Here is a 286,448-nt window from a genome sequence, read left to right on the forward strand (position 1 = left end):
TCCCTAGCTTTGCCGTGAACCCAAATCAAAGATCACGACTGTTGGCCAACCCAGATGATACTTGCATGGCCCACTTACCTTTGAAAACAAATCACAAGCCTCTCTCGAGGACATGCCATATCATATCTTGGCTTAGAAACTAAACAAAACCATGAAAATGAAAACAAATGAAAAACATCTTCTTTGACCGGTTACTTTGATTTTCAAGGGTTTACATGCAGAAGCAATTTACAAGTCTTTAATGTCATTTTCTTGGAAAATTTTCTGTCTGCTTTGTCTGGGACTTCTTTGCTTGTTTTGTATAGAGTATGCGATATGCTTGTCTCAACAGAAACTATTGTTGATAAAAAAAAAATAGATGACTTAGATATCACTTTTCCTTGAAGGTACGTTTGGGTGCGCAGAAACAAATAATTCTTCTGCAGAAATAGTAGATGTGCACAGTTGAAGAAGACCAATAAGCAGATGTGCTCCTTCTCAGATCAGATAGTCAAGGTCCCATCTAGAAGGTTTTTTTGTGTGGACAACCTCTCATCTAGAAGTTGTTGGCAAGTATTCTGCTATTGTCTTATGTATAAATGGTTATTTATTAATTATGTCACTATATCATAAGTAGCCAAAGATTCTGATTTTAACCATATCATTGTTGGCTTCATTTGCAGTCTTTATTTATTTGTACAGCTTGTATTAGATCAAAATGAGAAGTTATTACCAAAGAATTATTCACATAATTATTTTCAGGGTGTACTTATTTTTTCATGCAGATTATCAAATAATTATTTCATGTTTGCCTCTCCTTTTTTAAATTCAAATCTGTGTTAGGTGAGCAAATGGGCTTAACGAAATCGACTAGAGCGGATGTGCTCCCCACTTTATATCCGAGTTCGAATCTCCTTATCATCTGTATAAAATAAAATAAAAAATCTTTGTTAGGTGAGCCACCAGCTTTAGCATACGCAAATTGTACCATATGCTTGCTAATGAAATTGTACCCTGCATTCCAAGATTTGTCTTCCTAAGATTTGACAACAATTTGGTTACAAGAATCATCATGCAAACTATTACTATTATTAATTGGATTTTAACAAGAAGGAAACGGGTCTAACTCAACTTCTATGTGGAGAAAATTTTACAGCAAGGGTAATTATGATTTTCCCAAGGGTTTTGCATCAAATTCCAAAACCATGGGTGTCCTTTGACTATGAAAATTATTATTCCTTTTGTCTAACTTTGTTTGGGTTGGTAAAGCAAACACAACCAACAAAATAACCTTATTTTCTCAATTATATTATTATTTATAGCATATGATTTCTCCAAATACTGCAAATAAAAATAAAATAAAGAAAATGTCAATTCTAGAATCCAAAACAAACAAACGTGAAAGCATATAAGACATGGACACGGGACTCTTCTTTTCTGTGTATTTTCTTTCTCTCTCTCTCTCTCTCTCTCTCCTGGGTCCTGAGTCAAATGCCAAGCCGGTTTAGGTGAACCGGTCAACATGGGCGGCTCAACGGCCCCTTACCTCATTCCCAGCAAGCAATTCTTGTATTAGTAATAGTAGAGCTTTCACTAATCAACACAATTAACCAACATCGTTAACATTTTCAACCAATAATCAATTCTCTAATATTAAATTAAATCACTTAAATATAATTAAAAAAGAAGAAGAAAAATTTGTTGTTCCAAGGCCTGGTTTCGTGTAAATATGCAGGCTCTGTCTTCAAAGACATTCCAACATGTTCAACTTCCACACGCACATTCATAACCTGTAAATTATAATTCTTTAATTTTTTTTCTTCTTGTTTTTATGAGAAAATTGTTCATGCGACTCTAGCAATTGATGAACACCAAAGCTTTTGCAAACAACAATCCGAGAGGCCAGAAGATCATGCACTGCTCAACCAAGGAGACTAATTCATGGGTCATATTGTCTTCCATATTCTTAGCCCTCCTTGTCTTGATCACAGCAGGTACATGTTGAGATTTTTTAGATTTTTTTTTATATGGGCAGTTTTATTTTCTGTTTTTAATTTAAACCCATGTGATCGTTTCCCGATGATGATTCTTTACAGCTGCAAATATGTGCAGGCAATCATAGGTTAGTTTTTCGAGGATTCTGTTCTGTTTATAATAACAAGTACAAATTTGTTGTTTTTGTCTTTGACAGAAGCTTCTGTTGTTGCCGGAGATTCTCTAGACACAGACAGAGAAGTTCTGCTCCGCCTTAAAGCATTTCTGCAACAACGTAACCCAGTAAATCAAGGCCAATACTCACAATGGAACCAGCACAGCAACAACCCCTGCGAGTGGCATGGAGTTACATGCAACAATGACACGAGAGTCAGTGTCGTTGAGCTCTCCGACAACGAAATCACCGGTGAGATTTTCCCAAACTTCTCGGCACTCACAGCACTTTCACACCTCGACCTCTCCAAAAACACCCTAAGCGGAGCTCTCCCAGAAGACCTCAGTAAATGCCACAGCCTCAAATACCTCAATTTATCACATAACATTATTGACAGTGAGCTCAACTTAAATGGATTGAATCAGTTGGAGGTTCTTGATTTGTCTGTCAATAGGTTTAATGGGGATTTGCAGATGAGCTTTCCTGGAATTTGCAATAATCTGGTGGTTGCTAATATTTCAGAAAATAACTTTACTGGTAGGATTGATCACAGCTTTGATGACTGCTTGAAATTGCAGTACTTGGATTTGAGCGCAAACTATTTTACTGGAGAGATATGGAATGGATTCACCAAGCTTAGGGAATTTTCAGTAGCTGAAAACTATCTTAGTGGGACTATTTTGCCGTCCATTTTCACAAATAACTGTAGCTTGGTAGTTTTGGACCTGTCAGAAAATGGTATTTCTGGTGGAGTTCCAGCAGAGATTTCAAAATGCCAGAGGTTGGTCATATTGAATCTCTGGGGAAATAATTTTACAGGATCAATTCCGTCTGAGATTGGAAGGATTTCGAGTCTGCAAGCTTTGTTCTTGGGCAACAACAGTTTCAATAGAGTGATCCCAGAAACCCTTTTGGATTTGAACAACTTGACCTTCTTGGACTTGAGTAGGAACAATTTTGGGGGGGATATACAAGATATTTTTGGGAGATTCAGACAGGTGAAGTTTCTTGTATTGCACTCGAATTCATACACCGGCGGTATATATTCGTCTGGAATTCTCAAGCTTCTTAATGTTTCAAGGTTAGACCTCAGCCACAACAACTTTACAGGTCCTTTACCAGTTGAAATTGCTCAAATGCGAAAATTGAAGTTCTTGATCCTTGCCTACAATCAATTCAATGGAACTATACCACCAGAGTATGGAAGCATTCCGTCCCTCCAAGCACTGGACCTTTCCTTCAACAGCCTAACTGGTGCAATTCCCAGCACCCTAGGAAACTTGAGCTCTCTGTTGTGGTTGATGCTTGCAAACAATTTGCTAACTAGTCCAATTCCACAGGAGTTAGGAAATTGTACTAGCTTGTTGTGGCTTAATCTTGCCAACAACCTGCTCTCTGGTCCAATCCCATCTGAATTGACAAAGATTGGGAAAAATGTTAAGCCAACATTTGAAACAAATAATCTGGACAGTGATCAGATCATAGCTGGATCAGGGGAATGCTTAGCAATGAAGAGATGGATTCCTGCAGATTACCCTCCATTCAGTTTTGTGTATACAATCCTCACTAGGAAGAGTTGTCGAAGCATATGGGATCGGCTACTTAAAGGAAATGGCCTCTTTCCCATATGTGCTGCTGGTTCTGCAGTAAGAACACTTCAAATCTCTGGTTATCTTCAACTTAGTGGGAATCAGCTTTCAGGTCAGCTACCTCCTGATATTGGTAAGATGCAAAATTTTAGTATGATAAACTTGGGTTTCAATAAATTCAATGGAGAACTGCCTGCAAAGATTGGTCAGTTGCCACTTGTAGTGTTCAACATCAGTATGAACAATTTTTCAGGCCAAATCCCAATGCAAATTGGGAATATTAAGTGCATGCAGAATCTTGATATGTCCTACAACAATTTTTCTGGCACCTTCCCTGTGAGCTTAAACAGCTTGACTGAACTAAGCAAGTTCAACATTTCATATAATCCATTCATATCTGGTGTAATTCCTTCAAGTGGGCAATTGGCAACATTTGAGAAAGACTCTTACCTTGGTGACCCCCTGCTGCAACTTCCACCCTTCATTGACAACTCCACAGATGGACGAGCAAAGAAATCAAATGTGAACCTAAAAAAGCCTGCAAATTTTGCTGCATATATGGTGGTCTTGGCTCTACTACTTGCTGTCTTGATATGTGGATTTGTGTCACTTGTAGTCTGCTTATTTGGGAAGAGCCCTGCAGAGCAACCAGGATATCTGTTGCAGGAAGTCAAATACCGGCATGACTTGGCCTCAAGTTCCACCGGTTCATCACCATGGCTATCAGATACCGTCAAGGTCATTCGTTTGGACAAAACAGCATTTACACATGCTGACATTTTGAAAGCTACGTGCAATTTTTCTGAAGAGAGGATATTAGGGAAAGGAGGGTTTGGGACGGTGTACCAAGGAGTATTGCCTGATGGGAGAGTAGTAGCCGTGAAGAAGCTTCAAAGAGAAGGGCTTGAAGGTGAAAGAGAATTCAGAGCTGAAATGGAGGTTCTTAGTGGAAATGGCTTTGGCTGGCCTCACCCAAACCTTGTAACTCTTCATGGCTGGTGCCTTTATGGATCAGAAAAAATACTAGTCTATGAGTACATGGAAGGTGGGAGCTTGGAGGATCTTGTGTCCGATAGAGTAAGACTAACATGGCGCAGACGCGTTGATGTGGCGGTTGATGTGGCTCGAGCCTTGGTGTTTCTACACCACGAGTGCTTCCCTGCAATCGTGCACCGGGACGTGAAGGCTAGCAATGTGCTGCTGGATAAGGATGGAAAGGCTAGAGTTACAGATTTTGGGTTGGCAAGAATAGTGGATGCAGGGGATAGTCATGTGAGCACAATGGTGGCAGGGACAGTTGGTTATGTTGCACCGGAATATGGGCAGACATGGCAAGCCACAACGAAAGGGGATGTGTACAGTTATGGAGTGCTGGCAATGGAGTTGGCAACTGGGAGGAGGGCAGTGGATGGAGGAGAGGAGTGCCTTGTAGAATGGGCAAGAAGGGTAATGGGAAATGGACGGCTCGGATTCAATAGATCTGTGATACCAGTTATGCTTATGGGGTCTGGGCTTCTTGATGGGGCAGAGGAGATGTGTGAGCTGCTTAAGGTTGGCATAAAGTGCACAGCCGAGGCACCACAGTCAAGACCAAACATGAAGGAGGTGTTAGCTATGCTAATCAAGATATCCAGCACCCAAGGGGATTTCAATTATGGTTCCCCTCCTCCATTTTGATTTTAAATTCTAGTTTCTGTCAAAAAAGTGTTACATAGTTTGCAAAGTAATTTTATTTCATACTCAAATTTTATTTCTGTAATTCTTCTTGTAAACAAACATGATTCATTATGCTAAAGAATCCCCTCAATTTTGCCCATATATAAACTCGTGTGAAGTGCTACAAATTCTGTTGAATTTTACCATCAAATTGTGAAACATGTTTTTCCATTGATAATAGCATTCTATTAATCTGATGGACAAAAATATAACATCAGTTTATTTACCCTCTTTTTTTTCAATATCCTAAAATACTCTAATATACTGAGATTGCAATTCAAACTCGAACGTAAGAGAGTGGGCACGCTACCATTGCCAATTGTCAATTGATCCAACACACGTATGATTGCTGCTATATGAGTAATGCGCAGAATTGGTCTGTCTCCAATCCAACTGATTATAAGTTTGTCACAACAGCTCTTCTTTTCCCCAGGAAATTTGATCAGGAGCAATCAAAAGGTTTGTGATCGTCAAGTAAATTTATAATTAACTAGTACTTACGGGCAATTATAATTTATGACTACTTATGATATGTATATGTTATGGTTATTTTTAAAATATATTTGTGTGTGGTTTGAATTGTACCTATTCTACAAAATATACATATAGAATATAGGGGAACTGGGAACTGGGGAGAAGTCCTTGTGTGTTGTGTTGATCAGTAAAGGTATGATTGTGAGGGGAATTGGGGACCAGGAAAGCATGAGAGAGATAGAGAACCTCCCAGCAAGAATTGTATGGGGCATATCCATTAGCTTCTACCATGGCATATTCAGAAGCAGGTGCGAATCTTGTACCTATGAAAGGGCAGCATGAACTGATCCATCCAACATCATCAACATACGTGGATCAGGAGGAGAGCAGATAGTTTGCATTGGGCGCGTGGTTGTTAAATAACAGTGCAGTCCTCCTAGGCAAGGAGAAACATTGCATTGCATGCACATAAAATATATCACACATGCTTTCTGCTTTGCCAAAGGAGAATTGCCCTGCCATTCATTCCATGAAGGCTTAATCGATCATGTCATGTTCATCAGATCCCCAACGAAGTAACAACTTTTTCTCAGTACTTCTAGATCTTTGTTTTCCAAGTTCATAATTTTGCATACATGATATACCAAAATACTCTTGAGAAATGTAGTAGAGTACCTAACATATTACTAGACAAAACATGTCTACCAAGATACCAAGTGTCTAAAGCTCTCAACACGTACGATATATGAGTAGCAAATATGCTAGGTGAAACATATCAAAATACTACTATCCTAATGAAGTTATATGCCAGGTGAAACATATCAAAATACTACTATCCTAATGAAGTATGGTTATGATCCTCATCATCAACATGCTCCGTCTCTGGTGTAATCAGCTGTAGGTGGTACAAACCTGGGAACTATGCTTGATATTTGTTGCACAATTTTTTGTAGATAATTTTGAGTTGCCTCCCGAGCTGTCCTCTCCGCTACCAATTGATCCTCCAATTGTTGCAACCTAGTCGATGATGCTAAGGACATCATCAACTAGGTAGACATCATCGACTAGGTTGCAACAATTGGAGGATCAATTGGTAGCGGAGAGGAAAGCTCGGGAGGCAACTCAAAATTATCTACAGAAAATTGTGCAACAAATATCAAGCATAGTTCCCAGGTTTTTACCACCTTCTAGCAACACCAGAGACGGAGCATGTTGATGATGAGGATCATGACCATACTTCATTAGGATAGTTTTCTGCAGATAACTCAACATAATTGACAACTCCCCTCGAACCTCTGTAACTGCTGCGTATTGAACTTCGCCTTTATTGTTGTAATGGCGGTCCTTGCGTGTGAAAGGGCTAATGCCTTTCCTTCGTACTTCTCACCTCACGAATCATAAGCTTTGCTTTACAAGCCATTCTTGATTTCCCTGCACAACAACATCATACATATGGATCATTGGTTACCCATATTTCATATGTACATTACTCAAACTAATACTTTCAAGCCATTTTAATATATGTATATTCATATGACAAAACCATAATTGTTTTTAAGCCTCTTTTATACTCTCCACACTCTGCTGTTATCTACATTCCCTTCTACCAAATGTACATTCCATTCTATCCAAAAACCAAATATCACCCAAGTGTGAAAACAATTTCATGAACCACGGATCCACTTGATATAGGGTTTGGGTGAAATGGCTACAAGAATTACTCCAAATGCATCAATGCCTACTAAAATCTACTCATTACCATACTCATATACATGTCCTAGTCATATGCAATACAGTAGCACACATGGAACATCAGTATTGACAGTTATGGACTTTGTGTACAAATTAGACACGTCAAAATGTTACTGCAACTGCTAAACCTAGATGGATGAACTTGAAATTTCTAAACAGATAATGAAGCCCAATAAAATACCATTTTCAGACATATATGAAAAGCTGCAAGTAAGGAAATAACAACAAAATTTAGCAGGTTTTATAGCACAGGGAAGAGAAAAATCCCACGCCAACTAACATTAGTATTTCAAAATCACATAATTAACCATTAAGATAGGAACGGTGCAAAATATCCTACTAGGTGTTGAAACAACAATGATAACAACAAATTTACTTATGCATTATTACTCAACAGCTAATTTAGGGCCTAGGGAGGTAAAGCTGTGTTATAATGGAATAGCCATTGCCACCACCTAAATATGCATCATAAAATGGAACTGAAAACAGGCATCACAAACGAACCAATCCTAGATGACAAATAGCAAATTGAGGCACTTTGTCGTCCATAGAGCAAAATCAATCAGACCAATAGAAGTTTCATCCAAGCATGAAGTAATTCACAGTTAAAATACAGAAATTTCCAATCTCTCTAATTACTAAACTTCACAAAATCAGTCACATGTTAGTGAAATTATCCTTCTCAAATGAAAATCATACAAAAAGACAAACTAGGTCAATAACAAATACAAAACCCACCTTAGAATCACTCCTTTTGTGCACAGAACCGAATTGGAAATCCCAGAAACACCTAAAGAAAATCACGAATTTTTTCTGTGACAGATTGAGAATGAGGAGAAAGTATGTGAAAAAAGTCAGATTCGAAACCAAGAATTATGGTTTTTTGAGGCCCTGAAGGAGCAGAGGAGAAGAGAAAGACGTCGATTCAAGACATGAAAAGAGAGGGAACTGAGACATCGTTCAAGGGAGAGAGCATTTAACGAAGAAACCCTCTCTTTCACCGTCAAGAACCCCCTCAACAAACCCTAACATTGACTGCAGAGAGAGAACGAGAGAGTGCTGCTTAGGTTTTCGCGACAGAAGGAGAAAGAGAGTGGTGGTGGTCGATGGAGAGAGAAAGCGCCGAGAGAGGAAGAGAGAACCGTGAGAGAGAGATGAGACAGAGAGAGAAGTCAGAAGTGTTAGGTCGGCAATCAATGGCCCAAAATATCAGACCAGTTTAAGAAATAACTTAGTTTGTCTCCCATCCCACGTGTATTTTGTGTGATATTTTATAAAATATATAATATTACTACTTAAAAATATTTCCTCCACCTATTACTAATTAATTTTGAATTGAATGATTTGACATTCTTTTTTATTGTAAATGAAGCTTCATTCAGAAAATTGACCCAAGACTCTTTAATTTTAGCTTTAAATTGTGTGCTGTCAATAGGATTAAGATTTAAATCAAGTCTTTGGTGGTTACGCTTAAGCTTCTAATTAGTGTCTGCAAGAAAATCATATATAAAGTGAATGGTTTTTCCAAGCTAGCATAGGCGGAGCTAGAATTGTAGTGATCGATGGTAGGCAACATTTCTTGACAGACAATAAATAAGGCACCAACGTTTTATATATTTGGTTTTTTTCTTCGAATTTTGCTCTTATGGCTAAGCTGCATTGAACTTGTTGCTGGACAGCACCTGATAGAATGCAAGCTTTTACTTCCATGACATAGAAGTCTCGCATTCTTCTTTCGGCATGCGTTTCAAAATAGTTTCCACCTACTCAGTGCCACTCATTGAAATGTCAAAAAGGAACTTGTAAGAGATGTAAAACGAAACAAACAGACGAATTACCCTTTTAAGCAACAAGTGTAGTTATTTCGTCAACATGAGTATTCTTATCTCGTAAATCATGTAGCTGTTTGCATTACCAATTCTTCTTTATGACATGCAGATAGAAACCTGTATTCTAGACATTTGTGGTTATCTATAGTCGATCCTCCTCGTCCTTGTTCTCAAGACATGGTTCTTAAGCATTGATGAAATTTCCTTCTAGATATAGGATTTGCCTCCTGTATTTCTAGATGGATATATCTGTACTCTGGTGTAATATGAATATTCTAGTTTCTCTTGACAAGTGTTGAACTTGATGGGTACATATTAGTTGGAGCTTTGCGTGATAGCTGAAATTAAATTTTGTGTAGGCACATCATAGATATGAAAATGCGAGTACTTATTTCTTTTCCACACATCTTCTCTTCCCTTCCTCCCTCCTTTTCTTCTTTTGCAGGAGGAAGAGGAACTTCAAACATTCAATAAACAGGTTGAAGAAGATGGGAGAATTGTTATATCGAGGAGCAATTCATATGAATTACATGAGGTATTTTTTAGTTCTGCTTAAATTTTATATATTTGAATACATATTTATTATATTTAAGAAGTATACTCGTCTAAAATATATTAGACAGTATAGCCGCGCGGCTATACGCTTTTAAACAGTACAATGCGCACAAGGATTGCAAGCGTGTATCCATGATGTGATGCACCAATGGGCTGTCCGTTGGAATGAGGTAACAGATCAACCTGATGAAACTTCTTTCTGCAGCTATTGTGAAGAGCCATGTAGTGGGTCTTTTCTTGGTGGGTCTCCAGTATGGTGCTGCTTGTGGTGTCAAAGACTGGTACATGTGGATTGCCACAGTAGCCAGGGGCGGCCCTGGGGTGGTGCAAGTGGCACCACCGCACAGGCCCTGAAAAAAAAATTCTGTATATTATATATATTAATATTATAGGAATTGTATATATAGTATAGTGTGCTAGACATTTGCAGAAGGGTGTGTCTGGTGGAGTTGGCTCCAGCGTTTGTCCAATTAATGAAGCGCCAGAGTTTGATTCTTGTTGAAGGCGGTCTATTTGCTGTTTAGGCTCCTTACGTATTGTTCTTTTTGAAAAAAAATAAAAATTTCTCTTCTAAGAAAAGTACTTTCTTCATTCAAAACAAAACAAAAAAAACTCCATGGCTTCTTCTTTATCTTAAACTATGATTTTCTGGTAAATAATCATCATCATTCATCAATCTCTCTTTGGTTCTTTTTTCAATCCTTTGACAATTTTTGTAATTTTTTTAATTTCAGGAATTTCAACACCAAAAAGAGAAAATCCTAATTCCTAAATTCATAAAGACCACCCAAAATCAAATAGTCATATTCAAATTTCAGGAATTTGTGTGCAACTACTCTTTAATTTGTGATTGCCAATTTTTTTTTCCCTATTAAACACAGATTGCTTATTGGAGGCAGCAAAGGATCTTGTAGGGGCACAAGGAGCTTATTTTTGTACCAAACATTTAATTTTATCAAATAGAAACATTTAAGTTTTTATGCATTTGATTTCTGATTGTCATTACATATTTATTCATGGTGACTTTTAGTTATAAAAAAATTGTTCATGACATTAAGTTGTGGCAAATTTTTATTTATATTATTTTCGTATTAAATTATGTGAGCCTCAATTTAAGTTTTGCACAGGGCCCTCAAAATCTCAGGAACGGTCCTGACAGTAGTATGTCCAATGAAACAGGTGATATTTGTGATTTAGGTCCATTCAGAAGGTTGATTATATTCTATCCCCTCTTCATGTAAAGGAATTGAGCCAGACTTCCGTTGGTGGATTTTTGAGCTCCATTACTCAGGGGGCCGATGAGATAGCATCTTCTGTACGTGCAACAATTAGGAGTCAGAGCAAAAAGTCAATCATAAAGTCCAATCATGGAAATGAAACCTCTGTTGACACGGGAAATAGTAGTAGTACTGGGGTTATGTCAGCAGAAAGCACAGCTAATACTTATCACGCTGTTAATGGTTTGGTAATGTAAATGTGGATTTGCAGCACCAAGATGGTGATGTAGATAGGAAATTGGACCACAAGTTTAGATTTGGGGTCTTTTTGACTTGAACATGCCTAGTATAGAAGAACCTCATCCGGGGCTGACTATGTTGAGTGGCTTCTCCGACAATTTGAGCAAGTTATTCTTGGACAAGGGTGGAGAAATTGGCTCGCACCAACTCATTGAAGTAGCCATTGCTGACAAAGAGTATCAAGCTCTCCGTGTGGTGGACTGAAACTTCATACTTTGAGGTATTGATGATCTAATCTGATGATATGATTTCATCAATTAGGAAGAATATTAATTAATTAGTTTACTAACTTTTATGTAGCACTGATATATAGCCTACCCTGACTCAAAATAATTAGGGTTTAAAACTGATATGTTTATTCTTCTCTCAAGGAGGAATATATATACTACATACAGAGTGGTTACAAATAGGAAATATGTACAAAATCTCCTAATTCTACTCAAATTAGATAATTACAATAAAATAGAAATTCTATTCCTAATAGGAACAAATTATATTCCTAATAGGAACGTTGACTCACGCCAACACTCCCCTCAAGTTGGTGCATAGATGTCTGTAATGCCCAACTTGTCAAGTGAGTCTTCAAATCGGCGCTTTGACACAGTATGGGTCAACATATCTGCAAGCTACTCTGAATAAGGCACAAAAGGTATATAAATTAACTTATGCTCCAACTTCTCCTTAATGAAATGCCGATCAACTTCTACATGCTTAGTTCGATCATGTTGCACCGGATTGTTAGCAATTTCAAATGCAGACTGATTATCACAGTGGAGCTTTGTAGCAGCATTCGGTCTAAACCCAATTTCAGCAAGTAACCACCTCAACCACAGTATTTCACAAACCCCTTGGGCAATCCCTCTATACTCAGACTCTGCAGAGGACCGAGACACAACGTTTTACTTCTTGCTACGCCACGTAACTAGGTTACCACTAACAATGGTGAAGTAACTGGATGTAGAACGTCTATATGTAATATTCCCGGCATAATCTGCGTCAGTGTAACCTTCCAGATCCAAGTGACCATTTTTCTTAAATAATAAACCTCTCCCAGGAGCAGACTTTAAATAATTCAGAATACGCATTACAACAGCCATATGATCCTCACTAGGTGAATGCATAAATTGACTAGCAACGCTTACAACATAGGAAATATCAGGGCGTGTCAATGATAACTAAATCAATCTCCCAACTAACCTTTGATATCTTTCTCTGTTAGTTGGGACCTGATCCACATAAACACCAAGTTTATGATTCTCAACAATAGGTGTATCAGCTGGTTTATAGTCAAGCATCCCAGTATCTGCTAGCAGGTCCATGACATACTTCCTTTGTGAAAGAAATAAGCCATGTTTAGATCGAGTGACTTTCACTCCTAGAAAATATTTCAGGCTGCCCAAATCTTTCATCTCAAATTCAGATGCTAAACGTTTCTGCAGTTCCTCGATTTCTAAAGTATCATCACCAGTCACAATCATATCATCAACATACATAATCAACAAAGTCACCTTACCAACCCTGTGTTTAATGAATAGAGTATGATCAGTATTGGCCTGTCGGTAACCAAACTTCTTCATAGCTGTGGTAAATCTGCCAAACCATGCCCAAGGAGACCTTTAACCCATATAGCCCCTTTTTCAATTTGCACACGTTCCCCATTTCACCGGTAACTCTATACCCTGGTGGAAGACTCATGTACACTTCTTTTTCTAGTTCACCATGTAAGAATGCATTTTTTACGTCAAATTGCCTCAGGGTCCAATCCAAGTTTACTGCTAAGGACAACAAAACTCTGACAGTATTCATCTTAGCCATAGGTGCAAAAGTATCATGATAATCAACTTCATATGTCTGAGTGAACCCTTTAGCTACTAATCTTGCCTTGTACCTCTTCACAGTACCATCTGCATTATATTTAACTGTAAATACCCATCTGCATCATACAGGCTTCATTCCCTTTGGTATATCAACAATGTCTCATGTATTGTTTTTTTGCAACTCCTCCATTTCAATATTCATGGCTTCAGCCCACTTTGGATCATTAAATGTCTCCTCAACACGGGTTGAAATTTTAATATTATCCATTCTGGTCACAAACGCTTTGCACTCAGGAAATAACATATGATCAAACACATAATGGGCAATAGCATATCTCGCTTTGCCTTTTGGTGAGTAACGATCAGGGAGAACCCCACGGTTTCGTCTAGGCAGTAAAACATAAGAATTATCAGAAGTATGAATAGAAGCACTTACCTTAGGAATATCCAGGGAAGCTTGATCGGGTACTATTAGAGAAGCTTCATGGGGGGCAATCGATTCAGTGACAATAGTAACATCAATTAAAATAGCAGGTTCAGCTAGTGTAGTAGGTTCTGCCGGTGTAGCAGGTTCAGCAGGTTCGGTCGGTTCTTCCCTTTGTATCAAACTATCCAATACTACTCCTCCTTGTAAATCTAGCCAGCTATGTCCTTCACTACTAGTCTCCCCCTGAAGGACATGCTCGGGTGTATCAGAGAAGAACATTTCATCCTCAACAAAAGTAACATCCATAGAGACATATAGACATCGGGCTGCAGGATGATAGCATCGGTAACCTTTCTGATGATAAGAGAAATCCAGAAAGACACAACGAAGAGCACACGGGTCCAGCTTACTCCTCTGATTCTGATGGAGGTGAACATAGACGATACAACCAAACACCTTTGGAGACAGAGTCAACATAGAAGAGGCAGAGACATGATGGGTTAGTACCTGCATAGGAGTTTGGAAATCCAAAACTCGTGAAGGTAGACGATTCAAGAGATAGATGACATAGGTAACATCATCCATCCAGAACCGCTTTGGAACTAACGCACCAAGCAGCAGAGCATGGGTAGCAGCAAGGATTTGCCCATTTTTACGTTCAGCAACCCCATTCTGTTGTGGTGTTTGAGGGCAAGTAGTCTCATGGAGTACACCTTTAGTATGAAAAAAATTGGATAACGCCGAATTAACAAATTCTCCATCATTATCAGATCGAAAAACCTTGATATGGAGCATAAATTGAGTCTGAATCATCTGATAGAAACGCTGAAAAATTTCGACCACATCACTTTTATTTTTCATCCCATATAACCACATCATACGAGTGCAATCATCCACAAATAACACAAACCAACGAACTCCCAAGGCTGTAGAAACCGGGGAAGGTCCCCAAACATCAAAATGAACTAAATCAAATGACATAAGCCATTTATTACAATTTGGAGGGTAGGATACCCAATGAATCTTAGCTAAAATACAAGTCTAACATTAGAAATCAAACTCGTTGACACCATTAAATAATTCAGGAAACAAATGCCGCAAATATCCAAATGAGGCATGACCAAATCGGTAATGTAGCAACCAAATTCGGCGATGCTGAGAAGTTTCGGCGCTACCAGCACGAAGAACCCGACTAGTTGCCACATCATCCACATAATAAAGCCCCCCTTTTTAGTACCACGACCAAAGATCTCCCGAGTCTGGATATCCTGTAGTAAGACAAAAGACTGATACATCAAGACAACGTAGTTTAACCGCCAAGAACTTGCGATACATATATGTTTGTGCCTAAATAAATCACGGTCGCAGAAGGGACCTTTTCGCCATGGCACTGCTCATGGACTGAAATGGCCACGTTTCGTCAAACATTTAGCATTTTCTAAAACAGAAGGAAAATATGAAGGCAGGGTCTTCTCGGCCTCACAACCACGGCATTATGGGCCGAGGCCGAGGTCCATGAGAGACACGGCCAAAGCTACTATGGTCAAATCGCCACGTGGCCTCAGGGTCCCACGACCCATTTAATGAAGTAGTGCCTCTGACCGCCACAGCAAAACCACTGGGTGCAAGAAGCATTTAATGCATGAGGGCAGAAGGGAAGTGATTGTAGTCGGGATTTGGTAACAGGAATCAGAGTGGTTAGGCGCAAACATTCTCACAATGCATTCTCACAGCTTGAGGTCAGATCACCAACCACTGGACCAGAGCATTAAATGAGTTCCCACGGCCAAGAGTGCAGAGCCCACGATCAGGGTGGTGGCCGAGATTTGCCGAGATTTATGGGGGTCATACCACCATGCTTCACGATCCCAAATGCCGATTTGACTACTCACTTGCCCCGATCAGACTCCACCATGCAGATATTTTCAAGCCATCAAGCAGATCTTTTTTCAGCCTCGATTGGCCCTCCAGGACTCCTCCTATAAATATTAAGCTCAAGACCACGTTCAAAGGGTCCAGCACCAAACAAAAGCCTCCCACGGAGCAACTTATTTTTCCTGTAATGCACTTTCAATACCTTTACATGCTTTCCTAGGAGTAGTGGTAGATTGTAAGGAAAATCCATTCATCAATATATCATACGACCCTTGATTTTCAAGGCGCCGGAGCACCATCCCTGTTATCGCCTCATTCACCCCATATATCATACGACCGTCGCTCTCCGAGCAACGCGCCGGAGCACCGCCTAAAACCCACCACCAACACCACCACTAAACGGCCTTGTACCTCAGGCCGTGAACCTGACGGCCGAGACTAGTTCCTCTCTCGCCACATCGTTTGATTAGAAGTCGAACCCAAACAGCGCATCATTTGAACATCTTCTACCCAAAAGGAGGGTGTCACGTGTTGACGCACATCCCCTCAGCCCGGAGCACTAGGCCGTGAGATTTACGACGGACCAACAATATAATAAATTATTAAACAAAGATGGAACCAATAACACTTTGTCCAATGGTAAAGCCGGTGTCAAGAGGATAGAACCAACCCCCGTGACAGGAGCAACAACATTATTAGCAGTTAGAACATGATCACAATGAGGCGGAAGAGTAGTAGAGAATAAAGCAGAATTATACGTCATATGGTCAGTAGCTCCTGAATCAATAATCCAACCTGTGTCTCGGATATCATGGGCATGGAAAGCCTTGCCAAAGTTACCTGGAGGTGGAGGTGTTAAAGTGCTTGAGACGACAGTCAAAGTCGGAGGAGTAGTAGTAAGGTGGTCGTGCCTAGTGGTGATGTCACCACAGAAATGGGGGTAACAGCCACATGAGCTTTGTTGTCTAGTTGTTCCTTTTTGAAACGCATCCGCTCCTTCTCCCAATCTGGTACCCCATGTAATGCCCAGCAGGTGTCGATAGTATATCTCTTTTCACCACAGTGATCACACTTCAGTTTGTCTTTTCTGCAAGTCAGCGACGAGGTGGAACAATGAAGAACCAGACCAGATGCTGAGAAACCAAAGCGTGTTTTTGGAAGCAAACACAACAAAGAGTTCCCAATCTTGGTGCCGAATCCAAGCATAGTAATCAGCGTTAAGCCTCTCGACGAACCATAAAAATACATTTTCGATACTTGGAACTTTATCACTTCGTAGAATATCACTTTGGACCTTGTCATAAGTATCGTCAAGGCCAGATGAAAAATCATACACACGATCTACCATAACAGAGCCTAAAAAGTCTTCATATCATCAAGACACTTCATCCGAAAAAGACGTCTCTTGTCCAATTCAAGCCGATTGTCTTAAATTCGGCAAAATAGTTAGAGACAGGACGACCTTCTTGCTTGAGACGGGTAGCCCGACATCGCAGTTCATAGAGTGGATATATCGAGCCATCATAAAACATCGATTAACAAAGATCCCAAATTTCCTTAGCAGAGTTAGAGTATGAAACATATTCAAGAAACTGGGTTCCATAGTTCGCAGCATCCAACTTTTCACAACAACATCAGCAATTTTCCACTTCCCAAATTTCGGGTCTTTGGAATCAGGGGCATCAGTGTCGCCAATCAGGTAACCCAATTTGCCTTGTGTAGTAGCATGGAGTTCGATCATCGAAGCCCATATCTCATAGTTAGATCCATTCAATTTGAATCCCATAAGGTAGGTTGGTGGACGATTCGGTATGAACCGTCACAATAGGAGTAGAAGAAGAAGATTCAGTGACATCTGACATGGTGATAGATAGCGGCGGCATCAAAAGATTAGGTGACGACGATGACAGTAAGAGATATAAGACAACACAAGCTTAGGTGTATAGGCTAGGTGCAGCAGAAATAGGTATTTTTAGGATTAGGGTTTTGATGTTGTAAAGACGAATCAGAACCCGCTCTGATACCAACTCAAAATAATTATGGTTTAAAACTGATATGTTTACTCTTCTCTCAAGGAGGAATATATATACTACATACAGATTGGTTACAAATAGGAAATATGTACAAAATCTCCTAATTCTACTCAAATTAGATAATTACAATAAAATAGAAATTCTATTCCTAATAGGAACGTTGACTCACGCCAACACCCTGTGCTTAGAGATTTTTGAGCAACATTTCAAATCATCATCCTGCATGCATCATCCGTTTTAGTTTAATTGACTTGAATGTTAGAGTTGAGTTATTTTCTAGGTAGCAATGTTTTCTGTTCTGAAGGTGAAAACTATTGGTATATGTAATGATTGGGAATGGATTAGATTTTGTATTAGATTATATTAGATTCGTAACTTGAAGATTCATATGGTTTTTGGGCACTGGAAGGAAGATTAGAAACAATTAGAAGAAAAAAAAAACCGATTATCACCCGTGCGGTTATACAATTTCTTTTTAAAAAAAATAAGACAAAAACCAAGTATATCCGTGCGGCTATACGATTTATTTAAACAAAAACAAAAACAAAATAACAAACAAAAAACCCACCTAGAGCAAAATGGCCCATATGTATTCAATAATATGTGAGAATTATGTGTATAATACATGAATTTTTTTATATATTATTAAAAAATATGTGTATTAGACATGAAAAATATGTATGTACATGTTCAATAAGAGTATTTTATGTTTGATCTTTATAAAGCACATGAATTTTGCCGAGTACAGCCGAGCGGCGATACTATTCCGTTTTTTTTTTTTTAAAGAAGGAAAAATCGAGCTTTATTTATATAAAAAATTAGGAAAAAATCGAGTATAGCCGTGCGGCAATACTATTTATTTAAACGAAAAAGGGATATGTCCGCAGAAAGCAGCACAGGTTTTAGGGATGAAACAAAAATACGAGTTGATTGATTTGTCACCAGATGCAAGACCCTTGTTAGTTTTTACCAACAAGAAGAGTGGGGCTCAGCGTGGGAATTCACTGAGGCAACGATTGAATATTCTTCTCAAGAAGAGTGGGGTTCAGGTTTGATTTCTCTACCATCTTGTTTACTTGGAAAAATATATTTGCCTTCATTTGTTTAGCCAAGTGAGGTCTTTTAAGTAAGGCTTAAGGTTTAAATGTCTTTGGTGGAAAAAATATTTCCCTTCTTTTATTTTCAAATGAGCCAAGTAAGGTTATTACTGAGGCTTAAGGTTTAAATCTCCGTGGGGTTCAAAAATTAAGATTTGCTAGTTTAGCCCCTTAGTGAAACAGGAAGTCCTAACAGTACATTCTAATTGATTTCTATGGAGTTTGGTGAACCCATTCTCTATTTGTATTTGTGATATATCATATATTGTTGCATCTTTTTGTGTTTTTGCCCGGACTCAAAACTTAATGGTCTGTGTTGGAGTTTCTTCTGCGGTTATTCGAAACAGTCTATCTGCAAGGAAGACTGCAGATTCAGGAATTATATAAAGCTTATGAAAATGTCAAAAATTTGTCTGGGGTCCACTATGGAGCTTTCTATAGCCGACCTAGGAGGTAAACAGCAAAAATATGAGTGGTATTTGAAGCACAAGGACACCCAGCCATTCAGGCAAAGACCAAGATGATTGTCTTTTAAGCAATGCACTTCTTACAACATAATCCATTTCAAATCCAGCAGTGAACTCCAAGCTTAACGAATTACTTCCATTTCTTGCAACCTCAACATCATTACTTATATATACACATTAAAATCAAATACTGATTACCACACAAAACTAAAGCACCCAAGATGAGTTCATCTTTTTCCTGCTGCATTGTCCTTCTCTCTGTCATCTGTTTTTGCACTAAAATCTGCTCTGCAGATTCTGATAATCTCCAGGACACTTGCCCTACATCCCCATCAGCAAAACAAACCATTTGTAAGCAAACGCAAAGTGCTAATTATATTCCCTTTCTTCTTGCACGGAGGCGTCTGTCATTTAATGATCAAGAGAGTAAAAGGATAGCCGTGCGGCTATACTATGTATATCTTAAAAAAGGATGCTCCCAGCCCCTAGGTGCCACTTGTCAAAAGAGTAAAGCCTATTTTCTAAAGATAATAAGGAAAAAAGAGTACCGCCGCACGGCTGTGCTTTTTTTTAAAATTAAAACAAAAGTATAGCCGGGCGGCTATACAATTATATATAGATAAAAATAAAAATAAATAAATAAAAAGACCAGGGCATGGCATAAGCGTGTATAATACATGAATTTTGTGTGTCATACTGAAATTTTTGTAAAAAATATGTGTATTAAACATGAGAAATACGTGCGTACGTGTATAATACATTATTAAACGTGGAAGTGCTAAAATCTTAATACGGGTAATAATTTTGGAAAAGTAAATAATCAAAAAGGGACGATAGATACTAGAGTAATGGCACAATAGTAATGGATAGGGCTCTTGGACGATGGAGAAATTGAATTAAGACACCCAAAAGATTGCACAAAAGACTTGATAAATAGAAATTAATTACTTTGTGTTCTTTTTCTTCAATCTTTTGATGTGAAATAAGAATTAAAATATCATTACTAAGCAAAGTGATTGAAAAAGGCTAAGATATTACTAGATTACGTATATTAAATTAAAGAAGTAGGCCAAAAAACAAAAGTAAAAGAACAAATTATATATTTTTTAAAGATTAAAAATAAAAAAGCGTATAGCCGGGTGGCTATACTACGTATATCTTAAAAAAAGGATGCTCCCAGCCCCTAGGTGCCACTTGTCGAAAGAGTAAAGCCAATGTTTTTTCAAAGATAAGAAAAACGAGTACAGCCGGGCGGCTGTACCGTTTTTTAAAATTAAAAAAAAAAGTATAGCAGTTCGGCGATACTATAATAAAGAAAAAGACCCGGCCATGGCATAAGCCCACGTGTCAAAGAGGAAAAGCCGCTCGGATATAATATTTTTTTGCTAAAAGAATATAGGCGCACGGCTATACTAACAATTGGGTGGACTGAGTACAGCCGTTCGGCTATACCCTTTGTTTTAAAGTACGTATTATTTTTATTCAGTAAAACGTGTATACTACATGAATTTTGTGTATCTTACTGAAATTTTTGTAAAACATATGTGTATTAAATATGAGAAATACGTGCGTATATGTATAATACAATATTAAACGTGAAAGTGCTAAAATCTTAATACGGGTAATAATTTTGGAAAAGTAAATAATCAAAAAGGGACGATAGATACTAGAGCAATGGCACAATAGTAATGGATAGGGCTCTTGGACGATGGAGAAATTGAATTAAGACACCCAAAAGATTGCACAAAAGACTTGATAAATAGAAATTAATTACTTTGTCTTCTTTTTCTTCAATCTTTTGATGTGAAATAAGAATTAAAATATAATTACTAAGCAAAGTGATTAAAAAAGGCTAAGATATTACTTAATTACGTATATTAAATTAAAGAAGTGGGCCAAAAAACAAAAGTAAAAGAACAAATTATATATTTTTTAAAGATTAAAAATAAAAAAGCGTATAGCCGGGTGGCTATACTATGTATATCTTAAAAAAAGGATGCTCCCAGCCCCTAGGTGCCACTTGTCGAAAGCGTAAAGCCTATGTTTTTTCAAAGCTAAGAAAAAAAGAGTACAGCCGAACGGCTGTACAGTTTTTTAGAAGTAAAAAAATAGTATAGCCGTTCGGCTATACTATAATAAAGAAAAAGACCCGGCCATGGCATAAGCCCGCGTGTCAAAGAGGTAAAGCCGCTCGGATATACTATTTTTTTGCAAAAAAGAATATAGCCGCACGGCTATACTAACGATTGGTGGAAAACTGAGTACAGCCGTTCGGCTATACCCTTTGTTTTAAAGTACATATTATTTTTATTCAGTAAAACGAGTATACTACGTGAATTTTGTGTGTCTTACTGAAATTTTTGTAAAACATATGTGTATTAAATATTAGAAATAAGTGCGTACGTGTATAATATATTATTAAACGTGGAAGTGCTAAAATCTTTATACGGGTAATAACTTTGGAAAAGTAAATAATCAAAAAGGGACGATAGATACTAGAGTAATGGCAAAATAGTAATGGATAGGGCTCTTGGACGATGGAAAATTGAATTAAGACACCCAAAAGATTGCACAAAAGACTTGATAAATAGAAATTAATTACTTTGTGTTCTTTTTCTTCAATCTTTTCATGTGAAATAAGAATTAAAATATAATTACTAAGCAAAGTGATTAAAAAAGGCTAAGATATTACTTAATTACGTATATTAAATTAAAGAAGTAGGGCCAAAAAACAAAAGTAAAAGAACAAATTATACATTTTTTAAAGATTAAAAATTAAAAAAGTATAGCCGGGTGGCTATACTATGTATATCTTAAAAAAAGGATGCTCCCAGCCCCTAGGTGCCACTTGTCGAAAGAGTAAAGCCTATGTTTTTTCAAGGATAAGAAAAAGCGAAGTTGCCTTAACCTAATTATTGCTATACTAAACTAAGCAAAGCTACCCCAGCCGTATATGGCTATACCTTAAAAAAAGGATGCCGCGTGTCAAAGAGTAAAGCCGCTACGGATATACTATTTTTGGCAAAACATACCCACCGATTGCTTGATACTAATCCTAAGCCTAAGATATTACTTGATTACGTATATTACTATTACGTATAGCCGGGTGGCTATACTATGTATATCTTAAACCCAGCCCCTAGGTGCCACTTGTCGAAACCTATGTGTATACCGTTGTAGTGTAAAACGTGTATAATACGTGAATTTTGTGTGTCTTATTGTGTGTCTTACTGTAAATTTTTGTAAAACATATGTGTATTAAATATGAGAAATACGTGCGTACGTGTATAATACATTATTAAACGTGGAAGTGCTAAAATCTTTATACGGGTAATAACTTTGGAAAAGTAAATAATCAAAAAGGGACGATAGATACTAGAGTAATGGCATAATAGTAATGGATAGGGCTCTTGGACGATGGAAAAATTGAATTAAGACACCCAAAAGATTGCACAAAAGACTTGATAAATAGAAATTAATTACTTTGTGTTCTTTTTCTTCAATCTTTTGATGTGAAATAAGAATTAAAATATAATTACTAAGCAAAGTGATTAAAAAAGGCTAAGATATTACTTATTACGTATATTAAATTAAAGAAGTAGGCCAAAAAACAAAAGTAAAAGAACAAATTATACATTTTTTAAAGATTAAAAATAAAAAAGCGTATAGCCGGGTGGCTATACTATGTATATCTTAAAAAAAGGATGCTCCCAGCCCCTAGGTGCCACTTGTCGAAAGAGTAAAGCCTATGTTTTCAAGATAAGAAAAAACGAGTACAGCCGAACGGCTTTTAAAAAAAATAGTATAGCCGTTCGGCTATACTATAATATGGCATAAGCCCGCGTGTCAAAGAGGTAAAGCCGCTCGGATATACGCGCATATTATTTTTATTCAGTAAAACGTGTAACTTACTGTAATTTTTGTAAAACATATGTGTATTAAATATGAGAAATACGTGCGTACGTGTATAATACATTATTAAACGAAAAGTAAATAGATACAAATAGTAATGGATAGGGCTCTTGGACGATGGAGAAATTGAATTAAGACACCCAAAAGACTTGATAAATAGAAATTAATTACTTTGTGTTCTTTTTCTTCAATCTTTTCATGTGAAATAAGAATTGAAATATAATTACTAAGCAAAGTGATTAAAAAAGGCTAAGATATTACTTGATTACGTATATTAAATTAAAGAAGTAGGCCAAAAAACAAAAGTAAAAGAACAAATTATATATTTTTTAAAGATTAAAAATAAAAAAGCGTATAGCCGGGTGGCTATACTATGTATATCTTAAAAAAAGGATGCTCCCAGCCCCTAGGTGCCACTTGTCGAAAGAGTAAAGCCTATGTTTTTTCAAGGATAAGAAAAAACGAGTACAGCCGAACGGCTGTACAGTTTTTTAGAATTAAAAAAAATAGTATAGCCGTTCGGCTATACTATAAATAAAGAAAGAGACCCGGCCATGGCATAAGCCCGCGTGTCAAAGAGGTAAAGCCGCTCGGATATACTATTTTTTTGCAAAAAAGAATATAGCCGCACGGCTATACTAACGATTGGTGGAAAACTGAGTACAGCCGGTCGGCTATACCCTTTGTTTTAAAGTACATATTATTTTTATTCAGTAAAACGTGTAAAACGTGTATACTACGTGAATTTTGTGTGTCTTACTGAAATTTTTGTAAAACATATGTGTATTAAATATGAGAAATACGTGCGTACGTGTATAATACATTATTAAACGTGGAAGTGCTAAAATCTTTATACGGGTAATAACTTTGGAAAAGTAAATAATCAAAAAGGGACGATAGATACTAGAGTAATGGCAAAATAGTAATGGATAGGGCTCTTGGACGATGGAGAAAATTGAATTAAGACACCCAAAAGATTGCACAAAAGACTTGATAAATAGAAATTAATTACTTTGTGTTCTTTTTCTTCAATCTTTTCATGTGAAATAAGAATTAAAATATAATTACTAAGCAAAGTGATTAAAAAAGGCTAAGATATTACTTAATTACGTATATTAAATTAAAGAAGTAGGCCAAAAAACAAAAGTAAAAGAACAAATTATACATTTTTTAAAGATTAAAAATTAAAAAAGTATAGCCGGGTGGCTATACTATGTATATCTTAAAAAAAGGATGCTCCCAGCCCCTAGGTGCCACTTGTCGAAAGAGTAAAGCCTATGTTTTTTCAAGGATAAGAAAAAACGAGTACAGCCGAACGGCTGTACAGTTTTTTAGAATTAAAAAATAGTATAGACGTTCGGCTATACTACAAATAAAGAAAGAGACCCGGCCATGGCATAAGCCCGCGTGTCAAAGAGGTAAAGCCGTTCGGATATACTATTTTTTTGCAAAAAAGAATATAGCCGCACGGCTATACTAACGATTGGTGGAAAACTGAGTACAGCCGTACGGCTATACCCTTTGTTTTAAAGTACATATTATTTTTATTCAGTAAAACGTGTATACTACGTGAATTTTGTGTGTCTTACTGAATTTTTGTAAAACATATGTGTATTAAATATGAGAAATACGTGCGTACGTGTATAATACATTATTAAACGTGGAAGTGCTAAAATCTTTATACGGGTAATAACTTTGGAAAAGTAAATAATCAAAAAGGGACGATAGATACTAGAGTAATGGCAATAATAGTAATGGATAGGGCTCTTGGACGATGGAAAAATTGAATTAAGACACCCAAAAGATTGCACAAAAGACTTGATAAATAGAAATTAATTACTTTGTGTTCTTTTTCTTCAATCTTTCGATGTGAAATAAGAATTAAAATATAATTACTAAGCAAAGTGATTAAAAAAGGCTAAGATATTACTTAATTACGTATATTAAATTAAAGAAGTGGGCCAAAAAACAAAAGTAAAAGAACAAATTATACATTTTTTAAAGATTAAAAATTAAAAAAGTATAGCCGGGTGGCTATACTATGTATATCTTAAAAAAAGGATGCTCCCAGCCCCTAGGTGCCACTTGTCGAAAGAGTAAAGCCTATGTTTTTTCAAGGATGAAGAAAAAAGAGTACAGCCGGACGGCTGTACAGTTTTTTAGAATTAAAAAAAATAGTATAGCCGTTCGGCTATACTATAAATAAAGAAAGAGACCCGGCCATGGCATAAGCCCGCGTGTCAAAGAGGTAAAGCCGATCGGATATACTATTTTTATGCAAAAAATATATAGCCGCGCGGCTATACTAACGAATTGGTGGATACCCTTTGTTTTAAAGGTACATATTATTTTTATTCAGTAAAACGTGTATACTACGTGAATTTTGTGTGTCTTACTGAAATTTTTGTAAAACATATGTGTATTAAATATGAGAAATACGTGCGTACGTGTATAATACATTATTAAACGTGGAAGTGCTAAAATCTTTATACGGGTAATAACTTTGGAAAAGTAAATAATCAAAAAGGGACGATAGATACTAGAGTAATGGCAAAATAGTAATGGATAGGGCTCTTGGACGATGGAAAAATTGAATTAAGACACCCAAAAGATTGCACAAAAGACTTGATAAATAGAAATTAATTACTTTGTGTTCTTTTTCTTCAATCTTTTGATGTGAAATAAGAATTAAAATATAATTACTAAGCAAAGTGATTAAAAAAGGCTAAGATATTACTTAATTACGTATATTAAATTAAAGAAGTGGGCCAAAAAACAAAAGTAAAAGAACAAATTATACATTTTTTAAAGATTAAAAATAAAAAAGCGTATAGCCGGGTGGCTATACTATGTATATCTTAAAAAAAGGATGCTCCCAGCCCCTAGGTGCCACTTGTCGAAAGAGTAAAGCCTATGTTTTTTCAAAGGATAAGAAAAAACGAGTACAGCCGAACGGCTGTACAGTTTTTTAGAATTAAAAAAAATAGTATAGCCGTTCGGCTATACTATAAATAAAGAAAGAGACCCGGCCATGGCATAAGCCCGCGTGTCAAAGAGGTAAAGCCGCTCGGATATACTATTTTTTTGCAAAAAAGAATATAGCCGCACGGCTATACTAACGATTGGTGGAAAACTGAGTACAGCCGGTCGGCTATACCCTTTGTTTTAAAGTACATATTATTTTTATTCAGTAAAACGTGTGTAAAACGTGTATACTACATGAATTTTGTGTGTCTTACTGAAATTTTTGTAAAACATATGTGTATTAAATATGAGAAATACGTGCGTACGTGTATAATACATTATTAAACGTGGAAGTGCTAAAATCTTTATACGGGTAATAACTTTGGAAAAGTAAATAATCAAAAAGGGACGATAGATACTAGAGTAATGGCAAAATAGTAATGGATAGGGCTCTTGGACGATGTAAAAATTGAATTAAGACACCCAAAAGATTTCACAAAAGACTTGATAAATAGAAATTAATTACTTTGTGTTCTTTTTCTTCAATCTTTCGATGTGAAATAAGAATTAAAATATAATTACTAAGCAAAGTGATTAAAAAAGGCTAAGATATTACTTAATTACGTATATTAAATTAAAGAAGTGGGCCAAAAAACAAAAGTAAAAGAACAAATTATACATTTTTTAAAGATTAAAAATTAAAAAGTATAGCCGGGTGGCTATACTATGTATATCTTAAAAAAAGGATGCTCCCAGCCCCTAGGTGCCACTTGTCGAAAGAGTAAAGCCTATGTTTTTTCAAGGATAAGAAAAAACGAGTACAGCCGAACGGCTGTACGGTTTTTTAGAATTAAAAAATATGGTATAGACGTTCGGCTATACTACAAATAAAGAAAGAGACCCGGCCATGGCATAAGCCCGCGTGTCAAAGAGGTAAAGCCGCTCGGATATACTATTTTTTTGCAAAAAAGAATATAGCCGCACGGCTATACTAACGAATGGTGGAAAACTGAGTACAGCCGTACGGCTATACCCTTTGTTTTAAAGTACATATTATTTTTATTCAGTAAAACGTGTATACTACGTGAATTTTGTGTGTCTTACTGAATTTTTGTAAAACATATGTGTATTAAATATGAGAAATACGTGCGTACGTGTATAATACATTATTAAACGTGGAAGTGCTAAAATCTTTATACGGGTAATAACTTTGGAAAAGTAAATAATCAAAAAGGGACGATAGATACTAGAGTAATGGCAATATAGTAATGGATAGGGCTCTTGGACGATGGAAAAATTGAATTAAGACACCCAAAAGATTGCACAAAAGACTTGATAAATAGAAATTAATTACTTTGTGTTCTTTTTCTTCAATCTTTTGATGTGAAATAAGAATTAAAATATAATTACTAAGCAAAGTGATTAAAAAAGGCTAAGATATTACTTAATTACGTATATTAAATTAAAGAAGTAGGCCAAAAAACAAAAGTAAAAGAACAAATTATATATTTTTTAAAGATTAAAAATAAAAAAGCGTATAGCCGGGTGGCTATACTATGTATATCTTAAAAAAAGGATGTTCCCAGCCCCTAGGTGCCACTTGTCGAAAGAGTAAAGCCTATGTTTTTTCAAAGATAAGAAAAAACGAGTACAGCCGAACGGCTGTACAGTTTTTTAAAATTAAAAAAATAGTATAGCCGTTCGGCTATACTATAATAAAGAAAGAGACCCGGCCATGGCATAAGCCCGCGTGTCAAAGAGGTAAAGCCGCGGAGACATAATAGTAATGGATAGGGCTCTTGGAGAAATTGAATGAAGACACCCAAAATATTTCACAAAAGACTTAATAAATAGAAATTAATTACTTTGTGTTCTTTTTCTTCAATCTTTTCAAATGAAATAAGAATTAAAATATAATTACTAAGCAAAGTGATTAAAAAAAGCTAAGATAATATAATCACTTTGTGTTACAAGTCCGTTCAAATGATAACACGTATTTGTATTGTGTATAAAATTCATTATTAATTTAGAATTTAGAAATTAGATTGTATTTTCCACATTCTTGTACCTTTTTTTTTTGTTGGACCACATTCAGGGAGGTTAACTTTTCTGCTGATTCTCTGGCCAAGATGGGGCATGAGATGGAAATGGGTATTGTTTTGCCTCCTAGTGGTATTACTGGTGTCCTCCAAGAAGACAGGGATGGCCTTTTAAGGTCTAGATTGATTTATATTTAGTTGTTGTCTGGGCTTAGCCCTCTTTGTTACCAAAAAAAAGAATGTATGCAAATCCTGTTAAGTGAGGTAACTTAATAAATATGCAATCCTGCTCCTCTGAGTCTGGTTGAATTTGTAGTTTACTTCACACTTTGTCATCATCAACTTTAATTTTCTTTGTGCTGATTTGTGCGCATCTTCTCATTTGTTTCTGAATCAAGGTCATCATTAACTGTCACTTTTCTTCAATTTTTTCATAAATTGTTTGAGAACAATCAGTATAAAACCAAAATTACAGAATAATAAAAACCAACGAATATATTTTATATAGATATAATTGAATTAATACAACAATAATATACACAAATATATATATAATCCAAGCTCAAACCATGTTGAGGCTCAAGTTTGCCTCCACTAGGCCCATACTCTATTTGGTAATTCTATTGTGTTGGTGCTTATAAACTATGGAAGAAAACTACTCTCTTCCAATGTGGGACTACATGCAAGTGTATTTTCCTATACAAACTCTAACATAAATTGCATTCCCATGGCTTTCATCTTACTCAAACATTCTCCGAACCCCACCAAGCACGTCTTTTCTGCACTTTGAAGCTTCCTTTTCACTAGCTATGGTAAACTTTGGGAAACTTACGACATATTCAAGCAGTATAGCCGCGTGTCTCTACTATTTTAATATTCAAAAATTGTTTAGCTGTATAGCCGAGCGGCTTTGCTATTATTTCAATATACGAATATTTTAAAGAAGTATCGCCGAGCCACTATACTATTTAAATATTCGAATATATTTAAGACGTATCGCCGTGCGGCTATAATATATAAATATACGATTTTTTTAGACGTATAGCCGCTCGGCTATACCATTTTAATATTCGAATATTTTTAAACTGTATAGCCGGGCGGCTATACGATTTAAATATACGGAAATATTTGAGCAGTATAGCCGACCGGCGTTACTATTTTATTATTCGAAAATAATGAAGAGGTATAGCCGCACGGCGATACTATTTTAAGTTCATTAAGAAGTATAGCCGTTCGGCTATACTATTTTAATATTCGAATATTTTTAAGAAGTATAGCCGCTCTGCTATGCTATTTAAATATACGAATATATTTGAGAAGTATAAAAATGTGCCTTCAACCTTAACTCTAGCGGTTTTTGTGCGGGAAAAGGGTACGGGAAGCCTTCTACAGGGCGGCGTTTTGGCTCCACCAGAATCACCCCATGACGCTTGTTTGTGTGTGGACGAAATCACCCCAATACGCTAGCGTGCAATCTCCCCTCTTTTTCCGGTTCGTTGGGGAATTTATGGGAAGTTGTAGATATTCTCTACCGCCTTCTAGGAGATCAAGGCCAAGACATCGCGGCGGAGCGGCTCCACAGTGACCCGGACTATAAGCTGTTACGCGACTTGGTTATGGATCTATTGATGGAGCGCTTGGAGTCTGATGTTGACAAAATAATGCATCACAAGCTGCAACTTAAGCCATCCGATTACTTAACGGACGAGGAGGATGAGTTCAAGGAAAAAGAAGACGATGAAGGTACTACTTTTGATCCTCATCGTTTCGACACCGAGGCTGCAGCGTGTTTCGTTACCAAACACCCCACGGCCTCTCATGCCGCCCGCTCCATTTTGCTGTGTGAAAGCATTGTGAAGAGGTTTTTCACACCCGAATCAGTTCAATCTATGAATTGGAAGAGTGGGAGAAGTTTAGGAAATTGGTTTTGGCGCCCTTGCGCAATTATTGGTATCGTCTAGGAATGTTTGACCATCGCTGGAGCTGGGTGTTTGAGAAGCAGAAGTTGTGGCATCTTCAAACCGCAGTTAACAGTGACAGGCAGAGGAGGTATGAGGTTGAGAAGTATTTGGAGGAGGTGAAAGTAGCAGCAGCAAGAGGAGGAGGCGGCATTGGCATAATAAAGCCGGATGCTTTGGTTCTAGGGGAGATCATAGAATATGCATGCTATGCGGATTTCAGGGAAGCGGTTGAGCTTCAGTGGAAGGCAATGGTGGAGGACATAAAACAGCAGCAAAAGCAGGGTTTGGGGAACTTTAAAAACTGCTTGGCAGTGTGTTGTTTCACCGATATCCTGGGCAATGGCAGAGCATGGACTATGACTTTGGGACTTGTGGTGTCTGAGTGAAGAGCCGGTATGGAAAGGAAAGGTGATCACTTTCGGTGATTCCCAATATGAGCTGCTGCTGCATTCGATACAAGGCGATGATCTCAAATCCAAGGCCAAGTTTATGATGAGGACAAACAATGATTTCAGCATAGCTAAGTGGCTGTGAATGAGAACTTAAAGCCAGAGCAGATGGTCAAAAAGGTGTTTGTGTTCACCGACTTTTCATGCCATGTTATTGACTGGAAGCCTAGTTATGAGGCAGTACGGAGTAAGTTTAAGGAGCAAGGCTATGGGGATGATGAGATCCCAAAAGTTTTGATTTGGGGTCTTTTTGACTTTAACATGCCTAGTATAGTAGAACCTCATCCAGGGCTGAAGATTTTGAGTGGCTACTCAGACAATTTGGGCAAGTTATTCTTGGACAATGGTGGAGAAATTGGCCCGCACCAACTCATGGAAGCAGCCATTGCTGACAAAGAGTTCAAGCTCTCTCTGTGGTCGACTGAATTTAAGTGAGATCAAGATCAATGAATTAGATATTTTGAGGTATGATGATCTAATCTGATGATATGATTTCATCAATTAGGTAGAATATTAATTAATTGGTTTATTAACCTTTATGTAGCACTGTTATATAGACTAGCCTGTGCTTAGAGATTCTTGAGCAACATTTCAAATCATCATCCTGCATCATCTCTGTTTTAGTTTAATTGAATGTTAGAGTTGAGTTATTTTCTAGGTTTAGCTAGCTAGCTAGCAATATTTTTTGCTCTGGAAGTGAAAACTAATGGTATGTACTGATTGGGGATGATTACATTTTATAGTATATTATATTATATTCGAGACTTAAACGATTCATATGGTTTTTGGGCACTGGAAGATTAGAAATAAGATTACATACTCTGTTTCTTATTTTAAGTACAGGGGAGCATGCAAATTCTCCATGGACATATGCCATAAGTGACCACAAAGAAAAACAGAAGGCAGCTCATGAACTTATTCTTTTATGAGATATAAAACTGATCAGGCAGAAACTTTCATTTTAATCTTCTGCTTATATTGTGTTCACATCATGAAAAACTGGAAATGCTAATGCTACAAAAGCACTTGTGGAAAGATGAATCAGAATATGATAGGGGCCCAGAGTTAAGAACAGAGTTACAGACATCTGTCCCAAAAATGGCAACACCTTTGGAGTATAAATGTGATACCAACAATCCCTCCTTAATCTAATTGGAGTTTCATGATTATGCATATTCATTGCTTTGCAGCAACCATGTTCTAGTAAATTAATGAATTTTTTTATTTTTTTTTTTTTGGCGGATGCTCAAGGCCTCATAATTTCATAAGAACTGAAGTTTAGCATAGCATTGCTTTAAGTTTAGGTTCTCTACCCAAGTTGTGATAGTGTAGGTAATGTTTGACTTTCCTTTTCCTTTGCACCCTTTGAGTTCCAGACAAACCTTTGAGTTCCAGACAAAGGTAAAAGTAAATTCAGGACAAGTTTTCACCTATATGGCTGAGATTTTGTGTGTGTGTGTGTGTGCGTGCGTGTGAATTGCATAAATTTACATTACATGCAGACATAATGAGTATGAAGGCAACAAATCTCAAGGCACATAGGTGGGCGCCAACACTTAAAGCATATGCAAGCAAAAAGCTTGTTCCCTTTTACACCTTTTTTTCCTTCTGCAGAATAGATAATATAGGTAGCTTGGTAGATTTTGTAATTTTTCAACTTAGACTCGATTTCCCTTGCTATAAAGCAGAGTATAATCGACACACAACAACCATGTGGGATATGAAATGGAAAGCTTTGTTTATATGTCGTGCAAGTTCCTGATTCTGATGTCGAAAATTATCCACACTCAAATCGCAATTTCCGGATTCATAAAAGAGACAAGGAGCCAATGATGTTTTTGTATTGTTGGTTCCATAAAAGACTGAGAAACAAAAATCTTTTGTGATTGTTGTGAAATCTGAAAATATACTAGCTAGTGAAATTCACCATTATACTTGGGGGAGGATAAATCCAAAATGCCAAGGAACAAAGCTATAGGATAAATCCAACGGGTTGGCTCATGCATAGGCACGGGTGAGAGAGCTATGTGCCAAATTGAAGTTTTTGGACCAATTGCTTCCCATATTATTCCTAGTTAAAAAATTGAAGTAGATAGGTATGAGTGATTTCAAGTCATGGATGATAAGATTGGGAACATCTTTTGCCATACCTGAAATGATTACTGTTTTCAGGGAACACTCAAGTGCCCCTCCACTATACCAGATGGTGCATTTTTAGTTTTACAAAAACAAAACAAAAAAGCCACCAAAAAAAAAAAAGCAAGCCATAAGTCTCTCTCATCTCTGCATTTGCTTTAAATTTGGTCGTGCATGAGCCAAAGTGGAGGAGAGCTAGGATCAGAAGAGATGGGAAGTTCTTATGAGGTTGCAAGAAATGCTAAGGATGTTTCACTTCAAGAACTCAGAGATAGGCTTGCTGAGTTTGCTCAAGTAAGAGGATGGGATCAATATCACAGTCCAAGGAACCTCCTTCTAGCCCTGGTAATAAACTCAAATCACTTGTCACCCCATTTCACCAAGCTTCAATTCCCCAATTTTATTTATCTTCTTTCTTCTTTTTTTTGAACTTTTTCCATTGCATAATATGTTTGTGCAGGTGGGAGAGGTTGGAGAATTGTCTGAAATTTTCCAATGGAAGGGAGAAGTTGCAAGAGGACTGCCTAATTGGACTTGTGATGAGAAAGAGCATTTGGAAGAGGAGCTCTCTGATGTCTTGCTTTATCTGATTCAACTTGCTGATGTTTGTGGACTTGATCTTGGACAAGCTGCACTCTCCAAAATTGTCAAGAATGCTAGGAAATACCCCGTTACCAATCAAACACCAAATTCCACCAACTAGCTGTCGGCAAACAGCCTTAAATTTTCCTTCTGTTTTTATGTGTCTCGTTGTAAGTCTTGCTACAGCTTTATCCTAGTGCTGCTGATCATGTCAACTATGAGCAAAGTTTTGTTCAGAGAAACGTCTATTTTCCAATGCTTCTAAATAATATCATCTTTCGCTGTTGTTGATAATCTGACGTCTCTTTTAATCTTCCAAGGCAGAAACTATGCGATTACTTTGAGCTAGGTTCTTGTTCTGTAGCCAAATGGGATGTGAGTGCAACTTGACAAAATTGTCCTTGTCGGCATAACTGCCTCAGCCATCCAAAGTGGAGCAAATAAATATATAGATAGAGAGAGGGTAGGCTGGCTAGTTTTACATTTATTTGGCCATGGCTTTCTAGTAGTGGTACTGAATCTCTACAAGATCACAAGGCATGTTGTGATCACTGAAAGCCAGAGAGAGGTTTTGTGAATGATTATCGAAGAAGATGATCTTATTCTTTATCCAGGAAAGGTAGTGTGTGGTGGGGTTAAACTCTTTGCTTGGTGGAGCACTTGAGAGACAATACACAAAAAGAAATATGCCTCAAGCATAATCTAGCTGATGTACCTTGGAGGACAAAAGAATCTTACAATGCAACTTAAAGAAATGACACATTATTTACTGATTTTTTATTATTGTCATCCTCATCATCTTCAAGTTTGATTGCATATAATAATTAGTGACTAACTCTACTTAGTGAAAGAAAGTTTCTAGCATCCGCAATAGTTGCTTAATAGTTCAATTTATTGAACTTTTTTTTTATAGCTATTGGACTGAACTGCAGTTATATTTACAGTGGTGCATTTTAATAGCTTACAAATTAAAAACTATTTTTTTAAAATATCTTTTTAAATGATTGAATAAAATAAAATGAATAAAGTTAATTACAATAAGACTTATACAATTAAAATGGTTTTAAAGAGATTGACCAATTTTGAATTAAGAAAACATTAATAACAAAATTTTCTTTGGTTGGTGACAATATTATATTAACACCGTTGCATATGCTCTAAGAAATTCAGTAGAAACTGAAAAGTAGAAAACAGAAAGGAAAAAATACACATTTTCCCTTAACAATAAAAAGTGAAACATCTAGCCTACAAGATCTAACCTAATGAGAATGACCCCACAACATCATAATTGCGTGTGTCTGAGAAATCTCTCATATGATTCTATCACTTCTATTCAAAACAATTGAAACATCTATGAAAATGAAGCCCAACATATGCAAACAAGTCTAAGTGTTTGGGCCCTTCTCCGAAAAAGAAAAATTGCATGTGCCCAATTTTTTCTGCGCCCAATGCAAATGTACCACGTTATGGAACATGTCCGCGTCACTATCCCACATCGACATCGCACAATTTTTGTGATGATAGTACCCTTGTGGCCCCATTTTTGCACCAATCTCAATCCTTGATTGATATTTTTGCACCAATCTCAATCCTTGATTGATATGGAGTATAACGCGAGGAAACTCATTTCTTGTAAGACGATTTTGAAGTGATGCATCTTATGCTAAAGCTAAGCTACTCATTAGATCATTGTTTGACAATAAAAACATCATATAATATACGAAAGGGAAAAAATTTGCCCTATCACCGATTGTATTATATGCGAATTTATAAGAGATAGACTCATAGACGCATAACATCCAATAAAGTTTTAAAAACAAACATAGGTTCAATCATGCTACAGTGACTAAATAGAAAGCCCGGAATGATGAAAAATGAGGTAGCTTTGGGTTTCACTTTAATCTTTATGGGAGATCAGATTCATGAAATGAAATGAAAGTGATACCCGAGAAGGTGACAAAGGGGGGACACTGTCATTGCGCAATATCAAGGGCAATTTTGTAGTTTCATTATGGAAAAGAAAAATCAAGGAAATAGAATTGGAAGCTCAGCACCACATGCAGGTCACACCGGGGATTGGATTGGACTGATAAAAAGAGGAGGATGAGAGAGGGGGTCCTACCAGAGAATTTTCGCCGCAATGCGTAGAATGCTCAAACAATTTTGTATTGTACGGACGCATTTTTCTTGGGGTTTGTTGCATTTAACTTATTATTTTTTACAAGTTTATTAATTCAACTGAGCAACTATACAACTAATTTGCCGACGTGATTTAGCACGGTAGAAAATGACCTTGATTAACAAACAAGACGTCTCATTTTGAATCTCTATAAAATCTTAGTTGTTTAAATTTACAATTTGGAAAATCCTTATCTCTTGCCAAAATCAAATATTATACTTTCTCACATTTTGTCTTGAGGATATCATGATTTCTTAGCGTACAAGTCCATCTATATCATATGATCTATTCTAGAATTTTGACTTCAAATAAATTTTTTAAAAAAAAAAAAAAAACCTCCACTGAGCTCTAAGAAAGTCTTTATTGCTTTTATTTTTCTCATTGTTTCCACACTCATCTTTTGGGACCATTTTCTTGTCATCTGAAACACTTGCAAAATAGAAACCAATTGTATGTTTTCTTTCCCATTTTTAATTGCATATTTTAATAAGTTTTCTTTTTGTCTAATATTCTTTCTTTGATTTGAAGTACTTTCACAGATGTAACCTTGTAACTAACTCATTAAGCTAGCAATTATATCTCTTGTTGTCGTGTTAGTTGTCCTGGAGGCTTGAGTCATTAGCACTAATTATGTACTAAACAAGCATAACCATGATTTAGATGGTCCCATGAGGTTGTTATCTTGACACCTGGATAAGCAATGAGACTAAATGGGTTATGTCTTTAGCATCATATTTCTGATTTGAATAGCTCAAAAAGGAAAAAGAAAGATACACACACAAAATCATTTTCACTGGTAAGTTTGATGAGAGCTTAAGAATTACAAACATGAAAAGGCCTGTGTAATAATAGTCTCTAATGACTCTAAATCTCAATTTCATGGTAATTTAGAACACGATGAGACTTATGAACTCCCCCCCATAAAATCCGTAATTATATTTTTGTTAACAAATAATAACTAATTAATTTTTTCAAAAAGATATGTGTCAAATAATAACATATGCAAACAAAACAAAGATATGTGTGATTTACTTGTGATTTCATTATCTTAGTTCTAAAGTCTTATATTCCGCACGAAAATGAGTCATAAATTTTAGTCGTTATCAAAACAAAGTCTGTGGACCTACTGCTTACTAATTATTATTTGTTTCTAGTGGGAAAAATAATAACTTTCATTAAATTCTTGCAATATAGATATTGATTAAATTAGAAAAATTGAGATAGTCTATAAGAGCTTGGCTGTGTCTGTTGGTTGCAGTAAAATCCGGTTTGTAATAGTGCTGGTGGAGTGTTGGTTGATATTGATAATATTTTTTGAAGTTTAATATTAAATGTTTTTTTCTTTTCTTCCGAAAACAGAAAATGGTTGAGAGAATCTAGAGCCTCATAAGACAATGCCCACTTGCTCAAAACCCCAAAAACAAACACAAAAAATGAGAAAGAGAGAGACTTTGTTGGGTGTGGACAACTTTCATGTCTCTTCTCATGTAAGTTTCGTTTGTTTCTGTGGATTTTTCTTATCTGCTATTTCTCTCTCTCTCTCTCTCTCTCTCTCTCTCTCTCTCTAAATCTTCTTAGAGAAAATGGCCCAGAGGATCCAAAGTTTTCAACGTTATATAATTTCCATGGTCTTTCCAAAATGCCTCCTTTGATGTTTGAGCTCTCTTGGGATACTCTGTTATTCTGATTCCTGATTCGTGGGTTTGTTTCGGCTGTTCTTGTTTTGCTTTGTTTTGTGGTTCAGAGGAAGACATCAGTCATGGAATGAGTGAATCCTTGCTGGGTTTTTGAGGAGAAGCTAGAATAGGACTATGCATCAAATTTCAGGTAAGCCTTAGATTTATATCAATGTTTTAATGATAAAGGTGATCCCTTTGATGGATTTTTTTTATTATCCTTTTTCCTTTTTGTTTGTCTTTTGCTCTGTTTTCTTTTTCGTATGTTTGTTCTGTAAAATAAACATCCATGAAGTGGAATGAACTTCTGTGCTTCATGTTTTTGATTGATGGGTCTATCCAGTTTTTGTTGCTCATCGGTAACATAATACCAAAAAGAACTCATTTTTATAGCTAAGATGGAATTTATAACCACATTTTGTAAAGGAGATTTTTTTAATGAGTAATTAGTGTTCTTGTGTTCAATTTTCTCAATTCTTTTATTGGACAATCTGGTTTGAAAAATATTCTGATCTTTATTTTTGACTTTTTACTCCTAGTTCCCCTGGAATCTGTGATATATTTTATTATGACTTTGACATTTAGCTTTCCACTATATGAGGATACATAAGCCCAATGCTGATAAGGGGCTGTGATCAATGCTGAAAATATAGACCATGTTACCAAATCTTTGCTTTGTTCGATCTTGAAAATGGTATTTTTTTTGTTCTTCTCCAGTGGAATGAATACATTACGGCTTGGTCTTAATTCTGATTTTGTTTCCATTTTTACTAGTCTGGCGGCTTTTACTGTGATGGATCATGGATATCTTGAGTAAGCGCAGTTGTCCCATTAAAGTTTGTTGACTTCAATCTTTGTAGAGTGATGACATTTTCCTTCTTCCCCCTTTTCTCCAAATACAGACACATATTTCAACTTGCAATGCATTTCCTCTCAAATCAACTCTTGAGTTACATGATTTCAAATTGGTTTCCCTAGTAGGGACCATTGTAGCCTGGCAGTTTCAAAATGTTGGCTTGTCTCTTTGATCATCTTGGCCTAGGCATGTAGGAACTACCAGCATTATGTTAGTAGGTTTTCTTAAGCCCATTTCTACCTAGAAGCTTCTTTTGATATTTCTCTTCAATGTGCTCGAACTTTGGGCTCTGTATTGTCCTTTTAATTAAGAATAAGCTATTAAAAAGTGTCTTTCTTAAGACCTTTCTTTTATGTCACCTTTCTCTTTGGTATCAGGGTATTATACTCTTGAGCATTCTAGATGCTCTATACTGAAACAGTTTCAATTTGTTCTCCTTAGATGTCTCTATACGGTACAAACTAACCTATTCTGATTTCTGTACACTGTTGCATGTTTTCTTTCTGATGGAACTGAGGGTGCTCGGTTATACTTTATTGGGTTATCCAGTAAACTTTGTGCTTTATTATGTGTAGAATTTCTGGAGATGGGGGCACATATCCAGTGCAGCAGCTATTTCCCAGGATATTACTTGACAAGGAATCATAACTTAATAGCTAATAGCAGTAAAAGGAAGCATAACTCATCTCCTGACCAGTTTTTAGGGTACTACAAGGGGGTATTAAAGCAGACAATGCTCGAGCAAGAAATGATATTGAGGGATCAGGTATAGTATTTTGACCATTCATGCCAACAATAATATACAGAACGTTGAATTTCATTGAGCTTAGTGCACTCAAATTTCTTAGTTCTTTCTACTTTTTTCTATGGATATCATAACTATTTATACAACAATTGTCTTTTATCACTTGTTAATACTGTAGTATGGTCCATAAACATCAAATGGTGTTACTGCAAATCATTGAGTCATAATCCTTCATTTTTCAAGGGATTTTGATTGTTTTGATTTTTGTATCGTTGGGTTATTTCATTATGGCCACATTATCTTTGATATTCCCAACTTTTTATGAAAGTTCTTAAACACTTAAATATGCCTGACATGTCTTCTGTCCATCCAGATTCAGGACCTTCATCGCCTTTATGGAAGACAAAGAGAACTAATGAATGAAATAAGGAGGAATGAATTGGTTAAATATCAGCTGAAGATGGAGGCTTCACAGTTGACTACTTCTTTGTCTCAAAGCTCATCTGTTTGCGTTCAGAAGACATTTCACATGCCATCCTTGCCTTTGGTAAACCCTGTATGCAATCAAATATTTGTTTCAGGTGCTGAAAGTATCCAATCACCTTCATGTTTTGTTCGAGGGAGGAACATAAAGGCATGCACTTATTCAACTCAAACTGAAGGTCGTTCAGGAGACTGTGAATTGTTGGAATCCAAATGCAAGAAATTTCAGAAGAACTTCGTGGATCTTGAACTTCCGGCTGATGCATACACTGATAATGAAGAAGAAGAATTTCTGGGAAATGGAAAGGTTTCTGAAGCACCCGAGGCATCAAGTTCTCAAGCACTCCCATGTTTTAACACCCCTTTACCAGTCAGTAATAGTTATAAATTGTCAACGGTAAATCCTGCTCTTTATGGTAACAGGTTACAGTTAAAAAAGGATTTGAGATCTAGCACAAAACATGGTAGTGCCTTCTTCCTTGATAGTAGCTTTAGCAATGGCTCCCAGATGGAATCCAAGCATTTAGAGGCTCACCCACCACCACCCATCAGTTTTGATAATCTGATCAGGGTGAATGACAATTTAGTGAGTGAACACCATGGCATTACAAAATACAGGCAGGATTCTGGAAATGTTAAGTCCCCAAAGGATATAAACTTGAATTTCATGCCTCTTAGCTGTCCTCTGGATGTGGCAGTTTCCCAGAGTTTCCAAGCAACAACTGGATCAGAGAAGCTTGAATATTATAATGAGCAGTTGCAATGGCACAGGCCAAAGCTTGTTTATAGTAGCAAAACCGATAAAGGACGTGAAGATTCAAACCCGGCGAAGGCAAGTGACCACTCAAGTGAAAGGATTTTTGGTTCTGCTGCTAGTTGTGGGAAGCTTAACATTTCTTGTGATGGCTGTTCGCATGGCTCCCCCTCTAATGCCAATCTGAACCCACCTGAAGAGAAAAGGAAAAGAGAAAAATATGTGGTACTTGATTTAAACTTGGCTTGTGATTCAGTGCTTGACACAGAAATAGAACTAACAGAACATGTAGTAGAGAATGAATTTGATAAGAAAGATGTAGGTTTTGGATTACAAGTTGACCTGAACTCATCCATAAATGGTGATGGGTTTTCACCAATTTCCTCTCTTTCAACCGAAATTGTTTTGGAGGCACCTGCTAGTCCAGAAAACAAGGAGTGTTCTCCACCAAGAGGAGAATCTGATCAAAATCAAGTTGAGACACCTTTTCTGTTGTTAGAACAGGAAGATCTGGAAAACAAGGAGTGTTTTGTGCCAACAAGAGAATCTGATGAAAATCAAATCGAGAGACCTTTTCCATCGTCAGGAGACTCAGGACAGAAAGTGGATCTGGAAGAGGAACTAATCAGGACTGCAGCAGAATCTTTGGCGTCCATTTCATCATCTGGGCTTCATACTTGTATTGCACGAACCACAAACAAGCTGCTTAAAACTTCATGTGACTCCCTACATTGGTTTGCTGGGATAGCTTCTGCAGTTGTAGGTGGTCCAGAGAACAAGGCTGGAGTAGTTATGAGTGAAGATCTTCTACCTGATGGAATGGACTACTTTGAGGTCATGACATTGAATTTGACTGAGACAAAGGTGGAAGAGTGCCGCTGTAGAAGTAATAGCCACAAGGATGAAGAGACAGGTACCACTTCATCACCAAATCAGCCAAGGAAGGGCCGGAAAAGGAGGGGAAGGCAGCGGAAGGACTTCCAGAGTGAAATTCTCCCAAGTCTTGCCTCTTTGTCAAGGTATGAGGTGACTGAGGATCTTCAGACACTAGGAGGGCTAGTTGAGTCTTCCGGTGATCGTTTGGAAACAGGTTCGGCTAGATATGCAGCTAAACTTGGATTGGCAAGGGGGAGGAGAAGGTCCAGCATTTCTACTTCCACTGTAACTGAGAATACTTTGGAATCATTGTTGAAGCAAATTGGCAGCAAAAGTCAATTTGGAAAAGAGGAGAGAAGACTAATAGCTTGGGGAGAGGTAACTAGGCGGCGAAGAGGGCAGAGATTTCCAGTTAGCAAGCCTCGTCTTATTTTAAGCCAAGTATAGGAAGAGCCATGATGAAGAATCTGTTTGAAAACTCTTTTGTTGAGGTTTTTGTGAATCAATAGATTGTAAATGTTCTCCAGACCTTCATAATTCATACATGTGGTGGGTATATATATATCTCTATATTTGGGTGGTTAAGAAAGAAGCCATGAATGATGTACACATGCACTGAGTCTCCCTCATTTGCAGAATTGAAAATTTATTTTTGAAAGCTCTGATGGCACTTCTTACAGTACTGTTGTAAGCACTGTGAAGAACACAAATAAACCTCATACAAGTTTTCAGAGACTAGTGAAAAACATTAAGTACTAGGTAATATTACTGAGTGAAACAACATAACTGAACAAAATGTGGTCATGCTAAGAGCTTATTCAGTACAAACTGTAGCCGTTTCCAAAACTCATTTCAGTTAACAAAAGCATATTACAAGGCGACCTGTCGTTTATAGGTCAACAACTTGTTTTTGCCGGCCAGACCTTGTAAATTGTTGACCTTGCCTGACTTTGTACAAAAACAAATGTTTTAGAGTCTATTGTCTTCTACCATTTCTGTAAATCTAATAATGGTGAATACCCCTTCATTCCGCCAAAAGTACCACAGAAAAACAAAATGAAGATAAAAATAAAAGAACTTTCTCTCTCAACAATAACAAATACTTTTATAATAGGTATACTTAAAGTTCGTGGTCCAAGCAAATAATAATAATATAATTCAGGTTTACAGAGGAAAATCTTGAGCCCCATGTTGAGTGAAATGTGGACTTTGAAGAGCCTCTTGAAGCAGCTCATGATCATCCCACGAATCCCTATATGTTTCTAAGTCGGTGTCAGCATTTCTCAGGGCCGAAAGGCAAAGCTCTTTCCTCCACTCTTCTAAATGTGGGAACCCAATATGATCTCCATATCTATCACAATACTGCAACAAGAAGCAAAACAAAAGGGAGAGAGAGCTTAGAATGCAAGCTACAATATGTGTGGCCACACCACACATCAATGGCTTGACAGCCTCACCAGCTCATTCAAGTATATACATAAATTTAACGCATCTCACTACCTTTACGAGTACGTGGTTGGTAAATGTGGTACTAATTTTTTGTTTTTACCTCGAATTCTGCGATATCATGGGTATTATGCTTTGGAATGCCAGCAACATCCCTTGAGTGATAGAGTTCCTTAATGGACTGCATCATGTCATCCCTTGATGGCAATGTTCTTTTCCCAGAGAGTAGTTGAGCTATCCATTTTGCTTGTGACTCAAAGAAAGGGAACCCTATGATCTGTATCAGATTATGGACTAATTAGCCAAAAATATCATGTACTAATCTCACATAAAGAATGATGAAAATGAAGGCTAGATATGTAGAACAAAGATTTATTAAATTACCTTTCTAGGAATGCCTATAAAAGATAAAGAGGGAGCAAGTGATGGAGGGAAGGTGTGCTCATACAAAGGGCCCACTCTGTCATCATCCACAGCTACTATTCCTTTGGTGTCAAGAAAGGGGAATGTGTATGAATACCTGCGCACAGCCCGCTTGGACCAATTAATTAATTATATTGCAACAAGCTGTGGGGTCCATAATTTGAATGTAGGGACCCATAGAAAATCTCCCAGTCAAAGTCCATAGTAACACCAATCACTTTTCAAAAGCAAGTAGATCCACCAGCATATTATAAGGTCAAATTGGGTTTCAAAATTTACCCAGTGCAGTACATGATGGTGTCTGCAATGACCCAAGAACCATCCACAAATAATACCTTCCCATCTTCTTGAAGGCAGTCTATCTGCAGCAGAATGTTGCATTTAAATGTTTGTTAACAACATTTGCTTGCACATGAAAGAAAAAATGATGGGATTGCTTAAAACGAAACAGAGTTTTGTTGCTTATAAACAGAATGCAGAAAAAAGAGCATGCTTAAATGAAACTAATGGGATTGCAATGGGCCCTGCTTTGAAAGGTGAGGCAAGAGGCAATTTCATATTTGTTTGAACCTGCGGACGAAGGTGCAAGTTCTCATGCTTGGAAATGACTTTGGACAAGCCCTCAGATATGTCAAGAGATTTTCCACTGAGGTAGACTGCCCTTGCCACTTCCACTAGTTCCATTGATATATCTTGTCCACTTAGTGAAGTTCCAACCACCACCACAACCTGCAAGCAGAGGAAAATATATCACTTCATCTTTTAAAAGCTTGAAAATTTTGTTGATCCATTGCAGCAGAGAACTAATTAGATCTAATCTATTGCCTTACCTCATCGGCAAACGGCTCAGGAACCCGGTAGATGTGACTATGCATTTGCTTCCTCTTCCATGCATCCATTCCTAAATATGACCAAATGAAAACCACAATTGCAAAAGGAAAAAAGAAAATGGAAACAGAGAGATTAAAACCATATATAATATGATTAAGAATGTTAAAGTTATTCACATGAGCTAGCATGAAACTAAAGAAATTGATGAAAGTACCTTTAATGGAAGGCAACCTTGGCTGAGAGTAATGGCCAGTGGCCACAATCACAGCATCAAACACCTCTTCCATGACAATCTGAGTCTTCTTCTCTACACTCCTAACAACCCATTTCAAATCTTCGCAGCCAACTACATCATCAGTACTAGTACCATAATAATCCAACATCCCCACATATGCCACCCTAGTATTGAACCTTATCAAATCCCTTAATCCAAACCAGTCACAGAAATCCTTAAGATACAAAAGAAGTTCCCTATGGCCAGGAAACCTTCTCATGTCCCTACCCTTCTTCACTGAGAATGGAAAGTCAGTGAAGCCCATGATCTCTCTGGGAGATATGAGCCTTAAAGAGGTGTAAAGACTGCTATGCACTTTTAGAGAAGGTGTCCTTCCTAAGGGGTCCTCTCCCTCCACATTAGGGTCATACAGCCATTGCCCTCCTACATCATGGTTTTGTTCCAGAACCACCGCTCTGTGACCTTCTTTCCTCAACTCCCTTGCAGCTACAAGCCCTGAGGGTCCAGCTCCAATTACACAAACTTTTTTGGATTGGTAAGTCTCAGAAACCATGGTTATGGTTTTGGCTTTAAATTTTGAGTAAAGGGTTGGTCAGATCACAGGGTGGTGGTGTGGGAAATTTGTTGTTGCTGATTGGCTTTTTATAGCTGAATTTTGTTCACGCAAACAGATGGGAAATTCATAATAATGTTGGGAGATAGAGATGGTTTGCTAGCTGGGAGACCACACGTGACAGATTAAAATCAATGCCAAGGATTTGTCTACTTTTAACTAAAAAAAAGTTAACTTGCATGAAAATTTTCAATGTCATCTTTTGTTATTTGTGATCCATCTTCAACAGTTCCACCTAATTACATATTCTCATCATGATCTTGTCCCAACTAAACATTCTCGAGCCAATTAAAGTCTTTGGGATGCAGGCTCATGCAGGTAAGTTCAATTCAGTCCTTAACCTTCCATGAAAAGAATAACTTAAACTATGTGCCTAATTATATCAAAATATCTTTGCTTTCAATGGTGTTTGAATGCCAATATACCCACACTCTCTTACATGAAAATGGCAGAACAGAAGGACCTTGATGGCCATTAAGTTTGGTGATAAACTTATCATGTAGTTTGGATTTTCTGCTGATATTTTCTCTGGTTCTGGCATCAAACATATCACCATTATTTTTCTTTTGTTGGTTTATGGAAACTATTCCTTTCTTCTTCTTTTTTTAATCATTCGCTAGGGAGGGGGAGGGGGAAGTATTAAATTGGGTTGCCTTAAGATTATCTCCTACGTGAATCGAATCCGGGTGTACTTATGGAAACTATTCGTTTGATATCAATCTTTTTTCTTTTTAGAAAAAGGGTATAATTAGAGAAAAGTAGCTAGCCTAGTCTGAGTCTGAGTCCCCACAATAGAAGAATGCCCCTTCTTGAAGCCAAGGGAACATGAACAATCATGAAACAGTGAACATGTTTATTCAACACAATTTCCTTTTTTTTTTCATTTGACTTGCAACTGTGGTCGTGAAGTGAAAGTGATCATAGCCCTCCCTTTAATTCCTTTCTTCTCCAAAAAAAATACTTTTGCTTCTATTAGAAAAAAGGATCTGACACATGCACTGATAAAGATTAACATTTATCACTTTGGGAGAGATGGATTCATAATTTTGTCAAAAAAAATCTTTTGTTAGTGTGTAATCTAAGCATGCAAGTACAAGTAAATTAATTATATTTATATATCCTAGCTAATCTAGTAAGTAAATGATTGGCCTGTCTTGTCACTTTGTTATCATGCCATATGGAAGGTTTGTTGTATGGAGATGGAAAACTTGCAAGGTAAATTACATTGATGGCATAGCTAAAATCCCTATAAGTGGTATTAAATTACTTTAGGTGAGTCTTTTTAATTTGGTTTTTTTGATAATTAGGAGGGGCTTAAGCTAAGCACTAATTATAGCAATGCCTTGGTTATGAAACTAATAAGAAAATCAGAGTTAAACACAGTCAATGATAGAAAGCATGTATTGAGTTCTTTTGACTATTTGGTGGGCCATTCAAATAAGATTGCTTTTAGCTGGGTTCTGTAATCTAACCAAACCTTTAACATGAAGACAGGACAAGCCCTTGAATCATATGCATTTAGGGGGTATAAGATTGCTTTCAAATTCATGCATGTTTACCAGTAATTTACTGACTGCCAAAGTATTCTACACCTACAATTTTGGACAGTCTGTAATTGTAATAATATATATATATATATGTATGTATTGGTATTGGCTGAGATATTTACCTACACTTGAATGATGGAGCAAAAACTTAGAAGGAAGCAAACTTGGAGCTTGAAAGTAAGGTAAAGTAGGTTATTCATTTTTTTAACTTTCTTTCATGACCTTGCTAAAATCATTTTCACTTATAGTTTTTGTCATCATATAATATATGTAACTTTATGTTGAAATTGCTTTTACTAGACTCTGTTAAAAAAATCTGGTGATCTCAATTGCTAGGAGTCTTCTTCTCAATGTTTATATTATAACTACAACAACATTTATCTAGAGCTGCTACAAGCTACAATGAGGGGATATGGGTGAGGGAATTAAGTGAGGGATCCAATCTAACTATGTATAAGTTAAAAATGTTAAAGTTTAATGGTTGGATTGAACCTCTCACCCCATACGGTACCCCCGATTGACATTGTAGCCTTTACGACATTTACCTTGTAAAGTTTACTCATCCACCAAGGCAGGCTTTTTCTTCTTTTGGTCCAAAACCAAGGCAGGCTTGGGCTTGGAATTGCCTCCAAGGTATTTGTGTATTTGATTTGGACCAAATTATGTTAGTAAACCCAAAAAAAGGATTCAATTGAGCCTAGATTTTTACAAAAGGCCTAAACTATGTACATTTTAAAACTCTAATGCTACATTTTTGGGCCTCTTTATACCCAAATATTTGCTCAAGCCTCAAGCCTCAAGCCTCAAGTATTTTTATTTTTACAAAATTGTATTTATTTATTATTTAAAAAAGCTAACCATCTTAGTACTACCAGTACTTGTAAGAGACGATCAAATCCAATAGGCATTTTAAAAGTTGATTCATGCTTCTTTAAAGGACCCTAATTATGACTAGTTGGAGGGTCATTCTCCATGGTTTTATGCAGATCAAATTTCATAGTCGACCTTAATTATTATTTGTTCCTGATGTTAGCACTTGATTGACAGACAGACAGAGGATTATTGCACCAAAGTTTTAAGTTATATTGTTCTTCATAATTAGTTTACCAAACCCACCAATAAATATAATTGGTTGGTGGATGAAAACTATTTTTTAGAAAAATAATCGAAATAAAATTATATTTAATTTTATCGGTAAGAAAAGAAAAACAGTTAATGAAGAAGAAGAAAAAAACTAAAAATAGGAGAGAATTATGGTCGCTCGCGCGTGTTTGTCGTCAAACGCAGACTCACAGTCAGGTCACCTAATCATCACCCCTGGCGGATAAAGTGTTTCTGGAAAAAGAACGTTCCTTATTAGGGATGGGAGCCGCCCTCACTTTCCATGATTTTCTCTTTCTAGAAGTTTCTCTCTCCTCCACTTCCGATCTTCCCACCAAAAGAAAGGCCACCCGCCAACAAAAGGCAAAAGGCAAAAGATGTTTTTTATTTTATTTTATTTATTTACTTTTTTATTTTTCAAAATTTATTTTTTTCAACTTTGTTTCGTTCATTTTGGGAAGAGTTTATTTTGGTTGCAACAAAAACAAACGCGCATTCTCATCCTCAAAGAGCCAGTCAATTGCAATTACGAAAAAATCACCACTCTTTCTAAGGCAACCAATTTCACACAGCCCCTTCTGGGGTCTTCTCTTCTCAAGTTCTCATGCTACCTTGATGGGAAGGGTAGGAAGAGACACAAGAAAAAGGTATGATCTTGATGCTCTTTTCAGTGTTTTGGATTTTGTTTCTGCTCAGAATGAGCTTTTTCTTGATGAATTGCAAATGGGGTTTGTCTATTTTATGGTTATAATTCCAAGGTTAATGTGAAAGAAGGATCTTTCTATTTGTTTTTGTGTAAAATGAATATTTTGTGTGAAAACTGCAAATGGGCTAGTCTCCGTTTTGCCAAAATGAGCATTTCCTTGGCAGCTTGCTAATGGGTTGATCCTTAAGACGCATGATAGATGATGAGAAATTTGTTCTCTTTTCCTTTTTTTTTTTTTTTTTTTTCCATCCTTGACAATCAAATTTCAAATTGGTTGCTCTTTACCATTCTGATGGGTAAACAAAGATTTTAGAGGATTCTCTTAGGCTATTTGGACGTGTAAGCGGATAATTTTTTCTCAATTGTTGATTGAGGGAATTGCAAGTTTACGATTTTGATAGTTTGCTGATTTTGGCGATACATTGTCTTGTTTTGTTATTGGTGTTTGTAAGTGCAGAACGTAGGTGTTTTTGCATCTATAATGATTATACCTTTTGTATGATCTGTCAGGTTTTGAACAAAGAACTCAATAACTGAGACTAATTCTTGGAGGAGACCTATCATGGTATGTCGACCTTTCTCCTGTTTTAGCTGTCAGATGGTGCGTTTGTTTTGTTTTCCAATCGATAGGTTGATTTAAGATTTTTCAAAATGTTCGCATAAAGTTGTGTAAAGTTTTTTGAGCCTTGAAAGTGGAATTAATCTTCTTATACATGCATGAGAGTTTGTGTGCACTTGTGCATGCCTGCTGCTTTGACCCTAGCAAGTAGCAGCTAGTGTTTTACATACATAGAGTTTGTGTGCACTTGTGGCATTGCAAATGCTACAAGTTGATGCATGGTATCTGAAGGGAATACCATCTGAATTACGAGGTTGAATGCTTAATTGACTTATGTTTGACAAATTCTTAGGTGAAGTTGCAGTGACAAGTTCTTATGTGTGCTAAAAAGGATAAAGCCCTAATCCAAGATGGGGGAAAGAAAGAAAGGAATAGGTCCAGTAAATGTTAAAAGGCCCATCATTTACTTTTAGATGTATAGGGTTAAATGTACATTTCCAAAACTGGTGATCATTTCGTTCAATAACAATGCGATCTTCAGTTTTAGCTAGCTTTCATTTTTCTGTTCATGATGTAATATAAAATCGTCATTATTTTTTTCTGGAACTATTGTGAGTGAATGTTTTCATTCATGTTGAATGCAGCATAACAGCCTTGTGAAGTTTTGAGGCCTCAAGATTTTCACTACATTACAGTTGCATCAGATTCTTGGTGAGCACTTTGCTTCATTTTGTTCTTTTACTTGAAACATATAAAAATAAGGGATAAAAATTTCATTTAGGAAGTGAGTGTTGCTTTTGCGTAATCTCTCACTCTCTCTTTGTGGGGAAATCTTAATTTTCTACAGGGTTGTGCGTTTGCTCTGTCATCTTCATAATGGAAGTAGAGAACGTTGGTATCCCAGTGATCTTACAAGACCTAGACCTCAAAGGTGACAAGGCAAGAAGGAACTCTATCCCAGTAATCCCACAGGAACTGGAGCCCAATGATGGTGATGTCAGAAGGAACTCTATCTCAGTGATCCCTCAGGAAACAAATTCCAATGTCGGTGATATCAGAAGGAGTTCTATCCCAGAGATCCCACAGGAAATGGAGCCCAAGGATGGTAATGTCAGAGGGGACTCTAACCTAGTGATTCCACAGGAAATAGAAGCCAATGGTGGTGGTGATATTAGAAGGAGCTCCATCGGGAAAGTAGATCCTCCTCCTGATATAAAAAGGAACTCTATCCCAGTGACCCCACAGGAAATGGAATCCAATGGTGATGATAGGAACTCTATTGCAGGGATCCCACAGGAAATAAAACCCAGTGGCAGTGATATCAAACTGAACTATATCCCAGCGATCCCACAGGAAATGGAGACCAAGGGTGGTGATGTCAGAATGAACTCTATCGAGAGTGTAGATCCTCCTGATGTTATCATCAGGAATTCTATCTCCATGATCCCACAGGGAATGGAATTTAATTGTAGTGATGCTAGCAGGAGCTCTGTTGTAGTGATCCCACAGGAAATTGAACCCAATGGCAGTGGTATCAGAAGGAACTCTTTCCCAGTGATCTCGCAGGAAATGGAGCCCGAAGGTGGTGATATCAGAAGGAACTACCTCTTAGTGATCCCACTGGAAACAGAGCCCAATGGTGATAATATTAGAAAAAATCGTCTGAACATTGGTGTAAAGATTCAATCCCGTTATCTCAGAGCTCGAACGGGTTCCTGCCATGATTATTGCAAATATGGAGTGAGAAATCCTTCTCAAGAAAATGCACCCAGTGCAATGCCAAAATTGGATACAGCAACTGGAAGTGCAGGCCAGAATCTCAAAGCAACTAATTCAGTAGACACAGAGAGGAAAAAGATGCCCACAACCAGTCCAAAGCCTTCTCTAGATTCCGACACTCAGAAACTTGACTATTCAGTTGTCACAGAGAAAAAGGTGATATCCACAACTGCTCGTAAGTCTTATCCAGATTCTGGAACCCGGAAACTTAATAATTCTGTTGTCACAGAGAAAAAAGTTTTATCATTGACAAAGAAAGAAATTATTTCTTCAAAGAAAGTTTCGTCTCCCAAGGAAATAGATGTTTGTACAGAAAATTTGGTTGATTCGAAGGTGAAGGCCGATCAATTAGAGCCATCTTCTCTCCAAGGATCTGTCCTAAGCCTGAACAATTTGGAGGGGATAGCGACAATCAATCCTAAGTCATCTCCAGATTCGGAGATCCAGACATCTGTTGTCGCAGAGAAAAGAGTTTCATCTTCCTTTAATGATATAGAAGTTTCTTCAGAAGATTCCATAGATTCGAAGTTGAAGGCTGAGCAATTAGAACCATCTTCTCTCCCAGGATCAGTACTAAACCTGAGTAATTCGAAGGGCATATCCACAATCAGTCGTAAGCCTTCTCCAGATGCAGAAACCCTGAAACTTGATCATTCTGTTGTCACGGAAAAAAGAGTTTTACCATTGAAAAAGAAAGAAAAAGTTTCTTCGAAAAAAGTTTCAACCAACATTAAGGAAATTGATGCTTGTATGGAAGGTTCCCTTTCAAGGGTGAAGCCTGAGCAACTAGAGCCATCTTCTCTCCCAGGAAAAGGTTCACATAATGAAGGAAAGAGTGGAAGCAGAAAAGTCAAGGAAATACTAGAAGGTTCAAGCAGCAGAGGAAATAGAAAAATCAGCAGCAGAACCCTGAGGACTTCTGTATTGGTTGAGAAAAAGATGTTGGGGCCTGAAACTGTTTCTTTGACTTCCATGCACCCGGTCAAGAGAGTCTCCAATGTGAATACTGGAAGCTGTGAGAAAGTCAAAGGGTCGTCTCATCTGAAAGATCAAAACAATCCCAGAGAAGTTGAGCCTGAGGGATCATGCAATAAGGACATGCCAGAAAAGATTCAGTACGTTATTGAATCAAATACTGAGAATAGTACTGTGGAACTAACACCAAATGGCATTAATGCTCCTAAGTTATTATCACCCACACCCTTGAAAGTCAAAAGCTTGAAGCAAGCAAGGAAGGGAATTGGTAGCATTCAATCACCTCCATCCTCTGAGAAGACAAAACTGAAACGTACTGCAAATGGAGGTTATGGCCGTTCACCTGCTCCTCTATGCCCCGATAACAAAGGGTTGAGACGTAGTACTCTAGCATCTTTATCTTCTTCGTCACCCGCATCATCATCCATGCCCATCTCCCCATCTCAGTCCACTCATAAAAAAGAAAGTGGTGCCACCTCTCAACACAATACAATGAATACTGATAATCAAATAGTAAATTTAAAGGCGGAGCGCAAGACTAGGCCTCGAAGGTCTGGAGTACTTAGCTCTGACAGTAAAAACAGCCTAGCCCGAAAGCTAAAATTCAGGAGAGGAAGGGTGGTTGACCTCCAGCCTGAGAACAATACTCCAAGGAGACTCAAATTCAGGAGAGTCAGATTGGCGAGGGACACCCAAAACAGAAGAAGTGGTATCAAAGGGGAAATCAATGGGAGGAAGGAAGCTGATGACAATCAGTCAAATGGCACTGCTATCAGAAGGGGAACCATTGGTAGGGAGGAAGTTGATGATAGTCAGTCCAATGGTGCTGGTATCAAAAGGGGAAGCATTGGGCGGAAGGACGTTGATGACAGTGAGTCAAATGATGCTGGTACTGAAAAGGGAAGCACTGGGAGGAAGGAGGTTGATGACAGTCAGTCAAATGGTGCTAAAATCAAACGTGAGAAAGTTGTTATGAAAAACCACGAACGAGATTTGGAAGGTTCCCGAAGGAAGAGCTTCAGGAGAAAATATGGTCGTGCTGGCATGTTGAATGGTACTGACACTAGTCCTGAGAAAGTTGTGTTGAGACACCAAGATGTGAAAGGAAGGAAGGATGTCCAGAAATTGTTCAATAATGTGATTAAAGAGACTGCCAGTAGGCTTGTCGAATCCAGGAAGAGTAAAGTCAAGGCCTTGGTTGGTGCTTTTGAGACTGTGATCTCTCTTCAGGATGCCAGACCCTCGACAGTGGAAGATGCATGCTGATTTACAAAATACATATAGCTATTCTGTACATATTTGAAAATATTTATAGAAAAAGAGTGAAAAGAAAAACAAGAACACTAGTTTTGGAGGTCACATGGGATTGAAGTCACAGGAATTTGTGATGAAGAGAAACTGAATCAAGGTGAGAAGGCTCTCTGAGAATATGAAACATTTTTCTTGTGTTTATTGCTACCTACAGGTTTGCTGAAAGAGCTGTGTATTATCGTTTTATAATTTTCTATTGTCATATTGAGATTAATTTTGCTATTACCATGGCAATTTGAATTGATGAGGCACCATTATATAAGTACATTGATAACTTGAGATCAAATTAATTGCTATGGTTCAAAACTCACATCAGAAATGGCACGTACATTTTATTAGATTGATGTCTTGAGGGCATAGCTTAGTAATTAATATAGATAATGATAAAAGTCACATTTCACCATCAACTAGGCCAGGCAGGCAATATTTGAAGTTTTTCTTTTTGAACTTCTTGTGCTCCCAATATTCGTCTTCTAAGTTGGGCTAATTAGTTCCCTTGCACATGGTTTGACTGTGATGGGCTGCTAGTTGCCGCTGTTGTGTGATTGACTTGTTGGTGATATAGTGCTGCCATCCTATTGAACAGGTCCATATTCATTGATTGCTGCAAATCAATTGATATTAAGTTAGCTCAAAGAAACTCACCCAAAAAAAAATAAAAAGAACTTCCTGCCATCTTTTAACGAGACAAATTAACTTTGGTGAAAGGGGTCATTTCAATTTTTTGAAAATTAACTTTGGTGAAAGGGGTCATTTCAATTTTTTGAAAATTAACTTTGGTAGCATTGCTTCTTCTCAGAGGGATTCTCTAATGATATCCATATATAATTTGCTCACATATTTAGGCTATTATTTAGCAGTCATTTTTCATAGTAGGTGTTGCCCAAGCCCATATATTTTTGTGCAAAACATACTTGTGCTAGAAGGGCACCATATGGATCAGGCAAAGAGTCTGAAGCATTGGTGCAAGCAGAGGCAGGCTTTGCTTGAGAAGGAGGGTGTCGTGGCATCAATGGGGGTACCATAAAGGGTGGAATGAAAGTAGGAGCTGCCGCCACAACCGGAGTAGGATGAGGAATCGGCAGGCGAATAGATTGATGATGAGCATGAGCAGCCATGCGTGCCATATTGTTGCTCATGTCAATAATTCCAATTCCCATTCCCATTCCTAGCCCAAGAGGACCAACATTACCACCCATGCCCATATGTGCTAAGAATGACATTTGATGAAGATGCTGCTGCTGCTGCTGCTGCATTCCTAGAGGCATCATCATATTCATATTCATATTCATGTGAGGCATATTTCTCACACTGCTCATCATTTGGACTTGAGCTTGAAGTTGTTCCAAGTATTTGATCACCTCATCAAGCATTGAAGCCTTATCAGTCTGTAATTAATATACCAAGTGGAAAAAAATTAATGTTTGCCAAGAATGACACAGAATAGTTCCCAAACAAATTATGATCCTAAGCACTTGTCAACATTTCTCACCTTACTTGCATTTGGCACCAACCTTTGCAGGGCTTTCATCTTCTGATTTATCCGGTCTCTTCGTTTCTACAACATCATCACACCGTAGAAAATTATTTTGGATTAATTATCTGACAAAATGCGTTCTTTTCCTTTTTGGGGTGACCAAAATTAAATTGTTACCCGCTCTGACTGATTATGAACAGCAGCAGCACGCTTTGGTCTTGTGGAGCGTGAACGACCTGATTCACCATCTTTGGTGGTCTCTTGGCCATCATCTTGGTTTTCCTGTTAAATGAAAAAGTACAATTTGTCACATATGTGACATGTAAATACGATGCATGTAACATTATTTAAAATAAAAGTTGATTAATATATATATATATATATATATATATGTATATATACATGTATATATTACCAATCCCCCGTGAGAGTCTGAATCCTCGTCGGGGCTTTTGGTACTCTTCAAGCTGGGAAGAGACTCAAACGAAGCCCATGTAGTCATAGTTTTTTCATTGTCCCTGCACAATTTAGCACTAGCACTAGGACTAGGACTAGCACAAGTGCTGGGATCTGCATGCTCTTCATGAATGTTGGTAGTACTACCACTGAAATTGTTTCCATGGTAATCGGAGTCAGATAGAGTACGTTTCCTCATCCACTCCTCTGCCAACGGTACCTGGCCTCCTTCGTCAGTCCATGTTCGCCCGGAGGATGCAACCATTGAGCTTATGTTGGCCGGTGTCTGGCCATTGTGGATCAAGTTTGGTTCACGTTTGTGGTGAGTAGCTTGATGAACCACGGATTCTAGTGTGTCACCAGCCCTGCCCCATGTGTGCTTCGCTTGGGATGTGGGAAGAAGCCCACCAAGGCCATGCATGGCCAATTGGCCGTTTTCCAATTTTAGCTCTCTAACGTCATAGGTGGACCTGTACTTTTCAAGCATTTTTGTAAATTATGTGCAAGTAAAAGGAAGATTGATATAGAGCACAGAAGAATGGAAGTGGGTTTTGTAGAACATTGAAGAAGCATGTGAGTGTTGTGACTTGTAACGATGTAAATGGCATTGAACAAGAAAGAAAAACAAAGACAAACAAAACTAGCATGGTGGAGAAAATCAAAGAGAACGAAAACACACACAGTTGGGTTAATTATATTCTATCTACCATGCACGTTGATCAAAACTCCATATAAAAAGCAGAAATTAAGAAAGAGAAAACCTCATATAGTTAAATATGAAGAAGGATGGTGCTTACAAGGGGACATGGACGACTGGTGTTGGGGTGGTTCTGCTGCATGTGCACGTGAGAGGATCTGTTTCTCTATCTCTTCTCCTTCGACTTGTTCTTGTCTAGAGGGTGCCTTTGAATATTCTTCCAATTTGGTAACTCTACAGTCTACACTCACTCATTGATAATTCTAGATCTCTCTTAAAAAAAGGAAGAAAATGGATGAGTTTGAGATTGAGTTTGGACAATAGCAACTAGTCTCTCTTATTTCATCGTCTTCTGGTCCCTTTTTTTGGTGTCACACTCACATTTGTTGTGATGGAGATTTTACACAAAACATGTGGTAGCCAAAAGAAGCCTGAGAGGAATCGGATATGCTTTGGCTCCACCGTTTCCCTTTCCCTGGACCAATATATATTTCAAAGGATCTTCATGTCATCTTTGAGAGATTAACAAATGTTAAATGCATTTTCCGAAAACTAATGTTCAAAATTTTCTAACCCGATCATGATTTTCGAACTAATGTTCGAGTTTTGTGAAGCAATGATAAAAAGTTGGTCACATTGGGAAATTGGTTTTGTGAAAATAGTTTGCCCTAATGATCTTGGCCCTGGTAAGTGGGCAATCTGCACATCATGGTGTCAAGACAACCACACGTCTAGTTGATTCAAATCATGTCATGCAATGCAAGTTATGAAAACATTAAATTTGACAGATAGAGTTTGGTTTGAAATTGAAAATCTCTCTCTCTCCCTCCCTCTCTATCTATCTCTATCTTTTGCTGCAACTTGAGACCAAGTATGACTTTTGGACGATTTTATACACATGTGACACACACACATATATATATATATATATATATATATTATGTATATGTATGTAATACTCAGATAGTCTAAACACACAAGTGTTATGTCCTTTCTAGTTTAGTGTTAGCTAGCCTATCTAGATGATTGATTAGCTTGAAAATAGAGGCCATTCTTTGTTTTTTGTCCAACACCTTGACAGCTGGGGCCACTGTGCTCCATCTTCAGGAACAATTTCTCCTATTTTTCTTGTATTTTCTGAAGCTATAGGCTCTACTGGCAGACATTAGTGATGCTAGAGTTTAGACCTTGCCTTGTGATGATGATTTTGGTGGGAACCAACCACACCTTCAGGTCCACTTAAAGTCATGCTTAACCATACTTTCGTGGTCTAAATTGATTGCCTTCCCTCTCATGCTACTTTGGTTACCTTTATTTCTCCTTTTCCATTATCTTCCAGCAAACAATTTGGCTGTATATGCATCCATGTTTCAAAATAATAGCTTAATATATCCTGTTTTACATTGACTTATCTTCCATGTCAATCTAGAGGAAATGCCTTCATAAATCTGATGCATAGATATACTAGTTGAAGCCAATGTTGAAATGCTTTCCAGACAAGATTACCGTGTTAGGTTTTCCAAGTACATAACTAATTTAGGTTAATAACTACCAGATTAGCAAGGTTAATAATTTATTTTGTCCAAAGTATGAGGACAAGATGTGTACATCTGATAGGGGGTGGGGTGCTAGAGGAAGAGGTAGCAGTTGGAAACAATGTCATTTTTGGTGGATGCAGCTATCTTGTTATGAAGGTAATTTCATCCAGCATAATGGCCCAGCTGTTGAGTCCTTCCCCTCCGAAATGAGGAAAGTATAAAATGTCCCATCTAAATATCCAAATCAACGTCTGCTTAGAGGGACATCAAATGAAAAGTTGTTCATATCCATTTCAATACTTTATGATATTATAGTGGCAAAGTTGTAACAAATAAGAATTTTGAACGTATGCGAGGCAGTATCAGCTTAAGGGTTGATATTAGGTTAAGAATATCTGCTTAGAGAGACATCAAGTGCAAAGAAGTATCTCAGCATGCAATTCTCTGTGCCTGCAGAATCTTTTGTATCAAGTCCTCATGAAATCAAAGGGCCAAATTGTAGTAATATTTTTCTTGACTGGCTATAGTTTTATTGGATAAACATATACAACACAATTTTCGAACTTTCATGATCCGAAATCTTTATACATCATTTACAAATTAAAGTAAGTTAGGATATACTGTTAGGAAGCCATAATATAGTTAATGTACAGATTTAATGAGCAGAAGATCCATTGGCAGCTTCATTGCTCCAAGACAAAGTTTCTCAAGTCCAAGTGATTCCCTTCCTAGTAGCAAGTGAAGCAGAAACATTTAACAGGAACTTTGCCTTTTGATCTAATCCTTTTAACCTTTTCTCTCACCTTGGACTCTTCATTTCTTCTTTTCTCTTCCATTTGTGCCCTTGCTCCTCCTGCTATCTGGTCAATTCTTGTCTGCTTGATTTGATAATGTTGCATGTTGCTTGCTCTTCTCTGCTCCAATTCACTCTGTAATTTCAACAACTCATTGAGGGGTGATCTTCGTCATTGGTGTTCACAAACTTAAATTAAAAAACAATGATTGTTATACTGTACCTTTCTCTTCTCCATCTTAATTTTTGCTTGCATCTTCTTCTCATTTTCCCAAGCAAGAATTGCAGATTTCACTTTCTCATACCTGAAAATGATAATTTACCGTTTCAAAAGGAAGAAACTGAAGTGTTCCTTAGAAATTTAAGCAGCATTTAAGCAAGCTTTCAACAATGACTATTTTTTAATATAAAGATTATAATAACAGAACCACCCAAAAATTGGTTTTTACCGCCTCTGGATCTTCTTAATCTGAGCTTTCTCCCAAGCATCTGCTTCAGTTTCCAGAGTATTATGTCCTGTTGAACTTCCCCTTCGGTTTTGGTATCCATCTGCAGGAGTTGAAGGCCTTGTAGAGGATGCGCGATTTGGATACCTAGATGGAAAAGCACTCTCCAATGTTCTTTGATCCTGCCCCACTGGCTTTCTCATTGAAGCTTCACCTATTAAGTATATAACCTGTTAGTACTCAAAAACATTTTAATTTTGTTATGAAAAAAATAGTATATGCAGTCAGGTACCAGCATTCTTTGCTTCTTTGTTTGATAATCGCCTATTCACTTCACCAGAACTTGGCCGCCCCGCCATGGCATCCTGCAAAGTCTTCGTCCTTGAGATCTGAAGGCTTTCCCTCATCCCTTTTTGATACTGTAATCTAGCTTCTTCATTGGAGTGAATAGCAAATGCAGCTGCTGCAACTGCAGTTGAAAACTCGACATCTTGTGCATCAGAATAATGACTCATTTTCCCCGCACTGCCTTGGGAACCAGTGTTGCCCCTTGTTATCTACAAAAAGTAGTCAGTGGAAGTTTCTTGAGCATTCTTATGCTTTTAGTTCTCTTTGTTCCATAGATCAACCACATAACAAAACAGAACAGAACAGAGCATTCTGTTTTCAACTAAGCCATAAATAAAAGAATAGCTTTCACAATATTGCAAGTCTAGCTGCATATACCTACCTAAAGATTCTGCTTGTTGAGGTGGTGGCTTTCTTTCTTTAGTGTGATCTTGATCCTTCTTGCTTGTTTGGTTATGGACCCGAAAATCTCACTTTAGCAAAGTGGTCATCAATCTGTTCGAGTTTCCGTCAATATTGATAATATGCAGAAGCAGCAGAAACCAACGTTTTGTGAAAGAAACCAAGCATATATATACTAAACGTATCCTGGAAATTAGAGGTTTTATTGTGCCTGAGTTGAATAAAATTTTGACAAAGGAGAGGGCAAGAAACTATAAGTCATCAGTAATAGGGTTCGAAGGTACCTCTTTTGCTTGATAAAAGTATCATTGCTGTCTAAAACCACTGTTGCGGATTCTTCGTCCGAATTTCCTGGCTTCACATATTTAAGTGTTTGGTTGCAATGAAAATAGCAGCACAGGCTGTGATATCGGTTATCTCACATTTTTGCTCATGCAGAGAGACATGTGAGCAAGCAAAGGGGAAATATGCTTTGCGGTTTGCATGAATCTATGAAGAAGGAAGCAAGGGATCTTCCTTCATCCTCTCTCTTTTCTCCAAAATACAACAAGTTGTTTCCATTTTTTAATTTCTCTGGTCTTCTTTCTGTTTGTTCAAGACATCTCTGGCACAAAACCATCTTTCATATTATATCCAAGTGCAGTATTGTTCTTGAAGTTTGGTAATGGAGATGGAAATCCAGCAATGGATTCGCAGCTGTTCTTTTATTCCTTATTCCGTTGGAAGGGAATGGTATAACAGCAACAACGGATTCTGCTGGCCCACCAGAGTAAGCAATAACTTACAATATGAATCTATGAGCCAAGGTTTGGAAGTTGGTGGAGAACTAGCAGATGTGTGTAATTGGGTTTGCGTAGTTTTGGACAAGGATAAGGTCATTGGGTTAGGGTTACTTCTTTTTTTGATGGGTTTGGGTTACTTGATTGTCAAACATTGAGAGAATCTGGGTTTGCTTGGTTTTGGGGTTTTCATGCACATACAGGAAGCTGTTCCTAGGTGTTGAGTTGTGATGATCAAGTGAGAGATAAATTTGATCAACTCAATTATGAGCTATAATGAGAAACAAAACAAAAAAAAATCAGAAGCAGCAAAGTATACTCAAGACCTCTGAGTTAAGTGTTAATCTATATTAAAGGATAACTAATTAAAAGTATAAAATGATGTAATTCTAGATGTAAACACTAACAACAACAAAATCATAAGCAAGTCTACTTTGGCCCTAATCCACATCTTTTTTATGATTACTGATAATAAAAAATCGACGATAAAAGATATTCGACGATAAAAGATATTACATTCTTCGTCTTAAATTCTAAAGTTCGATTTCCTTTATAAAATACTATGTTTTCTCTCTTTCTTTTATTTTATACAATTCCGCTTTATGTTAAAAAAAAAATTTAACTGACTTTGATTCATAAAACACTTTTTGGTATTCAAAGTTCAAACACTTGAATTTGTAATAAAAATTTCGAGATTCTTCTAATAAAAGGGCTAAAAAACAATTCCGAACGGTCCCTAATATAAAAAACGAAATATTGATAGTCAATAAGGCCCTTATTGTTTGTGATATTTGCGAATTGGGGGTAATATCTGAAAATAATTGTTAATTGGTCCTTTTACAGTTGAGGACAATATGCTTGGCACGTGCTGACTTTTGTTCCGATTATTTTCTTCTTCTTCTTCGGCTTCCATCGTTCCATTTCCCGCCCTTTTGCCCTTTACGAAACCCTCACTGTATCTCAAATCCCTAAACCCAAAATGGAAATCACGGAAGAGCAAAGAAAACGAGCCGAAGCAAATCGCTTAGCAGCATTGGAAAAACGCAAAGCATTGAGCGAATCCTCCAATCTTCAGCTACAACATAACCCATGGTCGCTCTTCAAGTGCCGAAAGCTCTCTCCCGACCTCACCTCAAACGTCACTCACTGTATCTCCGATCCAAGGCCAGAACTTTCCCATGTCAACCTGATTATAAATACCCAATTGCCTACGAGGTTCCGGGTCAGGCTCGAAATTTGCTCCCCGGATTCTTTCTCAGCTACCCCAGTTGCCGTACAAGGCTTTGCATTTCCGGGGCAGGAGGAGTGCTTAAGGAGACTAAGTGATATCTTGGCTTATGTAAGTGTGTCTCTATTGTTTCCTTTTCGGGTGGTGACAAAAACTTGGTGGAACAAATTGGAAAGAAAGGAAATTGAATTCTGGTTCTGTGAAGTTTGGTATTCAGTATTTATATATGTGTCTAAATTTTTTTTTTTTTTTGGAATTGTCTTAGGTCATGCCATCCCACTACACGCAAAATCATGGTGGTGGAAAGGCCTGTGTTTACAAGCTGAGTGATTACAATGCAGTCTTGAAATGTTTAAGGAGCAACAAGGGCATTGAAACTGAAGAGATACCTTGGGGCACTCTTAATGTTGTAGAGAGACTTTCACATTCTTTTATTTCTGGTAAATGGATACCATGCAGACCAGAACACTTGTCAGATGATAAGGTTGATGAGTTGATTGGGAAGCTACCGAAGAATCTATTGGATGCACTCTTGCCTTTCCAACTTGACGGTGTTAGATTTGGTTTGCAAAGGGGTGGACGTTGTCTTATTGCCGACGAAATGGGCCTGGGAAAGACACTCCAGGTAGTTTTATATTGAGTAAACTCATATTCCTTCTGATTCTTATTCATGGTGCTAGGTTTGACATTCTAACCGTTCAATGCATGAGTCAGCACTTAGACATTGTAATGTACTTTTAGTGAGTGAGAATGCTACAATGCTGCTTTGGATAACATCTACTACAATATTCTTTAGCTTTCTCATAACCACACACACAGAGATTGAACTTTATTACTTATACACAAACAGGTGGATCTTCTGCATTTGAATTTTTTCCTCTTATTTTCCCCTAAGTTTCCATGAAGATATAAGATTTAATATGCTAAAACTTTTCCTCCCAGGCTATTGCTATTGCATGCTGTTTCATGAGTGAAGGTTCTATACTTGTTGTTTGCCCAGCTATTTTGCGTTATACTTGGGCAGAAGAATTAGAGCGCTGGCTTCCTTTTTGCTTGCCTGCTGACTTCCATCTAGGTAATATTTTTTTAATGTTTCCAATTTATTTTATTTAAGTTGGGGAATAGTGGTTGGGGGGGGGGGGGGAGCTGTGTTTTCTATATTGTTTCCAATTTATTCTTATTTAAGTTGGAGAATAATGGGGAAGGTAGGTACTTTAAGAAAAGACAACTATTCTCAGGGAAAACACTTTGCTACAAAAGGTTTAATCTTGTGTATTCAGTGAAGAATAATAGTTTCTTGATTCCATGCTGTATGATTTGTCGTTTTTGCCTTTTGTTAATATTATAGCAATACATAAGATTAAAAGTAATTTAAGAGTGCCTAGTCAGAGTAAATGGATTTTTGTTATTAACCGTTTGGTTCCAATAATGTTAAGAAAACAAAAATGCCCATGGTTTTGGAGAGTTCTATTTTTAGGCCTCTTCTATGCACAAATTTACCCCAGGTATCATTCTTTGAGCTTATTTCCTTAGTTGAATATGTTCCTTAGTCCCTTCTATAAGAGTAGTGAGCGCATATGCAATATATGTAGATACATGATTACAAAGTGTGATTAATTGTTAGTAAAAAGGGGTGAGATGTGGTGTTAGTTAAAGTTAATTTTGTGAAGCATATATCGTTTCAGAATTTGTTTTTCTGTTCTCTTTTTAGAACTGATGCTTTATAACTTTTAACAAGCCAGCCAAAAACCTACTATTCTTTGACATAATTTTTTTTAATCTGCCGGTGCTCTTTATGCTTGCATTTCTGGTGAATGAATTGTGAACTCATTATAACCTAGAAAATTCATTTGATACATTGTTTTATATATCCATATTCTAGATTTACTAGCAAAACATGAATGGATTCTTACTCATTCTTATGACTCCAGTATTTGGTCACGAAAACAATCCAGCCAATTTAAAGAGGTGGCCTAGAGTTGTGGTTATTTCGTATACAATGCTTCACCGTTTGCATAAGAGCATGCTTGACCGAGAATGGGCTCTCTTAATTGTTGATGAATCCCACCATGTACGGTGCACAAAGAAAGCATCAGAACCTAGAGAGGTAAAGCATATTCCTTTTCATATCAAATATCAAATGATTCTGATGACTCTTATAAAATTTGGTTTAATGAGACCCTGGTGGTATAAATTGCTCCAAAATTTAGACTGACTGTTTATTATTGTCTTTACTAGAAAATGAAATTCTTATCTGGCTAGATAGATAAGTGAAGCCAACCTCCATAAGTTGGGAAATGAAATGCATAATTTTTGCAGCCTGGAATTTTTTTCCGGTCTTTGAATTAGGATGGTGGTTTATGGGCAATATATACTAATTTAAGGGAACAAAAATTTCTTCCTAAATTGTCATCTGTATACATATTGTTGTCTTCAGCTCTGATGACTGGTGGTTCAAAGATACTATTTGTATTCAAATTTTGTCTCCTAGATTGCTCGTTTGCAACTTTCCTAGTAATTAATGAAGTGTACTAAACTTGCAGAGAGACTTTACTATATGCTAATCTAATCATGTTTGTTTACAGATAAAAGCTGTTCTTGACATTGCAGCAAAGGTGAAGCGCATAGTTTTACTATCCGGGACACCTTCTTTGTCAAGGTTGTAGCACGGGCCTTTGAAGAAAATTGGCAGCATTGTCTGCAGTTCTCTATTATTTCTGGAATGTTGTTCTTTACTTATCTCAAGTTCCTCTAACTTCTTAGCTTTCTTATTTTTTGTTTTTCTCTGTAGCTAACCACTGTTTGGTGCATTCTAATATTTCATTTTGCACATCTTCCTAGGTGATCATAGGCCGTATGACATTTTTCATCAGATAGATATGCTATGGCAAGTTCTCTTCACACTGTTTACATCTCACCTGATTTGCTTGCTTTTCTCCAGGTTAATTGGTTTACATCGCACTTGTCTTTTTGCAGGCCTGGTTTGCTGGGAAAGGACAAGTATGACTTTGCCAAAACTTACTGTGATGTCAAATATATCCAGGGTTCTCAAGGGAAAACTTTTCAGGTAATACTTGGAATAGCCTTGAAGATCATTATTGTTCTATTGATTTCTTGAAAAGTGTCCTCTTTGTGCTGCCAGGCAGTAAAGACTTTAAGATGATGATGTTTTTGCAATCCCTTGAAAAATAAAATAAAAATAAAAATTGGCATCCCACTGATGTATGCATGTTCAAGACATTATAAGATATTCTTGCTTCTTGGCCGATACAGTTGGCCATGGCTTAAAAGGTTGTTGTTTTGTCCTGACTAGCCTTGCAGACCTGTATCTATATCTATAGCTATAGCTATACAGTGTGCAATTGGTGCTAACACCTTTTATCAACATCAGCTTTTTTTAATGACTTATTGTTATGAAGGAAAGTTTATAGATACTCTATGGGATTGTGCTGCAGGATTTCTCGAAGGGCACTCGTTTGGAGGAGTTGAACATGTTACTGAAGCAAACAGTCATGGTGTGTTCTTGTTCTTTATGTTCATGTCATACTGATTTTTCCTTAGAAATTATGTGATAGTTGTTTTCTTCAATGTATCTTAAAAATTCAAACTTTCAAGGTCAAATTTAAGTGGCAATCTAAAAAGCATATAGCAATGGACACATTTGAGCAGTAATCATAGCTATATTATTATTGCAGGATTCTAATGACTTAAAAGTTGATACCACTAGTTTAATATTTTTATCAAAACAAATGCGTAGGTTTTATGTGTAATTATCAGAGAATTGTTAAAGATATGAGCCATTCTAACCTTTAGGAGTGTACGTTTGGTGATTAGTAATGCACATATTATCTTTAAGACGTATCGTCTGATGATGTGCTCTCCGTGAACTTCATGTGAAGGTCAGAGTAATCTATTCTTTAGTTTTAAGGTTAAAGCTCACTTACATGTAATACTTGTAACCCTTGGTGATTGGTGTTCATATCTCACTCTTTATTGGATGCTTAATCATAGATAAGACGTTTGAAGGAACATGTCCTGGTTCAGCTACCACCCAAACGCAGACAGATTATACGAGTAGTATTGAAGAAATCTGATATGATTTCAGCAAAGACTGCTGTCAAGGTGGGAAAAGGTGTCACTAAAGGTGTATCTTCAGAACATTCGGATGAACCGAATGGTAATTTAATGTTCTTTGTAATCTGTTTATGTGAATGCAATTCATATGTTACAGGATCATGTGTTTTCTTGCATCTCTTGTGTTTCTGTATTAACTACTGAGCATCAATGCAATGGGTAAATAGCGTATTGAAAGGTTCTGTAGTAATAGAATAACAGTCTTTCCTCTACATTGGTCTGCTTTAAGGTGTTTATTTGTTCAGCCCTTTACCTGAATTAGTGGGGTACATCTTCTTTATTTAGTTTACATGCTCCTTGATGGGTTTAGGTGAAGAAGCGTGATTTGATGTACCCGTATGATTTTATGTTCTTTTATTTGTTTTCCTTTTGCTTTCAGATAATGGGGGTTGCTGCAGATCCGGGCAGCTTTCCTTCCAAGAATTAGGTATCGCAAAGCTAGTAGGGTTTCGTGACTGGCTCTCCATTCATCCACTCACTACAGAGTCAGATGGTGTTTCAAACTTGGACTCAGATTCCAGTTCTCACAAAATGTTAATATTTGCACATCACCATAAAGTACTTGATGGAGTACAGGTGAAATTTCTTCCGAATTGTTGCATCCCTTGAGAATGGTTTATGTTAGTGTTGTGGTTAAGGGTTTTACTTTTAATAGTGTATTATGATTTTAATGTTTACCAGCATTTCATTAGCATTGTTTAATTACACATGGTCCCTATGTCTTGTTTCTATGGGTATTGGATTGTTGAAGTTCATATTAATTGTTGGTGGGCATTGCTATTAATGTTGATCTTGTCCAATCATTTCCTGAATATTAATATGTTTCTGAACTATCAGGAGTTCATATGTGAGAAAGGGATTGGTTTTGTTCGAATTGATGGAAACACACTTGCCACAGATAGGCAGTCAGCTGTACGATCATTCCAATTATCAACTGAGGTTCGTATAAGCTGTACTATCATAAGTAAATTATTTGCACCAGCATTTTTTCTTGATGTGCCTATAAACTTAACTACATGCAAATAATTTTTCAAAATTATGAATCACGACTCAAAAACATGGTATTGTCTTCATCTGATGATCTGGGAGTTTCCGTTTACATGCTATACAGATTTTGCTGATGTCGCTGCCAAGACTCTTGTCTTTACCCCATATATGTGCGTGGTTATGCTAATGCATTGAGTGCCTATGTCTTTCAGGTTAAGATTGCAATAATTGGTATTACTGCTGGAGGTGTTGGCCTTGATTTCTCATCAGCAAAGCATGTTGTCTTCTTGGAGCTTCCTCAGTCACCATCATTGATGCTTCAGGTTTAAATATAATAAACTACTTTCAAGTTTCCCAGATGTTAACTCTTATCCACACAAATCATTCAAGATTGATCCCTACTTGTATTTTCACTAGTTTTTTTTTCTTGATTGAGTATCTTTTGTTGCTTCTAGAGGGCGAGTGCTATTTGGTTGAAAGTTGGTTTACTGGGTTGTTCTTATTTTGAGTTCATGATGCTTCGTAATTTGATATCTACCTGCCCATAATGTGATAAGAGTGGAAGTACTTAGAGTTGATAAAAGTAGAAACATATGCATGTGATTAAGAATGGTCGTCATCAATCAGGGTAAAAGATAATAAGTTAGAGTTATGGCTCAGTCTGTATATGGTATGCAGTGCAGTTACAATTCATATCTATTTGGGGAGGTTTGCAACGTCAAAGAGCCAAGAAGGTCTTAAATCTGCCATCTGTTTGACTCGTCCCGGATACATTTTGGAACTTTTTTTGCAAAACTACCTGATAGGTGTTGAATATGCAACAGAGGTCTCACAATTATACATGCCAATGACGTTTTAACAAATGAAATGTGGGTAAATATGTAGTTCTCATATAAAAGTATTATAATCTGGGTGACTCATAAAAATAGAAGAGCTTAAGTAATTTTCCGCCCATGTTTCTTCTTAATCTTGATGGTGGGTAAAATATTCCATGTGCAAGTGTTGCCTGTGTCATACCTTGAAGTTTACTGATTAATGCCTTCCATCCTTGAACAACATTGTCCATACTCCATAATTTAATTTGTTCATATTAAAGGAAAAGGATATTAGTAGTACAGATGTGCATATGGGTTTGTGTGGTGTCAGGGTTTTCCCCTATTTTATATGTGATTGACTCTTTAATGCTCATGCTTCTTCTGAAATTAACTGAAGGCTGAGGATAGAGCTCATAGGCGAGGGCAAACAAATGCAGTCAACATATACATCTTTTGTGGAAAGGTGCTTTTTTCTTGTGTATATAGAAGTTCTGTGAATGTATTCTATGTTTACCTTTTAACTGTAGTCTGACATGTTGTAGGATACCGTGGATGAGTCACATTGGCAAAGCTTGAATAAGAGTTTGCACCGCGTATCATCTACAACAAACGGAAAATATGATGCAATACAAGAGATAGCGGTACTTTTCATCTCTGAATGCTCCTTTCAATGCTAATTGGTTTTTAAACCTCTTTGCTGTGTTGTTCATATCATTATCATCCGAAAAGCAATACAGAATAAGTCTTCATTACTACGGTCATTTCAAAACAGTTATACCAATCCAAAATCCAAATCATTGGCAGTGTGGTTTGGTTTCCCATTTGTTATATAGGATTTAACATCATATTTTGTGTTTGGCAGGTTGAAGATGTTTCTTTCTTTGAGACATCAGGTGGACCTGATACTTGTCAAGATCATATATTGCAAAGGACAGAGGGTGATGAGGTCTCTGCAGAGCCAATAAGATTACCTGACTTTGGCTGCTTAGCTAAGGATATGAAGCCTTATGAGGCATATGAATTATTAGTCACAAACATTCTACACAGATCTGCACAACATAGTGATCCTGATGGAAGTTCATCCCAAACTGACAGTTGTCTTGTCAAGGTAAAACCTAATTGTATAAACTTCACCTTCTTGTAGGTACAATCTTCCATTTTGGGGATGATCTATACCAATTTTGGTGAAACAGGCTGATGTGGTTTCTGATTTGGAAAAGAGCACTGAAGACATAGATGGACTTGAAAAGGTACATCTGAACTGAATTGATCTTGACTCCAAAGAAAGAGATGAGTTTTTCCCCTTTCCAGTTTAAAGTTAAAATGGAAGAAGTTTTATAAATTACAAAAAACACAGGAACACCAAATCAACTGTCAACCAACCAAACTAAATGACGGTGAACCTGTTCAGCCACTTGAAGCTGAAGAAAGCAGTACTCTAGATGCCCTGCGATTTGAGGTAAAATTTGTAACCTGGTTCTCGGGTTCCCTGTTTGCACCACTGGTCAAAAGCTGAAGATCGCAACATGTGCAAACGTCATGCGGTAGATCTCAGTAATGACTAATTGTCTTGCAACGAAATCTATATGGTTTCAAACAATCATCTAATGGACATTCTCTCTAGACTATTGTCGGTTTATTTCAAATAAATTATTTGTATTGATTGCCTCAATTGTGTGTGGTTTACTTTAGTTAGTTTAGCAGTACATAGGATTCGCTCAGACAAGTAGTAATCTATCCTAACTTGCTTTTGTGGATATTAGGTGAGCCAATACACTGGCCGGATCCACTTGTATTCATGCATCTCAGGAGAGGATTCAAGACCAAGGCCAATGTTTGAGAATTTTAGACCAGAGGAACTTGAGGCACTAAATTCTCCTGCTGCTAACAGTATTAAAGAAACAGCTTTTAATTCTTTGAAGGACAATCCAGCCTATTTACAAGCTATTCTTGCATTCATTGAAGAATGGAAGAAGCTGAGGCCCATCGAACAAAAAAGATTACTTGGAAAGCCTTTGCAACTTCCGTTGACTGTTGAGTTGTGCTATCTGTGCGAAGGCATCAACCATGACATCAGGGTACAATTATACAAATCTGAACTTTGCTGGATATTCCTTTGTTGGAGTAAACTTGCTCATCTTTGCTCTGTTCATCTATTTTTAGTTCATATCAGTGTCTTCTATGGATGGGTTGCAGGAGTTTACACATAACAATCATTTTCTTTTCTGACAGGGACTGCTGAAGGGTGGAAGCAAGCGCCGCTCTACACCTTTTTATGAGATCAGCCAACCTTTACCATCAAACGCTGTGTGGAAAAAAGTCCATCTACGTAGTGGCTATGGAAAAAAGGAAAAGGAATATGCTCAGGCTTATACTCTGACTGATGAACCTCTCTGTAAACTCTGTCAAACACCATGCAAGTAAGTCCTCTATAAATGGTTTACGATACAGTTATTTGTGTTGGATACTTACTGTACGTGATTTCAGGGGCCACAATGCGAAGACACCCGAGTATTTTGAAGATCTGTTCTGCAATCTTGGTTGCTATGAAGAATACCGCATCCGAACCAGTAACAGATCTCTTCGTCAAGTAAGTATATGAAATATGTTATTTGAGATAATCTAGTTTTTTTTTTGCCATGAATTTGAGATAATCTAGTTCATCATATACTTTCCTTGGTTGTACTTTAATTTTACGCATGTGATAATGAAATTCTTGTTGCTTTCTGGATATTTCCTCTCGTTATTTACTTGATTCATTGTTTTAAGATTTACATGCTCATGATTTTCAGGAACTTTTTCAACTAGAACATGGTGTCTGTGCAAATTGCCAATTAGATTGTCATAAACTTGTGGAGCACCTAAGACCATTATCATTGGCAAAGCGAAGGCAGTATATCGAAAAAGTTGCACCACGGGTGGCGAGGCTGAAGAAACCGTAAGTCAAGGAAAATTGTTTTGACCTTTTGGATTGTTTTAGTTGCTGTTGACGGGCAGAAGATTATAAATCTTGTACATTGTTTATACGTCCATGTGATAATTATAAACTGTAAAATATGTCTGATTATGACAGTAAGATTTTGTAACTTGGAGAGTGATGCACACCATAAGCAGGCACATTAAACAGACATTTCATAAAACTATTTTGGGAACAGAAATTGTCATGCAACTAGTTAGAATTTTTTTTTTCATCCCTTTTTTTTTTCTAATGCATCTGCTAAATACCTAAAATTTGTACTTTTCAAATACCAACAATATCCCTGAGATCAAAACACATTACCATTTGACATAATACAGGCTTGATAGGCTTGTTAAGGATCCAACAGAGGGCAATGCGTGGCATGCAGACCACCTTGTTCCTGTCTATCGAGGTGGAGGTATGTACTATCTTTGTTTCTAAGAGGGTTTTTTTTTGTATTCTGGAATTTTAGTGGAGTTATGACTGGTACAATTCAATTTCTATGTCTTATTTTGTTCAAAATTTTCTGTAGGTGAATGCAAGCTAGAGAACATGAGAACACTTTGTGTGGCTTGTCATTCTGATGTTACTAAACAACAGTGTGCTGAACGACATTCAACGAGGATCAAGGCTAAGAAAAAGCTAAAGGCAATCATGACTAATCTAAAACATAAAGGCACAGAGACTATTCTACAGGTATGTTCTAAAAGCAGTGGTCTTTTTTCCATATTGCTGAGATGGCTGCCTTAGCATTTCCCTTTTGGTAAAATTTGTTGCAATTTGATTAACTGATTTCAAGGGCAGGAGGGGAATATGGAGATCCAAGAGAGTGTATATGAGGACGAGCTTTTAGTCAAGGTTCCTGGGAGCGCCTACTCTTTAGCGAATCACTTGGATGCTACAATTACAAGTGGACACTTGGACGAGCCCTCCTCGAATGGCAACAAGATTTCCACTCCCACAGTACAGAACCATCCGCCAGGAGGAGCATAATTCATATCTTTCCATTGAGATTTTTTTTTGGGGGCACATGCCAGCCATTTGTTGTGTTGAGCTAAAAATGAGTATAATCATATGTAATTGAATTACATCACGAATCGCTCCCTCAAGGTTAATTAAAATTTGTGAACAGTCAGTCCACTACAACAAAGAGTTTGACAGGTGGCTCAAATTCCGTTTCTCGAGTCTTTTGCCTTGCTTTTTAAAAGTTGATCATCATGTCTTCCAGAATTGCCTTCCAATGAAGCTCAGCCGCTTGCCCAACATGACCATATTCATCTTCCACAAGCTCAGCCGTATGATGTGATGTGGAAGCAGAGCTCTGGATGCAATCTTGGACTCGCCACTGGCTTCCACGTCCTGCAGATGCTGCTTAGCCAAACAGGGCACTTGCTCCAACTCCAGATGACAACCCCACTTGTTGGAGGACTTGTCGGAACATACAATTGCATTGCTAGAGGCCAGGGTGGTTTGAGCAGCTCTGGACTAATTGTCATGCAATCCTCTGGTTTAAAAAATGAAATAGTGTAATATAACAAGTTTAAACTGATTTTAAGAACGGGACGTATGAAGGTGCAACAGAGTGAATGAAACGTAATTCTGTTTAATATACAAGTATTCTTTTATTGTTAAAACTGTCAATTCTGTACACATGTATATAAGCTAGGCAGGCAACAACAATTTTGCCTTCATTCGTGTTACATTACATGCGTGTTTTGCCTTGCCCATTCAAGTCTGATATGTCCCGACGTCCCTAATAACCCCTTAAAAACTCACGTTTTCAATTAGAATTTGGTAACATGTTTTTTGGCAAATTATATATATGACCTACTAGCTCACTCTATCTAGCCAAAAGAGCTATAACCCTTTGTCACTGATGCCTACATTCCTCATGCCAACAGTCATAAGCCTGTTGCAGTTTCATTTTCAGAGGAAACTTCTGAAAATTTCAGATTGAACGTTTCAACTCAGAAATGAAAGCCAGAATGCCGAAAAGGAAACAAAATTTAGCATGCGCACACACCTAAGATGTTCTCTGTCATAAGGATACTCTATCCATGCGCCGTGTGAGCTCATGCTTCACCAATTCAGGGGGTCCCACTGGAAAAGAAGTCTTCTGCTCTATCAATGAAACTGATAGGAAATCTACAATGCAACATCATAGAGGAAGTTTCTGAGACTGGAAGATTATGCTTCAGAGCCGTCTCTTCATAACTCTTTGTTACTTTGCTTTCTCTGTGGCTTCTCATCTTGCCAATTCTCATGCTGTTTCCTGAACCACCACCCTTTCCCAAAAAAACCTTAGTGCTTTTGGTATTGTTACGTCCAGATCTTAGGGGAACGTCATCCGCTGGGAAAGTGTCTAAGTTTGAATTGGATCTAACTGCTGGCAAGATATTTCTGCAAGATCGTAACAAGGAGAGTAACATATCTGTACTGATTTCCTGCTGAACCACCCCCTTGTTCTGCTCACACCCATAGCAGGCAGCAACCAGGGTGCCAGCCAAGACTGGCATCAACTCAGGGTCACTGAAGAATACAAATGGTAAATCGCATACCTGGCCACAACCAGCTAAACAATTAGATTTTATCAATAAAAGTTGAAGATATAAGAAATTTTTAGTTAGAGACTTCACTGACCTTGTGAATGATGGTAGGACTCTTTCCCCAGCGAAGGACAGCCTGATTCCCAAGGTGGAACAAGGCAAAGTGGCCAAGGAGCAAAAGAGATTCAAGCAGAAGAAAACCCACCTGAGACACAACACATTATAGAAAGGTGCAGACATTGTTTAATTCAACTTCAGCAATAAAACTATGAATATTCAAGTAAAACCAAAAAAGATGTATGGAATTAAACTGAAAAGTGACACAGATTTATTACCTGATCATTAGCTACTTTCCACTTGCTGGTGCAATGGGACAGAAGGAAACTCATCAAGTGGAAAAATTCCATTTTCAGGTCTGGCCTAGCCTGCAAGACAAAACAGAATAGTACAAAAAGGGTAAGCTCACTGCACGTTTCACAATGAAGCAAAGTTTGATAGCCATTATCATCCACAAAAGATTGAAAGAGTCAAATGGACTTACTAGCGTTCTCTGCATAAATTTAAGATCCAAAAGAGCCAAATTGTTCAACACCTTCAGTACTCTAGTTGCCACGTCTTCAAAATTAGAGGGAAGGACATCTGAAGTCTGATATAAAATAGGAATTATCTTTAGATCTGGCAAAAATGATGTCATGATCAAGATACCATGAGTAGAAAGCATTACAAACAGATAAGCATACACGCCAAAGGAACGCTTTGGTGTATGTGTATATTCTTGATCAGTGCAGTAAAATAAATTGATGACATTTATAAGGTAATGAGGACCATATACTCAACATTCGTGTTTGTAAACTGACAAAAATTTCCTTGATCCATCAACCTACCACAACTCTTTTTCGGGGACAGATGATTTGAAATTCAAACAAGCTAAGAAAACACCAGCTCATAACAAAATATGACCAACAAAAATTAAAATTGATAAGAGCGCCAAATTATTTACTTCTTTTTCTTGAAGGACGAAGCCAAAAATGTTAATGGCATTGGAAACACTAAATCAATGTTGCAGATTATTTGCAGCTGGCAGTAAAGTTACCTGTTCAGAAGACAATCTATTGTTTGCCTGCAGTAACACAGATGTCAACAGAGAAGGGAGGCTGACAAGCCCAGTCTCTGACACAGCAGTAAGAAGAAACGCTACTGGTTGTTCCAAGCTCACGATGATTTCATTCTTTTGTACTGCACCATTATCAACCAAGTGCTTCCCATCCTTCTGTGATGCAAAAGGCTCCAGAGTATCCTCACTTGGAAATTTCTGGGTTTCATCTGGAACATCTGTCTTGATTGTGTTATCATTTCTTGCTTCAACCAAACTATTAGGCTGCTCTTTTTCACTATCCTTACCAGTGGATACTGCCTCAGTAGACTTATTTATCATACATGATTCATCTAACGGACCATCCTCTGGTACATCTGGTAGATGTACAACTGTACCACCATTTTGCACAGATAATGGAGGTCTAGAATCTCCCAAGGACTGAGTTAGAGGAAGATCTTCAGTACTATCACCCCCTGGAAATTTAGCCTCTTCACTTCCATTCCCTACCACTGTTTCAATAGGTACATATTTCCAATCGATAGAGCAATTCATTTCAGATCTGGATGTTAAAACAACCAATAAATTTATACTTAAGAGAATTGAAGATGGAAATGGTGACCCTTCCACCTGGGGCCGATCATAAAGTGCAAAGAGATCTCGAAGCCGATGAATAACTTGGTAGGCAATCAACAGCTCAAGCAAGCCATCCCGCATTTGGAGCTGTTGTTCATCAGAACTTATATGACTGACAATTGTTGTCACAGTCCATAAATAACCATCCAGCACCTCAGATATTGATTCAAAATTTTCAGCTGAGGTTTTGCTTGACAGAGAATTACCATTACCAGAAAGGTTCAAGGATACTGCTATCTTAATATAGCTCTCAAGGGCTGCTGACAGCATCGGAATGATAGGAGGCAAGAGATTCTGTGTGAGAAAATAACTCCTGTTTGCAGGCACAGATAACACCACCCTTAAAAGCTTTAAAAGGTGTATTGTCACTTGGCAGGCTTCAGGTTTCGACGTATGAGAAGCAGGTAGGGCAGAAGCTATGAAATCAAGCAAACCAGCTTGGCGAGAAGCCTGCAGTTCTGGCTCCTTTCCCTCCAAATACTATATCCAAGAAAGAGTGAAAAAAGAGAGTCAGAATCAATGTTTACAAGTCAACATAACCATCTCAAAGGGTAAATTTTAAAGTTGGTATTTTCTCACATAACCACATTGGAGCATCAATAAGACAATTCCAAGCACACAAGATTTATAATACCGTACAACTTAAGCGAGCAACTTTTTCAGTAAAAAAGGAAAAAAAAAAAACTGACTAATTAAGATACCAATTGGAATTTTGGGGAAAGGGGAGCTATGAGATATTTTCCACAAAAAATCAGACCTCTACAGTGTGGCATACCAAGTTACATCCATGCTAAATGCAAAGTACCCAAATTCAGGACATCAGCATCCCATATCTGGCTACACAGTATTAAAAACTTGTAATCCTTGAACTAAATTACCTTGATCATTTCAGCAATTATTAACCCAATACTTGCAGCCCCTTCTTTTCTTGCCTGCCGGAGTCTTTGAAGTTCTTGAAGCCATCTTCCAATCTTTGCCCTTGCAGTTCCCAGTGCCGTTCTGTATCCAATGCTAGCATTTTCAGCACCAACAGGAGGCTCAGGAAATTCATATTTTAGAGCCATAAGTCTTTGCCGAATTCTTTTGATCCTCCGCTTCATTGAATGTTGTGCTGTAACATTGCTTGCCACTAAAGTAGACCCTCCAAAGCCTGAAAAGCTGCTACCTTGATAATCATCACCACTGTTGATTGATGATCTTCCCTGACCCTCCTTGTTCAGATTTCGACGCAATAAAGGAGAAGATTGATCCCTGAAATCCATAGACGCTCTCTCTCGTATCTGCTCCAAGTAAAACTTGCGCCGTTGCTCACTTTCACTAAGTCTCTCAGCCAATTTCTGGGCCAGAAGTTCAGCCTCCTCCTGCTGGGCTTTGGCTCTTTCCTCCTTCCTACGAAGTTGTTCCATGGCCCTTGCTTCACGTGCTGCACTTGATGCTTTGCGCTCCTCTTCCCTTCTAACTTGAGCCTCTTCCTTTCTCCGCTGTGTCTCGGCAAGACGCTGCAACTTTTCAGCTTCAATGAGTTTCCTCCGTTCTAAAACAGCTTCTTCTCTTGCCATATCCTCTTTCTGTTTAGTTCTTATAACTTGAAGTTTTTCTGCTCTCCTCAATTCTGAATCATGAAGCTTCTGGCGCAAACTAAGTTTTTTATTTTCTTCATTTAAGGAAGTTATGAAACGAACCTCGTTAACTTTACTGCTTTCATCACCAGCTCTCTTTACTACTTGAGCTAGAAAAGCTTCATGGCGAGACTCACTGCGTTGATGACGAGCATATATTCCTTCTCGTAACTTCATGTTGCGGACAGCATGAAATTCACTAGCTCGATACACCTTTTCAGAATTACGATGAAGTTTCTGAGCTCTCTCATTATCTAGCTCACTTTTGATTCTCAAAGCACGGGCATGCTTTTCTTCTGCTTCTCTCTTCAGATCCAAAGCAGTTTTCTTTTTCTTTTCAGGAGACATTAGTTTATCATGCAACATACGTGCACGGTCAGCACTTTTCCTCCTCATGCCAGGTGAACGTGAAACACGAGAAGAGACACGGAAAGGAGATGAGAGTACATCCTCCCAGTTCCTCTTCTCTTTCCAAGCATCCATGGATTTCCATGGAGCTGAATTCCTCTTTCCTTTATCTTTCTCGACTAGAGGAATTTGCTTTTTGGACTGATCCGTCAACCTGGGGAATTTTTCAACAACACCGTCTATAATCAATTTTTCTTTCTTAGGGAGCAGCCTCTCTGCTTCGGATCCAGACTGCTTACTCTTAGTCTTTCCAGCAGCAGAATTGTCCCTAGGAGGTAGCCTAGATGCATTAACAACAGAAGTAGATGAATTCTTAGGGGCACGTTCAGTTTGTACTAAGTTTGTTTTGCTCGATGACTCAGTACTCCATTTTCCTCCATTCAGGTCAGCTTCACCGAGATCTGAACCTCCACTCTGTTTTCTCGACTTCTTTATCAAGTCTTTAGCATTGCCTTTCTCATCATTTATTGCAGATGACTTATTCAGCTTATCACCAGATCGGAGATTTAGGTACTGAGGGCTCAGAAGTTTAGCATCATTAGCCGCACACAAGCTAGCTCTTTCTTGTTGAATTTTCTTAAAAGCCTCGAGAGATGACGATAGTATCTCTGCTTTGTGTGCTGAAGTTGTCATTCTTCTAACCTGCACTCAACATTAACTAAACTTTTATGTGACAAATAATTTATTCTTTTTGAAAGTTGAAAGAGAAAAGATTTAAAAACCAAATTTTCTAGTCATCTTTGAAGCATAGTTGCCACCACATAGAACAACAGCTCAGACAAGTAAATGGATCCAAAAGCCATGGTGCGAAAATCGTACAAGTGAGTAAAATAAGGATCAGAGCATTTTATTTGTTTCAAGTCTAATAAAACAAGAACTACATTGTCCTATGACCTTTTGCAAGTCTAGATGCCATGCTTCACTAAATTGAATGGCCAATAGGAAGTAGAACCTCTGGAACATAAAATAAATATCCATTAAGCAGCAAACCCAGAAACGTAGATGGAAGTTGTCAAACTACGTCACTCAGTGAATTTTTATGCAAACATAATTTCCTCAGGCATTGAAAAAAGTAAACTACCAAATAATCACATTTATAGACTATCAGCACCAAAATTTAATGAACAGTACAAGATGCTAAAATGAAACCTCTTTCGGTATAGGAACGCTAAGAAAATATCCCCTCTCTCTACACTATAGTAACTTAACATAAAATATTTCATACAGCTTACCTCCCATGAGAGAGCATGTGGCCTACGATGATCACTCTTCAACGTAACTGGCACCCCATCAATCAACTGAGAAGATGACCTTTTTATTTTCTCAAAGTCTTCCACTCTGGTGCTTAGATCTCTAAAATCAGAGGCAGCCTCTTCAAGAACAAGAATGGCCTCTTTCATCTGCTCTAAATCGCATTCTAGTTCACAAAGAAGATAAAGTTCGTCCACATCCCTATTAAGATTCTCAAAAAGAAAGCACCAAAGCCGCTGCCTAAACCTTTCTTTGCTTTCCCATGTGTCGTCTCCAAGGGCACTCACATTTTGTGAGTTTGACATATCATGTAATATACCACATTGTTGATCCCCATGATCCTCAACAGAGGCTGTGAAGGTAGACACTCCCAAAATTTCAGGATCACTCTCTGGTGGAACTAATCCTTTATCTTTGGCAATATGAACTTCACTTGAACCCCCAATTTTCCCTGATACTTCAGCAATTTCAGGGTCACCTACCTCAGATAGAATAACAGGTGCCTGAAGTTTCCCCACTACCCCAGCCTCTTCACCAGCTAAAGTACGGAAGCTTAAATGATCATCAACTACTTCTTCGATGTGTTCATTATGTATATCCTTGCAATGCGAAACATTGTTATCCAGATCAACCTTTTTCCCATTCAATATTGGCTCTTCAGCATTTTGAGAAGATATTATATTCACCTCCTTACAGTTATCTTGACGTAATTGGTCCTTAGCAGTCACTGAAAACATCTGATGAGAAACAATACGTGCATCCACAGATTCTGCCACCAATTTGTTTTCTTGTGAATTTGCACAAGAAGCAAAATTATGACCAATTCCATGCTCACTAGAGGCCACCAGATTATCATCTCCAATAGCACCAAACTTGATTCTGGTGCCGACAAGGTTAGCATGAGGAAGTGCCAAACCCTCATCCTCGAGATCACCCCACTTGATTTTATGAACCACTTCAGAATTATCTTTTGCAGGGATTTTCTCAACATCTCTAGTTCCACCATCAGAATTTTTAATAAAAGGAGGTGACTTAGGACATCTAGTATCTTGTCTAATAACACCAGTATTAATATAGGGCGCACCCATTTTGTTTTCATTTGGGACAGGAATAGAATCAATTCCCCGGCTATGTACCACATAATTTTCTCGTACCTTTGGAAGCTGGGATCTGCGCTTGCCACAAGAATTTCCACTGTTTTCACTTGATGAGGTCTGACTACTCGAATGGTTAGAAGCATTTTTTCCAGAAAATCCCCCAACCCAACTCTGTAGAGAGAACTTTGAGCTACTTCTATTTTTCTGGACAGGAGGCAAACAAATAAAAAGCAAAGTTCTAGAACATGTCAGTGACACAAGAATGAATCGATTACGTTCTGGTAAAACATGTAAATCTACAATATTATATCTATGTATTAGTAGCATGAAAATGTTACATCTAAAAATATAATAATGAGAAACCTGCGCATTCATTACTTGAATTGATTGATACGATGAATACAACCAAACCTGCGGTCTCTACACTTTAAGCTCCACTTATACATTTCAATGAAGATAATGCCAAGTTAATTGTTTTTGTCAGTAAGACTCTATGAGCTTCAATTACTATATAATATCAAAATCTCTAACATGTATATTGCAACTCCAAATAAGTTTGGTGAAACCATTTCATTGTTAAGAAAAAGAAATTCCATTAAAATAAACTAAGCAGATCCCTATTAATTTAGACCTAATTATCTCCAGTGAAATCTGCAACATTGCATTGCATAATGGATGCTAAGGTTGGTAATGGAAGACCAATGCGACAATAGTAAACCAAGCGCGAGAGAGAGAGAGAGAGAGACCAAAAAAAACACCTTTTTCACTTCGAACCATCCAGAGCCCTCATCATCTACTGCTTCTCCACTGTTCTCCATTCAAAATTGAGCAAACCCCAATTATATTCAGCCCAAAAAAAAAAGAAGACGAAAACAGATTGAATTTACAAACAAATTTGGGAAAGTTTGAAACTTTGGTTGATTTTATTTTATTAAACAATTTTGGGAGGGTGTTTTGAATAATATAAAGGGAAATGACAGCTCAGACAAAAAGAAGCTCTGAGGAAACGGAATTTACAGGGATTTGGGAATGTGGGAATTGACTTTTGTGTTTGAGAGAAGCGAAATTGAAGAAAAGGGAGTTTCTTTTTTGGGTGTAAGGTGGTGGGAGGGAAGAAGAGAGTGTGAGACGACAGTCGGTGAAAGAGGAAGGAGTTGCGCAATCAAAGTTATTTTATTGATTTGCCCATGTTGTCAAAAGATACGACATTTTCAGTTTGTCGTTACATTTCATTGCCACCCTCCAATTTAGCATTTCTGGGACCTTGACCAGTGGGGCCTGAAACCCAATCACTCAGTTATTGGGCTTCTTGCTTGATATAAAAGTCCATTGGCCCAATTTGGAGCTGCTGCAATTAGATGGACATTGATGGGTTTTTGTAGTAGCATTAGACAAAATCATATGGAAGACAATGTTTTGATTAAAAAAAATATGGAAAATACTTCTCTTCAGGACAGTATGACATGTCTGCAAAAGTTCTTCTTTTTTGTATTTTTGATAAATTATTTTACACGAGTCAAACTGTGATTTGAATGAAGGAGTATCTTTTTCACAGAAGAAGACAGGCAATATCCTAAAAATATTGAAGATAGACAAGTGGTTACCTTTGAATTGTAAAGCGAGAGGAGCCTTTAGTTCTAACTTAAAAGATGGGGTTTCGAAAAAAAAAAGAAAAAAAGAAAAGAAAAAGATGGGGCAACCAATTGAACCAGAAAGATTGAGTTCCAAGACATTGTTGATCATTAGTTGTGTTGTGTTTATCTTTCAATATTAGTATCAACACATATTGTCTTGACTTTCTTTAGCACCGCTTGGAAACATGAATCATACATAGCAGTTGAAACGTCAACAGCACTTGTTAGTTTAGGACTTGTAGTTGAGAATGATTTCAGTTTAGTTTATAATGGAAAAGAGATTGCTTGTGGTGTGGCTGTAGGTGGGCCCTCCAAATCCAATTTTAACCTCGCCAGCCATGCAATCTCTGTGAATTCATGTACGAGTAGTGAACAGAGCAGAGGAGTTTCATGATTGTCACGCAGTCACGCAATGGGTTCCTTTGAATTTTGAGGCGAGACGAGCCTTTGGTTCTGAGGAAGACATAAGAGCACTTACTTGCCATGAGAGCCTAAGCATTATTCACATGAATAGTGCTGCCTCCCAAAGAAAGTGTGTTTAAGTTTATCTTTGTGCAAATACTATTCATTTTTTGTTTTTTTTCACAACTTTGTTTACTTAAACATTTGATTTGGATAATATTTTGGATAAGATTTTTGGGTTCCTACGTGTCAATACTATTCATATCGGATAAGATTTTTGGTTTCAAATTTCATATAAATTTCAAAATTCAAATTTCGAGATAAATCAATACAACTAATAAAATAAAATACATGAATGACCACTAATTATTAAAACAAAACAAAAAAACACAATGAAATGAAAGGCAAGCAAACTAAGAAATGAAGGCAAGATTTTATTTTATTGGATAATATTTTTGGATAAGATTTTATTTTATTAGTTGTATTGGTTGGTATTTATAGAAAAAAAAAAGTATGAGGATTTGGTGTTAAAAGTGAAGAGTATTGGTTGGTATTTATAGACACTGTGGACCCGAATTTTTTTAGCGGATGTGCAATATTGACTAAGTATGAAAAATGGTTTTTCGAATAATCATTTTCTCAAGATAATTTTTGCGGCTTTTATTCCTTACACATTAAATAAGAAAACTTGATTTTATGGGATTTTAATATGAAGTATATATTGACTTAATGAGCCATCATTTTTAGCCTAAATCATATTTTGCACTAAAACCGATTTTTCATATTTTGATTTGGTGAATTTGATTTTCTAGTATTTTTATTTGAATCCAAATGGGGGGTACTTCCTTATTTACATTGTAAACCTAAGTAAATGGAGTAATATAAAAATAAATAAAAGTAAAAGGACAAAGACATTTACTTAAATGTTGAAAATGGAAATAAGGTATAGAGAGAAGAAAAAAAAGTAATTTTTTGGTATTTTTTTCAATTTTTCGGATTTTTTAAATTTTTATTACAAAAATATTGGCTGCCGTTGATTGGAGCAAAATTATGATCGGAGAGCCCAGGACACGACACATGACACATAATTGTTGGCGGACATCAGCGCTGACGTCAAGGGCCACTGGAGCTCGCCACCGCCTCGGGCCAGCCCGTTTGCTGGGTCCCACCATCTTGCCCGGGCTTGCCTCCACTGCTGGAAATGGGTTTTTACCCCAAACCCCCCCCAGCCCTCCCCCAAACCCCACTGCTGGAAATGCTCTAAGGGCAAGGCAAAAACTTCAATGTAAATCAATAAGACTGAAGACATAGCCATAAGGCGTGGCAGTAGTTTTCACTTTAATAGCAGATAGCAGAGGATGTTGTTGGCTAGCCTAGACATTCGAAGTAAAGGAATCTAAATTAAAAGGCTATTCCAATCCAAATTCAACAGATTTAGTTGATATTCTTAATTGCCACCACATTCACACCGGTTGAAGTTGAGTGTCATTCAGTCGACTACCTCAAGAGTTTGAAACTCCTCTTTGTGAGTGATGGCTGCTTCCATGAGATGGTGTGGGCCAATTTCCCCACCATTTTTCAAGAAGGACTTGAACATGTAGATATTGTCGGAGAAGCCACTCATGATCATGAAGCCTGGATGTTGTGTACAAATGCAGGGATGCTCGTCCTCGTTCAAATACAGAATGTGATATTTTCTGGAAATTCTATGCTATTTAAGGTTAATTAGCCTAAATGGTGTAGCAGCCCTCTCAAGCTATCATTTTCTTGCTTTTTAAAGTATTATTTCAGTTTATCCTTAAAAAAATTATGGAAGTTGGAACCATAACTAGTAATTTTACTTCTTAAATCCGACTAATGCAAAAAAACTCATTTGATTTATAAATGGTATATCATCCGTTCTTATATTTTTTAAAAAGAAATTAATCATGAAATATTAGACCAACACATCTCAATCATTTGATACAAGAGTTTTAGGAAAAATCTTTGAAAGGAATTAAAACTATATTTCTAGAAAACGGTCATATTATATTTTCGGAACTTCTCAAATTTAAGGAACAAAGTTTTTTCATTGATACATATTTAACTTAAGAATATATATTCCACCGTTTTTCTATTTTCATAACTTATTATTAAGAGCAACTTTTCGTCATGACAACAAACAAAGCAAGAACAGAAAAGTGAGCTTTGAATTTAATTGATCAAACCAGAGTCAAAAATTATAAAATACTACAAACTTGAAAGACATTCTCTAAAGCTAAAGCAAAAACCTCTCCTCTAGGAGAAGGAGAAGAACATTTGGTATTCGCATAACGTATGGGTAAAGACAAAGCTGTTTAAAATAATAATAAATAAATAAATGCGCCACCCTTCCAGATCGTATATTAGTATATTAAATTAAAGAATATGTGCTAACCAAAAGCTCTCACTTTTTACATTAAAATAACAATATCATTCTACTCTGTCTGAAATCTGAACCTTTCCCCTCTAAAATTATACTTAACCGTTTCTCACATCTTACCTCTGTTTTTTTCTTGTCTTTTTTTCCGAGAGTACACCGCAACAGTGTGGCATGGAACCATATGAACAGTTCGTATGCTTAAATAAACTAAAACGCGAGTTCAACGATCCTCAATTGGTCGCTAAATGAATGTCACTTTTCCAAGCTGGACCCATTTCACCCATCACTGTTTCGTGTCTCTGAAAGGTCCAGCAATGCCAACAACTCCAATTGGGGGACAGAGAAAGCTCGTTTTTTAGCTGCAAAGCATCACATAATTGATGTGCTCTATCTGAAGGAGTTTGCTTTGAGTTTGAGCTTCCACAATGGCGTTGTCAAAGGTAAAATTTTAGTTTTTGAGCTTAATTTTCCTTTGGGTTAGCCTAATTTTGATCAGTAGGTGTCTGGGTTGCTTTGGTTTTAGTTCTTCAGATGCTGATTCTTGAAATCTAGATATATGTCTCTAAGGAAAAGCTTATTTCTTTTGGCTTTATTTGTGGTAACTCTCAACTGGGTTGTCCATGTTTGTCTTGAATTTTGTTATTTTGGTGGGCAGCCATGGATAAACACCCACCGTCTTCAGTTATGACAAGCTCTGGTAATCGGTGAAAAACTCTTCTTCTCCTTCACATCTATATATAGTCTTTTGATGTTATATCTTGAATTTGAGATCTTAAATTTGTACTTTTGATTCGGATTCGCTTTATCTAATGCAACCGGTAAATGTTGGTGCGTTGCTTTTACCAACAATTAATGCGAATGAAGGTTCATTCATGGCAAATTGGCAATGCAATGCCACCATTCATATAGACATCCCCTAGTTCGAATTGGCTCAGTATTCATCCCTTGTCTTCCTTGGTAGTGTTTGTTATTCCAACTCACTTGCGATTTCCTTGGGATTTCCAGTGAGCTTCCATTACTGGATCTTCCTCGGAATCCTAAATCTGGTTTACGAGAAAACAGGAGCTTCTGGTACTAATTATCTTTACTTTTACGTCCCAAAGACAATGCATTTCTTTCTCTGTTGCGTTTTTCAAATGTTACTTTTTGCTTACACTGATTTTCTATGCAAAATTTAGCTTTATGTATTTATAAGCTCTGTAGAAACTGAAAATATGAAGAATAGTACATGTGTCTTTTCAGTTAAATGACCATTACAGATTCTTTGTTTTCTTTTCCATTTGCACTTATGAATCTCCTCCTCTCCATCCATTATTAGTGATAGCATTACCACCTCAGCTAGTATAGCTGTCGCCTCATCAGCTGCCATGTCAACAGCCAGAGAAGTATCTGCAACTGAAGAATCTTCCAGAAGTCTTCCTAGTTAGTTACACAGTCAAAGTTGTTAGAATTGGTTGACAGCAGTCATAACTAATCATTAGGATAATTTGTTAAGCTCATCATAGATTAGTTAAGCTTATTAGGATAATTTGTTAGCCTTTACTTATAAATTTAAATGTCTCTGATGTAATTGTGATTCAATGAGTTTATCTTTTCTTGCAGTTAATTTGGATTAGTTGAGGTGGTAGCGATACTGGCACAATTGAATTTCCTATGGAATTCCGTCTCTCCTTAGTTCTCATTCTGGTTTCTCTCCCTGCAATTTTAGCTCAAGGTGTTGGGAATACTAAAAAAGTTGGAAATGTTAAGGTTGTGGTTAATGGGATTTTAGCTATTGCACAAGTTGATAATAATTTCATCTGTGCCACTATTGATTGGTGGAATCATGAAAAGTGCGACTACAACCAGTGTCCATGGGGATCTGCATCTGCGTTAAATTTGGTAAGCACCCAGAGATACCTCTGTATGCATTTGCTTTTTTCTTTTTATGTCAAATAGTAAGAAGGGGAGTATGAAGTTAAATTTATACTGTGGTTTTCTTTTCTCCAGAACTTGTCTCATCCTTTGCTTGCCAAGTCAATCCAAGGTTTGTCTATCTGTGTTAATAAAGTTCACATCTTTTGGACAATACTATTTATTTAAGTTAGAATCAAGTGTCAATTAGAACAGATGAATTAAAGTCTTCTACTTATGTTTGTTTGAATAACTTTATCTACAAACTAAATTTACTCTTCAACATTGGTGGCTTGATAGCTTTCAATCAGTTAAGGATCAGAATTGGAGGTTCCTTGGAAGACCAACTCTTGTACGATGTAGGAAATTTGAAATATCCTTGCCATCCTTTCAGAAAGCAGAGTCATAGCTTGTTTGGATTTTCTAGAGGATGTTTACCTATGAGTAGATGGGATGAACTGAACCAATTTTTCAGTAAGACAAGGTAAGATTCAGGTTATCAACTTTCCTACCCCAACCAAATTTTATTTTACTTTTATAAAAAAGTTGGGTCTTCTCCATCTTCGTTCCTCAAAATAGGTGGTTGATGCTTGATTTATCATTTGTCTTAGATAGTGTGTCTGAGGAACATCTTTTACTATGTTGTTGTCTATCCTAACAAATCTAAAATAAAAGTCTTCATTGTGTCAAATGCATATTGGGAGAATCTCTAATTGTTTAGAAGTGTAAAACTTTCATCAGAGGTCCAACGACTTTCACTGGTTGTATTATTCAAAAATTCATTGCAGATAGCCTCTTTTACTATTATTTATATCTTACATTTTCAGGCCCATCATCACATTTAGCTTGAATGCACTGTCAGGGAGGCACCACAAAAGCGGGGGTGTTTGGGTTGGAGATTGGGACTCTAGCAACGCTTATGATTTTATTAATTATACCGTTTCAAAGGGATACCAGATAGATTCATGGGAATTCGGTATGGAACAATAGACAAATCTCCTTTTCTTCCCACGTTCTACTTTTGCGTCACTTATGTTCTTGTCCATGTTGCTTTAGGTAATGAGCTCAGTGGTCGTGGTGTTGGAGCTAGTGTTGGAGCTGAACAATATGGAAAAGACTTGATCAAGCTTAAACATATTATCAACCAGTTGTACAATAAGTCCCGCACTAAACCTGCACTTGTGGCACCTGGAGGATTCTATGACCAAGCATGGTTTGCCAAGCTTCTTCAGGTTTCTGGTTCAGGGATAGTCAATGTTATCACTCAGCATATGTACAATTTGGGTGCAGGTAATTCTGTTAAGACTTTTAATAAATGCACAGTTTATAATTTTCTAATATATGGTTAAATAGTACTCTTTTGAGGTATAGTAAGTATTCACACACAGGAAGCCCCATATGCATAAATTATTTTCCTATTTCCCCTCTGCTTTGACAATTCAGCTGTGATTGTCAGGTGTTGATCCCAAGTTGGTGAGCAGAATTTTGAATCCCGGTTACTTGGACCGTGCATCTGGAACATTCCGTGATCTTGAGCAAACGGTGAAAAAGAACGGCCCTTGGGCTTCTATATGGGTCGGAGAGTCTGGAGGGGCTTATAACAGTGGTGGTCGTAATGTGTCTGACACATTTGTGAACAGCTTTTGGTAATCTTGATTGTCACACTACTTGCAACATTATGTATTTTTCATTGCAAGCTTTTGATTGTAGAAACAGAGAAATTTACCATTGTTCACTGTATTTTTGTGTAATCAACAAGCCACAGTTACTATTTATATATGAATTTCAGGTACTTGGATCAGCTTGGAATGTCAGCCAAGTACAATACCAGAGTATATTGCAGGCAGTCTTTAGTTGGTGGAAACTATGGTCTCCTCAACAGAACGTCATTTGTTCCTAACCCTGATTACTACAGGTAAAGCATGGGTGGGGTATAAGAAGGATTTTCTTTTACTTGATATACCACTTATCGAAAACTGATTTTTGTTTTTGTTTTTTTTATCTTCTGAATAGTGCGCTTCTATGGCATCGACTTATGGGACAAGGTGTTCTTGCTGTTAACAGCAATGCTTCTGCAGATTTACGCACTTACGCCCATTGTGCAAGAGGAAGAGTAAGTCTGCTTTGTAGGAAGATTTTGTGCCAAGCATATAAAAGGAAATAAAATTGGTTCAAATTCATAGGAAACCAGGAATACTTTAAGTCTAAGTCTAGCAACACTACTAAGCCTATATAAAACATGAAAATATTGTAGTGAACGCCCCTTGTAACTGCCTGATAGTGCAATAACTTAACTGAATTCTAATTTTTACACTGATCTTACTCTTACTGTTCGCAGGCAGGTATAACTGTAGTCCTTATCAATTTTAGCAATGACACCGATTTCATTGTCAATGTTGAAAATATTTTGGACTTCAATTTGGGTGCTCACGAGAGAAACATTAGCAAAGAAAGTTATTTCAAGCGCAGCCTTAAGAAAACGGTGTCATGGGTAGGACGCAAAGCATTAGACAAACCAGTTTACAGAGAAGAATACCATTTGACACCAAAAAAGGGGAACCTTAGAAGCAAAACCATGGTTCTCAATGGAGCTCCATTGGAGATTACTAAGGACGGAAACATCCCAGAATTGGAACCTGCTCATGTCCTTGCAAATTCTCCGCTAACGATCAGCCCTTTGTCCATCAAGTTTGTAGTGTTGCCTTACTTTGATGCTCACTACGCTTGTGCATGATTTCTCTGTACTTTGTAATAGCTGACCAGCCTCGTCAGCAATAGTTTGGGGTTAATTATTATTTTATTATTAGTTAGCTGTTATGGAGTTGCTATAAATAGCACCTTCCTCTTGTAATCACTTGAATTAAGAACAGAATCTTATTCTACTTCATTTCTCTTTTATCTTTCTTCTCTGGTTTCTCTCACTCACAAATTCTAGCTTCTTCCTCTCTCATGGATTCTAACATGGTATCAGAGCCGTGCGGTTGACCTGTTCATCTTCTTTTAGCTCTCGTTCGCTTCCTCCTCCGCTGCTTCGTCAATTGCGCCGACTCAAGATTCTTCGCTTCGTCATCTCTCTTCGCTTCCGAAGCTAAGTTCCTTTCTTCGAGACTCTTCTTTTCTGCAATCGGTTCATTACTTTCTGCGACAGCTTAATTCTTGGTGTTTCTGGCGCACATTTTGAAACCCTAATTTTTGCATTAATTTGGGATTTTGCTCTCTCTGTATCGACATTGTGTCAAGATTGGTGTGTTTTTTGGTGAAACCTTACCTATGGCTCCAGAAATTAATGTGATGGAATTGCTTCGTAGAGTCTGTGATTTCATGTCCCTCAAATTGGATGAAACCAATTATGTCATTTGGAGCTCGAAAATCCAGCATTTGTTGAAAGGATATCATTTACTAGGGTATATTGATGGTTCTGTGCCTTGCCCTGCTCGAACAGCAGATTCATATCAGACTTGGGTTGACAATGATATGGCCATTTTGAATATGCTCATTGCTACAATTTCAGAGGATGCATATACTGAGATAATGACTTGTACTAATTCTAAGGATGCTTGGGACATCTTACAAGACCGCTATGCTTCTATCTCAGAGGCCAATGTCATGCAACTAAAGACAAACCTTCAAACAATTCAAAAGGGTGTGGATGATATTGAGACCTATCTTTCTAAGATCAAAACTGCAAGACAGAGACTCAGCATTGCTAAAATACAAGTTTCTGACAAGGATATATTACTAATTACCTTGACTGGTTTACCTGTTGAGTATAATCATTTTAAGTCCCACATTCGAGCTAGACCTATTTCCATTACCCTTGCTGAGTTGAGGTCTCTATTGTTGGCTGAAGAACAAGACATTGCAGCAGCTGCCTCACACTCTAATCCTCCTGTACTTACTGCTATGATGGCTAAATCCACTGCAGTTCCTGTGCATCAGTCGAACCAACAGTCTCTCAACTCTTCTCCTGCTGGAGGACACTGGCATAACAATCAGAGCGGCTATAATGGCTCTTCCAACTGGAATCATGGCTCTTCCCACTGGAATAATAGGGGGCATCACAGTGGTGGCAATAGAAACTATAGAGGTGGTCAGAACAGAAACTACAATGGTGGAAGGTATAATAATAGATTCAATGGAGGACGGTTTAATAATCGAGGCAACTTTAATGATGGTTACATTCCCTTTCAAGACCACAATTCCAACTACAATGGTGCTGGATTTTATCATCAAGGAGGATATAACAGTGGTGGTTTTCCAGTTGGATACAATGCTCAAGGAGGATATCACAGTGGTGGCTTTCAAGGAGGATACAATGGTTCTAGTTTTCAAAGTCCTTGTCCCTCAAATGGTGGTGGAGGATATCAACCAGGCAGCTATACTGGAGGCTACAACAGTTCTGCTCAGCCTTTTAATCCACATGGATTCCCTCCTTCAGCACCACCACCTCCACAATACATTGTTCCCCCAAATCCTAGTCAAGGCATTCTTGGCTCTCCAACCGCATCTGTCACCTCCCCTCTACAGGCTTGTCAATTGTGCAATGATCCTACACACACAGCAGCCTCTTGTCCTCAATTCCAACATGTGAAGAATCAAGCTCAAGCCTACACTGCATCATCCTCTTTTCAATTTGCTGATCCTAATGTTTGGTTGGCAGACAGTGGAGCTACACACCACGTTACCAATGACCTTGCAAATTTGAACTCAGCCAAGCCTTGCACTTCCAAAGAAGGTATTACTGTGGGTAATGGAGCTAGCTTATCTGTTGTTAATGCTGGTACTGCCTTCCTTAATTGTTGTGGCACTTCCTATAAGTTAGCCAATGTTCTGCATGTTCCCAAAATAGCACAGAATTTACTTTCTGTCTATCAATTTTGCCTTGAAAACAAGTGTCAAATGCTTTTTGATGCATTTTACTTCCTAATTCAGGACAAATTAGGGAGGATCCTATACAAGGGTCTCAGCAGTGATGGACTCTATCCAGTGCCACTAAAGTCAAAGCTGTTTACTTCACAAGGAAGGGCAGTTGCTTATCTTGGAAAAAAAGTGAGCTCTTCATTATGGCATAAGAGGCTTGGTCATCCAGCCAATGAGGTGCTTGTTCATATGTTAAATAAAAGTCATGAATCTTGTCACGTAGATCATGAGCCTTCTGTTTGTCAGTCCTGTTTAGAAGGAAAGATGAGTAGGTTGCCATTTTCTTTGTCAGAAACTAGGAGTTCAGAAGCTTTTCATCGAATACATTTAGATGTATGGGGTCCAAGTCCATGTCCTTCTATCTCTGGATATAGATATTATGTCATCTTTGTTGATGATTGTACAAGATATACATGGGTTTATCCTTTAATCAATAAATCTGATGTGTTTGGTATCTTTGTCAAGTTTCATGCTTATATTTCCACCTTCTTTAATAAGCATATCAAAATCTTTCAAAGTGATGGTGGTGGCGAGTTTGTGAACACAGCTATGAGAGATTTTTTGGCCAAACATGGGATTCTTCATTACAAATCTTGTCCTCACACCCCTCAACAGAATGGATTAGCTGAGCGGAAGCATAGGCATCTTGTAGACACTGCCTTGACTCTATTGTCCACAGCCTCTATGCCACTGAAATTCTGGTTTCATGCTGTCTCTACAGCTAATTTTCTTATAAATAGGATGTGTACCAAAGTGTTGAACTGGGATTCTCCGTACAGCAAGTTATTTGGTGTTTCTCCTCAGTTGCAAGCTTTAAAAGTATTTGGTTGTGCCTGCTATCCCTATCTCAGACCTTATCAACCTCATAAGCTACACTTCAGATCATCTCAATGTGTCTTTGTTGGTTACACCTTGGATTACAAGGGTTATTTGTGTTTTCACATTTCCACCTCCAGGTTGTACATTTCCAGGCATGTAATCTTTGATGAGAATGTCATCCCTTTTGCTACAATCAAGGCTAACACTATCAATCCTCTCACTATGCCCTTTCCTTCTTCCGTCACTCCTTTATATACTTCTCCAATAAGAGCTCCCTTGCCTCCAACAATTACTGCTTCTCTTCATGATCATGGTGAAAATATTAGTGACAGTGGTGGTACAAGTGGCAATGCAGAAATTGGGATTCATGGAAATGGTGGTGTGAATGCTAGTGCAGGTAATGGTATTCATGGGGCAAGTGACCATCCAGATAATGGAACTGATGACCATGGTGTTGGTATTGGTAGCAGTGGTGTTGATGAAGGGAATACACACAAAGGAAGTCATGACAATTGTCACAATTTTGTTGACAATGGTATTTCCATACCTGTGGAACTTCCATTGATCATTCCACATGCTGATACAAGTAGTAATTCTTTTCATGCAACCACTTCTAATGTGCATCCTATGATTACAAGGTCTAAGGTTGGGGTGTCCAAGAAGAAGAAAGCTTTTGCTGCCTCCAAGAAAGTGTTCTCTGTGATCTCAAGATCCAAGGATGATACAATCCCAGAGCCTAAGACTTACAAACAGGCTCTGCAAAGCCCTGAGTGGTTTGCTGCAATGAAAGAGGAGTTTGATGCCCTGCACAAACAAAAGACATGGTCTTTAGTTCCTTTGCCTTCTCACAGAACAGTGGTAGGATGCAAGTGGGTTTTTAAAGTAAAAAAGAATGCAGATGGATCAGTTGCAAGGTTTAAGGCTCGTTTAGTTGCAAAAGGATCCCACCAAGAAGAAGGAATAGATTACACAGAGACCTTTAGTCCTGTTGTCAAGCACACCACAGTTAGATTAATTCTGGCATTGGCTACTCAATTCAAGTGGAAACTGAAACAATTAGATGTCAAAAATGCATTTTTGCATGGTGTCCTCATAGAGGAGGTGTATATGGATCAACCACCTGGATTTGTTGACCAAGGCTCTCCTCGAATGGTTTGCAGGTTACATAAGTCATTATACGGTCTCAAACAGGCTCCTAGGGCATGGAATGAGAGATTTTCTACTCATTTGATTCATCTTGGTTTCACTCAGTCTTTTTCAGATCCAGCTCTCTTCATTTACAATAAAGGTTCTGTCTTGATGCTTTTATTGCTCTATGTAGATGATATTATTCTCACAGGAAACAATCAAGCTGCTATTGACAAGTTGATTCTTACTCTCAGTGCTGAATTTGACATGAAGGATCTAGGAAAGTTGTCTTATTTTCTGGGACTACAAATTCAACATACTTCCTCAGGCTTGTTTGTCAATCAGTCTAAATATGCTTCAGAGTTACTTGCCAAGATGAACATGCAAACTTGTGCCACTGTCCCTACTCCAATGCTACCAGGAACAAAACTTTACAAGAATGATGGTGAGTTGTTGGACACTCCGTCTCTTTATAGAAGTATTGTCGGAGCTCTTCAATATCTTACTTTCAGCAGACCAGACATTGCATATGCAGTTAATTATGCTTGTCAATTCTTGCAACAACCTACGACCACACATCTCATTGCAGTCAAAAGAATTTTGAGATATATACAAGGCACTCTTGACTATGGGATTCAGTTTACTTCAGGATTCCTAGAGTTACAGGCCTACACAGATGCTGATTGGGCAGGTGACCCTAATGATCGCAGATCAACATCAGGTTATGTAGTCTTCTTAGGGAGAAATCCCATTTCTTGGGGAGCAAAGAAACAAACAACAGTATCCAGGTCTTCCACAGAGGCAGAGTATCGATCTCTTGCAAATTCAGCGTGTGAGTTGGTTTGGCTCAAACAGTTATTGCAGGAAATCCACATCACTCTTCGTAAACCACCAGTTATCTGGTGCGACAATATTTCTGCTATTGCTCTTGCTCATAATCCAGTCTTTCATAGTAAGACTCGACATATGGAAATTGATGTTCATTTCGTTCGAGAGAGAGTTCAAAGGAAGGAAATGCAAGTCTGTCATCTATCTAGTACTGAGCAACTTGGAGATATTCTGACCAAAAGCTTAGCTGCTCCTCGTTTCAATATCACAAGAATAACCTCATGCTTGGTAAACCTCGCATGAGTTTGCAGGGGGGTAATAGCTGACCAGCCTCGTCAGCAATAGTTTGGGGTTAATTATTATTTTATTATTAGTTAGCTGTTATGGAGTTGCTATAAATAGCACCTTCCTCTTGTAATCACTTGAATTAAGAACAGAATCTTATTCTACTTCATTTCTCTTTTATCTTTCTTCTCTGGTTTCTCTCACTCACAAATTCTAGCTTCTTCCTCTCTCATGGATTCTAACACTTTGACCCTTGGTCAACTAGCATACACCTAAGTTGCAGAATTTGTGAGCCAATGGCAATTGTAAAATCTGTACAATAAACAAGAAATATTCTCAGCACATATTTCATGCGGAGAACAAGCTGAAAAAAAAAGGGAGAAGTTTATGATAAGTAACTTATGTTTCATATTGTCTTTAATATTCTAAATTATCTGATGAACTCCTCCAGAGAATTTGTAACAAGTTATTTATGTTTAAATTTAATAATATATATTCTTTAAAAATTTTAAAAAGAAAGAAAAAAAAAAATTTCTTCATAAAACGACATGTTGTTTATGACCAAAAAAATAAAACGACATGTTGTTCGCTTTAGTAGAAAAAACACTACCTAAACACGCATCTTTCTCTCAGACCAAAAAAAAAGAAACACGCATCTTTCTCGCCTTGATCTCTCTATCTATGGCGTCGACCACCCCAACAAAAGCGGAGGTGCTGTGGCTGTTTCGATCGCTGCTGCGTACGGCGAGGCAGTTCTGCGACTACAACGTGAGAGAGTACACCAAGCGTCGCACCATCGACGCCTTCCGCCACAACAAATCTCTCTCCGAGCCCTCCCATCTCTCTTCCGTCTTTTCCGACGGCAAGGCCCAGCTGGACCTCGCTAAAAGGCAAGCACTCGTGTACAAGCTCTATGCCCCAAAGATGACTAGCATCATGGACCTCAAGCCCACCATCTGAAAACCAACTCCTCCAACAACAACAATAAACGAGCTTTGCTACTTGATTTTTTGTATGTTTTGTTTAGTGGGTTTTTCTTTGCATTTTGCTTAGTTTCGTTATGCCTTGTGTAATGGGGATTTACAGTGTACCATGAGTATGGAAATGATGATTTGATAATATATATGGGTTTTCGATTTTATTGAGAATTTTTTTTCCTTGCAGGTTCATTACTTCGTTGAGAATTTTGAATAGGCTAAGACAGGTATAAAACAAACAAAGCTCTAGATGACAACACATTCATCTTAAAGAAAAAGTCTCCTTTACTAATCATCCTTTCAACTTATGTCTCACGAACAAAGTGTTATACAAAATCCAGATACTTCAACGTGTCTACATCCAGATCCATAAATCGGGCTAAAAAAAGAGTGAAACAAAGAATATGTGGGGGCACTGGACCGCAAACATTATCAGGTCTCTCCAGGAAAGCATCTACAACCCTGTATTCTACTTTCCAAGCAAACGACGACCGCGTTGATTTGCACCTCTAACACGAACATTTAGCTCATCAACATCATCATAGAGATGGCCCAGAGCTTTGTTATGCCTGCAAAAATCATTGGGGAGATACTAGTTACATTTAGTTTAATGTTGCCTTAAAAGGTTCAGGCTGGATGAGCAAATAGAGGATGGCGATCAAGATAATCAACTTAACATAGAATGAACGGAAAGATGCAGGCACCAATGTATCTGAACTGAATCATCATAACTAACCTCTCAATTTCAGACCCCATGTCAACGGCCATATCCTTCAGCTCTCCCAACAGATCACTTAAATCCGACAATCCATCATCTTGCTTCGCCTTCTCTAACTGTTAAAGCCAAAACGTCAGTCAACTGGAAAATTTGAAAAGAACAAAAGCCAAGCAAACAAATACAAACCTCAACTTTCTGAAGGGCATTGACAGGTCCAGGAGGTAGTGTTTGTGGAGTTGACCTTCCCTTGGGTGCAGAAGTCAGTCCCAACTTCTCCCTCTCCTCCAACTGGCCACCCCTTCTGACTGCATTATCTGCATTTTCCAATTTTGAAAATGATAATATTATTATTTTTCCAGAGAAAGGAGATAATATACATAATTTCCAGGGGCAACAAAGAGCATATAAGTAATGGACAGAAAAGAAAGCAAATTAACCTCCTGTGATGACAGGGCCACTTATTGGGCGAGTCTTCTTTGGCTTCCAAGTCTTAGAGAAGATGCCCCCAAGACTTCCTAGAAGTTTTTCACCCTGAAATAAGAAAGTAATGAAATTGTTCATTCTACCAAAGAAGATCACCATTAATACCAAAAACAACAATAACAAAACCATAGGAGTTGTTGAAAGAGGACTCAAGAACTAAAACGTGTTTCTTACTGAAGAGAATAGAATAGTGAAGGAGGCTATTGGAGAAAGTATGATATGTCAATTTTCACAATTAATAGTACTGGAGGATACACTATATTTATCATCACTGCCATTAGTGGCTTGTTTGTACTATACATTCCATCATCATTTCATTGTAACTTATAAAAAGTTAAATTGATAAACTCTTATATGGACAAGGCTTGCCATCCCCAAATCAGATAAAGATCTACATCAGGATTACAGAAAAAGAAAACAAAAAACCTATATAGGAATCAAATGAAACTCTCTCCAGAAGGAAGAGCAAGGGGTTTGGGATGGGGAATTATCAACACAAATCAAGACCAAAAGTAGAAACAAATAGGCATATCACAAACAGATAATGCATGTAAGAACAAGATCACCTGCTATACAAAAACCATCAACTCCGTTGGTATGCAATGCAAAAATTAAATTGTTAATCATGATAAATGGTAGTAGATAGTCTAATCAATAATCAACTGCATCAATACTGGGAACATAATACTTTCAAGTCTTATCTTTCATATGCACTTAAATTCTTGATGTATATAACTTTAATTTGATCAAGGAAACCATACCCGACTAAGATCCTGATCAATGTCTGCAGCGACCATGTGGGACCTAGTGATTTGTTCCCCCTGCTGATGCAACGTGACCAAAGTTTTGGTAGCATCCTCTCTTATTTCTTCAGCAATCTTCAGGCAGCCATTGACTGATTTTGTAGTCTCCTCAGCCTTGTACACTGCATAGTTCTCCAACTCTTCCACTGATTGATTCTCTACTCCTCCTGTATCACGGAAATCATTCTTGTACTTGTTTCTCTCTGTCAACGTAGTCTTGTTTGAATATGAAGAATATTTCTCTTCTCCTTGACCATCATCAAATGGATTAGTGCTAGTGTTCTGTCCAACTGGAGCATTTTCAAAAGGGTTTGAGCCAGAAGAAGCAGGATATACAGGATTAACTGTGATATGTTTAGCAGCCTTCAAAGGAGACTTCTTTAAGCCAAACATTTTCAATGGGAAAATATGCACAATTTAGTCGAGCGACCAATGGGGTAGAAGATCTGAGGATCTTAAATGAAATTGAAAAATGGTACTTTAGAAATCTGTACAAAGATCAACAGCAGTCCTGGAAGAGCAAACAAGAACAATATTTGAGATGTTGGCAATACACCAAAAGCATCAGCACTCAAACAAAGAAGAGCCAACTTAGCAAAAGTTCAAAACCTTCATAATAAAATGAAAATTGGGCAGTACAGCTCAAGAACAAATTTCAAGGAAGTAACCGAGAACACCAAATCAAGAAACACAAACTTGTAAAGAAAACATACACAAATTGAAAAGTTTGCCCCAATTCCTTAAAAGCCCACGACCACTTGGGTCGTGCAATCTCCCGGTACAATGAGAACTTTTGAAAAATTAGAACTTTAAAACGAGATCAAAAGACGAAACAACTATAATATTTAATCACAAACAAACACACAACAAACCCATTTGCTTAATTTGGTTGCTCAGCTGAAACAAGGAAAAGAATCAAATTCCAGAAAAAAATTCATCATATGGTATCCCAGAAAACTAAACAATTTGACTTGGTTGACTTGACCTTCTTACTGAACAACCCCAACTACACAAAGAAAAGAATCAAAAATTCCGTTTTCCTTTTTGTTCCTCCCTTTTCTCAGCAACCAAACAGAGGAGATGAATAAAGAAAATCAGAGATAGCCAGAAATGGGCTCTTGAAATTAAATAGAGAAGTTGACCGTTAGATAACAACAAAAAAGGAACAAAGCAAGAGAAGCTACAGAAAACCCAAGTGGAAAAGGAGAAAATAATCAAAAAGGAGAACCAGTATCAAAGAAAATCAATTAAAAGAAAAAGATATGCATACCTGAGAAATTGCATCAAATGTCTTGCAAGGAGGAAAAGCCAGATCTTTTTACGGAGAGAGAGGGGGAGAGAGAGAGTTTTAAAGGGTGGGAAAGAGGGAAGGGGGTATTCAAAGGTAGACTTGGCAATTGGAAAAACGCGGTGTCACAAAACGTAGCCTTTAGGATGGAAACTGGAAACTGCTACTGGTCATTCGGGTGATTGGGTCTTGTAAATTTCAACAAAGGAACGCAGTGTTTTTATGCTTTTGTTTGTTTCCTTTCTCACTTGTTTTCTTTTTAAATAAATAAAATTATTTTTTTATAATTACTTTCCTTAATTAAGTACACGTGTTTAGGTATCCTTTTTAGTTAATTTCGCTTCCATCTCAATTATAGATGGTTGAAGTTGAACAAATCAAATGATTCTTAATTGAACCCACTTCTTCCATTCTCGTCTTTTTTTTTCTAAGAGGATCAGTTTGGACTAGTTCTTTCTAATTGTTTCTTATATCCCTTGGCAAGTTGGGGATCATAAATATTATATAGCGACACTATCCTTTGCATTTACTACCAAAGTCAAGTCTTCTAGCCACCAAACCATAACACATTTTCCAATTACTCATAAACCTATGGAAAAAAAAAAAAAAAAGAATTATGGCATTATGTCCTAGGCTAGATTTATGGCATGAAAGTTTAAAACAAGAAACACCGTTTCATGGAATCCGACCAACGATCGGTGGTTGGTATTGTGAGGCTCCAATAACATCTTGCAAAGGCAGCCGGCCATCAGTTGGAGTTGATTTTTGCGACCCTATGCCGGCCGGAAGAATCCATTTTATTTGGTGGCGTTGTGTGAGGAGTTGCAACTAATAGAGACAATACATTGATGTTAATTTGTCACCAAGTTACGTTCAAATGAGCATTTACATTATTGTAATTGCCATTGAATTAGGACGTATTATTACCAAAGTAAACTAAAGAAGATATACCAAAATGATGTACGCGAGGGATTACTAAATAATCTTTTCCAACCACCTTGCGAAATTTCTCATAAGTTTTTTCAAATAGTTGGGTTTCCTTTACACTACAAATCGGCTCATAACATGATGACAAATGGGATCCTAATGTGTGCTCAAATCGAATGGGATAATTATGTTTCACAAGCAACATTTTTTTTTGGTAAGATGGAAAATCTGTACTCGGACTTGAACAAATAAGAGAGATTAGAGTAGCAGCCACTCCAGCCTTAAGATATATATTAACATTGGTTAGGATAATTAAAAATAAATAATAGTTGTTGTCACTTCTTAACAATGATGGACTACATGTTGCCTCATTGCTAGGTATAAACGTTTTATATATGGGGTCTCTCTCCCCATAACTAAACCCTACTATGCATTATTAACTTATCATAATTTTTATGGGTTATTAGAAAAGTCACCATCATCCTTGCCTTATGTGAAGAAGTCTAAAATAAATATTAATGATCTCTTTTGACAAAGAAATCTGGAGAAACAGACAAAAGGACAAAAGCCATCTGCTCAGTTTGGTTGGTAATAAAATGATCATATTCTAGAATAATTTTCCGTCATTTTGGGATGATTCATTCTAGAACAAATTTTCATCGTTTTGGTACCCCAGATGTTTATACATTTTACTCGGTTTTGGCGAACACAACATATCCTTGTCAGTTTTGCTATGCGCGTACTGGTGCATGTTGAAGTCTTGCGTACAATCAATTCACAAAGGCTTTTTACGCTAGCTTTCAGTCAAAACAAGACATATGCAAGCCTGCAATACATCATCAATAATGTCAACATGGCGAAAGACGAAATGTCAAATATATCTACAAATTTCTTATCCATTAAGACTTTCGTTCTAAACCACAAACAAGGAAGGCCATTTTGGCCACTTCTAAGAATGTAGCTTCACTAGGGTTCCAATACTAGGAGGAGACTTCTCACTGGATTCTTGACAGACAAACAAAATTGGTTTTACCATCAATTGCATTGCAGGAGTCTTGTTTGTAAGTTTCTTTTTCCCCCTCATTTTGCTCTTCATTTATGGCCAAAAGAAAAACCTTTAGCATGAATGTCACCCAACTTTTGCGGCTAGACATACTTTGAACTTCCACCAAATATATTTCAAATATGGAGTTTATTAATATTTATATATGGATAATTAAAGGTAACATAGTTCATGTGTGACTTCCATACATGGAAAAGAATTGAAAAGTTAGAGCTCAGAAGATAAGAAGTAAGATCCAAAGATCAAACACCTTAAACTGATGAAAATGATCTCTTTTGTGGACATGTAACTGTTTAATATTATAATCATGATTAAGGGTGACTTTGCTGCTGTACCGTAAGAAAAAAAAAAGAAGGAAAGAGTTTTATCAGGGAAGATCTGAAGTTCTAGTTTTTATGGCGGTATTTTATCTTTTAACGACACTTTTTGACTTTTAGATACGGTTTCTCTACTTTTCGTAACGATTTACATGTTCGAAATCTGCAAAATTGCTTTACCTGCGGAAAAAACCGTAGCTATACGTTGCTATAGGACCTTATATCGATGGTCTTCAAAACCGCCGCTAAAAGTCGGAACAAATGCAAATTACCTCCAGAGACTGAAACCAAGCAAATAATTTGACAAGAGAGAACCAAACCCCCCATTTTTATTATCTTTTTATGTTTATACACATATTACATTAAAATTTAATTTAAAGTATTGTTCAAATCATTACACTTGCATACATGAAAATGTATGGTGAAAAATTCACTGCAAGTTCCTCACGTTGTCCCTTGTAAAGATGATTCCTTTCTTTACGGACATGGTTGCATATTATCATTGCCAAACCTTCATTGGAATGGTCTCTGGGAAATTGAACAGCACAAAGGTAAGAGCTGAAGCTGGAATATACCCATGTGGATGCTACCTCTGAACCTTCACCGCATCACTTTGCTTCATTGAGATGCCGGAGAGCAGCAAAGGATTTCACCGATTGTGTCCGTTCTTTTGTAACCTTACCAAATAACAAGATTATACATTTCAGATATTTCCTCTCACTGCTAATAGAAACATTGCAAATCTGAACCTCATTACCTGTGCTTCTAACTCAGCAATTCTTTGTAAAGATGCTTGTTCGATACAAGCACGGCGCTTACACTCTTCTTCAAGCAAACCTGTCATTCGGTATCTGAGCTCAGCCATTTCTTGAGCTAGATCCTCTGCTTCTTCCTTTGCCTTCAACTTTTCCTCTTTCAGTTCTTCCTAACAACCAAAAGTAATGTAACATTTTGAAGATATAATCAACTTAATAAAACATTAAAACTCTGAAAGGGCAATGACCAACTGACTGAACTCTCACTTGAAAGCTTGACACATATTTTTTGTAAACACCACATTCAGAAAAATTGTTTCTGAGAGTATACATATATTTTTTTTATTAAAAGCTGTCAAAAGCAATTATCAAGTATTCCTCCCCGGTATTCATACCTTTAATTGCTTCACAAGAAGTTCATAATCTTGTATACGATGTGACATCTTCTCCATCTTCATTATTGAATCTGCATCTGGTGCCACTACTATTGCCAGTTTGGAAAAGAGTGGGCCCAGGACTTCTCCGTAACTGCTTCAGAAATATCAAGATATTACTAGAAAAATGTTAAGACAAAATTCATGATGAACTTCAAAAGATGAAATGCGTCTAGTACAGATATTAATTGGTATTATATTTGATGGAACAAAGTGAATAAGTTAATCAATAAAGAGTGAACTAACAGTAAATAGTTGCATACCTCATTTCTTTTGAGTATATGTAATTTCCCTCTAGTTGACCCAACGAAGACTCTGAGTCGAGTTGAATTCTGTCCTTTTCCAGCCATTTTTCAACCCTCTGGCAGAATATCCTAGTATTTGTCTCAGATGCATTAAGCTTCTTCCTGAGTTCCTTATTTTCCATATATAAACTTTCAACAGTTTTGTGTGCATTCTGACATTGAACCTCAAGCTCTTGAATTAACTCACTCATCCTAGTCTTTTCTTGAACAGTTTCTTCCTGGATTTTTTTAACTTCAAGGAAACTGTGCTCTAAGGCCAATATATCAAGCTTCATACTCTCTATTTCACACTGAGACTCTAATGACATGGATGAAATTGACTCCTCTAGTTTATCTATGCACAAAGCTGAATTCTGTAACTCTATCTCTTTGCTTTCTAGTTCCTCCATTAAGAACATGCGCTCTGAATAGGACTTCTTAAGTTCATCCCTTAACCTGTCAACCATCTCTTGTAAATTTTCCATGTCTGCTAATTTGAACTCAAGGCTATGTGTATGCTCTTCAAGGAGGTTCACTTCAGTGTTCCTTGCATTTAGTTGATCCTGCAGGTAATCTGTCATAAATATTTTTGATGGGTTAAGTTCAAAATAATATGGTACTTTGATATATCTAGCTAGCACCAAAGAGTCCATTGAAGATGAACTGAAAACTACAAATTTTGTGTTATCTATAGATCCTACAAGTTTTTTTTTTTTTGGGGTAAATCAATACAAAGCATCTTTCACAAGATCATCCAGAAGAAATTGTTGGTCTAAGGAAAAGAATGTCAAAACAGATGATTACCAATTTCTTGAGAGCAGTTCTTGAGTTCTTTCTCTAACATTTGAATTTGTTTCTTGTCCTCTGTGCAGGCTTCAGATAATGAATTCACATGTACTTCTAATCTCTGAATTAACCAAATCTGAAATCAGATACTCTCCCAGAGGAAATAATTTCTTCAAGCTTCAACGACATCTTTTGCATCACTTTTTCTTTATTTAACATCGGTAGATGTGGATAAAAAGATCCAAACTTCCAGCTCTCATTTGTTTTAGGGAGATGTTATTGGTACTCCCCCAAAGGTCATCCTACACTCCTCCCTTACAAAAATATAAGACAGAAATTGTACTTCAAGGAGTACAGGATGACTTTGTGGAAGTGCATTTAACAGCTCCGTATTTTTTAATATTCTTCTGTTATTTCTTATTTCATTATTTTATTAATTGATGTGCAACAATTATATAAACCCAAGGCACCAATAAGCACTCTTGCTCTTGCACAAAGCACAGACTCATACATGACACTTCACATCCCACAGACCTCTAGCCTAACTACACCCACATGCCTCACTTTCGCTTAACACACTGGCTACAAACTTCATGACTGGGAGACAATTCAAACTTATCCGTAATCAAATAAGTAATAATTGGCAGAGAACCCCTACAGGTGAATGAGTGAGAGAGGGAGGGAGAACGACTAGGTGAGGTATTGGCCCCTGTTAACACCCTCAGTGGACAAATACGGTATGCAAAGAAAATATAAACATTACCCTGATTAGCCCGAAGCTTTGGGAGTGTGATTCTTTCAACATGTCTTTTTCTTTCTTTAGCTGCATACAAATATATAATTTTTTTTTAAAAAAAGAGTAAATGAACATATAATTAAGGTACTAATTGGCAACGAAATTTAACAGCTTCCACAAGGTAACAAGATACCAGCAGCAAGTACAGATATTATTAAATCAAAATTCCATGACAAATAAAAGTATGCTCTGGTTTAAAAACAAGAAACCTAATGTATTCTTCTCTGAAGCAGTAATACTGAACAAATAAAGACTCCAACTAATACAACGGAAAGGGAACGTCTTGGCAAAACTATCTCAAGCTGCTTGTTACGATATAATTTTTATAAATTCTTACCTACATAGCTAATATATCCATAACCAATATATATTTTGTGTTAGACATTATCCAAGTAAATCTTCTCTCTTCTGTTCCAAATACGCCATCTTCAAAAACAGACCCAAAAAAAGTAGACAAAAATCACACCTCTCTACATCTTGTCCCAATCTGTAGGAGTTCCTCAACATCAAAAGAGCTGACAGCATTGCCCTTGGTGCTGCTTGACATTTGTGCAAGAGTAAGCTATACAAATCCCCCCCAATGGCCTAAAATCTTGCATTCATAAGACAAACATCAATATCCATCATAAAAATTGCCTACACCAGAAAACTTGCTCTGTCTAATCCAATCTGATAGGCTGCGTAATCATGGGAATAACCAAAAAATGAAAAAGCATGTTGGTTCAAGATATTCATTTCTATTAATAGAAATAGCTCAAGGTGAAATACCTACAAATTGCATTTCAATTCAAGTATCGTTCCCTGTGAATACAACACAAATGACAAAACTTTCCAGTAAGGTGAATGAAAAGCACTGCTTTATATTTGTTGGGTACTCAAAATCTGTTATTACAAAACAAAAGATTACCACGCGGAATTAAGAACAACATAATTATACTTCGTATGAGAACAATCGGAATTACATTTTTCTGAATGAAGAACAAAAAAAGTTCATTAAAATTTTCAAAAAGATAAATTTAAGCTTAGACCCATTTGATTGAAATGATACAGTAATCGCCAAATCATAAATTTGAGAACTTTCAAGGATATAATTTTCAAAACCCATCAAAATATCCGAAGCGAAATAGACAGCCCATCAAAATATCCGAAGCTAAACACCCAGACAGACAGAGAGAATAAAGTTGGAAGCTTCAATTCAATACCTGTGGTCTGTGGCTTTGGGTGAAACGAATCAGAATTTCAGACTGGACCTTGGGAAGTTTGAGTGGAAATTCTCCAAATTTTCAGACCGTTTTGTTTAAATGATGAATTTGGGGTTTACTTGAGAATTGCTGCCAACTCATTTTTGGTTCGAGTAGGCCCGACGGGGTAGTTTTGAGTCCCAGCTGACAAATGTTCGGGTCGGGTCAAGAAGAAGTGAACTATATCTATAAAGCTAAAGGCAAAGAATAGTGGATCATTCAAAATACCAGAAAATACTCTTGGTTAATAAAAATTAAAAATAAAAATAAAATCAGATAATATATCATACTTTTATAGAATATAACTACCCATGTTATTTTTTCTTAATTCTAAAAATAAAATAAAAAGGAAAAAAGAAAACTAATTGGCACATGCGCATGAGCATGTGCCAAGGAGGTAGTAGAGTATAATTTACCAAAAAAAAGAATAGTGAAGTTTATATGAATAGCCTATCTCTCTCTACAAAAGATCTTAGTATTATACAAATGTTTATGCTAAAATGAAGTACTATTTTTTTTTGAGATTTTCTATTTAAACCCCACATTTTTCTTAGTTCACCTCATGTTCTAAGTTCACCTCAACTTTTAATTTAAATTTTCACAATTTCTAAGAAAACCTCAATATTTTCCCAAACTACCCTTAAATACACCCCAAGTTGAAAAAATAAGAAATAAAAGAAGTTTTTTATTTAAACCCCACAAGCTACTCTTAGAGGAGGAAGTACGTTCTACAAGCTCTAATGCTAATTGCTAGACATTTTATCATTTTCTCTCGAGTATTTAATAATGACAATGAGGTATTTACAATGAGAATGATAATGAAGTTGGTAAGAACGTTCCGTGCGAGATGAGATAAAACTGGTGCTTGAGGTTGCTACACTTTGCACTAGGAGTAGGACATCTGATTGGCAATCAATGGAGAATACATTGAAGCTTTTATCATAATGGAAAAGCAACAAGAAAAATAACCCAACTATTGAAGCAGCAGCAGCAAGATTATGATTTTAGATGCATACTGGAATTCCAAAAGTGACAATAATATTACTGTTCCCAGTATAAATAAAACACAAACAAATGAAACCCCAAATATGAACTTTAATACTTTCTAGAGAAAGAGAACAGCTTTACCAAAACATCAGGTATAAAAAATAAAAAAAAATTTATATAAAAACAAAAACAATCAACAACCAAGCAATCAACAAAGGGAAGATAATAAGATCATTACAGCCAAACAATCAACAAGTCTTTTCATCAGCTCCCACCCAGATTTTAAAGAGGCATGCTCGTCAATGTTCTACGTCTCTGGCAATACGATGTAGAGGAATTTGTATTTTTCTAAAACTTAATATGAAGAGTGGTGGGGTGTGTGGGTGTGTGTATATGTACTAGGGTTAATTATTAAGTTTGATGACTTTTTTTGTCTTTTTACACAATAAAAAAACTTACAGCTTAATGATTTAAGTATTGGGGTGAACTAAGAAAAATGTGAGGTTTAAATAGAAAATCTCTTTTTTTTTTTTTAAATACAATTGATAGTCTAAACTACATGGAGGAGGGGGACTTATCACAAACACACACTACCAAATTCGAACATGAGAGTTTTGAAAATCAGAACCTAAGCACATTTTTTATATAAAACAAGATGTTTCAAATATAAGCTACCACTCAATTCATTTTAGTAGATTAATAAAAATAAAAAATGATTATGTGTATATAAACAAATATATATGTGGCAATCTCAACATGGGCTTATGATTTTCTTTATTCATCTTCACTTCAAATATTCATATAAGAGGTACATGATGAAACTCAAACAAAAATAATTTTGTACCATTATACCGGGTGTAGCCATTTTTGAAAGAGTTCAAAAGATAGGAGGCATAAAAACATTTTATGTGGGGTCTCTCTCCTCTCAATAAAGCCTACTATGCATAATTATTATTTATTTTGGCCTTATGTATAATTAATTGATTTTCTCTCTTTAAAAAAAAACAATCTATGTAAAGAGTTTAGGAAAAAAATGCAAAAGAAGTCTATCATTTTACCCCTCATCTTTTTATCTAAAGAGAATGACATGATGGAGTACACTTTATGCTTCTTATTCTCCTTCATAATCTTTTCCAAACAATAATTTCTCAATGCTTAATCTTCTCCTTTGGACAAGAAATAAATAAATAAATATTATGAGAGAATCAAAATTATGATAAAATATTGAGTTGATGTTGCTTTCATTAACCTTTTTTGTGTGTGGGTAAATTTCATTAAACAAGTTGGTATTTGATTAACATAAGAAAAAACTACTACTTCCAAGATTTCAGAATATGTGATTTTGGAAATACCAACAACTTGTACATTTTGTTTTTGTCCGAAGAGAACTTCTAAATAATTATGAGAAAAGTCACCTTCATCATCCTTGCCCCTTGTACCATATGTGAAGACACGTACTTGTAGATTTTGTGATGCATATTAGTGCATGTTGAACCCATTAAACCTACACCACAAGGATGTCACAAGAAGTCGTATTAATGTAATACGAAGGGACAAAAGTTCCTCCAAGTGTGAAGATAAAAGTTGCTGATGAAAATGAGGCAACGATGTTGCTCGTGAAAAATATGTTGCGACATTGCTGCTGATTTAGAAACATGTTACTCAACCAATTTAATGAAGAACTAATATATTACATTTTCACACTGCATCGCACTGTGTGCGAACGATAACGAATAGGCAACTTTGATGTCGACATACATGCCGAGTGGAATAAGATATTTACAAGTTTTGTATTTTTTATTATATTGCTTTTAGGTCAACTTTGATGTCGACGTACATACCAAGTGGAATAAGTATTATGTCGAGGATTTATTTCAAAAGATCTATCGAGAATTCAAGTATGAATTGCATGACTACTTCCAGTCTTTTGAATCAGCTGAACATGCTAAAGAGAACACTCTCAAGCAGATGATAGGGAGAGACAGATCACAATGACTATATTTATATGCACAATTTCAATCTCCCGACTTTATGATATTAAATATCCAACAGCTTCGACAAAAGCTCCTCCGAGTGTGAAGATAAAAATTGTTTTTGAAAATGAGGCAGCGATGTTGTTTGTTAAAAATAGGTTGCAATGTTCGTGCTGATTTGGAAACATGTTAATCAACCAATTTCACGAAGAACTAATATATTACATTTGCACATTGCATCACAACGTATGCCAACGATAACGAATAAACAACTTTGATGTCAACATATATGCCGAGTGGAATAAGGTATCTATAAGTTATGTATTTTGATTATATTGCTTTTAGGTCAACTTTATTGTCGACGTACATGCCGAGTGGAATAAGGATTATGTCAAGGATTTATTTCATAAGATATATCAGGAATCCAAGTATGGATTGCATGACTACTAAGTCTTTTCAATCAGCTAAGCACACTAAGGAGAACCATCCCAAGAAGATGATGGGTAGAGCCATATCACAATGGTTATGTTTATGTGCACATTTTCAGTTTCGAGTTTATGGTATTAAATATGTAGTTTACAATTCCCTAACATATTTCGTATAAAAGTTCAAATGTTTTGACTATACATATATATTGTATTAATATTCAGTTTACTTATTGTAAAGCGATCAAAAGCCAATAAGGAGAATTAATCAAAGGATATGTATGATAATCATGGCTGGAGCAAAACCATTTTCATTGCGCTATCAAAAATACATACAAATAAGTTTGATAGCGAGAAGAATAGTACTTATTTAACAATTTTAATGAGTGATAGTATAAGTATATTTGATTAACGATTTTAATGACGACAATCATACTTATTTGAGTCTCAAAACCGCTTAGCCAAGATTTTGTTGACATAATGATGACAATCATACTTATTTAAGTCTATGTTATAGCTGACCTACAATTAACAATAATGAAACATTGAATATTTAACATAATACTTGGCACACTCACAGTTATCTCATCCATAAGGTCATTTTCTCTTGTCTTTAGGAATGTCACCCTAATAAGCATGATCTATCGAACATTTTTTCCAAATAATTGCCCAAAGATGTGAATGGGCCAATAAGGAGAATCAATTAAAGGAAAAGTATGACAATTATGATTGAAATCTATCGCACACACAAAAATCGTGCATCGACTACAAATAATTGTTAAATATTGAATATCGATATTTTACTGCAATGAGGTTGAGACACGAATTTTTGGCCTTCATAATGAGGATGTTACAAGAAGCTCCTCCGAGTGTGAAGATAAAAGTTGCTGATGAAAATGAGGCAACAATGTTGCTTGTGAAAAATAAGTTGTGATGTTACTATTGATTTGGAATCATGTTAATCAACCAATTTCAGGAAAAACTAATTTATTACATTTACGCATTGCATCGCAATATGTATGATGCTTCATCTGCTTTTTGGTTCAATTTACTTTATTTGCACTAGATGCTTTATGCATAGTTACAAAGTAAACATACATTCATATGAAGAGGTAATTAACATTAGCTTAATAAGTAATACAATGATATCAATACCAAAAATTCCAGTGAAAGAAAATGAGTACACAAAAATGCCCATTCATGTGCGACATCTCGATCAAGTATCTCCAATGGTGAGTTGGCTAAAGCCTCTCATGTTGATGGGAAAAACTCGAAAGTATTTACAAGTTATGTATTTTTGATTATATTGCTTTTAGGTCATGTTTGTTGTCGACGTACAGGGCGAGTGGAATAAGGATTATGTCAATGTGCACATTTTTATATATTTGTTTCAAAAGTTCAAATATTTTTACTATACATATATGTTGTATTAATATTCGGTTTACCTATTGTAGAGCGATCAAAAGCCAATAAAGAGAATTAATCAAAGGATAAGTATGACGATCTTGCTGGAGGAAAACCATTTTCATTGCGCTATCAAAAATACATAGAAATATATTTGATAGCGAGAAGAATTGTACTTATTTAAAAAATTTAATGCTTGATAGTATAAGTATGTTTGATTAACGATTTTAATGATGATAATCGTATTTATTTAAGTCTCGAAACCACTTAGCCATGATTTTGTTGACATAATAATGACAATCATACTTATTTAAGTTTATGTCATAGTTGACCAACAATTAACAATAATGAACCATGAGATATTTAACATAATATTTGACATACTCATAGTGATCTCATCCATAAGGTCATTTTCTTTTGTCTTCAGGAACGTCATTCCAATAAGCATGATTCATCGAACATTTTTTTCCGAATAATTACTACAAGTTGTGAAAGAGCCAATAAGAAGAATCAATCGAAGGAAAGGTATGACCATCATGATGGAGCAAAACCATTTTCATTGCTCTATCAAAAACACGTAGAAGTATGTTTGATAGTGAGAAAAAAATTTATCACACACACAAAAATCGTGCATCAACTACAAATAATTGTCAAATATTGAATATCGATATTTTAATGCAATAAGGTTAAGGCACGAATCTTTGGCCCTTCATAACAAGGATATTACAAGAAGTCATATTAATGCAATACGAATGGACAAAAGCTCATTCGAGTGTGAAGATAAAAGTTGTTGATGAAAATGAGGCAACAATGTTGCTTTTGAAAAATAAGTTGTGATGTCACTATTGATTTGGAAACATGTTCATCAACCAATTTCAGGAAGAACTAATATATTACATTTGCGCATTGCATCGCAATGTGTGCGAATGATAACGAACATGCATGATGCTCCATCTATTTTTTGGTTTAGTTTACTTTATTGGAATTAGATATTTTCTACATAGTTACAAAGTAAAAATAAATTCATATGAAGAGGTAATTAAAATTAGTTTAATAAGTAATACAATGATATCAATACCAAAAATTCCGGTGAAAGAAAATGAGTACACAAAAATGCTCATTTATGTGCGACATCTCTATCAAGTATCTCCAATGTTGAGTTGGCTAAAGTCTCCCATGTTGATGGAAAAAACTTGAAAGTATTTACATGTTATGTCGAGGACGTGTGGAATAAGGACTATGTCGAGGATTTATTTCAGAAGATATATCGGGAATTCAAGTATGAATTTCATGATTACTTTAAGTTGAGAGGCTCTAATTGCTACTCCAACTTCTGCCTATTTCTTCACCATAGCAGCATGCTTCTGACTAGCAAGATGAGAATTGAAAATTGTCTGACTATTGCACATCACATTGCATACAATACACGTTTTGACCGCACCAGCTGCTGCTCCTCCTGATATGATCTTTCGCTTCTTTGTCTCCAAATCCTCCCAGAACCCTTGGCTCCTGGGTTTTCCATTGGTCAAATTATTGCATTTGTTGCAGCTGATGGAACATTTGAGGTTGAGGCACTGCCTTTATTCTTTAACTTTTCAAATTGCTCCAAGTTCTTCTGATGTTTCTTTCCAACTAGGTGTTTGATGTAGGTGTCATTTATGTTACAATTGACTTTACAAACTTCACACCATGCAGACTGAACAAGTTTGATTTTATTTGGATCTTTACTCCAAATGCCAGTAACTTTGGATTGAACTGCACCAAAATGTGGGCCAATATTTGGAGCCACTAAGCTAGCCTACATAATGGAAATAGTAAAAGTAAGTAATATATTAATAATAATAAGAAAGTTAAAAAGTTAAAAGAAGATAAATAAGGCCCACTTGAAAGACGCATATAAGAAAACATTGAGAATCCAAATAATAACATAAAGAATGCAAGATCCTCTAGATGACTCACATGATACAAGCAAGTGTATCCAAAATCACTCATAAAGAATTGAGGGCACCTAAATACCATATCACAGGTGAAAGAAAAAAAACCAAATACTGAAATGCAGACACTATGGAAAGATATATGGTAAAAGTGACAGAATAATCTTAAAAGGAAAGTTGGTTAAATTGTTATTTACATGAGCCTTGTGCCTTTTACCAGCCAGGTGCTTAATGTAAACTTCTAGGCTATTGCAAACAACGTTGCATATTGTGCAAATTGTACTTATTTAACGATTGTAATGCTTGATAGTATAAGTATGTTTGATTAATGATTTTAATGACGACAATCATACTTATTTAAGTCTCGAAACCGCTTACCCATGATTTTGTTGACATAATAATGACAAACATACTTATTTAAGTCTATGTCATAGTTTACTTACAATTAACAATAATGAACCATGAGATATTTAACATAATACTTGGCACACTCACAGTGATCTCATCCATAAGGTCATTTTCTCTTGTCTTCAGGAACATCATTCCAATAAGCATGATTCATCGAACATTTTTTCCGAATAATTACCCCAAGATGTGAAAGAGCCAATAAGAAGAATCGATTGAAGGAAAAGTATGACCATCATGATGGAGCAAAACCATTTTCATTACTCTATCAAAAACACATAGAAGTATGTTTGATAGTGAGAAAAAAATTTACTACACACACAAAAATCATGCATCAACTACAAATAATTGTCAAATATTGAATATCGATATTTTAATGCAATGAGGTTGAGGCACGAATCTTTGGCCCCTCATAACAAGGATATTACAAGAAGTCATATTAATGCACTACAGAGGGACAAAAGCTCATTCGAGTGTGAAGAAAAAAGTTGTTGATGAAATGATGTTGCTTTTAAAAAATAAGTTGTGATGTTACTATTGATTTGGAAACATGTTAATCAACCAATTTTAGGAAGAACTAATATATTACATTTGCGCATTGCATCGCAATGTGTGTGAATGATAATGAACATGCATGATGCTCCATATATTTTTTGGTTTAGTTTACTTTATTGGCACTAGATTCTTTCTGCATAGTTACAAAGTAAAAATAAATTCATATGAAGAGGTAATTAAAATTAGTTTAATAAGTAATACAATGATATCAATACCAAAAATTCTGATGAAAGAAAATGAGTACACAAAAATGCTCATTCATGTGCCACATCTCTATCAAGTATCTCCAATGGTGAGTTGGCTAAAGCCTCCCATGTTGATGGGAAAAACTTGAAAATATTTACATGTTATGTATTTTTGATTATATTGCTTTTAGGTCACGTTTGATGTCGACGTACATGGCATGTGGAATAAGGACTACGTCGATGATTTATTTTAGAAGATATATCGGGAATTCAAGTATGAATTGCATGATTACTTTAAGTCTTTCGAATCAGCTAAACATGCTATAGAGAACCCTCCCAAGAAGATGATGGGAAGAGACATATCACAATGGCTATGTTGATGTGCACATTTTCAGTCTCCCGAGTTTATGGTATTAAATATGCAGTTTACAATTCCCTAACATATTTGTTTTAAAAGTTCAAATGTTTTGACTATACATATACATTGTATTAATATTCAGTTTACTTATTGTAGAGTGATCAAAAACTAATAAGGATAATTAATCAAAGGATATGTATGATCATCATGCTGGAGCAAAACCATTTTCATTGCGCTATCCAAAATACGTAGAAATATGTTTCATAGCAAGAAGAATTGTACTTATTTAACGATTTTAATGTTTGATAGTATAAGTATATTTGATTAACGATTTTAATGACGACTATCATATTTATTTAAGTCTCGAAACCGCTTAACCATGATTTTGTTGACATAATGATGACAATCATACTTATTTAAGTCTATGTTATCGCTGGCCTATAATTAACAATAATGAAACATTGAATATTTAACATCATACTTGGCACACTCACAGTGATCTCATCCATAAGGTCATTTTCTCTTGTCTTCAGGAACGTCACTTCAATAAGCATGATCCATCGAACATTTTTTCCGAATAATTGCCCTAAGATGTGAAAGGGTCCATAAAGAGAATCAATCGAAGGAAAAGTATGACCATCATGGTGCAAAACCATTTTCATTGCTCTATCTAAAACACGTAGAAGTATGTTTGATAGCTAGAAAAAAATCTATTGCACACACAAAAATCGTGCATCAACTAAAAATAATTGTCAAATATTGAATATTGATATGTTAATGCAATGAGGTTGAGGCATGAATCTTTGGCCTTCATAACGAGGATGTTACAAAAAGTCGTATTAATGCAATATGAAGGGACAAAAGCTCATCCGAGTGTGAAGATAAAAGTTGTTGATGAAAATGAGGCAATGATTGCTTGTGAAAAATAAGTTGTTGATGTTACTATTGACTTGAAAGCATGTTAATCAACCAATTTCAGGAAGAACTGCAATATGGGTGAACGATAATGAACATGCAACTTTGATGTCGACATACGTGTCGAATGGAATAAGGTGTTTTCAACTTATGTACTTTTGATTATATTGCTTTTATGTTAACTTTGATATCAACGTACGTGTCGAGTGGAATAAGGATTATGTTGAGGATTTCTTTCATAATGTTTATTGGGAATTCAAGTATGAATTGTATGGTTACTTCAAGTCTTTGGAATTAGTTGAACATGCTAAGGAGAGGCTTTCTAAGGAGATGAAGAGAAGAGACAAATCAAAATGACTATATTTATGTGCATCCCGACTTCATGATATTAAATATGCAACCGCTTCCACAAAAGCTCATCCGAGTGTGAAGATAAAAGTTGCTGCTAAAAATGAGGCAGCAATGTTGCTTGTGAAAAATAAGTTGCAATCTTGGTGTTGATTTGGAAACATGTTAATCAACCAATTTTAAGAAGAACTAATATATTATATTTGCACATTACATCGCACTGTGTGCAAATGATAAAGAACATGAAACTTTGATATCAACGTACATGCCAAGTGAATAAGGATTATGTTGAGGATTTATTTCAAAAGATCTATCGGGAATTCAAGTATGAATTGCATGACTACTTCAAGTCTTTTGAACCAGCTAAACACGCTAAGGAAAACCCTCCCAAGAAGATGATGGGGAGTGGAAAATCACAATGGCTATATTTATGTGCACATTTTCAATCTCCCGAGTGTATGGTACTAAAAAACCAGTTTACAATTCTCTAACATATTTGTTTTAAAAGTTTAAATGTTTTGACTACACATATATATTGTATTAAATATTCAGTTTCCCTATTATAGAGCGATCAAAGCCCAATAAGAAGAATTGATCGAAGGATAAGTATGAGCATCATATTGGAGGCAAATCATTTCATTGCGCTATCAAAAATACATAGAAGAATGTTTGATAGTGAGAAGGTTAAATATGACCATTATGCTCAAGACTAGTTGGGGAAGGGAGGTTAGTCAAGGTTGTATGAATAACAGTTCATCATCAAGGGTGCTTGATTTCAAAGGTATAGAAGTGGTGGTATTAGAGGATAAGGTTCACAAAAGTGAAGTCAAGACAAGGGATGATGGAGAGAATGTTGTTGGGTCGGAGGGAACCAAAAAGATGCTTCTTACCAAGGTGGTCATCGATGGGACTCCAATGTGGGTGGAGCTTGACATAAAGGTTAAAGAAGACGGGTATCAACAACAAACTCATAAAGGGTTCTACTTGAGGTGGAGCCTTCATCACAAGCAAGGTCTGAGCCTAAGGTATCTATTAAATCATCCCCAAGTTTTGGATGGATGGACAAAGGAGATTCAACTACGTTTCGGAGTGCTTTGGGGAGTATGAAGAGGGAAAGTTGGATGGGTGTTTGATGAAAAGAAAGACGTTAGTTCATAAATCCAAGAGCAAAGTTGGTGGCTACGTGGGGATTTATAGAACAAGGGTTGGTATGCAATTTGCATACCAAGGCGTGTCAAGAATTCAAGGTTCTAAGAAGATGAGAAGTAAGGAGCTCGACATAGAGGATCTCTTTTCTACACAGGAGGTTTAGGTGGCCCAAGTATAGCATTGGGTGGAGCACCTCCTCACCTGAGGTACGTTGATGCAAAAGGTTTCTTGCCATTGTGCAGCTCTTGGGAATTACTAGAACGGTTTCCAAGAGGTTGAAGAGGTTATAGGGATCAACTATTGTTCATAGGTGATTGATGGTTTGCCAAGGTGAAGATTGCTGAAGTTTTGGCTCATCATGATGTGGGAGGAGGAAGAGGAACCAATGGTCACAAGGATGAAGCAGCAAGGAAGGAGAAGAAGTAGCAAAGAGGCAACAACACAGCAGGAGACTGGTTGCTTTTGGCCGATGCTCAAAATTGGCGCCTCTATCTTCAGCTATTGTGAGAGCTAAGGGGGTTCAAGATTTTAACCAAAGTTGTTCTTACATACTAGTGAATTTCTCGGTTGGATTGCCAAGAGGACATAAGCACAAGGACGAACCTTTTTAAATCTTTGTGTTCTTGTGTGTTTGTTTTCTCTCTTCAACGTGCATGTGTTTTATTCTCAAATGGGTTTATATGTGTGTTGTCATATAGTCCATCAACGACAATATCTTGTAGTGTTTTCGCACAACAAACAGAATACTCGTTACTATGATCTTTGTATTGTCTCCTTGATCTAGGAATGAAGTATTTGAAAGCAGAAGATTGAAGAGTCAGAAATTCATAAAGAAAAAAATCTTTACTTTTTATCGTCCAATGAACAATTAATGCTAGTTTATGACACAATTCTAAAGAAATATTTTTCTAATCATGTCAAAAGTTTTCTGGCTCTATCTTTTTTCTAATCATGTAACTGTTGGAAGATTTCTTTCTTTCTTTTTTTTTTGTTGGTGGCTTTTTTTTTTCTTTCAAACTTTGTTTTAAATAGCAAGATGATTCTATACCTAGTTCTGATGAAGCCATTCTTATGTAAATATCTTGCCCATTTATATTGGAATATCTTATATCAATCATATCGCTGAACCACAACAAGCACCCCCTTCCTCCATCTCAGATATCCAAAACCAAATTTGCAAAAGCGATGCAAGAGCAGTTGTTCATGCACATCATCTCGCATTCTTTGAGGTTCATACTTGTGTTATATTAGGATTGTTCTATACTTGGCAATTTTACCCCAAAGTACTTCTTAAAGATGTCTCCAGTGCAATTCAGTTGAGTCTTTCTCACACAGCTATATGACCAATCCACCAAGTCCCAGTTTTGTTGAAAGTCGGGTATAAATCCTTTCAAGCAGCTACATACTGGGGACTTGGTTTCCATCACTCCCAATGTAGCTCAGCCCAAATCCATCTTGAGTTAACGCCAGCCTGATAAGGGTTGAGCTGTTGAGAAGCTTATAACCATAATATACTTCATCATCATTATCCAACACAAATGATATGTGTACGAATGGTTTGGATTTAAATTATGCATCCCACTAAATTGGATTCCATTCCATGGTGCAGTCCGATATTTTATAACAAAACCCTCCCTCAGAATTAATTCATGGTATCCATCAGGACCAAGTTGATATGTATAATTTCCTTGAGAAGGATCCTAGGGCTTTTCCAGGGTGTAAGATGCCATTTAAAACTTGTGATTTTGTTCCTAAGAGCATCCACAATGATGGTTTCTATTTCTTAGCTAAAATTTAGCTAAAAATATAAGAAAGATATTTTATGAGCTCTCTAAAAAAATTCAACTCCAACCATACTCCCTAATTTGGAGAGTCATAAATGTTATTACTCTTTTTTGATTGGTCCATCTCTATTAAAAAATAAAACAAAAAATAGTTAGCATTAAATAAAAGTTTGAAATACTCATTAAATAAAGCAGCATTAAATTATAGGGAGCCACTAAGAATCATTTCTCTCTCCTCAAATTTAGGATCACCTAGAGAACTCCCTATTTTAGGAGGTTGATAGGGAGTATGGTTGGAGTTGCATTTTTACAATTCATCTTTAAAATTTGTCTAAGGAGGTGGTTTAGGGAGCCCATTGTAAATGCTCTAACAAGCTTCATACCTGGTATTAATGCATCACCTGGGTAATCAAACTCTTCTATAAAATATTATCACAGTAATTATGACCATTGTCATCTATCACAACAAGATTCCAGAATCCAAAAGCTGTGCCATTGGATTATGTGCAGAACTTGATGTGTTGGAAGACCAAACTGTAGTGTTCTTATGGTCAACAAGGCCAAGAATTCCAGGGCTGCGCACCTTGAGTACACCTAATGAACCAGTGAGGGGTGTGTTTCTGTTGGCAATCCATACATTGGTGGTAACCGATATCTTCTTGTACAATATGGCCACATACCAGTTTTTTGAAGCACCAAGACTGAAAAATTCAAGCTCAAAAGTTCTGCCAATTGAGACTAGGAAAGATGGAAGGTCAAATACATCTACAATTTTTTTATTTTATTTTTCCCTATTAAGACTTTCATGATTAAGGAGGGCCTCCATATGTTGGCCACTTCTAGATCTAACAATGTAGTTTACTTGAGTTAATTGCCTAGCGTTGAGTCCTTACTGCAATTATCAAGTTTGAATTTTGATTGGTAATATGAATATGATTGTGCAAAGGGGAACATAGTTCATGCGAGACTTTCATAAGGCACATGAAAAGGAATTAAGAGCTAGAAAATTTTACACAAAAGACCCCTCCTTTTTAATCTCTTTTAATGTTTATACATATGGTATATGAAAATTTTATGTTAGTCTCGTCCAAATAATCAAACAGGGATACAGGAAAATGCATGGGAAACAATTTAGTGCAAGTTCCTCACGTTGCCCCATGTAAATGCGATTCCTTTTCTCTACTGACATGCTTGCATATTTTATCATTGCTCAATCTTTCATTGGAATGGTCTCTCGGAAATTCCACAGCCACAAACGTTAGAGCTGAAGCCGGAATACCATGTAATCATCGGGATGCTACCTCTGAACCTTGCTTCATTGAGATGCCGGAGAGCAGCAAAGGATTTTCATTGATTTTGCCCGCTTCAGATGTGTCCTCTCACTGGTAACAGACACACTGAGAATCTAAACCTCAATACATGTGCTTTCTAACTCAGCAATTCTATGTAAAGATGCTTGTTCAATGCAAGCACGGCGCTTACACTCTTCTTCAAGCAAACCTGTCATTCGGTATCTGAGCTCAGCCATTTCTTGAGCTAGATCCTTTGCTTCTTCCTTTGCCTTCAACTTTTCCTCTTTCAGTTCTTCCTAACAACCATAAGTAATGTAACATTTAGAAGATATAATCAACTTAACAAAACCTCAAAACTCTGAAAGACAATAACCTTAATTACAAAATAAACTTAACCACTCGCAATACAACAATAAGCACTCTTGCTCTTGCAAGAGGCCAGAACTCATACATAACACTTCACATCCCACAGACCACTAGCCTAACTACACCCACATGCCCCACATTCTCTTAACACAGAGACAGTAGATGTAAGCTCTACAGACTTCATGACTGGGAGACAATTCAAACTTATCCATAATCAAATAAGTAATAAATTGGTTGAGAACCCCTACAGGTGAGTGAGTGAGCGAGGGAGGGCTAGCACGCTAAGTGAGATACTGGTGGTGCCCCTGCTAACACCCACATTGGCAAATACGATATGCAAAGAAAATATAAACATTATCCTGATCAACCCCAAGCTTTGGGATTGTGATTCTTTCAACATGTCTTTTTATTTCTTTAGCAGCATACAAATCAAGTATTTTTTTAAGTAAATAAACATATAAATAAGGCAGTAATTGGGAATGAAATTTAACAACTTCCACAAGGTAACAAGATGGCAACAGCAAGTCAAATAAATATTATTAAACCAAAATTCCGTGAGAAGTATGCTCTAGTTTAAAAACAAGCAGTAAAACCGAACAAATCAAGACTCCAACCAATACAACGGAAGGGGAATGTATTGGCACAACTATCTCAAGATGCTTGTTATGACATAATTCACTGTCAATTCTTACGTATATAGCTAATCCATTACCAATATATATTTTGTGTCACACAATATCCTGTTTGGCTAAAGGTTAGTCAGCTTGGAAGGTTGTTGGCTGACATGTCATTATGGTTAGACTGTTAGTGTAATCCATGTGATTTCTGCGGCAGTATAAAGTCTGTAATCCCATGTGTATTGGTTTCATTCAATTCATTCAATGAGAAATACAGAAATCAAAAGGAAATATTTCTTCTAAATTCCTCCCTATGAATATTCTAGAACTCTCTGTCTTCTTCCTTCAACTCTGTTAGCATATCCAAGCAAATCTTCTCTCTTCTGTTCCAAACAAGCCATCTTCAAAAATAGACCGAAAAAATACAAGGATACAAAAATCACACCTCTCTACATTTGTCCCAATTTGTAGGAGTCCTCAACATCAAATGAGCTGTGCTATTGCTGTTGGTGCTGCTTGAAAATTGTGCAAAAGTAAGCTATACAACTCCACCAATAAAGATCTTTGAGCCATAATGAAGATCTTTGAGCCAAATTCAGGTTTCAAGAAGCGGTTATTTGTTGACAGGCTCTGATTGCTACTCCAACTTCTGCCCGTTTCTTCACCATAGCAGCATGCTTCTGACCAGCAAGATGAGAACTGAAAACTGTCTGACTATTGCACACCACATTACATACAGTACATGTTCTAACCGCACCAGCTGCTGCTCCTCCTGATATGATCTTTCGCTTCTTTGTCTCCAAATCCTCCTCCGGCTGGGAACCCTTGGCTACTGGGTTTTCCATTGGTCCAATTATTGCATTTGTTGCAGCTGATGGAACATTTGAGGTTGAGGCACTGCCATCATTCTTTAACTTTTCAAGTTGCTCCAAGTTCTTCTGATGTTTCTTTCCAACTAGGTGTTTGATGTAGGTGTCATTGCTGTTACAATTGACTTTACAAACTTCACACCATGCAGACTGAACAAGTTTGATTTTATTTGGATCTTTACTCCAAATGCCAGTAACTTCAGATTGAACTGCACCAAAATATGGGCCAACATTTGGAGCCACTAAACTAGCCTACATAATGGAAATAGTAAAAGTAAGTAATATATTAATAATCAAAAAAGGTAAAAAAATCACAAAATAAGATAAATAAGGCCCCCTTGAAGGACACATATAAGAAAACATTGAGAATCCAAATAATAACATAAAGAATGCAAGATCCTCTAGATGACTCACACGATACAAGCAAGTGTATCCATAATCACTCATAAAGACTTGAGGCAAAAGTGACAGAAGAATCTTAAAAGGAAAGCTAGTTAAATTGTTATTTACCTGAGCCTTGTGCCTTTTACCAGCCAGGTGCTTAATGTAAACTTCTTGGCTATTGCAAACAACGTTGCATATTGTGCAAACCACCATGGAATCAACCACTGCACCACCATTCACAATCTTACGTCTCTTTGTTTCCAATTCTGCACCAGCAGCCACACCTGAACCCCCAAATATCACTTGCCCACCTACACTGCTTGTTTGGCTTGGCAGACTGATATTGTTCAGAACATTAGAGGCTGTGGCAGTGGGATTATATTGCATTCTGATTTTTTTCTGGTGTTTCTTTCCCAATATGTGTGCCTCGTAATTTTCTTTGCTACTACAACTGATATTACAAACATCACACCGATTTGTCCCATTGCTATTCCACAAAGAATTTGAAGTGGTGGGCACTAACAAACTCTCATTCAGAGACTTGATAGACTGCCAACAATAAAAAATGGTTTTCAATGTGACTTTATATATTGTAATCGTACATATACTAAACAATGCAAGCATATGGGAAAACTTATGAATGTCTGAATTAGACATGAAACATACTATGAACATGCATCATAAGAGTATTAGAATACACAGTCCACGAGTGGATGCACACATAATACACTTAAATGACCTAAACTAAACTGAGTAATGCGAAAATGGAGCAATGATTTTGAAAAGAAGACATCCAATCTAATTTTCCACTACTACAGCACCACTCGATACACCACATAAACACATCAAAACCCATAGAATAGGATCACAAAACAAATACATCACAACCCATTTAGGGAAAAGAGCCCAAGAGTTATATTATGCACCAAAAAACCGAACTTGAATTGAAGAAAGGCACTTACAGCTTCGTGTCCAATGGGTTCAGCTTGTTGGATAGCCCCATTCTGAGAACCAGCATTTGGGTCTTCACCAAATGGCGTTTGAGCATGGAATACAACGTGGGTCCAAGAGTATGAGCCTGAATTGGCATTTGGTTCAGTTCCAGGCGGGCGAAGGGCTGGATCGAAGGCTACTGCAGAGGGAACCACTGGTGGAGGAAACAACCAACGTTGGTTACTGTTAGGGTTTATGGTGTTGGATTGATAAGGAATGTGATAGGTGAAATTGGTGGAATCTTGTGAAGGATTGAACATTTGGGAGTGTGACTTTGTAGTGAAGTTGGAATTAGGATTAGTGTATGATGGGATTGTAGCGTGGTTCGTTGAAGAAGGTGTTGGGTTTGCACGCATGGTATCTGGTGCTCTGGAAATGTAGGGAGTGAAGTTGGAATTAGGGTTAGTGTATGACGGGATTGTAGTGTGGTTCGTTGGAGAAAGTGTTGGGTTTGCAGTAATAGTATCTGGTGCTTTGGAAATGTAGGGAATGGGGGTTTGGGTTGGAAAAACCCTTTCAACAATAGTTTGGGCTACTACTTCAAAGTTCAATCATTTGGGCTATAATTTGGAAAACCTTTTCAATAATAATTTGGGCTACGAGTTCAAACTTCAATAATTTAGATGTAAATTTTGATGTAAATTTTGAGGGACCAAGATTTTCCAATCAAAAGCCAAGTTTCTTAGATGTAAATTTCATATTTGTTCTAGTCTTTGTGGTTGATAATTTGTGTATAACTTATTAATATAATTATTTTTTTCTCTATTAAAAAAAAGGTTATAAATTTCACTATCTTTCAAATACTTTAAAACATGGTTCCACTCAGTATTATGGCACATTATTATTCTTGTTTGAGTTCCATGTTCCTTCCTCCTACATATATGAATATTTACAAACATTGTAAGTTTCCTTAGTGTTCATATTTCAGAGAAAAATTTCCCCTTGGCATGAGTATCATATCAATTTATCAAATGAGCTCATCAGCCCTGGCCCACATCTAATCCAAAATCCTAAGACCCAGTTGACTTTGTATTAAAGTTGACTCCATTGCTGACCAAAACAAAAGCTTTTTTCTTGCTTGGATCTGAGAAAGGCCACTAATCTGATGAGTGATGACTTATTTCTTAATCTAATAGGACTGTTGGGACAAAGAGGTGTTGACAGGTGGAGAGACGATGGCAATAACACATTCTTCCAACTTCAATTTAAAAACTTCATTAACACAAATATGAAATAAGACTCAATACCCTTTTGTCACTTAAGAGCCTAAACAATATGCAAAGCTTTCTATCATTCTATTCTATGTACAAGCACTCACCACCCACTGCCATCTACCACAGCAAGTGAAAGCCAAAGTGAAACAACCACTCCTGACTTCTCCATGCTCTTGTCAAACAAAAGCACTTAAATCAAAAGCTGCCCAAATATATAAATGTATAGCTCTATCAGAGGTAACCAAAAAATCTCATGCGTAGTGTGTGTGTTTAGTATGTTATCATCCATTTCAATTAAAAAAGACATTCTCCAAAAAAAAAAATATCATGTTTAAAAGACCAAATTGATTATTGGGGAAAAAAATATTCCTTGCTTTAGCAGCCTTTCCCACCTAAAATAAAACCTATTTGCAGTTAATTTGAGGGCAGCAGAGTTCGCGTGCTGAAGTGACTTTATACTTGCATATAGACACTTGTAAGTTGGAGTGGTCCAAATTTAAAAAAAGATGAATTATATTCTAGTGAGCATAGTAGTTAGAGTAGAGAAATATAAGCATCACTTAACATACTAAGTTTGAGAAAGAAGTGAGATTGGTTGTCATGTTTAATGGTAGGTGACTAAACAACCACCTTCACCTTCAGCTAGCTCACATGCCATCTTTGTGCACATTATAAATTTTTATTTTTTTTAATTTTTTTATCTCTTCATGACTTCATATAGCATCCCAATTTTTCAACACCTCACTCATTTCTCTTTGATGCCATTAAAAAATAATAATTACTTTCCTATATATAAAAAAAGGTACAATTCTTATAAGAGAATATGAAATTCAATTACAGTATTGAAGTTTCAAAAGGAAATGAGATTTATATGGTATACTGTAACAAAAGATGGAAATGGTAATTGAGAATTTGTTGGAAACTGGCAATGAGCAGCAATGCCTCAGCAAACTCTAAAATCTGTAAAGAATTAATGAATTAATGTCCAGAAATATGTATCTGTACACTCTTGAATCTTTATTGGATTGGAAACCAGCATGGGAAGGACTTATAGAGGAAACTCAGTTGGAGATGAGGCCTACAAGGGCCTCATGCTTATGGCTGCTTCCAACCCACCATGGCTTAAAGGCAGCAGCATGGCTGCTGCTGCTCTCTTCTTCAACAGGAGCAGGGAGATTGAGATCAAGAAAGTCCCTGACTTCAGGTGCTGCAGGTTTCTGAATTACAATGGTTTGGCTGTTTTTATTCTCAGCTGAACCACCAATCAAATGGGATCTCTTGTGACCACCCAAGGCTTGGCCTGAGGGGAAAACTTTTAGACAAATTGGACAAGCATGACCTTTATTCTCTGTACTAATCTCAGCTTTAACATCATGCTTAATGGGGTTTTCATTCTTGCAAGACTTGCTGAGCTTACTGTCTGATGTTGGCTCAGGAGAGAGGTCTGTTTCAATGGTGTTTTCACTGCTTTCAACTTTTGAGGCAAAGCATCCTTTGATCTTTTTATGACTTGCTCTATGGCCTCCTAGAGCTTGGTATGACCTAAAAACCTTGTTGCAAGTAGTGCACTCAAATTTGCTTCTCTTTTGTGAACTCTTGCAGACTGCTTCAGAATCTAAAACATCACCTCTAGTTGTGCTCAATGTTTTCAGAGATTGCTCTGACCTTGACTCAAAATCATAACTCTCCTGGAATTTTCTCTTGCTTGAATTGCACTTGTTGTTTGAACCCAATTGAGGTTGAGCTAACTCCATTTTTTCGTCCAATTTATCATTTTTGGAAAACCCAACAGCAGAAAGAAGTTCTTCTTTTTTCATCCTAGACCCATGTTTTGAAAAATCAGAATCCAAATTTCCAAGCTCCAATGTCTTTTTATTAAGTTTCTTCTTCAGTTTCAAAATCTCAATACCACTGCAGACAGAAACCTTACCCTTAATATCAGCATTAACCTGATTTGTTTGACCTGATGAAGGAGCTTCAGAGAACACAGAATTGTTATCAGAGGAGTCATGTGCTATAAATTTCAAGCCACCCCAGTGACCCGCATCCCTTTTAAGCATCATTAAACACAGAGCAACCTCTTCTTGTTCTTGCTCAATCTCAGAAACAGAGGAAGTGGCAGCATTAGCAATAGAGAAATTGGAAGAGGAGGTTGTTGTGCCCATGTACCTTGTTCTTCTTCGTCTCGATCTTCTTCTCCTGTTGGGAGTAGTAGTTTCGTTGTCAGATTGGTTGTCCATGACTAGCTTCTGGTTGGCACAAGTCCAAGAATCTTCTTCTTCTTCCTCATCAAAGCTATTGATGGAATTAACAACTCTTTCTTTCTCTGAGTGGCACTTCATGTGACCAAACAGAGCTTTCCAAGAGTGAAACCCTTACCACATTCTCTGCAAAACTTGTCAGGGAGAAGTGAAGTATCCTCACTTGAATCTGCAAGCCTCCAAGTCTTCTTGGGGTTCTCTCTGAGGCCATAACCTGGCTGATGATGAGGTCCGGTTTCAAAATCAGAATTAACATCGTTGGCTGATGGGAGTTTAACTTTGCCGATTATGAGTTTTTCCTCTGTTTCCTGCCGAATTATTGGTCAAGTGAGACCTCATGTGACCTCCCAAGGATCTACCACAGGGAAAGCTCTTGCAGCAGAACTTGCATAGATGCTTGAATTGTTGATCTTCCAATTCCATTGGTTGGAATCAAAATTCTTCCTATAAAGGAAACAGTAAAGATCGGCCAAGCTAAGGAGGCTTCAAATCTGATCAAAGAAGTTTACCAAATTCTGAGATGCTTGATCTCATTACACTAAAAAAGAACAAATGCTAATGAACAGAGTACCTCGAAAGAGAAATGACAGAACCCAGATCAGAAAATCAAGGCGAAAGCTCAAACTAGGAGTGAAATTTGCATCAGATCAAGGTCGATGCTGTTGCTCTTTGAGCTAACCAACAAAGAAGAAGAAATCCCAGATTTCAGAGTTATGTTAGCATGAAAAAAGATCTGACAGTGAAATATGTAGTAGCTTTTACTCTTCCAGAGAATTAGTAGCTCTGCTCTGCTCTTCTCTGTTTCTGTTATGTTCTGTTCTGTTCTTGGGTAGTTGAAAATTGAAAAAAATATACAGAATTTGAAGAGGGTGAGGTGTGAGGTGGTGTTGGCTTGGCTTTGTTGGTAATGATGGCGATGAACAGGCCAAAGAAGAAATTAAAAGTGAGAGTGAGTGAGCGAGCGTTTGTTTCTCTCTCTCTCTCACACTATTTTCTCTCCCTGTGAACTTGACTATATTTGGAGGAGAAATCCATGCATGGAAGCAAAGATAAAAAAGTGAGAGAGAGGTAAAGGAGAGGAAAGATAGCAGCACGTGTACTCAACTGAGGATCCTACGCCAACCAATCCAACGGCCAAGATTTGTCCAGCTGAGCATCCCTATGCCTCAGGAACCTACTTAAACTAACTCCCTCTCCTCCTTAACTATTCCTTCCTTTGTCTTGCTATTAAGAAATTGGGCCCCACACACATACACACACACTCTCTCTAAACTCTCTCTCTCTAAACTCTCGCCCAAGTGAATGGTTCCACTCTCTGGCCGTTATTCTTTTGGACTATCTCTTCTTTTTCTTTTTTCCTTCTTCTCATCAATTGATTATTATGAAAGTGCTTTTATTAATTTTCAAGATTTTTCATGGTGTGTCCCACAGATTAATCCCTCTATCCAGTTCCTTGAGTTTCAACCAAAGCATTTAGCACAGTATTCAACACTCTACCACTGTTGTTTTATGTTATTTGTGTGTGATCAGTACAGTATATAGTTATAAACCCTTCATTTTATATTCATAATTATCCTTCAAAACCAACTTTGATGTGCTTTATTGGTAAGTGATCACACTCTCTACATGAACATGAGAATGAGATGCTACAGTAGCCCAGAAAGCTGCAATATTATAGTAGAGCTAAAGCTTGGAATATTTGTATGCATCACTGAAACTACTGATTATCTCCACAATTTACTTTAATCCTTAAACAATTAAAATCCAACTTTACCCCAAGAGCCAAAATGATCAAATCATTAACCTTAACCTCCATGGCTGGAACAAAGTAAGTTTTTTTTTTCCTTTTTTTTTATAGGTAACCTTTGAAATATGTATGAAAAAAGCAGCAGATTTTGGTAACCATGATCTCTCTGATAAGGTAATTAATTTTGATTATATTTTCACCATGCCTTGTACAAACCAGCACACTTTCTATATATGCAAACCATATCAGATTTCTTTCTTTTGGAAGCTATCTCTTAAAACAAATGAAAAACCAAATAACAGTCCCGCTCACCTACGGACCATTATGAAATGCAAGGAAGCCTTCAAGTATTAATTCAATCCCTTTGTGCCCAGGAAGGGTTTTAAGGCAGCAATAGTTGAAGTTATTCTGATTATATAATTATATTGATCTGGAAATAATATATACAGGGAAGATAATATAATTTCTATCCAGATCTTAAATACATGCATGTATTCAATTTTCAACAATATCTAACAAAAAGGCAAAACTAACTTTAAAGAATGGGGTAGCTAGAATCTTACTGTATATATCAGTACAAATATAGTTCATCCCTTCTCTGAATCTTGATTTAAGTGGATTTGCATGTCCTACTCACAACCCACTTCAACAAAATATATAACATTATATAACATTATATATATAGAGGTCAAATAACCTATACAGTTCTGTACATGAGAAGAACAATTCAACATCTATATCAGAAAATTTAAAATGATCACTAACTTATAGTATAAAGGGTCTAATGAAATTAACAGAAGTAGTTGGGGCCAAAGTTTTGGTGGTTAATTTATAAAAGGTGTTGATTTGTTTAGGATTAATTCCTAACCCAATGATACAAGCAAGTTAATTCTATAAAGAATTAGTACATGCTGCATGTCTAGAGTTGTGGGTGCAGCAGCCATACAAAGAAAGTCAGAAAATTGGGCAGAAGCATGGCCCAAACGAGTGAGGGTGCTGCTGGCCGGCCTTTATAGATGATGATGGAGGAGCCGGCTTTCATTGCTCTAATCGTAGTGTTAATGTCTTATTAGCAGCCACTAATCACACTTATTTGGCTGCATAATTCCCTTCCTTTGTCCCCTTTTTGCCGGCTTCTTTAATTAGTACAATGTTTAGCTGTAACACCTCTGTACTTGCATTTCTTTTTTTCTCTTCTTTTGTTGTCTATTTTTTAATGGATCCACGAGATGTGCACATACTATTATGTCTACTGGTCCATCAGCAGATTCAATTATAGTGTTTCTTTTATGTTTGTACGCGTGTACGTATAATGTACACGCATTCCATTCGAGAACATACATACGTATAAATACGTACGTGAGAGATATGAATGGTAGCCCACAGAAGACTTCGCTTGAGAGTCAAGAGAGATGGCCCTCCAAAAGTGATGCTCAAAATTGACTAGTAGACTCCTTCAAATGAAAGAATGGCCACAGGCCACTCCTTGTTTTCTGCCATGCCTTGTAACATGTACAAGACTTGAGATAAGATGCCCACTTTGGCTTTATGCTTTCTCAAGCTTCCATCCCCATTCCTCACCATCCAACACCAAACCATCATGGCAGAGAAGAGAACACATATTTTCTGTTACTTTCATTTTTGGACACCCTTCCCACTTGTTCTATTCTATATATGTGCAGATTCTACTTGTTAATGAATATATTAGTCAATTTTTTGTGTGTAATTACCTTAATTTGAACTAATTATGAAGTTTAATTTGGTCCCAAACCAGCAACTAGCTAGGTGGGTTTATAAATACTTTATAAATACTTCCGGTCTACCTTACCTGCTAAATTAAACATGACATCTTGTTCTTGTGGCTATGTGCTTGGAAGATTCAGTAATGACTTTTTGATGTGTTAGGATAGAGAGCTGAAAAAAGTGAAGGTGGACTTGTATATTGATCAGAAAGCAATTGTTTTTTTTTGTAAATTTCTGGCAGCCACACCAGTTGACACCAGTTGTTGAACTGCCCACTTTGCTAACATATCTCCACTCCACCACAGAGATAATTTGAGAAATATTTGTACTTGGATCTAAAGCAGCTGTTTTTAGTATTTTGGGGCTCAGTTGAACTCAAACTTGCTGCAAATTTTTCAAAATAAAACAAACTGATCACAAGCACAACGATTGGTGAATAATCACATCAACCAAATATTGAATCACACACTCGTTGACCAGAGCACACATCAGTAAAATGTTGGTAATTGGTTAAGAGAGATGCCAACCATTGACCATTAAACCTGCACCTAATTTTTAAGCAGACATCATTTGTTTTGTTTTGTGCTTGATCATTCTTGTTTCATTACAAGCGCAACATTAATTAGTTTGTATATCCACGCATTTTATTCGAAATTAATCTCTTGACTCCCACTCACGTCACGTTTATGTCAACAAGAACATGACCTTTTTTTTTTTAGGGAAACATTTTCTTAAATGGCTACAATGACCTTTTTTTCTCTATCTAGTGGTGAGGAGGAAATAAAATAAGTTGGTTGAAAGGTGTAATGGAGATCATAGCCATGTTGCTTCGATCTTTCACGGCATGAAGCAAACATGTGACAACACAACATTTACATTGATTTGTCAGTTGGGCTTGGCCGACACCAATTTGACATCAATGATCAAATAATATAAAATCATGAAAAAGTTGCACGGATTATAAGCATATTAAGCTTTAATTGAATCATAAGCTAATATGTATGTATAGTCTTGGCAGTTGGGGCATTTTTACTCGAATGCTATTACTATTAGCTTCACAGTGAGAAAAATGAACTCAAATTGAGTGGACCCAAGAAAGAAAAAAATGAAAAAGTATCTTCAATCTCAATCACACTACTTTTACCTTTGAAAAAAGTAAATTATTTGCTAATATTTGTTTGATGCCAAAATTTCCTTTCCTTTTTATTTATTTTATGTAAAAATGGTCCAATCATAAAGATACATGTGTTTCTTCAGGAGTAATAATGGTGCATGTGTTAGAGAGCAAGCACTCACCAGCAAACAAGGCTTAGGGGATACTCAAAAGAGTCAATGAACTTCAAAAAATAAAACAATATTGTATAGAAAATAAAATATCATCATGTGGGGCCCTCCTTACCTAGACAGCCTTTTGGTTGGAAGAGGATGGTTTGGCTTAGGGTTAGCATTCCCCTAGGCTACCACTAGCTCTATTATATGATATGAGTCTCTTAAACTTGTTTATTTGTTGCCTTTCAGCTCAGTGAGAAAGTGCAGTGCATATTTCTTTATCCCAAGCCAAGTGGATGGTGGAATCAAAGATTAGCTCATATAATAAGACATAAAAGCTTTGCTTCTCTTACCTTTCAACATAATTGCCAAACCATTGAGCACCCAAAGTCCCCTACCAAAATTAATCAGGATTCAAGGCATAATTATTCATTCTGTTTCACTTATCTAGGGGATGATGGATATGAATTAGGCAGATATCAAAGTGAAGAATGAGGGATAAAATCCTCAGTAAAAAAATTTCATTTGAAAAATCATTCAAAATTACATTGCGGTATCTTCGTACGAAGATGACCGTTGTGCTTACAATATATGTATATTTTCAGCAGAACCCTACAAAGATGACAACTCTGGATCTCTTTAGGAAGAAGGTATGAAGGGAATTTTCCATTTCCACACTAGCTAATGAAAAAGAGACCTAGCAGCAAATCACCTTCTAATACACTATTTTACAGGGACGGCGAGCTTCCATCTCCCAACAAATCAGATGTACACAAGGAAAACTCAACTCCTCTAAAAAAAAATTCGGAGGAAAAACCTCTGGGCGGACCACCGGATATGAACACCTCAATGCTGCTTTTCCAAAACCACCTTGATAAAGGACAAGCAACTCTACCCCAAGTTTTTACCATCCCTTGCTTTGTAATTCCAAGACTCTTTCCCGAAAACCTCTTCAATCATGTTGCAAGTTGGCAAGAAGTCAACCTTATTCTCAGGGAAAGTCATATATCCAGCATCCCAGATTTTCGTATCACAAGGCTCCAAGACATATTCATGGTCACCTCGATTGCTAGATCCATTGAAACCACCCGACCAATGATTCCCCTCCTCAGACTTCAGCTGATTCTCTTGTGAAGCAGCCGCTGCATCAAAGGACGTGCATGAATCATCTTGGACTTCTTGATCCCCCTTTTCATCCCAAGAAATCTTATCCTGAAGCTGAGCTATAGGACAGGTACTGCAGTTGTCAACCAGCCCATAGCATCTATCTAAAATTTGCTTGGTTCCCCCACCAAACATATCCACATTGACATTATCATCACAAGTATCATCCACAACTTCCTCATCGTACTCTTGCAAATTATCCTTCCAACTTTGATAATAATGAGGAACATTTCGACATATGGGAGACTCAACCACTGAGTCCTCATCCTCTGTAACTGCTAGTTGATTGTCACCATAATCATTACTGCCCTGCCATTCATCATTGTCACTATCGACATTTATTGGGTCATACCTGTTCTGCCCAGCCCTTTTCACAAGCATAAAGACATTGAAATAGTAACTGACAATCTCCTTTTTTGTCCGGGAGGGAAAGACGGTTGAAAGATTGTCCCAGAAATTCTTGCCCAACGATGCTGGATTTGAGAAGACAACCTGGTGGAATAATTGTTCCTCCTCTTCACTCCATCTTTGTGCGACTTGCTCTCCCATGTCACTAAATCCTAGCTCCTCAAATCTCTTTGGCCCGATTGTCTTTATAAGTTTTTCTCTTGCTTCCAAAATGTGCTGCCTGACACATCTAACAGAATCCTCATCTTCACAGCTGCAATCAGTTCTACCAATTCCAACTATGCAACTAGTGTCGGCAGATGAATCAGAATCAGGCATTGGAATAACACAGGTCCCCATCAGTCGTTTCTCATCCTCAAGGTCAGAGTTTGAAACTGCTTCAGATGTATCTAAATTATTTGAATTATTATTGGTTCCCTGTGCACCCCACGGTGGAACATCAGCTTGATGCTCTGGTCCAATGGAGACAGACTTCCGAGGAGGGTGATCCAAAAGAAAAGAATAAATATCCTCAGATTGAGCCAATGTCCTTATTGGACGTTCAGGATTGAAGCAGTCCGCGAAGGATCCATGAAATGGTGCTTCCAACAGAGAATCTTCTTCACTGGTACTGCTTGTGGTCCATGAGGAGATGGTGAAGCTTCCAGGTGCACTGGTTTCAACATCCTCACCACCTTTACGAAGATCAGAAAATATGTCATCAGAAAGCTTCTCTTCACCTTTATCATTGTCTTTTGCCCATCCATTCTCTACCAATTAAAAATCAGAACTTTTCTCAAGAGTTCAAATCAAAATGAAAAACGAAAACCAGCTGATTAGGCTGTCTTTATGTGACCAAAAATAGTTATAAAGAAAAATGAGAAACAAGTGAAAAACGCTATGATTTGAGTTTGTTTGACATTCAATTATCAAACGTCTTAGAAAAACTCACAAAAATTGATTAGGACAGACAAACAAAATTTTCCCTCTGAGGTTCGACATATATTTACAGAGACTACGGTCCCTCACCTAAAGTCTGCACATCTTCAGGAAAAACAGATTCTGAAAAAGAAACTAGCTCTTTACTGTGCCCCACTTGTCTTGGGTGCTTGAAAGAAACAAATATTTGCTCATCATCAAGAGGCCGTTTTTGTACCATATTAAACTGCAGGGCAGAGATAAAATAAGTTTAGATAAAATGCAAAAGAAACTCCTAAAACTTCTTAATACCATCATAAACCGTGAAGCCAGCACCTATGTTTCTATATATCTAAAAGAAAGCACAAGTGAAGTATCTCTAGTACATATTTTCAGCAAAAATTACTCAAGCTAAATGATTGTCTAACTCTACCATGATTCTATCCCTCAGATAGCAAAGACAGTACATGCGCGTTTCATTTGAATGAAACTAAGCAGGACCTCATCCAAAACATACCATTACAATTACAAATCAATGCTATCTTAACTTGCAAACTGACATAAACCCATCTTTAACAGTTTAGAGTCTGCATAAACTAAACGCTTTCAATAAACAAAGCAAACTCAAACAGATCCAGCAAACCCAAATAGGCTTACCAAAAGATTTTAATTCAGTAAACACAACTATCTGCTAAAAGATGTTAATTCAGCACGTCATGTATCACCATAGACATTGATACTATGTCTTTGACATATACACGCAAGAATCAGTATATATGTCAGTTAATGACACCACTACAAGTCCCTGACATAATTTTATGATAATTATAATCTAGTTAAGAATTATGAATCAATGTATGATTATAATATTCTTAAAGGGTTTGTGGGGCCAATTATTTGGGCACCCTGAGGCATAGAGGAGACATCACTAATGAAGGGCAATTTGGTAAATATGCTTGCTATTCTATTTCTAGAAAAGGGCGCCCCATTTAGCTAAAAATATGGGTGCCATATCAAAGCCCAAAAATTGAGCAAGTAATTAAAATTGATTATAATTTTTAAGCACTAATAATTTCATAAATTAACAAAATGAATTGGTTTGTACCTCAAAAAATAGTCTTCAAGAAATGAAGCAGATCGCTGAATTGGAAGATCAAAGCTCAATTCGAAACGCCAACCAAAGGGCAAAACTGTTTTACTTGAATGAATCTGAACTTTTCCCAACCTAATTTAAGAAAATAAAGAAAAGCCCTAAAATCTTGAAAACCCTAACCCTAGATGTTCAATTTTCGTCGAAATCTCAAAAATTGCATCTGATCCACGGACAAATACAGCAGCTGTGTGATAGAAAAACCTCAAAGGCTAATAGATCTATGGATTAATTCAGCCTAAATGGATCAAAACCCAGAAATCAGAAAACCTAAACATCCAAAAGAATTCAAAAGAATTTACGGAATCCGAAAAAATTGAGAACGGAAATCGCTAATCCAAAAAATGGTTTCTTAGATCTACGATCGCAGAAGAAGATCGAACAATTTCTGAAACCCTAACCCTAGAATCGGATTGGGAACACGGCTATAGTTGAAATTGGGATCGAACGATAGGGGAGATAACGAATTAATCGAATCTAATCTCAATTTCGGAATTGAGACGAAAGATCAAGATGGAATCGGGGGAAAAAATTATTGAGATCGAAAAAGAGGCGGCGATTGAAGAAAAGGGGCAAAGTAGGGTTAGCCTTTTTTGTAAGTGGCTGTCCGAGGACAGAAATAACGAAAAGAGACACGTGTCTATTCCAAAATTACGGAAAATACCCCTCCGAATACGGGAAGAGATTGGACGTAGAGACAGACAAGCTCTACAAATGAGGTCTAATGAAGGGTGGTGTGGTGATTTGGAATTTTATATTAGCCTCGGGTGAGTGTGACACGTGGCATTTGGTTAGCGGAAAGTGGCCAGGACAACTAAGCTTTCAAATTTGTCTCTTGCCTTTTTCGGTGCTTATGTGATTTTATTTGTGGATAAAATACAACACATAAAGTGACCTAGATCTTTACCTTATCATGAAAGTAGTCTCTTTGCAAGCACTTTTGCGTTTGCAAGAGGTTATTTATTTATTTATTTATTTATAAATTTAAAATTTATTTAAGAATTAAAAAATATAATAGATAATTGTATTTTATAAAAATATGATTTATTATCTTCTTTTTTTAATTTTAATTTTTTTAAATATAAAAAAGTGTGAATTTATCATATTATCATCATTTAATTAATAATTTCAATTTTTAATGTTTGTATTAACCAATGGCATTTTCTTATATTTTAAATGTTTTACCATTCTCTATCTTTTGCTTTATATATATAGATTAAGACAATTATGGTACTCGGACAAAAAAAGAAAAAAGGAAAAAAGAGAGACAATGATGGTATAAAAGTTGTCTTTTACCTTTAGAACACGGTCTTTGCCATTCAATGAGAAAATTGGATTTTGGTTTTTTATTGATTAATTGTGTATTTTTGCTCTAATGCTTACAATCGACAAATCTTTCGATTTTGAATTTTGTTTTAAAATAAAATATTTTCGTTATTAGAGCTCCAAAATAAAGTTTATGATGGGCTATTTTGATTAATTAGTCCCTAGTCAGGGGCGGATCTTAAGCCAGGGCAGGGTAGGCTACCGCCTACCCAAAAATATTTCACTAAAAAAAAACCTATATATAAGCTATGTAATTGATATCCATTCCATGTGTTGGTATACACTCTTGCCTACCCAATCCATATAAAACCCACAGCACAAGCCCACTCAAACTTTAAAAAATTGAAAAAAATTATAACCAAATGTTATGAATGGCCCACAAACTTTAATAAAAGAAAGAATATAACTTAAGCAGCCAAATAGTGGATGTGCAGTGCAATTCCGCATGAGTCGGGAGAGCTTCTTCTCAACGCAAGTCTTGTGTTGTGCAATCGTGACACCGACAACCTCTTCTCTTCTCTTCTTATATACAAGGAAACAAGTATTCTTCTTAATCTCTTCTCTTTAATTATCTTCTTCTATTGGGTTATTCCTAAAATAAATGTATGCATCTTAGTTTTAATTTTAATTTGAAATTGAGTTTTCTAGGGTTTAATTAGGAATGAAATATAATTTGGGGATTTTGTTGAAATTAATTAGGTCTTTGATTTTAAGAATTTTGTTGAGATGTTTGATTTGATGTTGGCATTGTTGAGATGTTTGATTTGATTCAGTTGGTGTTGACTCTTCTTGTTTCTACAGCAACAACGGAACAAGCTTTTTCATGTATGAGAATTATTAAGAATAGACTTCGAAGCACCATAGCTGATGAATTCCTTGCTGATTGCATGATTCTCCACATTGAAAGAGAGTTTGCTAATAGTATTGAATAATGAAGAGATAATTAAAGAATTTAAGATTTCTAAGCCTCGTATGGTACAATTTTAGATTAAAATAGTTTAGTTTTTGTGTTGCATTGCATTTACTTCTTGTGTTTTTTTTTTTTTTTGTTAAGCTTTTATTTATGTATAGATATGCATATTTGAGGGTAAGACTCATTACATCCCCCCTGACTAGGTGTATCTTTTTATTTTTATCAATAAAATTCACTCGTACCGTTGAGTTTTTAAGGTAAGTTTCACCTCCCTGACTTTTGAATCCTGGATCCGCCACTGTCCCTAGTGTTTAGCTTTTGTAGCTATAAATGATATAAATTTAGTTTTTCTTTTCTTTTTAACAAAAGCAATATTGGGGAGAGGGAATAGATTTTTTAGTTTGCTGAAAATTATAGCCTTGTAAATTGCTGGTAGTTTTTATTATTTAAATTGAAAGAACAAAAAAATTGGTTAGAGGTTTAGCTTGCCCAGCCAAAAATGGCAACTACTTAGGCTATTTCCAGCCATGGGTTATATCCCAAATATAGCTCTAAAATAATGCAAAACCCATCTTCAGCTATGGGCTAAACAAAATTTTAAATTTGAGGGCTACATTAGCTCTTTAGCCTCAAACTGCCAATGTAATTTTGCCTAGGCCAAATTTGTAATGGGGCTCATCCATGTGCTTTTCAACAGCCAATATTAATATATATAGATTTTTAAAAGCCTTTTGAATGTTTCAAATTGTAGTGTTTAAGAAAAAAGTAAAAAAAAATTGTTGGCAATGATGTTGGAGGTCAGACCTACCCACTCCTTTATTTTAATTTTTTTAATAATAAAAAAAAATGTGGTCAGCTTTTCAAATCTTTTCAAGTACTGTTTAAAAACAATTATAAAAAAGTCTTTTTCATGACCTTGGAGCTCAAACAATGAAACCATCCTTTTTTGTCTTTTTGTCTTCACATTTTTAAATGTTTGGTATTGTTTAAAAAAATTATAAAAAATTATGGGTCATGGCCATTGAAGGTCAGACCCTTGAAACCCTTCCAATTTATTTCTCTTTTTAATTGCCTTTGTTGGCTTTATTTTTATTAAAAAAATAGTAGTTTAATTAAATTAAACAATATATGGTTATGGAATGTATGAGTGTTGTATCATAGTTTTTTCAAAATAATAAAATATGAAGGACCCTAAAATATAGCCATGCATGGCTGGAGATGGAAAAATTTAGCCCTGCACTATTCTTTAAAAAAGTAGTATTTTAGGAGGCTAAATTTTAGTCCTGAACTACATTTAACCCTACGACTGGAGATGGCCTTATCATCTGCCACTTTGGTCGAATGAAAACCTGTCCAGAAATTGCGTTCAAGTGTTCTCATTATGTTCACTTTTCCATTTTGTATCAGTACATGTAACATTTTATTTTACAGTTCAAATGCGTAACCAAAATGAGTTCCCACCCTTTCATATACAAAGCTTGCCAATGACCGGCAAGTAATGAAGAAAACACTATCAAGTGTACAATGCAACAGAATTGAGTTCGGATACTTTTTATTTGCACATGACGAGTGATCATAAATAACAATGTTGTCGTCCATTCCCAAGCTACAGCAGAGCTCATCTCAATTTACAGCGGCGAAGAAACCACCCCTCTTTCACATTTGAACGGCGATGACTTGTTAACCTCTGTTGTCGAATCAGTTTATAAAAAGGAAACGTTAAATGCAAGCCACGGTAGAAAGCAAGAAGAAATATGCAAATCTTGTGTGTCAACCCATCACTATCATTTGTTTTAAGATAGGTACGGGAGGACGATGAGCAACTTAGCTGAGTATGCTTATGATGTTTGAACATGTCAATTTTACTTCAAAAATCAGCACAGTAGGCAAAACCAGAACAGCAGTGACCATTAATAGATACTTACAGAATTGATAGTCAAATCAAAAAAACTGAGAGGACAAATACAAAGTGCAATTATGGTAATATCAAAGATTTTACCAGAGCCACAACCAATAAACCCGCCCAACCAAAGACTCCTCTCTTTTCGCTAGTACAATACAAACACTAGAACTTCATTGAGACTTTGGTTCAGAACTTACTGTTTCAGGAATGTCAATGTCAGACTCTCAATGATCGACACCCTCATCAAGGCCTTTGGAACTGATCATCACATTTGAGTCAATTTGTTTGTCGAACTTCTTCTTCCTCCTTGCTTCATACTCTTGGAATCCTTCCATCTAAATTTTTATCTCAGGGTAAATGTTCAAATCTACATAGAAAGTATTGCTGGGAAAAAAAAAGGACAGAATTAAAACAAACATCAGGAAAATGTGGCATACCTGCTGAAACTGATCCATTGATATAGGGTTTCCATGCAGGGAAATATTCTGCAGAGCTTTACAGTCTTTCAACAGATTAGTAGGTATCTGTCAAACAAGAGAGTTATAAATTAACACAGGCATGGCCAGCCACAGAAAAATTCTAGAAAAAATTAACATCCAAAAGTAAATGGTGAGTGAGTGGTGAAGGGGCTGGCAGTCATATCTGCTAACCACTAACAACATCCAAACTTAAATCTATAAATTAGTAGAACCAGTAAAAGATTTCCTTCCAGGGAGCCATGTCTCGATCTAGCCATCACATTACATTACAAAACTGTACTAAGCACCCATTTTAAGACGGGTAGGGTTAGGGGGAGTTAGGGAGCACATGGAAACCAAAAGCCCAAGAAATACTCCAACTAGTCATCTTTCATGTAGTTAAGAAAGCCAAATGAAACTCGTGTGATCTGTACAAGCTATACCTGCTTCACATTATTATTGTTTAAGCAAAGTGCCTTTAAGTGGACAAGGTTGCAGACTGATTCAGGAAGATCTTCAATTGAATTATCTGAAAAGCAATCCAGAATCATGAAGCTTTGAGTGGTAAATAAAAAATAAAAAAAAATTACAACCTTAGAACCACATTAGAGAAAGAAAAAAAATCAACCCATAATCTAAAAATTGAACACAGAAAAAACCACATAAAACGGACATCAACTAGTAGAACAAAAGTCTAAACATACCATCTGCTTGTAATTCTTCCAGAGAGAAGCAACTACCGATGGATTCTGGAAGAGACTTTAATTTGTTGTTCGATACATTTAAAAGCTTTAACTGCATTAAACAATCCATTGTTAGATCCTGGATTTCACAAGAAATACTAAATGTTTGATATTCAAAAATGTTAGAAATCGAATTAAGATTCCATTAATGTATTTTCCAATGATTTCTTTTTCATCATCATCATCATCCTTGCTTTTGTCCAATCATATGTGGTTGAGCTACATGAACTCTCATCTTTCATTCTTTTTATTATATTCAGTATCTCCAATTAAATCTAACTGTTCAGATATCTTCATATTACTTCTTCTATCTTCTACGTTAACTACCGTTCTTTGGTTATAGGTGTATCTAACGGTTGACGTTGCATATGTTTATGCCACCTAAGCCAACTTTCTCTTATCACTAATACGTGCCACTCTCACCATTTCTCTAAAATAGGTTTTTAATTTTCTTTCCTAGCCACTCAGAGAATATGAACTTTTACCTTCTATGCTAGTAATGTTCTGGAAAAATTTAGATCAAGGCGCACCACTAGGTTCATGGATGCAGTAATTACTGACATAATGCAAGTTTGTTATAGGGGAACATGAGATTGATATTTAATTCAGATATAAAATTCCTAACCACATGAACAGAAAAACAGACAAACAGGTTGTAAAGCCCAAATCACTTACATTGCGCAAGCTTCCAATAGTCTCAGGCAAATATTGTAAGGAATTTCCAGAGATGGATAACTGCTCAAGTCTCACCAGCTGTCCCACTAGAAAAAGGAAACATACATCTTGTTAATTAGGCGTCCAGTGATGACGTCCTTGAAAGAAAATCCCATGAAGTTGAAGAAACCAAATTAAATATGACATTATCTTACTTAGAGAAGAGAATTACATTCATCAGGTAAGGAAGTCACTCGATTTGCATCAAGTGTCATAACTTTTAGAGACTCTAGTTTTGCCAAATTTATCGGTAGTCTGTCAATGAGGTTATGAGCTAAGACCTGAAAGATAGAGCAACTCATATTCAACTGTCTAAATTGATCATCCCAATGTACGATAGAACAATTTTGCATTAATACTCAACAAATCATTCATCATGTAGACATTATTCAATTTGTGTCAACTATTTAAGTTGTTCGTTAAAAAAAAAAAACAAAAAACCTTTTGATTTCTCGTAAAAAAACAACTTTGTATTTTCATATATGTTGAATTGAATAATCAAAGCAATTAATTAACATATTTAAAAATCACTAAATCCCATCCAACAGTCCACTCATGATTGTAACTTTTAAAATAAGGACCATCATTTTCATCAAAAAAAAATTGTGTCACTCTATACTCATCCTTCTATGTTCAACAGAGAAAACTCGTGGGATTTTCTCTCTTGAACATAGAAGGACCATCATTTTCATCAAAAAAATTTGTGTCACTATATACTCTATTCTAATGATGAATGTAAACCAAATGAAAGTTGAAGTCTTAAAAATGTTATATACGACAAATTGGTTGTAGAGCATGAATTTAGGAATGAGAGCCACAGTATATGTACAAAAGTCAAAAACATAATTCTTACCAGTCGCTGCAGGTTTACTAATTTGCTAATTTCCATAGGAATGTCAACTGCATGCAGAAAAAGAGAAGTAAACTAGATGTTTAAGTATGCTTCATTCTGTAAGATTTAAAAATACTGAAACCTTGAAAACCAAGCCACGAGAAAACCTCTATAGTTAAGATTAGTTCAGTGAAAATCAGATGCCTTACAGTGACAACTACACAGCTAAATTGGTGAATTGGATGCCTCGCTGAGAAAAGTACGTTACCTATTTTGTTGTGTGTTAAGTCAAGAGTACGTACTGATCTGTCCAGGTCAAGAATTTCATCTGGAAATGACTGTTGCAGAGAAAGTAACCAATAAGTAAACAACCTAGAACACACAAGAGCACACAATGAGGCAAAGCATCTCTTCTGAAACACGTGAATGAAACCACCAACCTGTGATGCTCATTGCCTAAAATGTGCAGCGTAGATCAACCATACATATGCTCTTTTATGCATACATTTCTATAAATACAGTACAAACGGGAATGTCAAATGACTGCTTTACTCGCTCAACCAAAAAGCTAACTTTTTCATCCGTCAACTCAAAGAGAAACCATTTTGGATTAACATGAGCTCTCTTTCAACTTCAATTTACATCTGAGCCAGACTATTGAGACATCTCAATTATGAAAAAAATTTACCTTTACATAATTCTTGCTTCTAATTTGTTATCACAAGCCATCACGGAAATGTAGCAATATGCATAGCCCACCAATATGAACCAACTTTATTAAAATTTGATCAATTTATCCCACCCACCCTCCTACTCTCACCTCCCCAACAGTTAATAACCTCCATTAATTCAAATTCAAAACAATTATCCAACTGAAAATCAAGCCTATCAATAGGGGAGAGAGAGAGAGAGAGAGAGAGAGAGAGAGAGAGAGAAATTGCCTTCAATTTGGAGTCCCGCAAACCAACAATGCCGGTAGATCGCCATCGGGCGGCTCTGTTCGTTTTTGAGTCTACGCTTTTGCTGGAATTGCAACCCATTTTGTCACCAACAAATTAATCTTATAAATTTTGAGAAGAGAAGGCAACGGAATTGAAGAGGGCGCTGTATCTATATATGTATATATTCTTCAATTTTGTCTCTCTGCACAAATAAAATTTCGTCTCTTGGATTCAAAGTTTGAGACAATGAAATTTGATTAGCGTTGTGCAGAGAGGTTTAGGTGGGGGTCAAGGTCTCCAGAGCCTCCAAAGCTACGGAGGAGGTGAAGAAGAAGCAGTCGTCGTCATTTTCAACGACTTCATTTTCCATTCAGGGACCCAAAAAACCGCGTCATTTCCTCCACGTGTTCGCCTGTGACTCGCATCTCTAATGCTTGGTGTGGCTCTTACCTCACACGATCGACGCGCAACCCCAACTCTTTCAATAAAAGAAAACAAATAAATTTAATTTAATTTATTGGAATTTTTGGCGCTTTTTAGGTGGACTTCGCGCCGAGTTTTTAAATGGGCATCGGATCGGACCTTTTGGCCCGACTAAAATTTTGGGCCTTGGTATTTTGGACATCGGATCGGGCTTAAGATAACCGGGTTTGGTCGGTTTGCTCAGGTTGCAATTTCAGATGCCCAGCCTCAAGTTTAAGTCACTATTTCCTTTATATTGGATTGTGAGATTGAACCCCTCACTCAAAACCCCTTAAAATAGCATTTCCATCCTTTTACATCCTAAATATTTTAGGATTTAACATCTTCCTTAGACCGACTAAAATTTTGGCCCCAACATGTAAAAATTTATGGCCCAAAGCCCGTCCTTTATGTTTCTGTCTCTTCGACCACACTTTCCTTTTCTCTTTCTGTGTCGTTACCTTGATAAGACCCTATTTTGAAGGCACGCCGAACTGTCAACTCTAGCAGTTTATAATGGTCTCGAAAGTAACCGTAATGTCCACAAGTTCCTCGCATTATCACACGTGCGAAGCTCTCATAGAGGCTTTCTCTCAGAAGACATCACTTTTCTCATTCAAACAAACAAACGCAATACAAAGCCTTGAGGTGAGTTCTCTTAGTTAATTCCATTATCTAAACAGAAGATAGTACTTAAGGTTTCAATGTGATCCTTCTTGTTTTGTTTACGGTAATTACGTTGAAAATGTTATTTGCTTTTGTTGAGGTTCAAAAAATCTAGGGTTTGATCCAAATAAATTCCCGGCCCAATGCGATACTTTACCGAGAAGAAACCCGATTTTGGCATTTGAAAGTTCGTCATACACGCTTGCACGAGCCATGACCACGTGTCATGCCAAATAAATATGCAATCCGTCACGCTAAGAATTGAAATGAGCCTATAAAAGGCACTGACTTTACAAGCCCATGCTAATTATCTCATCAAGCATTATATCCCTTTTCAAATGCGACAAAATTCAAGCATGCCAAGCGACATGTAATACCGAGTGAAAAATCATTATTATTACACTTAGCCACGCTACAAACTTAAGTGAGCCCAAGCCACGCAAATGCCCGGCTTGCTTGAGTGGATTGTGATATGGATGGTAACGAGCATTCATGAGGCCTATTAATGAGCAAGAAATGGAAGTTTTGGGCTGCTTGAGAGCCCTAAAACTCGAGCCCATTTCTTAAGCCCAAATATGTGGGTAAGTATAAAATAGAAGAAATTGGCACATCACCTTAATTAAATAAGCCCATCACTTTAGGAAGTTGGCTTATTCCCTTAGTAAAATAGCCTATCACTTTAGGGAGTTAGCTCATTCCCTTAGTGGGCTAACCCATCACTTTAGGAAGGCCCAAGCAACCAAGAAAAATATTTTGCAGGTCTGCAGCAAATGGCTGGAGACAAAGACCACGACAAAAGCCAAAGTTGCCTATGTATGTGAGGTGCTGGGAGACTCTAGCATGTGGGCAAAGCAAACCTCAAGGCAGAAAGCTAAAAAACCCAGAGGATATTAGTGCATGCAGGAGAAAAGGCATCCTTCAGACCGATGTTGTTACCTATCTCCTTCATTTACCAGATCTTGCCATGAAATAGGGAAAGAAAGAAAGAGATATGATTACCAGAGATAGGAGACTATCACTTGAGCAACTATGGGAAGACTTCTGAACCCCCAAAAATATGGTCTCTGTGTATTGGGCAAATGGGGATTTCACAAAATAGGTATGGATCAAAAAGGAGAGAAGAGAAATGAAATAGGAGACTTGATAAAATTGGAGATAATCCATTAGGATTTCTTGGGAATGAGGAGCTTACAGTGGCTATAAAAGGAGGTACCTCCACGTATTAAACACAACGCAGATCTAGAGAGCAAGCTTCATCTCTCATCCACCTCTGCAATTTCGAACCTCATTCCTTCATCTCCTCCCATTTTCTCTTCTGGTAAACCATTCCAGAACTTGGTGAGCTTTCGTCAAGTTGCCGGAAACTACTCAACACATCTATTGTTATTCCCCTATCTATCTATCTATCTATCTATCTATCTCTCTCTCTCTCTCTCTCTCTCTCTCTCTCTCTCTCTCTCAACTAACCCTCTTAGAATCCCTTCCTCTTGCCTTAAAATCCTTGTTTCTCATAGGAACTCACAGCTCTCTCTCTCTCTCTCTCTCTCTCTCTCTCTCTCTCTAATGCTAAACTCATGATTGCTTTGCTTCCATGCCACAAGCGTTTCATGTCAAGCTAATAATCTATCTGTAAGCCATTGTTGGTTTCGTTGGTGAAGATAACTAGGGTACTTTCTAAGGCTTCACTGCTCTTTCGAAGCATTCTTGGAGTATGATTCTTGAACTCAGACACAGGGGAGTAATTTCACCTATTTGCTCCTTACTGACCCATTTGTAGCTGCTGGAACGAAAAAGCCCCCACAACTTTTTAGCTTAAGCAACATGGATAAATTCGCTTTGTACTTGATATTCTTCCTTATAGTTTCTAAATTTGAAATTGCCTTCACTTAGATTGTTTATTTTAAATTAGCTGGAATTGCTTAACTTCTTCTTCAACCTTGTTCTTTTGTTTTATTTTGAAATAAAGTTTTACCATTATTTTCTCTCCATATATGTTGAGAATAATTTCTTTTAATGAAAGGGTTGGGGTTGGGTTGCACAACCCCAATCCTTTCATTAAAATAAAAAAAATTAAATTAAATTAAATATTTTAAAATTCTTGGTGCTTTTAAGGCGAATTCGCATTAAGTTTTTAAATGAGCAATGTATCATATCATTAGGCTTGATTAAAATTTTGGGCCTTGGTATTTGGACATCGGATCGGGCTTAAGCTCCAATATGTTAAATAAAAGCCCAACACTTGTGTTATATATTTTTCTCTCTCTACGAGTCAAAATCGGACTTTTAACATCTCCAGGGGATATGTAAGTATGAAACATTAAATTTTAATTTAAAGACTTATGTGACAATTTGACATTTTACAGAGTTTTAAACTTCACCTAAACAAAATAATGAAATGACTTCACAAAGTCAAAAAGCCAAAAACAACATCACAATGGAAAAACACTATTTCAAGTAGGATTTAACATTTCAATTGCGCATCCAATGAGGTCTACCCCAGTAGAAAAAGAGCATTGACTTGCATACAAGAGATCTTAAGTTCGAATCCTCATGGTCAATGGCGGAGCCAAAAAATCTATCAACAGGAGTCAACATCAAATGAAACAAAATAAAAAAATTCATCTAATAAAAAAAATCCTTTGTATTAATTTATGTATCATTCAAAAATATTTACAAAGGTTGTTGATCTTCAATTTGAATTGTCTGAGTTTTTTTTGGGGTAAGATTATGTTGGCTTTTAGTTTTAGGTAATTCGGTTAATAATTATTAACTTATTACAAATGAAAAAATAATTACAAAGGTAAGTAGCACAAGTTAGTGATGTGAGACAAAAGTTTTCATCTTTTGTAACTCAGTAGTATACTTTTTCAATCCTGATCTCTTGGACTATAGGCGGATCTAGTAAGGTGCAAGGAGGTGCACTGCACCTCCTCGCCGGAAAAATCATTGTAGGTGCTTCAAATTGCCCCTTTGCTCAAGTGGTGTATAGATTACCTTATTTCCATTTTCAACATTTAAGTAAATGTCTTTGTCCTTTACTTTTATTTATTTTTATATTACTCCATTTACTTAAGTTTACAATGTAAATAAGGAAGTACCCCCCATTTGGATTCAAATAAAAATACTAGAAAATCAAATTTCCACCAAATCAAAATATGAAAATTCGGTTTTAGTGCAAAATACGATTTAGGCTAAAAATGATGGCTCATTAAGTCAATATATACTTCATACTAAAATCCCATAAAATCAAGTTTTCTTATTTGATGTGTAAGGAATAAAAGCCGCCAAAAATTATCTTGAGAAAATGATTATTCGAAAAACCATTTTTCATACTTAGTCAATATTGCATCCGCTAAAAATTTCTAGGTCCGCACATAGGGTCAGAGATTTGTGGTCACTCACCGTTGGATGTAAATTTAACTGCTCACTCATTCTTGCACTCATTTTAAGAAACTTTTTGAACCATTGAATTAATATTCGACGTGGGTGACAATATCTTGATTCTGTGGTCAAGAGATCGGAATCACATAGTGTTTTCAAAAGATAAGATAGTGAAAATGGTCAAATTTTAAAAATATTATATATAAAAAATAAAATACAAACATGTAAAAAGATAAAATATGAAACATGAGAAGGGTCACTTGACCATTATGAGCCTTTATTGGCTCCGCCCTTGTCATGGCTTCTTAGTTGTGTGTGTGAGTGTGAAATCCTCCTCTCCTTTAGTTTAGACTATTGATTGTACTAAATTTTTTTGTTTCAATTGGGACAATCGGATATAGTTCGGTTGGTTGCGCTCTTTTATCTCCATCCACATGAGCAAATGTTAAAAATCCTTAGGCACCCAATGACTATTGTGTAAACCCCCTCCTCTCAATCACTTGTATTAAAAAATATATTTACAGTTGGAGTGGATATTAACTATTTTTTTACATTATTTATGTGGACCCAAAAAGGGAAGTCCATATATATATAATAAATACTACGAGGTATCCCAACCCGATGAAATTCAGCTTTTCTTTGGATGCTGATATTGAGCCACTAAAATTTTGGCTCCAACATCTGAAAAATTACGGCCCAAAGCCCTTCCTTTATATTTCTCTCTCCTCTCCGACCCAATATCGCAAAGCCCGCACTTTCCTTCTCTGTTTCTGTGTCGTCGCCGTGACGCGACGCCGTTTTGAACGCACGGCGAACTGTCAAATCCGGCCGTTCACAGTGGTCTCGGAAGTAGCCGTACTGTCCACACGTTCCTCGCATTGCCGCACGTGCAAAGCTCACACAGGGCCTTTCTCTCGGAAGACCAATCCTTTTCTCAGCCAAACAAACAAACGCTAGAAATATTTGTAGCCCTAAGGTGAGTTTCCTTAGTTAAATCCATTATCTAAACGGAAAACAGTACTTAGGTTTCAATGTGATCCTTCTTGTTTTGTTTACGGTAATTACGTTGAAAAAGTTATTTGCTTTTTAGCTTAATCAACATGGATAAATTCTCTTTGTACTTGATATTCTTCCTTCTCGTTTCTGAATTTGAATTTGCCTCCACTTGATTGTGAGTTTAAATTAGCAGGAATTGCTTAACTTCTTCTTCACCTTTGTTCTTTTGTTTTATTTTGAAATAAAGTTTTACCATTATTTTCTCTCAGTATATGTTGAGAGTGATTTAATTTTGTATGCAGAAAAAATGGGGAGCGAGAGCAATCTGAAGACATGGGTATCCGATAAGTTGATGACGTTTCTCGGATATTCTCAGCCCACTGTTGTTCAGTACATTATTGGATTAAGTTAGTTGTCCTTACCTCTTAGTTTTTACCTGTTAATTTTCTCTTGCTTTTGTGTACTTAATTTAAAAGTTTACATTGTGCACACTGTTTCTAATCGAAACTTCACATTTCTTGCAGCCAAACAAGCAAAATCATCGGCTGATGTTGTGGGCAAGCTTGTAGAATTTGGGTTGTCCTCTTCGGCAGAAACAAGTGCATTTGCTGAAGACATCTTCGCAAGAGTGCCCCATAAAGTATCTGGTTTGAATGTGAGTTATTATTCCAAATTAAATGAATGTGTAGACTTAGGATTTTAGCCTCCAGTTTTATCTGTCTATGACATCATGTCTTTCCTGCTTGTTACTTGTGTATATCAGCTATATCAGAAACAAGAGAGGGAAGCTGCGATGTTGGTGAAGAAGCAGAAGACATATTCTCTCTTGGATGCAGATGACCAAGATGACGATGATGGCGATAGATCTTCTGCCCAGGTTGTTTCTGAGTCCAGGAAAGCTGACTCCCATAAGAAACGATTCAGGAAGAAGGTCTTGAGTCAAGAAGATGAAGATGATGAGGTTAATTCTTTTAACTTCTTGAAAGGTAATATTCTATTTTGTTTCTCATGGTAACTGTTGTTTTAACTCAGTGCAATGCTGCAGGTGATTGCACAAGAGGAAGAAGAGAGACGAGTTAAAAGACGAATTTCCCCAGATGACGATGATGGTTCAGAGGTTTTCTTCTTTTATTTTTATATATATTTTAAAATTTATCGATAGGTAGTGCTTCAATACTTGGCTAGGCTTTCACTTTGTGGTCGGATTGGTTAATTATCTTGTTATCTGATGATAGAATCTGTATGGTTCACTAATCATGCCATTATGTTCATTATAATTATATATACATTTTTTGCTATGTCTCATATATGCATTGAGGAACATGTTTGCATTCATTTTCTTTATACATTTTTCCTAATATTTCTGTACCAGTTTTGAACATGTCCTCTATTTAAAATGGTATGCAGTCAGAAGAAGAAAGATTGCGTGATCAAAGAGAGAGGGAGCAATTGGAGCAGAATATAAGGGAACGGGATACAGCAGCTACACGAAAGGTACAAATTTAGTTCAGAACTGATTTTCATTTCTTACGCTTAGTTTTTGGTATAAAATCTGCTTGGATTGTCTTCCTGCTTCAAGTTCAAGCTAGTTCTAGTCGTTTAAAAGTTGCATCCGTAAATGATTTATTGATATCATGCAAAGATGTATGCTTTAAAACTCCAGCTGTTTTGTCTATTCCGGCTAGAATATTATTATCCGGGTTTAGTCCTTGATATGGAGATTATCCTGTTTTACCTACAAACTACTGTTACGGTGTTCCTAGCTACAACTGTTACATTGAGCTATGACTTCTCATATTCGCTTCTGATTTGGAACAACTACCTACATGTGCATAATCATCACATTACTTTTGTTGTTTTCTTGTCACTAACTTCCTTTTTTTTCCCCTCCCTACCAACAGTTAACAGATAGAAAATTAACACGAAAGGAAGAAGGTACTACAACTTGAGAGTAATTACATCCATACACATATATTTCGAGAATTACTTACTTAAGACTTGCTGCATTTGCTCTATTCATGTTTATAATTTTTGTTGGCTCATCATGATACATTGTACTGTACAACAGAGGAGGCTATTCGGAGAAGCAATGCATTGGAGCGGAATGACCTTGAAGATTTAAGGTTTGTCATTATCTAGATATCATGAATTAATTTATTCTGAAGTTCTGTGTTTTTTTGGTATCGTTCTTATAGGTGAAATTCTATTTTTTTGGCAGGCAGTAGAGAACTTCAAATAGTTAAAAGATTAGTGCTTTAAAACAAATAGTATTTGAAGTTTCTAAATAGTATTTGATTCATTCTGAAGTCCTCTGTTTTTTTTTTGGTTTATAGGTGAAATTCTATTCTTTTGGCAGGCAATGGTTGTTTTTGAAATAGTTAAAAGATTAATGGTTTTAAAAAATAAAATCCACCCTTAGTAGTTAGCACTTTCTAAATTTTTGAGCAAGAGTACCTGCTTGCCTTTCTTTCTTCTTACACATAAAAAGCTGTTTGTTTCTAAATGGTATAGTACCCAAACATTCTGGTGATTTGTCAGAGTGGAAAAGACCGTCTTTCCATTTTAGTTATTCTCTTGAAGCTACTTATTTTCATCCTAGAAAGCAAAATAAAGTACTCAAAAAATTATGTTCTATATGACACTAAGCAGGGTTATAATATTTCTCCTTCAATTGTCTCTGCTTCAGAAAAGTTTCAAGACAAGAATATCTCAAGAAGAGGGAGCAAAAGAAATTGGAGGAAATCAGGTATGGAAAGAATTATCTTTTGCTTTTACCTAAAGTTAGCTCCCCTGACCCCCCACACCCAAAAGAAAGAAAAAGAAAAAGAAAAAACTGTTGTAGTTCTGTAATTTAAAACGTATAACTGCACAATCAGTGGTGCTGATTTGTTTTGACATGTATCTCAGAGACGATATAGAGGATGAGCAATACTTATTTGATGGCGTGAAGCTCACTGAAGCAGAATATCGCGAACTAAGGTAATGAAAATGCAGTTACCTAATTGCTTTGCTGTGATCAGTCGGTGGTTATTGCTTAGTGTTTTATTACTCCAATAAACCAAAGTTTAAAAAAAAAAACTAATTTTAGTTATTTTGCCAGCCTATAAATCTATTACAGAATCTAATAATTTTCCCTATTTGTGAATTTTGTGCTACAGTTACAAGAAACAAATATACGAGCTGGTGAAGAAGAGGTCAGATGAGGTTGAGGATACCACTGAGGTAATTTGGAGTTATTGATAATTAACTATGGTTATCTTTTTTGCCTATGTGAACTGTTTTCAAGAAGAGTTCTGTATTGAGAATTTTCCTCCTGCTTACTTTGGAGTGGATGAGTAATTGAGATGCATTGGTATTTTCAATCTTTTTGAAATGCAGTACAGGATGCCAGATGCGTACGATGAGGAGGGTGGTGTTAATCAGGAAAAGAGATTTTCTGTCGCTGTGCAACGCTACAGGTCACTATTTCGGAAATGTTCACTATTACTACAATCATCATTCCTCCCTCCCAAAAAATATTCTTAACTCAATAAACAAATCCGCAATCCTGAAACAGATCTTGTTCTGTCTTTAACTCTTTTTTTTTTTTTTACCTGTTGCGTTGTATAGAGACCTCGGTGCTGGGGATAAAATGAACCCATTTGCAGAACAGGAAGCTTGGGAGGATCACCAAATTGGTGAGTTTTTTGTGAGGTTTTAGTGCCTTTCCCTTGCATTTTTTAAAAAAGTTCAGAATTTTCATCCTGAGGATCATCTTGCAGGAAAAGCAACGCTGAAATTTGGTTCAAAAAACAAGAAACAAATATCTGATGAGTATCAGTAAGTTTACGAATTTTCATCCTCTTGCTTCTGTTGTACCTGCTTATTTTCACTATCTGAAGTTGCATCTGTTAATAAGTGAAGCAAATTAGTTGCAGAAGCTTATTCTAATAGCTTCTTTTGTTTGTGCGTGAGCATTCTAAGTCTTTTTCACTCATATCTTTTGATGCTTAGATTTGTATTTGAGGATCAGATTGATTTTATCAAGGCATCAGTGATGGATGGTGATGAGGTATGTCCACTAGCTTCATCATTTTTGACTTGACACATTTGTCTGTTACCACAGTCAAAAGTCTCATCTGTTTGTTTTCCGGATGCAGTTTGATGATGACGGGCAACCCTCTGAGTTACTTGAGTCGAAGGCAAAAACGGCCTTAGAGAAGCTCCAGGTTACTAATCATTTTCTTTTTCTTAATTTGGTTGTTCATATTTCCTTTGGCTTTTTTGCTTAGATGTTTAACTGTGTTTGGTATATGACTAATTCTTACTGTTGTTTCTGAGAAAACTAGTTCCAGCCTGTGGCATGCTTTAGAAACAAATGAATAAATTGCTGAAGTTAAAAATGTCTGCTACATGTAAACAACCTGAAGAGAATGAATAAATATAGAATGTTAAAAACATTGTGGAAGTTTTAAATATTGTTGCGGTGTCCATTTACTTTGTGGTTGTCATTAATTATTTAACTATATGATTAACCTTTGAATGGTATCAAATCATAGGAGATTATAATATATGTTTTAATAATCATTTACGTTTTTGCTCATTCAGGATGACAGAAAAACATTACCCATCTACACCTACCGTGATCAATTGCTTGAAGCTGTTGAAAATCATCAGGTTTTTTAGCTTTTTGTTTGAAATTTTGACTAGGAATGCACCTATTCAAACGTAATGCAGCTGATGGTTTAGTTTGCACCAGATTGTTATGTTTTACTTTCACAATAATTTTGAGCCATAGGCATTTCTAACAAATATCCTCATTAACAAAAGTACATCTAAGAATTTTCTTTTTGTATGACATGCCTTCGACTTATGCTTTGTAGGTTCTTGTTATTGTTGGTGAAACTGGTTCTGGAAAAACTACACAGATACCCCAATATCTTCACGAGGCTGGATACACGAAGCGTGGAAAGGTGTAAGCTTTGTTTCTTGCAATTTTCTTGCTATGTCCTGGAAATCATTCCCTTTTTTTTTTTTTTTTTTTTTCCCCTTTTCCTTTTTGGTTTTGCAACATTGTATTTTTAGTATATTCAACATGCTCCTGGAGACTGAACAATTTATCTCAAACAACCTGAAAGGTTTAAAAAATAGGTGGACTCCTGATTGTATTAAAACTATCTAAATGGGTAGCATGGGTTAGATTTTTTTATATATTTTTCTTACAGATTGGGTGCACACAGCCACGACGAGTTGCTGCTATGAGTGTTGCTGCAAGGGTTTCTCAAGAAATGGGGGTTAAACTTGGGCACGAGGTATTCCACTAATGATTTTTGTGCATTAAGCTAATAAGTTAATAACCTGTGATCAGATAAAAAGAAAAAGGTAATGACCTGTGATTCCCTTTATTTAAGAGAAAAAAGATATTCTGATGGTATGCATATTCTTTGTTTACTTATTTCAAATGGTTCTCTAGGTTCTTGATTCAGTTTGTCCTTGCTTAGATGAATTCTATATCTATTTGACAGTCATGGGGGCTTTTTATGCCATATGCAGGTTGGTTATTCTATTCGTTTTGAGGATTGCACATCCGAAAAGACTGTTTTGAAATATATGACAGATGGAATGCTGTTGCGAGAATTCCTTGGTGAACCAGATCTGGCGAGTTACAGGTAAGCTAACTTGGTGTATATACAGTTCGATACTTGGATTATTTGCATTGGTTCACTTTCTGTCTGCAAATATTTCAGTGTGGTGATGGTGGACGAGGCCCATGAACGAACACTCTCGACTGATATTCTATTTGGACTAGTAAAGGTAAGCAGTAACTCTTCATGTTTCTCAGTCATTTCTTTAAGTCTAGCTTATTGAAGTGCATTATGCATTGATTGTAGGACCAATTTATTTTTCTTGGCTGTGATGATGTTGTCTCTAAGTTATACCTCTGACAATTTTTGTGGAAATTTCATCTATGGTTTTCTCTTGGAGATTGTTTCTTAATGATCACCCTATCTACTTTTCTTCTGGAAGCACTTATAATAACTGATAAATACCTTTTGTTTCTTCAATATCTGATGGTTAGTGGTTTTTGTAATAGGACATTGCTCGATTTAGACCGGATCTCAAACTGCTTATCTCAAGTGCAACGCTTGATGCTGAGAAGTTCAGTGATTATTTTGATTCTGCTCCAATTTTCAAAATTCCAGGGAGGCGGTATCCTGTTGAAATACATTACACGAAAGCACCAGAGGCTGATTACTTAGATGCAGCAATTGTCACTGCACTTCAAATCCATGTGACGCAACCACCTGGAGATATATTGGTATTCCTCACTGGTCAGGAAGAGATTGAAACAGCGGAAGAAATATTGAAGCACAGAACAAGGGGCCTAGGGACAAAAATTGCTGAGCTGATTATTTGTCCCATATATGCAAACCTACCTACTGAGCTGCAAGCAAAAATTTTTGAAGCCACACCTGATGGGGCAAGGAAGGTTGTCCTTGCCACAAATATAGCTGAAACTTCGTTGACTATTGATGGGATCAAATATGTTATTGACCCAGGGTTTTGCAAGATGAAGTCGTATAACCCAAGGACTGGAATGGAGTCATTGCTAGTTACTCCCATCTCAAAGGCATCAGCAATGCAGAGGGCAGGTCGATCTGGTCGAACGGGTCCTGGAAAGTGCTTCCGGTTATATACTGCCTACAATTATTACAATGATTTAGATGATAACACAGTACCAGAAGTACAAAGAACTAATCTTGCAAATGTTGTGCTTACGCTGAAGAGCCTTGGTATTCATGACTTATTACACTTTGATTTTATGGACCCTCCGCCATCTGAAGCATTACTAAAAGCCCTGGAACTGTTATTTGCACTAAGTGCATTAAATAAAGTGGGTGAGTTGACTAAAGTAGGTAGAAGGATGGCGGAGTTTCCACTTGATCCCATGCTATCTAAGATGATAGTTGCTTCTGATAAGTACAAGTGTTCAGATGAAGTCATTTCCATTGCTGCCATGCTTTCCATTGGTAATTCCATCTTTTACCGTCCCAAGGACAAACAAGTCCATGCTGACAATGCACGTTTGAATTTTCACACCGGGAACGTGGGAGACCACATTGCATTGCTCAAGGTGTAGTTTCTTTCTTTTTCCATAGAGTTTATTTCTATTTTCCCTTTAGTGAACATATCTGCTGTTTAGGGCCCATGACTTTGGGACCTGGAGGATGGGAAAATGGTAAATTTTATATGTTAAGTATTTATAATGACTTGAATAAGGTTGGTATAGATCCTCATTATTAACTGTGGTCAAGTAAGTTGTCAAATGTTTTTGAATGGTTATTTGACCTCCTTTTTTTTTTTTTTTTTTTTTTTTCTTTTTCCTCTTAGGTCTATAACTCATGGAAAGAGACCAACTTCTCAACCCAGTGGTGTTATGAAAATTATATACAGGTACGGTTTAATATTTCACTGTTGCTCATGCTGATGCCACCGTGTATGGTGACAACAGAATGATACCAATGCCAATTAAAATCTTGATCTAATTTTTTTTTAAAAAAAAACATTGATACTAGTTTAGGTTAATTATTTCCTTTTTTTATAAATACTGATTAACATATAAAGTTGACCATGTCAAATTAAAATATATTGATTCTTTATCAATATTCCTCACACGGTTGTTTGTAATCCCAAAAATTTACAGGTGAGGAGCATGAAGCGTGCTAGAGATATTAGAGACCAGCTTGAGGGACTCTTGGAGAGGGTTGAGATTGAGCTGGTCTCAAATCTCAGTGATTACGAGACCATAAAGAAGGCCATTACATCTGGTAATTTTACCACTATTGTTAGCCATAATGATCTAAAAGTGATTCCTTCTGTTTTTTTTCTCCTCTGTTCCTTGTCAAATTAAACTGTGTTGTTATTTCTATCAGGCTTCTTCCCTCATTCCGCAAAGCTTCAAAAGAATGGATCTTATAGAACAGTCAAACATCCACAGACTGTCCATATACATCCCAGCTCAGGGCTGTCACAGGTAAAGATGAATTGCATTGTCCTGGTGGCTACTTTGCATATGAGTTAGTCTTTTGGATCACAATATAAATTGATCCACAAATGCTATGTATTGAATATAGTATGTGTTAGTGACACATATTTTTGCAAAGGGAGTGAACGTGGAATATGGGTTTGGGTCATTACTTTCATTGCATTAAGAGCTGAGGAGATTTATTATGCCTTATACAAAAAAGAGGAGATTTATTATGCATTATTCAAAAAATGAGGACAAACTTTACTGCTTTTCCAACACATCATTTCGCTTGTGAACACATGTACACAATACCAATTACCAAAAACTCACAGGCTTTTGTATATTTGGATATGCATTAGAGGAAATAATTTATTTGTATGTCAATGTCGGTTTTTGCCTTTCATAGTAATTGGACAAATATTATCTGATACATTGTTTGATTTTCTGTTGAATTTTTATCTTCAGGTGCTTCCGAGATGGGTTATATACCATGAATTGGTACTTACAACAAAGGAATATATGAGACAGGTATATGTACCCTTGTACCTTTCATTTTCCCTGTTGGTTGGTTATCTCGTATATGCTATTTGCATTATATCTAAAGCCTTCCAATTAAATTGCAGGTAACAGAATTAAAGCCGGAGTGGTTAGTGGAAATAGCTCCGCATTATTACCAGCTGAAGGATGTTGAAGATTGTAAGATCTCTCTCTCTCTCTCTCTCTTCATTTCTCTATATATGTGTATTGTTATTTCACTACCTTAATCATATAACTGCTTGATATCTGTTATATGACTGCTTGATATCTCTATTTAAACGAGTTTCTTATATGACTGCTTGATATCTGTTATATGACTGCTTCATATAATTGCCTGTATGTTAGTCAATCATATAACTGCTTGTTATCTCTATTTAAACGAGTTTCTTGTATCATTTGATTCTACGAATTGCTGAAATATTTTTATCAATAACAGCGATGTCAAAGAAAATGCCCCGTGGAGAAGGGCGCGCACAACAGGATTGAGAACTTGAAGATAATCGTAGATATCGCTGTGACTGGTGGTTTGTTGGTTGGGGATGGTAGAGCAAAAGGAGCCTGTAAATACAATACTGTGTATTAAAACAAAACTGCATTTTCAACTAGTTGATACAGTAACAACTTAGGGATTATAGACTGAATCTTGTTGCAGTCATTACAAGAGAACCTGAGGGTATTCTTTTCTTACTGTTAGGTTACAGGTTTAGTCGACACACTAACGACTTGAAGTTAGGCAACTAAGGTGTATTCTGTATCTGACAAATCTGTACAAGAATAGACGTTCTTATATTTAAATTGTATATTATTTGAGTTTTCAATCGAGATGGTGTCTTCTTTCTTTTGAACTTTGTCAGTTACTTTAGGAGCTCTTTTTTGGAGGAGGAGGTGACCTCTGGTTTTTGAATCTGCCTAAATGTAATTGACCTAGCTTTGACTTTTATTTAACAAAAAAAGGAGAAAATTGAACCTAAATATGGATGCTGGAGGCTACAGGTCCTCTCTGTGTTCAGGTTCCAGAGGTGCTTATGTACCAACTTGTAGCCAGTTTGCCTAATTCTAACAAATAATGGTTGTTTGCTAGAAACTTATTACCAACCTGTTTGCTCCATTCAAATCAAAGTTAGAGAAGACATAATCAACTCTTGAAAATGTCTTTGCAAGCCAGTCGTCAGTAATAATATTATTGAGATGGAAATATTTTTATCATAGTAATAATATTATTGTGATGGAAATATTCACAACCGTAGATGGAAAGATACTGCATGCATGATATAAGGCATAGTTTAGCATGCTAATTAAGCCAGAAGATAAAAAAAATGATATATTAACTTATGCAAAACATAAAACTCCAAAGACTTAAAACGAAATTATACTAAAATACTTATGTTGAATCAACTATGCCTGGTATTAAATAAATCAAAGGTATATCTAGCTTTGAAGGAGTTTTGTTGTTGAAGTGACATCTTTGAATTTATTAGGCATTAGAGCATCTCCAACTGATGTGTCAAACGTGCCATATAGACATTTAACAGCTAAAGATAACACCTCACATCACTCCAACCGATATGTCAAAGTGATGTGAAATGAAGGCTGGAGGTTGAGATGTTATTTTTGACATCCCAAAAGCAAGATGTCAAATGAATATTTTATTATTTTTTCTTTTCTTTTCTTATTAATTAAAATGAATCAACACTAAAATGTAATAAAATAATAATTTAATTTGACATATTGGGTGGAGTGTAAAGCTGTGTAAGATGTCAAATTGTCACATCAACCATCAAATTTAAATTTGATGTTTGGTATTTGACATCTCCCTTGGAGATGCTCTTACATCTGCCTGGTCTTAGAAGTTAAATGCTACTCTCTAGATTGCCGGAAAAGGAAATGGTGACTTTGCTTAATTCATTACTCAGATCAGATCAATGAACTTTTCTTTTTATTTTATAATTCCCAAAATATAAAAATATAAGAAAAAGTAAGAATTTCCCTCTGAGAAGTGTCTGTGAGATGACAGCAACTAGTAATACATGTGAAAAGTAAAGTAAAAACATGAGGTGAAAATTAAAATTTCAAAGAATTACTTCTGCAGCTGAGACAGAAAAAAAATTCCATCTTATGCCATAGCAGGCATGTTCTTGAGCCAAGCATCCAACGGCTTCCTAATTGAGTAAACAATGAATCCAATCTCTCTCAGCTTCTCAACATCAACAACATTCCTTCCATCAAATAAAAATGCAGGTTTCTGCATATTGTCAAAAATCTTCTTGTAATCAAGCATCTTGAATTCATCCCACTCAGTAAGAATGCAGATCCCATGAGCATCCTCGGTTGCCTCATAAGCATCCCAAACAACACTGACTTCCTTGACCGCAGCCGGGCTCATTGGCTGGAGATGAATTGGATGGTCCGAATCAAACTTCTTCATTGAGAGATCACTCGTGATCTGGTCCTCTGTGACCTGCACATCATATATACTCAACTGTGCCTTATCCCCCAACAGCCCCTTGCGAATATCAATGGCAGCAGTTTCCCTCGTGCCGCCGGTATCTTTTTCTTGAAGGCAAACCCAAGAATGGCAATCTTTTTACCAGAAACTGTATTGAACATTGAAGAAACTACCCTGTTCACAAATCGGTTCTTTTGGTAGTCATCCACCTAAATGACTTGTTTCCAGTAGTTTGCAACTTCAGTTAGGCCATTGCACTCACAGATATAGACCAAGTTGAGTATGTCCTTTTGAAAACAAGACCCTCAAATCAACAAGAATTTGCTTCATGACTGGTTCTAGTGCTGGAAAAGAAAAGGACTGATTGAAAGAAGACTTGTCAAAAATAAGGAAATTGATGAGAAATAAATGTATGCATATGTTGGATTAGCGTCTTTAGTTTCTATGGAGTTTTATGCATAAATTATCTGGTTTTGGAGAGCATATTTATCTGGAATTGCTTTTTTTTTTTTTTTTTTTTTGGGGGGAGGGTGTGTTATTGGATGCGGGGAAGAAAATCAGTCAGTCTCTGGACTCTTCCACTCCCAGGGTTATGGAGGCAATGGCATTTGGAACAATAATTGGCAGTATGCGATTGAAGGATAAACAAGTGGCTGCTAGACTTGCTCTCAAGTATGTAATGTCATGGGTTTATAAGTTACCCTGATGAATGCTATTTGATTATGAAATATACTAGGATATTTTCCTATGGCATCCATCATCTTTCATCGGATTTGTTACATTTGTGGAGCAGAGCTTGGTTGTAGTAAAAAAAAAGTTCCTATTTGATATTTCAGATTTATATACATGGACTTTTATTAATTTTTAAATGATGCAGGAAGTGTATCAATCTACTGCGAGTCTTTAATGAAAATGTCTTGTCCCTGTTAGTTGGAAAGAGTTAATTTCCCCTCTCATTCTCTCTGGGTTTCTAATTTATTTTGTTCGGCTTGGTTTCTGGCATTACATGTTGCAAATCCGCTAAACCTTCTCCCATTGGTATATAGGAACAATTAGATGCTTCTTTTCATAGAATTTCTAGAGTGTTACAAGTTTTATTCCAGGTGAATGCATATATATATATAGGAATTGGATATGCTTTAATTAGTAATTATGTTTTAATTATTATTTATTTAATGAATAATTAGTATATAAATATTTTCTAATATCATAAATTACTTAATAAATAGTAATTAAATTTTTTAAATTATTTTGCAGACTTTGTTTTTTAATTTTTTATTTATACAAAATTAGTTTGTTAAGTTTAATATTTGCAATTAAGTAATATCTTAACCTTATCTATTTAAGCTATTTGATTTTGTACTCTTCTGCCCCTCCATTTTCTAAGATAGGCAAGTTCAGCTCTATAGATGTTGTAAAGAAAGTGCTGAAGCCCACATAAAGGAAAATAAGGAAATAGTAGTCAAAAGCTTAATGATGATGTTGGAAGCTTAGTAAAAAACTTATGATATTGTGTAATGAAGCCATCCAATTTTCCCATAAATAGGCTTACTACTACGACGACATGCAAACTTTTTTTTTTTGTTGGTATTCTCTCAATTTTTATGTTGCTTCATCCATGTTTGTTTAATTTATTTTTTCGTACTGTAATTTGGAATTGGGCAGTTTTATACCCCATCCTGTTATTTTATGGTGGTGTCACATCACAGGATCGGCTCGCCAGTACGATATTGTCCGCTTTGGGCCCCCTATCTGCCCTCACGGTTTTGTTTCTGGAACTAATGAGCAACTTCCCAGTGGGTCACCCATCTTGGGATTGCTCTAACCCCCAATTCGATTAACTTCAAAATTCCCATGACTCCGAAGCCAGTGAGCTCCCAAAAGGCCTCGTGCTAGATGGAAGTGGGCATGCACATATAAGGTACATCACTCCCTCTCCGTTAGTCGATGTGAGATGTTACAATCCACCCTCCTTAGGGGCCTGACGTCCTCGTTGGCACACTCGCACCACACAACAGAGTGGCTTTGATACCAAATTGTCACATCCCGGGATCGGCTCCCCCGTAGCACAATATTGTCCTCTTTGGGCCCCCTCTCTTCCCTCACGGTTTTGTTTCTAGGAACTCACGAGCAACTTTCCAGTGGGTCACCCATCCTGGGATTGCTCTAGCCCCCCCAACTCACTTAACTTCGGAGTTCCCATGACTCCAAAATCAGTGAGCTCCCAAAAGGCCTCGTGCTAGATGGAGGCGGGCATGCACATATAAGGCACATCACCCCCTCTCCGTTGGTCGATGTGGGATGTTATAGGTGGTGTAATTTCATTACTCATCACATTGTAACACATATTATCGTAATAAAAATGATGGTGTGATCTTAAAACCCATTTTATTATATCTTGAATAGTGGCACAGTTATATTGTCCATAATATATAATATGTTCATATCTATTAGGTGGTGGTTTTATCCCCGCATTTACTTTATTTACTATATGGTGTAAGTTTATTATCCATACGGTAGTATTTATTTAAAAGTGTGGTATGGTTTTATCGTCCACACAACTGCCTTTAGCATTTACTTTATTTACTGTATGGTGTAGGCTTGTTACCCATACGACAGTATTTATTTAAAAGTGTGGCGCAGGTTTATCGTCTACACAACTGTTTTTACTTTTTATTTAAAAGTATGGAGTAGATTTAGTGCCTACACCAGCACTTTTACTTTATCACACATTTACTTTATTATTTAAAGTATGGTGCGGGATTAACGTCCATACATGAAGAAATTTAATTTATGAATTTATTTTACCCCATATTTACATTTATTTAAAGTATGGTGCGGGATTATCTTCCATACCAATAAGCAATTTACCTTATGAATTTACTTTATCGCACATTTACTTTTATTTAAAGTATGGTGTAGAATTAACATCCACACAACAAGCAATTTATTTTATGAATTAATTGTACAGTATGATGAGTTTTACAGTATACAGATATTAGGAGTAGAAGTTCCTTGATCCTCATCATACAACTACATCAGGACCTGAAGATCTTTGATGATGACAATGATATGAGAGCTGGCAGTCTCTCTTGTACTATATTTGTAAACAAGTGATCGGACCTTAAGATCCTTGATCCTTGACATGTAAATAAGGACCCGGAGTTCCTTGATAATGTAACAGTACCGTATTGGTTAATAGTGCCATACACATGAATAGTAACTATATTGGCAAATGTACTCATGGATGAGCAATTAAATGAGAAGTCAGAAGCTCCTCAAAACATGGACAATTATGTAAGGGCCTGAAGTCTCGAAATATGTATAGGAAATTAAGAAAATGTCCATATCGTGAGAATACGTATTTTAGCATGAAGTTCAAAATCTAAGAGTATTGAATGTCCATACCATTAAAATATGTGATTTTGGCATGAAGTTCAAAATCTAACAATATTGAGAACCTGAAGTTCCAACAGTTAAATGGACAACCCTTGAGGTATTATTAATTGTGGTACACCACATATTTCTTTGACATAAGAAAATGATGAATTTAATAAAGTTCAATTATGTTATAATCGACACCTCAAGGAAGCAATATATTTTGTGAATTCCAGTTGTTAAGAATACACCGTGAAATGGATAATATTAGGATAAACCTCGAAAGGATGAATTGAGGCTCCCCACGTATTTTGTTATATTATGTGATTTGGGCCGGAAGCCGATGGATCCAAATATATGAGAGATCCCGAACCTGAAGTTGTAGGTATATAGTAGTTAATGCTCTTCACTACTATATTGCAATATTATCATGACTTTTACTCAATTTATATTTCATGCCCATTTGAAAATGGCAAATAAATTCTGAGGTCGTGTTTAGCCCGAGCAAGAAGTTCCGGACTCACATCCATTGAAATATGTAATTTGAGAGATTTGATGTGGTTTTTTGAACTTATAAGGCACAAGGTTCCAAACCGTCATTTTGAAAAGACGTAAAAACCACATCTGCAAATTTAAGAATTTACCCAATCATTATAACAGGAAAGGAGCATATAACGGGTAGATTCTTTTCACTTGCAAGGAAGGAGCAGGCTCTGTAAAATCTATAAAATTCCATTATGTTCTGGAAGCCTTCGAAGGAAGAGGACGACACCTCTTAAGCTTAGTCATGAGCCTATCGTGGTCTCCAAGAATCTTTTCATTGGAAATCTATAGCATGTCAAGTCTTGTCTGCATATCAATGGACTATGAACTCACCAGTTTCAACAAGGCCTTATTTTCCTCTTTAAGTTTTTCAACATCTTCCCAAGACTCATGAATTATTCTACGAAGAGACGAATTTCAGTGTTCAGCTCCTGAATCTCATTTGCTCTGGCATGCAAACAATAAGCCATGTTAGAAATAGAAGCAGCACTCTGAATGCTAGGAGCCATTGAGTCATCAATAGCCTCTTCGTCAGACCTTCCTATTAACTGTATTTCATTCATAGGAGTAAGGAAATTCCTAGCTACTATGTAAGGAAATTCCTAGCTACTATGACAACAGTCGTATCATTCATCATCACAGAATCATTAACCGTGAGATGACGATTTTCGGATACAAAGGATGGACGCCAAACTTTGGCGACATGGGTTGTTTTGGGAGCAACATTTAAATTGAGATGATTTGGGGGAGAAGAAGAGGAAGCCATTATAAAAAGGTTTCGAGGAAAGTCTTAGAAAAGCTGAATTTTCAGAAAATGGAAGGGAGTTGAGTTGAAACACAGTTACTCCAATCAGGCCTTGCAGAGGCAATACCTATAGACGGAAATGTGGCAATAGCTATTTGATTTGGTACTTCTGCCCCTTCATTTTCTAAGATAGGCAGGTTCAGTTCTATAGGTGTTGTAAAGAAAGTGGTGAAGCCCACATAAAGGAAAAGAAGGAAATAGTAGTCAAAAGCTTAATGATGATGTTGTGTAATAAAGCCATCCAATTTGCCTATAAATAGGCTTGCTCATTCAATTGTAGAACACACCAAAAGGAGAAGAGAGGAAAGAAAGGAAGAGAAGAAAGGAAGAGCGAGAGGAAACAAAAGAGAGTGAGTTCTATCTGTGGAGGAAATTCTGTCAGTGTAAACATCGCAAGAACAAATACAATTTTACTCCAAATATTCAGTGGTACTTTTCATACTATGTTATTTTATTTCTATAACAACAGGGAATTTTTGCTGCTGACTCTTTGTTTTCAAAGCTAAGGTTCCATGCCACATTATTTACTTTACTACGTACTTCACAGGAAAACTGAGGCCCAGCCAAAAGGAAGATATGGAATTACCATTATTTGACTTGGCCGCTGTTGTTTGTGTTGGGTTGGTCCGGCCATTTAGGAAAATCATTAATCCTGGCCTGAGTCTATATGGGCTCAAGCCGTGCTTGTGTTGGGCCACTAAACGGGCCAACATGGGTCCACGCCAAATTTGACTCATGTATTTCTTTTTTTGTTGTAATTTTTTTACAACTTTATTTAAATCTTTTTTGCAATTATGTGTATACTAATAAGATTCATTATTTGTTAAAAAAAGAGGACAATAACTTAATTTAAAGTACATTTAAATAGAAAATGGCCAGATTATTGTGTGGGTTTTAAAAATTGAAACTTGAAAATCAAAATGATTATTTTATATATAAAGAAAATATTAAATTTTAATATATATAATTAGAGAAAAGAAATAGACTTGAATTTAAGATATAAATGTAATACTATTATGTTTTTTTTCTTCCTAAAACAAGTATAATTTAATAAATGGGCTTTAAACAGGCCGGCTCGTTGAATTTCGGGTTGACTCAGCCCATGACGGGCCACAAGCTAGCTCGACCCATGATGGGCCACGCGTAGTCTCAGTCTATGACGGGCTATGGGCCGGCTCAACCCATTGGATTTAATTACCTTGTCCCGACACGATCCAAAAATACGGGCCGTGCTGTGCCTTACTTAAGCATGCCATGTCGGGCCGACCTGGTCTATTTGACACCTCTAGTGGTACTTTGCAAGTGATAGATCTTCGAAGGAGGAGTGAAAAATAGAGAACTTTCAAAATATGGAGGTTAAGGTTTAGGTCGGGGTCGTGGATGGTAGCAGCGTCGAACTAAGAGAAAGAGATAGAGGGAGAGAGAGCTTGAAGCGAATGGGAGGGGCTGAGAGAGAGAGAGAGAGAGAGGTTTTCAAGCGGGAAGGACTTCAAAAAAGGAGAAGGTGGGCTACCGAGAAGATTTCAGATGAGAAGGTATTAAAAAAAGGAGAAGGTGAGATATTTTTTAGGGTTGGAAAGATGAAGGATCATGGTTTTTTGGTTAAAGGGCGTGGGGCTTTTAAGTGAATAAAAATAAATTTTTTTAATTCGTGTAAATTACTGGGCACGATTTAAGTAACAAAAAAATATATATTCAGCACCATTTATGTAAAAAAAAACATATATATTGGGCACAAATATTGGTTGTGTCTCATGTTGTCACATCTTTCAAATTAAGACACAATTGTTTATGTCTATGAAAGTAAAATCATTCACTTTTTTTTTATAAAAAACTTGTTAGATAGCACACAAATCAATTTACACAACTAATTGAGCACAATTAACTGTGTTCAATGTAAGATTGTGCTTTTATATCAACATATTTGCTACAATTATTTGTGTTTTATATGAAAAGAACATAAATATAACTTATTTGTGCTTGATCTTAGAAAAGACAACACAATTTTGTATTTATTCTCTTATGATCGTGTCGTTTCATCGGTTTTGTAGTAGTGAATAAAAAGGTGGGGAGGATTAGAAAGTGGGGCATATATAAACTAAATTGACCAGATTTCATCTCGTTTCAGTCGCTTCACGGCTCAAAATCAGGTATGGAAATTTAGTGGGTTGTGTAGAGGAAGTGGAGAGGAGCGTTTGACAAGTTATGGCATCAAGTTTGGAGGCTGGATGGTGCCGGAATCACAGTCGAAAGTGGCGGTGTTGTCGCCAGAGAGAGAGAGAGAGAGAGAGAGAGAGAGAGAGAGAGAAAGAGAATTCAACAAATTTACGGTTGTGCCACTCCACTTCCGTTGACCATAGATTCAAAATAGCCTTTAAAGTCGAAATAGCTATCTAGGACTACACATAGTAAATATCACACAATGGTCAAAAACGACAAAAAACACATGCTCTCTAAAGAATCTGAAAATTTATACTGGTTTCCCCTATCACTAACTCGCTAAGTGCATATGATTGAAGTGATTGTAATTGCATACCTTATAACACGTGCACATTGTAGTGGCATTTTAGGAGATCCTTCCTCACGCAATTTGGAACTTCATGAATCTTTGTCCCAAATCTAAAGCACTTGCGTTCATTTGTTGAAAATGCTTTAGAAGTTCTAGTTCATTGAGATCCCTTTCACTATAAGAACAAGGTTTTTGAGGTTGAGGCAATCATCCTTCACCACTTAGCATTAGAACTGTAATTGGCATGCTCGGCCTATCTCCCGGGTGACGTCGCACACATAAAAGACCTACATGCATGAAATAATCTCACAACTTCATGTGGATCACCTGAGTCCCCTATTGATGTATCAAGCACTTCAATGAACCGGCCTTCTGTGTATAGCATCCATGCCTAAAAGAATTTATCAAAAGTTCAAAATCATTGTGCATCCTTAAAAGAAGAAACAAAAAAAAGCAATGAGTAAATCCTTTGTTTCTCTTCCCACTCACTATCTCTAGCACCAACCCACCAAACTACTATAGACATCGGATTTTATCGAGTAGAACCCATAATTGCATATTCTGAGGACATGTAACCACTGCAAACCAGTCAATCAAGAACTATGTTCATAAGCAAATCAAGTATACTATATGTATGTATTGGTTCTTTTGTGATATATACTAACTAAGTTGCAACCACTTTCTTGGTTTTTATGAGCACAAAATAATTCATAAAAATTAATTACAATTTGAGAAGTAAGTTATGAAACAAATAATAAGTAAAAACTAATTAGTAATTATATTGATTAAATAAGACTAAGATATATATTATTCAATTAAAAATATTAAAACATAATAATTACTATTTGTTAAGTAATAATTACAAATAAAAGTAATTAAAATAAAGCAAAGATATTGTTTAATTACAAAAAAGAAAATAAAAAAACATAAAGAAACTAATTTTATATTCCACAGAGCCGCCAAGGCCGCCTAGCCCGGTTTGTTGAAAATTTCCTTGTGATTCTTTATGTTGTCGGCTTGATCTTTCTTCTTCTTTGCCTCCGTCATTCTGGTCAAGCATGGAATTGAAAATTATGGTTGATGTTGTCTGCTAAAGAACAAATACCATGCGAAGATCACCTGTTTGACCCTTTTGTTGAGAATTTCGTACTGGAAATCAAAGTCCACTTCGGGTAAGTCCTCAAAATCCTCAAAATAATCTTGTTCTGGTATATTTCTTTATTGTTTTTACAAGGAAAACTGTATCGTATTCCAAACAGAGAAAGAAAACCTACGTGAAAGAAGGGCTAGAAAGAAAACAGAGAAAGGAAAATTATTTCTTTCTTCTTTTCGTCTTCAAAGATATCTTGTAGAAAACCATCAAAATCAGACCAACAATCATGACATGACATATGAAATCAGATTACATTCAGCCCAAAACTCTGTCCAATCAGCATGAGTTACCCCAAAGTAGTCTTTGAAATGCTTTAACATACACGCCCCAAGAGAAGCTAATATAATATTTCTGTTAGTTTTGATACGTGAATATTGTGTTGTAACTCGCAAGTTTGTGGGAGTCTTTTTTGTTGTGTGTGCATTATGCATCGAAGATTATGCATCTTGTGAATGGGAAGTGCGGCAAAAGTCCACTGATAACATGCTATGGCTGCTTTTCTTTTCTAAGTTGGTAATATGCCCTTCCAGCAGTTATTAGTGCTTGATTGTTGCAGATTATGTGTACTTGGTTTCCCCTGCATATTACGCAAGAACGAAATTTTCCTGCATCAACCATGGCTGCATATATGAAGTATTTCTTGATTCTATGAGCTGGGGTTTACAAATAACCATGTACTTATTATGCTGCCATCCTTTTTTGCTACTTTATTTGTTTACTCATATTTTGGATATCTAAAATTAGTCGTTTTCCTATTTATTTATTTCTTGTTGTGTGTGGGGGCGATAACTCATAAGTAGAGATATTGGTATATGAAGTTGGGGCTGGGGATGTGGGAGATCATGATGGCGAATGTCAAAAGTTCGCTTTTACATACGGATGATCTTTGTCTCAATTTGGCTCGTCGTGCCTTAGCATGGAGCTAATCTGAATTACATTACACATGTGCTTCAGAGAAAACTGATCTAACACGAGAAGAGGGAAACAAAATGGTTGTATCTTTCATGGGGAAACGACTTGATATATTACATCACTGTCTTCCTTCAACTATAACTGAATTAGATCATGCTCTAAGTGATGGCGTAAGTAGGGGTGGAAAACAAGCATTGGAGTGGAGAGCGTCAATTGCTAAACATTTCATTGAAGAGTGGGAATGGCAGTTGTCAATTTTGCAGCGTCTTCTTTCGTTATCTGAATGCCAGTGGCAGTGGAAGGAGTCATTAACTGTATTACGTCCCGCACCATCTAAGCTACTTAACCTGTGAGTTACAAGCCTTTTCTTCTTTGGGAATTTATATGATGATCAATTGGTTCTTGTGCATGAATTGCTTTTTGGATATTGGTTATAGATCACTGGTTTGCAAATGGTAGTTTATCCTGTAAGAAAATGGTAGTTTATAACGATTATAAACTATAATGATCACCCAGGCCAAACAAAATGTGACCTCATTATTCCAAATGATAGAAATAGATGCTGATATTTGAAGATAATAGTACATAATCAGTTAATATGAAATTGCTGACATCTTACTTTCTGAAGGTAAATATTATAATTGTTCTTATATGTCTCAGTTGCATGCAAAGAGCAAAGTATGACATTGGGGAAGGAGTGCATCGATTTTCGTTGTCTGCAGAAGATAAAGCTGAGGCCCAGCCAAAAGGAAGATCTGGAATTACCATTATTTGACTTGGCCGCTGTTGTTTGTTCAAACAAGAATAAACTTGGAGAAAGGGTGATTTCGGATCAGCCTTTTAAGGTAAAATCAAATATAGTCCTCCCTACAGTTAGCTTGACAGTTTCCACATGTCATTTGGGTCAGGACTATGGATACAAGTCGTATATTGTACGTTCGCAAACTACAGAGTATGGATTTTGGTCATCATATGTGGCTAATGGATTTCAGGGTACACTGAAAGATGGACAAGACATGGCTGTGAAAAGGCTCTCAAAACATCCTAGACAAGGACTCAATGAGTTGAAGAATGAGGTTACACATATTGTCAAACTTCAGCACAGGAATATAGTGAAGCTTCTGGGATGCTGCAATCAAGAAGATGAAATGAGCTGATCTACGAGTTCATGCCTAACAAAAGCTTAGACTTCTTTATTTATTGTTTGACCACTCAAAAACCTTCTTCATTAGTTCACTTCTTTTTTTATCACTTATGGTACTTTTGTAGTAGTTTATTATTCATCTACTAGTCAGTCCTTAGTTAATCTCACTAATAGCCGATGGCATGGTAATGGATACAAACTGGTCGTGTTACCTTATCAAGCTCAATATTGATTTATTGTAATTTTTAGATTCCCAAAATACCCCTATATATTTGAAATTGTTGTTTTCTCCATTGATTATACTGAATATACTTTGAACATATTTGCTGCAATTCAATGTCATTAATATTCAAATGTTGATCTACGAGTTCATGCCTAACAGAAGCTTATACTTCTTTATTTTTGGTTTGACCACTCAAAAACCAAAACCTAAGAATGAGAGAATGAGAGGAGAGATGTGGTGGAGGTGGTGGGTGGTACCTAGAGGTGTCAAACGGGTTGTGTTGGGCCGGTCTATTTATTGTCAGCCCATTTAATAAACGGGTCGTGTTGGGCCCGCCCATTTAGGAAAATCATCAATCCCGGCCCGAGTCTATATGGGCTCAAGCTGTGATCGTGTCGGGCCACTAAACGGGCCGATATGGGTCCACGCCAAATTTGACTTATGTATTGCTTTTTTTGTTGCAATTTTTTTACAACTTTATTTAAATCTTTTTTGCAATTATGTATATACTAATAAGATTTATTATTTGTTAAAAAAAGAGGACAATAACTTAATTTAAAGTACATTTAAATAGAAAATGGCTAGATTATTGTGTGGGTTTTAAAAATTGAAACTTGAAAAACAAAATCATTATTTTATATATAAAGAAAATATTAATTTTAATATATATATATATATATATTATTAGAGAAAAGAAATAGACTTGAATTTAAGATATAAATGTAGTAATATTATGTTTTATTTTTTCCTAAAACAAGTATAATTTAATATATGGGCTTTAAACGGGCCGGCCTGTTGAATTTCGGGTCGACTTAGACCACGACGGGCCACAAGCTGGCTCGGCCCATGATGGGCCAAAGGTAGTCTCGGTCCATGACGGGCTATGGGCCAGCTCAATCCATTGGACTTAATTACCTCGTCCCGACACGACCCAAAAATACGGGCCATGCCGTGCCTTACTTAAGCGGGCCATGTTGGGGCGACCCGGTGTGTTTGACAGCTCTAGTGGTAAGGTGCAAGTGATAGATTTTCGGAGGAGTGAAGAATAGAAAACTTTTCAAAATATGGAGGTTTAGGTTTAGGTGGGGGTCGTGGACGCGGCAGCGTCGAACTAAGAGAAAGAATTAGAGGGAGAGAGAGCTTCAAGCGAATGGGAGGGGGAGAGAGAGAGAGAGAGAGGTTTTCAAGTGGGAAAGACTTCAAAAAAGGAGAAGGGTGGGCTACTGAGAAGATTTCAGATGATAAGGTGAGATATTTTTTTAGAGTTGGAAAGATGAGGTATCGTGGTTTTTTGGTTAAAGGGCGTGGGGTTTTTAAGTGAATAAAAATAAATTGTTTTAATACAAATTTATAAATAAACCCAATCCTAGACATGTATTTATAAAAAAACCCAAGCACTATTTAAACATAGAAACACACCCAAAATCAACCCCAAAGTCAACTTTTTGGGTGTGTTTATAAATGGGTTTTGAGTGTGTGTAATGATGGGTTTTGGGTGTGTTTATATGTTTAAATAGTGCTTGGGTTTTTTTATAATTTCAACCCCCATTTTGGGTGTTTTAGTGAAACTCCCTTGTTTTAATTGGTATAAATTATTGGGCATGATTTAAGTAACGAAAATATATATACCGCCATGTATGTCAAAAACATATATATTAGGCACAAATATTGGTTTTGGGAATCATGTTGTCACATCTGTCAAATTAAGACACAATTGTTTGTGTCTATGAAAGTAAAATCATTCACTTTTTTAAAAAACTTGTTAGATAGCACACAAATCAATTTACACAACAGATTGAGCACGATTAACTGTGTTCAATACAAAATTGTATTTATATCAACATATTTGACATAATTATTTGTGTTTTATATGAAAAGAACATAAATATAACTTATTTGTGCTTAATGTTAGAAAAGACAACACAATTTTGTATTTATTCTCTTATGATCATGCCGTTTCATCAGTTTTGTAGTAGTGAATAAAAGGGTGGGGAGGATTAGAAAGTGGCATAACCCAAATTGACCCGATTTCCTCTCGTTTCAGTCGCTTCACGGCTCACAATTGAGTCTGGAAATTTAGTGGGTCGTGTAGAGGAGGTGGAGAGGAGCGTTTTACAAGTTACAGCCTCGAGTTTGGTGGCCGGACGGGGCCGGAATCGCATTCGAGCAGCAGTGTCGTCGCCGAGAGAGAGAGAGAGAGAGAGAGAGAGAGAGAGAGAGAGAGAGAGAGAGAGAGAGATAGAGATTTCAACAAATTTACGGTTGTGCCACTGCACTTCTGTTGATCATAACTTCTTCGTTAAAACTCCGATGTGAGCCCACTACATGTCTATGAACTCGTTTCGACGCGCTCTATACAACAGTGCTACTCAAATCCACAAAATACACACAAATTGACAAATGACTACTGTGACCTTACCCGAGGGCAAAATTGTAACTTCTCAAATAAATAAATTAAATTAATTGTTAAAATTGGGTCTGGGTGTCACATACTGCCAGACGTAGTTTATGTTTTTTTTAATAGAAGAAAAAATTATATGTTTTATGATACATTATATTTTTATTTGAGGAGGATTATGAATCATATTATAAACGTATGGTTTGAAATTTTCTCCAATTCTCCGTATTGTCTCGACATCTTGTTCTATTAATACTTTAAACCTAAACACAAATTGAAATTTATACAATCTCCTGGCATGTTCCTTATGCCAGACTCATTGTGATAAATATTTCTCTGAATTTTTTTATTAAAACAAAATGTGAACAGTTGAAACTCTAAAGAAATTATCATGCACTCATACTTCGGAGACATTCCGCCTAAGGCTCAAGCCCAGCTTGTCCATTGATATCACCATCCTCACCTAGAAGTTTTATAAATTCAACCTAAGAATTTGATACTAAGTGAAACTCAGATTATAACCCAACTACTTCAAACAAGATGATTTGATACGTTTGTACATTAGACATTTATGAAACCAAGACATGATAAATTGTTTGGGAATGCCCTATCGCATTCTTGTCACCAGGACTAAACATTGTCAGTAGATTTTCCAGCTACATGAGGACACACCAAATTTTACAACAATGGGAGGGAAAAGGACACTTAATATTAGAAGGGAGATTGGACTTACTGAAGCTTCAATGAAGTTTTAGTTAGTTTTACCTTTTTTGTGTACATATCTACTAATGAAGGGAGATCAGATTTAGGTTTCCATCCTCCAAATAGAGATCCCTTCAATGTTCTTCCAGTAAGAAATACTCCATATTGAGCTGTTACCTCCGGCTTCACTTTTGGCACACCAAGTGTAACTGTCAACCCCCATCCCTTCAAAGAAACGCCAGATACAAATTAGTGTGAACACCAATTATTTGAGATGCTCCCCTAAGCTTAGCACCCTGTGCAACCTATCATACAAGAAATCATTACTGTTTAAGTCATGCCGCTGTCATATTTGAAAAGTGAAAACTGTTAACAAGTCTCTGCACTTACAGAAGCCTAAAAATATGTCAACATATGTCAGCAACGTTTTTCCTTGATCAAGAATTGCAATTACATATGTATGTGACTACGTGCAGGGGCATGTGAGGGCTATCAGATTCCTTTTCTTCTGCTCCTCCCTATCCCCCATCACCTCCAAAACAAAGGAAGCCTTTATATATTATTCTTTGCATTTTAATTGTGAAGAAACTTATCATGAATGGAAAATTCATTCCTCTATTACAACACGAACACAGACAAACACCGACATGCATACGCGAACCAAATTATTCTCCTGCTTCATGTGATGATGCGAGGGAGAAGGTAGAAGATGCTCTTTAAGGAGAATCCATGTTCAGTAACCATCAAGGGGTATCCATAAATAATCATATTTTTGGTATCAACATACATAGACAACTTTTTTCAGTTAGATGAATAGTCAGTTGATACTTAGCTCCTGATAGGTCTGAATTTCGAAAAATTTAAACAGGATATTAATTCATGGATAAGTTCATTACTTTAAACCAAGGTTTACTTCTTCTCAGTTACTTTAATGACTAATCTTGAACAATTGTTTTGCAAGAAAATTAATCCATCCGGAAAGAAGAAAGCATATCTGGCAGTGGCACAAACAAAGTTTTAATTTTTCTTGGTCAGACAGAAACCATACGTAATAGTTAAACGTATTTTCCTAGCCAGATAATGATTATTTTCCTAGATGTTCAGTAAGTAGGAAACAAGAAAAAAAGAATTGAAGGAAAAGTAATATTGTTTTATCTCTATTTGTGTTGAAAAGAAGAAGAAAAGAAAGGGAGAAAAGAGGAGGACAAAATAAGAAGACGAGAGTACCTGAGACTCCCAGGCAGTGATGTCACTGCGACAGAGAGAGGTGCAGGCGACTTTGATCCTTATATCCATTGCCTGAGGCGGATTCACATTCACTTCCTCTATCACCAAAGGCTTTCCAGCTCCCCATGCCACCGCAGCTTTTACAATTTAAAAAAACAAAACAAAATAATACTTGATTAATAACTATAATTAATCAAGCACCGAATTAAATAAAGGTTGCTGGGTTTTCGTCACTAAAATTAACTGAATAAATAAGAGAAATAAAATAAAAAAGAAGGTGGGGGGATTCTAGAGAGATAGAGAGAGAGAGAGAGAAAGGAAGAGCCCAAAAATCAGGTATTTAAAGGGGTGCAGAAGGGCACTTGCTGTATCTCTGCAATGATGATCTACTCACCACCTAAATGAGAAAAGGAGACGAACGAACAAGCGCACACCCTTAAAACGCCTCTCTCTCTCTCTCTCTCTCCAAGATGGTCACAGGAACCATATTCCTTTGAATTCTGCTAACCAAGTGGAGCCTTTGGTTCTGACGAAGACATAAGAGCAACCAATTGCACTACTAAGAGTATATCAAAATGCAAAAACTTTCACTATCTAGCATGTACTCAATCATCCATATATACAAGGGGAGAATGGAGATGATGTGGCTCATAGAATCAAAGCACGATAGGTTAAACGGAGGGTTTTGTTAAGCATATATTTAGTGTGATCATCATATTTTGCTAGAATTGAAAGCTAAGTTTATAGAACATCTGTTAGACCAGCCATGCTATATGGGACTGAATGCTGGACGGTTAGAAAACAGACATATTCATTGTTCCAGTAGGTACATATTAGCCAACTGTTACAACCAGCACAGTGATATGCACACCTCTATCTCTGTTTCTCTAACGGCATAGTAGCCATTATGATCAAGTGTAACAGAAATACAATATCCAAACAATGAAAAGCAGTCCAACCAAGAAGAACCATCAATGGATGAATATTGAATGCATAAAGATTTATCAAGTTTCAAGCAAGAAGAACCAAAGCAATCAATCTATTGCTTGACCAAAACAGAAATAAATAGTCAGAATTTGAGACCGAACCTTGTTATTGGCAAGACCATAGAAACTCCATGGTAGGATAGATTCATCATTTCCTACCACTGAAGACAGACACCAAGTCAGCAAATTTTGGATTTTTTTCTTCCGCGTCATGCCGTCAATGCGAAGAGAGAAGATAATAAGGTGGAGTTGGCAAAGGGAGGAATTGTCGTCGTTGTCGTTGGTGTGGTGAGGTGAGCATGTCGTTTGGGAGGAGAGAAGAGAATAAGGCGGGAAACAGGGAGAGGAATGGAATTAGATGAATTAAGAGTCTCATGATCTCTTCTTCTATGGACCTGAATTGTGCTTGCTTCGGCTTCCCAATCTCAATCTCAAGCTCAAATTGGCAGCTAAACTTCTTCAATTCGGGTTTCAGACTTTCACCAATCGCAGTGTTCGGAAAATCGGCCTAGGCGGGCGGCTAAGCGGCTAGGCTTAGGCGGCGCTAGGCGGCTGGACAGCCTCCTAGCGGGTTGGGTCTTTTTCGTGTTGAACCCGAGGACGGCAATGAAATTGAAAATCAAGCCCGAGTTGATAGAGAAGTGAAATGGTCTGATCGCTCTGCAACCTCCGTCCTCCGCGAGTGCAAGCTTCGTGTTCGTTTGGATTATATTTAAAGCGTATAGCCGATCGGCTATACTCTTAAAATATTCGAATATATTAATATTTAAAGCGTATAGCCGGACGGCTATGCTTTTAAAATATCCGAACGTATTAATATTTTAAAATATCCGAATGTATTTAGAAAGTACAGCCCTGTGGCTATAATCTTTTAAATATACAATTTTGTCATATCATTTTAGGGTTTAGGGTGGGCTAGGGTTATTTCTTCAATTATTTTATTTATACAAGCAATATTGGGGAATGAGAATTTAAATTCTTTCTGATACCTCCCATTTTAATGATTTTCAGCTATTAGCCCATTGGGCAAGAATAAAAAATGAATTTTATTTATAACAAATAATACAGGTTAAACTAGGGGTGGGCACGGTATGGTATGGTACGGTATTGAGCCGGTACCACTATCGATACCGGAAATTTAAATCGGTATGGTACAGTATGGGATTATAGTTTGCCAAAATTGGTAATGGACTGCACTGTACAAATCGTATCAAGATTTAGATTCTTCGGTACCAAAATGACACAACTAAAAAATAAACCAATTCAATATTCAACATATTCATTCACCAAAATAATTGATGCCTAAGTTACAAATTCAAAGATTGAACATATTCAATATCCGAATCCTAATCAACATATTCAATATCCAAATCAACCAAATCAATATTTATCCATCAACATATTCATCAAATCCAAATGGTTAAAACTCATGCCTTATGGCTTACAAACCAAAATAGTTAAAATCCAAATGGTGAAGGAGAATTTTTGAGTCCTATGCAGCTCCATACCCAATAACAAAGCTCAGTCAATTTTATGATGCATACATGGAAATTTCTGGTAATACAGTCAATGAAAGAAACCATATACATGAAATAGCTTTTAATTATAAAATGAATCAAAAATTATATTTTAGTACTATTCGGTATGGTACGGTATTAACCGGTACCAAAATCTTGATACCGCTACCATACCATACTCTATTGGTACGGTACGGTACGGTACCGAATATCTCCCCATACCAAATGAAACGGTATGAAATCGGTATGATACGGTACAGTTAGGGTACGATTTCTGTATTTCGGTTTAAGATGCCCACTCCTAGGTTAAACCCATAAATACCAAAAAAAATAATAATAATAAACGGTATCCGCCAACATTTTGTGGATCAAAGGAATTTCATAGTATAAAATTGCTTGTATAGCAATTTATTTTCTAAAATGTATCCGTTGTAATTTTGAACTAAACCAAATTACAGCCTTTTTTCTCATTGCACTTGATGACCCTGCTCTTCTACTATGAGATATATCACTTCGCACTGTATTCTATGTAGATGAAAAATTGGATATAAAACAATCTAAAGAGGCAACGAACGGAAGTTTGCAGTTCTATTTTGAAATTAATTGAAGGTATCAGAGGTCATATGACATTGATATATGAACTATTCTAAATGAGAATTCAAACAACATGTGTTAGATGAGAAGTATCATCTCATTCTTAAATATAACATATTATTTCATTTGTAATCTGGTTGAGCCTGTTGTTAAGTTGGTGCAACCAACATTTTTTCACCAAGAAATTTTTCCTGAACCTCAAAGAAATTTAGCTAGGAAAAATTTTGGTGGGAAGGGAAAGTTAAGATGAGATATCACTTAGTACGATCCAATAGTTCTTCATTCCTCGTCGCCCAAGTCATTGAACGCATCGCTCAAATAATTGAGCATTTCATCCCATGTCTCCTCCACATGCAGACGAAATGAGTATCCATCAAGAGGAAGAACAAAATTGTCCATACCACAAAGAAATTCAGGAAATTCAGAACCTTCGCACATAAATTTACTAATATGAGATGCAAGCTTTGATATTTCATCGTCGTTCTCATTGAAACCATAACAATCTCTGGCGTCCAACATCACGAGATCTTTGCATCCGTGCAACAAAGTGACAAGACCATCCCGATTGACTTTTGCACCCTTCAAATTTAAGTACTTGATATTAGGCATCTCATTCTTACATATGAGATATATATTAGTCCGCTTGTATTCACGCATAAATATAAAGTTACCATGTCAAGCCGCGAGATATTGTCGTGAAGGCATCATCGCTTCCACACCGAGAAGTCCCTCAAGTCGTCTTCGATCTGTAAAGAGATTCTATCATACATCAAAAGCTCAGCCCGGCCATTTGTACTTTAGCCCAGCTCGACCAAGAGGTAAAGTCCCCATACGAGAGTTTTGTGTGGGGGGTTGCATCTTTTGGACAACTCCTTCTTGGGACCTTGGTTCCCTTTATCCCCATTTACATTTTGTGAATTTGGTATGCTGGCTTATATGTTGCTTGTGTTTGTTATACCAAATACCAATTGGATCATGTTTGTGAAAAAAATGGGCACATCAATGTGCACCTAAACTGAGGCAAAAATCCAATATAATCGTATGCAATTCCATGCGCTTGCCAATCTGAAACTTGACCCATGCATATGCAATGTCTTTGGGTTTCAAAAATAGAAATCCATGAGATTCTGAAGGTGAATATGAATCTACCAATACTTCATCAACCAACTCCACACCCCTCCATTCCATGGGTGCCATGCCTAACAAAATTTCATGTATGTTGGCCAGAATTGTTAAATTCTGTTGCATTTAGCTTCATATAGGTTGCTTGGTCGTATGAAAGATACGATTTTGCATTAAGATTTAGAGTTTGAGCTTACATAAGCTAGGAAGCCTATATGTTGGTCATTGGAATAGAAGCTGGTATTCTTTTTGCCACTAATAATCTCCAATTGCAAGAACCCGAAGCTGTAGCCATCAGATTTTTCAGAAAACATCCCGCCCATGGCATACTCCGGAGACATATAGCCACATCACAATCAATCGAGAACTGACGAAACTGCTTCTTTGTTTATAGTCTTGAGAAAAATTATACCATAAAAGTTAAATCTAAACGCCATGCAATGCAACTAATTTTTAGATTATGAACACAAACAAAAGGGAATTGGAGTCGGTCAGGGTTTTAAATTGAAGTGCTGGTACACCTCGATTTACCAACATGTTAATCCCAATGTTCGAAAAATCACTATACAGTAAGGGGGCGGCAGGCAAGGGCCTAGCGCCTAGAGGAGTAATATGCGAGTGCCTGTGCTTTTTTTAAATAAATTATCAAGTATTATAAATTATAAATTTATACCAAAATCATGAAAAATAAAGGGAAATGACCCTCACTACCACCCCTTTGTTAATATTAACTAAAAATACCACCCATTCCCAATTTTTGTAAAACTACAACCTATAAATATAACATTATTGCCCACTTATTGCTCTCCTAACACTTTTTCAGAAATTTACCTCCCGCCAATCAACCCTTCGCCTCCACGTCACCTGCACTGGTCACTCGCTTCTCTCACTCTCTCGTCTCACTCTAATCTCTCATCTCTCGTCTCAACTCTCTCTTTCTTCCTCTCCCAACAAATCTGTTCATCGAAGAGCAACGCCATCGCTCACCGCAAAGCAGTCTTGCTCATCGACATTCTTTTACGGCTTAGGGTTTATGGGTTTGTATGAAATTGGTTGTCAGGGTTGTTTGAAATTGGTTTAGGGTTTGGGGGTGTCTATGAAATTGGTTTAGTGGGTTTTCTGAAATGGGTATAGGGTTTAGGGGTTTCACTAAATTGGTTTTGCTTTAACTCTATTTGCTAACTTAAGGGCTTGCATATTGGATATGGATAAGTTCTCTTCGTTTTTCATATTCTCTTGTGATTATTTGGAATTTCAGTTTGGGGATGAATATTCAATGTCTAAACAAAGGGCAAAGAACCATATGTGGTGTAATATGAGTTCTTTAAAAGTTTGTTGTTTTGTGCTTGATCATTGTATGCTTAAAACAAAGCTGGAAATGAGTGAAGATGGGAACATGCCACCAAAAGGTGTGGTTTAGAGAAATAGGGCCATGGATTTTGCTATAAGCTAACTCTTTAAGCTTTTACTTGTCTTTTTTGTCTATGGATACTTAGAGAACTCTGTTTATGAGGTGAACTTTTAATGTTTTAATTGTACATGTGTAAGAAATATTTTTTACAGTTTTGATGGTTTATTTATTCATTTATCTTTGATATTGATAACGCATACAATACATACAAACCTCTGATTTTGTTAAGAAAAAAACTGAAGGGATGGTGCCAATTTCATTAATTTCCTAACATTTGAAAGGAGGGCATATTGGAGTCATGATTGTGGTTGCCACTAATTGATAGGATGTTCCATTACATTATACGTTGAAGTCAATAAATTGTTTCTTGATGTCTTGTTGTTAAATTGTTCTGAATTAGGCTTCTGCTACCGCACATTCCTATTGTAGCTTAAGCTGTCATGATTATCTAGTGTCTGGAGATGTGTCTGTAGATATTTAGTTAATTGTCAATGATCATGTAAGGTAAACACTTAAATCCTTGTGAGACAGAAATTGGAGTGAGAGACAAGTAATTTGAAGGACACATGAAAAACTGAGTGAGAGACAAGTAGTTTAATGGCATTTTTTAGGAAGCCTTGTGAAGAGAAACAATATAAGAGAAGGAAGTGAAAATATAAGAGCATGGTTTGTGGACAGATCCCAAACTGTGACAAGCATGGGTGTTTTGAGGATTGCGGTGCATTTTGAAGTCCATTGGCCGGCTAATAGGGCTAGGAGGTTATGCATATATGATGTATAAAATTTAGTTCATGATTTGGTGGTCTAACAACTACATCTTTGTGCTGAAAGCCTTTATTCACCACCCAGTCATTCAATTATTTTCTTTATTATATTTCATTTGTGTAAATAGTTAAGCCACATATCCACTACGAAAGGTTTCTTATCTTTCTTTTTTGGGAAATAGCCTTCTATGCCACCCTTTTGCTAATTTGAACTAATGTGCATATAATTAATGTGCCTTCTATCCACTAGAAGCTATAATTAATGTGCATATAACTCTGTTGTTTCACCACTATGTAACACTTTTGTGTGTAAGATATGTGTTTGCTTTGGAGTACTTGCAGTGGCTGTTGCATTTATTTCGATACACACATCATTTTATTTATCCACTTAAGGTTGTACTGATGGAAATGCCTCGTGCAGGAATTAGTAGCTGGGGTTTGAGTCATTGAATTAATAGTTCAGTTGTAAATAGTTGGGGTTTTGTTTATGTGCTGTCATTTGTGTTTATTTTTCACTTCATATCCTATAATAGGCCGTTGAATTGTGTATTGGTTGTTATTGTCCAGATTGCAATGGACTGAATTTTTTTTTAATAATAATGACGTGCAGGGGAAGATGGTTTCTCGAATGAAGTTGATGATTGGAGAGGAACATAAGTTCCAAGGAAAAGCATTGGCCCTTTCGCATACAAAGAGTGCAATTAGGACGATAAAGGAGAAATTCAATGAGCAACAGCTACAAACCTTCGAAGACAGTTGTTTTGGTCACTTCCTATAAATTGAGGACTTGAAGTGGACGTCGCCAATTGTACACGGATTGTTGCTGAGAAAGGCTGATCCAAAGACGGTTTCCCAAGTGAACGGGATCAAATTCATCGTTGGCAACAAGGTGATCCAATTCACACCGCAGCAATTTTGCCTCGTCACAGGGCTAAGGTTTGGAAACCTTCCCTTTATTCCCATTCCCAGTAATGACAACTGCTCATTGAAAAGGAACTACTTTGGCAACAATAAAACAGTCAGCCTTTTGGAATTAGAAAGCCTTCCGCGACAATACGATGAGGATGTATTGAAGCTCGATTTGTATACTTCACGTGTTTGTGTCGGTAGTGAAAAACATGTCCACATTGACATGCGATATTTGAAGTTGGTGGAAGACCTTGAAGAGTTTGGGAAATATCCATGGGGTGTCAGGTGTTATGCGAAGACAAATATTACTCCGAGGGCACTTTGTGCAGATTACAATGAGTGAAAGTGCCTAAAAAAGCTGCGAAACCAAAAAAATCTGAAAAGAAAGTAAAGACAATGGCAACTGGTAGACCAAGAGAGTACCACCTCAAGGGTTTTGCCTTTGCACTTCAGGTGAGCAATTTTCCAGGGTTTAGTTAAAGTTCATTTGTTTACAGTAATGGGTTCTAAAACAATAATGGGGGAGAGAGAGAGAGAGAGAGAGAGAGAGAGAGAGAGAGAGAGAAATTGAGAGAAATTGAGAGCTGGAAAGAGGAGCGAAAAGAGTAATGAGTTCATGTTTATTTTCTGTAATTATTACTTTTTGGGGGGATTGATTGGTTTAGCTGTTGAAGGATGAAGACAAAGAAAAGGAACTCTGTCCACTGTTATTATTTTTTGACAGATTCTGTTGACTAATGATATTGTGTTTGTGTGTGTGTGTTGGTAGATTTTTTTGTGAGAGAGAGAGAGAGAGAGAGAGAGAGAGAGAGAGCAAATTGGGTGGCTGTTCTAGCCGGCTGTGGTATTTAAAAAAAGAAATCTAAACAGAAATAAAATAATTGCTTAGTTAACAAATTGATGGGAAAAGGGAGAAAATGATGGGACGGGGTCAGGGGTAGAGGGGAATTTAACAATAGAAAATGAACAGAAGGTTTTATGTTGTTTAATTACTAATATTATTATTTTGTGGCTGAATATGATATCATTAATATTCATGATTAGCCCCGTGTATTTGTATCAACAACCCTAAGTTAACACTAATTACCTCATTATAGAAATACATTTTCACCCCTTTATGTAAGGGGGGGATATTGGATATTAGGAAATCAATTTTTTCCTGATTTGTGTTTAATGCTCTTAGACTAATGACTAATGTGGCCCGAACCACTTTTAGTCTCTATGCATCTCTAGATGCCTATATTTCTTTGAACTTTTGTCAATCATAGGGCAAGGTTTAGACTGCAATTAAAACATGCTAATTATTTCTCTTTATTGTATGCTTGGCTTTTCATGCCCTATTTAAGCTTATAGCATGTGATCTCTAAGGCTTTTCTTCCTCAAACCAGATTTGGGCTTATGAGGTATTTCCAGCGTTGGCTGCACTACATTTGGTGGTGCACGAACATAATGCCTACATCCCTCGTATACTACATTGGAGGAGCAACACTTTGCCGCGTTTTTATGAGCTAATGAGCCAAGTATTCGAGAACCGTGAGGTTAGTTCAGTTTGTAATGATAATCTTAGGCATATGAAAATCTAATATAATCAGTTTACTGATATGTCTATTGTCTGCGTAAATTGCAGGTTGATGTGCAACTTATTCGCCATCAGATTGAGAAGCAAGAGCCGATTGACTTGGGTGACACAGTGTTGACAACATCAAGAACTTGTTCACTTGTTTGATGATGACGTCAACACAAAACCAGCACGTCTGCCTCAGTAGAAGAAAAAGATGAGGACATTGAAGAAACTGCAAGCCTTCCGTTGTCTTCTAAGGCAAGCATTACCTATTTTCCAATATATATGTCATAATACAATAGGAAATTAACTGCTATTTTGTTCGGATATATTTTATTGCAATATTGTAACACTTGCATTCCAACTGAATGCAGGGTCAAATGGCGTCCACTGAGTTACACACTTTGAAGCGTGACTTTCAAAGGATGAAGGATTTCGCCAAAGTTGCGCTCAAATCGAGCCTCTTCTAAATGAGTGGATGAGTTGGAAGAAACGGTACGGAAGGAGTCATCCAAAGTTGAAAGAAATAAAAAGTGTGTCGAGGATTTCCGCAACACACTCGCTTCAATGGAGCATTATTTTAAGGTGGAGATAGAGCAGCTGCGAAAACAAGATGGTGGGGTGAAAGAAGCTTGGGAAGGACGTGAGGACCTCGGTACTCCTCGTATGAATGAAGGAGGCGACAATGACTTGTCGCCATTACATGACAATGTCAATCCGCCTACAAAACCGGCAGCAATGGAAACACAAGTCCCGAGTGATGGAGCCGAACCTTCCGCAGCCATGGTCACTCTAGTTCCTGACTTACAAGTGCACAGCAGCTGCGCATGCACAACCAAGCGCCACCCGGAAGATGTAATGGTGACGAAATCTGCCAAAGACTTATGTTTTGTTAGAAGATTAGAAAATAGCCGACAAAGCAGCATCGGCATCCGATGAATCCTCCAATTATACCTACAATTAGTATGGCTGCTGATGAAGAAGGTAGTTTAAGTGTTGAAAAAAAAGAAGTGGAAGGTAAAGGGTGTAGATAGAAGCGCCCGGCCCAGACATTGTTAAGTTCATTTATCGATCCTTTGAGGAAGAAGAGGACAATGATCAGGTCGATGCGCGCCGCAACCCCGCCATCTTTTGATCCGCCAAACCACGCCCATTGAAGATGTGAAGGCAAAGAATAGATTTTTGCACTGCGTGGAAAATGATATCGTGTTCGGATTCTTGACCTTCAAATCCAATCGGCCGTATTAATATGCATCCAATATTTGTCATTACCAAAGTCCGAATTATGAGATCACCCAACGTAATCAAGTTGCAAGTTTGCCTTTGTAGTGTGCAGGTGCAGCTTGAAGCATTTTCCGTGGGCGCTGATTTTTTCTATAAACTCATCGATGAAACGGCATGGATTAGCTCAAGGGTAAGAATACACAAATCTCTACTTTTTTATGATAATTCAATTGTTTTCTCTCCTTTTTTAAGTGTACAATTGTCTGAAAATGTGCTCATATTATATGTCAACTTTCAGCACCTGGAAATGGCAACCTTTCTTATCCGCAAACGGCAACTCTCTCATCCGTTGCTATTTGGAGCCGACTGGACAACGGCAGATTATGCCTTGCAGGTACACTTTTTACCATGTTACATTCACTGCTTCATTTGCTTTTGGTTGTCATTGTGTAATATGGTTTCATTTCAACGTCTGCAGCAATTTCTAGAGCCGTTAAAAGCGACTGGCAAGACACGTGGATCGAAGAAGGCAGCTGCGTCCAACACCAGTGACCTTCCAGCCAACAAGCTGAAGAATGTACATCACTTTGTGAATGGTACGTGGCAACACGGGTATGCCCAATCTTGGAAAAAAGTCCGCAAAGTCTATTTTCCATATAATCTTCGAGAGTCCCATTGGGTTGCAATCGAAATTGATTTCGTCCGACATACTGCAACTGTGTATGACTCCTATGTTGAATATACCAAACCTTCGAAGCTGGTTACACTTCTGCAACCTGTTAGCGATACGCTTGCACGCGTGCTGTACAATATGAAGTTTTATGAAGAATCTAAGGTTGAAGAGGTGAAGCAAAAGGGGCTGCTGATGTCGAGCTTTACGCCATTCTCAGTTTGCATCATTGGAGGTGTGCCACAACAACGAGATGGGTAAGAATTGTGAATTTAGTTAATTTTTTCAAATTTTTATATAAATGCAGTTGTCATTTTCCAACTTATTGGCCTCACAGTACGTCTTGCGGAATCATGACCGCTCAATTCATCGAGCATCTCGCTGGGCTTTCGTGCATAAATTGACCCGTCAAGATCAAATATTATCGACTGAAGCTTGCAATAGAGGGTTTAAGGGGGGAGGCATATTTATGAGGTAAATGTCTTAATCTTTGTGAATTGACCTCAGTGACGACTTATGACTGGGGAATTCACTTTGCTCATTATTTATGTTAGGAACTCCTTTGTATGAAGATGTAGACGTGGAAGCTTTGCTGGCCCTACTTTCGCCGTAATCGTACCTTTTTGCCAGAGCTAGTTGGTTTTGTTAGTATTGCGAGGTGTAATATTGTACAATCTAGAAGCAGTGGCTAATTGCCTTACATGGCACACACACTGTTTCGATTTTGAAGGTTAACTATTTTGGACACCTCCATGTAAATATAGTTGCTGCTTATGGATGCTTTTGTAGTTGCTCTTTATGGATGCTGTTATAGTTGCTGTTAATGGATGCTTTTATAGTTGCTGGTTTTGGATGCTTTTTATAGTTCCTGTGTATGGATGCTTAAGAATGGTTCATTCTCTGACTTGATCGTAATACTTCAGGTACAGTTTTCTTACTTTTTACTCATGCGTTGCTAGTGGAACTCGCAAAACATTTGTATTTTGTGTTATTTGTGTATGCGTTTTAAATTTTTGTTATGCATTTCGTCAACTAGGGTTTTTATGAGTTAGTTTATTTATTTAGGAGCTTGTGTCTTGTTGCTGAAAAAATTGATGGATTTGTGTTTATTCCTGTTTTGCTTGCTCATTCATTATGAGCTACAGAACCAACCTGTATTCAGCTTGCATTGGCATAAGAAAACATGAGGGGTATTTGCTTTGAAGTCTGTGATGTGGTTCTTCATGCTGCTGCCATCCACAGAGGAGGTGGTGAGGTCATTCCCACTGCTAGGACACTCATCTATGCTTCCCAGCTCACTGCCAAGCCAAGGCTCCTTGAACCTGTCTATCTTGTTGAAATCCAAGCCCAGAGCGCACTCTTAGTGGTATCTACTGTTTTTAATCGTAAACGTGGCCTGTGTTTCAGAAATGCAGAGGCCTGTACCCCACTCTACAATATGAAGGCACTCCCGTCATTGAATGTTTTGGGTTGTCTGTCAATGAGGGCCGACTTGTAAGCCTTCCCACAATGTGTTTGTGATCATTGGGAGATGATGATGTCTCGATCCATTGGAAGCCGGATCTCAGCTTTTACCTTGTGATGATATCCGTAAGAGGAAGGGTTTGAAGGAGCAAATGACCGCACTATCCGAGCCTATTGCGAGAAACGGTGAGTAATTTGTTTGATTATATCCAACAATTGGAGGACGGAGTTAGTTTGAGACAGTAGTTCCATTGCACTGCCTATTAGGGTTTTCAGCTTTTTGTTTTCGCTTAAGGTTTGCACCAACCTCGTTGTTGTAGTCACCATCCTGTGGCAGAGTAACGCTTTTGTGCGTGCTCAGAAGATTTAAATCACACCGTTTATTATTATTATTATTATTAATATTTTGTTTTTTATTTTATTTGTTTCCTCCTCGGAGAAGAAGCAAAGTGGTTACAAATATGAATGACGTGGGAATCAGTTTTCTTCTGTCAAATTCCGCATGGAGCTAGAGTTCTACGCTACCATCCGATGAGACTTGACAAACAATTTGTTTTTATCTTCTTACATTTGTCATAGATGAGATTAAATGTAACCACTAATGACTGATCCCTTTATTTGTTATATTTTATTTATTCCAATTGCCTGTGCATCACATGGAAATCTTAGGATTTCTTTACATCAAACTGCCTCTTAAGAGTCATGAGAAGTAGAAGAGGAAGAAGAGAAAACAGAAGGACCTAGCTGGAGCTTACAAGTAATTACACTAAAGTTCATTCATTTAAAGTCGGGGCAAGAAAACATGTTTATGGCACCATTCCAAATTGACTGCCCCCTCGAATTGCACAATGGCAATTTGGTCTCCTCCGACGACCCTAAAGCAGGCAAAACACTGGTGTTGGAAGGACATGTAAAAGGGTTATTGTGCATTCCATTGGCCAAGGTTGAATGGATTTTCTTTTCTATTGTATTTGAAAGAAGTGGAGACTGTTATTAGACCAATTGCCATTGACATACGATGTAATAGCAATATGAGGCCAATATACTTCTGTAGAGGCAATATTAGAGCAATATAAGTACAATACCATAGTCATATGATCACAATATACTTCATATAGGATGGCAATAAACATACACTATGTATACAATACAAAGGCAATATGAAGCAATATACATGCAATATAACAACAATATTAAGTGAATCTACATACAATACACACACATCCATTACAGACTACATTTTACACATGCAAACCAAATCGCCTCCGAACCTTAACAATCCTATTTCGCGAAGAAAATGAAGGCACCAAAAGATCCTGTACTCAGTTGACATGAACTACAGCAGCACTCACCCTTACTACAGGTCCATGAAAAGATCCATGTCTTTGTGCTTTCTCCTCGCTGCATGCACGAGGCTATGATGAGCCATTCCCTCACCACCCACATTCAGCACCTGCCACACACCAGCTACATCAATTTCACTCCAATTGTAGTCTGGTGAGATGACCGAAGCATAATCTCGGAACATTTCGAAGCCGTTGTTGAAACATTCAACCATTTCATGGTTATATTCTGTAGATTTTGTGAATTGTTCGACGGCATTTTTCTTTCTCTGTTCCAATTGCAACTTCAACGACTCTAACTCTTTGCTCCAACTGTTTGCTTTTAGAGTTTGCTTCACTTCTCCAGCATATGCTTTGTTCAACTTGTTGGCCAAGTTGCCCATAACTTGGCCATGAATATCACATTTAGTCTCCCACCAATCTGTTGCCTTAGACAAATATTGGAGGTCGTGCTTGACGGCAGAGATTTTGTCAAGTGGATCATTGCTCTCAGCCTCACTTCCAGATGAAGTGGGATCATGATTGGGAGTCGGAGGTGGAGATGGGAATGGCACATGCCATGGGGTCCCCCGAAACTGCCATGCTCGTTTGGAGGGCGTACATCCGACATCTTGAACTATTGATGGGAACAATTCACAACTGCAGACTGAAAGTTTGCATTTGAGTACGACTCATTACCTCTCTGAGGTTGAAGAAGTTGCCTAAGTTGCAATTATTTATAGGAAGGTTGAGTTATATGGAGGAATTGATGTGAAGTATATGGGGTATTTATGTGGTGCAATGAATTGATGGGATTGCAAACTAGACCATTAACTCGGTGGCTGTAATTTACAGCAGTAGAGCATTACATTAACAACAATAAAATGGGCTGACAAACGGATAAAAGCAAACTGAATAGGAAATTGGAAATTGTGGATTTGAACCCAATGTAACTAAGCATTTATTGCGAATTTCAGAAAAGAAAATTGGAACATAGCAAAATAGCAAATTAGCAAAAGTGGAAACTTGGAAAATGGGACATAAGGAAACTTGGAAAATTGGAAAAGTGGAAATAGGAAAAAAGGAAAATTGGAAACAGGAAACTAGGAAATAGGATAAAAGGACACTTGGAAATTTGGAAAAAGCCAAAAACGACACTTCGAAAATTGGGTAATTGGAAAATAAAGACCGTTGGAAAATTGGAAAATTGGAAATTGAAGGAAAGGAAACTTGGAACATAGGAAAAAGGAAAAAAAGGAAAGGAGGAAAACATGAAAATTGGAAAAAAGGAAAATTCGAAAATTTGAAATAGGAATTAGGAAAAAAAGGAAAATTCGAAAATTTGAAATAGGAATTAGGAAAAAAGAACACTTGGAAAATAGGCAAATTGGAAACGAATTGAAATTGTGGAAATGGGAAATAAAACAATTACCATATTGGACAATTTTAATTACTTTCTGAATTAGGCAAAGTATGCAACTTTTTTGAATTACATAATGGGAAAATAGGAACATTGAAAAATTGGAAAACTGGAAATAGTATAAAAGGAAACTTGGGAAATTGCAAAATACTAAAATAGGAAATAGGAAAAATAGGCAAAAATATTAAAAATTTGGATGACACATGGAAAATAGGAAAATATGAAAAATGGAAAAATGGAAACGAAATGAGAAATAAGACAATAACCATATTGGTCAATTTGAATGAGTTGGTCAATTAGGCAAATAGGCAAATCCCTGATTTGAATTACATAATGGGAAAATTACCAAGTTCGGAACATCCAAAATAGAAATATATTACAAAAAGGCATATAGTGAACTGGGTAATAACTCCCGCCCAATACTATCCCGCCTAAGACTCCCGCCAATCCCTCCCGCCAATTACTCCCCCTCATCTCTCCCGCCAATAACTCTCTCAGTTACTCCAGGTCATTAAAGCCTGCCTATATTAATCAACCCAGCTGTTTGCAATTAAAACTTCCATCACATTAACTGCAGCCATTACCTTCCCCACTGATTTCACTCCCAGATGAAGTAGACGCCTTTATTTCCAATTAAGTCATCCACCAGCCTACAATAAATATCGAAGACCATGGACCATAACCTCACACCAAACCCAACGCTTTCAATTACTGAAGGAGGGAAGACTGAAATGATAACAGTCACCCAATTCACTCACTGCAGACTTGGTCCATGGAATGCAGCAATGTCGAGGCATGTTTTGGAAAAATCTCCATGCAGACATAGTTTCAAAAATTGTGGAGGGCCAAGCTAGATGGGGTGTCATAAAAAACCGCACAATTCGCTCTCGTTATCATGCCCGCATGCATCTCCTACATATAAAGGCAATGAAAGGAAAAATTGAAATTGCCCCTGCCACTGCAATTATGGTATTCAAGGAATCAGAAGAAATGGCCAAGTTGAAGCAAGAAGAAGTGGAAAGAGGATTCGAACTATTTCGTAAGTTTGCAAAAATAGTGGATCCAGCAGGAAACTGGGCCAACATCACTGTGACCGGGGTCATGAATTTCATGGGTCGTGGTCGCCGCACTTGAAGAGTATGCAACTTTGAATTTGTCAATAGCAGGGAAATGGAACTATGACGTCGCCTCTTTTTGTAATATGTAACGATGGGGTGGCCTGTTGTTGTATTATGTAAGTGTGGAAATAGGAATTTATGGAATGATGATGCCTCTTTGTGTATTTATGCGTATACAATTTATCGGTGTCCAGTTGAGTGGCGATATAGCAGCAATAACTATACAATAAACATGCATATAATGGCAATATTATGTCAATAAGTGTGCAATAGAGTAGTGATAGAGTTACAATATGATCATATTACAAAGTACGTACTGCATCAGTAATGTTTTTAAAAGTATTTGGTCCAAAAATAAAAAATACAAACAAAAATTAATTACAACTGGAAAAAGGATGAATTATACATCCCTTAAAAGACATATGGCGTACATTATGACCTTCAAAATGAACTCTATATATATAATGCATGCCTTGTAGCACCATCACATCCCCCCCTAAATTACAGAAACATGGCACCCCAAAACCTTATGCTCCTTCCTCTTTCAACCCCTAAATTATCCATTGGATGCCCAATACTAGATGACTGCTTGGGGGGTGGGATACCCTGCAACTCCAGAGCAGAATTGGTAAGGGAGAGTGGTTCCCGAAAGACGCAGCTTTGTCTCCAACTTACGCTACGAGGTCAGCTCCCACCCTTACATGGCGGACTAGGGGGTTCCTCCGTCTACATATTCACAGAATTTAGCTTCTAATTTCGTCGATTGCAACAACTAGGAAACCTTTATCATGCATCGTACCCCAACATAATAAGGTTGGAGCCATTGGAGGACATATATGTTTGTGGTGTTCATGATGCTCAACAACTCATCCATGTCCTTGGAGACCTAGAAGTATTTATTGGCATTGATCACACTTGCGTACCAGTGAAACTCATTGTCATTGACTCCATTGCTGCATTGTTCCGATCACAGTATCAGACAACCCCGGCAGATTTCAAACGACAGCTGAAATGTTCTTCAACATATCTGGGACATTGAAGGTTTAGCAAATAAGTTTGGGTTGGCGGTGGTTGTCACCAACCAAATGGTGGATTTTATTGGGCCACGTGATGGAGTGAATGGGGTGAGGTTGGGAAACTTGGAGTCCCTGGACACATCAGGTAGACGGGTGAATCTAGCTTTGGGACTGGCTTGGGCACATTGCATAAATTCAAGAGTGTTGTTGGCAAGACATGAGCAATGTATTGGGGTTAACATTCGTAATGCTCCTTTAACAACGATATGTAGTCAAACACATAGGACATTTCACCTTGTATTTGCCCCACATCTGGCGTATGCATCGGCCGAATTTGTAATCACAAAAGAAGGTATAGTCGGAGTATCACGGTAACTGTGTAATACAGGAATTCTAAGAACTTTAATGTTTTGGATCCATTTGGAATTACATTCCAGGCCCTTTAATTTCGCACTCAAATTATAATAGCAATCTGGAAGCAATACCAGATAATAAAAGTACAATATAATGGCAATCTGACGTTAATACAAAGATGTCAGAGTAATGCAACCCAAATTATGCAAATGGAAAAGAATTCCCATTCAACATAACCCGAAACCACCACAAATAAAAGTAAAGTTTACAGGACCTACCAAAGCAAGAGAAATCATATTGTCTAAGATACATTGCGCAATGGAATAGTGTTTTTACAGGTGCTTTTATTGTGGCCTGCGGAACCACACCTTGAGCACTTTCTTCTAATGGTGCCCTCTCCTTGCGAGGGAATTCTTAACTTCTTTCGTCTGCCTGGCATGACCCTTGCAATGGGAGGCAGCACAACTCGACTTCGAACATCTTCAGGAATATCCCACATTCCGTGAGGCTGTATCGGGTAGATGCTATCCGAATAAGCATCCATCCAGGTTTTTGAGTGTAATACCGCGAAGCCTTTGAGTATACATTTACTTTCAAGAAGCGGCAAACTGCAACTACATGCTTGCAAGGTAGCTGCTCAAGCTGAAACTTTCTACAACTGCAAGTGTTGTTCGTCAAATCTACGAGGCCATCCATATCACCGTCCACAACATTAAACTGTGCATTATTTACTTTAACCACATTCATCCTTGCAGCATCCTCCAACCTGTTCCTCAATTTCTTCTCTCCAAAATTGGGGCATAATGTTGTTGTACACTTCAAAGCCAAGTCACAACGTTCGGTGAACCATTTGACAAGGAGATTCATAATTTCCCCTATCAAATGAACCACTGGCAGTGTCCTTGCAAACCTAAGGACTGAGTTGATTGACTCCGCTATATTTGTTGTCATTACATTGTAGCGGCATCCATCCATGTGAGCTCTAGACCACTTATGTAACCCTGCCTCTTCAAGATATTTAGCAACATGTTCCTTTCGCTTGATCTTGCGAAAATGACAATGAAATTCAGCAATGGAATAAGATTTCGCAGCCTGCTCAAAGTGCATAAGTATTGGATCACGCTTTTTCAACTTGCAAGTGCGTTTCATGTTCCCCTTCATATGATAAAAGCATATGCCATGTTGCGCAGATGGAAAAACTTTGTTCCACACATTCTGTATGCTAACATTTCGATCAGAAATAATAACAAGATTGGGACACTCACCAATGGCTTCATGAAGTTTAGTGAAAAACCAATGCCATGATGCATCCGTCTCCAAATCCCCGATCCCAAAAGCAAGAGGATATATATTTCGATTACCATCGAATGCATTTGCTACAAACATAACACCCTTGTACTTGGATTTTAAATGAGTGGCATCCACAGCTATCATTGGGCGCATGGAAGAACAAAACCCTCTAATACATGCGCCAAATGACATAAATAAATACACAAAGTGATTATTCTCATCAGTTTGGATGTGTGTTTTTGTGCCGGGATTCATACGCTCCAATTCATAGCAATAAGCTGGAAGAATATAATATGCCTCCTCCGCTGATCCTCTAATGGACAATAGAGCTAACTCCCTTGCTTTCCAAGCTTTCGAATAATGGATTCTTAAACCAAAGTTGTGTTTCACATCTCTCATAATATCACTTGGTGTGTATATTGTCCGAGAATCCTTCAACTTCCTTTTACATGAAGTGGCTACAAGTGCTGAGGTTGCTTGACGATGGTTGTCACTTATGAACCTCAAATCGAATTCATGGACAGTTGTACACCTCACAATCATGAAGCTGTATTCTCCAAATCTCGATGCTCGGACCCGCCATGGGCATGGACGTTGACAACAAACCACAAGCAACCTCTTTCTGCAGGAGATTTGCACCTTAAATTCAAAGTGGCCTCTTATTGTCGTCAACTGTAACTCCGTCAACAATGCTTTCTTACTTTCGAAAATTTGCCCAACTGTAATTTTCGAATTCCAATCACTTCGCGAACACCCGCTATCCAAATATGCTTCTCCATCATTTACACCAGCTTCATTGTACCAGTTCTGTTCATCTATTTGATTCCAATAATGTTCACGAATGGGTTCAGATTCTCCTAAATAACGCATTATTGGCAGTTGGGCAGATGTGTTCAAGCAGCCCAAAATAGGAGGCAGAGTACACCGACACTTCATTTCTTTCAGTACCATTATCACCACCATGCATGTCCTCCACCTCGCTAAAATCAATCATATCCATAACATCCGTCCCTACTTCACCTCCCACATCGTGCTATTTGTATTATTCCAACTTACTTCATTGCTTTCAACAATGGCAACTGAAGAACGACCCATCTGACTACTATTTGTCGTGATATGCATACTATCAACTACATCATTTGTAAGCCCTTTATCTTCTATACTCACGAGTAAGGGAGCTAGTTTTGAAGGTGTTACCTCAGAATTGTACTTCATAAAAAAATTGACATCATCATCATCCTCAATCTTTATGTGCTTCCACTCATTCGAGGCCACCAAAACTGAGAATTTTAAGCAAACCTTGTCTTCCTCTGCTGTTTGTATTACCAATCTGATGCACACGGTCCAACAGTTCAGCAAATTTGATGGTTCGTGGAACTATTATGCCTTTTGAGTCACCCCCTTCGTATTTGCACATCTTCTTCGAGGTAACCCATTTTTCCATTGTAGCACACGAGAATAACAATTGTCTCCATTTCTGACCATGACAAAACAACAGTTCATTAACACAATATAACCACAATAACCATGCAATACATTAGCAATATAACAACAATATAACAGCAATATAACAGCAATATAATGGCAATATAACAGCAACATAACAACAATACGACATTAAAATAAGAGGAACACTGGTGTAACACATCAGAATCACACTATACAGATCTACTACATCAAATAGAAAATCCCAAGTTTCAAGATTCACATATCCAGACCAATCTAAGTGCAATTGGTACAAACCCAGATGAATGAGCATGGATATTCAACAAAACCTAACCCAAAGCAATTAAAGCCAAAACCAATTTCACACAGACCCAAACAATCAAAATGTAACCCATTTCACATAATCCCACTGATATTAAAAGAAAATAACCATCAACCCTACCTTTTCGAGGTCGGCAATCCACTACTGCTTCACGGTTGCAACCAGCTATTCAGAAGACATACCTAAAGGGAGGGGTTCGCGATTCCAAACAGAGAGCAAGACCGAATATGGGGAGAAAGAGACATAACGAAGCTAGAGAGAGAAAGAGCTGCGGTATGAGAAAGAGAGCAAAGACAAAGACAGAGAGTTGTGCTACAGAGAGAGAGAGCCAAGAGAGACAGAGAGCTGCGATAGACCTATACCAAAGAGAAACAGAGCTGTGCCACAGAGAGAGAGAGAGAGAGAGAGAGAGAGACAGAGCTAAGAGAGACCAAAATTTATGAACTTGTGATAAATCAGCAATAAGTGGACAATAATGTTATATTTATAGGTTGTAGTTTTACAAAAATTGGGAATGGGTGGTATTTTTAGTTAATATTAACAAAGGGGTGGTAGTGAGGGTCATTTCCCAAAAATAAAAGCATATATAAATTATATATTAAACAAATTGAATAATATTTTTTTGATTTAAAATATTAAAATATTTATTTGTTATTTGTTACTTATTAGTGGTTACTTTAGTGATTTCATAATGCAAAATTCATTTAACGTTGTATTTTATGAAGCCCAGGCCCTTTTCTAAACCCTAAACATAACTCGCAACCTCTCTTCTTCTTCAATCCTCGTTTCTCTCTCTCCCTCTCTCGCCTCAGCGCCATCGTCATCTCAACCAAGACCTTGGAGTTCCAAAATGGCCTTTTTTTTCTTCTCGACTCCTGCACCCGCCTAGACAGCCTAGACCGCCTAGCCCGCCTAGCCCCCGCCTAGCCTGCCTAGCCCCCGCCTGGCCAGCCTAGACCGCCTAGCGCCCGCCTAGACCCCTCTTAGCCCGCCTAGCCACCACCTAGGCCGCCTAGCGCCCGCCTAGGCCATTTATTCAACTCAATTAAATGCTTTTTATGAAATAGCCTTTCAGGTGACCTTAATTGCTCAAGGGGATGTTCCTCTGTCTATTGTAATGACGGTATGCACAACTCTTGGGGCAGTAGCCCAGCCTCCTCTACTAACAAAGATATTGGCAGGGACTTACGTCCCTGTGGATGCTGCCAAACTATCAATCAGCACCAAGCAGGTTAAGTTAAATATAACAAACTTCAGTAATATTATATTATCCATCAGCTGGGGCTTATGGTCTCTATTCTGTCATCTGTAGGTCGTTGTTGCTCCAATTTGTTAGGTTCTTATATGCAGAGTGCATTTCCTGCAGTGGTTAAAATTGTGATACCTTTTGCACCACTTTTCGCTGTTCTAGCTGCATCACTGCTTGCATGCAGGTACATTTGTTGTGCATATAAATATCTTCTAGTTACTTATATGTAAAGTATGATTGTCTTGCCTGTGGTTCCTTCCAAATGTGCTCTCTTTCTCAAACATACTAGATTTTATTTTGTGGGCCAGTGTATTCTCTGAGAATGTTGTCCGTCTCAAAGCTTCAATGGTTGCTGTAACATTGCAGGCTGATCTGTCTCTAATGGCTCATGCTCAGACAGTGTTATCTAGAGTGAAATTAACTGTACTTTGAAAAAACATAGTATTCATAATCTGTAAGCAACAGTTGAGAAACTATAGTTTGCTGTCGTTATGACTTCATAGCCATAAAAGCTATTGTAGTAAGAAGGTATGTATTCAATCTTCTTTGTCTATGTGGATTTTAATTGGACATATGAAGATAGAAGCTAGTTTTGTATACGAGCATTGTTGGGAGTGTTTGCACTCATACAAATATTCTTTAAGGTTGTGGTGCGGTGCCGGTTTGTTTAGTTTGTTTTGGAGTTTTTGCTGTGCAAATGTGCAACTTGAGGAGTCCTTTTTTTTTTAATTATTATCAAGGAGAGTCTTAATTTGCAGGTATATATCAGCAGCTGTTTGCGGTTTTAGAGAAGCACAAAGACGAGCAATATCAATTGAGGTATTAATCAAATTGGTAATAAAGATATAAAAATTCTCTTCTTAAACTTTATTGTAAGTCCATAGAAGATCTTCATTGTTTTATGCTCAGATTGAAATGTCGAAACTTTCATAAATTTTGGTGGGCATGCAACACTAATCCTTCATTTACATGTTCGACACTCGCAGAGTGCAGGTTGGTATGCAAAATTCTTCTTTGGGTGTGGTTTTGGCCACTTCTCATTTCACCTTGCCCATGGTTGCATTACCCGCATGCAGCATTGTCTGCTGTGATTATGAATATAATGGGGAGCAGTCTGGCATTCTTTTGGAGATATGTAGATCCTTTTGACTCCAAGGAGACTCCTACAGATGAGGTTAAGTGACAACTATAGCACCCTTTCGAAGTTTTCCCTAACCCGGTAAATGCCATTTCTAAGTTTCCTCGCATACTTATGGAGTTCAGATTCTTTGTTTTTGTTTGTTTTTGTTTTTTTTTTTTTGTTTTAAGGTGAAGATATTGTTAACTAATAGTCTAAAAAATGTCGTTTGAGGCCACACTGACACTTCAAATATAAATAAACATCCTATTTTGTCATTAATATGTTATATGTACCTCTAGAATCGCATGGTATTTTCCTCTAGCATCTTGTGGTGCCTAGTTTTGAGCCCGATTTGAACTCTTCAACTGAAAACAGTATAGCCGTGCGGCTATACGCTTTACATGGATACTAGTGTCTTTGTTTCCTGATTTTTGTTTATCGATAGTTTAGAGCATTTTCCATTACAATTACGCCTTTACACAAGTCTCTATTGTACCCTTGTGAATTTTCACTTTTCCAGAGTTAATAGCCTTATAAAAAATTTAGTATTTTCATGTTTAATACTCGTATTTTACACGTGCGTACGTATTTTTCATGTATAATACACTTGATTTTTATAAAATTTTCAATAAAAATAAGATATATTAAAAAATTTAAATATATAGAGTATATATATCAAAACTAGCAAATTAATATCTATAAAGTATAAACTAATGCAAATAGAAAGGTTGTTTTTTAATAAATAGTATAGCCGGACGGCTATACTATATTATAAAAAACTAGTATAGACGGGCGGCTATACCCTTTTGATTGGGCACTGTTGTGTCAAAACTTGTGTCAAAATTATAGTGCCATGGCTCCACTTCCACACACACACACACACACACACAAAAAGTAGTAGTATCTATCTCTTTAGTACCCTCTCATTGCCACTGGCTCATAGCTGCTTAGCTAGAACAAATATGTTATCGGAAAGCTTATTGACCATTGATTCAATATGTAAAATGTTACTACTAGCGTGTGGATGATGGTGAGGGTAAGGGTGAGCTAGCCATTAGAAGGGAACATGCATGGTTTAGTTCCCCCAAGTCTTCTCAATAAGTTATACAACACCAAACTCAAACTGTATATATATGCTCTGGGTTGGGACCGCCAAGTAAACAGAAATAATTACCTGAGCCTCTAAATGGCTTTCAAAGCAAATAGAAGTCTTTACCACAGTCCACAGTATCACATAGAGATTCAAAATAGCCTTTAAAGTCGAAATAGACATCTAGGACTACACATAGTAAATATCACACAATGGTCAAAAACGACAAAAAACACATGCTCTCTAAAGAAAATGAAAATTCTATACTGGTTTCCCATATCACTAACTCGCTAAGTGCATATGATTGAATTGACTGTAATTGCATACCTTATAACACGTGCACATTGCAGTGGCATTTTAGGAGGTCATTCCTCACGCAATTTCGGAACTTCATGAATCTTTGTCCCAAATCTAAAGCACTTGCGTTCATTTGTTGAAAATGCTTTAAAAGTTCTAGTTCATTGAGATCCCTTTCACTATAAGAACAAGGTTTTTGAGGTTGAGGCAATCACCCTCACCACTTAGCATTAGAACTGTAACTGGCATGCTCGGCCTATCTCCAGGGTTACGTTGCACACATAAAAGACCTACATTCATGAAATAATCTCACAACTTCATGTGGATCACCTGAGTCCCCTATTGGTGTATCAAGCACTTCAATGAACCGGCCTTCCGTGTATAGCATCCATGCCTAAAAGAATTTATCAAAAGTTCAAAATCATTATCCATACTTAAAAGAAGAAACAAAAAAAAGCAATGAGTAAATCCTATGTTTCTCTTCCCACTCACTATCTCTAGCACCAACCCACCAAACTACTATAGACATTGGATTTTATAGAGTAGAACCCATTAATTGCATATTCTGAGGATATGTAACCATTGCAAACTAGTCAATCAAGAACTATGTTCATAAGCAAATCAAGTATACTATATGTATGTATTGGTTCTTTTGTGATATATACTAACTATGTTGCAACCACTTTCTTGGTTTTTATGAGCACAAAATAATTCATAAAAATTAATTACAATTTGAGAAGTAAGCTATGAAACAAATAATAACTAAAAACTAATTAGTAATTATATTGATTAAATAAGACTAAGATATATATTATTCAATTAAAAATATTAAAACATAATAATTACTATTTGTTAAGTAATAATTACAAATAAAAGTAATTAAAATAAAGCAAAGATATTGTTTAATTACAAAAAAGAAAATAAAAAAACATAAAGAAACTAATTTTATATTCCACAGAGCCGCCCAGGCCGCCTAGGTGCCGCCTAGCCCGGTTTGTTGAAAATTTCCTTGTGATTCTTTATGTTATCAGCTTGATCTTTCTTCTTCTGTTGCCTGCGTCAGTTCTGGTCAAGCATGGAATTGAAAATTATGGTTGATGTTTTCTGCTAAAGATCAAATAGCATGCGAAGATCACCTGTTTGACCCTTTTGTTGAGAATTTCGTACTGGAAATCAAAGTCCACTTCGGGTAAGTCCTCAAAATGCTCAAAATAATCTTATTCTGGTCTATTTCTTTATTGTTTTTACAAGGAAATCTGTATCTTATTCCAAACAGAGAAAGAAAACCTACGTGAAAGAAGGGCTAGAAAGAAAACAGAGAAAGGAAAACTATTTCTTTCTTCTTTTCGTCTTCAAAGATATCTTGTAGAAAACCATCAAAATCAGACCAACAATCATGACATGACATATGAAATCAGATTACATTCAGCCCAAAACTCTGTCCAATCAGCATGAGTTACCCCAAAGTAGTCTTTGAAATGCTTTAACATACACGCCCCAAGAGAAGCTAATATAATATTTCTGTTAGTTTTGATACGTGAATGTTGTGTTGTAACTTTCAAGTTTGTGGGAGTCTTTTTTGTTGTGTGTGCATTATGCATCGAAGATTATGCATCTTGTGAATGGGAAGTGCGGCAAAAGTCCACTGATAACATGCTATGGCTGCTTTTCTTTTCTAAGTTGGTAATATGCCCTTGCAGCAGTTATTAGTGCTTGATTGTTGCAGATTATGTGTACTTGGTTTCCCCTGCATATTACGCAAGAATGAAATTTTCCTGCATCAACCATGGCTGCATATATGAAGTATTTCTTGATTCTATGAGCTGGGGTTTACAAATAACCATGTACTTATTATGCTGCCATCCTTTTTTGCTACTTTATTTGTTTACTCATATTTTGGATATCTAAAATTAGTCGTTTTCCTATTTATTTATTTCTTGTTGTGTGTGGGGGCGATAACTCATAAGTAGAGATATTGGTATATGAAGTTGGGGCTGGGGATGTGGGAGATCATGATGGCGAATGTCAAAAGTTCGCTTTTACATACGGATGATCTTTGTCTCAATTTGGCTTGTTGTGCCTTAGCATGGAGCTAATCTGAATTACATTACACGTGTGCTTCAGAGAAAACTGATCTAACACGAGAACAGGGAAACAAAATGGTTGTATCTTTCACGGGGAAACGACTTGATATATTACATCACTGTCTTCCTTCAACTATAACTGAACTAGATCATGCTCTAAGTGATGGCGTAAGTAGGGGTGGAAGACAAGCATTGGAGTGGAGAGCGCCAATTGCTAAACATTTCATTGAAGAGTGGGAATGGCAGTTGTCAATTTTGCAGCATCTTCTTTCGTTATCTGAATGCCAGTGGCAGTGGAAGGAGGCATTAACTGTATTACGTCCCGCACCATCTAAGCTACTTAACCTGTGAGTTACCAGCCTTTTCTTCTTTGGGAATTTATATGATGATCAATTGGTTCTTGTGCATGAATTGCTTTTTGGATATTGGTTATAGATCACTGGTTTGCAAATGGTAGTTTATCCTGTAAGAAAATGGTAGTTTATAACGATTATAAACTATAATGATCACCCAGGCCAAACAAAATATGACCTCATTATTCCAAATGATAGAAATAGATGCTGATATTTGAAGATAATAGTACATAATCAGTTAATATGAAATTGCTGACATCTTACTTTCTGAAGGTAAATATTATAATTGTTCTTATATGTCTCAGTTGCATGCAAAGAGCAAAGTATGACATTGGGGAAGGAGTGCATCGATTTTCGTTGTCTGCAGAAGATAAAGCTGAGGCCCAGCCAAAAGGAAGATCTGGAATTACCATTATTTGACTTGGCCGCTGTTGTTTGTGCAACCAATAACTTTTCAAACAACAATAAACTTGGAGAAGGGGTGATTTCGGATCAGCCTTTTAAGGTAAAATCAAATATAGTCCTCCCTACAGTTAGCTTGACAGTTTCCACATGTCATTTGGGTCAGGACTATGGATACAAGTCGTATATTGTACGTTCGCAAAGTATGGAGTATGGATTTTGGTCATCATATATGGCTAATGGATTTCAGGGTACACTGAAAGAAGGACAAGACATGGCTGTGAAATGGCTCTCAAAACATCCTAGACAAGGACTCAATGAGTTGAAGAATGAGGTTACACATATTGTCAAACTTCAGCACAGGAATATAGTGAAGCTTCTGGGATGCTGCAATCAAGAAGATGAAATGAGCTGATCTACGAGTTCATGCCTAACAAAAGCTTAGACTTCTTTATTTATTGTTTGACCACTCAAAAACCTTCTTCATTAGTTCACTTCTTTTTTTATCACTTATGGTACTTTTGTAGTAGTTTATTATTCATCTACTAGTCAGTCCTTAGTTAATCTCACTAATAGCCGATGGCATGGTAATGGATACAAACTGGGATGGCAATCAAGTTGTATAATGTTCTATTTATCGTAAAAACTCATTTACCCATGACTAGAATCCACCTCATCAAGTTACCTTATCAAGCTCAATATTGATTTATTGTAATCTTTAGATTCCCAAAATACCCCTACATATTTGAAATTGTTGTTTTCTCCATTGATTATACTGAATATACTTTGAACATATTTGCTGCAATTCAATGTCATTAATATTCAAATGTTGATCTACGAGTTCATGCCTAACAGAAGCTTAGACTTCTTTATTTTTGGTTTGACCACTCAAAAACCAAAACCTAAGAATGAGAGAATGTGAGGAGAGAGGTGGGGGAGGTGGTGGGTGGTACCTAGAGGTGTCAAACGGGTTGTGTTGGGCCGGTCCGGTCTATTTATTGTCAACCCATTTAATAAACAGGTCGTGTTGGGCCCGCCCATTCAGGAAAATCATCAATCCCGGCCCGAGTCTATATGGGCTCATGCTGTGCTCGTGTCGGGCCACTAAACGGGCCAATATGGGTCCACGACAAATTTGACTTATGTATTGCTTTTTTTGTTGCAATTTTTTTACAACTTTATTTAAATCTTTTTTGCAATTATGTATATACTAATAAGATTTATTATTTGTTAAAAAAAGAGGACAATAACTTAATTTAAAGTACATTTAAATAGAAAATGGCTAGATTATTGTGTGGGTTTTAAAAATTGAAACTTGAAAAACAAAATCATTATTTTATATATAAAGAAAATATTAATTTTAATATATATATATATTATTAGAGAAAAGAAATAGACTTGAATTTGTAGTAATATTATGTTTTATTTTTTCCTAAAACAAGTATAATTTAATATATATGGGCTTTAAACGGGCCGGCGTTGAATTTCGGTCGACTTGGCCTGACAGACCTGGTGGCTCGGCCCATGATGGGCCAAAGGTAGTCTCGGTCCATGACGGGCTACGGGCCAGCTCAATCCATTGGACTTAATTACCTCGTCCCGACACGACCCAAAAATACGGGCCATGCGTGCCTTACTTAAGCGGGCCATGTCGGGTGACCCAGTCTGTTTGACACCTCTAGTGATAAGGTGCAAGTGATAGATCTTCTTAGGAGTGAAGAATAGAGAACTTTTCAAAATATGGAGGTTTAGGTTTAGGTGGGGGTTGTGGATGGCAACAGCGTTGAACTAAGAGAAAGACTTAGAGGGAGAGAGAGCTTCAAGGGGGGGAGAGAGAGAGAGAGAGAGAGAGAGAGAGAGAGAGGTTTTCAAGTGGGAAAGACTTCAAAAAAGGAGAAGGGTGGGCTACTGAGAAGATTTCAGATGGTAAGGTGAGATATTTTTTTAGAGTTGGAAAGATGAGGGATCGTGGTTTTTTGGTTAAAGGGCGTGGGGTTTTTAAGTGAATAAAAATAAATTGTTTTACTAGGTATAAATTATTGGGCACGATTTAAGTAACGAATATATATATATATATATATATATATATTCACCACCATGTATGTCAAAAACATATATATCAGGCACAAATATTGGTTTTGGGAATCATGTTGTCACATCTGTCAAATTAAGACACAATTGTTTGTGTCTATGAAAGTAAAATCATTCACTTTTTTAAAAAACTTGTTAGATAGCACACAAATCAATTTACACAACTGATTGAGCACGATTAACCGTGTTCAATATAAAATTGTATTTATATCAACATATTTGACATAATTATTTGTGTTTTATATGAAAAGAACATAAATATAACTTATTTGTGCGTAATGTTAGAAAAGACAACACAATTTTGTATTTTTTCTCTTATGATCGTGCCGTTTCATCAGTTTTGTAGTAGTGAATAAAAGGGTAGGGAGGATTAGAAAGTGGCATATCCTTAAGAAAAGGCATAAAGCACTAAAATAAAGGGGTTTAACGCACGTTTTCAGAAGCTTAGATCCCATCATACACAAGAAGTCTTAAACTGCTTTTTCTCTTAAGGCACTTTAGTTTTCGTTCTCTTAGTTTCAAGACAAGAAAAGAGTAAGGAACGTTTCTTAATCCCTCGGGAGACCTAACTCCTTAAGAATCGAGAGAGCGTTAGTGCGTCACATCCGTGGCTCACTCTCTCCCTTGCAGTTGGAATCTCGTAAAATCAAGGATTTTCTCAAACATTGCATTCAAGATAAAGTAATGCCTTCTTGTCGCAAGTGAGCAGACGATTTCTCCCTGACATCACAGAAGACGATTTTCTGCATATGGCTACTTCTATTCTTGGGCATCCCGCCTCAAATAGACTAGGCTCCTTCATTCATGCCTTCTCTTTATTATTAGTAAGCCCCTTCATGCCTTTTCTAGGTTACTCTTTCCGCTCTAAGACTAGTGGAAGAAGGGGCAAGAGTGGCTTCGCTCCTACACCTTCCTACACGAAGGGCTGCTCTTACTCTTAGGAGTTCTCTTTCCTTGTTGCTAGAGTTATTTCTTCTTAGTTATTTCTCTCCTAGTTATTCTCCGAGGACTGCATTTAACCATCTATGAACTTCTAAGACTGATTCCTTTTTCTCTGATCTTTCATGCTTGACTCTTGAATTCTGTAACAAAAGAAAAGAGATAGGCGCCTAGATAATTAGTGGTTTAGCTGTATTGCTAAATCAGTACCTTCCCCCCTACCCTCTACTCTAGTATGCTATTGACTTCCTTCTGTGATCTGCCAACTACAATACATAGTTCCAAGGGAATGAAGATAGGGCGTTGTGCGGTAACTAGAAGTGAGTATAATAAACCTTCACGCCTGCGACTTTTATTGATATTGATGAATGCGGGGTAAGGACTCTTATTAGATAGATGTGGGCTAAGGACTGTGTTGATGAAGCTTTCGACATCCTGGAAGGACAAGGGGCATCGAGAGGTTGAATCCATAGTAAATAAGATGGCATAGACATAGAATGGGTTTTTGGACAAATGCCAAATGCCACATAAGAAGCTTTTATTGACCTTTTGCCTTTCCTCCGTCTTCGTCACCTGATGACTTTCCTGCTTTACTTTGTCGGCTTTGGTAGGGTGGTAGCATGTCCTTTAGCAAGGCTAGGCACCTTCCTTAAAGGAGGCAACATCCGATCTTTAGCATCCTAGCAAATCCCCAAATCGCGAGTCCGGGCATATACTTTTTCTTTATCCTCGAGAATCCGACAAGAAAGAAGATAAAATAAAGTACATATATATGGGCAAGATCCATATTCCATTTCTAACAGTTCCTTACTTTCTATTCTCTAATCTCGTATGGCAACTTTCAGTCTCATCTTGATTTAGGACATTGTTCCTATGCCTCTTTGAAGTGAAGCCTTTATATCGAATGATTCAAGACATTTGATTTTATAATAGAAATGAGAGGACAGCCGAATTGACATAAAATAGTCTGAACTTGTTGATCAACTCTCTTTGTTCAAGGTCCTACCTTAATCGATCATGCGCTCACACTCGATCATGCGACAATCGATCTGTCCATCCGACCCCATTCAGGGGTGAGGTTGTCCAATTTCAATTATGCGCTGTTGACATCTAGTTTCCATTGCGGTGTGAGAGATCTTCCTTGGTTCTAGTCAAGTATGGCAGCTTGAGGTCTCCTATTTCACTTTCAGAGAGAGGATAGAGATTTCAACAAATTTACGGTTGTGCCACTGCACTATGATCATAACTTCTTCGTTAAAACTCCAATTTGAGCCCACTACATATCTACGAACTCGTTTCGACGCGCTCTATGCAACAGTGCTACTTAAATCCACAAAATACACACAAATTGACAAATGACTATTGTGACCTTACCTGAGGGCAAAATTGTAACTTCTCAAATAAATAAATTACATAAATTGTTAAAATTGGGTCGGGGTGTCACGTACAGTCAGTTGTAGTTTATGTTTTTTTTAATAGAAGAAAAAATTATATGTTTTATGATACATTATATTTTTATTTGAGGAGGAATATGAATCATATTATAAACGGCGTGGTTTCAAATTTTCTCCAATTCTCCGTATTGTCTCGACATCTTGTTCTATTAATACTTTAAACCTAAACACAAATTGAAATTTATACAATCTCCTGGCATGTTCCTTATGCTAGACTCATTGTGATAAATATTTCTCTGAATTTTTTTATTAAAACAAAATGTGAATAGTTGGAACTCTAAAGAAGTTATCATGCACTCATACTTCGGAGACATCCCGCCCAAGGCTCAAGCCCAGCTTGTCCATTGATATCACCATCCTCACCTAGAAGTTTATAAATTCAACCTAAGAATTTGATACTAAGCGAAACTCAGATTATAACCCCACTACTTCAAACAAGATGATTTGATACGTTTGTACATTAGACATTTATCAAACCAAGACATGATAAATTGTTTGGGCATGCCCTGTCGCATTCTTGTAACCAGGACTAAACATTGTCAGTAGATTTTCCAGCTACATGAGGACACACCAAATTTTACAACAATGGGAGGGAAAAGGACACTTAATATTAGAAGGGAGATTGGACTTACTGAAGCTTCAATGAAGTTTTAGTTAGTTTTACCTTTTTTGTGTACATATCTACTAATGAAGGGAGATCAGATTTAGGTTTCCATCCTCCAAATAGAGATCCCTTCAATGTTCTTCCAGTAAGAAATATTCCATAATGAGCTGTTACCTCCGGCTTCACTTTTGGCACACCAAGTGTAACTGTCAACCCCCATCCCTTCAAAGAAACGCCAGATACAAATTAGTGTGAACACCAATTATTTGAGATGCTCCCCTAAGCTTAGCACCCTGTGCAACCTATCATACAAGAAATCATTACTGTTTAAGTCATGCCGCTGTCATATTTGAAAAGTGAAAACTGTTAACAAGTCTCTGCACTTACAGAAGCCTAAAAATATGTCAACATATGTCAGCAACGTTTTTCCTTGATCAAGAATTGCAATTACATATGTATGTGACTACGTGCAGGGGCATGTGAGGGCTATCAGATTCCTTTTCTTCTGCTCCTCCCTATCCCCCATCACCTCCAAAACAAAGGAAGCCTTTATATATTATTCTTTGCATTTTAATTGTGAAGAAACTTATCATGAACGGAAAATTCATTCCTCTATTACAACACGAACACAGACAAACACCGACATGCATACGCGAACCAAATTATTCTCCTGCTTCATGTGATGATGTGAGGGAGAAGGTAGAAGATGCTCTTTAAGGAGAATCCATGTTCAGTAACCATCAAGGGGTATCCATAAATAATCATATTTTTGGTATCAACATACATAGATAACTTTTTTCAGTGAGATGAACAGTCAGTTGATACTTAGCTCCTGATAGGTCTGAATTTCGAAAAATTTAAACAGGATATTAATTCATGGATAAGTTCATTACTTTAAACCAAGGTTTACTTCTTCTCAGTTACTTTAATGACTAATCTTGAACAATTGTTTTGCAAGAAAATTAATCCATCCGGAAAGAAGAAAGCATATCTGGCAGTGGCACAAACAAAGTTTTAATTTTTCTTGGTCAGACAGAAACCATACGTAGTAGTTAAATGAATTTTCCTAGCCAGATAATGATTATTTTCCTAGATGTTCAGTAAGTAGGAAACAAGAAAAAAAGAATTGAAGGAAAAGTAATATTGTTTTATCTCTATTTGTGTTGAAAAGAAGAAGAAAAGAAAGGGAGAAAAGAGGAGGACAAAATAAGAAGAGGAGAGTACCTGAGACTCCCAGGCAGTGATGTCACTGCGACAGAGAGAGGTGCAGGCGACTTTGATCCTTATCTCCATTGCCTGAGGCGGATTCACATTCACTTCCTCTATCACCAAAGGCTTTCCAGCTCCCCATGCCACCACAGCTTTTACAATTAAAAAAAAACAAAAAAATACATGATTAATAACTATAATTAATCAAGCACCGAATTAAATAAAGGTTGCTGGGTTTTCGTCACTAAAATTAACTGAATAAATAAGAGAAATAAAATAAAAAAGAGGGTGGGGGGATTCTAGAGATAGAGAGAGAGAGAGAAAAAGGAAGAGCCCAAAAATCAGGTATTTAAAGGGGGGCAGAAGGGCACTTGCTGTATCTCCAATGGTGATCTACTCACCACCTAAAGGAGAAAAGGAGACGAACGAACAAGCGCACACCCTTAAAACGCCTCTCTCTCTCTCTCTCTCTCTCTCTCTCTCTCTCTCTCTCTCTCTCTCTCCAAGATGGTCACTGGAACCATATTCCTTTGAATTCTGCTAACCAAGTGGAGCCTTTGCTTCTGACGAAGACATAAGAGCAACCAATTGCACCACTAAGAGTATATCAAAATGCAAAAACTTTCACCATCTAGCATGTACTCAATCATCCATATATACAAGGGGAGAATGGAGATGATGTGGCTCATAGAATCAAAGCACGATAGGTTAAACTTGTTAAGCATATATATAGTGTGATCATCATATTTTGCCAGAATTGAAAGCTAAGTTTATAGAACATCTGTTAGACCAGCCATGCTATATGGGACCGAATGCTGGACGGTTAGAAAACAGACATATTCATTGTTCCAGTAGGTACATATTCGCCAACTGTTACAACCAGCACAGTGATATGCACACCTCTATCTCTGTTTCTCTAACGGCATATTAGCCATTATTAGACACAAATTGTTAAGAGATCAGATTAAAATATTTGTCACCTTCTGAATCCTTCAAAATTGGAGATGTTTGCTGAATAATCTTTGCTATCCTTCAAAATTGAAAGGTCATTGCCTCAACCTCAAAATCCTGGTTTTTATATTGAAAGGGATCTCAATGAACTCGAAGTCGATCCTTCTTCTAAAGCATTTTCAGGTAATGAAGTCACAGTCCTTTTACACTCATGGAGGCCCGATAAATGATATTTCATGTTGGTGTGTTAATCTGGTGCTTTTGAAGTCAGTTTGAAAAGTTAAATATAATTAAGAGATTCCCAACCCATGCGTTAGCAAATGCACCCTCTAATTTTTTTTATTTGTTTTCTTTGGAGTTGAGGTGGAGTTCACACAACAGAAACACAGATGCTGATACAAGAACAAATATAAAAGCTTAAATGAATTAGATTTTTCACTTGAGGTGGTGTAATATTTCAATGTTTTTTTTTTTTTCTCGTCTTTGGTGGGTTGGTTTTGGGTTCCTATGCAACAGGAGGAGGAGACAAATCTTTCTTCTTCTTTTTTTCTCTCAGCAAACAAGAGGGCATGATCAAATGTAAAAATCTATAACAGAAATGCAATATCCAAAGAATGAAAAGCAGTCCAACCAAGAAGAACCATCAATGGATGAATATTGAATGCATAAAGATTTATCAAGTTTCAAGCAAGAAGAACCAAACCAATCAATCTATTGCTTAACCAAAACAGAAATAAATAGTCAGAATTTGAGATTGGGGCCTAAAAACCGAACCTTGTTTTTGGCAAGACCATAGAAACTCCATGATAGGATAGATTCATCATTTCCTTCCACTGAAGACAGACACCAAGTCAGCAAATTTTGGATTTTTTTCTTCTGCGTCATGCCGTCAATGCGAAGAGAGAAGATAATAAGGTGGAGTTGGCAAAGGGAGGAATTGTCGTCGTTATCGTTGGTGTGGTGAGGTGAGCATGTCGTTTGGGAGAGAGCCAAGAGAGAAGAGAATAAGGCGGGAAACAGGGAGAGGAATGGAATCTCATGATCTCTTCTTCTATGGACCTGAATTGTGCTTGTTTCGGCTTCCCAATCTCAATCCCAAGCTCAAATTTGCAGCTAAACTTCTTCAATTTCGGGTTTCAGACTTTCAGTCAATCGCAGTGTTCGGAAAATCGGCCTAGGCGGGCAGCTAGGTGGCTAGGCGGGCGGGCCTCCTAGGCGGGTTGGGTCTTTTTTCGGTGTTGAACCTGGAGGACGAAGCAGTCGAAATTGAAAATCGAAGCCTGAGTTGATAGAGAAGCGAAATGGCTGTGACTGCGTCTGCAACCTCCGTCCTCTGCGAGTGCAAGCTTCGTGTTCGTTTGGATTATATTTAAAGCGTATAGCCGATCGGCTATACTCTTAAAATATTCGAATATATTAATATTTAAAGAGTATAGCCGATCGGCTATACTCGTAAAATATTCGAATATATTAATATTTAAAGTGTATAGCCGATCGGCTATGCTTTTAAAATATCCGAATGTATTAATATTTTTAAAGTATCCGAATATATTTAGAAAGTACAGCCGTATGGCTATAACCTTTTAAATATACAATTTTGTCATATCATTTTAGGGTTTAGGGTGGGCTAGTGTTATTTCTTCAATTATTTTATTTATACAAGCGATATTGGGGAATGAGAATTTAAATTCTTTCTGATACCTCCTATTCTAATGATTTCCAGCTATTAACCCATTGGGCAAGAATAAAAAATGAATTTTATTTATAACAAATAATACAGGTTAAACCCATAAATAACAAAAATAATAATAATAATAATAAACGGTATCCGCCAACATCACCAGATCTTTGCATCCGTGCAACAAAGTGACAAGACCATCCTAATTGACTTTTGCACCCTTCAAATTTAAGTACTTGATATTAGGCATCTCATTCTTACATATGAGATATATATTAGTTCGCGTTGTATTCTATGCATAAATATAAAGTTACCCATAAGCTGAAGCACTCAGGATATTGTCGTGAAGGCATCATCGCTTCCACACCGAGAAGTCCCTCAAGTCGTCTTCGATCTGTAAAGAGATTCTATCATGCATCAAAAGCTCAGATCGGTCATTTGTACTTTAGCCCAGCTCGACCAAGAGGTAAAGTCCCCATACGAGAGTTTTGTGTGGGGGGTTGCATCTTTTGGACAACTCCTTCTTGGGACCTTGGTTCCCTTTATGCCCGTTTACATTTTGTGAATTTGGTATGCCGGCTGCATGCCAAAACTTGTATATGTTGCTTGTGTTTGTTATAGCAAATACCAATTGGATCATGTTTGTGAAAAAAGTGGGCACATCAATGTGCACCTAAACTGAGGCAAAAATCCAATATAATCGTATGCAATTCCATGCGCTTGCCAATCTGAAACTTGACCCATGCATATGCAATGTCTTTGGGTTTCAAAAATAGAAATCCATGAGATTCTGAAGGTGAATATGAATCTACCAATACTTCATCAACCAACTCCACACCCCTCCATTCCATGGGTGCCATGCCTAACAAAATTTCATGTATGTTGGCCAGAATTGTTAAACTCTGCTGCATTTAGCTTCATATAGGTTGCTTAAGCTGTATGAAAGATACGATTTTGCATTAAGATTTAGAGTTTTGGCTTACATAAGCTAGGAAGCCTATATGTTGGTCATTGGAATAGAAGCTGGTATTCTTTTTGCCACTAATAATCTCCAATTGCAAGAACCCGAAGCTGTAGCCATCAGATTTTTCAGAAAACATCCCGCCCATGGCATACTCCGGAGACATATAGCCCCATCACAATCAATCGAGAACTGACGAAACTGCTTCTTTGTTTATAGTCTTGAGAAAAATTATACCATAAAAGTTAAATCTAAACGCCATGCAATGCAACTAATTTTTAGTTAATTATGAACACAAACAGAAGGGAATTGGAGTCGGTTAGGGTTTTAAATTGAACTGCTAGTACACCTCGATTTACCAACATGTTAATCCCAATATTCGAAAAATCACTATACAGTAAGGGGGCGGCAGGCAAGGGCCTAGCGCCTAGAATAGTAATATGCGAGTGCCTGTGCTTTTTTTAATAAATTATTAAGTATTATAAATTATAAATTTATACCAAAATCATGAAAAATAAAAGCACATATAAATTATATATTAAACAAATAGTATAATATTTTTTTGATTTAAAATATTAAAATATTTATTTGTTATTTGTTACTTATTAGTGGTTACTTTAGTGATTTCATAATGCAAAATTCATTTAATGTTGTATTTTATGAAGCAGGCCCTTTTCTAAACCCTAAACATTACTCGCAACCTCTCTTCTTCTTCAATCCTCGTTTCTCTCTCTCCCTCTCTCGCCTCAGCGCCATCCTCATCTCGTCCAAGACCTTGGAGTTCCAAAATGGCCTTTTTTTTCTTCTCGACTCCTGCACCCGCCTAGACAGCCTAGACCGCCTAGCCCGCCTAGGCCCCGCCTAGCCCTCGCCTAGCCTGCCTAGCCCCCGCCTGGCCAGCCTAGACCGCCTAGCACCCGCCTAGACCCCGCTTAGCCCGCCTAGCCACCACCTAGGCCGCCTAGCGCCGCCTAGGCCATTTATTCAACTCCATTAAATGCTTTTTATGAAATAGCCTTTCAGGTGACCTTAATTGCTCAAGGGGATGTTCCTCTGTCTATTGTAATGACGGTATGCACAACTCCTGGGGCAGTAGCCCAGCCTCCTCTACTAACAAAGATATTGGCAGGGACTTACGTCCCTGTGGATGCTGCCAAACTATCAATCAGCACCATGCAGGTTAAGTTAAATATAACAAACTTCAGTAATATTATATTATCCATCAGCTGGGGCTTATGGTCTCTATTCTGTCATCTGTAGGTCGTTGTTGCTCCAATTTGTTAGGTTCTTATATGCAGAGTGCATTTCCTGCAGTGGTTAAAATTGTGATACCTTTTGCACCACTTTTTGCTGTTCTAGCTGCATCACTGCTTGCATGCAGGTACATTTGTTGTGCATATAAATATCTTCTAGTTACTTATATGTAAAATATGATTGTCTTGCCTGTGGTTCCTTCCAAATGTGCTCTCTTTCTCAAACATACTAGATTTTATTTTGTGGGCCAGTGTATTCTCTGAGAATGTTGTCCGTCTCAAAGCTTCAATGGTTGCTGTAACATTGCAGGCTGATCTGTCTCTAATGGCTCATGCTCAGACAGTGTTATCTGGAGAAATTGGGGTGGTTATTCTTTCGGTGCTGTTAGTACATATTGCTGGTTTCTTTGTAGGGTAAGTTCCCTTTAACTGTTAAGTGTGTTGTTGTGGAAAAGCTCAAGGTAATGTACACATTTTTTTCCAGTATGTAAAGATTCACTCTAATTTAAGCTCAAAATTTTTAAAAAAATTACGTTTTAGCCTTGTATTAGTGTATTATTACTGTTTGATTTAGCTTCAGTCAAGTTTGATATATAAATTATAGAGTGAAGTTAACTGTACTTTGAAAAAACAAAGTATTCATAATCTGTAAGCAACAGTTGAGAAACTATAGTTTGCTGTCGTTATGACTTCATAGCCATAAAAGCTATTGTAGTAAGAAAGTATATATTCAATCTTCTTTGTCTATGTGGATTTTAATTGGACATATGAAGATAGAAGCTAGTTTTGTATACGAGCATTGTTGGCAAATATTCTTTAAGGTTGTGGTGCTGTGCCTGTTTGTTTAGTTTGTTTTGGAGTTTTTGCTGTGCAAATGTGCAACTTGAGGAGTCTTTTTTTTTTTATTATCAAGGAGAGTCTTAATTTGCAGGTATATATCAGCAGCTGTTTGCGGTTTTAGAGAAGCATAAAGACGAGCAATATCAATTGAGGTATTAATCAAATTGGTAATAAAGATATAAAAATTCTCTTCTTAAACTTTATTGTAAGTCCATAGAAGATCTTCATTGTTTTATGCTCAGATTGAAATGTCGAAACTTTCATAAATTTTGGTGGGCATGCAACACTAATCCTTCATTTACATGTTCGACACTCACAGGTTGGTATGCAAAATTCTTCTTTGGGTGTGGTTTTGGCCACTTCTCATTTCACCTTGCCCATGGTTGCATTACCCGCATGCAGCATTGTCTGCTGTGATTATGAATATAATGGGAAGCAGTCTGGCATTCTTTTGGAGATATGTAGATCCTTCTGACTCCAAGGAGACTCCTACAGTTGAGGTTAAGTAACAACTATAGCACCCTTTCGAAGTTTTCCCTAACCCGGTAAATGCCATTTCTAAGTTTCCTCGCATACTTATGGAGTTCAGATTCTTTGTTTTTGTTTGTTTTTGTTTTTTTTTGTTTTAATGTGAAGATGTTGTTAACTAATAGTCTAAAACAATGTCGTTTGAGGCCACACTGACACTCCAAATATAAATAAACATCCTATTTTGTCATTAATATGCTATATGTACCTCTAGAATCGCATGGTATTTTCCTCTAGCGTCTTCTGGTGCTTAGTTTTGAGCCAGATTTCAACTCTTCAACTGAAAACAGTATAGCCGCGCGCCTATACATGGGATTTTTTATATATAAAAATAAAGAGTATAGCCGCGCACCTATAATGGGGTCTATATTTATTTATAAATAGTATAGCCGTGCGGCTATACGCTTTACATGGATACTAGAATCTTTGTTCCCTGATTTTTGTTTATCGATAGTTTAGAGCATTTTCCATTACAATTACGCCTTTACACGAGTCTCTATTGTACCCTTTTGAATTTTCACTTTTCCAGAGTTAATAGCCTTATAAAAAATTTAGTATTTTCATGTTTAATACTCGTATTTTACACGTGCGTAAGTATTTTTCATGTATAATACACTTGATTTTTATAAAATTTACAGTAAAAATAAGATATATCGAAACTAGCAAATTAATATCTATAAAGTATAAACTAATGCAAATAGAAAGGTCGTTTTTTAATAGTATAGCCGGACGGCTATACTATATTATAAAAAAACTAGTATAGACGGGCGGCTATACCTTTATGATTGGGCACTGTTGTGTCAAAACTTGTGTCAAAATTATAGTGCCATGGCTCCACTTCCACACACACACACACACACAAAAGTAGTAGTATCTATCTCTTTAGTACCCTCTCATTGCCACTGGCTCATAGCTGCTTAGCTAGAACAAATATGTTATCGGAAAGCTTATTGACCATTGATTCAATATGTAAAATGTTACTACTAGCGTGTGGATGATGGTGAGGGTAAGGGTGAGCTAGCCATTAGAAGGGAACATGCATGGTTTAGTTCCCCCAAGTCTTCTCAATAAGTTATACAACACCAAACTCAAACTGTATATATATGCTCTGGGTTGGGACCGCCAAGTAAATGAAATAATTACCTGAGCCTCTAAATGGCTTTCAAAGCAAATAGAAGTCTTTACCACAGTCCACAGTATCACATAGAGATTCAAAATAGCATTTAAAGTCGAAATAGCCATCTAGGACTACACATAGTAAATATCACACAATGGTCAAAAACGACAAAAAACACATGCTCTCTAAAGAAACTGAAAATTCTATATTGGTTTCCCATATCACTAACTCGCTAAGTGCATATGATTGAACTGACTGTAATTGCATACCTTATAACACGTGCACATTGCAGTGGCATTTTAGGAGATCATTCCTCACGCAATTTGGAACTTCATGAATCTTTGTCCCAAATCTAAAGCACTTGCGTTCATTTGTTGAAAATGCTTTAAAAGTTCTAGTTCATTGAGATCCCTTTCACTATAAGAACAAGGTTTTTGAGGTTGAGGCAATCACCCTTCACCACTTAGCATTAGAACTGTAACTGGCATGCTCGGCCTATCTCCAGGGCTACGTTGCACACATAAAAGACCTACATTCATGAAATAATCTCACAACTTCATGTGGATCACCTGAGTCCCCTATTGATGTATCAAGCACTTCAATGAACCGGCCTTCCGTGTATAGCATCCATGCCTAAAAGAATTTATCAAAAGTTCAAAATCATTGTGCATACTTAAAAGAAGAAACAAAAAAAAGCAATGAGTAAATCCTATGTTTCTCTTCCCACTCACTATCTCTAGCACCAACCCACCAAACTACTATAGACATCGGATTTTATCGAGTAGAACCCATTAATTGCATATTCTGAGGATATGTAACCACTGCAAACCAGTCAATCAAGAACTATGTTCATAAGCAAATCAAGTATACTATATGTATGTATTGGTTCTTTTGTGATATATACTAACTATGTTGCAACCACTTTCTTGGTTTTTATGAGCACAAAATAATTCATAAAAATTAATTACAATTTGAGAAGTAAGTTATGAAACAAATAATAACTAAAAACTAATTAGTAATTATATTGATTAAATAAGACTAAGATATATATTATTCAATTAAAAATATTAAAACATAATAATTACTATTTGTTAAGTAATAATTACAAATAAAAGTAATTACTATTTGTCGAAAATTTCCTTGTCATTCTTTATGTTATCGGCTTGATCTTTCTTCTTACATTTGCCTGCGTCAGTTCTGGTCAAGCATGGAATTGAAAATTATGGTTGATGTTGTCTGCTAAAGATCAAATAGCATGCGAAGATCACCTGTTTGACCCTTTTGTTGATAATTTCGTACTGGAAATCAAAGTCCACTTCGGGTAAGTCCTCAAAATGCTCAAAATAATCTTGTTCTGGTCTATTTCTTTGTTGTTTTTACAAGGAAAACTGTATCTTATTCCAAACAGAGAAAGAAAACCTACGTGAAAGAAGGGCTAGAAAGAAAACAGAGAAAGGAAAATTATTTCTTTCTTCTTTTCGTCTTCAAAGATATCTTGTAGAAAACCATCAAAATCGGACCAACAATAATGACATGAGATATGAAATCAGATTACATTCAGCCCAAAACTCTGTCCAATAAGCATGAGTTACCCCAAAGTAGTCTTTGAAATGCTTTAACATACACGCCCCAAGAGAAGCTAATATAATATTTCTGTTAGTTTTGATACGGGAATATAATAATACTACCATATTGTGTTGTAACTCGCAAGTTTGTGGGAGTCTTTTTTGTTGTGTGTGCATTATGCATCTTGTGAATGGAACTGCGGCAAAAGTCCACTGATAACATGCTATGGCTGCTTTTCTTTTCTAAGTTGGTAATATGCCCTTCCAGCAGTTATTAGTGCTTGATTGTTGCAGATTATGTGTACTTGGTTTCCCCTGCATATTACGCAAGAACGAAATTTTCCTGCATCAACCATGGCTGCATATATGAAGTATTTCTTGATTCTATGAGCTGGGGTTTACAAATAACCATGTACTTATTATGCTGCCATCCTTTTTTGCTACTTTATTTGTTTACTCATATTTTGGATATCTAAAATTAGTCGTTTTCCTATTTATTTATTTCTTGTTGTGTGTGGGGGCGATAACTCATAAGTAGAGATATTGGTATATGAAGTTGGGGCTGGGGATGTGGGAGATCATGATGGCGAATGTCAAAAGTTAGCTTTTACATAAGGATGATCTTTGTCTCCATTTGGCTCGTTGTGCCTTAGCATGGAGCTAATCTGAATTACATTACACATGTGCTTCAGAGAAAACTGATCTAACACGAGAAGAGGGAAACAAAATGGTTGTATCTTTCACGGGGAAACGACTTGATATATTACATCACTGTCTTCCTTCATCTATAACTGAACTAGATCATGCTCTAAGTGATGGCGTAAGTAGGGGTGGAAGACAAGCATTGGAGTGGAGGGCGTCAATTGCTAAACATTTCATTGCAGAGTGGGAATGGCAGTTGTCAATTTTGCAGCGTCTTCTTTCGTTATCTGAATGCCAGTGGCAGTGGAAGGAGTCATTAACTGTATTACGTCCCGCACCATCTAAGCTACTTAACCTGTGAGTTACAAGCCTTTTCTTCTTTGGGAATTTATATGATGATCAATTGGTTCTTGTGCATGAATTGCTTTTTGGATATTGGTTATAGATCACTGGTTTGCAAATGGTAGTTTATCCTGTAAGAAAATGGTAGTTTATAACGATTATAAACTATAATGATCACCCAGGCCAAACAAAATGTGACCTCATTATTCCAAATGATAGAAATAGATGCTGATATTTGAAGATAATAGTACATAATCAGTTAATATGAAATTGCTGACATCTTACTTTCTGAAGGTAAATATTATAATTGTTCTTATATGTCTCAGTTGCATGCAAAGAGCAAAGTATGACATTGGGGAAGGAGTGCATCGATTTTCGTTGTCTGCAGAAGATAAAGCTGAGGCCCAGCCAAAAGGAAGATCTGGAATTACCATTATTTGACTTGGCCGCTGTTGTTTGTGCAACCAATAACTTTTCAAACAACAATAAACTTGGAGAAGGGGTGATTTCGGATCAGCCTTTTAAGGTAAAATCAAATATAGTCCTCCCTACAGTTAGCTTGACAGTTTCCACATGTCATTTGGGTCAGGACAGGATACAAGTCGTATATTGTACGTTCGCAAACTACAGAGTATGGATTTTGGTCATCATATGTGGCTAATGGATTTCAGGGTACACTGAAAGATGGACAAGACATGGCTGTGAAAAGGCTCTCAAAACATCCTAGACAAGGACTCAATGAGTTGAAGAATGAGGTTACACATATTGTCAAACTTCAGCACAGGAATATAGTGAAGCTTCTGGGATGCTGCAATCAAGAAGATGAAATGAGCTGATCTACGAGTTCATGCCTAACAAAAGCTTAGACTTCTTTATTTATTGTTTGACCACTCAAAAACCTTCTTCTTTAGTTCACTTCTTTTTTTATCACTTATGGTACTTTTGTAGTAGTTTATTATTCATCTACTAGTCAGTCCTTAGTTAATCTCACTAATAGCCGATGGCATGGTAATGGATACAAACTGGGATGGCAATCAAGTTGTATAATGTTCTATTTATAGTAAATTTGGCTTACCCCCCTCCAAATTGAATTTTCCTTAACTGCAATCCATTATTTTTTGTTCCTATTAATAAAACTCATTTTTTATAAGTAAAAACCCATGACTAGAATCCACCTCATCAAGTTACCTTATCAAGCTCAATATTTATTTATTGTAATTTTTAGATTCCCAAAATACGCCTACATATTTGAAATTGTTGTTTTCTCCATTGATTATACTGAATATACTTTGAACATATTTGCTGCAATTCAATGTCATTAATATTCAAATGTTGATCTACGAGTTCATGCCTAACAGAAGCTTAGACTTCTTTATTTTTGGTTTGACCACTCAAAAACCAAAACCTAAGAATGAGAGAATGAGAAGAGAGATGTGGTGGAGGTGGTGGGTGGTACCTAGAGGTGTCAAACGGGCTGTGTTGTGCTGGTCCGGTCTATTTATTGTCAGCCCATTTAATAAACGGGTCGTGTTGGGCCCGCCCATTTAGGAAAATCATCAATCCCGGCCCGAGTCTATATGGGCTCAAGCTGTGGTCGTGTCGGGCCACTAAACGGGCCGATATGGGCCCACGCCAAATTTGACTTATGTATTGCTTTTTTTGTTGCAATTTTTTAAATAGAAAATGGCTAGATTATTGTGTGAGTTTTAAAAATTGAAACTTGAAAAACAAAATCATTATTTTATATATAAAGAAAATATTAATTTTAATATATATTATTAGAAAAAGAAATAGACTTGAATTTAAGATATAAATGCAGTAATATTATGTTTTATTTTTTCGTAAAACAAGTATAATTTAAAATATGGGCTTTAAACGGGCGGCCCATTGAATTCAGGTCGACTCGGCCCACGAGGACACAAGGTGGCTCGGCCCATGAAGGGCCAAAGGTAGTCTCGGTCCATGACGGGCTATGGGCCAGCTCAATCTATTGGACTTAATTACCTCGTCCCAACCCGACCCAAAAATACGGGCCATGCCGTGTCTTACTTGAGCGAGGCCATGTCGGGCGACCAGGTCTGTTTGACACCTCTAGTGGTAGGGTGCAAGTGATAGATCTTCGGTGGAGTGAAGAATAGAGAACTGTTCAAAATATGGAGGTTTAGGTTTAGGTGGGGGTCGTGGATGGCAGCGGCGTCGAACTAAGAGAAAGAGTTAGAGGGAGAGAGAGCTTCAAGCGAATGGGAGAGAGAGAGAGAGAGAGAGAGAGAGAGTTTTCAAGTGGGAAAGACTTCAAAAAAGGAGAAGGGTGGGCTACTGAGAAGATTTCAGATGATAAGGTGAGATATATTTTTAGAGTTGGAAAGATGAGGAATCATGGTTTTTTGGTTAAAAGGCGTGGGGTTTTTAAGTGAATAAAAATAAATTCTTTTACAGGTATAAATTATTGGGCACGATTTAAGTAACGCAAAATATATATATATTCACCGCCATGTATGTCAAAAACAATCAGGCACAAATATTGGTTTTGTGAATCATGTTGTCACATCTGTCAAATTAAGACACAATTGTTTGTGTCTATGAAAGTAAAATCATTCACTTTTTTAAAAAACTTGTTAGATAGGACACAAATCAATTTACACAACTGATTGAGCACGATTAACCGTGTTCAATACAAAATTGTATTTATATCAACATATTTGACATAATTATTTGTGTTTTATATGAAAAGAACATAAATATAACTTATTTGTGCTTAATGTTAGAAAAGACAACACAATTTTGTATTTATTCTCTTATGATCGTGCCGTTTCATCAGTTTTGTAGTAGTGAATAAAAGGGTGGGAAGGATTACAAAGTGGCATAACCCAAATTGACCCGATTTCCTCTCGTTTCAGTCGCTTCACGGCTCAAAATCGAGTCTGGAAATTTAGTGGGTTGTGTAGAGGAGCGTTTTACAAGTTACAGCCTCGAGTTTGGTGGCGGACGGGGTCGGAATCGCATTCGAAAGCGGCAGTGCCATCGCGGAGAGAGAGAGAGAGAGAGAGAGATAGAGATTTCAACAAATTTACGATTGTGCCACTGCACTTCTGGTTGATTATAACTTCTTCATTAAAACTCCAATTTGAGCCCACTACATGTCTACGAACTCGTATCGACGCGCTCTATGCAACAGTGCTACTCAAATCCACAAAATACACACAAATTGACAAATGACTATCGTGACCTTACCCGAGAGCAAACTTGTAACTTCTCAAATAAATAAATTAAATTAACTGTTAAAATTAGGTCAGGGTGTCACATACAGTCAGTTGTAGTTTATGTTTTTTTTAATAGAAGAAAAAATTATATGTTCTATGATACATTATATTTTTATTTGAGGAGGAATATGAATCATATTATAAACGGTGTGGTTTCAAATTTTCTCCAATTCTCCGTATTGTCTCGACATCTTGTTCCATTAATACTTTAAACCTAAACACAAATTGAAATTTATACAATCTCCTGGCATGTTCCTTATGCTAGACTCATTGTGATAAATATTTCTCTGAATTTTTTTATTAAAACAAAATGTGAATAGTTGGAACTCTAAAGAAGTTATCATGCACTCATACTTCGGAGACATCCCGCCCAAGGCTCAAGCCCAGCTTGTCCATTGATATCACCATCCTCACCTAGAAGGTTTATAAATTCAACCTAAGAATTTGATACTAAGCGAAACTCAGATTATAACCCCACTACTTCAAACAAGATGATTTGATACGTTTGTACATTAGACATTTATCAAACCAAGACATGATAAATTGTTTGGGCATGCCCTGTCGCATTCTTGTAACCAGGACTAAACATTGTCAGTAGATTTTCCAGCTACATGAGGACACACCAAATTTTACAACAATGGGAGGGAAAAGGATACTTAATATTAGAAGGGAGATTGGACTTACTGAAGCTTCAATGAAGTTTTAGTTAGTTTTACCTTTTTTGTGTACATATCTACTAATGAAGGGAGATCAGATTTAAGTTTCCATCCTCCAAATAGAGATCCCTTCAATGTTCTTCCAGTAAGAAATATTCCATAATGAGCTGTTACCTCAGGCTTCACTTTTGGCACACCAAGTGTAACTGTCAACCCCCATCCCTTCAAAGAAACGCCAGATACAAATTAGTGTGAACACCAATTATTTGAGATGCTCCCCTAAGCTTAGCACCCTGTGCAACCTATCATACAAGAAATCATTACTGTTTAAGTCATGCCGCTGTCATATTTGAAAAGTGAAAACTGTTAACAAGTCTCTGCACTTACAGAAGCCTAAAAATATGTCAACATATGCCAGCAACGTTTTTCCTTGATCAAGAATTGCAATTACATATGTATGTGACTACGTGCAGGGGCATGTGAGGGCTATCAGATTCCTTTTCTTCTGCTCCTCCCTATCCCCCATCACCTCCAAAACAAAGGAAGCCTTTATATATTATTCTTTGCATTTTAATTGTGAAGAAACTTATCATGAACGGAAAATTCATTCCTCTATTACAACACGAACACAGACAAACACCGACATGCATATGCGAACCAAATTATTCTCCTGCTTCATGTGATGATGCGAGGGAGAAGGTAGAAGATGCTCTTTAAGGAGAATCCATGTTCAGTAACCATCAAGGGGTATCCATAAATAATCATATTTTTGGTAGCAACATACATAGATAACTTTTTTCAGTTAGATGAATAGTCAGTTGATACTTAGCTCCTGATAGGTCTGAATTTAGAAAAATTTAAACAGGATATTAATTCATGGATAAGTTCATTACTTTAAACCAAGGTTTACTTCTTCTCAGTTACTTTAATGACTAATCTTGAACAATTGTTTTGCAAGAAAATTAATCCATCCGGAAAGAAGAAAGCATATCTGGCAGTGGCACAAACAAAGTTTTAATTTTTCCAAGATGGTCACTGGAACCATATTCCTTTGAATTCTGCTAACCAAGTGGAGCCTTTGGTTCTGACGAAGACATAAGAGCAACCGATTGCACCACTAAGAGTATATCAAAATGCAAAAACTTTCACTATCTAGCATGTACTCAATCATCCATATATACAAGGGGAGAATGGAGATGATGTGGCTCATAGAATCAAAGCACGATAGGTTAAATGGAGGGTTTTGTTAAGCATATTTATAGTGTGATCATCATATTTTGCTAGAACTGAAAGCTAAGTTTATAGAACATCTGTTAGACCAGCCATGCTATATGGGACCGAATGCTGGACGGTTAGAAAACAGACATATTCATTGTTCCAGTAGGTACATATTAGCCAGCTGTTACAACCAGCACAGTGATATGCACACCTCTATCTCTGTTTCTCTAACGGCATATTAGCCATTATTAGACACAAATTGTTAAGAGATCAGATTAAAATATTTGTCACCTTTTGAATCCTTCAAAATTGGAGATGTTTGCTGAATAATCTTTGCTATCCTTCAAAATTGAAGGGTCATTGCCTCAACCTCAAAATCCTGGTTTTTATAGTGAAAGGGATCTCAATGAACTTGAAGTCGATCCCTCTTCTAAAGCATTTTCAGGTAATGAAGTCACAGTACTTTTACACTCATGGAGGCCCGATAAATGATATTTCATGTTGGTGTGTTAATCTGGTGCTTTTGAAGTCAGTTTGAAAAGTTAAATATAATTAAGAGATTCCCAACCCATGCGTTAGCAAATGCACCCTCTAATTTTTTTTATTTGTTTTCTTTGGAGTTGAGGTGGAGTTCACACAACAGAAACACAGATGCTGATACAATAACAAATATAAAAGCTTAAATGAATTAGATTTTTCACTTGAGGTGGTGTAATATTTCAATGTTTTTTTTTTTTTTTTCTGGTCTTTGGTGGGTTGGTTTTGGGTTCCTATGCAACAGGAGGAGGAGACAAATCTTTCTTCTTCTTTTTTTCTCTCAGCAAACAAGAGGGCATGATCAAGTGTAAAAATCTATAACAGAAATGCAATATCCAAAGAATGAAAAGCAGTCCAACCAAGAAGAACCATCAATGGATGAATATTGAATAAATGCATAAAGATTTATCAAGTTTCAAGCAAGAAGAACCAAACCAATCAATCTATTGCTTAACCAAAACAGAAATAAATAGTCAGAATTTGAGATTGGGGCTTGAAAACCGAACCTTGTTATTGGCAAGACCATAGAAACTCCATGATAGGATAGATTCATCATTTCCTTCCACTGAAGACAGACACCAAGTCAGCAAATTTTGGATTTTTTTCTTCTGCGTCATGCCGTCAATGCGAAGAGAGAAGATAATAAGGTGGAGTTGGCAAAGGGAGGAATTGTCGTCGTTGTCGTTGGTGTGGTGAGGTGAGCATGTCGTTTGGGAGAGAGCCAAGAGAGAAGAGAATAAGGCGGGAAACAGGGAGAGGAATGGAATTAGATGAATTAAGAGTCTCATGATCTCTTCTTCTATGGACCTGAATTGTGCTTGCTTCGGCTTCCCAATCTCAATCTCAAGCTCAAATTTGCAGCTAAACTTCTTCAATTTCGGGTTTCAGACTTTCAGTCAATCGCAGTGTTCGGAAAATCGGCCTAGGCGGGCGGCTAGGCGGCTAGGCGGGCGCTAGGCGGCTGGGCAGGCCTCCTAGGCGGGTTGGGTCTTTTTTCGGTGTTGAACCCGGAGGACGAAGCAGTCGAAATTGAAAATCGAAGCCTGAGTTGATAGAGAAGCGAAATGGCTGTGACTGCGTCTGCAACCTCCGTCTCTACGAGTGCAAGCTTCGTGTCCGTTTGGATTATATTTTAAGAGTATAGCCGGTCGGCTATATTCTTAAAATATTCGAATATATTAATATTTAAAGAGTATAGCCGAACGGCTATGCTTTTAAAATATCCGAATGTATTAATATTTTTAAAATATCCGAATGTATTTAGAAAGTACAGCCGTATGGCTATAACCTTTTAAATATACAATTTTGTCATATCATTTTAGGGTTTAGGGTGGGCTAGGATTATTTCTTCAATTATTTTATTTATACAAGCAATATTGGGGAATGAGAATTAAATTCTTTCTGATACCTCTCATTCTAATGATTTCTAGCTATTAACCCATTGGGCAAGAATAAAAAATGAATTTTATTTATAACAAATAATACAGGTTAAACCCATAAATACAAAAAAAAAAAAAAAAAAAAAAAAAGGGTATCCGCCAACATTTTGTGGATCAAAGGAATTTCATAGTATAAAATTGCTTGTATAGCAATTTATTTTCTAAAATGTATCCGTTGTAATTTTGAACTAAACCAAATTACAGCCTTTTTTCTCATTGCACTTGATGACCCTGCTCTTACGCTATGAGATATATCAGTTCGCACTGTATTCTATGTAGATGAAAAATTGGATATAAAACAATCTAAAGAGACAACGAATGGAAGTTTGCAGTTCTATTTTGAAATTAATTGAAGGCATCAGAGGTCATATGACATTGATATATGAACTATTCTAAATGAGAATTCAAACAACATGTGTTAGATGAGAAGTAGCATCTCATTCTTAAATATAACATATTATTTCATTTGTCTTCTGGTTGTGCCTGTTGTTAAGTGGTCAACCAACATTATTTCACCAAGAAATTTTTCACTGAACCTCAAAGAAATTTAGCTAGGAAAAATTTTCGTGGGAAGGGAAAGCTAAGATGAGATATCGCTTACTGCAATCAAATAGTTCTTCATTCCTCGTCGCCCAAATCATTGAACGCATTGCTCAAATAATTGAGCATTTCATCCCACGTCTCCTCCACATGCAGATTGAATGAGTATCCATCAATAGGAAGAACAAAATTGTCCATACCACAAAGAAATTCAGAACATTCGCACATAAATTTACTAATATGAGACGCAAGCTTTGATATTTCATCGTCGTTCTCATCGAAACCATAACAATCTCTGGCGTCCAACATCACCAGATCTCTGCATCCGTGCAACAAAGTGACAAGACCATCCCGATTGACTTTTGCACCCTTCAATTTTAAGTACTTGATATTAGGCATCTCATTCTTACATATGAGATATATATTAGTCCACGTTGTATTCTACGCATAAATATAAAGTTACCCATAAGCTGAATCGCTCAGGATATTGTCATGAAGGCATCATCGCTTCCACACCGAGAAGTCCCTCAAGTCGTCTTCGATCTGTAAAGAGATTCTATCATACATCAAAAGCTCAGCTCGGTCATTTGTACTTTAGCCCAGCTTGACCAAGAGGTAAAGTCCCCAGACGAGAGCTTTGTGTGGGGGGTTGCATCTTTTGGACAACTCCTTCTTGGGACCTTGGTTCCCTTTATCCCCACTTACATTTTGTGAATTTGGTATGCTGGCTGCATGCCAAAACTTGTATATGTTGCTTGTGTTTGTTATAACAAATACCAATTGGATCATGTTTGTGAAAAGAATGGGCACATCAATGTGCACCTAAACTGAGGCAAAAATCCAATATAATCGTATGCAATTCCATGCGCTTGCCAATCTGAAACTTGACCCATGCATATGCAATGTCATTTGGGTTTCAAAAATAGAAATCCATGAGATTCTGAAGGTGAATATGAATCTACCAATACTTCATCAACCAACTCCAAACCCCTCCATTCCATGGGTACCATGCCTAACAAAATTTCATGTTTGTTGGCCAGAATTGTTAAACTCTGCTGCATTTAGCTTCATATAGGTTGCTTAAGTTGTATGAAAGATACGATTTTGCGTTAAGATTTAGAGTTTGAGCTTACATAAGCTAGGAAGCCTATATGTTGGTCATTGGAATAGAAGCTGGTATTCTTTTTGCCACTAATAATCTCCAATTGCAAGAACCCGAAGCTGTTGCCTTCAGATTTTTCAGAAAACATCCCGCCCATGGCATACTCCGGAGACATATAGCCACATCACAATCAATCGAGAACTGACGAAACTGCTTCTTTGTTTATAGTCTTGAGAAAAATTATACCATAAAAGTTAAATCTAAACGCCATGCAATGCAACTAATTTTTAGTTAATTATGAACACAAACAGAAGGGAATTGGAGTCGGTCAGGGTTTTAAATTGAAGTGCTGGTACACCTCGATTTACAAACATGTTAATCCCAATATTCGAAAAATCACTATACAGTAAGGGGGCGGCAGGCAAGGGCCTAGCGCCTAGAGGAGTAATATGCGAGTGCCTGTGCTTTTTTTAATAAATTATTAAGTATTATAAATTATAAATTTATACCAAAATCATGAAAAATAAAAGCATATATAAATTATATATTAAACAAATAGTATAATATTTTTTTGATTTAAAATATTAAAATATTTATTTGTTATTTGTTACTTATTAGTGGTTACTTTAGTGATTTCATAATGCAAAATTCATTTAATGTTGTATTTTATGAAGCCCAGGCCCTTTTCTAAACCCTAAACATAACTCGCAACCTCTCTTCTTCTTCAATCCTCGTTTCTCTCTCTTCCTCTCTCGCCTCAGCGCCATCGTCATCTCGTCCAAGACCTTGGAGTTCCAAAATGGCCTTTTTTTTCTTCTCGACTCCTGCACCCGCCTAGACAGCCTAGACCGCCTAGCCCGCCTAGCCCCCGCCTGGCCCTCGCCTAGCCTGCTTAGCCCCCGCCTGGCCAGCCTAGACCGCCTAGCGCCCGCCTAGACCCCGCTTAGCCCGCCTAGCGCCCGCCTAGGCCATTTATTCAACTCCATTACATGCTTTTTATGAAATAGCCTTTCAGGTGACCTTAATTGCTCAAGGGGATGTTCTTCTTATGCACAACTCTTGGGGTAGTAGCCCAGCCTCCTCTACTAACGAAGATATTGGCAGGGACTTACGTCCCTGTGGATGCTGCCAAACTATCAATCAGCACCATGCAGGTTAAGTTAAATATAACAAACTTCAGTAATATTATATTATCCATCAGCTGGGGCTTATGGTCTCTATTCTGTCATCTGTAGGTCGTTGTTGCTCCAATTTGTTAGGTTCTTATATGCAGAGTGCATTTCCTGCAGTGGTTAAAATTGTGATACCTTTTGCACCACTTTTTGCTGTTCTAGCTGCATCACTGCTTGCATGCAGGTACATTTGTTGTGCATATAAATATCTTCTAGTTACTTATATGTAAAATATGATTGTCTTGCCTGTGGTTCCTTCCAAATGTGCTCTCTTTCTCAAACATACTAGATTTTATTTTGTGGGCCAGTGTATTCTCTGAGAATGTTGTCCGTCTCAAAGCTTCAATGGTTGCTGTAACATTGCAGGCTGATCTGTCTCTAATGGCTCATGCTCAGACAGTGTTACCTGGAGAAATTGGGGTGGTTATTCTTTCGGTGCTGTTAGTACATATTGCTGGTTTCTTTGTAGGGTAAGTTCCCTTTAACTGTTAAGTGTGTTGTTGTGGAAAAGCTCAAGGTAATGTACACATTTTTTCAGTATGTAAAGATTCACTCTAATTTAAGCTCAAAATTTCTAAAAAAATTACGTTTTAGCCTTGTATTAGTGTATTATTACGGTTTGATTTAGCTTTAGTCAAGTTTGATATATAAATTATAGAGTGAAGTTAACTGTACTTTGAAAAAACAAAGTATTCATAATCTGTAAGCAACATTTGAGAAACTATAGATTGCTGTCGTTATGACTTCATAGCCATAAAAGCTATTGCAGTAAGAAAGTATATATTCAATCTTCTTTGTCTATGTGGATTTTAATTTGACATATGACATAGAAGCTAGTTTTGTATACGAGCATTGTTGGCAGTGTTTGCACTCATACAAATATTCTTTAAGGTTGTGGTGCTGTGCCTGTTTGTTTAGTTTGTTTTGGAGTTTTTGCTGTGCAAATGTGCAACTTGAGGAGTCTTTTTTTTTATCATCAAGGAGAGTCTTAATTTGCAGGTATATATCAGCAGCTGTTTGCGGGTTTAGAGAAGCACAAAGACGAGCAATATCAATTGAGGTATTAATCAAATTGGTAATAAAGATATAAAAATTCTCTTCTTAAACTTTATTGTAAGTCCATAGAAGATCTTCATTGTTTTATGCTCAGATTGAAATGTCGAAACTTTCATAAATTTTGGTGGGCATGCAACACTAATCCTTCATTTACATGTTCGACACTCGCAGGTTGGTATGCAAAATTCTTCTTTGGGTGTGGTTTTGGCCACTTCTCATTTCACCTTGCCCATGGTTGCATTACCCGCATGCAGCATTGTCTGCTGTGATTATGAATATAATGGGAAGCAGTCTGGCATTCTTTTGGAGATATGTAGATCCTTCTGACTCCAAGGAGACTCCTACAGTTGAGGTTAAGTGACAATTATACCACCCTTTCGAAGTTTTCCCTAACCCGGTAAATGCCATTTCTAAGTTTCCTCGCATACTTATGGAGTTCAGATTCTTTGTTTTTGTTGTTTTTGTTTTGTTTTTTTTTAATATTTATAAATGTGAAGATATTGTTAACTAATAGTCTAAAACAATGTCGTTTGAGGTCACACTGACACTTCAAATATAAATAAGCATCCTATTTTGTCATTAATATGTTATATGTACCTCTAGAATCTCATGGTCTTTTCCTCTAGCATATTGTGGTGCTTATTTTTGAGCCAGATTTGAACTCTTCACCTGAAAACAGTATAGCCGCGCGACTATACACAGGATTTCTTTTTATATAAAAATAAAGAGTATACCCCTGCACCTATAATGGGGTCCTTTTTTAGTATAGCCGTGCGGCTATACTCTTCACATGGATACTAGTATCTTTGTTCCCTGATTTTTGTTTATCGATAGTTTGGAGCATTTTCCATTACAATTAAGCCTTTACACGAGTCTCTATTGTACCCTTTTGAATTTTCACTTTTCCAGAGTTAATAGCCTTCAATTTTTTTTAGTATTTTCATGTTTAATACTTGTATTTTACACGTGCGTACGTATTTCTCATGTATAATACACTTGATTTTTATAAAATTTTCAATAAAAATAAGATATATTAAAAAAATTTAAATATATAGAGTATATATATCGAAACTAGCAAATTAATATCTATAAAGTATAAACTAATGCAAGTAGAAAGGTTGTTTTTTAATAAATAGTATAGCCGGCTATACTATATAGACGGGCAGCTATACCCTTTTGATTGGGCACTGTTGTGTCAAAACTTGTGCCAAAATTATAGTGCCATGGCTCCACTTCCACACACACACAAACACAAAAGTAGTAGTATCTATCTCTTTAGTACCCTCTCATTGCCACTGCCTCATTGCTGCTTAGCTAGAACAAATATGTTATCGGAAAACTTATTGACCATTGATTCAATATGTAAAATGTTACTACTAGCGTGTGGATGATGGTGAGGGTAAGGGTGAGCTTGCCATTAGAAGGGAAAATGCATGGTTTAGTTCCCCCAAGTCTTCTCAATAAGTTATACAACACCAAACTCAAACTGTATATATATGCTCTGGGTTGGGACCGCCAAGTAAACAGAAATAATTATCTGAGCCTCTAAATGGCTTTCAAAGCAAATAGAAGTCTTTACCACAGTCCACAGTATCACATAGAGATTCAAAATAGCCTTTAAAGTCGAAATAGCCATCTAGGACTACACATAGTAAATATCACACAATGGTCAAAAACGACAAAAAACACATGCTCTCTAAAGAATCTGAAAATTCTATACTGGTTTCCCCTATCACTAACTCGCTAAGTGCATATGATTGAAGTGACTGTAATTGCATACCTTATAACACGTGCACATTGCAGTGGCATTTTAGGAGATCATTCCTCACGCAATTTGGAACTTCATGAATCTTTGTCCCAAATCTAAAGCACTTGCGTTCATTTGTTGAAAATGCTTTAAAAGTTCTAGTTCATTGAGATCCCTTTCACTATAAGAACAAGGTTTTTGAGGTTGAGGCAATCACCCTTCACCACTTAGCATTAGAACTGTAACTGGCATGCTCGGCCTATCTCCAGGGTTACGTTGCACACATAAAAGACCTACATTCATGAAATAATCTCACAACTTCATGTGGATCACCTGAGTCCCCTATTGATGTATCAAGCACTTCAATGAACCGGCCTTCCTGTATAGCATCCATGCCTAAAAGAATTTATCAAAAGTTCAAAATCATTGTGCATACTTAAAAGAAGAAAAAAAAAAAAGCAATGAGTAAATCCTATGTTTCTTTTCCCACTCACTATCTCTAGCACCAACCCACCAAACTACTATAGACATCGGATTTTATCGAGTAGAACCCATTAATTGCATATTCTGAGGATATGTAACCACTGCAAACCAGTCAATCAAGAACTATGTTCATAAGCAAATCAAGTATACTATATGTATGTATTGGTTCTTTTGTGATATATACTAACTATGTTGCAACCACTTTCTTGGTTTTTATGAGCACAAAATAATTCATAAAAATTAATTACAATTTGAGAAGTAAGTTATGAAACAAATAATAAGTAAAAACTAATTAGTAATTATATTGATTAAATAAGACTAAGATATATATTATTCAATTAAAAATATTAAAACATAATAATTACTATTTGTTAAGTAATAATTACAAATAAAAGTAATTAAAATAAAGCAAAGATATTGTTTAATTACAAAAAAGGAAAATAAAAAAACATAAAGAAACTAATTTTATATTCCACAGAGCTGCCCAGGCCGCCTAAGCGCAGCCTAGCCCGGTTTGTCGAAAATTTCCTTGTCATTCTTTATGTTATCGGCTTGATCTTTCTTCTTCTGTTGCCTGCGTCAGTTCTGGTCAAGCATGGAATTGAAAATTATGGTTGATGTTGTCTGCTAAAGATCAAATAGCATGCGAAGATCACCTGTTTGACCCTTTTGTTGAGAATTTCGTACTGGAAATCAAAGTCCACTTCGGGTAAGTCCTCAAAATGCTCAAAATAATCTTGTTCTGGTCTATTTCTTTGTTGTTTTTACAAGGAAAACTGTATCTTATTCCAAACAGAGAAAGAAAACCTACGTGAAAGAAGGGCTAGAAAGAAAACAGAGAAAGGAAAATTATTTCTTTCTTCTTTTCGTCTTCAAAGATATCTTGTAGAAAACCATCAAAATCTGACCAACAATCATGACATGACATATGAAATCAGATTACATTCAGCCCAAAACTCTGTCCAATCAGCATGAGTTACCCCAAAGTAGTCTTTGAAATGCTTTAACATACACGCCCCAAGAGAAGCTAATATAATATTTCTGTTAGTTTTGATACGTTAATATAATAATACTACCATATTGTGTTGTAACTCGCAAGTTTGTGGGAGTCTTTTTTGTTGTGTGTGCATTATGCATCGAAGATTATGCATCTTGTGAATGGGAAGTGCGGCAAAAGTCCACTGATAACATGCTATGGCTGCTTTTCTTTTCTAAGTTGGTAATATGCCCTTCCAGCAGTTATTAGTGCTTGATTGTTGCAGATTATGTGTACTTGGTTTCCCCTGCATATTACGCAAGAACGAAATTTTCCTGCATCAACCATGGCTGCATATATGAAGTATTTCTTGATTCTATGAGCTGGGGTTTACAAATAACCATGTACTTATTATGCTGCCATCCTTTTTTGCTACTTTCTTTGTTTACTCATATTTTGGATATCTAAAATTAGTCGTTTTCCTATTTATTTATTTCTTGTTGTGTGTGGGGGCGATAACTCATAAGTAGAGATATTGGTATATGAAGTTGGGGCAGGGGATGTGGGAGATCATGATGGCGAATGTCAAAAGTTAGCTTTTACATAAGGATGATCTTTGTCTCCATTTGGCTCGTTGTGCCTTAGCATGGAGCTAATCTGAATTACATTACACATGTGCTTCAGAGAAAACTGATCTAACACGAGAAGAGGGAAACAAAATGGTTGTATCTTTCACGGGGAAACGACTTGATATATTACATCACTGTCTTCCTTCATCTATAACTGAACTAGATCATGCTCTAAGTGATGGCGTAAGTAGGGGTGGAAGACAAGCATTGGAGTGGAGGGCGTCAATTGCTAAACATTTCATTGCAGAGTGGGAATGGCAGTTGTCAATTTTGCAGCGTCTTCTTTCGTTATCTGAATGCCAGTGGCAGTGGAAGGAGTCATTAACTGTATTACGTCCCGCACCATCTAAGCTACTTAACCTGTGAGTTACAAGCCTTTTCTTCTTTGGGAATTTATATGATGATCAATTGGTTCTTGTGCATGAATTGCTTTTTGGATATTGGTTATAGATCACTGGTTTGCAAATGGTAGTTTATCCTGTAAGAAAATGGTAGTTTATAACGATTATAAACTATAATGATCACCCAGGGCCAAACAAAATATGACCTCATTATTCCAAATGATAGAAATAGATGCTGATATTTGAAGATAATAGTACATAATCAGTTAATATGAAATTGCTGACATCTTACTTTCTGAAGGTAAATATTATAATTGTTCTTATATGTCTCAGTTGCATGCAAAGAGCAAAGTATGACATTGGGGAAGGAGTGCATCGATTTTCGTTGTCTGCAGAAGATAAAGCTGAGGCCCAGCCAAAAGGAAGATCTGGAATTACCATTATTTGACTTGGCCGCTGTTGTTTGTGCAACCAATAACTTTTCAAACAACAATAAACTTGGAGAAGGGGTGATTTCGGATCAGCCTTTTAAGGTAAAATCAAATATAGTCCTCCCTACAGTTAGCTTGACAGTTTCCACATGTCATTTGGGTCAGGACTATGGATACAAGTCGTATATTGTACGTTCGCAAAGTATGGAGTATGGATTTTGGTCATCATATATGGCTAATGGATTTCAGGGTACACTGAAAGAAGGACAAGACATGGCTGTGAAATGGCTCTCAAAACATCCTAGACAAGGACTCAATGAGTTGAAGAATGAGGTTACACATATTGTCAAACTTCAGCACAGGAATATAGTGAAGCTTCTGGGATGCTGCAATCAAGAAGATGAAATGAGCTGATCTACGAGTTCATGCCTAACAAAAGCTTAGACTTCTTTATTTATTGTTTGACCACTCAAAAACCTTCTTCATTAGTTCACTTCTTTTTTTATCACTTATGGTACTTTTGTAGTAGTTTATTATTCATCTACTAGTCAGTCCTTAGTTAATCTCACTAATAGCCGATGGCATGGTAATGGATACAAACTGGGATGGCAATCAAGTTGTATAATGTTCTATTTATAGTAAATTTGGCTTACCCCCCTCCAAATTGAATTTTCCTTAGCTGCAATCCATTATTTTTTGTTCCTATTAATAAAACTCATTTTTTATAAGTAAAAACCCATGACTAGAATCCACCTCATCAAGTTACCTTATCAAGCTCAATATTGATTTATTGTAATTTTTAGATTCCCAAAATACCCCTACATATTTGAAATTGTTGTTTTCTCCATTGATTATACTGAATATACTTTGAACATATTTGCTGCAATTCAATGTCATTAATATTCAAATGTTGATCTACGAGTTCATGCCTAACAGAAGCTTAGACTTCTTTATTTTTGGTTTGACCACTCAAAAACCAAAACCTAAGAATGAGAGAATGAGAGGAGAGATGTGGTGGAGGTGGTGGGTGGTACCTAGAGGTGTCAAATGGGTTGTGTTGGGCCGGTCCGGTCTATTTATTGTCAGCCCATTTAATAAATGGGTCGTGTTGGGCCAGCCCATTTAGGAAATACAAATTTATAAATAAACCCAATCCTAGACATGTATTTATAAAAAAACCCAAGCACTATTTAAACATAAAAACACACCCAAAATCAACCCCAAAGTCAACTTTTTGGGTGTGTTTATAAATGGGTTTTGAGTGTGTGTAATGATGGGTTTTGGGTGTGTTTATAAAGTGTTTTGGGTGTTGGGTTTTTTTATAATTTCAACCTCCATTTTGGGTGTTTTAGTAAAACTCCCTTTAGGAAAATCATCAATCCCGGCCCGAGTCTATATGGGCTCAAGCTGTGCTCGTGTCGGACCACTAAGCGGGCGATATAGGTCCATAAATTTGACTTATGTATTGCTTTTTTTTTTGTTGCAATTTTTTTACAACTTTATTTAAATCTTTTTTGCAATTATGTATATACTAATAAGATTTATTATTTGTTAAAAAAAGAGGACAATAACTTAATTTAAAGTACATTTAAATAGAAAATGGCTAGATTATTGCGTGGGTTTTAAAAATTGAAACTTGAAAAACAAAATCATTATTTCATATATAAAGAAAATATTAATTTTAATATATATATATATATATTATTAGAGAAAAGAAATAGACTTGAATTTAAGATATAAATGTAGTAATATTATGTTTTATTTTTTCCTAAAACAAGTATAATTTAATATATGGGCTTTAAACGGGCCGGCCTGTTGAATTTTGGGTCGACTTAGCCTGACGGGCCTAAGTGGCTCGGCCCATGATGGGCCAAAGGTAGTCTCGGTCCATGACCGGCTATGGGCGGTGAATCCATTGGACTTAATTACCTCGTCCCGACACGACCCAAAAATACGGCCATGCCTTACTTAGCGGGCCATGTCGAGGCGACCGGTGTGTTGTGACTCTAGTGGTAGGTGCAAGTGATAGATAGACACGCATATTGCACGCGACCGTTAATACGACCTGTGCGCGAAATTATCGGTATTTGGGTTGAGCTTAATGGGTTGGGTTGAAAACGGGTGAACCCGTTAGCTACCCGTTAAGCTAACGGGTTGGGTTGGGTCAATTCGCGAATATTCGCATCCACCCGTTAAGGAGGGTAATTTGGTAATTTTGCAAAATATTTTTTCTTTTCTTTTCTTCTTCCCCTTTTCCTCTTTAGTTTCCTTCTTTCCGTGTCTGTTTCTTCTTTCTTTTTTGTCTTTTTCCTCTTTCCCCTTTTCCTTTTCTTCTTCCTCCCGTTCTTCTCTTCTTCTCTTCTTCTTTGCTTCTCTGCTTCTTTGCTCTTTTTTGGTCAAGATTCTCTTATGCTCTTCTTCTCTCCACTCAATAGACTCCGGCAGCCCATCCATCACGGATCAAGAAGGAGGTTGTTGGTTTTGGTTCTCTCAGTCAATTTTGAATTTTCTTTCTTCCTCAGTTTATGTAGTTGTTGAGTTTTTAATATATCTGTGTGAGAGAGATATACTATTTTGGTGAGAAGATTGAAATAAAGAGGGAAAGAGGGAAGAAAAATTAGGGTTGGGGTTTGGGGGAAAAAGAAGAGAAGGTAATGTCGGGTAGAAAAGTGATAGTTTTTTTTTTTTTTTCTGGTTTATTCTTAACGGGTTAACGGGTCGTGCGGATATTCGTGAATTATAGCGGATCATGTTTGGGTCTAGTATTTGTCACCCGTTAACTTAACGGGTCGTGTCGTGTTAACCCGTTAACTTAATGGGTTGACACGAACACGACCGAAACCGTTATCACGACCCGTTTGCAGTCTAGTGATAGATCTTGGAGGAGTGAAGAATAGAAAACTTTCAAAATATGGAGGTTTAGGTTTAGGTGGGGGTCGTGGGCGGTAGCACATCGAACTAAGAGAAAGAATTAGAGGAGAGAGAGCTTCAAGGCGAATGGGAGGAGAGAGAGAGAGAGAGGTTTTCAAGTGGGAAAGACTTCAAAAAAGGAGAAGGGTGGGCTACTGAGAAGATTTCAGATGATAAGGTGAGATATTTTTTTAGAGTTGGAAAGATGAGGGATTGTGGTTTTTTGGTTAAAGGGCGTGGGGTTTTTAAGTGAATAAAAATAAAGGTTTTTTAGGTTTTAGACATAAAAAAAATTTCACTTTTGGAAAAAGTCAAAGCTTTTTCAAAAAAGACAAAAAAACCACTCAACTTTCAAATTAAAGACATGCAAATGTATTGGATTTCTTAGGAAATCTAAAAATAAATAAGGGCATTTTTGTCCATTTTTGCTTCTTTTATAATTTTTCTCTCTCCTTTTGCTTTTTCCAAAATGCCCCTAAAAATAAATTGTTTTACTTGGTATAAATTATTGGGCATGATTTAAGTAGCGAAAATATATATATATATTCACCGCCATGTATGTCAAAAACATATATATCAGGCACAAATATTGGTTTTGGGAATCATGTTGTCACATCTGTCAAATTAAGACACAATTGTTTGTGTCTATGAAAGTAAAATCATTCACTTTTTTAAAAAACTTCTTAGATAGCACACAAATCAATTTACACAACAGATTGAGCACGATTAACCGTGTTCAATACAAAATTGTATTTATCTCAACATATTTGACATAATTATTTCTGTTTTATGTGAAAAGAACATAAATATAACTTATTTGTGCTTAATGTTAGAAAAGACAACACAATTTTGTATTTATTCTCTTATGATCGTGCCGTTTCATCAGTTTTGAAGTAGTGAATAAAAGGGTGGGGAGGATTAGAAAGTGGCATAACCCAAATTGACCCGATTTCCTCGCGTTTGAGTCGCTTCACGGCACACAATTGAGTCTGGAAATTTAGTGGGTCGTGTAGAGGAGGTGGAGAGGAGCGTTTTACAAGTTACTGACCTCGAGTTTGGTGGCGGACGGGGCGGAATCGCATTCAGCGGTAGTGTCGTCGCGGAGAGAGAGAGAGAGAGAGAGAGATAGAGATTTCAACAAATTTACGGTTGTGCCACTGCATACATTGATCATAACTTCTTCGTTAAAACTCCGATTTGAGCCCACTACATGTCTATGAACTCGTTTCGACCCGCTCTATACAACAGTGCTAATCAAATCCACAAAATACACACAAATTGACAAATGACTATCGTGACCTTACCCGAGGGCAAAATTGTAACTTCTCAAATAAATAAATTAAATAAATTGTTAAAATTGGGTCTGGGTGTCACATACTGCCAGATGTAGTTTATGTTTTTTTAATAGAAGAAAAAATTATATGTTTTATGATACATTATATTTTTATTTGAGGAGGATTATGAATCATATTATAAATGTATGGTTTGAAATTTTCTCCAATTCTCCGTATTGTCTCGACATCTTGTTCTATTAATACTTTAAACCTAAACACAAATTGAAATTTATACAATCTCCTGGCATGTTCCTTATGCTAGACTCATTGTGATAAATATTTCTCTGAATTTTTTTATTAAAACAAAATGTGAACAGTTGAAACTCTAAAGAAGTTATCATGCACTCATACTTCGGAGACATCCTGCCTAAGGCTCAAGCCCAGCTTGTCCATTGATATCACCATCCTCACCTAGAAGTTTTATAAATTCAACCTAAGAATTTGATACTAAGCGAAACTCAGATTATAACCCGACTACTTCAAACAAGATGATTTGATACGTTTCTACATTAGACATTTATCAAACCAAGACATGATAAATTGTTTGGGAATGCCCTATCGCATTCTTGTCACCAGGACTAAACATTGTCAGTAGATTTTCCAGCTACATGAGGACACACCAAATTTTACAACAATGGGAGGGAAAAGGACACTTAATATTAGAAGGGAGATTGGACTTACTGAAGCTTCAATGAAGTTTTAGTTAGTTTTACCTTTTTTGTGTACATATCTACTAATGAAGGGAGATCAGATTTAGGTTTCCATCCTCCAAATAGAGATCCCTTCAATGTTCTTCCAGGAAGAAATATTCCATAATGAGCTGTTACCTCCGGCTTCACTTTTGGCACACCAAGTGTAACTGTCAACCCCCATCCCTTCAAAGAAACGCCAGATACAAATTAGTGTGAACACCAATTATTTGAGATGCTCCCCTAAGCTTAGCACCCTGTGCAACCTATCATACAAGAAATCATTACTGTTTAAGTCATGCCGCTGTCATATTTGAAAAGTGAAAACTGTTAACAAGTCTCTGCACTCACAGAAGCCCAAAAATATGTCAACATATGTCAGCAACGTTTTTCCTTGATCAAGAATTGCAATTACATATGTATGTGACTACGTGCAGGGGCATGTGAGGGCTATCAGATTCCTTTTCTTCTGCTCCTTCCTATCCCCCATCACCTCCAAAACAAAGGAAGCCTTTATATATTATTCTTTGCATTTTAATTGTGAAGAAAAACTTATCATGAATGGAAAATTCATTCCTCTATTACAACACGAACACAGACAAACACCGACATGCATACGCGAACCAAATTGTTCTCCTGCTTCATGTGATGATGCGAGGGAGAAGGTAGAAGATGCTCTTTAAGGAGAATCCATGTTCAGTAACCATCAAGGGGTATCCATAAATAATCATATTTTTGGTATCAACATACATAGACAACTTTTTTCAGTTAGATGAATAGTCAGTTGATACTTAGCTCCTGATAGGTCTGAATTTCGAAAAATTTAAACAGGATATTAATTCATGGATAAGTTCATTACTTTAAACCAAGGTTTACTTCTTCTCAGTTACTTTAATGACTAATCTTGAACAATTGTTTTGCAAGAAAATTAATCCATCCGGAAAGAAGAAAGCATATCTGGCAGTGGCACAAACAAAGTTTTAATTTTTCTTGGTCAGCCAGAAACCATACGTAATAGTTAAACGAATTTTCCTAGCCAGATAATGATTATTTTCCTAGATGTTCAGTAAGTAGGAAACAAGAAAAAAAGAATTGAAGGAAAAGTAATATTGTTTTATCTCTATTTGTGTTGAAAAGAAGAAGAAAAGAAAGGGAGAAAAGAGGAGGACAAAATAAGAAGACGAGAGTACCTGAGACTCCCAGGCAGTGATGTCACTGCGACAGAGAGAGGTGCAGGCGACTTTGATCCTTATCTCCATTGCCTGAGGCGGATTCACATTCACTTCCTCTATCACCAAAGGCTTTCCAGCTCCCCACGCCACCGCAGCTTTTACAATTTAAAAAAACAAAACAAAATAATACATAATTAATAACTATAATTAATCAAGCACCGAATTAAATAAAGGTTGCTGGGTTTTCGTCACTAAAATTAACTGAATAAATAAGAGAAATAAAATAAAAAAGAAGGTGGGGGGATTCTAGAGAGATAGAGAGAGAGAGAGAGAGGAAAAGGAAGAGCCCAAAAATCAGGTATTTAAAGGGGGCAGAAGGGCACTTGCTGTATCTCTGCAATGATGATCTACTCACCACCTAAATGAGAAAAGGAGACGAACGAACAAGCGCACACCCTTAAAACGCCTCTCTCTCTCTCTCTCTCTCTCTCTCTCTCTCCAAGATGGTCACAGGAACCATATTCCTTTGAATTCTGCTAACCAAGTGGAGCCTTTGGTTCTGACGAAGACATAAGAGCAACCAATTGCACTACTAAGAGTATACCAAAATGCAAAAACTTTCACTATCTAGCATGTACTCAATCATCCATATATACAAGGGGAGAATGGAGATGATGTGGCTCATAGAATCAAAGCACGATAGGTTAAACGTAGGGTTTTGTTAAGCATATATATAGTGTGATCATCATATTTTGCTAGAACTGAAAGCTAAGTTTATAGAACATCTGTTAGACCAGCCATGCTATATGGCACTGAATGTTGGACGGTTAGAAAGCAGACATATTCATTGTTCCATACGTACATATTAGCCACCTGTTACAACCAGCACGATGATATGCACACCTCTATCTCTGTTTCTCTAACGGCATATTAGCCATTATGATCAATGTTTACACCATAATCAACCGAGCATATCCAGCATCAAAGCAACTAGCACCAAGAGCATCAACACCATGACACGTGTCACCACCACAGTGACTTGTGCAAAGTCCCACATCGGAAATCTACACAAACCTCCCACTTTCACCTCCCTATAAATAGGGAATAGTATCCATGTGAAAAGGGGACTTCCTCTCCCCACTTAGAAGAGGATCCGGGTCTCAGAGTTAGACCCTAGGGCCAGGGACTCTCTCCTAGATCCCTGGCCTGGGCATCTCACTTGTCATCTTTATATTCAGGTCCAACCCCATGTACAAATGTAATCATACACCATTATAATGAGAGAATACTTCTCCGTGGACGTAGCCCATTCATTAAGGGTGAACCATGTATATCTTGTCTTCTTTATATTTATCGCTTGCCCAAGTCTTTACACACATGCTTAAGGTCTTCACCTTCATTCATCATCCATCACACCTCATCACTAAGTTGGACTCAATCTTGGCCCAACCATTTTGAGCATCAACAGTTTGGCGCCGTCTGTGGGAACCGATACAAAAGGCTTATGACGTTCTCCCCTTCCTCGTGCCCTTCGGCACCCATACAATCTTCATCATATAGCTTGAGTGATGCCTTCGGCACCCAGCCATCATTTGGCATGAGCTATGCCTTCGGCACCTAGCCATCAATCGGCGCAAGCGATGCCTTCAGCACCCCGCCATTATTCGGCACCCAGCCTTCAACCGGCGTGAAACATGCCTTCGGCACCCCTGTGCCTAGCCACAATGCCTTGCAACATGCGAGCTTTGTGTTGCCTTCGGCACCCCCGTGCCTGGCCACATTTTGTGTCGCCTTCGGCACCATCGTGCCTGGCCACATTGCCTTGCGACACGCAAGCTTTGTGTCGCCTCCTGCACCATCGTGCCTAGCCACATTTCCTTGCGACACGCAAGCTTTGTGTCGCCTCCTGCACCATCGTGCCTAGCCACATCGCTCTGCGATAAGCTTTGTGTTGCCTTTGGCACCCCCGTGCCTAGCCACATCTTATGTCGCCTTCGGCACCATCGTGCATGGCCACATTGCTTTGAGACACGCAAGCTTTGTGTCGCCTCCTGCACCATTGTGCCTAGCCACATCGCTCTGCGATACGCAAGCTTTGTGTTGCCTTCGGCACCCCCGTGCCTAGCCACATCTTATGTCGCCTTCGGCACCATCGTGCCTGGCCACATTGCTTTGCGACACGCAAGCTTTGTGTCGCCTCCTGCACCATCGTGCCTAGCCACATCGCTCTGCGATACGCAGGCTTTGTGTTGCCTTCGGCACCCCCGTGCCTAGCCACATCTTATGTCACCTTCGGCACCATCGTGCCTAACCACAGTGCCTTGCGACACGCAAGCTTTGTGTCGCCTCTGGGACCATCGTGCCTAGCCACATCTTGTGTTGCTTTCGGCACCATCGTGCCTAGTCACATTGCCTTGCGACACGCAAGTTTTGTATCGCCTTCGGCACCATCGTGCCTAGCCACATTGCCCTGCGACATGCAAGTCTTGTGTTGCCTTCGGCACCCCTGTGCCTAGCCACATATTGTGTCACCTTCGACACCTTCGACAAACCTCTCTGATATGAGCAATGCCCACGCACATCCTCACCACAAGATAAGATTTCTCTTCTTACATATAAATATTGCATACGAGCATGTAATATTTAAATAATTTATTGCACAATCCTATTCAACAATATGGTTCATGAATATTGCATATGAGTAAAAGCTGTCCGGGCCACTTTGAAGATGCTCCAATTTGGCAAGTGCCAAATATTCCAAGTCACCGACAGCATCACTTTGCAGGGCTAAGGAGGCCAACCACCATTTCAATCCAATGAGAAGCCCACATGACAACTAGCTGAAAGCTTGGAGCAATTTAGATGGCCGAGCCAAACGGCACCCAGCCACTAAACTTATCAAAACACCCAATGGGAAGCGACTTCAAATTCAGCGGCATTCAAGGGCGCACCCAAGGACACTTGGAAAATTTCTCGGGGCACCCAAGGACACCGAATGAGCCACACCCCACCTTCTCTGAAAATTTTCACCAAATTTCAAGCGGCCCAACTCAATTTCGGTGATCAGCGTCTTACAAAGGAATTTTTGTCAGGGCCACTCTTGTTAAGTCTTGAAGACTAAGGATTTTGAAACCACACCTTGCCGGCCGGCAAGTGTTTCGCCTGACTGCAGGGCCACAAAGTGCTTCCCAAGCGATCACCTTGAATGGCCAACTCATGAAAGAGATTGGGGAAAATGGCCACGGGCTAGCTCAAGCCCAGCCCAACTCAATTCGCGAATCCCAGCAGCCCGTGCTGCAAATTACCCAAGGCCCGGCGGCTTGAAGAAGGCACAAACCCAAGCCCACACCAACCTTTCCAACAACTCAAGGCACCCGACTCTATTTGAGGCCCAGTCTCCTAATTTTCTAGGCCTAGCTCGGCTTCCAGTTCAAGATCTAAACAGCCACAACAAGAAGTCCACATTAAATCCAAGTTTCAAGATGGTAAGGCCCATGAAATTCAAATGGGGGGCCTCAAAAATTTTACCTCAACAAAAGGCCAAGCCCAAAGGGCCCAAGGCTCTCACCAAAACTCACATGAGCACCTACTTCAGCTATCAACCTTGGCCCAACTCGAGGACCGGGACCTCCTAACCGAAACTTAGCTCCAGACTCCTTCAAATTCCTTGGCCAATATTCACACTGCCGAAGGTTGAGCGAACAGCCAATTAGATAAAACGAATGCCCAACCGGGCCTTGCGAACGACAAGGAGCATATGGAGGAGAGGGAGGCAACCAAGATTCCTATCTTTCCAAGGCCAACCCACCGAACCTCACAGACCCCAGCTGTCCAAGCACAACACAAAACTAAGCTTGCCGAACCACTAAGAGCCTAGACCCTCGGTACCCAGCTCCTTCCTACTTGCCGAAGATCCAGCTCCAAACTTCCCTCCTTGCCAAAGCCAAGTTTGGAGGTGGCCTCAAAATATTCCCAATCAACCCCTGCCGTTCGGCAAGGGTTGAGCCAAAATTAATGGGGCACTACCTCTTTGCCGCCGTAACTCAATTCCCAGCTCCAAATGATACCCACCGAAGGTCTAGCTGAAAACAAGACCCGGCTTACCCTTGCTTCCTAGCCCTCTTGCCGAACCCAGCTGCGGTTCCTAGCTAAAAGATACAATAGGTAGCAACGACCCAGGTTGCAGATGGCCCAGCTCCCAAGACCCAGCCTGCTGAGGCCTAGCTCTCGACCGAGACAATTTTCACAAGACTGCAGAAAATCCAGCACCCTTGCCGAGCGGCAAGGCGTGCAAATGTATTTGGGGCCTTAAAACAATACTTTGTTGCCAAAGCCTAGCCCAAAGCTTGCTGGGCGTGGACATTCGATTCACCGCCCGGCTACGGAGATTGCCAAAGCTCATGTCCTTGTCGATTCTCCAAGGCCCGCTCACAGGATTCAGCTTTGCCCGACCTCAAATGCTTGCCGAATGGCCTAGCCACCAAGTCCCGAGCTTCATGTCACACACGGAATGGCCTAGCCCAAGGGGTCCACAATATCCTTTCTTGCCAAAATACCCAGACCCAAGGACAATAGCAAAATGGAGCTCACGACAAACTCGTTCATACCAAAGGCCCGGTACACGGCCCCCGTCGTCCTCACCTGAGGTCTAGCTCCAGAACCTGCTAAAAATACAGCAAGGATAAAAACAAACAAACAAACAAACAAACAACAACTTTCGATCCACCCTTGCCGAACGACAAGGGTTATGCAGCAATGAAAATGGTGGCCTTCAAAAATATAGACTCACCTTCTCAGACCCGGCTTTATCAAGCTTCACGGAGGAGTCATGATTTGATCAAGACACCCGAGTGCCCAGCTCGCCTTGCCTTGGTGAATGACTTGGAACCAAGCACCTTCTGGGAAGATCTGGAGACTATTTGCATAGCACCTTTATGAAGCTCAGCGGTTTCCTTGCCGGCTCAGCTCACGAAGCTAGTATCTCGGCTCAAATCCCGCTCCAAAGCTTCTGGAACATGGAGACTCTTGATTCGTGACAAAAAATGACACAAGACCATCCACGCCTTGGTAAAGCGAAGACCCTAGCACTTGAAACTTCAAAATTTACTCTGGTACTTGCCGAGCGGCAAGGAGCCACTGAAAATTTGAGAAGCCCACAAAGGTCACGACCCCAACTCAAGCTTGCGAAGGATTCCACAGGCCCGACCTACGAATGGCCCACCTCACACGATTGGCTCCATGAAACTTCATGCGGCGTAGCTCTAAAGGCCTAGCCTCAAATGCTTGCCGAATGGCCCAGCTCACGATCCCAAGTCAAGACCACCAAACCTCACAGAGCCCAGCTCCAAATCCTAGCTAATTCCTAGCCGAAACGAGACCAGCTCCAATGTTCGCCAAATCCTTCAAGACACCTACCGAAGGTCCAGCTCTAGGCTCTCACTTCTTGCTGAAAAATTCAAAATGACCCGACTCCTCGGATCCTTGGTCAATACTCAAACCTTGCCAAAGGTATGAATGAGCACCACAAACAAAATTTCGAACTCACCATTGCCAAACGGCAAGGATCTGAGCAAAGAGGAAAAATGGGCTCCAAAACTGAGAAACTCACACTTCCTTGCCACAACAAGCGTACCTAAGTCACACTCACAATACTTATTTCAGAAAATGTGATCAAGGCACCCAGCTCACAAACCCACCTACCGAAGGCTTCAAATCTATATGTTGAAAGACAGAATAGCAAACAAAAATCTCAAGTTAACAAGACACATCTTCCAGCACCCTACACATATCAAAATTTCAAAGGCTCCGAGGCCCGAGCCTTCACCAAGACGAAAGTCACCCCGCAGGCCCGGCTCCCAACGGCGGACTATGCAGAAAATTGAGCGACGAATGTGCGGGGCTGCCAATGACGCTGCTGGCTCTCCCGTCTTCGATCAAAATCTTCACGCTTGAAGCGTGCCTAAAACCTCTCGACCTCCTCTTGGATCTCACGAAATCAAATTCTAATAAGCCTTGCCGTTCGGCAAGGCTCGATCAAAGGCTTGGGAACTCATCGGCAGGCTCAGGCCCACCCGGACATTCAAGCTAGTAACCTTGCCGATCAACCCACAGGACCCAGCTCCAAGAGAACTCTTCCTCACAAGACGTCCACCCTTGCTAAACCAAGGCCTTGAGAAAGCGCAGCCCACCCTTGCCGAACGGCAAGGGTCGTGAAGAACTAGAAGGGAGGCTCACAATTCTCGATCTAAAGCCGTGACTCAGGCCTGACCGACAAGCTACCTTACGGACCGAACACACGACTTGCCAGGCTAGCCCGCGGCGGCGGCAGTTCGGGCTAAGCGAAGGGATCAGACCTCTAGTCATCTTGCCCGAAGGAGTGAGTGCTGAACCTTCAAATTTTAAACTCAAACTAGGCACCTAGACCCACTTGCTGAGACACTTGAGGAGGTCTCTCAAAATCCCAATGAACCCTTGCCAGAGCGGCAAAGGGTCGTGGCTTTGGACTAAATAGGGGCAAAACCAATAAGTCTTGCAGAATGCTCCCGGCTTCTCAAACCCGAGGCCTCATTTGGTCAGACCCACTTAGCCTTAGCCAAGGCCCCATGGACCCAACTCCACCGAAAGTTTCCTAATGGGAAGGCCGAAACCATGACTTAGCCTACTTGCCAAGGTCCACTCCAACAAAGGCCCCATGCATTTCTTCTCCCTCTAAAAAAAACAAAGAAAAAAAAAGGGTGGGGTTGAGAATGTCTTGGCCTCCTTCTTTATAACCCACCTAGGGCCTAGCCCTTGCAAATCTTTAAGCCCAAACCACTTGGGTCCCTTGCCAAATCCACTCCAAGGGGAATTTTGCCGAAATCTCTATTAAGGCCCAGCCTTTTTATCTCAGGTCTTTGTCAGAACCTAAGTATACTCCAATGGCCCACTCCTTGCTCTTCAAAATTTTGCTCCCAAGGCCCTTTGCCAAAACTAAGGCCATGGCCTCTACAAAGCTTCAGCCCCACAGAGCTCATCCGGCCTCCTTGCCAAAGTCTAGGTACCCAGCTACCAGCAGGTCCAAGGCTCACACAACTTTTATTATATCTTTCAAGTGTTAACGCAACTTCAGCTTGCCAGCAGGGAACTAGGACTGCCCTACGGCTCCTTGAACTTGGAATGCTCGGTCCGATTACACAAAAAACCTAATAAGTTCCCAACCGTTACTTCTTGACCGCGAACTTGTGGGACTCTTTATTTACCCATAATCAGCAGAGCATATCCACATCAAAGCAACTAGCACCAAGAGCATCAACACCATGACCGTGTCACCACCACGATGACTTGTGCAAAGTCCACATCGGAATCTACACAAACCTCCCACTTTCACCTCCCTATAAATGGGAATAGTATCCATGTGAAGGGGACTTCCTCTCCCACTTAGAAGAGGATCCGGGTCTCGAGCTAGACCCAGGGCCGAGACTCTCTCTAGATCCTGGCTGGGCATCTCACTTGTCATCTTTATATTCAGGTCCAACCCCATGTACAAATGTAATCATACACCATTATAATGAGAGAATACTTCTCCGTGGACGTAGCCCATTCATTAAGGGTGAACCACGTATATCTTGTCTTCTTTATATTTATCGCTTGCCCAAGTCTTTACACACATGCTTAAGGTCTTCACCTTCATTCATCATCCATCACACCTCATCACTAAGTTGGACTCAATCTTGGCCCAACCATTTTGAGCATCAACAATCAAGTGTAACAGAAATACAATATCCAAACAATGAAAAGCAGTCCAACCAAGAAGAACCATCAATGGATGAATATTGAATGCATAAAGATTTATCAAGTTTCAAGCAAGAAGAACCAAACCAATCAATCTGTTGCTTAACCAAAACAGGAAGAAATAGTCAGAATTTGAGATTGGGGCCTAAAAACCGAACCTTGTTATTGGCAAGACCATAGAAACTCCATGGTAGGATAGATTCATCATTTCCTACCACTTGAAGACAGACACCAAGTCAGCAAATTTTGGATTTTTTCTTCTGCGTCATGCCGTCAATGCGAAGAGAGAAGATAATAAGGTGGAGTTGGCAAAGGGAGAAATTGTCGTCGTTGTCGTTGGTGTGGTGAGGTGAGCATGTCGTTTGGGAGAAAGCCAAGAGAGAAGAGAATAAGGCGGGAAACAGGGAGAGGAATGGAATTAGATGAATTAAGAGTCTCATGATCTCTTCTTCTATGGACCTGAATTGTGCTTCCTTCGACTTCCCAATCTCAATCTCAAGCTCAAATTGGCAGCTAAACTTCTTCAATTTCGGGTTTAGGACTTTCAGTCAATCGCAGTGTTCGGAAAATCGCCTAGGCGGGCTAAGCGGCTAGGTAGGCGGGTGCTAAGCGGCTGGGCGGCCTCCTACAAGCGGGTTGGGTCTTTTAGGTGTTGAACCGGAGGACGAAGCGGTGAAATGAAAATCGAAGCTGAGTTGATAGAGAAGTGAAATGGCTGTGATGGCTGCGTCCCGCAACCTCCGTCCTCCGCGAGTGCAATCTTCGTGTTTGTTTCGATTATATTTAAAGCGTATAGCCGATCGGCTATACTCGTAAAATATTCGAATATATTAATATTTAAAGCGTATAGCCGAACGGCTATGCTTTTAAAATATCCGAATGTATAAATATTTTTAAAATATCCGAATGTATTTAGAAAGTACAGCCGTGTGGCTATAATCTTTTAAATATACAATTTTGTCAAATCATTTTAGAGTTTAGGGTGGGCTAGGGTTATTTCTTCAATTATTTTATTTATACAAGCAATATTGGGGAATGAGAATTTAAATTCTTTCTGATACCTCCCATTCTAATGATTTCCAGCTATTAACCCATTGGGCAAGAATAAAAAATGAATTTTATTTATAACAAATAATACAGGTTAAACCCATAAATACCAAAAATAAAAATAATAATAAACGGTGTCCGCCAACATTTTGTGGATCAAAGGAATTTCATAGTATAAAATTGGTTGTATAGCAATTTATTTTCTAAAATGTATCCGTTGTAATTTTGAACTAAACCAAATTACAGCCTTTTTTCTCATTGCACTTGATGACCTTGCTCTTACTGCTATGAGATATATCGATCATGTATTCTATGTAGATGAAAAATTGGATATAAAACAATCTAAAGAGACAACGAACGCATCGCTCAAATAATTGAGCATTTCATCCCACGTCTCCTCCACATGGAGATGAAATAAGTATCCATCAACAGGAAGAACAAAATTGTCCATACCAAAAAGAAATTCAGGAAATTCAGAACCTTCGCACATAAATTTACTAATATGAGACGCAAGCTTTGATATTTCAACGTCGTTCTCATCGAAACCATAACAATCTCTGGGTCCAACATCACGGAGATCTTTGCATCCGCGCAACAAAGTGACAAGACCATCCTGATTGACTTTTGCACCCTTCAAATTTAAGTACTTGATATTAGGCAACTCATTCTTACATATGAGATATATATTAGTCCGTGTTGTATTCTATGCATAAATATAAAGTTACCCATAAGCTGAAGCACTCAGGATATTGTCGTGAAGGCATCATCGCTTCCACACCGAAGTCCCTCAAGTTGTCTTCGATCTGTAAAGAGATTCTATCATACATCAAAAGCTCAGCTCGGTCATTTGTACTTTAGCCCAGCTCGACCAAGAGGTAAAGTCCCCATACGAGAGTTTTGTGTGGGGTTGCATCTTTTGGACAACTCCTTCTTGGGACCTTGGTTCCCTTTATCCCCATTTACATTTTGTGAATTTGGTATGCTTTATTGCATGCCAAAACTTGTATATGTTGCTTGTGTTTGTTATACCAAATACCAATTGGATCATGTTTGTGAAAAAAGTGGGCACATCAATGTGCACCTAAACTGAGGCAAAAATCCAATATAATCGTATGCAATTCCATGTGCTTGCTAATCTGAAACTTGACCCATGAATATGCAATGTCTTTGGGTTTCAAAAATAGAAATCCATGAGATTCTGAAGGTGAATATGAATCTACCAATACTTCATCAACCAACTCCACACCCCTCCATTCCATGGGTGCCATGCCTAACAAAATTTCATGTATGTTGGCGAATTGTTAAACTTTGCATTTAGCTTCATATAGGTTGCTTAAGTTGTATGAAAGATACGATTTTGCATTAAGATTTAGAGTTTGAGCTTACATAAGCTAGAAGCCTATATGTTGGTCATTGGAATAGAAGTGGTATTCTTTTTGCCACTAATAATCTCCAATTGCAAGAACCCGAAGTTTGTAGCCATCAGTTTTGAAAACATCCATACATGGCATACTCCGGAGGCATATAGCCACATCACAATCAATCGAGAACTGCTGGCTTTTTGTTTATAGTCTTGAGAAAAATTATACCATAAAAGTTAAATTTAAGCGCCATGCAGTGCAACTAATTTTTAGTTAATTATGAACACAAGCGAGAAGGGAATTGGAGTCGGTGGGGTTTTAAATTGAAGTCTTGGTACACCTCGATTTACCAACATGTTAATCCCAATATTCGAAAAATCACTATCATGAAGGGGCGAGCAAGGGTCTAGCCTAGAGGAACAATATCGAAAGTGCTGTGCCTTTTAATAAATTATTAAGTATTATAAATTATAAATTTATACCAAAATCATGAAAAATAAAAGCACATATAAATTATATATTAAACAAATAGTATAATATTTTTTGATTTAAAATATTAAAATATTTATTTGTTATTTGTTACTTATTAGTGGTTACTTTAGTGATTTCATAATGCAAAATTCATTTAATGTTGTATTTTATGACGCCCTTTTCTAAACCCTAAACATAACTTCAACCTCTCTTCTTCTTCAATCCTCGTTTCTCTCTCTCTCTCTCTTCAGCGCCATCCTCATCTCATCCAAGACCTTGGAGTTCCAAATAGCCTTTTTTTTCTTCTCGACTCACTGCCCCGCCTAGGCGGCTAGCCGCCTAGGCCCGCTAGCCCTCGCCTAGCCTGCCTTTAGACCCTAGCCCCTTTGCTAAAAATTACGTTTTAGCCTTGTATTAGTGTATTATTACTGTTGATTTAGCTTCAGTCAAGTTTGATATATAAATTATAGAGTGAAGTTAGCTGTACTTTGAAAAACAAAGTATTCATAATCTGAATAACAGTTGAGAAACTATAGTTTTTGTCGTTATGACTTCATAGCCATAAAAGCTATTGTAGTAAGAAAGTATATATTCAATCTTCTTTGTCTATGTGGATTTTAATTGGACATATGAAGATAGAAGCTAGTTTTGTATACAAGCATTGTTGGCAGTGTTTGCACTCATACAAATATTCTTTAAGGTTGTGGTCTGTTGTACTGTTTGTTTAGTTTGTTTTGGAGTTTTGCTGTGCAAATGTGCAACTTGAGAGTCTTTTTTTCATTATTATCAAGGAAGTCTTAATTTGCAGGTATATATCAGCAGCTGTTTGCGGTTTTAGAAGCACAAAGACGAGCAATATCAATTGAGGTATTAATCAAATTGGTAATAAAGATATAAAAATTCTCTTCTTAAACTTTATTGTAAGTCCATAGAAGATCTTCATTGTTTTATGCTCAGATTGAAATGTCGAAACTTTCATAAATTTTGGTGGGCATGCAACACTAATCCTTCATTTACATGTTCAACACTTTCTTGACTTGGTATGCAAAATTCTTCTTTGGGTGTGGATTTGGCCACTTCTCATTTTACCTTGCCCATGGTTGCATTACATGCGCATTGTCTGCGTGATTATGAATATAATGGGAAACGATCGGCATTCTTTGAGATATGTAGATCCTTCGACTCCAGGAGACTCCTACTGATTGAGGTTAAGTGACAACTATAGCACCCTTTGAAGTTTTCCTAACCCTAATGTTATATGTACCTCTAGAATCGCATGTTATTTTCCCTAGCATCTTGTGGTGCTTAGTTTTGAGCAGTTGAACTCTTCAAGCTGAAAACAGCATAGCCAGCACCTATACATGGGATTATTTATATATAAAAATAAAGAGTATAGCCGCTTTTACCTATAATGGGGTCTATATTTATTCATAAATAGTATAGTGCGGCTATACTCCTTACATGGATACTAGTATCTTTGTTCCCTGATTTTTGTTTATAGATAGTTTAGAGCATTTTCCATTACAATTACGCCTTTACATGAGTCTCTATTGTACCCTTACGAATTTTCACTTTTCCAGAGTTAATAGCCTTATAAAAAATTTAGTATTTTCATGTTTAATACTCGTATTTTACACGTGCGTACGTATTTTTCATGTATAATACACTTGATTTTTATAAAATTTACAATAAAATAAGATATATTAAAAAAATTTAAATATATAGAGTATATATATCGAAACTAGCAAATTAATATCTATAAAGTATAAACTAATGCAAATAGAAAGGTCGTTTTTAATCTATATTATAAAAAACTAGTATAGACGGGCGGCTATACCTTTTTGATTGGGCACTGTTGTGTCAAAACTTGTGTCAAAATTATAGTGCCATGGCTCCACTTCCACACACACACACACAAAAAAGTAGTAGTATCTATCTCTTTAGTACCCTCTCATTGCCACTGGCTCATAGCTGCTTAGCTAGAACAAATATGTTATCGGAAAGCTTATTGACCATTGATTAAATATGTAAAATGTTACTACTAGCGTGTGGATGATGGTGAGGGTAAGGGTGAGCTAGCCATTAGAAGGGAACATGCATGGTTTAGTTCCCCCAAGTCTTCTCAATAAGTTATACAACACCAAACTCAAACTGTATATATATGCTCTGGGTTGGGACCGCCAAGTAAACATAAATAATTACCTGAGCCTCTAAATGGCTTTCAAAGCAAATAGAAGTCTTTACCACAGTCCACAGTATCACATAGAGATTCAAAATAGCATTTAAAGTCGAAATAGCCATCTAGGACTACACATAGTAAATATCACACAATGGTCAAAAACGACAAAAAACACATGCTCTCTAAAGAAACTGAAAATTCTATACTAGTTTCCCATATCACTAACTCGCTAAGTGCATATGATTGAAGTGACTGTAATTGCATACCTTATAACACGTGCACATTGCAGTGGCATTTTAGGAGATCATTCCTCACGCAATTTGGAACTTCATGAATCTTTGTCCCAAATCTAAAGCACTTGCGTTCATTTGTTGAAAATGCTTTAAAAGTTCTAGTTCATTGAGATCCCTTTCACTATAAGAACAAGGTTTTTGAGGTTGAGGCAATCACCCTTCACCACTTAGCATTAGAACTGTAACTGGCATGCTCGGCCTATCTCCAGGGTTACGTTGCACACATAAAAGACCTACATTCATGAAATAATCTCACAACTTCGTGTGGATCACTTGAGTCCCCTATTGATGTATCAAGCACTTCAATGAACCGGCCTTCCGTGTATAGCATCCATGCCTAAAAGAATTTATCAAAAGTTCAAAATCATTGTGCATACTTAAAAGAAGAAACAAAAAAAAGCAATGAGTAAATCCTATGTTTCTCTTCCCACTCACTATCTCTAGCACCAACCCACCAAACTACTATAGACATTGGATTTTATCGAGTAGAACCCATTAATTGCATATTCTGAGGATATGTAACCACTGCAAACCAGTCAATCAAGAACTATGTTCATAAGCAAATCAAGTATACTATATGTATGTATTGGTTCTTTTGTGATATATACTAACTATGTTGCAACCACTTTCTTGGTTTTTATGAGCACAAAATAATTCATAAAAATTAATTACAATTTGAGAAGTAAGTTATGAAACAAATAATAAGTAAAAACTAATTAGTAATTATATTGATTAAATAAGACTAAGATATATATTATTCAATTAAAAATATTAAAACATAATAATTACTATTTGTCAAGTAATAATTACAAATAAAAGTAATTAAAATAAAGCAAAGATATTGTTTAATTACAAAAAAGAAAATAAAAAAACATAAAGAAACTAATTTTATATTACACACACCGCCCTTAGGCCGCCTAGGCCTAGCGCCTAAGCGCCGCCTAGCCCGGTTTGTCGAAAATTTCCTTGTGATTCTTTATGTTATCGGCTTGATCTTTCTTCTTCATTTGCCTGCGTCAGTTCTGGCCAAGCATGGAATTGAAAATTATGGTTGATGTTGTCTGCTAAGAACAAATAGCATGCGAAGATCACCTGTTTGACCCTTTTGTTGAGAATTTCGTACTGGAAATCAAAGTCCACTTCGGGTAAGTCCTCAAAATCGTCAAAATAATCATGTTCTGGTCTATTTCTTTGTTGTTTTTACAAGGAAAACTGTATCTTATTCCAAACAGAGAAAGAAAACCTACGTGAAAGAAGGGCTAGAAAGAAAACAGAAAAGGAAAACTATTTCTTTCTTCTTTTCGTCTTCAAAGATATCTTGTAGAAAACCATCAAAATCAGACCAACAATCATGACATGACATATGAAATCAGATTACATTCAGCCCAAAACTCTGTCCAATCAGCATGAGTTACCCCAAAGTAGTCTTTGAAATGCTTTAACATACACGCCCCAATAGAAGCTAATATAATATTTCTGTTAGTTTTGATACGTTAATATAATAATACTACCATATTGTGTTGTAACTCGCAAGTTTGTGGGAGTCTTTTTTGTTGTGTGTGCATTATGCATCGAAGATAATGCATCTTGTGAATGGGAAGTGCAGCAAAAGTCCAATGATAACATGCTATGGCTGCTTTTCTTTTCTAAGTTGGTAATATGCCCTTCCAGCAGTTATTAGTGCTTGATTGTTGCAGATTATGTGTACTTGGTTTCCCCTGCATATTACGGAATAACGAAATTTTCCTGCATCAACCATGGCTGCATATATGAAGTATTTCTTGATTCTATGAGCTGGGGTTTACAAATAACCATGTACTTATTATGCTGCCATCCTTTTTTGCTAGTTTCTTTGTTTACTCATATTTTGGATATCTAAAATTAGTCGTTTTCCTATTTATTTATTTCTTGTTGTGTGTGGGGGCGATAACTCATAAGTAGAGATATTGGTATATGAAGTTGGGGCTGGGGATGTGGGAGATCATGATGGCGAATGTCAAAAGTTAGCTTTTACATAAGGATGATCTTTGTCTCAATTTGGCTCGTTGTGCCTTAGCATGGAGCTAATCTGAATTACATTACACATGTGCTTCAGAGAAAACTGATCTAACACGAGAAGAGGGAAACAAAATGGTTGTATCTTTCACGGGGAAACGACTTGATATATTACATCACTGTCTTCCTTCAACTATAACTGAACTAGATCATGCTCTAAGTGATGGCGTAAGTAGGGGTGGAAGACAAGCATTGGAGTGGAGGGCGTCAATTGCTAAACATTTCATTGCAGAGTGGGAATGGCAGTTGTCAATTTTGCAGCGTCTTCTTTCGTTATCTGAATGCCAGTGGCAGTGGAAGGAGTCATTAACTGTATTACGTCCCGCACCATCTAAGCTACTTAACCTGTGAGTTACAAGCCTTTTCTTCTTTGGGAATTTATATGATGATCAATTGGTTCTTGTGCATGAATTGCTTTTTGGATATTGGTTATAGATCACTGGTTTGCAAATGGTAGTTTATCCTGTAAGAAAATGGTAGTTTATAACGATTATAAACTATAATGATCACCCAGGCCAAACAAAATGTGACCTCATTATTCCAAATGATAGAAATAGATGCTGATATTTGAAGATAATAGTACATAATCAGTTAATATGAAATTGCTGACATCTTACTTTCTGAAGGTAAATATTATAATTGTTCTTATATGTCTCAGTTGCATGCAAAGAGCAAAGTATGACATTGGGGAAGGAGTGCATCGATTTTCGTTGTCTGCAGAAGATAAAGCTGAGGCCCAGCCAAAAGGAAGATCTGGAATTACCATTATTTGACTTGGCCGCTGTTGTTTGTTCAAACAAGAATAAACTTGGAGAAAGGGTGATTTCGGATCAGCCTTTTAAGGTAAAATCAAATATAGTCCTCCCTACAGTTAGCTTGACAGTTTCCACATGTCATTTGGGTCAGGACTATGGATACAAGTCGTATATTGTACGTTCGCAAACTACAGAGTATGGATTTTGGTCATCATATGTGGCTAATGGATTTCAGGGTACACTGAAAGATGGACAAGACATGGCTTTGAGAAGGCTCTCAAAACATCCTAGACAAGGACTCAAAGAGTTGAAGAATGAGGTTACACATATTGTCAAACTTCAGCACAGGAATATAGTGAAGCTTCTGGGATGCTGCAATCAAGAAGATGAAATGAGCTGATCTACGAGTTCATGCCTAACAAAAGCTTAGACTTCTTTATTTATTGTTTGACCACTCAAAAACCTTCTTCATTAGTTCACTTCTTTTTGTATCACTTATGGTACTTTTGTAGTAGTTTATTATTCATCTACTAGTCAGTCCTTAGTTAATCTCACTAATAGCCGATGGCATGGTAATGGATACAAACTGGGATGGCAATCAAGTTGTATAATGTTCTATTTATAGTAAATTTGGCTTACCCCCCTCCAAATTGAATTTTCCTTAACTGCAATCCATTATTTTTTGTTCCTATTAATAAAACTCATTTTTTATAAGTAAAAACCCATGACTAGAATCCACCTCATCAAGTTACCTTATCAAGCTCAATATTGATTTATTGTAATCTTTAGATTCCCAAAATACCCCTACATATTTGAAATTGTTGTTTTCTCCATTGATTATACTGAATATACTTTGAACATATTTGTTGCAATTCAATGTCATTAATATTCAAATGTTGATCTACGAGTTTATGATCAAATAGTTCTTCATTCCTCGTCACCCGAATCATTGAACGCATCGCTCAAATAATTGAGCATTTCATCCCATGTCTCCTCCACATGCATATGGAATGAGTATCCATCAACAGGAAGAACAAAATTGTCCATACCACAAAGAAATTCAGGAAATTCAGAACCTTCGCACATAAATTTACTAATATGAGACGCAAGCCTTGATATTTCATCGTCGTTCGCATCGAAACCATAACAATCTCTGGCGTCCAACATCCCTAGATCTTTGCATCCGAGCAACAAAGTGACAAGACCATCCCGATTGACTTTTGCACCCTTCAAATTTAAGTACTTGACATTAGGCATCTCATTCTTACATTTGAGATATATATTAGTCCGCGTTGTATTCTATGTATAAATATAAAGTTACCCATAAGCTGAAGAGCTCAGGATATTGTCATGAAGGCATCATCGCTTCCACACCGAGAAGTCCCTCAAGTCGTCTTCGATATGTAAAGCGATTCTATCATACATCAAAAGCTCAGCTCGGTCATTTGTACTTTAGCCCAACTCGACCAAGAGGTAAAGTCCCCATACGAGAGTTTTGTGTGGGGGGTTGCATCTTTTCGACAACTCCTTCTTGGGACCTTGGTTCCCTTTATCCCCATTTACATTTTGTGAATTTGGTATCCTGGCTGCATGCCAAAACTTGTATATGTTGCTTGTGTTTGTTATACCAAATACCAATTGGATCATGTTTGTGAAAAAAATGGGCACATCAATGTGCACCTAAACTGAGGCAAAAATCCAATATAATCGTATGCAATTCCATGCGCTTGCCAATCTAAAACTTGACCCATGCATATGCAATGTCTTTGGGTTTCAAAAATAGAAATCCATGAGATTCTGAAGGTGAATATGAATCTACCAATACTTCATCAACCAACTCCAAACCCCTCCATTCCATGGGTGCCATGCCTAACAAAAGTTCATGTATGTTGGCCAGAATTGTTAAACTCTGCTGCATTTAGCTTCATATAGGTTGCTTAAGCTGTATAAAGATACAATTTTGCATTAAGATTTAGAGTTTGAGCTTACATAAGCTAGGAAGCCTATATGTTGGTCATTGGAATAGAAGCTGGTATTCTTTTTGCCACTAATAATCTCCAATTGCAAGAACCCGAAGCTGTGGCCATCAGATTTTGAAAACATCCCGCCCATGGCATACTCCGGAGATATATAGCCACATCACAATCAATCGAGAACTGACGAAACTTCTTCTTTGTTTATAGTCTTGAGAAAAATTATACCATAAAAGTTAAATCTAAACGCCACGTAATGCAACTAATTTTTAGTTTATTATGAACACAAACATAAGGGAATTGGAGTCGGTCAGGGTTTTAAATTGAAGTGCTGGTACACCTCGATTTACCAACATGTTAATACCAATGTTCGAAAAATCACTATACAGTAAGGGGGCGGCAGGCAAGGGCCTAGCCTAGAGGGGTAATATGCGAGTGCCTATGCTTTTTTTAATAAATTATTAACCATTATAAATTATAAATTTATACCAAAATCGTGACAAATAAAAGCATATATAATTTATATATTAAACAAATAGTATAATATTTTTTTGATTTAAAATATTAAAATATTTATTTGTTATTTGTTACTTATTAGTGGTTACTTTAGTGATTTCATAATGCAAAATTCATTTAATGTTGTATTTTATGAAGCCCAGGCCCTTTTCTAAACCCTAAACATAACTCGCAACCTCTCTTCTTCTTCAATCCTCGTTTCTCTCTCTCCCTCTCTCGCCTCAGCGCCATCGTCATCTCGTCCAAAATGGCCTTTTTTTTTCTTCTCGACGCCAGCACCCGCTTAGACAGCCTAGACCGCCTAGCCCGCCTAGCCCCCGCCTAGCCCTCGCCTAGCCTGCCTAGCCCCCGCCTGGCCAGCCTAGACCGCCTCGCGCCCGCCTAGACCCCGCTTAGCCCGCCTAGGCACCACCTAGGCCGCCTAGCGCCCCTCCTAGGCCATTTATTCAACTCTATTAAATGCTTTTTATGAAATAGCCTTTCAGGTGACCTTAATTGCTCAAGGGGATGTTCCTCTGTCTATTGTAATGACGGTATGCACAACTCCTGGGGCAGTAGCCCAGCCTCCTCTACTAACAAAGATATTGGCAGGGACTTGCGTCCCTGTGGATGCTGCCAAACTATCAATCAGCACCATGCAGGTTAAGTTAAATATAACAAACTTCAGTAATATTATATTATCCATCAGCTGGGGCTTATGGTCTCTATTCTGTCATCTGTAGGTCGTTGTTGCTCCAATTTGTTAGGTTCTTATATGCAGAGTGCATTTCCTGCAGCGGTTAAAATTGTGATACCTTTTGCACCACTTTTTGCTGTTCTAGCTGCATCACTGCTTGCATGCAGGTACATTTGTTGTGCATATAAATATCTTCTAGTTACTTATATGTAAAATATGATTGTCTTGCCTGTGGTTCCTTCCAAATGTGCTCTCTTTCTCAAACATACTAGATTTTATTTTGTGGGCCAGTGTATTCTCTGAGAATGTTGTCCGTCTCAAAGCTTCAATGGTTGCTGTAACATTGCAGGCTGATCTGTCTCTAATGGCTCATGCTCAGACAGTGTTATCTGGAGAAATTGGGGTGGTTATTCTTTCGGTGCTGTTAGTACATATTGCTGGTTTCTTTGTAGGGTAAGTTCCCTTTAACTGTTAAGTGTGTTGTTGTGGAAAAGCTCAAGGTAATGTACACATTTTTTTTCAGTATGTAAAGATTCACTCTAATTTAAGCTCAAAAATTCTAAAAAATTACGTTTTAGCCTTGTATTAGTGTATTATTACGGTTTGATTTAGCTTCAGTCAAGTTTGATATATAAATTATAGAGTGAAGTTAACTGTACTTTGAAAAAACAAAGTATTCATAATCTGTAAGCAACATTTGTGAAACTATAGATTGCTGTCGTTATGACTTCATAGCCATAAAAGCTATTGCAGTAAGAAAGTATATATTCAATCTTCTTTGTCTATGTGGATTTTAATTTGACATATGAAGATAGAAGCTAGTTTTGTATACGAGCATTGTTGGCAGTGTTTGCACTCATACAAATATTCTTTAAGGTTGTGGTGCTGTGCCTGTTTGTTTAGTTTGTTTTGGAGTTTTTGCTGTGCAAATGTGCAACTTGAGGAGTCTTTTTTTTATTATCAAGGAGAGTCTTAATTTGCAGGTATATATCAGCAGCTGTTTGCGGGTTTAGAGAAGCACAAAGACGAGCAATATCAATTGAGGTATTAATCAAATTGGTAATAAAGATATAAAAATTCTCTTCTTAAACTTTATTGTAAGTCCATAGAAGATCTTCATTGTTTTATGCTCAGATTGAAATGTCGAAACTTTCATAAATTTTGGTGGGCATGCAACACTAATCCTTCATTTACATGTTCGACACTCGCAGGTTGGTATGCAAAATTCTTCTTTGGGTGTGGTTTTGGCCACTTCTCATTTCACCTTGCCCATGGTTGCATTACCCGCATGCAGCATTGTCTGCTGTGATTATGAATATAATGGGAAGCAGTCTGGCATTCTTTTGGAGATATGTAGATCCTTCTAACTCCAAGGAGACTCCTACAATTGAGGTTAAGTGAGAATTATACCACCCTTTCGAAGTTTTCCCTAACCCGGTAAATGCCATTTCTATGTTTCCTCGCATACTTATGGAGTTCAGATTCTTTGTTTTTGTTTTTTTTCTTTTGTTTTTTTTTATAATATTTATAAATGTGAAGATATTGTTAACTAATAGTCTAAAACAATGTCGTTTGAGGTCACACTGACACTTCAAATATAAATAAGCATCCTATTTTGTCATTAATATGTTATGTACCTCTAGAATCTCATGGTCTTTTCCTCTAGCGTATTGTGGTGCTTATTTTTGAGCCAGATTTGAACTCTTCAACTGAAAACAGTATAGCCGCGCGACTATACACGGGATTTTTTTAATATAAAAATAAAGAGTATAGCCGTGCATGTATAATGGGTCTTTTTTTATTTATAAATCGTATAGCCGCGCGGCTATACTCTTTACATGGATACTATTAGCTTTGTTCCCTGATTTTTGGTTATCAATAGTTTAGAGCATTTTCCATTACAATTAGGCCTTTACACGAGTCTCTATTATACCCTTTTGAATTTTCACTTTTCCAGAGTTAATAGCCTTATAAAAAAATTTAGCATTTTCATGTTTAATACTCGTATTTTACACGTGCTAACGTATTTTTCATGTATAATACACTTGATTTTTATAAAATTTTCAATGAAAATAAGATATATTAAAAAATTTAAATATATAGAGTATATATATCGAAACTAGCAAATTAATATCTATAAAGTATAAACTAATGCAATTAGAAGGGTCATTTTTTAATAATTTTTTTTAATAAATTGTATAGCCGGACGGCTATACTATAGTTTTTTATATTACAAAAATAGTATAGCCGGGCGGCTATACCCTTTTGATTGGGCACTGTGTGTCAAAATTATAGTGCCATGGCTCCACTTCCACACACACACACACACACACACACACACACACACAAAAGCAGTAGTATCTATCTATTTAGTACCCTCTCATTGCCACTGGCTCACAGCTGCTTAGCTAGAATAAATATGTTATTGGAAAGCTTATTGCCCATTGATTCAATATGTAAAATGTTACTACTAGCGTGTGGATGATGGTGAGGTAAGGGTGAGCTAGCCATTAGAAGGAAACAAGCATGGTTTAGTTCCCCCAAGTCTTCTCAGTAAGTTAGACAACACCAAACTCAAACTGTATATATATGCTCTGGGTTGGGACCGCCAAGTAAACAGAAATAATTACCTGAGACTCTAAATGGCTTTCAAAGCAAATAGAAGTCTTTACCACAGTCCACAGTATCACATAGAGATTCAAAATAGCCTTTAAAGTCGAAATAGTCATCTAGGACTACATATAGTAAATATCACAAAATGGTCAAAAACGACAAAAAATACATGCTCTCTAAAGAATCTGAAAATTCTATACTGGTTTCCCCTATCACTAACTCGCTAAGTGCATATGATTGAAGTGACTGTAATTGCATACCTTATAACCCGTGCACATTGCAGTGGCATTTTAGGAGATCATTCCTCATGCAATTTGGAACTTCATGAATCTTTGTCCCAAATCTAAAGCACTTGCGTTCATTTGTTGAAAATGCTTTAAAAGTTCTAGTTCATTGAGATCCCTTTCACTATAAGAACAAGGTTTTTGAGGTTGAGGCAATCACCCTTCACCACTTAGCATTAGAACTGTAACTGGCATGCTCGGCCTATCTCCCAGGTTACGTTGCACACATAAAAGACCTACATGCATGAAATAATCTCACAACTTCATATGGATCACCTGAGTCCCCTATTGATGTTTCAAGCACTTCAATGAACCGGCCTTCCGTGTATAGCATCCATGCCTAAAAGAATTTATCAAAAGTTCAAAATCATTGTGCATACTTATAAGAAGAAACAAAAAAAAGCAATGCGTAAATCCTATGTTTCTCTTCCCACTCACTCTCTCTAGCACCAACCCACCAAACTACTATATACATCGGATTTTATCGAGTAGAACCCATCAATTGCATATTCTGAGGACACGTAACCACTGCAAACCAGTCAATCAAGAACTATGTTCATAAGCAAATCAAGTATACTATATGTATGTATTGGTTCTTTTGTGATATATACTAACTATGTTGCAACCACTTTCTTGGTTTTTATGAGCACAAAATAATTCATAAAAATTAATTACAAATTGAGAAGTAAGTTATGAAACGAATAATAACTAAAAACTAATTAGTAATTATATTGATTAAATAAGACTAAGATATATATTATTCAATTAAAAATATTAAAACATAATAACTACTATTTGTTAAGTAATAATTACAAATAAAAAGTAATTAAAATAAAGCAAAGATATTGTTTAATTACAAAAAAGAAAATAAAAAAACATAAAGAAACTAATTTTATATTCCACAGAGCCGCCCAGGCCGCCTAGGCGGTTGCCTAGCTTCTAGGCGCCGCCTAGCCCGGTTTGTAGAAAATTTCCTTGTGATTCTTTATGTTATTGGCTTGATCTTTCTTCTTCTGTTGCCTGCGTCAGTTCTCGTCAAGCATGGAATTGAAAATTATGGTTGATGTTGTCTGCTAAAGAACAAATAGCATGCGAAGATCACCTGTTTGACCCTTTTGTTGAGAATTTCGTACTGGAAATCAAAGTCCACTTTCGGGTAAGTCCTCAAAATCGTCAAAATAATCATGTTCTGGTCTATTTCTTTGTTGTTTTTACAAGGAAAACTGTATCTTATTCCAAACAGAGAAAGAAAACCTACGTGAAAGAAGGGCTAGAAAGAAAACAGAGAAAGGAAAATTATTTCTTTCTTCTTTTCGTCTTCAAAGATATCTTGTAGAAAACCATCAAAATCAGACCAACAATCATGACATGACATATGAAATCAGATTACATTCAGCCCAAAACTCTGTCCAATCAGCATGAGTTACCCCAAAGTAGTCTTTGAAATGCTTTAACATACACTCCCCAAGAGAAGCTAATATAATATTTCTGTTAGTTTTGATACGTTAATATAATAATACTACCATATTGTGTTGTAACTCGCAAGTTTGTGGGAGTCTTTTTTGTTGTGTGTGCATTATGCATCGAAGATAATGCATCTTGTGAATGGGAAGTGCGGCAAAAGTCCACTGATAACATGCTATGGCTGCTTTTCTTTTCTAAGTTGGTAATATGCCCTTCCAGCAGTTATTAGTGCTTGATTGTTGCAGATTATGTGTACTTGGTTTCCCCTGCATATTACGCAAGAACGAAATTTTCCTGCATCAACCATGGCTGCATATATGAAGTATTTCTTGATTCTATGAGCTGGGGTTTACAAATAACCATGTACTTATTATGCTGCCATCCTTTTTTGCTACTTTATTTGTTTACTCATATTTTGGATATCTAAAATTAGTCGTTTTCCTATTTATTTATTTCTTGTTGTGTGTGGGGGCGATAACTCATAAGTAGAGATATTGGTATATGAAGTTGGGGCTGGGGATGTGGGAGATCATGATGGCGAATGTCAAAAGTTCGCTTTTACATACGGATGATCTTTATCTCAATTTGGCTCGTTGTGCCTTAGCATGGAGCTAATCTGAATTACATTACACATGTGCTTCAGAGAAAACTGATCTAACACGAGAAGAGGGAAACAAAATGGTTGTATCTTTCACGGGGAAACGACTTGATATATTACATCACTGTCTTCCTTCAACTATAACTGAACTAGATCATGCTCTAAGTGATGGCGTAAGTAGGGGTGGAAGACAAGCATTGGAGTGGAGAGCGTCAATTGCTAAACATTTCATTGAAGAGTGGGAATGGCAGTTGTCAAATTTGCAGCGTCTTCTTTCGTTATCTGAATGCCAGTGGCAGTGGAAGGAGGCATTAACTGTATTACGTCCCGCATCATCTAAGTTACTTAACCTGTGAGTTACAAGCCTTTTCTTCTTTGGGAATTTATATGATGATCAATTGGTTCTTGTGCATGAATTGCTTTTTGGATATTGGTTATAGATCACTGGTTTGCAAATGGTAGTTTATCCTGTAAGAAAATGGTAGTTTATAACGATTATAAACTATAATGATCACCCAGGCCAAACAAAATGTGACCTCATTATTCCAAATGATAGAAATAGATGCTGATATTTGAAGATAATAGTACATAATCAGTTAATATGAAATTGCTGACATCTTACTTTCTGAAGGTAAATATTATAATTGTTCTTATATGTCTCAGTTGCATGCAAAGAGCAAAGTATGACATTGGGGAAGGAGTGCATCGATTTTCGTTGTCTGCAGAAGATAAAGCTGAGGCCCAGCCAAAAGGAAGATCTGGAATTACCATTATTTGACTTGGCCGCTGTTGTTTGTTCAAACAAGAATAAACTTGGAGAAAGGGTGATTTCGGATCAGCCTTTTAAGGTAAAATCAAATATAGTCCTCCCTACAGTTAGCTTGACAGTTTCCACATGTCATTTGGGTCAGGACTATGGATACAAGTCGTATATTGTACGTTCGCAAACTACAGAGTATGGATTTTGGTCATCATATGTGGCTAATGGATTTCAGGGTACACATATTGTCAAGGACTCAATGAGTTGAAGAATGACGTTACACATATTGTCAAACTTCAGCACAGGAATATAGTGAAGCTTCTGGGATGCTGCAATCAAGAAGATGAAATGAGCTGATCTACGAGTTCATATTAATAAAACTCATTTTTTATAAGTAAATTTGGCTTACCCCCCTCCAAATTGAATTTTCCTTAACTGCAATCCATTATTTTTTGTTCCTATTAATAAAACTCATTTTTTATAAGTAAAAACCCATGACTAGAATCCACCTCATCAAGTTACCTTATCAAGCTCAATATTGATTTATTGTAATCTTTAGATTCCCAAAATACCCCTACATATTTGAAATTGTTGTTTTCTCCATTGATTATACTGAATATACTTTGAACATATTTGCTGCAATTCAATGTCATTAATATTCAAATGTTGATCTACGAGTTTATGCCTAACAGAAGCTTAGACTTCTTTATTTTTGGTTTGACCACTCAAAAACCAAAACCTAAGAATGAGAGAATGAGAGGAAAGATGTGGGGAGGTGGTGGGTGGTGCCTAGAGGTCTCAAACGGGTTGTGTTGGGCGGTCTGGTCTATTTATTGTCAGCCTATTTAATAAACGGGTCGTGTTAGGCCAGTCCATTTAGGAAAATTATTAATTCCAGTCCGAGCCTATATGGGCTTAAGCCGTGCTCGTGTCGGGCCACTAAACGGGCCGATATGGGTCCACGACAAATTTGACTTATGTATTGCATTTTTTGTTGCAATTTTTTTACAACTTTATTTAAATCTTTTATACTAATAAGATTTACTATTTGTTAAAAAAAGAGGACAATAACTTAATTTAAAGTACATTTAAATAGAAAATGGCTAGATTATTGTGTGGGTTTTAAAAATTGAAACTTGAAAAACAAAATCATTATTTTATAAATAAAGAAAATATTAATTTTAATATATATATATTATTAGAGAAAAGAAATAGACCTGAATTTAAGATATAGATGTAGTAATATTATGTTTTATTTTTTCCTAAAACAAGTATAATTTAATATATGGTCTTTAAACGGGCCGGCCCGTTGAATTTCGGGTCGACTTGGCCCACGACGGGCCACAAGCTGGCTCGACCCATGATGGGCCAAAGGTAGTCTCGGTCCATGACGGGCGGGCCAGCTCAATCCATTGGACTCATTTACCTCGTCCCGACACGACCCAAAAATACGGGCCGTGCCATGCCTTACTTAAGCGGGCCATGTCAGGCGACCAGTCTGTTTGACACCTCTAGTGGTAAGGTGCAAGTGATAGATCTTCGGAGGAGTGAAGAATAGAGAACTTTTCAAAATATGGAGGTTTAGGTTTAGGTGGGGGTTGTGGATCGCAGCAGCGTCGAACTAAGAGAAAAGTTAGAGGAGAGAGGCTGCGAATGGGAGGGGAGAGAGAGAGAGAGAGAGAGAGAGAGAGAGAGAGAGAGAGTTTTCAAGTGGGAAAGACTTCAAAAAAGGAGAAGGGTGGGCTACTGAGAAGAATTCAGATGATAAGGTGAGATATTTTTTTAGAATTGGAAAGATGAGGGATCGTGGTTTTTTGGTTAAAGGGCGTGGGGTTTTTAAGTGAATAAAAATAAATTGTTTTACTAGGTATAAATTATTGGGCACGATTTAAGTAACGAAAAAATATATATATATATATATTTATATATTCACCGCCATGTATGTCAAAAACATATATATCAGGCACAAATATTGGTTTTGGGAATCATGTTGTCACATCTGTCAAATTAAGACACAATTGTTTGTGTCTATGAAAGTAAAATCATTCACTTTTTTAAAAAACTTGTTAGATAGCACACAAATCAATTTACACAACTGATTGAGCACGATTAACCGTGTTCAATACAAAATTGTATTTATATCAACATATTTGACATAATTATTTGTGTTTTATATGAAAAGAACATAAATATAACTTATTTGTGCTTAATGTTAGAAAAGACAACACAATTTTGTATTTATTCTCTTGTGATCGTGCCGTTTCATCAGTTTTGTAGTAATGAATAAAAGGGTTGGGGAGGATTAGAAAGTGGCATAACCCAAATTGACCCGATTTCCTCTCGTTTCAATCGCTTCACGGCTCAAAATCGAGTCTGGAAATTTAGTGGGTCGTGTAGAGGAGGTGGAGAGGAGCGTTTTACAAGTTACAACCTCGAGTTTGGTGGCCAGACGGGGCCGGAATCTCATTTGAAAGCAGCAGTGTTGCCGCCGAAGAGAGAGAGAGAGAGAGAGAGAGAGAGAGAGCGAGAGAGAATAGAGATTTCAACAAATTTACGGTTGTGCCACTGCACTTCTGTTGATCATAACTTCTTCGTTAAAACTCCGATTTGAGCCCACTACATGTCTACGAACTCGTTTCGACGAGCTCTATGCAACAGTGCTACTCAAATTCACAAAACACACACAAATTGACAAATGACTATTGTGACCTTACCTGAGGGCAAAATTATAACTTCTCAAATAAATAAATTAAATTAATTGTTTAAATTGGGTCGGGGTGCCACATACAGTCAGATGTAGTTAATGTTTTTTTTAATAGAAGAAAAAAATATATTTTTATTTGAGGAGGAATATGAATCATATTATAAACGGTGTGGTTTGAAATTTTCTCCAATTCTCCGTATTTTCTCGACATCTTGTTCTATTAATACTTTAAACCTAAACACAAATTGAAATTTATACAATCTCCTGGCATGTTCCTTATGCTAGACTCATTGTGATAAATATTTCTCTGAATTTTTTTATTAAAACAAAATGTGAACAGTTGGAACTCTAAAGAAGTTATCATGCACTCATACTTCGGAGACATCTCGCCCAAGGCTCAAGCCCAGCTTGTCCATTGATATCACCATCCTCACCTAGAAGGTTTATAAATTCAACCTAAGAATTTGATACTAAGTGAAACTCAGATTATAACCCTACTACTTCAAACAAGATGATTTGATACGTTTGTACATTAGACATTTATCAAACCAAGACATGATAAATTGTTTGGGAATGCCCTATCGCATTCTTGTAACCAGGACTAAACATTGTCAGTAGATTTTCCAACTACATGAGGACACACCAAATTTTACAACAATGGGAGGGAAAAGGACACTTAATATTAGAAGGGAAAGGGAGATTGGACTTACTGAAGCTTCAATGAAGTTTTAGTTAGTTTTACCTTTTTTGTGTACATATCTACTAGTGTTTTCAAAGGCATGCCTTGCGTCGGAGCGGCGGGAGGAAACGCCAGGCGGTCGGCTGTTTCGCGAGTTGCACGTTTAGCGCTGGTAAGGCGTGAGAAGGCGTTACAAGGCGCACCATATCTAGAAACTTCGAACATGAAGAAATTTTCAGGTCTGCAAATCCTCAATGAGGAAGGCGTCGCGAGGAGGACGACCCTTTTTTTAGGTTTATTGTAATGAAACGGCGTCGTTTTGATTGAAGTGTTTAAAAAAATCTTAAAGTGAAACGACGTCGTTTCACTTGATATTGAAAAAAAGTTGTTTCAGTTTTTTTAACTTACCTTTATTGTAATAAACTTATTGGAAGAATTAATAACTTTTTTTCTTTCTAACTCCAACCCGCTGTAGCTTTTCTACTTACCTTTTTTTTTTTTTTTTCTTCTTCCTTTCTCTAAATTAATATATTAACACATGGAGTGTATATATATTGTATAGTACATGTAGAACCCTAATTTCTACCCTTACTCCATCAATTTCAAGAATTCTCTTCATCTTTCGACTGCAAGTCTTTTTTTTTTTTTTACGTACATGCATCATACTTGTATAATTTGTGTAATAAACTGTAATTTGAAGTTTCGTATAATTTTTTCAATTTTTTATATATAAATATACTAGTTATCTTATTTGTTTATGTGATATAATAGAAATTTGACGTACATGCATCATATTTGTATCTTAGAAATATTAATGGTATTGTTTTATAGTTATGAATCGAAAAGATCCTGCGTGGAAGTGTGCAAAAGAAATAGTGGGGGAAAAAGCAAGTCCATAAGAGCGATGCTTATGGATGAAGATGATGACATAGATAAAGATCCTTCAACATTTGATAGTGGGAAATATTCTTTTCATATTGATACAGTTGATCAATATGATAGTGATGCTAGTTTGAATGATATTAGTGTTGAGGAGTGGGATGAGTGAATTATATTTTTGTTTTGATGTTGAATAAATATTTTATGTTTTGGGATTGATTATTATGCATTGAATGACAATTAGTACTTATATTTACTTATATTTAAAAAATTGTTATGGTTGAATAAGAATTAATTGTACAATTTAATCGTATTGTATTATTCATAAATTTTTCTTATTAAAATAAATTAATGTTCAAAAAGCTTACGCCTCAACGCTTCAAGGCTTACGCCTTGCATAGCGCTACTAAAAACGCCTCGCATATACGCCTCGCCTTTGAAAACATTGATATCTACTAATGAAGGGAGATCCGATTTAGGTTTCCATCCTCCAAATAGAGATCCCTTCAATGTTCTTCCAGTAAGAAATATTCCATAATCAGCTGTTACCTCAGGCTTCACTTTTGGCACACCAAGTGTAACTGTCAACCCCCATCCCTTCAAAGAAACGCCAGATACAAATTAGTGTGAACACCAATTATTTGAGATGCTCCCCTAAGCTTAGCACCCTGTGCAACCTATCATACAAGAAATCATTACTGTTTAAGTCATGCCGCTGTCATATTTGAAAAGTGAAAACTGTTAACAAGTCTCTGCACTTACAGAAGCCTAAAAATATGTCAACATATGTCAGCAACGTTTTTCCTTGATCAAGAATTGCAATTACATATGTATGTGACTACGTGCAGGGGCATGTGAGGGCTATCAGATTCCTTTTCTTCTGCTCCTCCCTATCCCCCACCACCTCCAAAACAAAGGAAGCCTTTATATATTATTCTTTGCATTTTAATTGTGAAGAAACTTATCATGAATGGAAAATTCATTCCTCTATTACAACACGAACACAGACAAACACCGACATGCATAGGCGAACCAAATTATTCTCCTGCTTCATGTGATGATGCGAGGGAGAAGGTAGAAGATGCTCTTTAAGGAGAATCCATGTTCAGTAACCATCAAGGGGTATCCATAAATAATCATATTTTTGGTATCAACATACATAGATAACTTTTTTCAGTTAGATGAATAGTCAGTTGATACTTAGCTCCTGATAGGTCTGAATTTCGAAAATTTTAAACAGGATATTAATTGATGGATAAGTTCATTACTTTAAACCAAGGTTTACTTCTTCTCAGTTACTTTAATGACTAATCTTGAACAATTGTTTTCCAAGAAAATTAATCCATCCGGAAAGAAGAAAGCATATCTGGCAGTGGCACAAACAAAGTTTTAATTTTTCTTGGTCAGACAGAAACCATACGCAATAGTTAAACGAATTTTCCTAGCCAGATAATGATTATTTTCCTAGATGTTCAGTAAGTAGGAAACAAGAAAAAAAGAATTGAAGGAAAAGTAATATTGTTTTATCTCTATCTGTGTTGAAAAGAAGAAGAAAAGAAAGGGAGAAAAGAGGAGGACAAAATAAGAAGAGGAGAGTACCTGAGACTCCCAGGCAGTGATGTCACTGCGACAGAGAGAGGTGCAGGCGACTTTGATCCTTATCTCCATTGCCTGAGGCGGATTCACATTCACTTCCTCTATCACCAAAGGCTTTCCAGCTCCACATGCCGCCGCAGCTTTTACAATTTAAAAAAAAAAAACAAAACAAAATAATACATGATTAATAACTATAATTAATCAAGCACCGAATTAAATAAAGGTTGCTGGGTTTTCGTCACTAAAATTAACTGAATAAATAAGAGAAATAAAATAAAAAAGAAGGTGGGGGGATTCTAGACAGATAGAGAGAGAGAGAGGAAAAGGAAGAGCCCAAAAATCAGGTATTTAAAGGGGTGCAGAAGGGCACTTGCTGTATCTCTGCAATGATGATCTACTCACCACCTAAATGAGAAAAGGAGACGAACGAACAAGCGCACACCCTTAAAACGCCTCTCTCTCTCTCTCCAAGATGGTCACTGGAACCATATTCCTTTGAATTCTGCTAACCAAGTGGAGCCTTTGGCTCTGACGAAGACATAAGAGCAACCAATTGCACCACTAAGAGTATATCAAAATGCAAAAACTTTCACTATCTAGCATGTACTCAATCATCCATATATACAAGGGGAGAATGGAGATGGTGTGGCTCATAGAATCAAAGCACGATAGGTTAAACGGAGGGTTTTGTTAAGCATATATATAGTGTGATCATCATATTTTGCTAGAACTGAAAGCTAAGTTTATAGAACATCTGTTAGACCAGCCATGCTATATGGCACTGAATGCTGGACGGTTAGAAAACAGACATATTCATTGTTCCAGTAGGTACATATTAGCCACCTGTTACAACCAGCACAGTGATATGCACACCTCTATCTCTGTTTCTCTAACGGCATATTAGCCATTATGATCAAGTGTAACAGAAATACAGTAAGGGGGCGGCAGGCAAGGGCCTAGCGCCTAGAGGAGCAATATGCGAGTGCCTGTGCTTTTTTTAATAAATTATTAAGTATTATAAATTATAAATTTATACCAAAATCATGAAAAATAAAAGCACATATAAATTATATATTAAACAAATAGTATAATATTTTTTTGATTTAAAATATTAAAATATTTATTTGTTATTTGTTACTTATTAGTGGTTACTTTAGTGATTTCATAATGCAAAATTCATTTAATGTTGTATTTTATGAAGCCCAGGCCCTTTTCTAAACCCTAAACATAACTCGCAACCTCTCTTCTTCTTCAATCCTCGTTTCTCTCTCTCCCTCTCTCGCCTCAGCGCCATCCTCATCTCATCCAAGACCTTGGAGTTCCAAAATGGCCTTTTTTTTCTTCTCGACTCCTGCACCCGCCTAGACAGCCTAGACCGCCTAGCCCGCCTAGGCCCCGCCTAGCCCTCGCCTAGCCTGCCTAGCCCCCGCCTGGCCAGCCTAGACAGCCTAGCGCCCGCCTAGACCCCGCTTAGCCCGCCTAGCCACCACCTCGGCAGCCTAGCGCCCGCCTAGGCCATTTATTCAACTCCATTAAATGCTTTTTATGAAATAGCCTTTCAGGTGACCTTAATTGCTCAAGGGGATGTTCCTCTGTCTATTGTAATGACGGTATGCACAACTCTTGGGGCAGTAGCCCAGCCTCCTCTACTAACAAAGATATTGGCAGGACTTGCGTCCTGTGGATGCTATAAACTATCAATCAGCACCATGCAGGTTAAGTTAAATATAACAAACTTCAGTAATATTATATTATCCATCAGCTGGGGCTTATGGTCTCTATTCTGTCATCTGTAGGTCGTTGTTGCTCCAATTTGTTAGGTTCTTATATGCAGAGTGCATTTCCTGCAGTGGTTAAAATTGTGATACCTTTTGCACCACTTTTTGCTGTTCTAGCTGCATCACTGCTTGCATCCAGGTACATTTGTTGTGCATATAAATATCTTCTAGTTACTTATATGTAAAAATATGATTGTCTTGCCTGTGGTTCCTTCCAAATGTGCTCTCTTTCTCAAACATACTAGATTTTATTTTGTGGGCCAGTGTATTCTCTGGGAATGTTGTCCGTCTCAAAGCTTCAATGGTTGCTGTAACATTGCAGGCTGATCTGTCTCTAATGGCTCATGCTCAGACAGTGTTATCTGGAGAAATTGGGGTGGTTATTCTTTCGGTGCTGTTAGTACATATTGATGGTTTCTTTGTAGGGTAAGTTCCCTTTAACTGTTAAGTGTGTTGTTGTGGAAAAGCTCAAGGTAATGTACACATTTTTTTCAGTATGTAAAGATTCACTCTAATTTAAGCTCAAAAATTCTAAAAAAAATTATGTTTTAGCCTTGTATTAGTGTATTATTACTGTTTGATTTAGCTTCAGTCAAGTTTGATATATAAATTATAGAGTGAAGTTAACTGTACTTTGAAAAAACAAAGTATTCATAATCTGTAAGCAACAGTTGAGAAACTATAGTTTGCTGTCGTTATGACTTCATAGCCATAAAAGCTATTGTAGTAAGAAAGTATATATTCAATCTTCTTTTTCTATGTGGATTTTAATTGGACATATGAAGATAGAAGCTAGTTTTGTATACAAGCATTGTTGGCAGTGTTTGCACTCATACAAATATTCTTTAAGGTTGTGGTGCTGTGCCTGTTTGTTTAGTTTGTTTTGGAGTTTTTGCTGTGCAAATGTGCAACTTGAGGAGTCTTTTTTTTTTTTTTATTATCAAGGAGAGTCTTAATTTGCAGGTATATATCAGCAGCTGTTTGTGGTTTTAGAGAAACACAAAGACGAGCAATATCAATTGAGGTATTAATCAAATTGGTAATAAAGATATAAAAATTCTCTTCTTAAACTTTATTGTAAGTCCATAGAAGATCTTCATTGTTTTATGCTCAGATTGAAATGTCGAAACTTTCATAAATTTTGGTGGGCATGCAACACTAATCCTTCATTTACATGTTCGACACTCGCAGGTTGGTATGCAAAATTCTTCTTTGGGTGTGGATTTGGCCACTTCTCATTTTACCTTGCCCATGGTTGCATTACCCGCATGCAGCATTGTCTGCTGTGATTATGAATATAATGGGAAGCAGTCTGGCATTCTTTTGGAGATATGTAGATCCTTCTGACTCCAAGGAGACTCCTACAGTTGAGGTTAAGTGACAACTATAGCACCCTTTCGAAGTTTTCCCTAACCCTAATGTTATATGTACCTCTAGAATCGCATGTTATTTTCCCCTAGCATCTTGTGGTGCTTAGTTTTGAGCCAGATTTGAACTCTTCAACTGAAAACAGTATAGCCGCGCGCCTATACATGGGATTATTTATATATAAAAATCAAGAGTATAGCCGCGCACCTATAATGGGGTCTATATTTATTCATAAATAGTATAGCCGTGCGGCTATACTCCTTACATGGATACTAGTATCTAGGGGTGGGCATCTTAAACCGAAATACCGAAACCGTACCCTAACCGCACCGTGCACCGATTTCATACGTTTCATTTGGTACCGATAGATATTCGCAGTCTTGTACCAATCGAGGTATGGTATATCAAGATTTTGATACCGGTCAATACCGTGCAATAGTACTCTATTGAAATATAATATATTTTTTCATTCTCTCGCTCTCTGTCTCTCGCTTGCCTTTCAATTTCTCAAACGCTTTTGTCATTTATGTTTGGATTGTGTTTGTATTTTTGTAAGCAATAAGGCATAAGTTTAACGCTTTTGGTTTGTAAGCCATAATGCATGAGTTTTAACCATTTGGATTTGATGAATATGTTGATGGATAAATATTGATTTGGTTGATTTGGATATTGAATATGTTGATTAGGATTTGGATATTGAATATGTTAATGGATATTGAATATTGAAAATGTTGATGGATATTGAATATGTTGAATCTTTGAATTTGTAACTTAGGCATCACTTATTTTGGTGTTGAATATTGAATTAGTTCATTTTTAGTTGTATCATTTTGGTACGAAATGGTACCGATACATCCGATACCGATTTGGCACGCGATCGGTACCAATTTTGGCAAACCATAATACCGTACCGTACCATACCGATTCAAATTTCCGGTATATGTTGCCCACCCTACTAGTATCTTTGTTCCCTGATTTTTGTTTATAGATAGTTTAGAGCATTTTCCATTACAATTACGCCTTTACATGAGTCTCTATTGTACCCTTACGAATTTTCACTTTTCCAGAGTTAATAGCCTTATAAAAAATTTAGTATTTTCATGTTTAATACTCGTATTTTACACGTGCGTACGTATTTTTCATGTATAATACACTTGATTTTTATAAAATTTACAATAAAATAAGATATATTAAAAAAATTAAATATATAGAGTATATATATCGAAACTAGCAAATTAATATCTATAAAGTATAAACTAATGCAAATAGAAAGGTCGTTTTTAATCTATATTATAAAAAACTAGTATAGACGGGCGGCTATACCTTTTTGATTGGGCACTGTTGTGTCAAAACTTGTGTCAAAATTATAGTGCCATGGCTCCACTTCCACACACACACACACAAAAAAGTAGTAGTATCTATCTCTTTAGTACCCTCTCATTGCCACTGGCTCATAGCTGCTTAGCTAGAACAAATATGTTATCGGAAAGCTTATTGACCATTGATTCAATATGTAAAATGTTACTACTAGCGTGTGGATGATGGTGAGGGTAAGGGTGAGCTAGCCATTAGAAGGGAACATGCATGGTTTAGTTCCCCCAAGTCTTCTCAATAAGTTATACAACACCAAACTCAAACTGTATATATATGCTCTGGGTTGGGACCGCCAAGTAAACATAAATAATTACCTGAGCCTCTAAATGGCTTTCAAAGCAAATAGAAGTCTTTACCATAGTCCACAGTATCACATAGAGATTCAAAATAGCATTTAAAGTCGAAATAGCCATCTAGGACTACACATAGTAAATATCACACAATGGTCAAAAACGACAAAAAACACATGCTCTCTAAAGAAACTGAAAATTCTATACTAGTTTCCCATATCACTAACTCGCTAAGTGCATATGATTGAACTGACTGTAATTGCATACCTTATAACACGTGCACATTGCAGTGGCATTTTAGGAGATCATTCCTCACGCAATTTGGAACTTCATGAATCTTTGTCCCAAATCTAAAGCACTTGCGTTCATTTGTTGAAAATGCTTTAAAAGTTCTAGTTCATTGAGATCCCTTTCACTATAAGAACAAGGTTTTTGAGGTTGAGGCAATCACCCTTCACCACTTAGCATTAGAACTGTAACTGGCATGCTCGGCCTATCTCCAGGGTTACGTTGCACACATAAAAGACCTACATTCATGAAATAATCTCACAACTTCATGTGGATCACTTGAGTCCCCTATTGATGTATCAAGCACTTCAATGAACCGGCCTTCCGTGTATAGCATCCATGCCTAAAAGAATTTATCAAAAGTTCAAAATCATTGTGCATACTTAAAAGAAGAAACAAAAAAGCAATGAGTAAATCCTATGTTTCTCTTCCCACTCACTATCTCTAGCACCAACCCACCAAACTACTATAGACATTGGATTTTATCGAGTAGAACCCATTAATTGCATATTCTGAGGATATGTAACCACTGCAAACCAGTCAATCAAGAACTATGTTCATAAGCAAATCAAGTATACTATATGTATGTATTGGTTCTTTTGTGATATATACTAACTATGTTGCAACCACTTTCTTGGTTTTTATGAGCACAAAATAATTCATAAAAATTAATTACAATTTGAGAAGTAAGTTATGAAACAAATAATAAGTAAAAACTAATTAGTAATTATATTGATTAAATAAGACTAAGATATATATTATTCAATTAAAAATATTAAAACATAATAATTACTATTTGTCAAGTAATAATTACAAATAAAAGTAATTAAAATAAAGCAAAGATATTGTTTAATTACAAAAAAGAAAATAAAAAAACATAAAGAAACTAATTTTATATTACACAGGCCGCCTAGGCGGGTGCCTAGCGCCTAGGCGCCGCCTAGCCCGGTTTGTCGAAAATTTCCTTGTGATTCTTTATGTTATCGGCTTGATCTTTCTTCTTCTGTTGCCTGCGTCAGTTCTGGCCAAGCATGGAATTGAAAATTATGGTTGATGTTGTCTGCTAAAGAACAAATAGCATGCGAAGATCACCTGTTTGACCCTTTTGTTGAGAATTTCGTACTGGAAATCAAAGTCCACTTCGGGTAAGTCCTCAAAATCGTCAAAATAATCATGTTCTGGTCTATTTCTTTGTTGTTTTTACAAGGAAAACTGTATCTTATTCCAAACAGAGAAAGAAAACCTACGTGAAAGAAGGGCTAGAAAGAAAACAGAGAAAGGAAAACTATTTCTTTCTTCTTTTCGTCTTCAAAGATATCTTGTAGAAAACCATCAAAATCAGACCAACAATCATGACATGACATATGAAATCAGATTACATTCAGCCCAAAACTCTGTCCAATCAGCATGAGTTACCCCAAAGTAGTCTTTGAAATGCTTTAACATACACGCCCCAATAGAAGCTAATATAATATTTCTGTTAGTTTTGATACGTTAATATAATAATACTACCATATTGTGTTGTAACTCGCAAGTTTGTGGGAGTCTTTTTTGTTGTGTGTGCATTATGCATCGAAGATAATGCATCTTGTGAATGGGAAGTGCAGCAAAAGTCCAATGATAACATGCTATGGCTGCTTTTCTTTTCTAAGTTGGTAATATGCCCTTCCAGCAGTTATTAGTGCTTGATTGTTGCAGATTATGTGTACTTGGTTTCCCCTGCATATTACGGAATAACGAAATTTTCCTGCATCAACCATGGCTGCATATATGAAGTATTTCTTGATTCTATGAGCTGGGGTTTACAAATAACCATGTACTTATTATGCTGCCATCCTTTTTTGCTAGTTTCTTTGTTTACTCATATTTTGGATATCTAAAATTAGTCGTTTTCCTATTTATTTATTTCTTGTTGTGTGTGGGGGCGATAACTCATAAGTAGAGATATTGGTATATGAAGTTGGGGCTGGGGATGTGGGAGATCATGATGGCGAATGTCAAAAGTTAGCTTTTACATAAGGATGATCTTTGTCTCAATTTGGCTCGTTGTGCCTTAGCATGGAGCTAATCTGAATTACATTACACATGTGCTTCAGAGAAAACTGATCTAACACGAGAAGAGGGAAACAAAATGGTTGTATCTTTCACGGGGAAACGACTTGATATATTACATCACTGTCTTCCTTCAACTATAACTGAACTAGATCATGCTCTAAGTGATGGCGTAAGTAGGGGTGGAAGACAAGCATTGGAGTGGAGGGCGTCAATTGCTAAACATTTCATTGCAGAGTGGGAATGGCAGTTGTCAATTTTGCAGCGTCTTCTTTCGTTATCTGAATGCCAGTGGCAGTGGAAGGAGTCATTAACTGTATTACGTCCCGCACCATCTAAGCTACTTAACCTGTGAGTTACAAGCCTTTTCTTCTTTGGGAATTTATATGATGATCAATTGGTTCTTGTGCATGAATTGCTTTTTGGATATTGGTTATAGATCACTGGTTTGCAAATGGTAGTTTATCCTGTAAGAAAATGGTAGTTTATAACGATTATAAACTATAATGATCACCCAGGCCAAACAAAATGTGACCTCATTATTCCAAATGATAGAAATAGATGCTGATATTTGAAGATAATAGTACATAATCAGTTAATATGAAATTGCTGACATCTTACTTTCTGAAGGTAAATATTATAATTGTTCTTATATGTCTCAGTTGCATGCAAAGAGCAAAGTATGACATTGGGGAAGGAGTGCATCGATTTTCGTTGTCTGCAGAAGATAAAGCTGAGGCCCAGCCAAAAGGAAGATCTGGAATTACCATTATTTGACTTGGCCACTGTTGTTTGTTCAAACAAGAATAAACTTGGAGAAAGGGTGATTTCGGATCAGCCTTTTAAGGTAAAATCAAATATAGTCCTCCCTACAGTTAGCTTGACAGTTTCCACATGTCATTTGGGTCAGGACTATGGATACAAGTCGTATATTGTACGTTCGCAAACTACAGAGTATGGATTTTGGTCATCATATGTGGCTAATGGATTTCAGGGTACACTGAAAGATGGACAAGACATGGCTTTGAGAAGGCTCTCAAAACATCCTAGACAAGGACTCAAAGAGTTGAAGAATGAGGTTACACATATTGTCAAACTTCAGCACAGGAATATAGTGAAGCTTCTGGGATGCTGCAATCAAGAAGATGAAATGAGCTGATCTACGAGTTCATGCCTAACAAAAGCTTAGACTTCTTTATTTATTGTTTGACCACTCAAAAACCTTCTTCATTAGTTCACTTCTTTTTGTATCACTTATGGTACTTTTGTAGTAGTTTATTATTCATCTACTAGTCAGTCCTTAGTTAATCTCACTAATAGCCGATGGCATGGTAATGGATACAAACTGGGATGGCAATCAAGTTGTATAATGTTCTATTTATGGTAAATTTGGCTTACCCCCCTCCAAATTGAATTTTCCTTAACTGCAATCCATTATTTTTTGTTCCTATTAATAAAACTCATTTTTTATAAGTAAAAACCCATGACTAGAATCCACCTCATCAAGTTACCTTATCAAGCTCAATATTGATTTATTGTAATCTTTAGATTCCCAAAATACCCCTACATATTTGAAATTGTTGTTTTCTCCATTGATTATACTGAATATACTTTGAACATATTTGTTGCAATTCAATGTCATTAATATTCAAATGTTGATCTACGAGTTTATGATCAAATAGTTCTTCATTCCTCGTCACCCGAATCATTGAACGCATCGCTCAAATAATTGAGCATTTCATCCCATGTCTCCTCCACATGCATATGGAATGAGTATCCATCAACAGGAAGAACAAAATTGTCCATACCACAAAGAAATTCAGGAAATTCAGAACCTTCGCACATAAATTTACTAATATGAGACGCAAGCCTTGATATTTCATCGTCGTTCGCATCGAAACCATAACAATCTCTGGCGTCCAACATCCCTAGATCTTTGCATCCGAGCAACAAAGTGACAAGACCATCCCGATTGACTTTTGCACCCTTCAAATTTAAGTACTTGACATTAGGCATCTCATTCTTACATTTGAGATATATATTAGTCCGCGTTGTATTCTATGTATAAATATAAAGTTACCCATAAGCTGAAGAGCTCAGGATATTGTCATGAAGGCATCATCGCTTCCACACCGAGAAGTCCCTCAAGTCGTCTTCGATATGTAAAGCGATTCTATCATACATCAAAAGCTCAGCTCGGTCATTTGTACTTTAGCCCAACTCGACCAAGAGGTAAAGTCCCCATACGAGAGTTTTGTGTGGGGGGTTGCATCTTTTCGACAACTCCTTCTTGGGACCTTGGTTCCCTTTATCCCCATTTACATTTTGTGAATTTGGTATCCTGGCTGCATGCCAAAACTTGTATATGTTGCTTGTGTTTGTTATACCAAATACCAATTGGATCATGTTTGTGAAAAAAATGGGCACATCAATGTGCACCTAAACTGAGGCAAAAATCCAATATAATCGTATGCAATTCCATGCGCTTGCCAATCTAAAACTTGACCCATGCATATGCAATGTCTTTGGGTTTCAAAAATAGAAATCCATGAGATTCTGAAGGTGAATATGAATCTACCAATACTTCATCAACCAACTCCAAACCCCTCCATTCCATGGGTGCCATGCCTAACAAAAGTTCATGTATGTTGGCCAGAATTGTTAAACTCTGCTGCATTTAGCTTCATATAGGTTGCTTAAGCTGTATAAGATACAATTTTGCATTAAGATTTAGAGTTTGAGCTTACATAAGCTAGGAAGCCTATATGTTGGTCATTGGAATAGAAGCTGGTATTCTTTTTGCCACTAATAATCTCCAATTGCAAGAACCCGAAGCTGTGGCCATCAGATTTTGAGAAAACATCCCGCCCATGGCATACTCCGGAGATATATAGCCACATCACAATCAATCGAGAACTGACGAAACTTCTTCTTTGTTTATAGTCTTGAGAAAAATTATACCATAAAAGTTAAATCTAAACGCCACGTAATGCAACTAATTTTTAGTTTATTATGAACACAAACATAAGGGAATTGGAGTCGGTCAGGGTTTTAAATTGAAGTGCTGGTACACCTCGATTTACCAACATGTTAATACCAATGTTCGAAAAATCACTATACAGTAAGGGGGCGGCAGGCAAGGGCCTAGCCTAGAGGGGTAATATGCGAGTGCCTATGCTTTTTTTAATAAATTATTAACCATTATAAATTATAAATTTATACCAAAATCGTGACAAATAAAAGCATATATAATTTATATATTAAACAAATAGTATAATATTTTTTTGATTTAAAATATTAAAATATTTATTTGTTATTTGTTACTTATTAGTGGTTACTTTAGTGATTTCATAATGCAAAATTCATTTAATGTTGTATTTTATGAAGCCCAGGCCCTTTTCTAAACCCTAAACATAACTCGCAACCTCTCTTCTTCTTCAATCCTCGTTTCTCTCTCTCCCTCTCTCGCCTCAGCGCCATCGTCATCTCGTCCAAAATGGCCTTTTTTTTTCTTCTCGACGCCAGCACCCGCTTAGACAGCCTAGACCGCCTAGCCCGCCTAGCCCCCGCCTAGCCCTCGCCTAGCCTGCCTAGCCCCCGCCTGGCCAGCCTAGACCGCCTCGCGCCCGCCTAGACCCCGCTTAGCCCGCCTAGGCACCACCTAGGCCGCCTAGCGCCCCTCCTAGGCCATTTATTCAACTCTATTAAATGCTTTTTATGAAATAGCCTTTCAGGTGACCTTAATTGCTCAAGGGGATGTTCCTCTGTCTATTGTAATGACGGTATGCACAACTCCTGGGGCAGTAGCCCAGCCTCCTCTACTAACAAAGATATTGGCAGGGACTTGCGTCCCTGTGGATGCTGCCAAACTATCAATCAGCACCATGCAGGTTAAGTTAAATATAACAAACTTCAGTAATATTATATTATCCATCAGCTGGGGCTTATGGTCTCTATTCTGTCATCTGTAGGTCGTTGTTGCTCCAATTTGTTAGGTTCTTATATGCAGAGTGCATTTCCTGCAGCGGTTAAAATTGTGATACCTTTTGCACCACTTTTTGCTGTTCTAGCTGCATCACTGCTTGCATGCAGGTACATTTGTTGTGCATATAAATATCTTCTAGTTACTTATATGTAAAATATGATTGTCTTGCCTGTGGTTCCTTCCAAATGTGCTCTCTTTCTCAAACATACTAGATTTTATTTTGTGGGCCAGTGTATTCTCTGAGAATGTTGTCCGTCTCAAAGCTTCAATGGTTGCTGTAACATTGCAGGCTGATCTGTCTCTAATGGCTCATGCTCAGACAGTGTTATCTGGAGAAATTGGGGTGGTTATTCTTTCGGTGCTGTTAGTACATATTGCTGGTTTCTTTGTAGGGTAAGTTCCCTTTAACTGTTAAGTGTGTTGTTGTGGAAAAGCTCAAGGTAATGTACACATTTTTTTTTTCAGTATGTAAAGATTCACTCTAATTTAAGCTCAAAAATTCTAAAAAAATTACGTTTTAGCCTTGTATTAGTGTATTATTACGGTTTGATTTAGCTTCAGTCAAGTTTGATATATAAATTATAGAGTGAAGTTAACTGTACTTTGAAAAAACAAAGTATTCATAATCTGTAAGCAACATTTGTGAAACTATAGATTGCTGTCGTTATGACTTCATAGCCATAAAAGCTATTGCAGTAAGAAAGTATATATTCAATCTTCTTTGTCTATGTGGATTTTAATTTGACATATGAAGATAGAAGCTAGTTTTGTATACGAGCATTGTTGGCAGTGTTTGCACTCGTACAAATATTCTTTAAGGTTGTGGTGCTGTGCCTGTTTGTTTAGTTTGTTTTGGAGTTTTTGCTGTGCAAATGTGCAACTTGAGGAGTCTTTTTTTTTTATTATCAAGGAGAGTCTTAATTTGCAGGTATATATCAGCAGCTGTTTGCGGGTTTAGAGAAGCACAAAGACGAGCAATATCAATTGAGGTATTAATCAAATTGGTAATAAAGATATAAAAATTCTCTTCTTAAACTTTATTGTAAGTCCATAGAAGATCTTCATTGTTTTATGCTCAGATTGAAATGTCGAAACTTTCATAAATTTTGGTGGGCATGCAACACTAATCCTTCATTTACATGTTCGACACTCGCAGGTTGGTATGCAAAATTCTTCTTTGGGTGTGGTTTTGGCCACTTCTCATTTCACCTTGCCCATGGTTGCATTACCCGCATGCAGCATTGTCTGCCGTGATTATGAATATAATGGGAAGCAGTCTGGCATTCTTTTGGAGATATGTAGATCCTTCTAACTCCAAGGAGACTCCTACAATTGAGGTTAAGTGAGAATTATACCACCCTTTCGAAGTTTTCCCTAACCCGGTAAATGCCATTTCTATGTTTCCTCGCATACTTATGGAGTTCAGATTCTTTGTTTTGTTTTTTTTCTTTTGTTTTTTTTTATAATATTTATAAATGTGAAGATATTGTTAACTAATAGTCTAAAACAATGTCGTTTGAGGTCACACTGACACTTCAAATATAAATAAGCATCCTATTTTGTCATTAATATGTTATGTACCTCTAGAATCTCATGGTCTTTTCCTCTAGCGTATTGTGGTGCTTATTTTTGAGCCAGATTTGAACTCTTCAACTGAAAACAGTATAGCCGCGCGACTATACACGGATTTTTAATATAAAAATAAAGAGTATAGCCGTGCATGTATAATGGGTCTTTTTTTATTTATAAATCGTATAGCCGCGCGGCTATACTCTTTACATGGATACTATTAGCTTTGTTCCCTGATTTTTGGTTATCGATAGTTTAGAGCATTTTCCATTACAATTAGGCCTTTACACGAGTCTCTATTATACCCTTTTGAATTTTCACTTTTCCAGAGTTAATAGCCTTATAAAAAAATTTAGCATTTTCATGTTTAATACTCGTATTTTACACGTGCTAACGTATTTTTCATGTATAATACACTTGATTTTTATAAAATTTTCAATGAAAATAAGATATATTAAAAAATTTAAATATATAGAGTATATATATCGAAACTAGCAAATTAATATTTATAAAGTATAAACTAATGCAATTAGAAGGGTCATTTTTTAATAATTTTTTTTAATAAATTGTATAGCCGGACGGCTATACTATAGTTTTTTATATTACAAAAATAGTATAGCCGGGCGGCTATACCCTTTTGATTGGGCACTGTTGTGTCAAAATTATAGTGCCATGGCTCCACTTCCACACACACACACACACACACAAAAGCAGTAGTATCTATCTATTTAGTACCCTCTCATTGCCACTGGCTCACAGCTGCTTAGCTAGAATAAATATGTTATTGGAAAGCTTATTGCCCATTGATTCAATATGTAAAATGTTACTACTAGCGTGTGGATGATGGTGAGGTAAGGGTGAGCTAGCCATTAGAAGGAAACAAGCATGGTTTAGTTCCCCCAAGTCTTCTCAGTAAGTTAGACAACACCAAACTCAAACTGTATATATATGCTCTGGGTTGGGACCGCCAAGTAAACAGAAATAATTACCTGAGACTCTAAATGGCTTTCAAAGCAAATAGAAGTCTTTACCACAGTCCACAGTATCACATAGAGATTCAAAATAGCCTTTAAAGTCGAAATAGTCATCTAGGACTACATATAGTAAATATCACAAAATGGTCAAAAACGACAAAAAATACATGCTCTCTAAAGAATCTGAAAATTCTATACTGGTTTCCCCCATCACTAACTCGCTAAGTGCATATGATTGAAGTGACTGTAATTGCATACCTTATAACCCGTGCACATTGCAGTGGCATTTTAGGAGATCATTCCTCATGCAATTTGGAACTTCATGAATCTTTGTCCCAAATCTAAAGCACTTGCGTTCATTTGTTGAAAATGCTTTAAAAGTTCTAGTTCATTGAGATCCCTTTCACTATAAGAACAAGGTTTTTGAGGTTGAGGCAATCACCCTTCACCACTTAGCATTAGAACTGTAACTGGCATGCTCGGCCTATCTCCCAGGTTACGTTGCACACATAAAAGACCTACATGCATGAAATAATCTCACAACTTCATATGGATCACCTGAGTCCCCTATTGATGTTTCAAGCACTTCAATGAACCGGCCTTCCGTGTATAGCATCCATGCCTAAAAGAATTTATCAAAAGTTCAAAATCATTGTGCATACTTATAAGAAGAAACAAAAAAAAGCAATGCGTAAATCCTATGTTTCTCTTCCCACTCACTCTCTCTAGCACCAACCCACCAAACTACTATATACATCGGATTTTATCGAGTAGAACCCATCAATTGCATATTCTGAGGACACGTAACCACTGCAAACCAGTCAATCAAGAACTATGTTCATAAGCAAATCAAGTATACTATATGTATGTATTGGTTCTTTTGTGATATATACTAACTATGTTGCAACCACTTTCTTGGTTTTTATGAGCACAAAATAATTCATAAAAATTAATTACAAATTGAGAAGTAAGTTATGAAACGAATAATAACTAAAAACTAATTAGTAATTATATTGATTAAATAAGACTAAGATATATATTATTCAATTAAAAATATTAAAACATAATAACTACTATTTGTTAAGTAATAATTACAAATAAAAAGTAATTAAAATAAAGCAAAGATATTGTTTAATTACAAAAAAGAAAATAAAAAAACATAAAGAAACTAATTTTATATTCCACAGAGCACTTGGGCCTAGGCGGTTGCCTAGCTTCTAGGCGCCACCTAGCCCGGTTTGTCGAAAATTTCCTTGTGATTCTTTATGTTATCGGCTTGATCTTTCTTCTTCTGTTGCCTGCGTCAATTCTCGTCAAGCATGGAATTGAAAATTATGGTTGATGTTGTCTGCTAAAGAACAAATAGCATGCGAAGATCACCTGTTTGACCTTTTTGTTGAGAATTTCGTACTGGAAATCAAAGTCCACTTTGGGTAAGTCCTCAAAATCGTCAAAATAATCATGTTCTGGTCTATTTCTTTGTTGTTTTTACAAGGAAAACTGTATCTTATTCCAAACAGAGAAAGAAAACCTACGTGAAAGAAGGGCTAGAAAGAAAACAGAGAAAGGAAAATTATTTCTTTCTTCTTTTCGTCTTCAAAGATATCTTGTAGAAAACCATCAAAATCAGACCAACAATCATGACATGACATATGAAATCAGATTACATTCAGCCCAAAACTCTGTCCAATCAGCATGAGTTACCCCAAAGTAGTCTTTGAAATGCTTTAACATACACTCCCCAAGAGAAGCTAATATAATATTTCTGTTAGTTTTGATACGTTAATATAATAATACTACCATATTGTGTTGTAACTCGCAAGTTTGTGGGAGTCTTTTTTGTTGTGTGTGCATTATGCATCGAAGATAATGCATCTTGTGAATGGGAAGTGCGGCAAAAGTCCACTGATAACATGCTATGGCTGCTTTTCTTTTCTAAGTTGGTAATATGCCCTTCCAGCAGTTATTAGTGCTTGATTGTTGCAGATTATGTGTACTTGGTTTCCCCTGCATATTACGCAAGAACGAAATTTTCCTGCATCAACCATGGCTGCATATATGAAGTATTTCTTGATTCTATGAGCTGGGGTTTACAAATAACCATGTACTTATTATGCTGCCATCCTTTTTTGCTACTTTATTTGTTTACTCATATTTTGGATATCTAAAATTAGTCGTTTTCCTATTTATTTATTTCTTGTTGTGTGTGGGGGCGATAACTCATAAGTAGAGATATTGGTATATGAAGTTGGGGCTGGGGATGTGGGAGATCATGATGGCGAATGTCAAAAGTTCGCTTTTACATACGGATGATCTTTATCTCAATTTGGCTCGTTGTGCCTTAGCATGGAGCTAATCTGAATTACATTACACATGTGCTTCAGAGAAAACTGATCTAACACGAGAAGAGGGAAACAAAATGGTTGTATCTTTCACGGGGAAACGACTTGATATATTACATCACTGTCTTCCTTCAACTATAACTGAACTAGATCATGCTCTAAGTGATGGGGTAAGTAGGGGTGGAAGACAAGCATTGGAGTGGAGAGCGTCAATTGCTAAACATTTCATTGAAGAGTGGGAATGGCAGTTGTCAAATTTGCAGCGTCTTCTTTCGTTATCTGAATGCCAGTGGCAGTGGAAGGAGGCATTAACTGTATTACGTCCCGCATCATCTAAGTTACTTAACCTGTGAGTTACAAGCCTTTTCTTCTTTGGGAATTTATATGATGATCAATTGGTTCTTGTGCATGAATTGCTTTTTGGATATTGGTTATAGATCACTGGTTTGCAAATGGTAGTTTATCCTGTAAGAAAATGGTAGTTTATAACGATTATAAACTATAATGATCACCCAGGCCAAACAAAATGTGACCTCATTATTCCAAATGATAGAAATAGATGCTGATATTTGAAGATAATAGTACATAATCAGTTAATATGAAATTGCTGACATCTTACTTTCTGAAGGTAAATATTATAATTGTTCTTATATGTCTCAGTTGCATGCAAAGAGCAAAGTATGACATTGGGGAAGGAGTGCATCGATTTTCGTTGTCTGCAGAAGATAAAGCTGAGGCCCAGCCAAAAGGAAGATCTGGAATTACCATTATTTGACTTGGCCGCTGTTGTTTGTTCAAACAAGAATAAACTTGGAGAAAGGGTGATTTCGGATCAGCCTTTTAAGGTAAAATCAAATATAGTCCTCCCTACAGTTAGCTTGACAGTTTCCACATGTCATTTGGGTCAGGACTATGGATACAAGTCGTATATTGTACGTTCGCAAACTACAGAGTATGGATTTTGGTCATCATATGTGGCTAATGGATTTCAGGGTACACTGAAAGATGGACAAGACATGGCTTTGAGAAGGCTCTCAAAACATCCTAGACAAGGACTCAAAGAGTTGAAGAATGAGGTTACACATATTGTCAAACTTCAGCACAGGAATATAGTGAAGCTTCTGGGATGCTGCAATCAAGAAGATGAAATGAGCTGATCTACGAGTTCATATTAATAAAACTCATTTTTTATAAGTAAATTTGGCTTACCCCCCTCCAAATTGAATTTTCCTTAACTGCAATCCATTATTTTTTGTTCCTATTAATAAAACTCATTTTTTATAAGTAAAAACCCATGACTAGAATCCACCTCATCAAGTTACCTTATCAAGCTCAATATTGATTTATTGTAATCTTTAGATTCCCAAAATACCCCTACATATTTGAAATTGTTGTTTTCTCCATTGATTATACTGAATATACTTTGAACATATTTGCTGCAATTCAATGTCATTAATATTCAAATGTTGATCTACGAGTTTATGCCTAACAGAAGCTTAGACTTCTTTATTTTTGGTTTGACCACTCAAAAACCAAAACCTAAGAATGAGAGAATGAGAGGAAAGATGTGGGGGAGGTGGTGGGTGGTGCCTAGAGGTCTCAAACGGGTTGTGTTGGGCCGGTCTGGTCTATTTATTGTCAGCCTATTTAATAAACGGGTCGTGTTAGGCCAGTCCATTTAGGAAAATTATTAATTCCAGTCCGAGCCTATATGGGCTTAAGCCGTGCTCGTGTCGGGCCACTAAACGGGCCGATATGGGTCCACGACAAATTTGACTTATGTATTGCATTTTTTGTTGCAATTTTTTTACAACTTTATTTAAATCTTTTATACTAATAAGATTTACTATTTGTTAAAAAAAGAGGACAATAACTTAATTTAAAGTACATTTAAATAGAAAATGGCTAGATTATTGTGTGGGTTTTAAAAATTGAAACTTGAAAAACAAAATCATTATTTTATAAATAAAGAAAATATTAATTTTAATATATATATATTATTAGAGAAAAGAAATAGACTTGAATTTAAGATATAGATGTAGTAATATTATGTTTTATTTTTTCCTAAAACAAGTATAATTTAATATATGGGCTTTAAACGGGCCGGCCCGTTGAATTTGGTCGACTTGGCCCTGACGGCCACAAGCTGGCTCGACCCATGATGGGCCAAAGGTAGTCTCGGTCCATGACGGGCGGGCCAGCTCAATCCATTGGACTCATTTACCTCGTCCCGACACGACCCAAAAATACGGGCCGTGCCATGCCTTACTTAAGCGGGCCATGTCGGGGCGACCCGTCTGTTTGACACCTCTAGTGGTAAGGTGCAAGTGATAGATCTTCGGAGGAGTGAAGAATAGAGAACTTTTCAAAATATGGAGGTTTAGGTTTAGGTGGGGGTTGTGGATCGCAGCAGCGTCAACTAAGAGAAAAAGTTAGAGGGAGAGAGAGCTTTGCGAATGGGAGGGAGAGAGAGAGAGAGAGAGAGAGAGAGAGAGAGAGTTTTCAAGTGGGAAAGACTTCAAAAAAGGAGAAGGGTGGGCTACTGAGAAGAATTCAGATGATAAGGTGAGATATTTTTTTAGAATTGGAAAGATGAGGGATCGTGGTTTTTTGGTTAAAGGGCGTGGGGTTTTTAAGTGAATAAAAATAAATTATTTTACTTGGTATAAATTATTGGGCACGATTTAAGTAACGAAAAAAAATATATATATATATATATTTATATATTCACCGCCATGTATGTCAAAAACATATATATCAGGCACAAATATTGGTTTTGGGAATCATGTTGTCACATCTGTCAAATTAAGACACAATTGTTTGTGTCTATGAAAGTAAAATCATTCACTTTTTTAAAAAACTTGTTAGATAGCACACAAATCAATTTACACAACTGATTGAGCACGATTAACCGTGTTCAATACAAAATTGTATTTATATCAACATATTTGACATAATTATTTGTGTTTTATATGAAAAGAACATAAATATAACTTATTTGTGCTTAATGTTAGAAAAGACAACACAATTTTGTATTTATTCTCTTGTGATCGTGCCGTTTCATCAGTTTTGTAGTAATGAATAAAAGGGTGGGGAGGATTAGAAAGTGGCATAACCCAAATTGACCCGATTTCCTCTCGTTTCAATCGCTTCACGGCTCAAAATCGAGTCTGGAAATTTAGTGGGTCGTGTAGAGGAGGTGGAGAGGAGCGTTTTACAAGTTACAACCTCGAGTTTGGTGGCGACAGGCCGGAATCTCATTTGAAAGCAGCAGTGTTGCCGCCGAAGAGAGAGAGAGAGAGAGAGAGAGAGAGAGAGAGAGAGAGAGAGTGAGAGAGAATAGAGATTTCAACAAATTTACGG

The 286,448-nt window shown here is 37.0% G+C and overlaps 20 protein-coding genes, 2 long non-coding RNA genes and 11 pseudogenes across 43 annotated transcripts; 18 read left to right on the plus strand and 15 right to left on the minus strand.

Moving 5' to 3' along the window:
• The first annotated feature begins 1,695 nt into the window (after positions 1-1,695).
• LOC103338460 (Leucine-rich repeat protein kinase family protein) lies at positions 1,696-5,541 on the plus strand. Its single transcript, XM_008241665.3, has 2 exons — positions 1,696-1,973; positions 2,171-5,541. The coding sequence occupies exons 1-2, from the start codon at positions 1,844-1,846 to the stop codon at positions 5,392-5,394; spliced, it is 3,354 nt and encodes a 1,117-aa protein (XP_008239887.2). The 5' UTR covers positions 1,696-1,843; the 3' UTR covers positions 5,395-5,541.
• A 27,273-nt stretch (positions 5,542-32,814) lies between these two features.
• LOC103338459 (uncharacterized) lies at positions 32,815-33,613 on the plus strand. Its single transcript, XM_008241664.3, has 2 exons — positions 32,815-33,082; positions 33,198-33,613. Exons 1-2 carry the CDS (start codon positions 32,912-32,914, stop codon positions 33,438-33,440), a joined length of 414 nt encoding a protein of 137 aa, XP_008239886.1. The 5' UTR covers positions 32,815-32,911; the 3' UTR covers positions 33,441-33,613.
• Positions 33,614-36,848: 3,235 nt separating this feature from the next.
• LOC103338458 (uncharacterized) lies at positions 36,849-41,480 on the plus strand. The gene is made up of 4 exons (XM_008241662.2): positions 36,849-36,985; positions 37,243-37,325; positions 38,606-38,796; positions 39,149-41,480. The coding sequence occupies exons 2-4, from the start codon at positions 37,310-37,312 to the stop codon at positions 41,333-41,335; spliced, it is 2,394 nt and encodes a 797-aa protein (XP_008239884.2). The 5' UTR covers positions 36,849-36,985; positions 37,243-37,309; the 3' UTR covers positions 41,336-41,480.
• Positions 41,481-41,972: 492 nt separating this feature from the next.
• LOC103338457 (flavin-containing monooxygenase FMO GS-OX-like 9) lies at positions 41,973-44,454 on the minus strand. Its single transcript, XM_008241661.2, has 7 exons — positions 43,803-44,454; positions 43,588-43,658; positions 43,328-43,486; positions 43,037-43,119; positions 42,719-42,854; positions 42,438-42,611; positions 41,973-42,250 (listed from the first exon to the last, which is right to left on the minus strand). The coding sequence occupies exons 1-7, from the start codon at positions 44,374-44,376 to the stop codon at positions 42,053-42,055; spliced, it is 1,395 nt and encodes a 464-aa protein (XP_008239883.2). The 5' UTR covers positions 44,377-44,454; the 3' UTR covers positions 41,973-42,052.
• A 2,727-nt stretch (positions 44,455-47,181) lies between these two features.
• On the plus strand, positions 47,182-52,639 carry LOC148915389 (uncharacterized). 3 transcript variants are annotated; one of them, XM_089041399.1, is made up of 4 exons: positions 47,182-47,731; positions 48,301-48,355; positions 48,994-49,060; positions 49,197-52,639. In XM_089041399.1, the coding sequence occupies exon 4, from the start codon at positions 49,226-49,228 to the stop codon at positions 52,367-52,369; it is 3,144 nt and encodes a 1,047-aa protein (XP_088897525.1). In that variant the 5' UTR covers positions 47,182-47,731; positions 48,301-48,355; positions 48,994-49,060; positions 49,197-49,225; the 3' UTR covers positions 52,370-52,639. The 3 variants fall into 3 exon arrangements, 2 of the variants coding, with proteins under 2 accessions (XP_088897525.1, XP_088897526.1); XR_016121988.1 differs by lacking the exons at positions 48,994-49,060; positions 49,197-52,639 and adding an exon at positions 48,702-48,987 and having other exon boundaries at positions 47,327-47,731; XM_089041400.1 differs by lacking the exon at positions 48,994-49,060 and having other exon boundaries at positions 47,367-47,731.
• Positions 52,640-52,726: 87 nt separating this feature from the next.
• LOC103338541 (transcription factor PIF7) lies at positions 52,727-55,503 on the minus strand. The gene is made up of 5 exons (XM_089041401.1): positions 54,307-55,503; positions 54,069-54,173; positions 53,907-53,972; positions 53,329-53,802; positions 52,727-53,018 (listed from the first exon to the last, which is right to left on the minus strand). Exons 1-5 carry the CDS (start codon positions 54,832-54,834, stop codon positions 52,902-52,904), a joined length of 1,290 nt encoding a protein of 429 aa, XP_088897527.1. The 5' UTR covers positions 54,835-55,503; the 3' UTR covers positions 52,727-52,901.
• Positions 55,504-57,060: 1,557 nt separating this feature from the next.
• LOC148915390 (uncharacterized) lies at positions 57,061-59,255 on the minus strand. 2 transcript variants are annotated; one of them, XM_089041472.1, is made up of 6 exons: positions 58,856-59,255; positions 58,552-58,664; positions 58,114-58,378; positions 57,825-58,035; positions 57,599-57,680; positions 57,061-57,511 (listed from the first exon to the last, which is right to left on the minus strand). In XM_089041472.1, the coding sequence occupies exons 3-6, from the start codon at positions 58,334-58,336 to the stop codon at positions 57,311-57,313; spliced, it is 717 nt and encodes a 238-aa protein (XP_088897598.1). In that variant the 5' UTR covers positions 58,337-58,378; positions 58,552-58,664; positions 58,856-59,255; the 3' UTR covers positions 57,061-57,310. The 2 variants fall into 2 exon arrangements, with proteins under 2 accessions (XP_088897598.1, XP_088897599.1); XM_089041473.1 differs by having other exon boundaries at positions 58,552-58,757; positions 58,856-59,254.
• Positions 59,256-60,237: 982 nt separating this feature from the next.
• Positions 60,238-71,175, plus strand: LOC103338540 (uncharacterized). 2 transcript variants are annotated; one of them, XM_089041307.1, is made up of 24 exons: positions 60,238-60,689; positions 60,844-61,203; positions 61,521-61,653; positions 62,510-62,685; positions 63,164-63,237; positions 63,430-63,465; positions 63,555-63,645; positions 64,034-64,093; positions 64,590-64,755; positions 65,092-65,288; positions 65,550-65,651; positions 65,912-66,022; positions 66,912-66,977; positions 67,057-67,155; positions 67,377-67,622; positions 67,708-67,764; positions 67,872-67,973; positions 68,278-68,592; positions 68,747-68,934; positions 69,002-69,104; positions 69,307-69,452; positions 69,812-69,891; positions 70,006-70,169; positions 70,278-71,175. In XM_089041307.1, exons 1-24 carry the CDS (start codon positions 60,330-60,332, stop codon positions 70,464-70,466), a joined length of 3,621 nt encoding a protein of 1,206 aa, XP_088897433.1. In that variant the 5' UTR covers positions 60,238-60,329; the 3' UTR covers positions 70,467-71,175. The 2 variants fall into 2 exon arrangements, with proteins under 2 accessions (XP_088897433.1, XP_088897434.1); XM_089041308.1 differs by having other exon boundaries at positions 70,273-70,462.
• Positions 70,458-79,267, minus strand: LOC148915391 (uncharacterized). 3 transcript variants are annotated; one of them, XR_016121944.1, is made up of 9 exons: positions 78,882-79,267; positions 77,008-78,327; positions 74,627-76,417; positions 73,113-74,228; positions 72,561-72,665; positions 72,355-72,444; positions 72,114-72,224; positions 71,497-72,031; positions 70,458-70,977 (listed from the first exon to the last, which is right to left on the minus strand). XR_016121944.1 is itself a non-coding variant. In XM_089041305.1 (8 exons), the coding sequence occupies exons 1-8, from the start codon at positions 78,939-78,941 to the stop codon at positions 71,561-71,563; spliced, it is 5,064 nt and encodes a 1,687-aa protein (XP_088897431.1). In that variant the 5' UTR covers positions 78,942-79,267; the 3' UTR covers positions 71,071-71,560. The 3 variants fall into 3 exon arrangements, 2 of the variants coding, with proteins under 2 accessions (XP_088897431.1, XP_088897432.1); XM_089041305.1 differs by lacking the exon at positions 70,458-70,977 and having other exon boundaries at positions 71,071-72,031; XM_089041306.1 differs by lacking the exons at positions 70,458-70,977; positions 71,497-72,031; positions 72,114-72,224; positions 72,355-72,444 and having other exon boundaries at positions 72,560-72,694; positions 78,882-79,263.
• Positions 79,268-82,859: 3,592 nt separating this feature from the next.
• LOC148915392 (heparanase-like protein 1) lies at positions 82,860-87,351 on the plus strand. 4 transcript variants are annotated; one of them, XM_089055728.1, is made up of 11 exons: positions 82,877-83,000; positions 83,216-83,264; positions 84,163-84,441; positions 84,550-84,586; positions 84,754-84,937; positions 85,281-85,429; positions 85,510-85,743; positions 85,910-86,099; positions 86,243-86,368; positions 86,467-86,566; positions 86,792-87,351. In XM_089055728.1, exons 3-11 carry the CDS (start codon positions 84,214-84,216, stop codon positions 87,185-87,187), a joined length of 1,644 nt encoding a protein of 547 aa, XP_088911854.1. In that variant the 5' UTR covers positions 82,877-83,000; positions 83,216-83,264; positions 84,163-84,213; the 3' UTR covers positions 87,188-87,351. The 4 variants fall into 4 exon arrangements, with proteins under 4 accessions (XP_088911853.1, XP_088911854.1, XP_088911852.1 ...); XM_089055726.1 differs by having other exon boundaries at positions 83,216-83,257; XM_089055727.1 differs by lacking the exon at positions 83,216-83,264 and having other exon boundaries at positions 82,860-83,000.
• Positions 87,352-93,054: 5,703 nt separating this feature from the next.
• On the plus strand, positions 93,055-93,581 carry LOC148915393 (uncharacterized). Its single transcript, XM_089055731.1, has one exon. It carries the CDS (start codon positions 93,115-93,117, stop codon positions 93,391-93,393), a length of 279 nt encoding a protein of 92 aa, XP_088911857.1. The 5' UTR covers positions 93,055-93,114; the 3' UTR covers positions 93,394-93,581.
• Positions 93,582-93,677: 96 nt separating this feature from the next.
• Positions 93,678-96,936, minus strand: LOC103338453 (SNAP25 homologous protein SNAP33-like). Its single transcript, XM_008241657.3, has 6 exons — positions 96,685-96,936; positions 95,373-95,925; positions 94,566-94,659; positions 94,315-94,442; positions 94,147-94,244; positions 93,678-93,979 (listed from the first exon to the last, which is right to left on the minus strand). The coding sequence occupies exons 2-6, from the start codon at positions 95,805-95,807 to the stop codon at positions 93,880-93,882; spliced, it is 855 nt and encodes a 284-aa protein (XP_008239879.2). The 5' UTR covers positions 95,808-95,925; positions 96,685-96,936; the 3' UTR covers positions 93,678-93,879.
• A 2,384-nt stretch (positions 96,937-99,320) lies between these two features.
• On the minus strand, positions 99,321-103,398 carry LOC148915394 (uncharacterized). 6 transcript variants are annotated; one of them, XM_089041484.1, is made up of 9 exons: positions 103,267-103,390; positions 102,837-102,946; positions 102,531-102,656; positions 102,032-102,091; positions 101,287-101,389; positions 100,462-101,056; positions 100,160-100,295; positions 99,767-99,934; positions 99,321-99,686 (listed from the first exon to the last, which is right to left on the minus strand). In XM_089041484.1, the coding sequence occupies exons 3-9, from the start codon at positions 102,609-102,611 to the stop codon at positions 99,618-99,620; spliced, it is 1,212 nt and encodes a 403-aa protein (XP_088897610.1). In that variant the 5' UTR covers positions 102,612-102,656; positions 102,837-102,946; positions 103,267-103,390; the 3' UTR covers positions 99,321-99,617. The 6 variants fall into 6 exon arrangements, with proteins under 6 accessions (XP_088897610.1, XP_088897609.1, XP_088897611.1 ...); XM_089041483.1 differs by having other exon boundaries at positions 102,833-102,946; XM_089041485.1 differs by having other exon boundaries at positions 102,833-102,865; positions 103,267-103,367.
• A 14,791-nt stretch (positions 103,399-118,189) lies between these two features.
• On the minus strand, positions 118,190-120,705 carry LOC148915395 (uncharacterized). The gene is made up of 3 exons (XM_089041481.1): positions 120,218-120,705; positions 119,382-119,804; positions 118,190-119,123 (listed from the first exon to the last, which is right to left on the minus strand). The coding sequence occupies exons 1-3, from the start codon at positions 120,602-120,604 to the stop codon at positions 118,605-118,607; spliced, it is 1,329 nt and encodes a 442-aa protein (XP_088897607.1). The 5' UTR covers positions 120,605-120,705; the 3' UTR covers positions 118,190-118,604.
• Positions 120,706-122,253: 1,548 nt separating this feature from the next.
• Positions 122,254-124,761, minus strand: LOC148915396 (uncharacterized; annotated as a pseudogene). The gene is made up of 2 exons (XR_016128425.1): positions 124,295-124,761; positions 122,254-124,167 (listed from the first exon to the last, which is right to left on the minus strand). The product of XR_016128425.1 is annotated as an uncharacterized LOC148915396 (transcript).
• A 4,202-nt stretch (positions 124,762-128,963) lies between these two features.
• On the minus strand, positions 128,964-132,822 carry LOC148915397 (uncharacterized). Of its 3 annotated transcripts, none has more exons than XM_089041726.1 (3): positions 132,057-132,822; positions 131,063-131,198; positions 128,964-130,728 (listed from the first exon to the last, which is right to left on the minus strand). In XM_089041726.1, exons 2-3 carry the CDS (start codon positions 131,190-131,192, stop codon positions 129,374-129,376), a joined length of 1,485 nt encoding a protein of 494 aa, XP_088897852.1. In that variant the 5' UTR covers positions 131,193-131,198; positions 132,057-132,822; the 3' UTR covers positions 128,964-129,373. The 3 variants fall into 3 exon arrangements, with proteins under 3 accessions (XP_088897852.1, XP_088897850.1, XP_088897851.1); XM_089041724.1 differs by having other exon boundaries at positions 128,964-130,803; positions 132,057-132,187; XM_089041725.1 differs by lacking the exon at positions 132,057-132,822 and having other exon boundaries at positions 128,964-130,803; positions 131,063-131,312.
• A 2,868-nt stretch (positions 132,823-135,690) lies between these two features.
• LOC148915398 (plant intracellular Ras-group-related LRR protein 7-like) lies at positions 135,691-140,245 on the minus strand. The gene is made up of 10 exons (XM_089041863.1): positions 139,932-140,245; positions 139,259-139,328; positions 139,012-139,058; positions 138,331-138,439; positions 138,120-138,205; positions 137,406-137,496; positions 137,145-137,230; positions 136,681-136,767; positions 136,441-136,578; positions 135,691-136,027 (listed from the first exon to the last, which is right to left on the minus strand). Exons 1-9 carry the CDS (start codon positions 140,028-140,030, stop codon positions 136,468-136,470), a joined length of 786 nt encoding a protein of 261 aa, XP_088897989.1. The 5' UTR covers positions 140,031-140,245; the 3' UTR covers positions 135,691-136,027; positions 136,441-136,467.
• A 4,832-nt stretch (positions 140,246-145,077) lies between these two features.
• Positions 145,078-154,803, plus strand: LOC103338448 (pre-mRNA-splicing factor ATP-dependent RNA helicase DEAH1-like). Of its 2 annotated transcripts, none has more exons than XM_008241648.2 (28): positions 145,078-145,416; positions 145,739-145,843; positions 145,961-146,091; positions 146,200-146,397; positions 146,482-146,553; positions 146,844-146,930; positions 147,338-147,371; positions 147,505-147,559; positions 148,123-148,182; positions 148,344-148,415; positions 148,595-148,658; positions 148,815-148,894; positions 149,046-149,113; positions 149,198-149,255; positions 149,430-149,487; positions 149,576-149,644; positions 150,024-150,092; positions 150,299-150,388; positions 150,641-150,727; positions 150,969-151,084; positions 151,163-151,229; positions 151,510-152,550; positions 152,808-152,870; positions 153,121-153,244; positions 153,350-153,450; positions 153,910-153,972; positions 154,068-154,140; positions 154,418-154,803. In XM_008241648.2, exons 2-28 carry the CDS (start codon positions 145,744-145,746, stop codon positions 154,465-154,467), a joined length of 3,150 nt encoding a protein of 1,049 aa, XP_008239870.2. In that variant the 5' UTR covers positions 145,078-145,416; positions 145,739-145,743; the 3' UTR covers positions 154,468-154,803. The 2 variants fall into 2 exon arrangements, with proteins under 2 accessions (XP_008239870.2, XP_088897886.1); XM_089041760.1 differs by having other exon boundaries at positions 150,656-150,727.
• Positions 154,804-155,954: 1,151 nt separating this feature from the next.
• LOC103338446 (UDP-glucose/GDP-mannose dehydrogenase family protein) lies at positions 155,955-156,622 on the minus strand. The gene is given in 2 exon segments (XM_008241647.3): positions 155,955-156,520; positions 156,523-156,622. Coding segments are annotated over 2 exon segments (492 nt in total). The 5' UTR covers positions 156,589-156,622; the 3' UTR covers positions 155,955-156,094.
• Positions 156,623-165,674: 9,052 nt separating this feature from the next.
• On the plus strand, positions 165,675-167,130 carry LOC148915399 (uncharacterized). The gene is made up of 3 exons (XR_016122154.1): positions 165,675-166,076; positions 166,388-166,572; positions 166,720-167,130. It is a non-coding gene; the product is annotated as an uncharacterized LOC148915399 (long non-coding RNA).
• Positions 167,131-178,431: 11,301 nt separating this feature from the next.
• On the plus strand, positions 178,432-179,067 carry LOC148915400 (uncharacterized; annotated as a pseudogene).
• A 2,467-nt stretch (positions 179,068-181,534) lies between these two features.
• Positions 181,535-182,524, plus strand: LOC148915401 (uncharacterized). Its single transcript, XM_089041904.1, has 4 exons — positions 181,535-181,699; positions 181,808-181,903; positions 181,988-182,121; positions 182,293-182,524. The coding sequence occupies exons 1-4, from the start codon at positions 181,535-181,537 to the stop codon at positions 182,438-182,440; spliced, it is 543 nt and encodes a 180-aa protein (XP_088898030.1). The 3' UTR covers positions 182,441-182,524.
• LOC148915402 (elongation factor 2-like) lies at positions 182,481-183,837 on the plus strand (annotated as a pseudogene).
• Positions 183,838-185,000: 1,163 nt separating this feature from the next.
• Positions 185,001-185,596, minus strand: LOC148915403 (uncharacterized; annotated as a pseudogene).
• Positions 185,597-188,014: 2,418 nt separating this feature from the next.
• LOC148915404 (DNA repair protein XRCC3 homolog pseudogene) lies at positions 188,015-188,894 on the plus strand (annotated as a pseudogene).
• Positions 188,895-189,174: 280 nt separating this feature from the next.
• LOC148915405 (uncharacterized) lies at positions 189,175-191,638 on the minus strand (annotated as a pseudogene).
• A 984-nt stretch (positions 191,639-192,622) lies between these two features.
• LOC148915406 (putative sodium/metabolite cotransporter BASS2, chloroplastic) lies at positions 192,623-196,279 on the plus strand (annotated as a pseudogene).
• A 7,160-nt stretch (positions 196,280-203,439) lies between these two features.
• On the minus strand, positions 203,440-207,080 carry LOC148915407 (alcohol dehydrogenase-like 6). Of its 3 annotated transcripts, none has more exons than XM_089041522.1 (3): positions 206,549-207,080; positions 204,839-204,975; positions 203,440-203,836 (listed from the first exon to the last, which is right to left on the minus strand). In XM_089041522.1, exons 1-3 carry the CDS (start codon positions 206,577-206,579, stop codon positions 203,639-203,641), a joined length of 366 nt encoding a protein of 121 aa, XP_088897648.1. In that variant the 5' UTR covers positions 206,580-207,080; the 3' UTR covers positions 203,440-203,638. The 3 variants fall into 3 exon arrangements, 2 of the variants coding, with proteins under 2 accessions (XP_088897648.1, XP_088897649.1); XM_089041523.1 differs by having other exon boundaries at positions 203,703-203,916; XR_016122037.1 differs by lacking the exons at positions 204,839-204,975; positions 206,549-207,080 and adding an exon at positions 204,002-204,311 and having other exon boundaries at positions 203,703-203,916.
• Positions 207,076-211,039, plus strand: LOC148915408 (putative sodium/metabolite cotransporter BASS2, chloroplastic; annotated as a pseudogene).
• A 7,402-nt stretch (positions 211,040-218,441) lies between these two features.
• On the minus strand, positions 218,442-221,457 carry LOC148915409 (uncharacterized). Of its 2 annotated transcripts, none has more exons than XR_016122035.1 (2): positions 220,878-221,457; positions 218,442-218,918 (listed from the first exon to the last, which is right to left on the minus strand). It is a non-coding gene; the product is annotated as an uncharacterized LOC148915409 (long non-coding RNA). The 2 variants fall into 2 exon arrangements; XR_016122036.1 differs by lacking the exon at positions 220,878-221,457 and adding an exon at positions 219,004-220,855.
• A 2,367-nt stretch (positions 221,458-223,824) lies between these two features.
• Positions 223,825-226,126, plus strand: LOC148915410 (putative sodium/metabolite cotransporter BASS2, chloroplastic; annotated as a pseudogene).
• A 41,707-nt stretch (positions 226,127-267,833) lies between these two features.
• LOC148915411 (putative sodium/metabolite cotransporter BASS2, chloroplastic) lies at positions 267,834-270,240 on the plus strand (annotated as a pseudogene).
• A 6,543-nt stretch (positions 270,241-276,783) lies between these two features.
• Positions 276,784-279,583, plus strand: LOC148915412 (putative sodium/metabolite cotransporter BASS2, chloroplastic; annotated as a pseudogene).
• The last annotated feature ends 6,865 nt before the right edge of the window (positions 279,584-286,448 follow it).

Source organism: Prunus mume, linkage group LG7 (assembly GCF_029339155.1).
Source record: "Prunus mume cultivar Tortuosa linkage group LG7, ASM2933915v1, whole genome shotgun sequence".
Classification (NCBI taxonomy): Eukaryota; Viridiplantae; Streptophyta; class Magnoliopsida; order Rosales; family Rosaceae; genus Prunus; species Prunus mume.

Bases quoted from the DNA above. Each gene is read 5' to 3' on its own strand.
- LOC103338448 (XM_008241648.2), top strand. From the start codon at position 145,744: ATGGGGAGCGAGAGCAATCTGAAGACATGGGTATCCGATAAGTTGATG. The intron at 150,728-150,968 runs GTATTCCACTAA...TGCCATATGCAG, and splicing joins GGGTTAAACTTGGGCACGAG to GTTGGTTATTCTATTCGTTT. The intron at 151,230-151,509 runs GTAAGCAGTAAC...TTTTTGTAATAG, and splicing joins TTCTATTTGGACTAGTAAAG to GACATTGCTCGATTTAGACC.
- LOC148915389 (XM_089041399.1), top strand. From the start codon at position 49,226: ATGGAAGTAGAGAACGTTGGTATCCCAGTGATCTTACAAGACCTAGAC.
- LOC103338458 (XM_008241662.2), top strand. The intron at 38,797-39,148 runs GTATAGTATTTT...CTGTCCATCCAG, and splicing joins AAATGATATTGAGGGATCAG to ATTCAGGACCTTCATCGCCT.
- LOC148915407 (XM_089041522.1), bottom strand. From the start codon at position 206,579: ATGGAGTTTCTATGGTCTTGCCAAAAACAAG. The intron at 204,976-206,548 runs GTTCGGTTTTTA...TAATTGTAAAAG, and splicing joins ATGGTCTTGCCAAAAACAAG to CTGTGGTGGCATGGGGAGCT. The intron at 203,837-204,838 runs GTACTCTCCTCT...GTTTCTTTGAAG, and splicing joins TCACTGCCTGGGAGTCTCAG to GGATGGGGGTTGACAGTTAC.
- LOC148915397 (XM_089041724.1), bottom strand. From the start codon at position 131,192: ATGGTACAAAAACGGCCTCTTGATGATGAGCAAATATTTGTTTCTTTC. The intron at 130,804-131,062 runs GTGAGGGACCGT...TTTAATTGGTAG, and splicing joins TGAAGATGTGCAGACTTTAG to AGAATGGATGGGCAAAAGAC.
- LOC148915401 (XM_089041904.1), top strand. From the start codon at position 181,535: ATGCATCCAATATTTGTCATTACCAAAGTCCGAATTATGAGATCACCC. The intron at 181,904-181,987 runs GTACACTTTTTA...CAACGTCTGCAG, and splicing joins CGGCAGATTATGCCTTGCAG to CAATTTCTAGAGCCGTTAAA. The intron at 182,122-182,292 runs GTATGCCCAATC...GCAACCTGTTAG, and splicing joins AATGGTACGTGGCAACACGG to CGATACGCTTGCACGCGTGC.
- LOC103338541 (XM_089041401.1), bottom strand. From the start codon at position 54,834: ATGCTTGAAAAGTACAGGTCCACCTATGACGTTAGAGAGCTAAAATTG. The intron at 53,973-54,068 runs GTAACAATTTAA...ATGATGTTGTAG, and splicing joins TTCATAATCAGTCAGAGCGG to AAACGAAGAGACCGGATAAA. The intron at 53,803-53,906 runs GTGAGAAATGTT...TATTAATTACAG, and splicing joins TGGTGCCAAATGCAAGTAAG to ACTGATAAGGCTTCAATGCT.
- LOC148915392 (XM_089055727.1), top strand. From the start codon at position 84,214: ATGGAATTCCGTCTCTCCTTAGTTCTCATTCTGGTTTCTCTCCCTGCA. The intron at 85,430-85,509 runs GTATGGAACAAT...ATGTTGCTTTAG, and splicing joins GATAGATTCATGGGAATTCG to GTAATGAGCTCAGTGGTCGT. The intron at 86,567-86,791 runs GTAAGTCTGCTT...TACTGTTCGCAG, and splicing joins CCCATTGTGCAAGAGGAAGA to GCAGGTATAACTGTAGTCCT.
- LOC148915395 (XM_089041481.1), bottom strand. From the start codon at position 120,604: ATGCGTGCAAACCCAACACCTTCTTCAACGAACCACGCTACAATCCCA. The intron at 119,805-120,217 runs GTAAGTGCCTTT...TATTGTTGGCAG, and splicing joins AACCCATTGGACACGAAGCT to TCTATCAAGTCTCTGAATGA. The intron at 119,124-119,381 runs GTAAATAACAAT...TCCATTATGTAG, and splicing joins GTAAAAGGCACAAGGCTCAG to GCTAGTTTAGTGGCTCCAAA.
- LOC148915398 (XM_089041863.1), bottom strand. From the start codon at position 140,030: ATGGGTTGCAATTCCAGCAAAAGCGTAGACTCAAAAACGAACAGAGCC. The intron at 138,206-138,330 runs GTAATTCTCTTC...TCCTTTTTCTAG, and splicing joins GACTTCCTTACCTGATGAAT to TGGGACAGCTGGTGAGACTT. The intron at 137,497-138,119 runs GTAAGTGATTTG...TGTTTAATGCAG, and splicing joins CTATTGGAAGCTTGCGCAAT to TTAAAGCTTTTAAATGTATC.
- LOC103338457 (XM_008241661.2), bottom strand. From the start codon at position 44,376: ATGGTTTCTGAGACTTACCAATCCAAAAAAGTTTGTGTAATTGGAGCT. The intron at 43,487-43,587 runs GTAAGGCAATAG...CTCTGCTTGCAG, and splicing joins CTGAGCCGTTTGCCGATGAG to GTTGTGGTGGTGGTTGGAAC. The intron at 43,120-43,327 runs GTTCAAACAAAT...ATTCTGCTGCAG, and splicing joins ACTTGCACCTTCGTCCGCAG to ATAGACTGCCTTCAAGAAGA.
- LOC148915391 (XM_089041305.1), bottom strand. From the start codon at position 78,941: ATGGAGAACAGTGGAGAAGCAGTAGATGATGAGGGCTCTGGATGGTTC. The intron at 74,229-74,626 runs GTAATTTAGTTC...TCTTGGATATAG, and splicing joins TAATTGCTGAAATGATCAAG to TATTTGGAGGGAAAGGAGCC. The intron at 72,666-73,112 runs GTAACTTTACTG...ATTTTATATCAG, and splicing joins ATAGATTGTCTTCTGAACAG to ACTTCAGATGTCCTTCCCTC.
- LOC148915390 (XM_089041472.1), bottom strand. From the start codon at position 58,336: ATGAGTCATTATTCTGATGCACAAGATGTCGAGTTTTCAACTGCAGTT. The intron at 58,036-58,113 runs GTACCTGACTGC...TATACTTAATAG, and splicing joins CAAAGAAGCAAAGAATGCTG to GTGAAGCTTCAATGAGAAAG. The intron at 57,512-57,598 runs GTACAGTATAAC...TTGAAATTACAG, and splicing joins TTAAGATGGAGAAGAGAAAG to AGTGAATTGGAGCAGAGAAG.
- LOC148915394 (XM_089041482.1), bottom strand. From the start codon at position 102,611: ATGTCAAGCAGCACCAAGGGCAATGCTGTCAGCTCTTTTGATGTTGAG. The intron at 100,296-100,461 runs GTATGCAACTAT...ATATTTCTGAAG, and splicing joins ATATACTCAAAAGAAATGAG to CAGTTACGGAGAAGTCCTGG. The intron at 99,687-99,766 runs GTAATGAGGTTC...TTATTTGGTAAG, and splicing joins TTGCTGAGTTAGAAGCACAG to GTTACAAAAGAACGGACACA.
- LOC103338540 (XM_089041307.1), top strand. From the start codon at position 60,330: ATGGAAATCACGGAAGAGCAAAGAAAACGAGCCGAAGCAAATCGCTTA. The intron at 67,623-67,707 runs GTAAAACCTAAT...TTGGTGAAACAG, and splicing joins CTGACAGTTGTCTTGTCAAG to GCTGATGTGGTTTCTGATTT. The intron at 70,170-70,277 runs GTATGTTCTAAA...TTTCAAGGGCAG, and splicing joins GCACAGAGACTATTCTACAG to GAGGGGAATATGGAGATCCA.
- LOC103338459 (XM_008241664.3), top strand. From the start codon at position 32,912: ATGAGCCAAAGTGGAGGAGAGCTAGGATCAGAAGAGATGGGAAGTTCT. The intron at 33,083-33,197 runs GTAATAAACTCA...ATGTTTGTGCAG, and splicing joins GGAACCTCCTTCTAGCCCTG to GTGGGAGAGGTTGGAGAATT.
- LOC148915393 (XM_089055731.1), top strand. From the start codon at position 93,115: ATGGCGTCGACCACCCCAACAAAAGCGGAGGTGCTGTGGCTGTTTCGA.
- LOC103338460 (XM_008241665.3), top strand. From the start codon at position 1,844: ATGAACACCAAAGCTTTTGCAAACAACAATCCGAGAGGCCAGAAGATC. The intron at 1,974-2,170 runs GTACATGTTGAG...TGTCTTTGACAG, and splicing joins CCTTGTCTTGATCACAGCAG to AAGCTTCTGTTGTTGCCGGA.
- LOC103338453 (XM_008241657.3), bottom strand. From the start codon at position 95,807: ATGTTTGGCTTAAAGAAGTCTCCTTTGAAGGCTGCTAAACATATCACA. The intron at 94,660-95,372 runs GTATGGTTTCCT...TTCTTATTTCAG, and splicing joins TTGATCAGGATCTTAGTCGG to GGTGAAAAACTTCTAGGAAG. The intron at 94,245-94,314 runs GTTTGTATTTGT...TGGCTTTAACAG, and splicing joins ATGCCCTTCAGAAAGTTGAG to TTAGAGAAGGCGAAGCAAGA.